Below are 235,409 nucleotides of genomic sequence, written 5' to 3'. Positions count from 1 at the left end.
AGCCTCCTCTTCCGCCCCCCAGTGAAACCGCACACCCTTAGCCGTCAAAGCGTGCAGGGGCCTGGCTATGGTGGCAAACTGCTTGACAAAACGACGGTAATAGGAGGCGAATCCAATAAAGCTGCGAACCTCCGTGACCGAGGTTGGCGTTGGCCATGAGCTGACGCAGTGCGTCTTAGCAGGGTGTGTCGAGATCCCTGAACGGCTCACGATATGGCCCAAATACCTGACCGATTCCCGAAGCAGAAAACATTTAGCCGGTTTAAATTTAAGCTTAGCGAAACGCATCCTGAGGAACACCGCTCTCAGTCGCTGGAGGTGCTCCTCAAAAGTCTGGCTGAAAACGATGATATCGTCGAGATAAATCAAACAGGTGTCCCATTGGAGGCCCGACAAAACCAATTCCATGAGCCTCTGGAACGTGGCGGGAGCGGAATGTAAGCCCATGGGCAAACGGTTGAATTCAAATAGGCCACCAGGTGTCCGGAAAGCGGTTTTAGGTTTAGATTCGTTATCGAGGGGCAATTGCCAAAATCCGGAAAGCAGATCGAGTGTGGAAAAAAACTGTGCTCCCGCCAAGGCATCCAGCGACTCATCCATTCTGCGGAGCGGATACGCATCCGCCATCGAGATTTTGTTTAAGCGGCGGAAATCGACACAGAACCGCAAAGACCCGTCCTGTTTTTTAACTAGGACAATAGGAGCACCCCACGGACTAGAAGAGGGCGAAATGATGTCGGCCGCCAACATATCATTAACCGCCGACTGCACATGCTCCTTCTCGGCTGGGCTGAGCCGGAAGGGATTCTGTTGAATAGGGGCCGCGTCCCCCGTAGCTATGTGGTGGCGCAACAGGTCTGTGCAGCCGATATCGTACTTATGTCTGCTGAACACGTCAGCAAACTCGAGTAGCAAACCCCTCAATGCTCCCAATTGCACCTTGGACAAGTTAGCAGACCCGGCACACAACGAGTCCAACCACTCTGTCCCCTCATCACTTGGAGGATGCGACTCGACACTGAAATCGGCGTGAGCAACGAGCTGTTCCTCAACGGGTAGCGGCGCGGCGTGAGCCAGCACCGTTCCCTGCGTAATTATGGCCGGCCGCGACCCCGTATTCAGGACCATTACGAACGGCTCACTGTCCCCTCTCACCATGGTTTGAGCTACCGCCAAGTCGAGGCCTCTTTTGGCCCTGTTAGACGGCCCCAACAGTACTCCCTGTGCCCCCGCACCCACCCCGAGTGGTTTCCTCAACCGAAGGGGTACCAACATTTGCGATCCCGGGGGCACCCGTACAGTCTGAGTTGCCAGCGCCTGCACCGTCGCACAAACCGTGCGTATTTTGGTAGGGCTTGTCAAGAACGCAACCCGCCGTCCCGACGGAAGCTCAATGCAGGCCTGATCTATGAGAATTTTGATGGGCATTTTGGACAAAAAGTCCGTACCTAGCAAACAAGGAACGGCCAGCGATGATGATACAAAAATAGGGCCCGCCAATTTGATGTCACCAATGCAAATAGTCGCCCGAATCTGGCCGATGATCCCCAGGGATCCCCCATTCGCCGCATAAAATGGCACGTCCACAGGCAGAAGGGGTCGACTTTGGACGGGAAGAATGTTATAAATAAGGTCCGAAATGATAGTGGCCGACACACCCGTGTCCACAAGCACCCGGACCTCAACCCCGTCAATAAACCCCGTTACCACGGACGACCCGGCCGACGCAGCCACTATCCTGTGGGCCAATTCGGACCATTCGACTGCTTGCGGGCCGTGTACGGACCCCCCCCGCCGAAGTGAACCCCCGGCACCCAGCCGCGGACCCCCCACCGCCAAGCGGCGACCCGAACGTGCCGCGTATGTGGACCGGGCGTGTGAGGTGCCGCGACTTGCCGGGTTTAGTTGGGATGACTTGTGGGCCTGGTCGTCGTCCCGACGTGGTCCCGTGGCGCGCTGACGCGGGGCCCGGCACCCGGCTGCGACGTGACCCCGAAGGCCGCAGTTGTAGCAGACGACGAGGGACGTCGTAGGTTTCGGATGCTCCAGCTTGCGGGATGAACGTGTGGGTGAACGACCTCCCGTTCTCCACTCCCCCGGACGCGATACAGCGAAGGCCTACTCCCGATCCGCAGCTGGCTGAGGCTCGGCGATCGTGGCGGCCAGTGCCGCGTTCTCCGCCAATTTGCAGACGACCGTCGGCTTGCGCTTGAGGACCTCGTACGCGTGAATACTCGTGGCGATCGCCAGGGAGCAGATATCCATTTCGTCCGCCACATTGATGGGGACTCCCAACTCGTGGGCCAACGCCAGCAGCTGCTCCGTCACCATGGCGTCCTTCCCCTCCTTGTCCATGCGGGGAAAAGCTGCGTCCGCCAAGGCGAGCAGCGCCGTGCGATAGGCGAGCGTTGTTTCCCCAACCACCTTCCGCCGATCGTAGAATTGGTGGCGGCAGGTCGAGGGCGGGCCGAACACCTTAGCCATCAGGTGTAGCGCGGCCTGGAGCGTTGAGCGAGACGACCTTGGGGCCGATGTGAAGGCTGCAAGCGCGTCGTCGTCGAGCATCGCTGGCAGAGCGCGCAGGGCAGTGGTGTCGGACCACCCCGACATTTCTTGATGTGCGAGGAACCTTCGGTGGAAGGCTCCCAAGTCGCCTCCGTCTGCCTTGAACGCCGACAGCGCGGGCAATCGTTGCTGGAGGACTCGGTCGTCGTCGTCGTCGGAACGATTTTCCCCCGCGCCACTGTGGTTGTACAAAATGTCGGCTCTGTCAGCAGTCGCACCCTGGAGAGCTCCGGCGCGCGCCGATGACGCGGGCCGCGCTGAGTGGAGATCTCCGGCCACGTGGTGTCCCCGCTTCCCGCCAAACAATGGCGGTCCCTCAAAAACGGCGCCAACCTCAAAACTTTTGGCGCGAAGCGCCTTCTGGCGGGAACCCTCCAGCCGCGCCGCCTCCTCCAACCCCGCAGCCGTCCCTCCGCCCGCTGGAACGGAGATCTCCGCCAAAACTGCAGCGGCGGTGAGCAGCAACTCCGCCAGGCGGGAGTGCGCGTCCTGTAGGCTGGTTTCGGAGGCGAGCTGAGCGTCGGCCATCGCCGCGAAGTGCTGCATCGGCGGCAACTCCTCGTCCTCTCCTCCCGAGGTTGGTGTCTCCGGTACGCCGTCGTCTTCCCGATCTCGCTCGTGGGTACGGGTAGTCTTCCTAGTATCCATTCTTCTTGAAGACAGGTTTACTTCTGACGCCAGTTGTAATGTAGTAACTCGGCGGGAGACGACTTCATGGGTAGCACACTCTTTATTTCACCAACTTCGGTTCACAGGCGACTAACACCCACTGTAGTATCTCGGGTGACTAACACCCACTTGGTTACTCGGGTGACTAACACCCACTTGGTTACCCGGGTGACTAACACCCACTTAGCTACTCGGGTGACTAACACCCACTTGGTTACTCGGGTGACTAACACCCACTTAGTTACTCGGGTGACTAACACCCACTGAGCTACTCGGGTGACCAACACCCACTTAGCTACTCTGGCGACTAACGCCCACTGAGCTACTCTGGCGACTAACGCCCACTGAGCTACTCGGATGACAAACACCCACTGAGCTACTCGGGTGACCAACACCCATTTAGCTACTCTGGCGACTAACGCCCACTGAGCTACTCTGGCGACTAACGCCCACTGAGCTACTCTGGCGACTAACGCCCACTGAGCTACTCGGGTGACAAACACCCACTGAGCTACTCGGGACACACCCTGCCGGGGTGTCCGTCTCGACTGTGGGTCCCCCAGTCCCGACCCACGTGGGCGTCGAACCACGGGTCCCACAGTCTCGCCTCCGAGCCACACAGGGCCCCGGTCCCTACAAGGACAGCGGGACTAGGGGTCTCGGGGCACTATGTCTTCAACTCCGTCTTCGATCTTCAACTGGTTAACAACCCCGAGTGCTCTCGCGCGTCCCCTTTTATACCCCACCTGCGGACGTCGCTGAGAGCACCCATCCTATTTGACCAATCACTGGGCGCTGGCTACGATCCTGTTTTCCCACATCTCAGCGTGCCTCACCACCCACGCCGCGCCGCCCCGTCATCCGTCACTCCCGGCGCGCGCGTCCATACCACGCCCACAACGCGTGCCCAACCCCGCACCCCGTGCCGCCCCGTGATCCATCACTGTCACAGTCGGCGCGCGTCAACACCACCACTACACTACCATTCGCCACGCTCCCACTTTCACACACGCGCGCACACACACTCACTCCTAGCACGAGGCTGACTCATTACATCCCGTGGAGGATCGCTTCGCTGAACAAAATAGTTCCGTGGTTCAGTTTGCAAGTGCGAGTTCGCGTTTCAAGTCAATGTAAACATATCATGGAAGCTGGTTTGTAAGTGCAGGTGTTCGTAAGTGTATAGGTGTTCCAAAGTCGAGGACTGTCTGCATAAGAAACATTATCCTGCAAAGGGAGTGGAGACGCGGCAAGAGGTAGAATGTTGGATGTGGGGTGCCGGGAGTGGAAAGATTAGTCGAGTAGCTGGTAGACCTGGAGTAGGTTGCACGTGACGAGCAGTGCAGTAGTTGTGGTGGTGTCCACAGCTCGGAGCGAGAGAGAGAGAATACTGGATGTGGAGTGCCGGGTGCGGAGGTTGGGCGCACCGCGTTCATCCCGCTTTTTGAGAGGTGACGCATACCGCGAGTCCGTGAGACCGCGAGGAGTCCACAACCCCGATTTCCCCGTGGTCTCCGTGCGACCCGTCCAGCACTGTGGCTCCTCTCCCAGCGAGAGAGCAGTCCACTGCTGGATGGTCCGAGCCTCGTCCAACGCGGGGCCAGTGGTGGTGGTTGTGGTGGTGTGTGGTGGTTGTGGTGGTGGGTGTGACGATGACCGGAGCTCTTGAAGGACGCTACTGAGCAGTTGGAGGCTAACGCCCTCCGCTGTTGTTGGAGGAGCGATGCCCTCAACAATGAGCGGAGCGCGAGGCGGATAAAACGCAGCGAGGTGGGGTGCACAGGTGGTGCATCTCCCAGTGATCTCAGTCAGTCAACCCATGCCACCTTGGTCTGTCCCGTGACCTACCAGCCGTGAGCCTTCCACACTTCACATGGCCTCAAAGAGCACCTAGTCTGGCACAAACGCCGTGGTGACGTCCACCACCACTTAGTGATTAATGACGGCAGCTGTTGGTGGTGGTGTGTGCGTTGACAGCGGTAGCGTGGGGAGCGGTGGCACAGCAGTTAGCGCGCTGCCGTGACGCACCTGGTGACCGGAAATCGATTACCGCTCACGACCATCAACCCCCAGTGTCCTTTTATCTGAATCGGTCCCGTGCCTCCCCTAGGTCGACTCAACCTCAAAGGAGTACCTGGTGCGGTGTGTAGTAAGCATCGCCACTGGGGAGACAAAGGCGGCATGGCGTGGTGCTGGCCACCCACCCCCTTGTGTGCCGTTCATAGGTGCGACTCGCGAACAGCACTTGCGTTAGCCTCCAACTGCCCAGTAGCGTCCTTCAAGAGCTCGGGTCATCGTCACACCCACCACCACAACCACCACACACGACCACAACCACCACCACAACCACCACCACTGGCCCCGCGTTGGACGAGGCTCGGACCATCCATTGTCTTTTCCGAGACCAAGGTGCTCTGCAAACCTCCTGGCTACCATCAAAGGTTTGTACACGAAGCCATACAAATATACAAACACAGACATAATTTCAACCGTGATGATGGTTACAAACTGAGTAATCATTGGAAAGATGTGATTAACCATGCAAAAAAGATTTAACTACACTTATTTGGACCATCTTATTTGACAGACAACTATTACAGGTTATTGATAGACAGCCAGTTTTGTTTTACCAGGTTTAGTTTTTTCTTTTTTCACACTTTTGTTATGTAGGCTAGGCGTAGTCACAAACCGTACCTCTCCATAACAACGGCTCAGTCTTTTGTTATGCAGTCTATTCTTAGTCTTAAGCCTCACCTTACCATATTAATAAAAAGTGTGCCTTACTTGGCCCTACCCCTCTTCAACCATTATATATACGGAGTGGTAGCTCTTGTAATCTCTCATTTACTTGATACAGCTGTCGTGGCTGTGACGGTTCCACCTGAAGACGGAAGCTTGTGTGCCTCCGAAACGTCGTGATTTTTTTTTTATTTTACTTTTATTAATTTTATTTTTTTTTACCTACGTGATTTTACCGAAAAAACCTAAGAATATAGTCTGTTAAGGCTATACGAGTGGGGGGGGGATCTTTGGTGCGTTGAGATTTGCGCGCATTGCCACAGCCGTAGTCATCACAGCCATCGCAAGCGGAGCACCACGCGTGGTGGTGACTGAAGGCTCAGTGGCTTCGATCTGCCCGACGAAAATGTGTTTCCCTTTGTGCCATGAAAAGGGGCCATTGCTCGAAACGTCGCCTATGACCTGGTGATGACGGGGCGCGCGTTGACGGTGGATGCATCCAGGTTGTAGCTTTGAGCTCGGAGACTCAAGAGCCAGCACTCACTGAGACCAGTCAGTTGATGGTCTCAGACTCACACAGAGACCCACAGACTCACATAGAGACCCATAGACACACATAGAGACCCGCAGACTCACACAGAGATCCATAGACTCACACAGAGATCCATAGTCTCACACAGAGACCTATAGACTCACTCAGAGATCCATACTCACACAGAGACCCATAGACTTACATAGAGACCCATAGACTCACTCAGGGTATCTGTGTAGTGAGTCAATGGGTCTATGTGCGAGGATGTGGGACCCTCTGTGCGAGTCCGTGGGTCTCTGCGGGAGTCCGTGGGTCTCTCTGTAGGAGTCCGTGGGTCTCTGTGCAAGTCCGTTGGTCTCTGTGCGAGTCCGTAGGTCTCTAAGTGAATCCGTGGGTTTCTGAGTGAGTCTGTGGGTCTCTGAGTGAGTCTGTGGGTCTCTATTTGTGTGAGGCTGTGGGTCTCTGTGTGAGTCTGTGGGTTTCTGAGTAAGTCTGTGGGTCTCTCTGTGTGAGTCTGTGGGTCTCTGAGTGAGTCTGTGTGGTTCTCTCTCTGAGTGAGTCTGTAGGTTTCTGAGTGAGTCTGTGGGTTTCTAAGTGAGTCTGTGGGTCTCTCTGTGTGAGTCTGTGGGTATCTCTGTGTGTGAGTCTGTGGGTCTCTTTCTGCGAGTCTGACGGCCATTATGCACCCCCGAGGCCGAGTCCAGAGTCCCTGGTCCGGTTTTAAAGATGCGGGCATGAGAGTCGGGGGGAGGGGCTGGGAGCCCAGTGCTGGGCTCTCAGGAATGTTGGGAGAGCCACATTCCTCAGCCTCAAACCACGCACTCCACCCTCACAGCACACACTATATACCTATATACTAGACAATACACAAACACCACACACTATACCAATACCTGCCATTCACCACTAATTGATGGTGACGTCACCACGGGGCCTGTGCCAGGCCAGGTGCACTTTGAGGCCACGTGAAGTGTCGAAGGCTCGCTGACAGGAGGTCACGGGACAGACCCAGCAGGTGCCATGGGTTGGCTGACTGAGATGACCGCTAGATGCACCAGCTGTACCCCTTACTGTGCCAACTTGCTGAATTTTAGCCGCCGGCGCTCCGCTCGTTGTTGTTTTGACCGTCACTCTTCTGCCCTCCGTTGTTGCTGCAGAGCGAATGCCTCCAACTGCCCAGTCGTGTCCTTCATGAGCCTCCTCTATAGAGGCCGATCTTGACACCGCTTGTACCAGTCATCGGCGAGTCCACTCAGCTCCACATCCTCCAAAACCGCATCAGTCCATCTCTTCTCCAGCCCATCTCGTTCCCGTTTAGCCCCCTCTATGCGGCCAAACAGAAGCTGCTTGGGCATGCGGTGGCTAGGCATGCGGGTTACATGACCCAGCCAACGCAGCCTTGCCTGCCGGAGGAGCTCACTGAGAGGAATGTGTCCAGATCTTTCAAGGATTTGTGAGCTCCTCACACAGACCAGCCTGGTTAAACCCAGGATGGATCATAGACATGCTAGCCTGAATGTGTGTAAGCGGTGCAGATATTCCATTAGAGGGGTCCGTGTTTCACAAGCATAGAGAAGGGAGGGCATGACTTTGGTCGAGAAGACCGGAAGGTTTGTGTGGAGTGACAGATCAGGTAGCTTCCACACAGCATTTCACAGCCCATGAAAATATATCTGGCTTGACCACATGAATGTGAAATGGTAGTTGTTGCTCTGCATCTACATCTGTTGCCATACGACGAGAAGCCTGCACCACACAGAATCTACTTCACACGCTAATTTGGTCAATGAGGTCGCTTGTAACACAGGCGGATCTCCTGTAATACTGCGTGTAGTTTTCAAAATGTGAATTGAATATAACGCGATGAATGTACGAGAGAACACTTTTTATAACGCGGATGCGAATTGTATATAACGCGATGGAGTGAATAGAACTACGTCACGTGAGTAGGAATTAGCTGTTGTATAGCGTAGCATCATCACGCAAGGCATTGGGATGATGCTGGATGTCCCTAGATGCTGCCCACATGCCTCGGTCTTTGTTCAGCCTGCATTACGCATCTCATGTGTTATCGCAGAAGGTGGTTTAGTTAGTTAATCCTCATTCCCTATGGGATATAAGGTCGCCATGAGTTCCCTCCACCTCTTCCTGTCCTTAGCAACATGTTGAGCCTCGCCCCAAGAGAGGTTGATCGCTGCTACCAGCTCGTCCTTCATGGTCTTGTGCCATGTTTTCTTGAATCTCCCAGGTTTTTTTTCCGGGTGGTGTCCATCTTCGGGCAATTTTTAGTCGCCATCTCTTGATGAGCAGTCCACTGCTGGATGGTCCGAGCCTCGTCCAACGCGGGGCCAGTGGTGGTGGTTGTGGTGGTGTGTGGTGGTTGTGGTGGTGGGTGTGACGATGACCGGAGCTCTTGAAGGACGCTACTGAGCAGTTGGAGGCTAACGCCCTCCGCTGTTGTTGGAGGAGCGATGCCCTCAACAATGAGCGGAGCGCGAGGCGGATAAAACGCAGCGAGGTGGGGTGCACAGGTGGTGCATCTCCCAGTGATCTCAGTCAGTCAACCCATGCCACCTTGGTCTGTCCCGTGACCTACCAGCCGTGAGCCTTCCACACTTCACATGGCCTCAAAGAGCACCTAGTCTGGCACAAACGCCGTGGTGACGTCCACCACCACTTAGTGATTAATGACGGCAGCTGTTGGTGGTGGTGTGTGCGTTGACAGCGGTAGCGTGGGGAGCGGTGGCACAGCAGTTAGCGCGCTGCCGTGACGCACCTGGTGACCGGAAATCGATTACCGCTCACGACCATCAACCCCCAGTGTCCTTTTATCTGAATCGGTCCCGTGCCTCCCCTAGGTCGACTCAACCTCAAAGGAGTACCTGGTGCGGTGTGTAGTAAGCATCGCCACTGGGGAGACAAAGGCGGCATGGCGTGGTGCTGGCCACCCACCCCCTTGTGTGCCGTTCATAGGTGCGACTCGCGAACAGCACTTGCGTTAGCCTCCAACTGCCCAGTAGCGTCCTTCAAGAGCTCGGGTCATCGTCACACCCACCACCACAACCACCACACACGACCACAACCACCACCACAACCACCACCACTGGCCCCGCGTTGGACGAGGCTCGGACCATCCATTGTCTTTTCCGAGACCAAGGTGCTCTGCAAACCTCCTGGCTACCATCAAAGGTTTGTACACGAAGCCATACAAATATACAAACACAGACATAATTTCAACCGTGATGATGGTTACAAACTGAGTAATCATTGGAAAGATGTGATTAACCATGCAAAAAAGATTTAACTACACTTATTTGGACCATCTTATTTGACAGACAACTATTACAGGTTATTGATAGACAGCCAGTTTTGTTTTACCAGGTTTAGTTTTTTCTTTTTTCACACTTTTGTTATGTAGGCTAGGCGTAGTCACAAACCGTACCTCTCCATAACAACGGCTCAGTCTTTTGTTATGCAGTCTATTCTTAGTCTTAAGCCTCACCTTACCATATTAATAAAAAGTGTGCCTTACTTGGCCCTACCCCTCTTCAACCATTATATATACGGAGTGGTAGCTCTTGTAATCTCTCATTTACTTGATACAGCTGTCGTGGCTGTGACGGTTCCACCTGAAGACGGAAGCTTGTGTGCCTCCGAAACGTCGTGATTTTTTTTTTATTTTACTTTTATTAATTTTATTTTTTTTTACCTACGTGATTTTACCGAAAAAACCTAAGAATATAGTCTGTTAAGGCTATACGAGTGGGGGGGGGATCTTTGGTGCGTTGAGATTTGCGCGCATTGCCACAGCCGTAGTCATCACAGCCATCGCAAGCGGAGCACCACGCGTGGTGGTGACTGAAGGCTCAGTGGCTTCGATCTGCCCGACGAAAATGTGTTTCCCTTTGTGCCATGAAAAGGGGCCATTGCTCGAAACGTCGCCTATGACCTGGTGATGACGGGGCGCGCGTTGACGGTGGATGCATCCAGGTTGTAGCTTTGAGCTCGGAGACTCAAGAGCCAGCACTCACTGAGACCAGTCAGTTGATGGTCTCAGACTCACACAGAGACCCACAGACTCACATAGAGACCCATAGACACACATAGAGACCCGCAGACTCACACAGAGATCCATAGACTCACACAGAGATCCATAGTCTCACACAGAGACCTATAGACTCACTCAGAGATCCATACTCACACAGAGACCCATAGACTTACATAGAGACCCATAGACTCACTCAGGGTATCTGTGTAGTGAGTCAATGGGTCTATGTGCGAGGATGTGGGACCCTCTGTGCGAGTCCGTGGGTCTCTGCGGGAGTCCGTGGGTCTCTCTGTAGGAGTCCGTGGGTCTCTGTGCAAGTCCGTTGGTCTCTGTGCGAGTCCGTAGGTCTCTAAGTGAATCCGTGGGTTTCTGAGTGAGTCTGTGGGTCTCTGAGTGAGTCTGTGGGTCTCTATTTGTGTGAGGCTGTGGGTCTCTGTGTGAGTCTGTGGGTTTCTGAGTAAGTCTGTGGGTCTCTCTGTGTGAGTCTGTGGGTCTCTGAGTGAGTCTGTGTGGTTCTCTCTCTGAGTGAGTCTGTAGGTTTCTGAGTGAGTCTGTGGGTTTCTAAGTGAGTCTGTGGGTCTCTCTGTGTGAGTCTGTGGGTATCTCTGTGTGTGAGTCTGTGGGTCTCTTTCTGCGAGTCTGACGGCCATTATGCACCCCCGAGGCCGAGTCCAGAGTCCCTGGTCCGGTTTTAAAGATGCGGGCATGAGAGTCGGGGGGAGGGGCTGGGAGCCCAGTGCTGGGCTCTCAGGAATGTTGGGAGAGCCACATTCCTCAGCCTCAAACCACGCACTCCACCCTCACAGCACACACTATATACCTATATACTAGACAATACACAAACACCACACACTATACCAATACCTGCCATTCACCACTAATTGATGGTGACGTCACCACGGGGCCTGTGCCAGGCCAGGTGCACTTTGAGGCCACGTGAAGTGTCGAAGGCTCGCTGACAGGAGGTCACGGGACAGACCCAGCAGGTGCCATGGGTTGGCTGACTGAGATGACCGCTAGATGCACCAGCTGTACCCCTTACTGTGCCAACTTGCTGAATTTTAGCCGCCGGCGCTCCGCTCGTTGTTGTTTTGACCGTCACTCTTCTGCCCTCCGTTGTTGCTGCAGAGCGAATGCCTCCAACTGCCCAGTCGTGTCCTTCATGAGCCTCCTCTATAGAGGCCGATCTTGACACCGCTTGTACCAGTCATCGGCGAGTCCACTCAGCTCCACATCCTCCAAAACCGCATCAGTCCATCTCTTCTCCAGCCCATCTCGTTCCCGTTTAGCCCCCTCTATGCGGCCAAACAGAAGCTGCTTGGGCATGCGGTGGCTAGGCATGCGGGTTACATGACCCAGCCAACGCAGCCTTGCCTGCCGGAGGAGCTCACTGAGAGGAATGTGTCCAGATCTTTCAAGGATTTGTGAGCTCCTCACACAGACCAGCCTGGTTAAACCCAGGATGGATCATAGACATGCTAGCCTGAATGTGTGTAAGCGGTGCAGATATTCCATTAGAGGGGTCCGTGTTTCACAAGCATAGAGAAGGGAGGGCATGACTTTGGTCGAGAAGACCGGAAGGTTTGTGTGGAGTGACAGATCAGGTAGCTTCCACACAGCATTTCACAGCCCATGAAAATATATCTGGCTTGACCACATGAATGTGAAATGGTAGTTGTTGCTCTGCATCTACATCTGTTGCCATACGACGAGAAGCCTGCACCACACAGAATCTACTTCACACGCTAATTTGGTCAATGAGGTCGCTTGTAACACAGGCGGATCTCCTGTAATACTGCGTGTAGTTTTCAAAATGTGAATTGAATATAACGCGATGAATGTACGAGAGAACACTTTTTATAACGCGGATGCGAATTGTATATAACGCGATGGAGTGAATAGAACTACGTCACGTGAGTAGGAATTAGCTGTTGTATAGCGTAGCATCATCACGCAAGGCATTGGGATGATGCTGGATGTCCCTAGATGCTGCCCACATGCCTCGGTCTTTGTTCAGCCTGCATTACGCATCTCATGTGTTATCGCAGAAGGTGGTTTAGTTAGTTAATCCTCATTCCCTATGGGATATAAGGTCGCCATGAGTTCCCTCCACCTCTTCCTGTCCTTAGCAACATGTTGAGCCTCGCCCCAAGAGAGGTTGATCGCTGCTACCAGCTCGTCCTTCATGGTCTTGTGCCATGTTTTCTTGAATCTCCCAGGTTTTTTTTCCGGGTGGTGTCCATCTTCGGGCAATTTTTAGTAGACGGTCCTGGTCCATTTTTAGGACATGTCCAAGCCATCTGAGTCGCCATCTCTTGATGTCTTGTGTAACATTAGGACAACCAGTCTTCTTGTACAGTTTGGTGTTGTGGATTTTGGTTGGCCAGAAGATGAAGCAGATTCTCCTGAGGCATCTGTTATAAAAGGACTCCATCCTCTTCATGTCGGTCTTGACACCATGCCAACTCTCTGAGCCATACAACAGCACCAATTTAACGTTGCTGTTATAAATCTTGATCTTGGTCTTGAGGCTGTACTGTTTAGACCTCCAAATGGGACAGAGTTGGGCAAATGCACCGTGAGCTTTTCCCAGGCTGGGAAAAGTGTCTTTGGAGACCCCGTTTTCTTTGCTAATGAGACTTCCCAGGTATGTGAAATCATCCACAACCTCAAGTGAGTCGCCATTTGCAACGATAGGGGTAGGGGGTAGTATTGATGTAACTTGGGTTTTGGAGGTGTTGATATTCAAGCCTGTCTGTTTGGTAAAGTTAACAATCTGTCAGTTTTCTCCTGCAGGTGAGAGTGATTGGTTGAGAGAACAGGGAGCTCGTCGGCAAAGTCTAGATCTCCCAGCTGGGAGAACAGGGTCGACAGGGTTTGTCTGATGTGGGTTTGGTCATGATCCAGTTGACGGTGATGAGGAAGAGGATGGGTGAAATAATGCACCCCTGTTTGACTCCAGAATGCACAGTAAACTACTCGGCGACACTGCATTTGAAGTGGTCGTAAAATTTCTTGATGATTGTGATGATCTTTGGTGGTATTCTAAAGTATCCCATGAACTTCCAGAGAGTGTCGCGATGTCCACTATCAAAGCCTTAAAATGTACGAAGTTGATAAACACGGGCTGTTCCATTCCAGACACTGTTCAATGATGTTACGCAGTGCAAATATTTGGTCCATGCATCCTCTTCCTGTTCTGAATCCTGCTTGTTCTTGCCTTAGCGTGGTGTCGATAGCTGACTCCATCCTCTTGAGGAGGATTCTGCAAAAGACCTTGCTTGGGAAAGAGAGTCGGGCAATCCCTCGCCAGTTGTCACCGTTCGAGAAGTCCCCTTTCTTGGGGATTTTGACAATAAGGCCCTTGGACCAGTCCGTAGGAAAGGTGTCTTTGACCCAGATGTTTTGGAAGAGGTCCGTCAGAACTTGAGTAGCAGTGGTGATGTATGCCTTCAACATCTCAGCATAGAAGGAGTCTATGGAAGATGCCTTACCATTCTTCAGTGCTTTTATGGTGAATCTGACCTCAGCCATGTTAGGTGGGTTGATGTTGATATTGAGGACATTTTCTGTTGTCATAGGGTTAGCCGGTTATTCTGGGCCAGGGCGGTTGAGTACCTCTTTGAAATATTGGACCGATCTTGCTGCTTGTTCACACTCAGCAGTGATAATATTTCCATTTTGGTCTTCGACAGGGGCTGATTAGTTGGTGTTTTTGCCGCATTTTTTACACAGTACCCATATCGCCCATGGCTGCGGCTCTCTCAGTTTACCATATCCTGAACAAAAGCCCCTTTGGCTCTCCTGGCGCCCCTCAATACCTCCTTGTTTTTGCTCTTGTAGGCCAACAAGACCTGTATCTGAAGCCTCTGTGACTTGGTGTTCAGTAGCTTAGCGTTCAGTTTATTCCTTTCCTCTGTTCTTTGTCATGTGTGTCTGATGTTATCTATTTTTTGTTCCCTTTATGTTTGAAACCCAGGTTTTTTTGCTGTTTCAAGGTACGTGGTTTGATTGTATTCTACTTGTTTATATCCATGGCATTTTCATTGTCAGATGTAGTGCTCAATGCATTGAAGCGGTTGTTCAGCTCCACAACAAACTCCCTGTTTTTCTTTGGACATTTTAGTTCGGCAATGTCCAGCTGTTTCCGGTGTTCGCATTGTGGGATAGCGCTCTTGAGCTTGAGCTTGATGGTAGCAGCAATGAGGTAGTGATCACTGTTGGTGTCTGCACCACGGTAAGCTCTCACATCCTGTAGGGACCTGCGCCATTTACCATTAATGATGATGTGGTCGATCTGGTTAATGGTCTTACCATCAGATGACCTCCAGGTGAGCTTGTGTATGGTCTTGTGTGGGAAGACGGTACCACCAACGATACGGTTGTTGTTCATGCAAAAGTCAACCAGGCATTCACCATTGATATTGATTTAACCACAGCCGTAGGCCCCCATTACTTTCTCAAAGTTGTTGTTGTCAGATTCAACTTTGGCATTCATATTCTTAGGTTTTTTCGGTAAAGTCACGTAGGTAAAAAATTAAAATTAATAAAAGTAAAATAAAATATAAATAAAATAATACAAATCACGACGTTTCGGAGGCAACACAAGCTTCCGTCTTCAGGTGGAACCGTCACAGCACGCTTGCTGTATCAAGTAAATGAGAAATTCCAAGAGATACTACCCTGTATATATGCTGGTTGAGGGGGGATGAGCCAGTACAGGCCCCCGATAATGAGGAGCATGTCATGTTGGGGTAGCTTGGACACAGCTAGTTGTACCTGCTCGAGCCAATCTTCCTAATCTTCCTCTCCCACGTCATTTGTTGGTGCATAGCACTGCAGAATAGAAAGTTTGCAGTATTTTGAGTTGAGCCGTACTCTGATCAACCTTTCACTCACTGGTTCCTATTCCAGCAACATACTTACTTTCTGGTTCGACAGTATGATGGCTACACCGTGCGTGCGTGGGCATTTTGTGGCCCGAATAGAGGATGACTGATCCATCGCCTGCCACTTGGCGTCCAGAACCAGGCCATCGGCACTCGCTTATCCCCAGAATGTCTAGATTGAATCTCTTCATTTCATGAAGGATTTGGGCTGTCTTTAACGTCTAGTTACTCTAGTACAGGGGTCCTCAAACTTTTTAAACAGGGGGCCAGTTCACTGTCCCTCAGACCGTTTGAGAGCCGGACTATAGTTAAAAAAAACTATTAACAAATTCCTATGCACACTGCATATATCTTATTTTGAAGTGAAGAAACAAAACGGGAACAAATACAATATTTAAAATGAAGAACAAGTAAAGTTAAATCAACAAACTTGCCAGTATTTCAATGGGAACTATGGGCCTGCTTTTGGCTAATGAGATGGTCAATGTCCGGTTCCATATTTGTCACTGCTAGTCGTAACAAGTGATGCAAGTGTGCATCCGTTAGTCTAGATCTGGTTGGAGATTTCAAATGTTTCATTCTGGAAAAAGTTTGTTCACAGACATAAGCGCTGCCAAAGATGGTTGCCATTTTGAGTGCATGGTTCCTGAGATGAGGATATGTCTCAGAGGGGAGAAATGCATAGAAATTATGAAGGCTGCTTAACATGAATGCGTCTTTCAGAGAGTCACAATTCTGCAGTTCAGCCAGTTCCATTTGGTAAATTGTATCCACATTTTCAATGTCAATAGAAAATGGTTTACGGAAAAGCTGTATGTCCTGTTCAAGGAGATGAAGCTCTTTAAATCTAAATTGGAACTCCTTTTGCAATTTTTCCAGTGAATCCACACATGTTTTGTTTGGGAATGCAACCAAAGGTTTTTCCGCTAACAGATTTTGAGTTGTGGGGAGATGGCAGAAGTTTTCCTCCTTCACTTGTTTGATGAGGAGGCCTAATTTTACTTCAAATGCTTTGACGTGTGATTGCATATCACAGATGAGCTTCCCCTTTCCTTGAAGTTGCACATTGAAACTGTTGAGTAGCTCTGTTACATCTGTCAGAAAGGCAAGGTGCCATTTCCATTCTGCATCATTGAGCTCTGGTACTTCTTTGTTTTTTGAAAACAGAAAAGCTGTAATCTGTGGAAGTAAGTCATAGAAACGTTTCAAAACTCTCCCTCGACTCAGCCAACGGACTTCTGTGTGGTACAGAACATCTTCATAGTCAACATTTAGCTCAGACAGAAATTCCTGAAATTGTCTGTGGTTTAGTGCATGAGCTCTAATGAAGTTAACAGTCCCACTTCAGTGATTTACTACACAGCGCCTGTTGGTGGATGAGGCAGTGTATGGCTATTGGATGAGAATGGTTATGTTTGTCCATCTCTTGGTTAATGCGAGCAATTACTCCTTTCTTAGACCCCACCATGCTAGGAGCACCATCAGTTGTCACACTGGCTAGTTTAGCCCAGTTCAGCTCCAAACCATTCACAGTTTGGCAAACCTTTTCATAGATATCCTCTACTGTAGTTGTTCCTTTGATGCTTTGCAGTGCAGCAAGCTCTTCTGTGACTTCGAAATAGTCATTCGTCCCACGAATAAAAATGAGAAGTTGTGCAGAATCACGAACATCATTGCTTTCGTCGAGTGCCAAGGAAAAATAGGAAAGTTTTTTGTGGAGTTTTGCAAATGCTGACGGAAATTGTCTCCCATTTCTTCAATCCTCCGTGTAATTGTTGGTCCTGAAAGACTCACTGTAATAAATAAATCGGCCTTCTCTGGACACATCTCTTTGGCTACAGAAAGAAGGCATTCTTTAACAAATTCTCCCTCAACGAATGGTCTGCCAGTGCACACTATTAGCTTGGCAACTTGAAAACTTGCTCGCAGTGATGAAATATTTAGCTGCTTCTGCTTCACAAAAGTATTTTGCTGAGTTGTTAATGTATTTTTCAGTTTTAATATTTTATCTTTTCTCACTTCTCCGACCAAACAATCATATTTATCTTAATATTGAGTTTCATAGTGTCGACATAAATTGTATTCTTTGAACACAGACACTATATTCTGGCATATCAGACACACAGCTCTTTCCTTGTACTGCATGACAAAGTAATCATAAGTCCACTGTTTTTTGAATATCCTACACTCCGAGTCAATTTTTCTCTTTCTTGACATCATTGTTTCCTAGGGAGTCAAAATTGCTATTAGTAAAATACCAATATATATACAGCGCTACAAAAACAATATACCAGCAATAACTTTGCCCACACAGAGACATACAGACTGCACTGCCCATCAATGCAGTCTGATTGGGGGAACTCCGCTTTTACCCCAGGCTCACACTGGTGCAGGTGCCTTTAAAAAGTTAATTACACCTGCAGTTTTGTTCACAGATCGCAGTGCGATCTGCGAACTCGCAGTGCGATCTGCGAACTCGCATAGGAATCTGATCGCATGGGGGAGAAGACCCATGCGATCCACTGCAGGAAAAAAGAAGGCACATGTGCCTTTTTTCTTCCGAATCTAATGCAAGTTCAGCCATACAAGCATATGGCTGAACTCGCACTGCTCAGAGATCGCAACAGTATGAACCGGGGCTTACACAACATACAACATATAACCTCATATAATTGAATAGCAATCAGAATATAAATGCACTTACTGTCATTTAAATTGGGTTTCCTACTCCTCGGCTGTCTGTCACTGACCAGCACGGGAAAACAGCAGGCAGCCCCTCCAGAGATCAGAGATCACTCTGTTATTACCCCTCTATCATTTACTCAGCACACAGGAATATCACTGGGAGTGGAGCCGAGGGGCAAGTGAGGGAGCTGAGGGAGGGAGAGCCAGTCAAGCACAGCCAGGGGAGGGCTGGCAGCCTTAGGCCTGGGGGGCAAGTCCAGTCAATTGGCCCATTGAACCATTCACCAGCGCAGCCCAATGAGTGCCCACCGCCGCAGCTCAATCATTGCCCACCGCCGCAGCTCAATCAATGCTCACCAGCGCAGCCAAATCAGTGCTCGCCACCGCAGCCCAATCAGTGCCCACCACCGCAGCCCAATGAGTGCTCACAAGCGCAGCCCAATTAGTGACCATGGGCCGGATAAATGCCCTCGGTGGGCCGCATGTGGCCCGCGGGCCGTAGTTTGAGGACCCCTGCTCTAGTACATAGTGTGGACATTTCGTTTACCAAGTCTTATCTTGGCTTTGGGACCCAGTAGGCTCTCCTTCACACTCCTGACTTCCAACAGGGGATGGTTCTTTACCCCCTATGTTATTTCTGATTTATTATAACGCTATTTTTCTATAACACGGTGTTCTTAAGGAACACAACTACTACTGCCACGTTATAGGAGAGCATAGACTGTACTAAAACACAAATTCTAACCATGAAACAATTCTCTTTTATCATCGCCAAACAAATTTACCGCGTTTGAAATTTCATCTGCAGCCCTTTGTGAGATTTTTTCTTTGTGTGTGTATACAGTATATTGTAATCCAGGATATTATTTGGGCTTCTATTGTTCCATCTTTGGCTGATCAGGGTGTCTGCCTCCTCTCCATTGACCTGATGACAAAAGGGAGAAAATAAATACCGTATCTTTGATCCGTGTGACCTCAATAAAACGCACAGCAATACCCCGAATAGATATATTTTGCAAGGCATTGAGTCTGCATTAACCACAGGTACTTGTGGCAAAAATAAACCATGCAAACAAACATGCTCTGATAACGTACGCATTGTCTTTGAAACTGATTGGCCTACACCAGAGACAGCCTTCATTTAGGCCTAGTCCCTGCATCAGAATTAGACCAGAGAATGCCAAAAGGCGAACAGTAAGAAAGACAATGCAAGTATCAGAGCCCTTATAGCTCAGGTTGTGTATTACACAAGTACTGTACGTGTGTTTAATGCAGATTTGATGCCTTGCAGGGGGGCGGACAACATACGAAACACAACCACATGCAGTTTTCAAGAAATTAGTTTTTAATCTACATTGGAAAGTACATAACAATAAGACACAGTACACTATACTATCACCAAAATACTGTACGTAAAATAACAGCTTTTACTCTGAAATACAGTACATTCTGTTTTTTTGCGTGAAGGCGAAGGGGCTGAGAGGCGACGGATAACGAGGAAGGGACGGACGATGGCGTCAGCGACGTGAGCGCACGCGGGGTGGTTGAGGCGACGCTGGTCGAGGTCGTGGTCTTGTAACAACAATCATAAGAATAAAGCGACGACGGATGTGCGAAACGACGTTAAGATGGGGGCACGACGTACAATCGACGTGTCACTGCACATCCTCTTACCATCCTGATTCATGGCCCCGAGCCCATCCACCCTTGCTCCGTCCACAACCCACGTCATACGTGAGTCCATTTCTTCCCAAAGTTGTCCCTAATTAACTGAAGACGGCCGCTGTTACCCCGATTCTGGTGGAAGAAAAACACCCTCACTTCATCCATCCAATGAACGTATTGGCGGTACACCGGTGGTGCTCAGTCTAATTAAAATGGATCACATTTTTGCACAAAAATAATTATTTATTTTCTTTATTTCCCCACGATTCAGAAAAACTTGCAGTGTGGTGATGCGCGTCAAAATCAGTTTCTCGTGATGTCGAAGAGGTCAGAAGACAGAACGTTTGGGGACCACGGTGGCGAGGAGATGTTAACTACCTCGCCTGGTACACAGAAGGTTGTGGGTTCGACTCTGACCCTGACGCCTGCTGCTGTATATTTCGAGTTTGCGTGTTCTTCCTGCGGTCGCATGGATTTTTCTCCGGGTCTTCCGGGTTTTCCCTCCACAACTAGAAACACGCGTTTAAAGTCATTGACTGCTGTAAATTGCCACACGATAATAATCCACTTCGTTGAGCTGTCATTTGTGGTCAGGTCGCTTCTGAAAAATAGCTACGCAGCTCGGTCGGCCTTGCCTGCTCAAATACAATATATAGTTTCGTTTATATGAGCGGGCTGCAACACGAAGTTTCAGTCGTTTGCCGTATAGCAGCACCCAGCCGTGATGACGATTGGCTGGCTCTCTGTTCCAAAGGCAAGATTTGTACTCGTGCCTGAGACTCGGTCGGACGATTTGTGCCTCGATTCGGGACCTCCAAATGAACGGTCAATATTGACCCCTTTTTTTGCAAGTCTCAGGAGACTGAATACACCTTCGAATCACATTAAACTTGATTCACAGGGTCAATTACAGATTTGCTGATTCAAATGTTCGATTTTAGAACTTTTTATGAAGGACCGGTGTGTTATGCTGCACTGGTGAAACGCCAATAGGTCCAAATGTTCGTCCTATTTCTAATCTCCCTTTCACACCTAAGATTCTTGAACATGTCATGCCTAGCCACTTAAAGTTTAACCATATTGTAAAACACGGGCAGTCCCTGACTTACGAACGAATGGGTTCCTCCCTGAGACACGTTCCTACGTCGAACGGTTTGTAAGTCGGAACACAATAATGTACTGTGTTTAAATGCACATCCGTTGTGGTTGCAACTAAAATGTGAAGCTTTGCTAAACTCATGAATAAGAATAAATATTGCACATTGGCATTATTACGAACCAGGTTTAAAGATTGCACTGATGGTGTTGCACACACTTTGTGTGGACTTGCCACTGTCCCAACTATTTAGGGGAAAGTAAAAAAAAGCATCCATATGTAGAAACGTGCTTTTAGATTATTTGGCTGTGAAAAATGTAAACGCGATGAGCAAGCTACTTCGTTGAGCTGAGCAATTGTGATGGACAGCTCAGTGGGCCTTACCTGGTAAAAATAAAAAAAAGAGTTTGGTATAGTTTTAGTTTTCTTTTAGTCTATGGGTCCCTGTGTGGTGAGTTTATGAGTCTCTGTGTGGTGAGTCTATGGGTCTCTGTGTTGTCAGTATATGGGTCTCTGTGTGGTGAGTCTGTGAGTCCCTTTGTTGTGAGTCTATGGGTCTCTGTGTGGTGAGTCTATGGGTCTCTGTGGTGAGTCTATGGGTCTCTGTGTAGTAAGTCTATGGGTCTCTGTGTGGCGAGTCTATGGGTCTCTGTGTGGTCAGTATATGGGTCTCTGTGTGGTGAGTCTGTGAGTCCCTTTGTTGTGAGTCTATGGGTCTCTGTGTGGTGAGTCTATGGGTCTCTGTGGTGAGTCTATGGGTCTCTGTGTAGTAAGTCTATGGGTCTCTGTGTGGCGAGTCTATGGGTCTCTGTATGGTAAGTCTATGGGTCTCTGTGTGGTGAGGCTATGGGTCTCTGTGTGGTGAGTCTATGGATCTCTGTGTGTTAATCTATGGTTCTGCGTGAGTCTATGGGTCTCTGTGTGGTGCGTTTAGATCATATGGCTGCGAATCTGAATTCCCACGTGATAAGCCACTTCGTTGAGCGATCATTTTATAATAGCCAGGTTCGCTTCTAAAAATAGCTACATCGCTCAGTGGGGCCTGACCAGGTAAAATAAAACAAATGTAGTTGAGATTTACTCACCGCTCCCTCATTGAAACCCACAACCCATCCCAGGGTGCTTGGTTCATCCGGGCATGGAGCTGCTCACTCAAGAGTCGAACCTAAAAGGCGAGACTCTGGGGTCTGCGTGCCTTCTCATGCGCAACTCCCATGGCGTGGAACGCACTTCCCGCTAAACAGTCGCCGATCTACTAAGTCCCTTCCCACAATGTAAGTCCCATTTTAAAACTGTAGGGGTGTTAATCGGCACTCGCCATCCGGTTGGCTGGTCAACAGGGGGCGGAAGCGCTATCACGCCACTGTTAGTGACCATGGCCCAAAGGGGCCAATGACAATCCCTGGGAAGCGGATCCTGGGACACATTCCAGAAAGTTCTGGAAGGGAGGCGTGGCTAGGGCGGAGCAAGCCACGAACCAGTATAGAAGCCGGACCTCTCCAAGCTGAAGACTGAAGACCTGGGCTGAAGTTAGGACCCTGGACCGCAAGCTCCGTCGTCCTTCTAAGGGCCGGAGCTCAGTGAGGCCAGTGGTCAGGACCCAAGACCCTGGCACGGTCGGGTCAGCAGAGTCTCCCCTAGACCCCCAGCCGGAGGACGGGAAGTTAACGGGGTTCCCAGTGCTGGGCCCGTGTAGTCCGGAGGCCATACCTCCCCAGGTATCGGGTAGAGGGGCCGCTACCCCTTTGTGTTAGGGACCTTGTATAATAGGAACCCAATAAATATCCTGTTGCCTCACAAGAAGTTCTCCGTCAATTATTACCCACTAAAAAACTATTGAGTTGACCTTGGTTTGGGTGCGCTGTTGTCTTGAGAGGCGCAATATTCTCCGTTTCTTTAATTGCTTTTATGTAATTTGTGAGATTCAGTTTTGCATTGAGCGATGCGACGTGAAAATGATTTAAACACACACGACATACACGTGGCTATACACGAGGTACACACACACACGACATACACGTTCCTATATGCTCACTACACACACTACACACTAGACCAGGGGTCGGCAACCACAATAACAAGAAGAGCCATTTCTTTCCAATTCGGTACAAAATTCAGTATTTCAAGAGCCGCAATGCATCTATGTACACGTACATATCGTCAAGAAGCAGCCCGTAAAGAGCCGCATGCGGCTCCGGAGCCGTAGGTTGCCGACCCCTGCACTAGACACACACACTGTATGCGCGCGCACACACCATACGCTACGCACACATGACACAAACATGACACACGTTCTCTGTACACCACACGCACCCTTCCACACGTGCCCACGCACTACACCAACCGCCGTTCACCACTAAGTGGCGGTGCCAAGCCACGTGCACTTTGAGGTCACGTGAAGTGTCGAAGGCTCGCTGAAGGGTCATGGTCCAGACCCAGGTGCCGTGGGTTGACTGACTGAGATCACTGACAGATCCTGTGCTCTCTACTGTGCCAATTATCTGCGTTTTATCCGCCAGGCGCTCAGCTCGTTGTTGTGAGCGTCGCTCCTATGCCCCCCGTTGTTGCTGGAGGGCGACTACCTCCAAATGCCCAGTAGCAGCGTCCTTCACGAGCCTCCTCCACAGAGACCGATCTTGACACCGCCGGTACCAGTCACCGGCAAGTCCTCTTGTACCACATCAGCTCCATCTCTTCTTCAGCCCATGTCGTGCGCGTTTAGACCCCTCTATGCGGCCAAACAGAAGTATGCATGCAAATATAAAGATGCCCCTTATAGCCTGAACACACTGTTGGGGCAAGTGCTGTCAGCGAGCACCTACGAAGGCCGGCACAGCATACCAGTTGGCGGGTGGCCAACACCACACCCGGCCGCCTTTGTCTCCCCACTGGCGATGTTCACACATCGCACCAGGTACTCATTTGAGGCGATGTAGGGGAGGCCCAGGACCGCTTCAACGGGAATCGAACTCGGGACACCTGGTTCTAAGCGCAGCGCGCTAACCGCTACACCACCGCTCCGCTCCAAACAGAAGTATGCATGCACACACACTTTCACACACATGGTCACGCACAAATTCACACACACGCGCTGCATGCCCCATTAAGTCACGAATGAATGGAAGTTCACCAGGCGCACACCACACACACACACGCGGGTCTGCAGTTCAGGACTGGTTTTACCGGCAGAGACCAGAATAATCGAGTCCGCGGCACAGCAGAACCAGTTCGTTCCGCAGAGTCATGCGGGTACTCATAAGCAGTCGTCACATTTGTGCACTTGAGCGTGGCCAGGGCTCTCACACGAACCCCCTGGCCCCAGTCAGAGGCTGGCCCAGCCCTCCCTCTAGCCCTGCCACGAACCCTGCCACTAACCCTGTCTCTAGCCCTGCCTCTAGCCCTGCCACTCATCCTGCCACTAACCCTGCCTCTAGCCCTGCCACTCACCCTGCCACTAACCCTCCCTCTAGCCCTGCCACTCACCCTGCCACTAACCCTCCCTCTAACCCTGCCACTAACCCTGCCACTAACCCTGCCACTAACTCTGCCTCTAGCCCTGCCACTAACCCTGCCACTAACCCTGCCACGCACCCTGCCACTCACCCTGCCACTAACCCTGCCACTAACCCTGCCATTAACCCTGCCACTCACCCTGCCACTAACCCTGCCTCTAGCCCAGCCACTAACCCTGCCACTCACCCTGCCACTCACCCTGCCACTAACCCTGCCATTAACCCAGCCTCTAACCCTGCCACTCACCCTGCCACTCACCCTGCCTCTAACCCTGCCACTCACCCTGCCACTCACCCTGCAACTCACCCTGCCACTAACCCTGCCTCTAGCCCAGCCACTAACCCTGCCACTAACCCTGCCTCTAGCCCTGTCTCTAACCCTGCCACTCACCCTGCCACTCACCCTGCCACTAACCCTGCCTCTAGCCCAGCCACTAACCCTGCCACTCACCCTGCCACTAACCCTGCCTCTAGCCCTGCCACTAACCCTGCCACTCACCCTGCCACTAACCCTGCCACTCACCCTGCCACTCACCCTGCCACTCACCCTGCCACTAACCCTGCCACTAACCCTGCCACTAACCCTGCCTCTAGCCCAGCCACTAACCCTGCCACTCACCCAGCCACTAACCCTCCCTCTAGCCCTGCCACTAACCCTGCCACTCACCCTGCCACAAACCCTGTCACTAACCCTACCTCTAGCCTTGCCACTAACCCTGCCTCTAACCATGCCACTAACCATGCCTCTAACCATGCCACTAACAATGCCACTAACCCTGCCACTCACCCTGCCACTAACCCTGCCACTCACCCTGCCACTAGTCCTGCCTCTAGCCCTGCCACTCACCCTGCCACTCACCCATAGCCCTGCCTCTAGCCCTGCCACTAACCCTGCCACTCACCCTGCCAGTCACCCTGCCACTAACCCTGCCTCTAGCCCTGCCACTAACCCTGCAACTAACCCTGCCACTAACCCTGCCACTAACCCTGCCACTCACCCTGCCACTCACCCTGCCACTAACCCTGCCACTCACCCTGCCACTCACCCTGCCACTCACCCTGCCACTAACCCTGCCACTAGCCCTGCCACTCACCCTGCCACTCACCCTGCCACTCACCCTGTAACTAGCCCTGTCACTAGCCCTGCCACTAACCCTGTCACTCACCTTGCCACTCACCCTGTCACTAGCCCTGTCACTCACCCTGCCACTAACCCTGCCACTCACCCTGCCACTCACCCTGCCACTAACCCTGTCACTAGCCCTGCCACTAACCCTGCCTCTAGCCCTGCCACTAACCCTGCCTCTAGCCCTGCCACTAACCCTGCCTCTAGCCCTGCCACTCACCCTGCCACTCACCCTGCCACTAACCCTGCCACTCACCCTGCCACTCACCCTGCCACTCACCCTGCCACTCACCCTGCCACTCACCCTGCCTCTAGCCCTGCCACTAACCCTGCCACTAGCCCTGCCTCTAGCCCTGCCTCTAGCCCTGCCACTCACCCTGCCTCTAGCCCTGCCACTCACCCTGCCACTCACCCTGCCACTAACCCTGCCACTAACCCTGCCTCTAGCCTTGCCACTAACCCTGCCACTAACCCTGTCACTCTCCCTGCCACTAACCCTGCCACTAACCCTGCCACTAACCCTGCCTCTAGCCTTGCCACTAACCCTGCCACTAACCCTCCCTCTAGCCCTGCCACTAACCCTGCCACTCACCCTGCCACTCTCCCTGCCACTAACCCTGTCACTCACCCTGCCACTAACCCTCCCTCTAGCCCTGCCACTAACCCTGCCACTCACCATGCCACTAACCCTGCCACTCACCCTGCCACTAACCCTGCCACTCACCCTGCCACTCTCCCTGCCACTGTGGTGTAGGGGAGTGTGTGTGTGGTGTAGGTGAGTGTGTGTGTGGTATAGGTGAGTGTGTGTGGTGTAGGGGAGTGTGTGGTGTAGGTGAGTGTGTGTGTGTGGTGTATGTGAGTGTGTGGTGTAGGGGAGTGTGTGTGTGTTGTAGGTGAGTGTGTGTGTGGTGTAGGTGAGTGTGTGTGGTGTAGGTGAGTGTGTGTGTGGTGTAGGGGAGTGTGGTGTAAGTGAGTGTGTGTGTGGTGTAGGTGAGTGTGTGCGTGGTGTAGGTGAGTGTGTGTGTGGTGTAGGGGAGTGTGTGTGTGGTGTAGGTGAGTGTGTGTGTGTGGTGTAGGTGAGTGTGTGTGTGGTGTAGGTGAGTGTGTGTGGTGTAGGTGAGTGTGTGTGTGTGGTGTAGGGGAGTGTGTGTGGTGTAGGGGAGTGTGTGGATAGTGTAGGTGAGTGTGTGTGTGGTGTAGGTGAGTGTGTGTGTGGTGTAGGTGAGTGTGTGTGTGGTGTAGGTGAGTGTGTGTGGTGTAGGTGAGTGTGTGTGTGGTGTAGGGGAGTGTGGTGTAGGTGAGTGTGTGTGTGGTGTAGGTGAGTGTGTGTGGTGTAGATGAGTGTGTGTGGTGTAGGGGAGTGTGTGTGTGGTGTAGGTAAGTGTGTGTGTGGTGTAGGTGAGTGTGTGTGTGGTGTAGGGGAGTGTGTGTGTAGTGTAGGTGAGTGTGTGTGTGTGGTGTAGGGGAGTGTGTGGTGTAGATGAGTGTGTGTGTGGTGTCGGGGAGTGTGTGTGGTGTAGGGGAGTGTGTGGGTGGTGTAGGTGAGTGCGTGTATGGTGTAGGGGAGTGTGTGTGGTGTAGGGGAGTGTGTGGGTGGTGTAGGTGAGTGCGTGTATGGTGTAGGGGAGTGTGTGTGCTGTAGGTGTGTGTGTGGTGTAGGTGAGTTTGTGTGTGGTGTAGGTGAGTGTGTGTGGTATAGGTGAGTGCGTGTGTGGTGTAGGTGAGTGTGTGTGTGGTGTAGGTGAGTGTGTGTGTGGTGTAGGTGAGTGTGTGTGTGGTGTAGGTGATTATAATTGCCCTCGTTCCTGGCTGTTTCCGTGTCGCGATACAATCTCTATGCTTTGCTTTGTGCTGACGCTGCTGATTCTGATCATCACGAAGCTGCTCATCATGATGACGACGCTGCTGTCGATGCTGACGCTGCTGATGGTGCTACTGCTGATGACGATGATGATGATTCTGACGCTGCTGATGGTGCTGATTATGTTGACCGTGCAGGGTTGTAACTCCGCTGTTACTTTTCAAGTCACCGGCTCGCTCAGAGTCTAGTGAATCCGGGTGGAAATTCCACGTTCCTATGACATGCCATATCGCCCCAAGGGCCCAGTGCCACTCTCTTGGCTGTCCCCAGAGCTGTTCCGTGTTCCTGGCCAGCTACCCACTGCCTCTCCACACTCACTCACACAAAGACAAATATCCCCCGTGTAGTCTTAGCAGACTGTTGGGGCAAGTGCTGTTAGCGTGTAGCGCCTATGAAGGTCCGAACGGCACACGATGGGGGTGAGGTTGGCCAGCACCACGCCTTTGTCTTCCCAGTGGCGATGTTTACACACCGCACCAGGTACTCATTTGAGGCTGAGTCGACCTAGGGGAGGCCCAGGACCGATTCAGATAATCGTAACTGGTGTTGGCCGTGAGCGGGAATCGAACCTGTGTCGCCAGGTTCATAGAGCAGCGTAGCGCTAACCGCTACACTTCCGCTCCCCACTCTCTCACACTCACACACACACACTCTCTCACACTCACACACACACACTCTCACACTCACACACACACACTCTCACACTCACACACTCTCACACTCACACACTCTCACACTCACACACTCTCACACTCACACACTCTCACACTCACACACACACACTCTCACACTCACACACTATCTCTCACACTCACACACTCACGCGTGCGCGCATGCGCGCGTACATTTGCCTTTTTAAATTGCCTCGCGATGCAGATCTATTGCAGTCGTATTTATTTAGAGGACATCAACACACAGAGTACAGTGGTGTCAACTAGGCGATATTATTTTGCGTGTTTACCCGGGAGAGGCCTCACTGAGCCTGGGCAGGAGGAGGGTTTTGCCCAGTGCCACACCAGGGGAAGGGCGAGGCTGCTGCTGCTGTGCGCGACTCATGTCGCAGGGTCGTGTTTCAGCACCTGGGGGTTTAGCTACGGGAGGAGGAAACCGGAGAGCCCGGAGAAAATACACGCAGAACAGAGGCAGGGAACACGCAACATGTACTCACTCTGTGTGTAGAACAGGGGGAGAGAACACACAACCTGCACTCACTCTGTGTGTAGAACAGGGGGAGAGAACACACAACCTGCACTCACTCTGTGTGTAGAACAGGGGGAGAGAACACACAACCTGCACTCACTCTGTAGAACAGGGGGAGAGAACACACAACCTGCACTCACTCTGTGCGTGTAGAACAGGGAGAGAGAACACACAACCTGCACTCACTCTGTGTGTGTAGAACAGGGGGAGTGAACACACAACCTGCTCTCACTTTGTGTGTGTAGAACAGGGGGAGAGAACACACAAACTGCACTCACTCTGTGTGTGTAGAACAGGGGGAGAGAACACACAACCTGCACTCACGACGCTTGTGCCATGCTATGTGCACCTTGAGGCCACGTGAAGTGTCGAACGCCCGCTGGCAGGAGGTCACGGGGCAGACCCAGGTGCCACGGGGCGACTGACTGAGATGGCTGGCTGATGCACCACCTGTGCCCGGCACTCTGCTCGTTGTTGTGAGCGTCGCGCGGATGCGAAAGACGCGAATTCCATCAGAGCAGGAGTGTCCCACGTGGTCCTTCGTGAAGGACTTGCTGATGTGGTGGGATGCGGAGCTGCTGTGCTATTGTATCGTCATTCCCACCGCCCTGCGGGTAAAGTGACGCGGGTGGTGCAGGAAAATAAGTTAAAGCACCTCGGCGTCCGCAAAACCACGCTCACGCTGCAGCGCGACTTTTACTGGCCGGGGATGTCAGCCGATTGGTACCACCTGGTCAGAGGCTGTACCGAGTGCGCGCACCGTAAGCCCCCATGAGGCAAGCTCGCCCACCATTACAGTCCATTACGGTATCCCGAATTAACGAGATGGTCGCGCTCGACATTTGGGGCCGTTTCCAGCTACCCAAAGAGGAAATAAATTCCTCCTGGTCGGTGTGGAATATTTTTCACAATGGCCAATGGCTTGGCCACTACCAGACCAGTCAGCCGCATCCATTGCCAACGCATTTTTGCACGGCTATGTCATGGCTAAAGGGGTACCCGAGCAGCTTCTCACGGATCAGGGCCATCATTTATGTTCGAAATTGTTGCGGCAGGTATATGATGCATTGGGAACCAAAAAGGTCACAACCTCGCTGTACCACCCTCAAACGGATGGGATGGTTCAACGTCTGCATAGGATGTTGACTTCCATGCTCTGTCAGGCGGTTAGCGACACACAGACGGACTGGGATTTGGACGTCCCGGGGGTCCTGGCGGCATATAGGATGGCCCCACATGCCTCGACGGGATTTTCCCCATTCTATTTATGTATGGCCAGGAAAATTAACCCCCCCTGGACGCTCACTTGGGCATGGCTTCAGGGAAAGCTAAAGCCGCTATGCCAGCATCCATGCAGGTCACGCTTGCGCGGTTATCGGAAGCGCGAGAAGCCGTGAGGAGAAATTCGGCTAACAAGCAAGCCGCAAATGAAAGAAGCGCGGCCCGACGGGAGTACATCCTCCCATTGAAAATCGGGGACAGGGCTTGGCTACGCTGCCCACAGGTACCCCTGGGTACATCCCCAAAATTATATCGGCCATGGCGAGGGCCTGTCGAGGTTGGGGAAATGAAACGACCACAGTGCGTGCGGATATAGGCGGGCCGTCGTCGTTGGTTCGTTCACCCGTCGTGTCTCAAACCACATGTGCAACCCCGACTAGACTGTCCATCCCCAAGTCCCCTGCGGCCAGGGTCTGATGTGTTCAACAAGCTGGGGCAGCTGGTCCCGAGAGTTGCACTTCAGAGGGACTGTGTTGTGCCGTCCACAGGATTTGAGCCTCTGATGCCCACGGAAGCTTCCAGGACTGCCCCATACGAAGAACCGGATGCCGTAGTCCGGTAAAGTTATGCTGTCAATCCCAGGAAGGGGCCGCGCCCTTTAGGCCATTTGTGTAAATCCCCGGAGCCCCAAGAAGTGCGAGAGCCCGCCCAGGGTGGAGGACAGCTGCAACCCTGAAAAGGGCTCGTGTACCTGTGCTGGTGGGTGTTGTTGTTGATGGGGGTTTTTTTTTGCCTGCACCGCGCACCACGTGTCACGGCAAGTGTTGTTGGTTCGCAGCGGGGGGCGGGCAGGTGTTGGGTTGTGGATGCACAGGGAGTATTGGATTTTTTTTGTGGTTTAAGGGTTTTGATGTTCCTCGGTTGTGGGAGTTGCTCTGCCTGTCCACGCGGTTGCATTGCTGTGTATCAGCCGGGATGGCTGTTTCTTTTAAACAAAGGGGGGGGGGGGTGGCTGATGTAGTGTAATTGCGCTGGCTGGTGGACAGCAGCGGCAACTGTGGTGGACAGACAGCACACACGCCGGTAAGGGCATGCATGGTGTGGGCAGAGGGGAGGAACTAGGGTAAGGGTAACAGAGGACCCCGTCTGGAGGCCCTTGGAACCTGCTAGCGGGTTTGAGAAGGGAGGCGTGGTCAGGCGGTGCCAGGCCGCGCTGGGAGCATAAAATGAGCCGAGAGCGGGGGATTGAGGTTGCCGGTTCTGGGAATGGACTCATCACGTCGTTGCTGTCGTCTCGTCGCCGTCGTCGCTAAACGTCTCCGCTAGATATTGCACTATGAAGGATAGTAGTTGGCTATCTCAGTCAGCACAGTCAGTGTTAGACAGCCGGTGTTGTGTACAGGCTGGGCTGAGCTACTGTGGAGAGGGTGCGGACGAGACTGTGAAAGCTATTAATAAAGAAAGTGCCTCCTATATACTCTGTCTCTGAATTGTTGACACGCAGGCGGCTAACGAACAAAATAACTAAAAGGTAGTTTATACACTCCCTTGGACTATGGGTGATGAGGCTTGGCCGCATTGCCCACAAGTTCCAGTAGGGACCTCCCCCAATTTGCATCGCCCATGACAAGGCCCAGTCCTGTTCAATGAGGTAATTCGACTGCAGTCAGGATGCCATCGGTGCTATGTGCACTTTTCCCTCCTTGAACCTTACGTTAATCCCCAGGCATGCACCTCATCTCTGTGCCCTATTCCACCGGGGTCAGGGGTGTCCGACACGCCACGGCAGCTGTCTCCAGGGCCTGTTTCACCTTTGCCTGCTCCTGTACCGCCCCCAGCTACGAGCTTAATAAGAGACTGCCTGCCGCAAGCCTCTTCAGCCGACGCTGACGAGGACCTGTGCACGATGCGCTCAGTGGCGCGAGCGCTGCTCCAGAACAGTGCAAGCTCGCCACGCCCGCGGTCTTGTTCGTACATTGTTGTTGATAAATCGTGGGGACGTAAATTTCGATGTTCGCCAGTGCCAGGCTGTCTATATAGATAACTTCATGATTTGTTTTGTCTTCATCACTCCTTACTTCTGCCGGCACACACCTGAGTGCTGCAGGGAGTCCGACGCACACACTGAGACCAGGCAGTCACTCAATCACTTATGTAGACACGGAGTCATTGTGTTCAGATTATTGGGTTGTTGTGTTTTCACCGTGTATAGGCAGGCCTCATGTTGCGAAGGTGCGCCAACATTGTCATGTCATCGTTTTCGGAAAATATTGCATTCTCCTGGAGCCTTTTCATTATTGTTGTTGCTGTTCGCTGTTTTCCTTTCTTCTGGAATGAGCGGGACGGCTTCAGAGGGGGGGGGGGGGGGTGATGTAGTGGTTCAATCACAACTGAAAATACTCACCCGACGTTAAGGACACGGCGTGTATGACACGGGCAGTTAGGAAGTAAAACAATTCGTTGGAGGCAGGGAATTGAAGGCATTGGGAGGAGAAATACAACATGGAAACAGCGGGAAATGGAGGATGATTGACAGGATAAACGGTTGGAATCCGTCATGAAAAGTGGAAGGTGATTGGATGGAAAGAAAGCAGGTCCGGTCCTCCTCTGGCAACCTCAAAACACTTCAAAGACTTTAAAACAACCTGGCACGCGTCGTCATTGGCCGCACTCATCCCCGTCTCGACTCACTCGCCTCTCTCCGCACCCTCCACAGGCTCCCTATCACATATGCCTGCCCCCCTTACCTCTCTTCACTAATGACGACTTTCAGCTCAGCACACGGCAGATGCCTTCACAGTGCAACTCACGACCTCCTCTTTATACCAAGATCCAGGATGTTCACGGCTATGCGCCGCTTCTCGGTGGCTGCCCCCACAGTCTGGGACGCCATCCCTCTGCAAATTGGCAGCATCGCCTCCATTTTCTCTTTCAAGAGACAGTTAAAAACTCACCTCTACAACCTGACTTTGGAGTGACTCTGAGCTTGGCTTCGCGTCTCTGAGTTGCGGCCGTCCCGTCCGCAAATTTGCGCGCGTTACAAATTGCATTATTATCATTATTAAGGAACCTTCGGGAAAGGGGATTGAGGGATATATAAAGGGAAAGTGAGAACGTTTGGGACGCTTGGAGCGAAGGGAATCCTTGAAGCCCGCGTCTCGTGCTGGAATAAACAAAGGCTCCTATTTGTTGAAGACTGCTGTGTCTGGTGTCGCTACAAATGAAAACAAATACTGAAAACTAAAGAACTTAGCTGAGAGGCTGATCTTGACATTGCGGGTACGGTCTTCGGCATGTCCACTGAGCTGGGTTTGTTGTTGGTGATATTGTTATTGATCGTGTTGATGTTGTTGTTTATGATGTTTTTTTTTGTTGCTGGTCGTGTTGTTGTTGGTGTTGTTGGTGTCGTTGATGTTGTTGACATGATTGATGTTGTTAGTGGTATTGTCATTGGGGCCGTCCATAAATGACGTCAGGCGAGTTTGGCCGATTTCTGACCCCGCCTCCCCCCCTCATCACACGGCGTCACAAAAAGTCAGACCCCCTCAAATATGACGTCACAAAGCTCTGTCCCCCCCCCAAACCATAAAACATGCTTCAAATCGCTTTAAACTATTGTCATTGTAGTGCGTATTTAATGTGGCGCTGCACTCTGATGTTGTAGGAGAAAACATTTATTAAAAAGGAGGCGTTGGAAAGCTGAAATTTAGCATAAAATTTACTTGAAAATATTCAACGTCTAACTAAAACTGCAGATGTTCAGAATATTATATTGAAATTCTCTTATAATTATAAAATATTGAAAGTAATTATAACTATGAAAAAATACTTGAAGTACAATTATAACAATCATATATTCATTCCACAGAATGAAAAGCCCTGGTAGAATCATTAAAATCAAAATGTTTAATAACATGGAGAAGCAAAATTCTTCTTCATGGAATAAATAAAAGGTGACCTTAGTAAATTAAAATAATAAAATAGTTAATAATGAAAATTAATAAAAATGTGTGTTGTTATAACAATACTATTGTTTATATTTATTTAAAGTTGCCCATTTTGATGTGACGTCATATTTCTCTAACCCCCCCTCCCCCCCTCGTCACACATCGTCACAAATGTCTGACCCCCCTTCTCCCCCTAGGTGTGTGACGTCATTTATGGACGGCCCCATTGTTGATTTTAAGGCTCCGCCACGGTCATTGTAGAGTCACACGGCAGGATTACTGCCGGTCACGTTCTCTCTCTCACCCCTCCCGTGTTCTCCACACAAATGCAAAGATGAGCCCCCAGGTAACAGCAGTTTGAGAATTCGCCGATACTTGCTTCGTTTGATTTGTTATCTGCATTTATTCTTTTTGCAAGTTGCCCATGAATCGAACTTAGGGCGTCGGGTTTGTAGCGCAGCTAACCACGTGTTCACCCTGGAAAGCCTCGCTTGGGTCTCACGACTCTCAATTGACAGGAGGGTCCTGTCAATTGTTTGCACTTAAGGGCGCGATAATTGCTATGTAGATTTCAACTGGCTGATTGATTTGTGTTTTTTTATGTTTTTCTTTCAAATTCTTGCGAATGCCGTCACAGCGTCTCCCATGTTCCACTGCTAGAGGTTAACACCGCGATAATAACCAGGGCAGCTGCTGCATTGCGATTCGCGAATTCTCTGCAACAAGCGGCGAGTGCACTCATGGCTTTGGCGACCTCCGCTGGCCGCCCTTGGAACAGAAAATTAGATTTCGATTTAAAGCTTTCGTGACTGCAGGGATTCATCTTCTTGGTTCTTTCGGTAAAGTCACGTAGAAGGGAAGTAATAAAATAATAAAAATAAAACATAATAAAATAATTCTCACGACGTTTCGGCCACAACACAAGCAGCCGTCCTCAGGTGAAGACCAGGTCTGTCGAGGCGACAGCGTCTAAATGAAACACCACCACGCTTGGAGCGTCTATATAAGCTGGTTTGGAAGGGGGGGGAAATGCGTCTTGACAAAAGAATCTGCATATCAAGAGGAATTTAGCATATTTATGGGAAATGCAGGAATGCGACTAGTGCTACTTGTGAAATGCGTAGGAGGTGGGCGGGGGGTTTTCAAAGTCATATTATGCCCATGCATTATGCAGGATTAGCAGCATCAAAGGGAGGGGGTAGGGGTAGCATTAATAAAGGGAAGGAATGTTAATAGTATGTAGCTGCAGTAACTAAACAACCACGTAAAAAGCTAAAGTATAAACTACATAGTATCATCAGTATGCTAAATATACTCTCAATAAGCTGAGCTACTAACCGTAAGTAATACATTACAATTCTAGGTCGCAAAAAATATAATATGCTTCCAGCTAAACTTTTGAAACTTTTTTCTTACATCACACGGGTCTATCCCGTACTATATGCTGCCATAGACAAACCCAACATTAAATTGTATACTGTATTACTATACACTACCCTATGTCTTAGAATAATACATAGTGTAATATTACACTATGTATTATTCTACCCACCCAACTGTATACCACACTGCTGTATATTCACTATACAATTACGATACTATATATTACCTTATACATTGTATTAAACATTACACTTTAATACTATTTATTATTTTACAATATGTTATACACTATACCATTGATCGTCGCGTGAAAGGTACTAAGAGGAAGCAACGAAATATGTCAATGGGAGAGTGGTGATAGGAAGCTTGCAGCGGAGCAAAGAATCCATTCCCTGCGGAGAATACAAGATATATAGTCCATGTCAGTGAGTGGAACGCGGTCTGAAAGTCACCGTAAACGTGAACACAATCAGTTAAGATCCGAAATGGTTTATTCGTCCTTCCAATGATTGCTAAGCCGGAATCCATCTTCTCGGTTGAAATTGTCTCTGTGTTTGTATATGTGGATCGCCTCATGAACGAATCTCTCATGGTAGCCAGATGGCTTGCAGAGAACATCTGTCTTGGAGAAGTCAATATCATGTGAACCCACTGAATTGTAACAGTGATCTGCCACGGCTGAGGTGTTTGTCCTACCGTGTTTCAAGTCTGCTTTATGTTCACGGATGCGGTCCGAGACATGTCGTTTGGTTTCTCCAATGTAACTGCTACCACAGAGGCAACTTAGTTTGTAGACGCCAGGGTACTGTATGTCTGGAACCACATCTTTGACAGACGGGACCAGATCACGGATTTTATGTACTGTGTTGAATCGGACCTGGATCTTGTGTTTAATCAGGATTTTGGAGATCTTTTTTGTGACCCCAGCAATGTAGGGTAAGGTGATGGTCTTGAGAGCATACTGATGATACTATGTAGTTTATACTTTAGCTTTTTACGTGGTTGTTTAGTTACTGCAGCTACATACTATTAACATTCCTTCCCTTTATTAATGCTACCCCCTCCCTTTGATGCTGCTAATCCTGCATAATGCATGGGCATAATATGACTTTGAAAACCCCCCGCCCACCTCCTACGCATTTCACAAGTAGCACTAGTCGCATTCCTGCATTTCCCATAAATATGTTAAATTCCTCTTGATATGCAGATTCTTTTGTCAAGGCGCATTTCCCCCCCCCCCCTTCCAAACCAGCTTAAATAGACGCTCCAAGCGTGGTGGTGTTTCATTTAGACGCTGTCGCCTCGACAGACCTGGTCTTCACCTGAGGACGGCTGCTTGTGTTGTGGCCGAAACGTCGTGAGAATTATTTTATTATGTTTTATTTTTATTATTTTATTACTTCCCTTCTACGTGACTTTACCGAAAGAACCAAGAAGAAGAAAATTAGATTTCGGTTATTTCGATGGCTGAGCACCGACCCAAAATAGCAAGTGAGCGGGCAGAAACAATTGGTACTATCAAAATTGTAATAAATAAATAATTCGCTTTTAACTCTTTTTTTTATTGAGCAAGGTTATTATTGTTACTATGACAGCTTGGGAGAGAGACGATGATGATTCTGGGAGAGAGGAAGTCCGAAGTGCGGGCACTGCGAGGGAAGAAGTGGAAACAGAAGCGGTGTGACCTGCGCAGTGTGGGGAGTGAGAGGGTGGGCGAGTTGATGGGTAGCGAGTGGGTGAGTGGGTGGGTGAGTGGGTGGGTGGGCGAGTGAGTCAGTGGGTGGGTGGGCGAATGAGTGGGTGGGTGGGCGAGTGAGTGGGTGGGTGGGTGGGCGAGTGAGTGGGTGGGTGGATGGGTAGCGAGTGGGTGAGTGAGTGGCTGGGCGAGTGAGTGGGCGATTGCGTGGCTGGGCGAGTGGGTGAGTGGATGGGTGAGTGGGTGGGTGGGCGAGTGAGTCAGTGGGTGGGTGAGTGAGTGGGTGGGTGGGCGAGTGAGTGGGTGGGTGGGTGGGCGAGTGAGTTAGTGGGTGGGTGAGTGAGTGGGTGAGTGGGCGAGTGAGTGGGTGGGTGGGTGGGTGGATGGGTAGCGAGTGGGTGAGTGAGTGGCTGGGCGAGTGAGTGGGCGATTGCGTGGCTGGGCGAGTGGGTGAGTGGATGGGTAGCGAGTGGGTGAATGGGTGGCTGGGCGAGAGAGTCAGTGGGTGAGTGAGTAGGTGAGTGGGTGGGAGGGCGAGTGACTGAGTGGGTGGGCGAGTGAGTGGGTGAGTGAGTGAATGGGCGATTGCGTGGCTGCTGGGTGGGTGGGCGAGTGAGTCAGTGGGTGGGTGGGCGAGTGAGTGGGTGGGTGGGCGAGTGAGTGGGTGGGTGGGCGAGTGAGTGGGTGGGTGGGTGGATGGGTAGCGAGTGGGTGAGTGAGTGGCTGGGCGAGTGAGTGGGCGATTGCGTGGCTGGGCGAGTGGGTGAGTGGATGGGTGAGTGGGTGGGTGGGCGAGTGAGTCAGTGGGTGGGTGGGTGAGTGAGTGGGTGGGTGGGTGGGCGAGTGAGTGGGTGGGTGGGTGGGTGGGTGAGTGGGTGGGTGGGTGGATGGGTAGCGAGTGGGTGAGTGAGTGGCTGGGCGAGTGAGTGGGCGATTGCGTGGCTGGGCGAGTGGGTGAGTGGATGAGTAGCGAGTGGGTGAGTGGGTGGCTGGGCGAGAGAGTCAGTGGGTGAGTGAGTGGGTGAGTGGGTGGGAGGGCGAGTGACTGAGTGGGTGGGCGAGTGAGTGGGTGAGTGAGTGAATGGGCGATTGCGTGGCTGGGCGAGTGGGTGAGTGGATGGGTAGCGAGTGGGTGGGTGGGCGAGTGAGTCAGTGGGTGGGTGGGCGAGTGAGTGGGTGGGTGGGCGAGTGAGTGGGTGGGTGGGCGAGTGAGTGGGTGGGTGGGTGGATGGGTAGCGAGTGGGTGAGTGAGTGGCTGGGCGAGTGAGTGGGCGATTGCGTGGCTGGGCGAGTGGGTGAGTGGATGGGTGAGTGGGTGGGTGGGCGAGTGAGTCAGTGGGTGGGTGGGTGAGTGAGTGAGTGGGTGGGTGGGCGAGTGAGTGGGTGGGTGGGTGAGTGAGTGGGTGGGTGGGTGGGTGGATGGGTAGCGAGTGGGTGAGTGAGTGGCTGGGCGAGTGAGTGGGCGATTGCGTGGCTGGGCGAGTTGGTGAGTGGATGAGTAGCGAGTGGGTGAGTGGGTGGCTGGGCGAGAGAGTCAGTGGGTGAGTGAGTGGGTGAGTGGGTGGGAGGGCGAGTGACTGAGTGGGTGGGCGAGTGAGTGGGTTAGTGAGTGAATGGGCGATTGCGTGGCTGGGCGAGTGGGTGAGTGGATGGGTAGCGAGTGGGTGGGTGGGCGAGTGAGTCAGTGGGTGGGTGGGCGAGTGAGTGGGTGGGTGGGTGGGCGAGTGAGTGGGTGGGTGGGCGAGTGAGTGGGTGGGTGGGTGGATGGGTAGCGAGTGGGTGAGTGAGTGGCTGGGCGAGTGAGTGGGCGATTGCGTGGCTGGGCGAGTAGGTGAGTGGATGGGTAGCAAGTGGGTGAGTGGGTGGCTGGGCGAGAGAGTCAGTGGGTGGAGTGAGTGGGTGGGTGGGCGAGTGACTGAGTGGGTGGGCGAGTGAGTGGGTGAGTGAGTGAATGGGCGATTGCGTGGCTGGGCGAGTGGGTGAGTAGCTCAAGAAAATAGTTCGTCGTCGACCACTCAAAAAAAGCGTTATAACAATGCGGAGTTCCGCGCTATGATGGTGCACGTTCCGCGTTATAACGGGCGCGTTCCAGATTGTGCGGAAAGTGTTCCCGAATGGAAGAACGGTATTTAAATATTCACGAAATAATGACGATTAATGGGGCTTGTGGTAAATCATCTGGCTCCGAGCATGGTTCGGGGTTCTGGTGAGAAAAAATAATTTTACGCCCGGCTTGGTAACCTTTGAACCGGTAACCGTTTTCAGAATCGGTTACTGCTTCTGAAAGCCGGAACCCGGTAGCCAACTCCAGCGGTACGTTGCTAATGAACGCGCTGCAATTGACACGTGCGCTAACAGTACAAACCGCACGGCGACAGGCCTGACTTGCCACGTGGTTACATTCGCCCGTGTTCCCCAGTTAAGAAGTTGTGGCGCAGCCCCTGAAACTGTTGCTCGCCCAGTGCCACTGCCGGTGGACGCGGCCTCCCAATCGAGGCTGCTCTGGAGCGGTAACTTGGCTTAACCTCTGCGCGCCGAGCGTCAGGTGCCTTCGTTTCTCAGCTCACAGAGGTCCACACGATACAGAGACAAAGATACCAGTTTGTAGCCTTGACAGACTTTTGGGGCAAGTGTTGTTAGCGAGCACCTATGAAGGCCGGCACGGCACACGAGGGGATGAGCGGCCAGCACCAGGCCCGGCCGCCTTTGCCTCCCCAGTGGCGATGTTTACGCACCGCACCAGGTACTCATTTGAGGCTGCGTCGACCTATGAGAGGCCCAGGACTGGTTTAGATAATCGTCACTCGTGTTGGCCGTGAGTGTAAATTGGAACTGGGGTCGTGGGTTTAAACAGCAGTGCGCTAACCGCTACGCCCACCGCTTCCCACCACATTCATTCATCACGTATAGCAGAGGAGCATTGCGCCAAACGTGTGACCTCTTGCGACGCCATTCGCATAAACTGCTCTTGCTGCCATACACCGGCGTGTCGAGTGATGTTTGATCCACGGATCACGGGGGGGGGGGGGGAGCGACCACGGCGGCGGCGCCATTCCTGTGAGAGGTCGCAGCCATCATTGTGATCACTGTTACATCGTTTTTATCGCTCTATTTTAGTGATTTCGAAAACGTTTTGGTTTAGCCATATTTGTTGTTTGTTGTTGTACAGAGTTAGACTGATAACTTTAATCTAAATTGTCTTGTGGTTGTTGTTGTTTGAATTGCATCCTACTGGGATTTTTTGTTGTTGATATTCGGTGCTTTTTCTGGAAGACTTTGCTGTTTTCTACTTGATTTTTCTGTTGCGCGTCGTCACTTTAAGATGTTTCTTGTTCGTGTTTTTGTTTGTTGCGGTTGCACCCGATTCAAGAGCCGCATGGCTCACAGGGCTCACAGGACTATACCAAATACATGAACTGAAAATAAATCACTTCGAACGTCGACCGCCAACTGAAGTGAGCGCAATTTGCTGCTGGAGTTGGCGCATCGAGATGGGGCGACGTGGTCCACAAAGTAGCACCACAGCCGCCGTCTCTAAGCTCCCAATCGCTCAGAGGCCGGTCGCAGGTGCAACGGGGACATTTCTGACGAAGGCTGTCTTCTGGTGAAGCTCGTGGTAAGTACTGGCGTAAATGTCGTAGTCAGATGGTAAATGTCGTAGTCAGATGGTAAATGTCGTAGTCAGATGGTAAATGTCGTAGTCAGATGGTAAATGTTGTGGCTTTGCTCTCCAACACACCGATGTTGCTGTACTAGCAACGAATTGGCCAAGTTCTGTTTACGTGACAAACCTTACTGATTTGCTGTGTCGGGTGGTGGCGGGTTTAACGACACATTTATATATTTACGCGATCTAACCCTAAAAAACGATCCGAATCAACTTGAAGAGCAATGTCCAGGCCTTCGCACGATGTGGATAACATTCGCAAAACACAGCACTGGTAGACTCTAGTTTGGTGCTCAGATGCTACGAAACGGTGCAGCGACCCACGTAGAGAGCGACCCGCGTGGAGAGCGACCCGCGGACACAGCGACCCGCGGACACAGAGACCCGTGGTTCTATTGATAACACAGAGGAGGGGGAGTGAAGGGCTTTTTGAGGTTGCGACTGGGAAGGAATTGGCCGACTACTTCGGAGGTCCCCGAGGTATTTGGCGGATTGGAGTAGTTGGGACTTTCGTGCGAGTGGTGGCCTCTGCGCAAGTCCAGGGCGTGGTGGTGGTGGTGGGGGGCAGATTGGAGGAGATGCAGATGTTGCAATTATGCGTTCTAACCCACACAACAACAAACAACAACAAGAGGTCGCCCGTGTGGAAACAGCGTTGGGATTCTTCATCGGACAGAATAATCGGCACGTTCAGTAAAATCAACCCCCCATAGGGGTTTTCAACTAAAAAGGGGACGGAGAGAAGGATCGACTTACACTCAGTGCGACACGGCGGTTGTCAGGCTTTTATTATCGTCAAGTGAACAGCGGCCACGTGAACTCAGAGACACAACGTGTGCTTCCGTGCGTGTGAGCGTGTGGATGTACGTGTGTGTACGCGTGTGTGTATACACGCATGTGTGTGTGTACGTGTGTGGGGGGGGGGGGGGTCCGGTGGCGCAGTGGCTTGCGCTGCGCTAAGAACCCGTCGAGCCGAGTTCGATTCCCGCTCACGGCCACCATGAGCACCTCTCGGTCACCTCAGCCTCAAATAAAAAGTCCGTGTAGTTAGTACCCATGCTGTCGGTGTAGATGGTACTCATGGTATCCGTGTGTTTGGTACTCATGTGGTGTCCGCATTCCTAGTTGGCGCTCATGGTCTCGGCGATCCAGGCGTTGTAGTTGCACACCTTGGTGTAGACGCCCGGGTAGTTGGGTTCCGCACAGCCGCGTCCCCACGACACGATGCCCTGCAGCTGCCCGTTGCACACCACGGGGCCTCCAGAGTCTCCCTGCACCCAGAGGCGATAGGGGGGGGGGGGGGGGGCTCATTAAGCCGGGCGCCTGTGGCAGTACAGCAAGTGGGGTAGTACAGCAAGTGGGTAGTAGGGTGACAGTACAGCAAGTGGGTAGTAGGGTGACAGTACAGCAAGTGGGTAGTGGGGTGACAGTACAACAAGTGGGTAGTGGGGTGACAGTACAACAAGTGGGTAGTGGGGTGACAGTACAACAAGTGGGTAGTGGGGTGACAGTACAGCAAGTGGGTAGTAGGGTGACAGTACAGCAAGTGGGGTAGTGGGGTGACAGTACAGCAAGTGGGTAGTGGGGTGACAGTACAACAAGTGGGTAGTGGGGTGACAGTACAGCAAGTGGGTAGTAGGGTGACAGTACAGCAAGTGGGGTAGTGGGGTGACAGTACAGCAAGTGGGTAGTGGGGTGACAGTACAGCAAGTGGGCAGTGGGGTGACAGTACAGCAAGTGGGTAGTGGGGTGACAGTACAGCAAGTGGGGTAGTGGGGTGACAGTACAGCAAGTGGGTAGTAGGGTGACAGTACAGCAAGTGGGTAGTAGGGTGACAGTACAGCAAGTGGGTAGTGGGGTGACAGTACAGCAAGTGGGTAGTAGGGTGACAGTACAGCAAGTGGATAGTAGGGTGACAGTACAGCAAGTGGGTAGTAGGGTGACAGTACAGCAAGTGGGGTAGTAGGGTGACAGTACAGCAAGTGGGGTAGTAGGGTGACAGTACAGCAAGTGGGTAGTAGGGTGACAGTACAGCAAGTGGATAGTAGGGTGACAGTACAGCAAGTGGGTAGTAGGGTGACAGTACAGCAAGTGGGGTAGTAGGGTGACAGTACAGCAAGTGGGTAGTAGGGTGACAGTACAGCAAGTGGGTAGTGGGGTGACAGTACAGCAAGTGGGGTAGTGGGGTGACAGTACAGCAAGTGGGTAGTGGGGTGACAGTACAGCAAGTGGGGTAGTGGGGTGACAGTACAGCAAGTGGGTAGTGGGTTGACAGTACAGCAAGTGGGCAGTGGGGTGACAGTACAGCAAGTGGGGTAGTGGGGTGACAGTACAGCAAGTGGGGTAGTGGGGTGACAGTACAGCAAGTGGGTAGTGGGGTGACAGTACAGCAAGTGGATAGTGGGGTGACAGTACAGCAAGTGGGTAGTGGGGTGACAGTACAACAAGTGGGTAGTAGGGTGACAGTACAGCAAGTGGGTCGTGGGGTGACAGTACAGCAAGTGGGTAGTAGGGTGACAGTACAGCAAGTGGGTAGTAGGGTGACAGTACAGCAAGTGGGGTGACAGTACAGCAAGTGGGTAGTGGGGTGACAGTACAGCAAGTGGGTAGTAGGGTGACAGTACAGCAAGTGGGTAGTAGGGTGACAGTACAGCAAGTGGGGTAGTGGGGTGACAGTACAGCAAGTGGGGTAGTAGGGTGACAGTACAGCAAGTGGGTAGTGGGGTGACAGTACAGCAAGTGGGGTAGTGGGGTGACAGTACAGCAAGTGGGGTAGTGGGGTGACAGTACAGCAAGTGGATAGTGGGGTGACAGTACAGCAAGTGGGTAGTAGGGTGACAGTACAGCAAGTGGGGTAGTAGGGTGACAGTACAGCAAGTGGGTAGTAGGGTGACAGTACAGCAAGTGGGTAGTAGGGTGACAGTACAGCAAGTGGGTAGTAGGGTGCAGTACAGCAAGTGGGTAGTGGGGTGACAGTACAGCAAGTGGGGTAGTGGGGTGACAGTACAGCAAGTGGGTAGTGGGGTGACAATACAGCAAGTGGGTAGTGGGGTGACAGTACAGCAAGTGGGCAGTGGGGTGACAGTACAGCAAGTGGGGTAGTGGGGTGACAGTACAGCAAGTGGGGTAGTGGGGTGACAGTACAGCAAGTGGATAGTGGGGTGACAGTACAGCAAGTGGGTAGTGGGGTGACAGTACAGCAAGTGGGTAGTGGGGTGACAGTACAGCAAGTGGGTAGTGGGGTGACAGTACAACAAGTGGGTAGTAGGGTGACAGTACAGCAAGTGGGTAGTGGGGTGACAGTACAGCAAGTGGGTAGTGGGGTGACAGTACAGCAAGTGGGGTGACAGTACAGCAAGTGGGTAGTATGGTGACAGTACAGCAAGTGGGGTGACAGTACAGCAAGTGGGTAGTGGGGTGACAGTACAACAAGGGGATAGTAGGGTGACAGTACAGCAAGTGGGTAGTGGGGTGACAGTACAGCAAGTGGGTAGTAGGGTGACAGTACAACAAGTGGGTAATAGGATGACAGTACAACAAGTGGGTAGTAGGGTGACAGTACAGCAAGTGGGGTAGTGGGGTGACAGTACAACAAGTGGGTAGTAGGGTGACAGTACAGCAAGTGGGTAGTGGGGTGACGGTACAGCAAGTGGGTCGTGGGGTGACAGTACAGCAAGTGGGTAGTAGGGTGACAGTACAGCAAGTGGGTAGTAGGGTGACAGTACAGCAAGTGGGGTGACAGTACAGCAAGTGGGTAGTGGGGTGACAGTACAGCAAGTGGGTAGTAGGGTGACAGTACAGCAAGTGGGTAGTAGGGTGACAGTACAGCAAGTGGGGTAGTGGGGTGACAGTACAGCAAGTGGGGTAGTAGGGTGACAGTACAGCAAGTGGGTAGTGGGGTGACAGTACAGCAAGTGGGTAGTAGGGTGACAGTACAGCAAGTGGGTAGTGGGGTGACAGTACAGCAAGTGGGGTAGTGGGGTGACAGTACAGCAAGTGGGGTAGTGGGGTGACAGTACAGCAAGTGGATAGTGGGGTGACAGTACAGCAAGTGGGTAGTAGGGTGACAGTACAGCAAGTGGGGTAGTAGGGTGACAGTACAGCAAGTGGGTAGTAGGGTGACAGTACAGCAAGTGGGTAGTAGGGTGACAGTACAGCAAGTGGGGTAGTGGGGTGACAGTACAGCAAGTGGAGTAGTAGGGTGACAGTACAGCAAGTGGGTAGTGGGGTGACAGTACAGCAAGTGGGGTAGTGGGGTGACAGTACAGCAAGTGGGGTAGTGGGGTGACAGTACAGCAAGTGGATAGTGGGGTGACAGTACAGCAAGTGGGTAGTAGGGTGACAGTACAGCAAGTGGGTAGTAGGGTGACAGTACAGCAAGTGGGTAGTAGGGTGACAGTACAGCAAGTGGGTAGTGGGGTGACAGTACAGCAAGTGGGGTAGTGGGGTGACAGTACAGCAAGTGGGTAGTGGGGTGACAGTACAGCAAGTGGGTAGTGGGGTGACAGTACAGCAAGTGGGCAGTGGGGTGACAGTACAGCAAGTGGGGTAGTGGGGTGACAGTACAGCAAGTGGGGTAGTGGGGTGACAGTACAGCAAGTGGATAGTGGGGTGACAGTACAGCAAGTGGGTAGTGGGGTGACAGTACAGCAAGTGGGTAGTGGGGTGACAGTACAGCAAGTGGGTAGTGGCGTGACAGTACAGCAAGTGGGTAGTAGGGTGACAGTACAGCAAGTGGGTAGTAGGGTGACAGTACAGCAAGTGGGGTGACAGTACAGCAAGTGGGTAGTGGGGTGACAGTACAACAAGGGGATAGTAGGGTGACAGTACAGCAAGTGGGTAGTGGGGTGACAGTACAGCAAGTGGGTAGTAGGGTGACAGTACAACAAGTGGGTAATAGGGTGACAGTACAACAAGTGGGTAGTAGGGTGACAGTACAGCAAGTGGGGTAGTGGGGTGACAGTACAACAAGTGGGTAGTAGGGTGACAGTACAGCAAGTGGGTAGTGGGGTGGTAGTGATGCTTCTCCTCTGGGGCTTTTTTGGTTTCCTCCCACATTGTAAAAACGTTCGGTGAGTGGGTAGGTGAGTGATGTAAGTGAGAGGTAGGTGAGAGCTGGGTAGGTGAGTGGGGTGGGTAGGTTGGGTAGGTGAGAGTGGGGTAGATGAGTGGGGTAGGTGAGAGTGGGGTAGGTGAGTGGGGTAGGTGAGAGTGGGGTAGGTGAGTGGGGTAGGTGAGGGGGTAGTGGGGTGAGTGATGTAAGTGAGAGGTAGGTGAGAGCTGGGTAGGTGAGTGGGGTGGGTAGGTTGGGTAGGTGAGAGTGGGGTAGATGAGTGGGGTAGGTGAGAGTGGGGTAGGTGAGTGGGGTAGGTGAGAGTGGGGTAGGTGAGTGGGGTAGGTGAGGGGGTAGGTGAGAGCAGGGTAGATGAGGTGGGTATGTGAGAGTGGGGTAGGTGAGTGAGGTAGGTGAGAGTGGGGTAGGTGAGTGATGTAAGTGAGAGGTAGGTGAGAGCTGGGTAGGTGAGTGGGGTAGGTGAGAGTGGGGTAGATGAGGTGGGTAGGTGAGTGGGGTAAGTGAGTGAGATAGGTGAGAGCGGGGTAGGTGAGTGATGTAAGTGAGAGAGGTAGGTGAGAGCTGGGTAGGTGAGTGGGGTAGGTGAGTGGGGTAGATGAGGTGGGTAGGTGACAGTGGGGTAAGTGAGTGAGATAGGTGAATGGGGTAGGTGACAGTGGGGTAGGTGAGTGGGGTAGGGAGAGTGGGGTAGGTGAGTGGGGTAGGTGAGAGCTGGGTAGGTGAGTGGGGTAGGGAGAGTGGGGTAGATGAGGTGGGTAGGTGACAGTGGGGTAAGTGAGTGAGATAGGTGAGTGGGGTAGGTGAGAGCGGGGCAGGTGAGTGGGGTAGGTGAGTGGGGTAGGTGACAGTGGGGTAAGTGACAGTGGGGTAAGTGAGTGAGATAGGTGAGTGGGGTAGGTGAGTGGGGTAGGGAGAGTGGGGTAGGTGAGTGGGGTAGGTGAGAGCGGGGTAGGTGAGTGGGGTAGGGAGAGTGGGGTAGGTGAATGGTGTAGGTGAGTGGGGTAGGTGAGTGGGGTAGGTGAGTGGGGTAGGTGAGAGCGGGTAGGTGAGTGGGGTAGGTGAGTGGGGTAGATGAGTGAGATAGGTGAGTGAGGTAGGTGAGAGCGGGGTAGGCGAGCACCTGGCACGAGTCCTTGCCGCCCTCCATGTACCCCAGGCACACCATGTTGTCGGTGATGTCTCCCGGGTAGCCGGACTCGCAGTCCGCCACGCTCAGCACCGGCGCCTGCACGCACATCAGCACGTCCGGGCTGCCTGGGGACCCGCGGGTGGTGGGGGGGGGGTGAGGAGACACGGTGAGGAGACACGTGGATGGAGACATGGTGAGAAGACGCGTGGATGGAGACACGTGTAGGTGTACCTATGGCGGTCTCGGTCTCGCCCCAGCCCGAGATGGTGCACATGACGCCCACGGCTGCGCAGGCGGTGGGCAGGGCCACGGGCTGCGCGTAGGCGTTGAGCGTGGCCGGCTTGGCCAGCTTCACCAGCATGATGTCGTTGTCGATGGTGCTGGAGGCGTAGCCCGGGTGGCGGATCGCCTTGGAGGCTTGGATCCACTGTTCGGTGCCCTCGCTAGCGAAGATGTTGTGCTCGCCGATGCGCACGGAGATACGGGACGCGCTGAGGGGGGTGAGGGGGGCAAGCGGGTGGAGGGGGGGTAGACACAGACGAGCTTATCACACGCCTCACCTCACCACCCGCGCCTCACCACGTGGTCTATTGTGACGAAACCTCACCTCATACCTCACCACGTGGTCTACTGCGACGACACCTCACCACGTGGTCTACTGTGACGACACCTCACACCTCACCACGTGGTCTACTGTGACGACACCTCTCCTCACACCTCACCATATTCCTCACCAGACACTTCACCTTATACCTCGCTTCTCACCACCTGATCTACTGTGAATACACCTCTCCACACGCCAGACCGCACGCTTTCACCACACCTCACCACACCTCACCCGCCCCCCACTCACGTCTGGTAGCAGTGAGCGGCGGACACGACCCACTCGTCGCTGATGAGGGAACCGCCACAGAAGTGGTAGCCGATGTTGAGGGAGACCTGCCACGCCTGGGAGTGCGGGACGCACTCCTCGCCACCCACAATGTGGTCTCCTCCCAGCGGAGCCGCCGCTGTCAAGGTACGTGGAGATACATACAGACACGTGGAGATACATACAGACACGTGGTGACACAAACAGACACGTGGTGACACATACAGACACGTGGAGATACATACAGACACGTGGGATACATACAGACACGTGGTGATACATACAGACACGTGGAGATACATACAGACACGTGGAGACACATACAGACACGTGGTGACACATACAGACACGTAGTGACACATACAGACACGTGGAGATACATACAGACACGTGGGATACATACAGACACGTGGTGATACATACAGACACGTGGTGATGCACACAGACACGTGGTGATACATACATACACGTGGAGACACATACAGTCACGTGGTGATGCATACAGACACGTGGAGATACATACAGACACGTGGTGATACACACAGACACGTGGTGATACATACATACACGTGGAGACACATACAGACACGTGGTGATGCATACAGACACGTGGAGATACACACAGACACGTGGAGATACACACAGACACGTGGGGATACACACAGACACGTGGATATACATACAGACACGTGGAGATACATACAGAGACGTGGAGACACATACAGACACGTGGTGATACATACAGACACGTGGAGATACATACATACACGTGGAGACACATACAGACACGTGGTGATGCATACAGACACGTGGAGATACATACAGACACGTGGAGATACACACAGACACGTGGGGATACACACAGACACGTGGATATACATACAGACACGTGGAGATACATACAGAGACGTGGAGACACATACAGACACGTGGTGATACATACAGACACGTGGAGATACATACATACACGTGGAGACACATACAGACACGTGGTGATGCATACAGACACGTGGAGATACATACAGACACATGGTGATACATACAGACACGTGGTGATACATACAGACACGTGGGGATGCATACAGACACGTGGAGATACACACAGACACATGGTGATACATACAGACACGTGGGGATACATACAGACACGTGGTGATACATACAGACACATGGTGATACATACAGACACGTGGGGATACACACAGACCCGTGGAGATACATACAGACACGTGGTGATACATACAGACACGTGGTGATACATACAGACACGTGGTGATACACACAGACCCGTGGAGATACATACAGACACATGGTGATACATACAGGCACGTGGAGATACATACAGACACGTGGAGATACATACAGAGACGTGGAGACACATACAGACACGTGGTGATACATACAGACACGTGGAGATACATACATACACGTGGAGACACATACAGACACGTGGTGATGCATACAGACACGTGGAGATACATACAAGTGGAGATACATACAGACACGTGGGGATACACACAGACACGTGGTGATACATACAGACACATGGTGATACATACAGGCACGTGGGGATACATACAGACACGTGGTGATACACACATACCCGTGGTGATACATACAGACACGTGGGGATGCATACAGACCCGTGGTGAAACATACAGACACGTGGTGATACAAACAGACACGTGGAGATACATACAGACACGTGGAGATACATACAGAGACGTGGAGACACATACAGACACGTGGATATACATACAGACACGTGGTGATACATACAGACACCTGGTGATACATACAGACACGTGGTGATACATACAGACACGTGGAAATATATACAGAGACGTGGAGACACATACAGACACGTGGAGATACATACATACAAGTGGTGATACATACAGATACGTGGAGATATATACAGAGACGTGGAGACACATACAGACACGTGGATATACATACAGATACGTGGTGATACATACAGATACGTGGAGATACATACACGTGGTGATACATACAGACAAGTAGAGACACATACAGACACGGTGAAAGTGACACGTCGAGACATGAAGACACATATAGACACGTGCAGGAGATACGCAATGACATGGAGATACAGGGACACACGGTGGAGTACGTGGACACACGGTAGCCACGGTGGGACACGGCGAGCAACGGCGAGGAGACGCGTGCGAGGTCATGTAGCTCACTCACCCCGCTGGGCAGTGCACATCGCTGAAGGTGGAGAGGGCGCAGAGCAGCGGCTGCTGTGCTGCTCTGCGCTGCCCCTCTGCTGCCCTCAACACAAGCAGCCTACAGCACCCGCTACGCCGGGCAGGTCGCCTGCCAATCTCTGTGCAGCCTCCAACCTGCCGAGTTTTCTGACATTGGGCGCTTTCCGGCCGATGTGGCCACAGCCTAGATAATTGGCTACGCGTGGTTTGCTGTGCCAAGGCTTTCTCTGTGCGTCTGGGTCCTCCTGCCCATCGTCTCGTCGCTTGGGTTTCTGGGCACCGCGTACAATCTGCTCTCTTGTAACGCCGCGTGTTTTCATGACGTGATTTTGGTACAACGTGATGAATGTATTAGGGAACAGATTTTTTGAAAATATATAACGCGGATGCGAATTGTATAGAACGCGATTTAGTGAATGGAACTACGTCTCGCGCGTAGGAGTAAGCGGTCGTACGGCGTAGCATCATCACACAAGGCATTGGGATGCTGCTGGATGCTTCTAGCTGCTACCCACGTGCCTCAGTCTTTGTTCAGCCTGCGTTATGCATTTCACGCATTATCGTGGACTGTGCGCCGCCCTATATCATTTGTCTCGCTTTGCGTAAAACTTTTTTTCTTTTAATTACACTGAGCGGCTTCACGACTAACACTGTAACATGCATTTTCACTCATTTTTGGGTTATATGATTAATTATATTATTAAACTAAAACACAGTAATTGTAAAATAATACGTAAAATTACCAATAATATAACAAATTATCATGAAAAATGTCAGTCATGTTCGTGTTTTTGAAACCTACTACCCCTTAACTCCCTAATTCTCTATTGAATCAACGGTTACCATAACGAGATTTTTCCACAATGCAGTGGTCTTCAGGAACGCAACTACTACCGCCACGTTGTAGGAGGACGGACTGTACAGCCAGGTCGCTCGTCGTGGGGACGGGGCCGTTCTCGCAGGAGTGGGCGCGCCATCGCTGCTGTGCCTGGCACTTACCGGCGGCACCCACGAGTGCGGCGAGCAGTAGATAGATCATGGCGAGAGAGAGAGATGCTGACCGCGGTCGAGGCAACAGGCGACTGATGTGCGCCGTCGTCGAGCAATCGCCTCTTATATCCGCGCTTATCTCCGTGACCTTGCTCCTTTATCACCGCCTCCATCTGTACCCTGCCTCCTGCACCCCGCTCCCACCCGCACAGGTGCAAGAGGGAGATGTTGGCTCCCACGAGGTGTTGCTGGTGTTGCCACCTCTCCCGGTTTTCCACGGATCGTCCTCTTCTGGAACGAGGAGGTTGCTTTCCTGCGAAGTTGTCTACAGGTCTTGGGGTGCTTAAGGGAGTAGGCGGGTAGGTAGGTGGGTGGGTGAATAAGTGGGTGAGTGCATAGAGGGTGATTGCGTGAGTGGCCGAGTGAGTGTGTGGTGCCACGACCGCGGAACAACTCCGCAAGCGCCGCGATTCCCTCCCGGCCCCTGCTCTAAACACATACACGCACGCAGCGCACCCACGTAGTGTCCTGGTGGGGGATTGCCTGGCACATCGGGTTTTAATCCGATGGACCCCTAGATGGAAAGTCCCACGGTTTCCCGGGGCCAGGAGATTGGCCGATCCTCGCAGGACAGGTTACGAGAGACTCGCTAATGAGTGCGCGCAGTTTCGAGGGCTGGGACGGGAGCGCGCCATCGCGAGCCTTCTTTCAGAGGAGGAAGAGGAGGAGGAGCTCGCCAGGACAGTGAGGGGGGGGGGGAGCCTCCAGGGATACAGACCGGCATAGGGGATGTAGCCGGCCATGTGACCCATTTGCGCAGGGAGGTGACCCAAGCCCTCGAAGAAGTGACCCAAGCCCGCGAGGAGGTGCACCAAGTACGCGGGGAGGTGACCCGAAATATGAACAAATTGCAGTCCACAATGGAGGTAGTCTAGGCCGAGGTGGGGGCCTACACTCCACGGTAGAGGGACTAACCGGGCGGGTGTCCCAATTAGAGGCAGAGTTCGGGCAGATGCGTATCAGTAGTGGGAGGGGGAGTGGGCAAGGGCCTCCTATGGAGCCACCGCCCTCCCCCGGGCGTGTTATCTATGCGACCGTCGGGGGCATCTCGTGAGAGACTGTCCCGAGATCGCCCGCGCTAGACACGCGCCAGGGTTAAATGCCAACGCCTCCTAGAGAGTGGACCAACTAGGGGTGCAATAGACGTGGTCCCAACACAAATGGATGATAATAATGGTGAGCGAGTGACCCCCACGCAGATGCCGACAACAACACCTAAGGACGCGGCGACTGCGAGCGACTGGCTGCGGGAGCTAGTGGCAGGAATCACGGGGGCCACGTGGCTGGTGGAAGGGCAGGTAAATGGGCGGCGTACCCGGATTCTGCAACACAATCGGAGTTGACATAGGCCGCCTACAGGCCCCGGATCGCGCGCTGCACACTGCGAGTGGAGCTGGGATGGGACTGCTGGGGAGGGTCACCCATTGAGGTCCACCTCGGACACCAGGTGTGTAACCAGGAATTCTATGTGCAGCCCCGCCAGCGATGCGCCACCGTGGAGGGCAGCGGGAGTGGTTTCCGTTACTGGGATAGGGGCCGGATCGCCCCCGCTTACCACCCGTGGCCGTTATCCTGGTGTCGGCTGCCACCATCGGGCCCCTCACGGAGGTGCTGGTGCTGGTAACAATGCCTTCCACCGACCCCTCCCACCGGCCATTGGGTGAGGTAATGTTGACTCCTCACCCGGAAGTTGGCGGCGTGGTACGGAGTTGTGGGGTAGGCCACGCTGGTAAAGAGACGGACTGTGGATGTGGAGCTGAGTCGACTTGCTGAAAACTGGTACCAGTCGGGTCAAAATCTGCCTTTGTAGAGGAGGTTCATGAAGGGTGTTACTGGGCAGTTGGACGCAGTCGCCCCCCAGCAACAACAGAGGGCAGAGGAGTGACACAAACAACAACGAGCGAAGTAATCCCAGTCAATACATCCATGGCACCTGGGTCTCTGGGTCTACCCCGTGACCTCCTGTCAGCCAGCTTTCGACACTTTATGTGACGTCAAAGTGCACCTAGCCTGGCACAAGCGCCGTGGTGATGTCACTGCCACTTAGAAGCAAATGGTGGCTGTTGTTATTGGGTGAATGAATGGAAGATGGGTTAGTGGCTAAGTGCGTGAGTGAGTGGGTGGCTGAATGAATGAGTGGATGGGTGATTGAGTGGTAAGGAGGGTTGTCACCTGTTCAATTTTCCCGAGGTTCGTCCTGTTGTTGAGAAAATAGCTGCTATGTGCTTTTGAGAAGGGTCATTGCCCGAAACTCCGTGTTGAGTTTTTGTTGTTATTTTATAACAATATTAACAATGTAGCACTCAAGAGAACAATTCACATTGAGTTACCACCTCTACTGGAATTGCGAAGTATTCGTCTTCCTCTGTTGATACGTCCTGGGTTTTTCCAACTCAAGAGTTGGCAACACTGGTGAGTGGTGGGAGACGGTGGTGTGGCCCTCGCTCTGCTCAGCCACCTTTGTCTCCCCAGTGTCTATTTCTACACTTTGTACCGGGCACTCATATGAGACTGTGGACTTAAGGGGGGATGCTATGCTTAGAACGAATTCATTGCCCCCCCCCACCCTCAGTGCTGATGTTCGCTACAGCCAGGAATCGAACCCAGGTCACTGTTGATTGCGCAGTCGACACCTGCTCACCACCACACACCTTCCCACGACCCCCGTGACCTCACAGGGAGAATATCCAGGTGTGAGGGTTTTCCACTCGGACCAAAGCATTCTCCCCATGGGAGAGGGGGGGGGGGTTACGAGCCCCTGAGGTTTGGTGGACGAGGCAATGACGAATTTACAACTTAGAGGGGGAGGTTGGGGGGGCAATGGCGCGATCGTGACACAGGAGCGAGGGAACCACGCGAGACGCACGCAGCCTGCGGGAGTTGGTATTTCTGCCGCTGCTGTGTGATCAAGCCTAGGGGCACACCCAGTGGCAGCTACCCCTGTGCGTTAGTCTGGCGGTAGGGGGCGATGCAACTGCTGCCGCTGCTGTGTGGTCAAGCCGAGGGGCACACCCAGTGGCAGCTACCCCTGTGCGTTAGTCTGGCGGTAGGGGGCGATGTTGTTGCTGCTTGTGTGATCAAGCCGAGGGGCACACCCAGTGGCAGCTGCCCGTGTGTGAAAGTCTGGCGGGAGGGGGCGATGCTGCTCTTTGTAAATTACATCACGGGTTCTTTAACGTACGTTGAAGCAGGTGACGCGAGACCTATAGACTCACACAGATACCGATACTCAGAGAACCATACTCACAGAAAACAATACTTATAAATGCTGATAGACTTACATAGATGCCCATATACTCACGGAAGAGACCCATAGGTCCCATACAGATCTACGTGGAGAGGCATCATCACAGCAGCGATAATTCACCACTCTGCGACTCGAGACGCAGTCATCTGGCTCATCAACCACCTCGATGTGGAACCACTGCTTCTACTCGGCAAAAACAACAGCCACACGAAGAGGATTATTGATGGGCGTGATGTTTCTCTTTCAAATCGAATCGGTGACGTCGCTTCACATCGGGCTGTCTTCGCGAATTTATACTTTGCCCGCTGCAAAATGTATGCGAATATCTCGATCTGTGCGAGTCTATGGGTCTGTATGCGAAGTTAGAGATCCCAGTGCGAGTCTGTTAATCTCTGTGCGAGTGGATGGGTCTCCGTGAGACTATTGAGGCCTTACTATTCGTACGGCTGTTGATAAAAAACGGCTGTGATTTTGCATGGAGGTGTTTGACGAGCCAGATTATCACGTAGGGAGGATTGGAGTGGCGAATTTTCACAGCTGGAATGCCTCCACCACCTCCCATCCGTGTTTGGGGTGCCACGGTGGAACGATGTTCACGACCTCGCCAGGTTTACAATTTTCGTGGGATCAATCCCAACCCGATGCCTGTATATTTGGAGTTGGCATGTTCTTCCCGCAGGCGCATGGATTTTTGTCCGGGGCCTCCAGTTCCCCTCTACATTTCGAAAGATCCGTTTAAATTCTTTGGCTGCTGTACATTTCCACAAGCCACTTCGTTGAGCTATGTGGTAGCCAGGAATATTCGAAAGAGAGCTACATAGCTCAGTGGGCCCTTACCTGGTAAAATAAGTTGTTTTGGCGAGGTTTTACACATCGCACCAAGCACTCATTTGGAGGCCGAGTCAGCCGAGGGGGAGGGGCAGGATCGGTGTAGATCGTCAGTGGCATTGGTGGCCGTGAGCGGAACTCGAACCGTGGCCCACCCAGGATTGTAGTGCAGTGCGCGAACCGCCGTACAACTCCCCACACCCAGCAGCAAACACCACGCACGCACACGGTGGACAAGCCGAGGCAGCGGTTTTTCTGTAAAAACTTTACTTTTGACAATTCCCGGTTTGACAGAACGCACTCGACCGACGGCAGAGGGCGCACACAGATCAGTAGTGGGGGGGGGGGGGCGTGCGGACCTCGCAAAAATGAGGCAGTAGAGGAGAAACAAAGGTGGCAGGGCCAGGGGAGAATTCCAAGCAGTAGCGCAGAGCATAAATAACCCCCCCCACCCCCCACCCTTCTCGCCTGGGGGAGCACAGGGGTGATGGCGCCAGGGGAGCCCCGTGGGGCCAGCAGCAGACGCTTGAGCCAGAGCAGAGCAACAAGACTCTGGGGGAAGCGAGCAGGGCGTGGGTGGCACCAGATTTGATTTCCACAGCACCAACCGCGAGAATTGGAGAAATCTCGTGGGGTAACCCAGTGGGGACTGGCCATGGGAAAGCGGCTGGACCCAGACCTCAGGGAGAGGAGAGAGGGGAGTGTGGGGGGCGCCCTGGGAAAATGGATCGAAACGCTCCCCCTTCCGCCAAACAGCAGAGACAGACAATGTGTGTAATTGTTAGTGGTGACAAGCAAAGGTACACCACAGGACTGCGTTTTAATATTCACACATTAAACCGTGTCGCACTGCCTCAAACTTTTTTTTAACAAACGGCACAAAAAAAGCACGTGGGGAAACCAAAAGTAAAATGATTCTAACAAGTCACCCCAACTGACACGTCTTCCATGCCCCCCAAATTATTGATTTAGCGTTCAACCCCAAAAACCCTCTCCTGAACAAATATCCTCGTAAATATAAGACGGCCCATCGCAATGTCTGCAGGCTGGCAACCGTAGTATCCCCAAATTGCCTTGCCCACATCACCAGAACGGTGTTTGCTGGCAACACCGCCGCCAACGCAGTGGCGTGCAGGCGGCCTTGCCAAAAAACACCACACCAGCCTGGGAGGCCAAGTGGCTGGGTGATTACACCACCAAAATGTATGGCTGTGGTTCTTATTCAGTACAGGCAACAGCCCCAAGTGTTCACTCTTCATATATGGCAAGGGTTGCAAGGGAGATGGAGCTGTTACAAATCTGATCGTGTGCACAGAGCAGCTGGCCAGGTGGATTATTACAAATCGTGGGATTGTGAGAGGTGGCGAGAGCTTGGGGAGGGGTCCTTCTTCCAGCAGTCGATGACACCAGGCCAGGTCCGTGGCAGAACAAATGCGTTTGCAGAGGCGACGCTCACAAGGATTCCTCACCAGCCCCGCGTTGTATCGTAGACGAGGCCGTTACACGCAGCACAAGCATGCCAAGGATCGGCACGCACACTGCATAGGAGACACAAGCGCGAGAGCCTTGACCCCCAATGTGAAGCATCACTCCAGACGTTCAACACGGGACCCAGTGGTGCTCGGTGTAGTCTGGGACTGGCTTTGTCGTGGCTGCCTTGAACAATCTTGAGACATCTGACAGTCTGTTCTATAATCGCGTGTTTTAATAAAGCAAATTGGATATATAAACACGATAGAGCGAACACAACTACGGTCACGCGGGTAGGACCACGTGGTTGTTATAGAGTCGCCTCAGCGTAACGTCACTGCACAAGACACCGAGATGCTGCTGGATCCTCTACAAAGCACCCTCGGGCTTTGTTCTGCCAGCATTACGCATCACGTGTTAAACGCAGACCGCTTCACTCTATATTGTTACGTGATTATGGCATAACGCGGTGTGTTCTGCAGGAATGCTACCGCCACGTTATAGAACAGACTGTATACAACGAATTGTATTTGCCGTGACTTTCTTCCCATTTTCTCTATTTTGTACACCCATCGGGTTTTTTGCAGCCTGCCCGTTGTAAATGACCATTTGAAAACAAACTCAGATTCACTCCTCATGCAGTCCAAATAAAGACTTTAGAATCAGGGTTGTTGCAGTGTGGAGCATTAGAATTGCACCCAAGGAGGGCGGGCGCTTGTAAATAAACACCACGGGTCACACGCGGGCCTCATCTCGCGTTTCCGTTTATTCTCCGTTTTGCCGTCGAGTCGAGTCCCCCACTGCATCGAGTCTGAACGGTCGCCGTCGCTGCTGCTCTGCAATAACTTAAACCGAGATAATCCTCTCAATAACGTAACCCCCCACCATATACCCCCCACCCCTCTATCCTGGGCACCTGGAGCACACTGGGAGAGGCCGAGCCGCTTGGTGACCATACGGCGGTGCTGCTGGTGCTGGGCTGGCAAACTCTCAAGTTTGACGAATCTCCGGCTGAACAAGGGAAGGGAAAGAGGTGGGGGGGGGGGGAGAAGGAGGCAAAGCCAGCACTGGCACCACCGCCGTCTCCTGAGTGGCATGACCCACACCACATGCAGATCTGGGGTCCACCCCGCCACCAAGTGCTAGGGGCCCACCACCAGGCAGGGTTTAAATATCCGATGAACCCAAACCAATGCAGGGGTGTGGGGGGGGGCACAGTCTCTCTCAAGCTCAAAATCATTGAACGACAAAGGCAACAAACACAGCGGAAACTTTACAGAGTCCAGAGAGGTCGTGGTTGGCCGACAGAGGGGTGGCGGCGATTGCCGTGGGTGTCGTTCCAACTCCGCCTCCCGCCATCGCCGCCTCACAGCTCGTCCTTGTCAGCCCCTTCCTCCCCTCCCTCGTCCTCCCCACCGGGGCCGGCCCCCGCTCCGCCGTACAGCTTGCTCACGATGGGCTGCACCACCTCCTCCAGCTCCTTCTTCTGCGCCTTGAAGTCGTCCGTGTCGGCCTCCTGATGGCCCTCGAGCCAGGCAATCTTGTCCTCCACGGCCTTCTCGACGGTCTCGCGGTCCTCGTCCGACAGCTTGCCGCCCAGCTTCTCCTTGTCGCCGATCTGGTTCTTGAGCGAGTAGGCGTAGCTCTCCAGCTCGTTGCGAGCCTCCACGCGCTCCTTCACCCGCTTGTCGTCGTCAGCGAAGCGCTCCGCGTCGGACACCATCCTCTCAATCTCCTCGGGCGTCAGGCGGTTCTGGTCATTGGTGATGGTGATCTTGTTCTTGTTGCCCGTGCCCTTGTCCTCTGCGGACACGCGAAGGATGCCGTTGACGTCGATCTCGAAGGTCACCTCGATCTGGGGGACCCCGCGCGGGGCCGGCGGGATGCCCGTCAGGTCGAACTTGCCCAGCAGGTGGTTGTCCTTGGTCATGGGGCGCTCGCCCTCAAACACCTGGATGGTGACGGTGGGCTGGTTGTCGGCGGCCGTCGAGAAGATCTGCGACTTCTTGGTGGGCACCACGGTGTTGCGAGGGATCAGCTTGGTCATGACGCCACCCACCGTCTCGATGCCCAGGGTCAGGGGGCACACGTCCAGCAGCACCAGGTCGCCTGCAGCACCACACGGCAGAGAGAGTGTGACGATGACGACAATAAAACTAAGAAACATTTTTATCTCACCAGGTAAAGCCCACCGAGCTTCAGAGCTCCTTTTCAAAAGCAACCTGGCTATAACAAATGATAGCAGCAGCCAAATACACCACAAACGAATGTGTATAAATGTGGAGGGAAAGTATCCATGGAGACACTGCAAACTTCAAATATACAGCAGGCGTCAAGGTCGGGATAGAACCCACGACGTCCTGTATACCAGGTGAGGTAGTTAACATATCCTAGCCACCGGCACCCGAGCGTGTGTTTTGATTGGGCAGCACCGTCATATTTAAGAAAAGCGCGATGCCACGTTTGGCACATGGATTGCAATGCTGAGCTTTCCCAAAATTAGCACGCACACCGCATGTACATGTGCACACGCTGGAGTTGTTCACGCACGTAGGCACGAATCTTCAACCCTAACCGTGTGTACACGTAGCCAGCCCCAACCCTGTGCAAGGGCTACCCAACCTACATGTGAAAGAACCAAAAATCTGTACACGTACATTGAGAATAACCAAGACAAGCATGTGTGCATGTGGGGAGCGGTGGCGCAATGGTGAGCGCACTGTACAACAAACCCAGCCACCCAAGTTCAATTCCCACTCAAGGGTAATAACAGTGGCGAATATGAACCGGTCCTGGGCCTCACCTAGGTCGACTAAGCCTCAAATTAGCATCTCGTGTGAAGTGTTAACATCACCACTGGAGAGAGGTGGCCAAGCGTGCTTGCTGGCCGGCCACCCACCCCCTCTCGTGTGCTGTACCAGCCTTCCTTAGGTGCTGCTGACAGCACTTACCCCAACAGTCTGTTAAGGCTAACACGGGCGATCTTGTCTGTGTCCGCGCATTTGTGTCAGTGCCACATGTTCGATTAACTTCTTTGGTACCATACGTAGCCAACCGTGCTCAACGTAAGTTTAGACAACAAAAAATTAACCCGTAAAAACAAAGTTTTTCACTATAAATCCTTTATATGCATGGCATCGGTTTTATTTTATTATTCATTTCTGTTTTTCTTGAGTAAGAGTTTCATTTTTATCACATTGGTATTTAAAATTAAATATGAAAAAAATTTTCCCCTAAAAAGTGGAAAATTTAGGATTTTTTTTTCACGAAAATAAATTGTCACGCACAACGAGTCTGTGTGCAAAATGTCAGCTCGATTGGATCACGGGAAGTGGGTTAAAAAACGACGGAAAGATTTGCACGGTCCTAAGCAAGCAAGCGAACTTAATATAAAGGATTTAAAAACCAACGTCATTCGCCACCAAGTGGCGGTGACGTCACCACGGGACTTGTGCCAGGCTAGGTGCCCACTGGCAGCAGGTCACGGGACAGACCCAGGTGCCATGGGGGTTGACCGAGATGACTGGCAGATGCACCACTTGTGCCCCCTACAAAGATCCCCCGTGTAGCCTGAACAGACCGTAGGGGCAAGTGCTGTTAAGCGAGCACCTATGAAGGCCGGCACGGCACACAAGGGGGTGGGTGGCCAACACCACGCCCGGCCGCCTTCGTCTCCCTAGTGACGTTGTTTACACATCACACCAGGTACCTCATTTGAGACCGAGTCGACCTAGGGGAGGCCCGGGACCAGTTAAAATAATTGTCACTGGTGTTGGCCGTGAGTGGGAATCGAACCCGGGTCGCCAGGTTCATAGCGCAGCGTAGCGCTAACCGCTACAAAGACACAAGCACACACACGTACCGGTGTTGTCCTCCCCGGACAGCACGCCAGCCTGCACGGCGGCGCCGTAGGCCACCGCCTCATCGGGGTTGATGCCGCGCGACGGCTCCTTGCCGTTGAACAGCTCCTTCACCAGCTGCTGGATCTTGGGGATGCGCGTCGAGCCGCCCACCAGCACGATCTCGTCGATGTCCGTCTTCTTCAAGTCCGAGTCCTCCATCACCTTCTGCACCGGCTTCATCGTCGAGCGGAACAGGTCCTGCGGGGCACGGGCACAGCGGTGGCAAGGCCAAGGTTAGGAAGTCGGTACGGTTGAGGGTGCGCGCTCCATACCCCGCGGTTGTCCAGCAAATAGCTTGACAATAAAGCTACTAAAGACTTCCATTTTCATTTTACCAGGCAAGGCCCCATTGAGCTATATAGCTATTTTTCAGAGGCAATTCGGCTATTACACACGATAGCTCAACGAATAGGTTTCTCATTAAATCAGGTGGACATTTTTTAGTGGCCAAATGCAAAAAAACGTTTCTAAAATGGAGGGAAAAACCAGAGGACCAGGAGAAAAGTCCCTACAACCAGTGAGAACATGCAAACTCCAACTATATAGCAGGCGTTAGGGTCGGGATCAAACTCGTGACCTCCTTCCTGTATACAAGGAGAGGTAGTTAACATGTCATAGCCACTGTGGCACCCGACAAAGGACAGATGCCCCTTATAGCCTGAACCGACTGTTGGGGCAAGTGCTGTTAGCAAGCACCTATGAAGGTGCTTGTACCATATACGAGGGACTGGGGTGGCCAGCACCATGCCAGACCACCTTCGTCTCCCAAGTAGCGATGTTTACACTCGTTTGAGGCAGAGCCGACCTAGGGGAGGCCCAGGACCAGTTCAGATAATCGTCACTAGCGTTGGCCGCGAGTGGGAATTTAACCTTTTAGTGCAGCGCGCTAACCGCTACTACCTACATAATTACACAGCACACAGTTAAAGCATATACAGTTACACGTAGCACACAGACACCGTTACAGACACCACCACCGCCGGTGACCCTCCCCTTCTCACCATGTTGAGCTCCTCGAACTTTGCGCGCGTGAGCGTCTCGGAGAAGTCGTCGCCGTCGTAGAAGGACTCGATGTCGATGCGCGCCTGGTGCTGCGTGGAGAGTGTGCGCTTTGCCTTCTCCACCTCGCGGCGGAGCTTCTGCACTGCGCGGTGGTCCTTGCGCACATCCTTGCCAGTCTTCTTCTTGTACAGTTTGATGAAGTGCTCCATCACGCGTTGGTCAAAGTCCTCGCCACCTGCGGGTCGAAGGGTGGGGTGGGAGAGCCGCGGTCAGGTCAGCGTGCTGGCAACACCGCAGTTCGGTTCGTAAAAGGTTACGGAGCCGAACGTTCGAAAAAGTCAGAAATAACGACGTCTCGTGGCGGGTTCGTTCGTTTAAGTGTGGAACGTTCGTATCGAGGACCTGCCTGTAAAGGGCGGTCTCTGGTTTTAGACGGTCTGATGTACAATGTTAATATAACACTGTTAGATCGATTTACAATGCATCTTCTGACACTACTACACTATTTCTTATTTTACCAAGCAAGTCCCACAGAGCTGTGCAGCTCTTTAGAAGAAACCTGGCCACAGATTATCTCAACGAAGTGGCTTATCTCGTATAAATTTATAGCGGCAGCCACACATGCACGACGTCGATTCTAAATGTAGAAGGAATAACCGGAGTAGCCGGAGAAAATTTCACGCGAGGTCGTTAACATCTCCTAGCTACTGACAGCGGCACCCCATTCCCCCACGGCACACCCAGCAATATAAAAAAAGAGGACCACCAGCCGGGAAACTACCAGCATGTGGTGGTGGTTGGGTAAAGCGTGTGGCAGAGGAGAAAGTGGGTGGGTGCGGCAAGGGGAGGGGCACGGGGGGGGGCGTGGCACTCTGCTCACCAAGGTGGGTGTCTCCGTTGGTGGCCACCACCTCGAACACGCCGTGGTCGATGGTGAGCAGCGACACGTCGAAGGTGCCCCCACCCAGGTCGAACACCAGGATGTTCTTCTCGCCCTCCTTCTTGTCCAGCCCGTAGGCGATCGCCGCCGCAGTCCTGCACGCACGGGGATGGACGGGCAGAGCCAGTAGGGCCATCAGCGGGGTGGATGGCGGTGGACGAGTTGGAGTCCAGCGTCTCCTCTACCGCGTTCGATGGTCAGCGCGCTCATTGGGGTTAATTTTAGAATCGGTCACGAGAGGTCGACCGATACCGGCCAAAAACTCGCACCCAGTGTTTTGGCCGGTATCTGTTAACCCCACCACCGTGGCACCCCACTGTATAGTTTCCCACCCCCCCCCCCTCCCGTGCCCCCCCCCCCTCCCCCGTGTGCCCCCCCCCCTCCCGTGTGCCCCCCTGCCCCTACCATGTAGCCCACCCCCGTGTGTTGCGTACGGCTCGTTGATGATGCGCAGCACGTTGAGGCCGGCGATGGTGCCGGCGTCCTTGGTGGCCTGTCGCTGGGCGTCGTTGAAGTAGGCGGGCACGGTCACCACCGCGTGCGTCACCTGCAGACGACAACAAACCCCCGTGAGCAACTTGACGATCGAGATGCAACGCAACGCTCGTGCTCCCCAACCCCCCCCCCCACAGAACGGGAGGTTTGCCCGGTGCGTGCGTGGAGCGTGGTCGCGAGCGTTGTTATGCGCGTCGCACCTTCTTGCCCAGGTAGGCCTCGGCCGTCTCCTTCATCTTGGTGAGCACCATGGCCGAGATCTCCTCCGGGGCGAAGGTCTTGGACTCGCCGGCTATCACCTCAACCTGGATGTGGGGCTTCCCCTTCTTCTCCAGAACCTGCAGGGCGGCAGAGAGAGAGGGGGGTAGGAACCAGAATGAGAATCTTTAGTTATCTTGGGAGAAATCCGACGAGCGATGAAGCTCTTTTCACAGAGGGTACCATAGGCAGAACCACCACCAATCCACACCACCTGTATGGTGTGAAATAAGTTTCAAACAAAGATTCCCCGCATGACCTGAACAGACTGATGGGGCAAGTGCTGTTAGCAAGCAACACCGATGAAGGCTGGCAGAGCACACTAGGGGGTGGGTGGCCAGAACCACGCCCTGCCACCTTTGTCTCCCCCTAGTGGCGATGTATACACACCGCACCAGGTACTCATTCGAGGCAGAGTCGACCTAGGGGAAGCCCAGAAATATTTCAGATAATCGTCATTGGTATTGGCAGCCGTGAGTGGGAATCGAACTCAGGTGCCCCCGGGTTCATAGTGCAGCGCGCTAACCGCGGCACTTACGCTCCACACGAAAATAACTGCCACACATACATGGCAGTGGACTCGCCACTTGAGCCGAAGAGATCCAAGGATCGCTCTCTCAATGACACGTTTATATTTACGTGATCCAACCCAAAAAAAACCCAAAAATGCCTGACACTACTAAGCGTTAACCTTGTGCAATTGTACGAGGGGTAGCAGGGACTGTGGAAAAACCGGCGACAATGCGAGGGGGGGGGGCAGGAAGCACAGCGAAAACTACCGACACCCACGCACCGTGAAGGGCCAGAACTTGATGTCGTGCTGCACAGTGGGGTCCGTCCACGAGCGCCCAATGAGCCGCTTGGCGTCGAACACGGTGTTCTCGGGGTTGGAGGTCAGCTGGTTCTTGGCGGCATCGCCGATGAGGCGCTCCCCCTCGGCCGTGAAGGCGACGTATGACGGCGTGATGCGGTTCCCCTGGTCGTTGGCGATTATCTCCACGCGGCCGTTCTTGAACACGCCCACACTGCCGGATTTCAAAACCCCGGAGGGAAGAGAGGGTACAGAATGAGGCGTGCGCATGTAGATTCCACGACGCACATCTCACCAGGCGCGCGGTCCATTTGTTCGAGTGCTCCGACGCGTGCGCGAGCGTTCAGAGAAGCCAGATAATGCATGCACATCTTACTTTATCGTAATTTATACGACACCTTAAACGAGGCGTTTAAAGAGAATTAAAGACTGGTACGTGTATGTTGTATGAATGGAATGGTAATGAGATGAAGAAAATAGACAGGAAGCAATGGGGGGGCAAGCAAATCTGTGATGATTAAATTGACAGTAAATTAATGGATTGAATGGATGGGAAATTAGTAAAAGCCATGAGAATATTCACGATCGTGCACGTTTGCAGCAAGCGCTCACACGGCTGGCTCTGCACTTCAGTGCGCTGCACAGTGCACGTGTGTGCAGGAGTGTATCAGTGACCGCGGGTGCGACTCAATACGAGTGTGTGGCGAGGGAACACACACACACGTGTTTGAGAGCAAGCGTGTGTGTGTACACGTGTACGAGTGCGCTGGCACCTCACCACGAGTAGGTGGTGCCCAGGTCGATGCCGATCACCGTGCCCATGTTCTCCTTCTCCTTGTCGTCCTCGGCTGCGCGGCACAGCGCCACGCAGCACAGCGCCACCACCACCAGCGCCACCCTCCCAGGCGCCATCGCTCTGCGGGCACAAACGAGGGCCTCGTTAGCGCTCTGCACGTACGCTAAACGTCTTTCACACCGTACGTAGCCAACCGTGAGCACACGAGCAGTAGAAGCCACGGTCCTTGGCGATGCGGTGTACTGGATGTGGTGTGCCGGGTGAGGAAACTTTCTTCTACAGGGCGAGATGTCATCCCTTGCCTGGTATGCGGTGGTCGGAGGTTTGAACGCGACCCTGATGCCTGCTACATGGTCGCTCGTCTCTCCCCAGGCCCTACGGCTTTCCCCCTCCACATTAAAATCAACATCACGCGTTTAAGAATATTTGGCTGCTAGAAATTTCCACGCAACCCACTTCGTTGAGCTATCATGCGATGGCCAGGTCGCTTGTGAAAGAGCTACACAGCAGCTGAGTGGAGCTTACCTGGTAAAACAGAGGCCTGGCGACAGTCACACACCTGGGCTCCACAGCGCACTCCAAGTTGTAATGGGGGCGCCAGGTATATGCATGTACAGTATACTGAACTTCTTGTGCTCCGTACGTAGTCAACCGTGCTAATCGGAGGTGCGGGGGGGGGGCAGTTACCCGTGTGGGGGGGGGGGGAGTTAGCGTAACCCGGGGGGGGGGGGGGGCGTAACTCGGGAGGGGGGGGGGAAGCGTGACCCAAGAATCAACGTCCGTTACGTAGTCACTTACAGTTCGCCGTTTCGGGGGGGTGGCGATGCCAATGAACCAGACCTCACCGCGCCGGTCACTGCGTAAGCTTTGGCGAAGGCGGCGAACAGACGCCAGCAGTGGAGTACTGCACAACTTATCCGCGCCACTGCTACCTCGTGGTTACTGTACGCTTACCAACGCGACACCGCAGCCTGTAGCAACTGTTACGCACACACGGTGATCGCCCATCCAAGCTATAGCCAGGCACAACACCTGCTTAGCTTAAAAAACCGCAAGACGCGAATCGACTCCCGACATCTTTGCGCGAATTGAATTGTCGATTCGCGCAACACCGCTACGAACAGGGAGACGGGCGTGTAAAGCGGGGAATCGATTCGTTGTTGTTAGCGAATCGATTCGCAGTAGTCAGCGTCCATTTGACGTCTCCGTCAGCTCCCGCGTGGCCCAGTCGAGGGCCGCTCGTTACGTCGCCCGACGTTTGACGCGCAAGAGACGCCCACCGAACTTATCCTGCCAACTGGAGTGGTGGATTAACAACCCGCCGGATACAGTATTTAGAGAGACGCGGTTATCGGCTTGGCGGCGTGAAGAAGGCGCGGGTACTTCACCCAGCAGTGGATAGAACACGGCTGACGCGGACGAACCACCACCGTCACGACACTCACCTCAGTTGGGTTATGGCGACACTGCTCCTGGGCTGTACCGTAGACGTGGCCTCGTCTTCACCCGGCTCGACCCGCGCCCCAACGGATTTAGACCGCCTTCGTCAAATGGAGACCTACACACAAGTACCCACCGGTCGGTTATCACCGAGAACCCTAATTAGCAATGATCACTTAACGCTCACGGGACCACGAAGGCTCCTCCACCACCACGCGCAAGATTCAACCCTCAACGTTGCTCTGCAGATGACTGACGGGCACCTCCTCCCGTTGCCGCCCGCTTTATATACTTCCAGGCGGAGGCGCGTGGACGCCTCCCATTGGCCCGCGACGGTCGAGTCGCCGCTGTGGACGCGCCCAATTGGTCGAGGGGCGCCAAAGCTCGTGGACGCCTCCCATTGGCTCAAGCGGCGAGGCGAGCCAAGGGGCGTGGGGGGCCGTCCGGCGTTGCCCTCGCGGACGCCGCTGATTGGTCCAGCGCACGACGGTCGATTCGATTCGTCGTTATGTTCTTCGGCGATTCGGAATCTTGATTTAGACTGCAGGAGGAGTAGAAATCCGATGAGCTGTGAAGCTCTTTGCTTCCCGCACAGATGTTCAGTGGGGGCAAGGTGGGGGAGGGGGGTCTCAGAAAGTTACAACAACAAGGAGTGCAAAGACAACCGATAGGAAGGGTAATGGAGTCACTAGAATGTATAAATACATGGGCATTGGCTGTCCCATTTGTCGACACTAAAATGAACGCACGGCAAGGCAGCGACACAAAACAGCAGCAGTCCCAGACCCACACAAGACAACACACGGGAGGGCCTTCAATCACACCGCGCATTCACATTGAACTATCGATACGGACACGGCAAAGGATCAAAGATTTGCAAATGTGGTTTGCCGTATCCGGCAGCACTAATCTTCCGCTGCAGGATATAAATGTACACATCTATTTTTAGCACGAATTAACGCATAAGAATTGCCCCCCCCTGTTGTTATTTAACATTGGCAGCGCACGTAAATGTACCCCCTCGAACCCGATGGATAATAACAATCTTCACGCATTGGCGCCTCGTCCATTGGCGATTCGATGCAACGCTCGGTTTTGTACTGGGGTCCGATCGGCGCGGGGGAGCGGTGGCGCAGCGGTTAGCGCGCTGCGCTACGAACCCGATCGAGTCATCAACACCGGTGACGATCGTTTGAACCGGTTCTGTGCCCCCCTACCCCTAGGTCGACTCAGCCTCAAATGATAACCGGATGCGTTGTGCAGTTAACGTCGCCACTCGGCAGGGCGAAGGCGGCCAGGCGTGGTGGTTGTGCCGTGCCGGAACCTCGCTAACAGCACTTGCCCCGACAGTCTGTTGAGGCTACACGGGTGGATCGTTGTCTTTGTAAGAATCGGTATCGGCCACAAAACACGGAGTCGACTCACACGGATTCATGCAAATGTTGGAATCCGAGGAAGTTTCCAGGTGACGTCACGCGCGATGACGTCACGCGCGTTGCCGGCGGGTTTCACCATCGGTCACCGGAGCAACCGAACCCCCAAAGTGCAGCTTGAACAGACCACGTGGCCAGGAGATGTTAACTACCTCGCCTGGTGTGCAGGAGGTCGTGAGTTCGATCCCAACTCTGACGCCTGCTGTATTTTTGGAGTTTGCGTGTCTCTCTCATCATCATCACGGTGGCTAAGAGATGTTAACTACCTCGCCTGGTGTGCAGGTCGTGAGTTCGATCCCAACCCTGCTGCTGTATATTTGGAGTTTGCGTGTCTCTCTCATCATCATCACGGTGGCTAGGAGATGTTAACTACCTCGCCTGGTGTGCAGGAGGTCGTGAGTTCGATCCCAACCCTGACGCCTGCTGCTGTGTATTTGGAGTTTGCGTATCTCTCTCTCTCCCAGTGGATGTTCCATCATCACCACCTCCGGGTTTTCCCTCCCTATTTAGAATCAATGCGAGTATTGACGGCTGTAAATGTTCCACATGATGACGAGCCCCTTTGTTGAGCTGTCATTTGTGGGCAGGTCGCTTCTGAAAGAGAGCTACGTAAGCTCAGCGCGCCTTGCTTGGTTAAAATAAAAAAAACTAGTTCAGTTCGGTCAAATAAATAGTGTAGTTTTAGTTGAGCGAGTAGCACGGCACGGAGATTCCCTGGACACGAACATCACAGACATCGCCAGAGTGAACACAGTAGCAGCAACGGCGGCTAAAGGGCCGTCCATAAATGACGTCACGCACCTAGGGGGGGGTCAGACATTTGTGACGATGTGACGATGTGACGAGGGGGGGGGGTGAGAAATGTGACGTCACATCAAAATGCGCAATTTTAAATATAGACAACACGTTCTACTTAAGTAAATAGACTTTTTAATAAATGTTTTCTCCTAATACGCACTACATTGACAATAGTTTAAAGCGATTTGAAGCGTGTTTTATTTTGGTGGGGGGGGGCAGAGCTTTGTGACGTCATATATGGGGGAGGGTCTGACTTTTTGTGACGATGGGGGGGGGGTCAAAAATCCTCCAAAATCGCGTGACGTCATTTATGGACGACCCCTAAAACAGCGAGCCCACTTTCTCCACATGCAGCAATGCCAAATCCACTGCTGGATGAGGGCCTCCAGCAGTGGATTGACATACTTCACCACGCCAGTCACGGGGGTTTGTTGGCTCGGTGAAGGCGGAGGATGCATCGGGCAGGAAGGGGAGCCATAGAAGTGCAGTACAGGAATTGATTTGACTTCACGGGCGTCTGCTGCTCACAAATGTTTAGCACAACTCCGAAACAGCCTATAGCACCTGTTATGCAAAGGTAGCCACAGGATGCCCTGTAGCCCAGCACTCACCGAATCACTGCTCTCGCTCGCTCACTGGCGCTCAGTCGCCCCGTATCACTCCTCTCGCTATGACTGAACTATTGCGACTCGAATTCTAAATGTTGTAGTAGATTTACTCTCCAACACACAACCGGGGTGTGCTGAACCAGTAGCTAATTGGCACGTTTTGTTGACACAACCTTCATAATTGGCTGTCGGGTGGTGGCGCGGTTAACGACACGTTCATATTGATGCCATCCAACCCAACAAACCTCGATTATAAAGCTCACTGATGTCAAGATTTGTATAAACGTGCCGGTTCATGTTTATGCAATTTGTACTCGTATACTTGATTTATTTTCATTCATATTTAGTGACTTGATTTCCCCTCCTTTACTTTGCACTGCTATTGTTGTTGTCTTCGTGTATGTTGTTTGTGGATGTAATGTTGCGACCCCCGTACCCCGACTGGACATATGTGAACCAAGAGCTTGACAACTCATCGGATTCCTCCAGTATCAGTATTCTGGTTCTGATTGGCGCTGGTTGAGTTTTCACGTTCACTCCACCCTGCCGTGTCCTGGGACTGCCACCACTGCTCACGGTCTTGGGCTGTGGCCTCGGTGTGTCTCCATGTAACTCTATGCAACTCTATGCGCCTCTACGTAACAAAGGTTGACTTAAAGCTTTCGTGGAATTCATACTCTTTGGGTCTTTCGGTAAAGTCACGTAGATAGAAAAATACTAAAAAATTACGTTTCGATCGCAACACAAGCAATCGTCTTCAGGTGAAAAATTACAGCAGGCGGAATGATTATTTCTTCCTGCCTCAGCACTCCGCCTGCTGTAATTTTTCACCTGAAGACGATTGCTTGTGTTACGATCGAAACGTCGTGAATTTATTTGATTTGATTATTTTTCTATCTACGTGACTTTACCGAAAGACCAAAAGAGTAGTAACACAGGATATCTATGCAACTCTATAAGTCTCTACGTAATTCTATGTAACTCTATGCATCTCTATGTAACTCTATGGATGTCTATGTAACTCTATGCATCCCTACGTAACTCTATGGATGTCTATGTAACTAAGGATATCTATGCAACTCTATGGATGTCTATGCAACTAAGGATATCTATGCAACTCTATGCGTCTCTATGTAACTAAGGATATCAATGTAAGTCTATGCGTCTCTACGTAACTCTATGGATGTCGATGCAACTCAGGATGTCTATGTAACTCTATGCATCTCTATGTAACTTTATGTGTCTCTTTGTAACTCTGGATCTGGTGTAGATGTTCTATTCGGGGGGGGGTCCACGTTTCGCAAGCATGAAAGGAGGGCATGACCGTGGCCGAGAAGACCCGAAGCTTCGACCAGCCTCACACACACAGACACGTGTGTACACATCAGGATAATCTTTGTATTAAAAATGGTTGGATTTTCAACATTTGAAGGGTATGTTTGTACATTTTTCAGACTTTCAGATAATTTACATTTAGTAATATTGTGACGTGTATTCGTGCAGAGGAGTGGCGTGACCCGATGCACACATTCACACAAAGACCATTGGGGCAAGTGAACAAGTAGTACCTATGAAGGCCAGTACAGCACCTGAGGGGGTGGGCGGCCAGCACCACGCCCGGCGCGCTAAACCGCTGCACCACAGCTCGCCATCATCACCTTCATCATCATCATCACCACCACCACCAACTTCATCATCACCACTACCATCACCACCACCATCACCTCCACCGTCACCACCATCTTCCTCATCACCACCACCGCGATCACGTGGCGCTGGCCCCCATAAGCCTGTTGAGTGCCTGCGACAACTCCTTGACGGTGCGCAGGACGCCCTCCCGCTCGGCCACGTGCAGCCTTGCGCCAAACCGCTGCTCGAACTTGTCCGGGTGCCACAACACGAGCTGGCGGCGTAGGTGGCGCCTGTAGGGGGCGCCTCCCTCCTCCGTCCGGTCCACGCCGTGCGCCAGCACCGCCGCCATCTCCTCGGCGGTGCCGTGCGGCGCCGGCCACGGGATGTCATCGTACCGCAGCTCCCCCTGCCGCTGCGCCCCACCTCCGGCAGAATCGGCAGCGGACTCGGCCGACCGCGCCAGCTTGTCCGCCGCGGCCAGGAGCCGGCGCTCGTACGACTCCTTGGCGGCGGCAGCGGCGTCGGCCGCGGCGGAGGAGGCCGCGGCCGCGCGGCGCTGGCGCTCCGAGTGCTCCGTGGCGAGCGTCGCTCGCAGCTCCTGCCGCCAGCGTTCCTCGCGCCGCTCGCGCTCCTCGCGGAGCCGCTGGCGCCGGAGCTCGGCGGCACTGGGGCCCGGGCGGCTGCGCTCGCGCTGCTCCCGGGCCAGGCGCTGAACCCAGCCCTCGAAGGTCTCGGGCTCGGAGCCGTTGCCGTCCGCCGCCTCGAAGTCGTCTGGGTCGGAGCGAAAGTGAAGAGAAGCATGGAGGAGGTGCGTGTGACCCACAGACTCATCACACGGAAAGACCGACAGACTTGCACAGAGACTCGCAGACTCATCACTCGGTGACCCACAGACTCGCACAGAGAGACCCACGGACGGGTGGTGAGGGAGTGGGCGTCTCACCCTCGTAGCGCCCCCAGGCAGTGTTGTACTCGTCCTCACACTCGTCCTGCACGCGGCGCAGCCACGCGGAGTCCTCCCCACGGCTTCCCCACGGCCCCTCCTCCTCGGAGCCCCAACCCCCACGCTCGCCCAGCATGGCCCCCACCAGCGACACCGCCTCCTCCTGCTGTTCCGCAAGCCCGCCCTGGTGGTGGAGGTGGGAGGTAATGGGACACGCGGAGAGAAGCGGGGGTGGGGGCGGAGGAGGAGGATGAGGAGAAAGAGGAGGAAGAGGGGGAGGAGGTGAGAGACATGGGGAGGAAGGGGAGGGGGAAGAGGAGGACGGGGGAGGAGGTTGGAGACACAGCAAGAAGGGGGAGGAAGAGGAGTAGGAGATGGGAGACACAGGGAGTAGGAGGAGGGGGGAGCAGGTGATAGACATGGGGAGGAGGAGAAGTAGAAAAGTGATGAGTGAGACACAGCAGGGAGGAAGCAATGGGGAGTTGGGTTGGGGGAGGAGGGGATCGGGAATGGAAGGGAGTGGGGAGTGGGGTGAGGAGGGGGGGGGGCACACCTGGTGAGGCAGGCGAGCCAGGAGGTGTGCTGCGGTGATGCCGTCCAGGTTGCGCACCTGGAGGCAGTCCGGGCAGTACTTGCGCAGCAGGGCGATCACGCGGAGGCAGCCTGCGGCACGACAAACAAAGATCCACCATGTAGCCTCAACACAGGGCAAGTGCTGTTGGTGAGTCGCACCTGTGAAGGCCGATAACGGCATGCGAGGGGGTGGGTGGCCAACACCACGCCCGGCCGCCTTAGCCTCTCCAAGTGGCGATGTTTACGCACTGCACCGGGTACTCATTTGAGGCTGAGTCGACCTAGGGGAGGCCCAAGACCCCTTTCAAATAATCGTCACTGGGGTTGGTGGTGGCCGTGAGCGGGAATCGAACTCGGGATCCTGCCGCATTTGTAGCGCAGTGCTGCATTAAACACGACAGCGACCCACTCCTACAGCTACTGGTGAATACGCACGCACAGGCAGAGCTGCCATGGGCATGGCCACGTGTCCCCCCGTGTCCCCCATGCATCCCCACCCACGTCCCCGTTGTGTTCCGTGTCTCCCCCATATCTTTCCCCGTGTGTCTCAACCCTGATCTACATGACGTCTCCCCACGTGTCTCCCTGGTGTCTCTCCCCGAGCGCCCCCGCGTGTCCCCGCACCCTTGTCCGCGGGCCGTCCCAGCGCCCTGTGCACCACTGCGTGCGCCGCCGTCTCCCCGCCGCGACCCCTGGCCGCCGCCCCATCCACGCCGCGGCGCAGCAGAAGCCGCACCACGGACGCGTGGCCCCGGCGGCTCGCCGAGATCAGGGCCGCCCCCGCCGCCGAGTTCCCCCCGGCCCCCGCCCCGCAGATCTCCGGGTGGCGGCGCAGCAGCGACCGGAGGCGGCGGCACGAGCCGCGGCGCGCCCAGCGGCGCAGACGGCGCAACAGCCGGCGGGAAACTCCCATCGAGACGGCCTGCACAAGGGGCAGCGGGGGGGAGTCACGGGGAGATAAGGGGAGACACGATCAAACGCGGAGAGAACGAGCAGACACGGGGGATGCGGAGAGACACGAGGAGACGCAGGGAGACGCGCGGGAGGACACGGGGAGACACGGAGAGACGCAGGGACACGGGGAGAGCGCGGGGAGACATTGTAAGACGCGGTGACACAAGCACGGTAAGTTACAGGGCATGGGGAGACACGGGGGCAACGAGAGATGCAGGGACAGGCACGGCGAATTACAGAGCCATGGGGACAGGGGTGCAGGAGATGGAGCCACGGGGATAGACACGGGGACAATAAAAACAGAGACATGGGGACAATAAAAACAGAGACATGGAGATAGAGTCCAGGGAACAGCAGCGACACTGGGGAGAGGCAAACTCACTGGGATAGAGCGATGAGGAGACGTTGCGACACTGAGACACTGCGGAGAAGACAGCAGGGTTAGAACTGGTCATGTAACTGCTGTTCATGAGACACGGGGGCACAACCATCATTCCACATTCGTGATATACACATGGAATCATTAGAAAAATGAATACGCACGGTATGCACGATTCACACAAACGGTATTTACTATGAGCCAAGAATGTCTGTGTGTCCTGCGCGTGACGTCACTCCACGTCGACCAGCCCCCCTCATTAATAATCATGAACAGGTGACGTCCTCCACATGGACCCCCCCTCATTAATAATAATTAGCGGGTGACGTCACTCCACATGGGGGCCGAGGCGCCTCCTTCCCCCTCCTCAGCGTCAACTTACAACCCTCACTACAAAGGCAGAACCCTCACGTCACGCCATCTCCGTGATGCTATTGAGACATATAAGTAAAAAGGACGTCGAGATGAACAAGGGATTACAGTCATACCTCGGTATACAACCGCTTTGGAATACGTCGAATTTGGTATACGTCGTGTTTTGACGAGAAAAAAATGTCTTGGGATACGACGTCTTGCTTGGGATACGACGTCTTGCTTGGGATACGACGCGCTTGCTAGAACGTGTATGGGTCGGGATGAGTCACCGCGTACCCGCGTAGACGCCGTTCATGACTGAAACAAAGCGCCGCTCCTCAGTCTGGCTGTAGATCTGGTTCAGTGCACAACCCTTGCGATAACTCTGAATTTTCACGTGTTTTTTTGTCATTTTAACGTTAATTTTTTGCGAATTCAGGCGAGGAGGAGATAGAGGAAGCTCCTACTTCACTTATTAAAGAAATGTGTGCAAAATGGATGGAAGTGCAAAGTTTTGCAGAAAATACCACCCCAATAAAGCTCTAACAAGCCGTAACAGTATTGTGTGGAATGACCAGACAATGTCACACTTCAGGAACATTCTTAGAAGGCAAAAACAAACTTCAATGGACAGGTTTTTAGTAAAACTCAAACCTGGTGAGCCTCAACCAGGTCCAAGTCAAGAAAAAAGACAGAAAAGAGAAAGAGAAAAAACCACAGAATTTCAGCTTCCTGAAGTTTTAATGGAAGGGGACTCTCCTTCCAAAAAATAACATCTCCTCCTCCTCCCCTTCCTCACCACCATCTTCGTAGGCGATCAACTCCTCTCAGCAAGGTGAAGCGACGTTACATTTTATTGTAATTTAAATTAATTTTAATTTATTTATGCATTTATTTTAATTTATCTATGCATTTTTGTAATAAGTAGTGTCTAAATTATTTTATACAACCCCATTAATGTATAATATGCCATATAAAATATAATTTCTTATACTCTGGAACGGATTATTTCCTTTCCATTTATTTCTTATGGGAAAGATTCGTTGGGTCTACGTCATTTTCGGAAAAAGTCCTACCTTCTGGAACGAATTAACGTCGCATACCGAGGTACCACTGTAAAACCTTTACATCAAATAAGTCTATGTCCCCGCGGCCTTACAAATTGCACACGCATTGATGCAATAAATATCACGTCGCCAGCTGCTTTTCGCTTGCAAGTTTCGTCGCCAAATCGTACGAGACGGACCATACCAACAACACCGTGGATCTCTGTGTGTGAATCTCGTCACGTGTCTCTCTCTGAGGAGCGGTAGCGTAGCGGTTAGCGCGCTGCGCTACGAACCCGGCTATGAACCGTGTTCTCCACCAACACCTGCGACGATTATCTGAACCGGTCCTGGGCCTCCCCTAGGTCGACTCAGCCTCAAATGAGTAGTACCTGGTGCGGTGTGTACAAACATCGCCACTAGGAAGACAAAGGCGACCGGGCGTGGTGCTGGCTATCCACCCCCTCGTGTGCCGCCGTCCCGGCCTTAGGTGCTGCTACTCGCCAACAGTCTGTTGTATTTGGTCACTGTACCTCCCCCAATCGTTCACCAACAACCCGTACTGACCGGAGTGGTGAAGTATGGCCAAACAACCCCTCTCTCCCCACGGCGTGGGGGGGGAAGAGGCCGCCGTCCAGCAGTGGATAGAGCAGCGCCCCGGGAGCTCCCACTCACCCCCGGCGACGTGGACCACTTCCGGGTCGGATCGTCCCATTAAGTTAGCAGGCGGTGGGGGTTTAACGCGTTGGACGAATCCATTCATCGCATGATGTTACTGGTAGGAACCTCCTGGTTTCACCAGCCCACAGGTGATTATTGTGTCCGTCCGTCCGTCATGCAGATGGGGCTGGGTGGGGAGGGTGGGGAGGAGAGGGGCTGGGTGGGGAGGGTGGAGAGGGGCTGGGTGGGGAGGGGCTGGGTGGGGGGAGGGGTGGGGCTGGGTGGGGGGGAGGGGTGGAGCTGGGTGGGGAGGGGCTGGTCACCCCGTGGTGCCCTTATAAAACTCAACGTTTAACCTACTCACGCCGGCTTGTGCCAGCCCTCACAGTCGGCCATATTTGCGGAATCACCACGCCGCCGTTGACCCTGGCCATTGACCGAGAAATCCAACGTTCCTACCAGCTCCCTCCGCAGGAATGTGTTCTAAAAGAGATTTTTTGGGGGGGGCTGAATCGCGTAAATGTGTCGTTCATCTCGCAACAGATAATTATTTCAGGTTTATTACGTAAACAAAACGTGCCGATTACTTCATATTTCAGCAGTGAACCCACATTTACAACACACGGAGTGTTTCGCCGGTAATTAAAACAGCAGCCAGCATCGTCAGGCGACAGCCAGAACTGTGGAGAATCCTGCTGTTTCGGCCTTAAATTGAGGTCTCACTAATTGGCTGTATCGGATGGTGGCGGGTTTAACGACACATTTATATTTATGCGATCTAACCCAACCAAAACATCCATAACACAGGTTTTTTGGGTTAGATCGTGTAAATATAAATGTGTCGTTAAACCCGCCACCACCCAACACAGCCAATTAGTAAGGTTTGTCACGTAAGCAGAACGTGGCCAATTCGTCACTAGTACAGCACTAGTGTATAGCGTAGTGTATAGTAGTGTAGTGTATAGCATAGTGTACAGTAGTGTAGTGTATAGTAGTGTAGTGTATAGTGTAGTGTATAGTGTCGTGTATAGTGTAGTATACTAGTACAGCACACCGGTGTGTTGGAGAGCAAAGCCACATTTACAATCTGAAGTACGACGTTTCGCCAGTAATTACAACTAGCTTCATCAGGGGACATCCAGATTTGTGGAGAAATCCTCCTGTTTCGTTCCTTAAATAGAGGGGTAGATGCAATAACATCACTTGTGAGACCTTATTGAGCAAAGTGTGGGGGGGGGGGGATTACTGAATGCATATAAATGTCAATGGGAATTCATTGTCGGTTGGGTAATTGCCATGTATGAAGGTGTTATCGACCAGTTAATGAGTGTTTACACGTGTGGGAGGAAAGCGGAGCACCCGGAGAAACCCCACGCGTGCGAGGGGGAAACACTCTATCCCTGTATAGACAGAACCTCCAATTAGCACGGTTAGCTACGTACTGTGCGAAAGAAGTTCAACATCTGGTACAGGTGACGTCCACATTTTTGCTCTACCGCCTTCTCCTGACAGAGCCAGGGGCACGGGCTCCTTCATCTCAACGCCCACCCAAGGGTAGAAGGGAGTTTTGTAACCCCATATGCGGTGGTGATCCACCAACCTCTCGCTGCTGTTGCTGCCTCCACAGCACCGCTGGATCAGACAGCCACGCGCAGTGGCATAGCCACCACCACCACGCAGCTATTACGTCATTTCAGTGTTCTTCATTGGCCACCAGAGGCCACTGGCGGCCTTTCGTGCGGTCCCCCTTAACAATACACAATATATTATTGTTCTTCTTGGTTCTTTCGGTAAAGTCACGTAGAAGGGAAGTAATAAAATAATAAAAATAAAACATAATAAAATAAAATAATTCTCACGACGTTTCGGCTACAACGCAAGCAGCCGTCTTCAGGTGAAGAATGAGACACTACCAAGCTAGGAGCTTATATATAAGCTGGGTTGGAGGTGGAAGAGCGCCTTAACAAAAATAATGTGCATATGAAGAGGAATTTAGCATATTCATGGGAAATGCGTAGGAGGTGGGTGGGGGGGGTTTCAAAGTCATATTATGCCCATGCATTATGCAGGATCAGCAGCACCAAGGGGGGGTGCAGGGAGTAGCATTAACAAAGGAAAGGAATGTTAATGATATGTAGCTGCAGTTACTAAACAACCACGTAGAAAACTAAAGTATAAACTACATTAAAAAAAACTAAAGTATAAACTGCATAGCACCATCAGTATACTTACTATACTCTACAATAAGCTGAGTTACTAACAGCAAGTAATACATTACAATTCTACGTCGTAAAAATTATATAATATGCTTCCATCTAAACTTTATTCTCTTACATCACACGAGCATATACCGTACTATATACTGCCATAGATAAACCCAACATTAAATTATATACTGTATTGCTATAAACCACCCTATACCTTATACCTTTTAATATAACACTATGTATTATTCTACCCACCCTAATGTGTATCGAAATGGTTTATTACGTCCTTCCAATGATTGCTAAGCCAGAATCCATCTTCTCGGTTAAAATTGTCTCTGTGTTTGTATATGTGGATCGCCTCATGAACGAATCTCTCATGATAGCCAGATGGCTTGCAGAGAACCTCTGTCTTGGAGAAGTCAATGTCATGTGAGCCCCACTGAGTTGTAACAGTGATCTGCCACGGCTGAGGTGTTTGTCCTACCGTGTTTCAGGTCAGCTTTATGTTCACGGATGCGGTCCGAGACATGTCGTTTGGTTTCCCCAATGTAACTGCTACCACAGAGGCAACTTAGTTTGTAGACGCCAGGGTACTGTATGTCTGGAACCACATCTTTTACAGACGGTACCAGATCACGGATTTTATGTACTGTGTTGAATCGGACCTGGATCTTGTGTTTAATCAGGATTTTGGAGATCTTTTTTGTGACCCCAGCAATGTAGGGTAAGGTGATGGTCTTGAAAGGCTCTTCAACAGGATCCTTCTTGATGGTTGGAGTGATGGCTTTGCGGATTGTGTAGTCGGAGTAACCATTAGCCTTAAGAGCTTGGCGTACGTGTTTGAGTTCACTGGAAATGTGTTCATGGTCGGAGATGCATTGGGCTCTATGATATAGAGTCTTGATGAGGGAATTCTTCTGGGATGGATGGTGGTGGGAATCCGGTTTTAGGTAAGCATCCGTATGGGTGGCTTTCCTGTAGACAGAGTGGCTCATTGAACCATCAGGTCTCCTTTTGATTAGGACATCCAAAAAGGGTAGCTTGCCATCTTTTTCGACTTCCATGGTGAATCTGATGGCTGGGTGTATGGAATTGATGTGGTCGAGAAATTGGTCTAGAGCAGGCCGGCCATGTGGCCAGATGACAAAAGTGTCGTCTACGTACCTCTTCCATAAGATCGGGCGTAGAGTGGCAGTCTGGATGGCGTCCGTCTCAAATTTCTCCATGAAGATGTTGGCTACAACCGGAGATAGGGGGGAGCCCATTGGGGTGCCCTCAGTTTGCTTGTAGAAAGTTTCATTCCAGGTGAAGTATGTATTGGTTAAGCAGTGTCTCACCAGGGGGGGTACCCCAGCATTCAGTCCTTGATGAATCATTGGAAGGACGTAATAAACCATTTCGATACACATTAGGGTGGGTAGAATAATACATAGTGTTATATTAAAATGTATAAGATATAGGGTGGTTTATAGCAATACAGTATATAATTTAATGTTGGGTTTATCTATGGCAGTATATAGTACGGTATATGCTCGTGTGATGTAAGAGAATAAAGTTTAGATGGAAGCATATTATATAATTTTTACGACGTAGAAGTGTAATGTATTACTTGCTGTTAGTAACTCAGCTTATTGTAGAGTATAGTAAGTATACTGATGGTGCTATGCAGTTTATACTTTAGTTTTTTATGTAGTCTATACTTTAGTTTTCTACGTGGTTGTTTAGTAACTGCAGCTACATATCATTAACATTCCTTTCCTTTGTTAATGCTACTCCCTGCACCCCCCTTGGTGCTGCTGATCCTGCATAATGCATGGGCATAATATGACTTTGAAACCCCCCCCACCCACCTCCTACGCATTTCCCATGAATATGCTAAATTCCTCTTCATATGCACATTCTTTTTGTTAAGGTGCTCTTCCACCTCCAACCCAGCTTATATATAAGCTCCTAGCTTGGTAGTGTCTCATTCTTCACCTGAAGACGGCTGCTTGCGTTGTAGCCGAAACGTCGTGAGAATTATTTTATTTTATGTTTTATTATTTTATTACTTCCCTTCTACGTGACTTTACCGAAATAACCAAGAAGATGAATCCCTGCAGTCACGAAAGCTTTAAATCGAAATATATTATTGGTTCTTTCGGTAAAGTCACGTAGAAGGGAAATAATACAAATAAAATAAAGTTCTCACGACGTTTCGATTGCAACACAAGCAATCATCAGGTGTGAAAACCACAGCAAGCAAAAAACACAGCAAGGTGTTCACGCCTGATGATGATTGCTTGTGTTGCAATCGAAACGTCGTGATAATTTTGTTTTATTTTTATTATTTCCCTTCTACGTGACTTTACCGAAAAAAACAAGATTATGAATCCCTGCAGTCACGAAAGCTTTAAATCGAAATTTAATACCCAAGATGTAAAAACACCCCCCCCCCACCATCATCGTGCTGCTATCAAACCCCCAATGGTTTCAAATGGTGTGGTGGCCCTCACACTTCTTTCGTATGGATTAATAACGGCAGATAAAAGATGCCATTAGAGTTGTAATCCACTCAATTGTCTGGTTCAGAAGCAGAGTGGATCTCTGTCCATTCCTCCTTTCAAGGAGTGTTTACGCTGGGGTTGATGGTTTGTGATTCATGGCCGCACTCTCGCAGGCCAGTAAGGCCACCAAATCTTCGATGGCGCGATTTGAGCGTCCGGTAGCCGCATTGGCCACACGCCCCTTCCCCCCATGGCCTGGTTCGGTCGATGGTCGACTGCTGGCGGCGTGGGGAGGTTGAAACCGGAGGCGGGCTTGATGGGTAGGGTCCTGTATGAGACACGTAGATTTTTTTTTTACGTCGGCCGCAGTCCAGACTCTCGCTTCTATCTCTCGTGTTCACACTAATTGTGGCTTATCGGGCAAAAGTGGGCCCCCACCCTGAGAATGCTGCTGCTGCGTTGCCAGTGGTGCGAAAGAACAAATAAAACATCTCAGCGCATTCCTTAACATTTGCATGGCCTTAAAATTGTATGTGCAATAGGCGACGTTTCAGGCATTTGCCCGTCTTCATGGATTTGACACTCCTCTCCTCAATCACACTGGTGGTGGAACCATCAACCGCATGAGAACATCAGCAGCACGCCAATGCTGCAACACGTCTCCTTCATGAACGCAAACGTAAAGGCAGTCACGGAAGTGCAATTGTAGCCACGCAGCCCACACTATGGACTGTAGAGTAAGACTCAACAATATAGACTCGTAGATATAGAGATATATAGACTTAGAGACACAGAAACTCATAGAAACATTAAATACACTAGCCACAGATGTGCGATTGTAGCCATACAACCCACACTATGGACCACATAGCAAACCCAGAGACACATAAATATACTCACATTCAAAAAGTACACAAGCCACAGTAATGCGATAGTGGCCATGCAAGCCACACTATGGAACGTAAAGTAACCCCATAGAGATAGACTTGTAGAGAATCAGAGATACATACACACCATCGGTAGTTAGAATCAATATCAGCTCCGCCATCATCACTGCCAGTCAACTCAGCTTATAAAGATTTAAATAGTGCCTTATTCCAAGGCGCTTTACAATTGTTTTTATTGTACATAAGACGTTAGTGGTTGAGATAAAGAGTGGGGTTGTTAGTGGTGTAGTTATGACAGAAGTGGTTGGGGTAGTGATAGGGGTGGGAGTAGTATTAGGGGCTGGGGTAGTGATAGGAGTTGGGGTAGTGATGGGGGCTGAGGTAGTGAGATAGGCGCAGTGATAGGGGTTGTGGTAGTGAAATTGGTGTAGTAATAGAGGTTGGGGTAGTGATCGGGTTTGGGGTAGTGAGATAGGGGTTGGGTAGTGAGATAGGGGTTGGGTAGTAAGATGGAGTAGTGATAGGGGTTGGGGTAGTGATAGGGTTTGTGGTAGTGAGATAGGGGTTGGGTAGTGAGATAGGGGTTGGGTAGTGAGATGGAGTAGTGCTAGGGGTTGGGGTAGTGATAGGGGTTGGGGTAGTGATCGGGTTTGGGGTAGTGATAGGGTTTGGGGTAGTGAGATAGGGGTTGGGTAGTGAGATGGAGTAGTGATAGGGGTTGGGGTAGTGAGATGGAATAGTGATAGGGGTTGGGGTAGTGATAGGGATAGTGATAGGGGTTGGGGTAGTAAGATAACGGTAGTGATCGGGTTTGGGGTAGTGAGATAGGGGTTGGGTAGCGAGATAGGGGTTGGGTAGTGAGATGGAGTAGTGATAGGGGTTGGGGTAGTGATAGGGTTTGGGGTAGTGAGATAGGGGTTGGGTAGTGAGATGGAGTAGTGATAGGGGTTGGGGTGGTGATAGGGGTTGCGGTAGTGATCGGGTTTGGGGTAGTGATAGGGTTTGGGGTAGTGAGATAGGGGTTGGGTAGTGAGATGGAGTAGTGATAGGGGTTGGGGTAGTGAGATGGAGTAGTGATAGGGGTTGGGGTAGTGATAGGGGCTGGGGTAGTGATAGGGGCTGGGCGAGACCTGGTCGTAGCTGGGGGACTATCAGTAGTCGCTGGATCATGGGCCAGGGGAGAAGAGGTGGAGATTGTTTTAGGGGAGGAACAGTAGAGATGATTGTTTGACGTGCTGTGGGAGTTTGCTTCACCTTTATTAATGATCACCGCTGATGATTCTGAAACAACTAAAACCACCGATGTAAATGGCCCAAACATCCCTCATGTAGCCGCGCCCTCCTGAAAACGCGTTTTGAGACTCGGGCGAGGCCTTCCCACGTAAGCCGATGATGCCACGGGTGAGGGATGCGTCCTCGCTAAATACGATACCACACAGGGACAGCGGGGCAGCAGCAGTGCTGTACACGTTTATTTATAAAAAACAAAACAAATGACACCCGCACCAAACGAAACAAAAACCGACTCGGTACGAACATTCACTTACAATTCACGGGGAGGAGACACGGGGAGGGAGACACAGAGGCACAGGAACGAGACACGGGGAGGCACAGGGAGACACAGGGAGGAGACACAGCGAGACATGGGGAGGAGACACAGCGAGGCCAATTTTACTCGCCTCTCCCTTCTGTGTCGAGACTACGGTTCCAGTCACTCACCACCTACTCACTCTGTAAGCGTCGTGTCGGTGTTGTTGTGACTGTTGTCAGTCTGTATCTTCCCATCACTTGGCAAAGGCCTCCACCCCATCCTAAAGCCACCACCTGAGTACGGCCATTATCTGTGCATGGCCCAGCCCCGGCCCACAAACTGTGCCTAGGAACCGAGTCTGAAGACACTGGTCTTGAAGGTGGTCTCCTGCAGCTCGGTCTCAATCGAGACTCTGATCTTCTGGACCCTCACGACCCATCTCAACAACTGGATGCCTCAGGGGGCTCCACCCCCTGCCCACAAATCCGTCGCGCGCAACCTGGCACCGTGCTCCCTGCACTGTGCCCAGATGTCTCCGCGTATCCATCTCCTGGGGTCTCCCCGCTTACCCCTATCTCTTTGTTTCTATGTCCCCATATTTATGCATTTCCCTGCCCCCACATGCCTGTGTCCCCATGTCTCATCATCCCTGTGTCCCATAATTCCCTGTGTCCCCACATCTTTGTTTTGGCCATGTCTCATCATCTCCGTGTCCCTGCATCTCCACATCTCTTTGTCCTCGCATACCATTGTCCCCGTGTCTCATCGTCCCCACGTCCTCATCTCTCTTTGTTGCCACGTCCCTGTCTCTCCGTGTCCCCTGCATCTCATCGCCCCCATGTCCCCATGTCTCCGTGTCTCCACGTCCCCGTGTCTACTGCTTCTGCTGTGTGGCCTCCTTGCGCGCGGCATCCTGCAGGAGCTGCGTGTCCACCTCGTCTGCCGGGAGCTGCACGTAGCGGACGACCGAACCTCGGATAAAGCAGTTCTTCACCGAGAGCTACAGGGACAAGGGGGGGGGGAGAGAGAGAGAACGATAGAGAGGGAGGGAAAGAGGCAGAGGTGGGGAGAGAGGAAGGAAAAGAGAGACAGAGGAGGCAAGAGGGTGGGATTGAAATATGGTGATGAATTTTCCAGCAATAATAACTCGCTACATTTGAGAACCCAGTTTAATCTGTGCGAGTGCATGGGCCTCCATGCTAAACTATTTACATTTTGTTATTTTACCAGGTAAGGCCCACTGGAGCTCTTTAGCTATTAACTCTCTTGCCTGGTATAGAGGAGGTCATGGGTTTGATCCCAACTCTGATGCCTGTTGTAAATTTGGAGTTTGCGTATCTCTCCGTGGTCGTGTGTATTTTTATCCGGGTCCTCAGGTTTTTCTCTCCACATTTAGAATCAACATCACAGGTTAAGAGTATTTGGCTGTCGTTTGTGGCCAGGTCGCTTCTGAATAAAATAAAAAGCTAAACAGCAGAATAAATAAAAAGTAACGGGAGAGTGAAGGGTCACCACTCACCATGTGTGGGTACTTCTCGGGGTCAGTGACACTGATGTCGGTCAGCTTGATGTTCAGGTACTGCAGAGGGCGAGATCCACATAGGTCAGGTCAATGGTCACAGCACACACACAAGTTACGTCCAGCTAAATGTTCCTCATCGGGAATAAGTCCACAGAGTAGAACACTCCAGTGTGAACGGCCAACTCCTAACCACGACTCTCTCCTACTTCTCCCCTCTCATCTCACTCTACTCCCCTCCACGCACTCTCCTACCTCTCCCCTCACTCTACTCCCCGCTACGCACTCTCCTACTTCTCCCCTCTCATCTCACTCTACTCCCTTCCACACACTCTCCTACCTCTCCCCTCTCATATCACTCACCTAATCTCCTCCACTCACTCTACTGTCTCTCCCGTCTCATCTAACTCTACTAATCCCCTCCTAGTGCACAACACCTGGCAAGCCCTGGCGGTCACCCACCAATGTACTCGGCGGGTTCAATCCTGATTTGTGTCTGAGACCGAACGAGATTGGGCACATTGAGGGCGATTTGGTTGCACACAAACTCACCTGATCTACGGAGTGTAGCGTTCCACAGATACTGTGGGTGAACAGAGGACAGTGTTACACCACACACAGCACATATGCCCATCACCAAAAAGACAGTGTTACACCACACACACCATCACCACACACTACATACGCCCATCACCAACACACTACTTACATCACAACACATACTCATTGTGTTCTGTGGGCCTGTGTGTAAGCTATAGGTGACTAAGTCTGTGTGTGAATATATGGGTATCTATATGACCTTATGGATGTCTATAAAAGTCTACAGTTTTTTTTACAAGAATATATTAGTTTCTGTGTGGGTCATTAGTGACCGGACCGAGACTCAATTTGCTACACTTATGAACCGAGTTAAATCACAACTCACTCTGTGTATAAGCGCGCACATTTCTGTGTGTCTAATGGGTCTCTGTCTCTATGTGAGTCACTGGTGACCGAGCTGAGACCTTCAACTCGCTGCGCTTGAGAACCCAGTTTCACCAGTGGTTGGGTGGCTGATATCCGAATTCGAACCCAGGTCCTGGATGTTACCTGAGGTCATTCTTGAGCTCCACCACCACGTCTTTGCCCACCAGGGACTTGAAGAATGAGTAGAACAACTGTGAGACACACACACACCATCATCAGCCGTGACCTATCTGCTGCTGGATGAAAGCCTCCCCAAGCCATCTCTGTCTCTCACACACCACCTCGGGATGCCTAAATCGCTGAAGCACTCGAGCCAATTCCATCGCTCCATCTCCACAGTGGCCATCCCCTCAGTGCATTCCCTCCTTTGGCTGTGGCTCTATCGTTCGGGTGCCGGGGTGGCGAGATGTTAACTACCTCGCCTGGTATACAGGACGTTGCGAGTTCGATCATAACCCTGATGCCTGCTGCATATTTGGAGTTTGCGGTGTCTCTCTCCCCATGGTCGCGTTGACTTTTCTGCGGGTCCTCCATCTGTTTTTTCCCTCCACATTTGAAATCAACATGCGTTTAGTGTATTTGGCTGCTGCTATAAATTTCCACAGGCCACCTCGTTGGGTGAGCATTTGTGGCCAGGTCTCTTCTGAAAAAGAGATACATAGCTCAGTGGGCCTTACCTGGTAACATAAAAAAGTTTAGCTTTGGCGAAGTTTTACACATTGCACCAAGTACTCATTTTAGGCCGAGTCGACCGATTGAGGCGCAGGACTGGTGCAGATATTCTTCACTTGTGTTGGTGGCCGTGAGTGGGAATCGAACTGTTATCCAACAGGTTTGGAGTGCAGTGCGCTAACCGCTGTACAACTCCCCACAACCAGCAGCAAATAGCGCACACACACACGGCAGACAAGCCGAGGGAGCGTTTTTTCCGTAAAAACTTAACATTTGATAATTCCGGGTTTGATACAGAACACACTCGGCCGGTAGCAGAGGGCGCACAGACTATGGCGGAGCCAGAATTTTCAGGTATGGGGGGCAACCCCTCCAGCAATGAAAAATGATAGAGGAGTTGTTAGTAAGGACTTGTCCCTTGCTTTTTATTCGAGCCATCGATCGAGGGTCGAATTCAAACCGTGTGTGATCGGCATCACGCTCGCTGAAGGTGAATGCCTTCAGGGAAGTCGTGCACTGTATACGCAACTGCGCACAATTCTGAGTCGCTTATAACTGCTTTGCCATTACTTATTGCCAATTATGGACTCAAGACTATTGTCCTATCATCTCATAGAATCCCTGGCACGTAATAATATGATACACAGTGGCAGTGGGGGTCTCAAAATGCCGATTTATTACTAATAAACCCCAATGATCCGATCGAAATTAGGGATTTCTATCGGATCATGGGGGGGGGGGGGCACGTGCCACCCCACCCCCACTGGCTCCGCCAGTGCACACAGATAATTAGTGTGGCAGTAGAGGGAAACAAAGGTGGCAGGGCAGGGGAGAATCCAAAGCGGTTGCACAGAGTATAAATAACTCCCTCCATCGTTGCGTCTGGCCGGGACGCATCCTGTTCAAGCCTCACTCACTTCTCAAGGGGGGTGAGGTCTCTACGCTGCGCGTGTTCTCAAATCCGTGATTTTTTTGTCAGTGTCTATATCGACACAGGCAGACTAAATACTGCACACAAACTTTCATTTAAATTTTACCAAGCAAGGCCCACTGAGATATACAGCTCTTTTTCAGAAGCGACCTGGCTACCACAAATAATACCTCGACGAAGCTAATTATCACATACACATTTATAGCAGCGAAATACGCTGCTATAAATGCAGCAAAATACGCGACCACAGGGAGAACACGCAAACTCCAAATATACAGCAGCAGGCGTCAGGGTCGGGATCGAACCCACGACCTCCTGTAGACCAGGCGAGGTAGTTAACATCTCCTAGCCACCACGGTGCCACAAAAACTATCGGCATTCGCCACTAAGTGGCGGTGACGTCACCTCAGTACTTGTGCCAGGCTAGGTGCACGTGAGGTGTGGAAGCCCCTTGCTGCCGACAGGCGACGGGACAGGTGTTATGGGTTAACTGCAATAAAAAAATGATTCCTCGTATAGCCTTAGCAGGCTGTTGGGGCAAGTGCTGTTAGCGAGCACCTATAAAGGCTGGCACGGCACACGAGGGGATGGGTGGCGAGCACCACACCCGGCCGCCTTTGTCTCCCCAGTGGCGATGTTTATGCATCGCACAAGGTACTCATTTGAGGCCGAGTCGACCTAGGGGAGACCCATTTACTTGTTCAGAAAACTGTCCCTGGTGTTGGCCGTGAGCGGGAATCGAACTCGGGTCGCCGGGTTCGTGGCCCAACGCGCCACAGCTCCCCACGTAACAGTCATTCGCTACTAGGCGGCGGTGAAGTCACCGCGGCGCTTGTGCCAGGCTAGGTGCACCTTACACACACACGTACAGTACGCACGGTAACACGGCTCGGTTCACTTGTGCGTACAGTGCGCGCAGCCTGGGCCTGTCCGCGTCTCTGTCGTAATTCAGCGAACCGCGTCCCACCACCGCACGCCAAACGCTCTCCGCCTGTCTCGCTCCCCGCGTGTCTCTCTCTACACCCCCGCCGCGTGTCTCTCTGCTCTGTCCCAGTGTCTCTCACCATTGCTCCGTCGCCTCCTCGCTGGCCCGGTCTCTCCGCGCTCTCAAGTCTCGTTCGGGTTCTCGTGAGAACTGCCCCGAGACTTGGGCCCGCGGGATTTGCCAGATCGCCCCCCACCCTACCCCCACCGCCGCCTCCCCCCCACTGCTAACCGCGCGCTGATTGGTCCGCTCCAGCCGGAGGGGGCGGTTACGCTAAATTTGAATATTTTTGGCGGGAAAGTTGATTTAATATACTGTATACGACCAATATCATCCATAATTGAGTTTTTTTGGGTTAGATCGCGTAAAATATAAATGTGTCGTTGAAATCCGCCACCACCCGACACAACCAACTAGTAAGGTTTGTCACGTAAAGAGAACATGCCAAGCCATAACATTTACAATCTGAATGTAAATCTAATTGTAAATACTCTTGGTTCTTTCGGTAAAGTCACGTAGGTAAAGAAACTAATACATAAAATTGAATCACAACGTTTCGATTACAACACAAGCAATCATCATCAGGTGTGAACACCACAGCAAGAAAATGTTCTTGCCACGTGACTTTACCGAAAGAACCAAGAGTATGGATCCTTGCAGTCACGAAAACTTCAAATCTAATTGTAAATGTTGTGGCTTTGCTCTCCAACACATCCGCGTGCTGCACGAGTAACGAATTGGCTTGACGAGACGTCGCTGGACTCACTGGTACAGGTAGTTCTCTACTTACGATGGAGATGCGTTACGACGACCCCATCGTAAGTCAAAAATATCGTAAGTCGAAGATGGCCTAGCATACCCAGGAGTCTTAAAGAATGGTGATAATTTAGCAAAACAGAGCAATTTACAGTACCGTACTGTATAAACTGTATACTGTATGTATTTATTAATTACAATACTGTATTGCACAGTAAAATGTGAAGTAAAAAAAAGGTTAATTCTTAGCCTACCGATATGAACTGCAATTTAATAGAAAGTTTTTTCAGGAAAATCCTATCTGCTATAAAAACTTTTAACATGCATTGAACGTATCGTATCGTGGTAACCCTAAAATGAAATCGCTAAAGCTACGTATTATACATGCATTGCACGTAACGTATATTGTCTGTACTCACCAAGATTCTGTCCGCTAACACCGAGACAACTTAACTCTGTCGACCGCTGGTGAGAGTGAGAGGCATCACCACACAAGGCGGGAGATGCGTACATCCCGGCAGCGTCCCAACGTGCAGCATCGTACCTCGTACGCTGCTTCGTTTGCCTGCCGCGCGAAATTTAAAATATTTTACAATTTTGTCATATCGCTATCGTAAGATCGAAATATCGTAAGTCAGAACATCGTAACTCGGGGACTACCTGTATTTTAATTTTTTTTGACGTTGGTCTAGGACAGGGGTCGGCAACCTACGGCTCCGGAGCCGCATGCGGCTCTTTACGGGCTGCTTCTGGACGATATGTACGTATGTACAGTATGTACTCAGATGCATTGCGGCTCTTGAAATACTGAATTTGTACCGAATTGGAAAGAAATGGCTCTTCTTGTTATTTTGGTTGCCGACCCCTGGTCTAGGAGATGGCGGTGTGCTTCCCATAGTGGAAGAGGAGGATCAAAGTTATTTGTGGGTGACTCGATGCCTGCGGGCCCACGAGGGGATGAGCCAGCGGACTCGGGTGGTGGCTCGGATGGAGGGGAGCCCCGACTCCGTCGGCTGCGCCTCCTGCCCGGCTGACGGACAAGGAGCGCCGTTGCTGATGCCCCCCTCATCGCGGCAGCAGCAGATATCACCGGTGCCCCCGGGAGGTGGTGGTGGCGGTCCGTGGATGGGCCGGGCCCAGGAGAGAGATGGCGATTCCACGACGGGGGTCGCTGCGGCCGACCCGGCCACATCGCGCGGGGTTGCAAGAGCGACCCGCTGCAAGCGACAAAGACGGCGTCCAACTCTCCATCAACTACCGCGGCACTTCAACACCAGGCGAATCGTGACACCTCAGACAGACGGCTAAAACAATAACCTCATTCATCGAGGGACTCATCGTCACTCACCGCGTCCATCACCATGTCGCATGTACCATCTAAATCGACGAGCGTCGGGGGTAACGAGGTCGCGAAATCTCCTAAAGAAGGTCGGGACTCGCTTTTCAACCGGTGGCTCGAGTCGGGCAACCAGTGGAAGAAGCTGCCTTGGAGGGTTCTAGCGGCAGCCACGGGAACCTCTGTTGTCATGGGTTCAGTGGGCGGAGTGGCGGTACGCTTATAATTTATTAATACTAGAGCGCCGGCTACTATTATTTCCAATTATATATTTGACTTGTTGCCGCCCAACACTCGCTGTTTAACGTCGGTACGAACAGGTATGTCGCAGCAAACGGCGCTAAGGGGCCGTCCATAAACGACGTCACGCGATTTTGGACGATTTTGATCCCCTCCCTCCCCCTTCGTCACACGACGTCACAAAAAGTCAGACCCCCCCTCAAATATGACGTCACAAAGCTCTGCCCCCCCCCCCAAAATATAAAACATGCTTCAAATCGCTTTAAACTATTGTCATTGTAGTGCGTATTTAATGTGGCGCTGCACTCTGATGTTGTAGGAGAAAACATTGATTAAAAAGTCTATTTCAATAAGTAGAACGTGTTGTCTATATTTATTTAAAGTTGCGCATTTTGATGTGACGTCACATTTCTCAACCCCCCCCCCTCGTCACACATCGTCACAAATGTCTGACCCCCCCTCCCCCAGGTGCGTGACGTCATTTATGGACGGCCCCTAACATGGGAATTATGGTAAAAGTCGTTGCACAAGTGCAAATTGGGGAACTCGCCTTGACGGGACTCACTTTAGTTTCAAGTATGCTCGCGGCCCATGCTTGCTGGGAACCGACTTTTAAAACAATTGCCGTTGCGTATACTCACTGATCAATGCTGCATTGAAACGCCGTCCGCAACTCGCATTTTTTTTCTAAAACCAACAGAAACATATTCCGAGACGGGCATGACAGTGCAGGCATTGGTGAGTGAATCTGTGAATATACCTCCAAGCGCGCAAATGTTAATACCATTGAGATAACGCAAATAAATAACTAATACGCGCACCGAGTGGTCGCTTTTGATTGCTCCATTGCATGCGACGACTCGCAGATTGATGTTAGCAGCAGCACAGACAGTCATAAGAACGGACCAAAAGCCGTTCTTACAGATGTAGTGTAATAACGCTGGCTGCTGACAGAAAAGTGGTACTGACAGCAGAGGGCAGTATACACACGTCAGCAGAGGGAGTATATATGTACAGGGGTGAGGAGAACTAAAGAGAAGCTCAGGAAGGGGTCCATCTGGAAGCCCGGGAACCTGCTAGTAGGTTCCAGAAAGGGGGTGTGGCAAGGGCGGAGCGAGGCCACGCCAGGAGGATAAAAGGGGGCCTGGGGCGAAAGCTCGGGGCTGTTGCTGGAAGTAGATCCCCCTCGCTGTGTCGCTGTTCGTCACCTTCGTCGCTGCCGTCTTGACCACCCTTAGACGTCGCTAGCTAGATAGCCTGCCAACTGTACTAGCTAGATACTGCCGTCAAAAGAGACGGATGTGTGACTAATGTGTAAGCACGTAGGGTGTCTGTATTTCCCTGACGTGTGGAATAAAGAAGGTGCCTTAACGAACCCTGTCTTCGAAGTGAGTCACTCCACGTATTGAATGTCGGGGAGCAACCGATTGCGGTGCAAGCAGGGACCGTATTAGTGCACGCAGGACCTGTAATTATGGAGACGATGGACCCAACAGAAACTGTAATAGCGGGAGTCGCTGTCGATGTTTCGTCAGCCGAGGAGAGTTGGATAAATACATTGTGGAGTGAGAATGCTGAACTGTCCGAAGAGCAAAACGGCCAAGATAACTGCTCCTGCAATTCTCCGATTTATTCAGCAGGGGGCAGTATGACATAGGGCGATATAAGCCTTGCTGAATATCACATCGACACACGAGATTCTCCCCCTATTCGGAAAAATTAATATCGTATGAGCCCCGTCGAAAAATCACACGTACAGTTGGTTGGTAGATGAGATTTTAGCGGCGAACATGATTTCTCCATTTACCTTCCCTTGTGGAGCTACCGTGGTCCTTGTGAAAAAGCCAGATGGCAGTTTGAGATTTTGTGTTGATTTCCGCCGCCTAAATAAGGTCACGTTGGCTAATGCATATCCGCTCCCGCGCATTGACGACTCATTAGACGCATTGTCAGGGGCAAAACATTTTTTACGTCGGACTTACTCTCAGGACTCTGGCAACTCCCCTTGGACAACGCCTCGAAGGCCAAAACGGCATTTCAATCTAATTGCCTTCCGATGGGCTTACAATTTGCCCCGGCCACATTCCAAAGGCTCATGGAACTGGGGCTACAGTGGGAGTCATGGCTCATATACTTGGATGGAGTCATCGTGTTCGGTTGCTCGTCTGATGAACAGCCGCAACGGTTGCGCATGGTGCTGCCTAGGGTATGCTCAGTCAACTTAAAATTAAAACCGTCCAAATGTCATTTGATGCAAACGTCGGTGCAATATTTGAGGCATGTGGTAAGCGTGTCGGGTGTTGCTACTGATCCCGAGAAAACTGCGTGTGTGCAAAATTGTCCAACCCCTAAATCAGTGAGTAATGTACACAGTTTTGTCGGGTTCACGTCATGTTATCGGCGATTTTTTTCCGAATTTCGCCACAATCACGAAGCCCCTGCATATGTTAAATAAGAACCAAACATTTCATTGGGGGATGGAGGAAGAAACAGCCTTTGTCAGGCTGCGCGATCGGCTCACGGATGCTCCGCCCTTAGCATACCCAGACTTCTCCCTGCCCTTCATCTTCGACGCGAGTGATCTCCGCATAGGAGCTGTTCTCTCAGCTGAAGGACAGGGTTGAAGTCATACTCGCTTACGGTAGTCGCGTTCTATCACCGGCGGACTAACGTTATTGCTTGACTCGCAGAGAATTGCTGGCGGTTGTGTACTTTGTCCAACTATACAGACCCCATAACAATAGGGTTTACCCTTTCTGGCAAAAAGCAGGTGTCAAAATGTTAAAACACCAAACGAATCCTTATTCAAGGAATCCTGTCTTCATTAATCACACGTACTTGTAGTGAACATGCAAATTAAAAAATGCTCTGTTTTATTGCCATAAAGGGTAAAACCTATTGCTATATTTTAATACTGGCAAGAAAGGTTCCGTATTGTAGCTGCTCACCCTGACTACAAATGCCCTGATAGTGGCACTGTCTTTGTGGCGTTCTCTGGTCTAACACTTTGAGACTAGGCCCTAAAGAAAGTTGTCCCTGGTGTGGACCAATCCGTTTCAACGACAATGCATCATATTACAAGCACGTGTGGTTAATGCAGACAGGATTCCTTGAATAAGGTTTCTGTTTGGTGTTTTAACATATTGACACCTGTGTTTTTGCTAGAAAGGGTAAAACCTATTGCTATCATTTAATACTGGCGAGAAAGGTCCATATCACTGCCCATAGAATCAACACTGCAGATAGATTCAACACCACCACGACTGAAAACCGCCCATAGACTCAAAACTGCCCATAGACAACACTGCCGATAGACTCAACACTGACAGCAGTCAACACTGCCCATAGACAAAACGTTGCACATAGTCTCAATGCTGCCCATCGACTCAACATCGCCCATAGTCAACACCGCCCATAGATTAAATACCATGGATAGACGCAACGCTGCTCTTAGAATCAACACTGCACATTGACTCTACACCGACCATAGAGTCAACACCGCACATAGACTCAAAACACTACCCATAGACGAGCACTGCCATTAAAATCAACACTGGGGTGCCATGGTGGAGAGATGTTAACTACCTCGCCTGGTATACAGGACGTTGTGGGTTCGATCCCGACCCTGACGCCTGGATATTTGGAGTTTGCATCTTCTCCCTGTGAAGGCGTGGATTTTCTCCAAGTCCTCTGGTTTTTCTCTGTACGTTTAGAATCAACATCACACGTTTAGAGTATTTGACCGCCATAAATTTGCACATGATGATAAACCATTTAGTTGAGCTATAATTTGTGGTTACGTCGCTTCGGAAAAGGAGCTGCATAGCTCAGTGGGCCTAACCTGGTAAAAACATTTTTATATGGAGTTTAGCTGACAGTTTACTGCCTATAGACTAAACGCTGCCCATTGACTCAACACTGCACATAGACCCAACTCTGCTCATATACTCAACGCTGCCCAAAGACTCAGCACTGCCCATAGACTCAACACTGCCCATAGACTAAGCACTGCCCATAGACTAAGCACTGTCCATAGACTCAGCACTGCCCATAGACTAAGCACTGCCCATAGACTCAGCACTGCCCATAGACTAAGCACTGCCCATAGACTCAACACTACCCATTGACTCAACACTGTCCATAGACTCAACACTACCCATAGACTCAACACTGCCCATAGACTCAACACTACCCATAGACTCAGCACTGATCATAGACTCAACACTGCCCATAGACTCAACACTAACCATAGACTCAGCACTGCCCATAGACTCAACACTGCCCATAGACTCAACACTACCCATAGACTCACATTACCCATAGACTCAACACTACCCATAGACTCAACACTACCCATAGACTCAGCACTGCCCATAGACTCAACACTGCCCATAGACTAAGCACTGTCCATAGACTCAGCACTGCCCATAGACTAAGCACCAGAGGTGTGGACTCGAGTCATGTGACTTGGACTCGAGTCAGACTCGAGTCATGAATTTGATGACTTGCGACTCGACTTGGACTTGCATAACAATGACTTTGTCCCACCTATGAGATGTGGACTCGAGTCATGTGACTTGGACTCGAGTCAGACTCGAGTCATGAATTTGATGACTTGCGACTCGACTTGGACTTGCATAACAATGACTTTGTCCCACCTCTGCTAAGCACTGCCCATAGACTCAGCACTGCCCATAGGCTCAGCACTGCCCATAGACTGAGCTCTGCCCATAGACTCAACACTACCCATTGACTCAACACTGTCCATAGACTCAACACTACCCATAGACTCAACACTGCCCATTAACTGACACTGCCCATAGACTCAACACTACCCATAGACTCAGCACTGATCATAGACTCAACACTGCCCATAGACTCAACACTACCCATAGACTCAGCACTGCCCATAGACTCAACACTGCCCATAGACTCAACACTGCCCATAGACTCAACACTACCCATAGACTCAGCACTGCCCATAGACTCAACACTGCCCATAGAATCAGCACTGCCCATATACTGAACACTGCCCATAGACTCAGCTCTGCCCATAGACTCAACACTACCCATTGACTCAACACTGTCCATAGACTCAACACTACCCATAGACTCAACACTACCCATAGACTCAACACTTCCCATAGACTCAGCACTGCCCATAGACTCAACACTGCCCATAGACTCAACACTACCCATATACTCACATTGCCCATAGACTCAACACTACCCATAGACTCAACACCACCCATAGACTCAGCACTGTCCATAGACTCAACACTGCCCATAGACTCAACACTGCCCATAGACTCAGCTCTGCCCATAGACTCAACACTACCCATAGACTCAACACTACCCATAGACTCAACACTACCCATAGACTCAACACTACCCATAGACTCAGCACTGCCCATAGACTCAACACTGCCCATAGACTCAACACTGCCCATAGACTCAACACTGCCCATAGACTCAGCACTCCCCATAGACTCAACACTGCCCATAGACTCAGCACTCCCCATAGACTCAACACTGCCCATAGACTCAACACTGCCCATAGACTCAACACTGCCCATAGACTCAGCACTCCCCATAGACTCAACACTGCCCATAGACTCAGCACTCCCCATAGACTCAACACTGCCCATAGACTCAACACTGCCCATAGACTCAACACTGCCCATAGACTCAGCACTGCCCATAGACTCAACACTGCCCATAGACTCAGCACTGCCCATAGACTCAACACTGCCCATAGATTCAACACTACCCATAGACTCATCACTGCCCATTAACTGACACTGCCCATAGACTCAACACTCCCCATAGACTCAGCACTGCCCATAGACTCAACACTGCCCATAGACTCAATACTACCCATAGACTCAGCACTGTACATAGACTCAACACTGCCCATAGACTCAACACTACCCATAGACTCAACGCTGCCCATAAACTCAGCACTACCCATAGACTCAACACTGCCCATAGACTCAACACTACCCATAGACTCAACACTACCCATAGACTCAACACTACCCATAAACTCAGCACTACCCATAGACTCAACACTGCCCATAGTCTCAGCACTCCCCATAGACTCAACACTGCCCATAGACTCAGCACTCCCCATAGACTCAACACTGCCCATTAACTGACACTGCCCATAGACTCAACACTACCCATAGACTCAACACTGCCCATAGACTCAACACTACCCATAGACTAAACACTGCCCATAGATTCAACACTGCCCATAAACTCAACACTACTTATAGACTCAACACTGCCCATAGACTCAACACTGCCCATAGACTCAGCACTCCCCATAGACACAACACTGCCCATAGACTCAGCACTCCCCATAGACTCAACACTGCCCATAGACTAAGCACTCCCCATAGACTCAACACTGCCCATAGACTCAGCACTCCCCATAGACTCAGCACTGTCCATAGACTCAACACTGCCCATAGACTCAACACTACCCATAGACTCAACACTACCCATAGACTCAACACTACCCATAGACTCAACACTGGCCATAGACTCAACACTGCCCATAGACTCAACACTACCCAGAGACTCAACACTGCCCATAGACTCAACACTACCCATAGACTCAACACTACCCATAGACTCAACACTGCCCATAGACTCTACACTGCCCATAGACACAGCACTGCCCATAGACTCAACACTGCCCATAGACTCAACACTACCCATAGACTCAACACTACCCATACACTCAACACTACCCATAGACTCAACACTGCCCATAGACTCAGCACCCCCCATAGACTCAACACTGCCCATAGACTCAGCACTCCCCATAGACTCAACACTGCCCATAGACTCAGCACTCCCCATAGACTCAACACTGCCCATTAACTGACACTGCCCATAGACTCAACACTACCCATAGACTCAACACTGCCCATAGACTCAACACTACCCATAGACTCAACACTGTCCATAGACTCAACACTACCCATAGACTCAGCACTGCCCATAGACTCAACACTGCCCATAGACTCAACACTGCCCATAGACTCAGCACTGCCCATAGACTCAACACTGCCCATAGACTCAACACTGCCCATATACTCAACACTACCCATAGACTCAACACTGCCCATAGATTCAACACTGCCCATAAACTCAACACTACCCATAGACTCAACACTGCCCATAGACTCAACACAGCCCATAGACTCAGCACTCCCTATAGACTCAACACTGCCCATAGACTCAGCACTCCCCATAGACTCAACACTGCCCATAGACTCAGCACTCCCCATAGACTCAGCACTGTCCACAGACTCATCACTGCCCATAGACTCAACACTGCCCATAGACTCAACACTACCCATAGACTCAACACTGCCCATAGATTCAACACTGCCCATAAACTCAACACTACCCATAGACTCAACACTGCCCATAGACTCAACACAGCCCATAGACTCAGCACTATCTATAGACTCAACACTGCCCATAGACTCAGCACTCCCCATAGACTCAACACTGCCCATAGACTCAACATTGCCCATAGACTCAACACTGCCCATAGACTCAGCACTGCCCATAGACTCAACAATGCCCATAGACTCAACACTACCCATAGACTCAGCACTGCCCATAGACTCAACACTGCCCATATACTCAACACTACCCATAGACTCAGCACTGTACATAGACTCAACACTGCCCATAGACTCAACACTACCCATAGACTCAACGCTCCCCATAGACTCAACATTAGCCATAGACTCAACACTACCCATAAACTCAGCACTACCCATAGACTCAACACTGCCCATAGACTCAGCACTGCCCATAGACTCAACACTGCCCAGACTCAACACTGCCCATATACTCAACACTACCCATAGACGCAACACTGCCCATAGACTCAACACTGCCCATAGACTCAACACTACCCATAGACTCAACACTGCCCATAGACTCAACACTAACCATAGACTCAACACTACCCATAGACTCAACACTGCCCATAGACTCAACACTGCCCATAGACTAAGCACTCGCCATAGACTCAACACTGCCCATAGACTCAGCACTCCCCATAGACTCAGCACTGTCCATAGACTCAACACTGCCCATAGACTCAACACTACCCATAGACTCAACACTGCCCATAGACTCAACACTGCCCATAGACTAAGCACTCCCCATAGACTCAACACTGCCCATAGACTCAGCACTCCCCATAGACTCAGCACTGTCCATAGACTCAACACTGCCCATAGACTCAACACTACCCATAGACTCAACACTACCCATAGACTCAACACTACCCATAGACTCAACACTGGCCATAGACTCAACACTGCCCATAGACTCAACACTACCCAGAGACTCAACACTGCCCATAGACTCAACACTGCCCATAGACTCAACACTACCCATAGACTCAACACTGCCCATAGACTCAGCACTGCCCATAGACTCAACACTGCCCATAGACTCAACACTGCCCATAGATTCAACACTACCCATAGACTCAACACTGCCCATTAACTGACACTGCCCATAGACTCAACACTACCCATAGACTCAGCACTGCCCATAGAGTCAACACTGCCCTTAGACTCAATACTACCCATAGACTCAGCACTGTACATGGACTCAACACTGCCCATAGACTCAACACTACCCATAGACTCAGCACTGTACATAGACTCAGCACTGTACATAGACTCAACACTGCCCATAGACTCAACACTACCCATAGACTCAACGCTGCCCATAGACTCAACATTAGCCATAGACTCAACACTACCCATAAACTCAGCACTACCCATAGACTCAACACTGCCCATAGACTCAACACTGCCCATAGACTCAACACTGCCCATAGACTCAACACTGCCTATATACTCAACACTACCCATAGACTCAACACTGCCCATAGACTCAACACTAACCATAGACTCAACACTACCCATAGACTCAACACTGCCCATAGACTCAACACTGCCCATAGACTAAGCACTCCCCATAGACTCAACACTGCCCATAGACTCAGCACTCCCCATAGACTCAGCACTGTCCATAGACTCAACACTGCCCATAGACTCAACACTACCCATAGACTCAACACTACCCATAGACTCAACACTGCCCATAGACTCAACACTGCCCATAGACTAAGCACTCCCCATAGACTCAACACTGCCCATAGACTCAGCACTCCCCATAGACTCAGCACTGTCCATAGACTCAACACTGCCCATAGACTCAACACTACCCATAGACTCAACACTACCCATAGACTCATCACTACCCATAGACTCAACACTGGCCATAGACTCAACACTGCCCATAGACTCAACACTACCCAGAGACTCAACACTGCCCATAGACTCAACACAGCCCATAAACTCAACACTACCCATAGACTCAACACTACCCATAGACTCAACACTACCCATAGATTCAACACTGCCCATAGACTCAACACTGCCCATAGACTCAGCACTGCCCATAGACTCAACACTACCCACAGACTCAACACTGCCCATAGATTCAACACTACCCATAGACTCAACACTGCCCATTAACTGACACTGCCCATAGACTCAACACTACCCATAGACTCAGCACTGCCCATAGAGTCAACACTGCCCTTAGACTCAATACTACCCATAGACTCAGCACTGTACATGGACTCAACACTGCCCATAGACTCAACACTACCCATAGACTCAACGCTGCCCATAGACTCAACATTACCCATAGACTCAACACTACCCATAAACTCAGCACTACCCATAGACTCAACACTGCCCATAGACTCAACACTACCCATAGACTCAACACTACCCATAGACTCAACACTACCCATAGACTCAACACTGTCCACAGACTCATCACTGCCCATAGACTCAACACTGCCCATAGACTCAACACTACCCATAGACTCAACACTGCCCATAGATTCAACACTGCCCATAAACTCAACACTACCCATAGACTCAACACTGCCCATAGACTCAACACAGCCCATAGACTCAGCACTCCATATAGACTCAACACTGCCCATAGACTCAGCACTCCCCATAGACTCAACACTGCCCATAGACTCAACATTGCCCATAGACTCAACACTGCCCATAGACTCAGCACTGCCCATAGACTCAACAATGCCCATAGACTCAACACTACCCATAGACTCAGCACTGCCCATAGACTCAACACTGCCCATATACTCAACACTACCCATAGACTCAGCACTGTACATAGACTCAACACTGCCCATAGACTCAACACTACCCATAGACTCAACGCTCCCCATAGACTCAACATTAGCCATAGACTCAACACTACCCATAAACTCAGCACTACCCATAGACTCAACACTGCCCATAGACTCAGCACTGCCCATAGACTCAACACTGCCCATAGACTCAACACTGCCCATATACTCAACACTACCCATAGACGCAACACTGCCCATAGACTCAACACTGCCCATAGACTCAACAGTACCCATAGACTCAACACTGCCCATAGACTCAACACTAACCATAGACTCAACACTACCCATAGACTCAACACTGCCCATAGACTCAGCACTGCCCATAGACTCAACACTGCCCATAGACTCAACACTGCCCATAGACTCAACACTACCCACAGACTCAACACTGCCCATAGATTCAACACTACCCATAGACTCAACACTGCCCATTAACTGACACTGCCCATAGACTCAACACTACCCATAGACTCAGCACTGCCCATAGAGTCAACACTGCCCTTAGACTCAATACTACCCATAGACTCAGCACTGTACATGGACTCAACACTGCCCATAGACTCAACACTACCCATAGACTCAGCACTGTACATAGACTCAGCACTGTACATAGACTCAACACTGCCCATAGACTCAACACTACCCATAGACTCAACGCTGCCCATAAACTCAACATTAGCCATAGACTCAACACTACCCATAAACTCAGCACTACCCATAGACTCAACACTGCCCATAGACTCAACACTGCCCATAGACTCAACACTGCCCATAGACTCAACACTGCCTATATACTCAACACTACCCATAGACTCAACACTGCCCATAGACTCAACACTAACCATAGACTCAACACTACCCATAGACTCAACACTGCCCATAGACTCAACACTGCCCATAGACTAAGCACTCCCCATAGACTCAACACTGCCCATAGACTCAGCACTCCCCATAGACTCAGCACTGTCCATAGACTCAACACTGCCCATAGACTCAACACTACCCATAGACTCAACACTACCCATAGACTCAACACTGCCCATAGACTCAACACTGCCCATAGACTCAACACTACCCATAGACTCAACACTACCCATAGACTCAACACTACCCATAGACTCAACACTGGCCATAGACTCAACACTGCCCATAGACTCAACACTACCCAGAGACTCAACACTGCCCATAGACTCAACACTGCCCATAGACTCAACACTACCCATAGACTCAACACTGCCCATAGACTCAGCACTGCCCATAGACTCAACACTGCCCATAGACTCAACACTGCCCATAGACTCAACACTACCCACAGACTCAACACTGCCCATAGATTCAACACTACCCATAGACTCAACACTGCCCATTAACTGACACTGCCCATAGACTCAACACTACCCATAGACTCAGCACTGCCCATAGAGTCAACACTGCCCTTAGACTCAATACTACCCATAGACTCAGCACTGTACATGGACTCAACACTGCCCATAGACTCAACACTACCCATAGACTCAGCACTGTACATAGACTCAGCACTGTACATAGACTCAACACTGCCCATAGACTCAACACTACCCATAGACTCAACGCTGCCCATAGACTCAACATTAGCCATAGACTCAACACTACCCATAAACTCAGCACTACCCATAGACTCAACACTGCCCATAGACTCAACACTGCCCATAGACTCAACACTGCCCATAGACTCAACACTGCCTATATACTCAACACTACCCATAGACTCAACACTGCCCATAGACTCAACACTAACCATAGACTCAACACTACCCATAGACTCAACACTGCCCATAGACTCAACACTGCCCATAGAATAAGCACTCCCCATAGACTCAACACTGCCCATAGACTCAGCACTCCCCATAGACTCAGCACTGTCCATAGACTCAACACTGCCCATAGACTCAACACTACCCATAGACTCAACACTACCCATAGACTCAACACTGCCCATAGACTCAACACTGCCCATAGACTAAGCACTCCCCATAGACTCAACACTGCCCATAGACTCAGCACTCCCCATAGACTCAGCACTGTCCATAGACTCAACACTGCCCATAGACTCAACACTACCCATAGACTCAACACTACCCATAGACTCATCACTACCCATAGACTCAACACTGGCCATAGACTCAACACTGCCCATAGACTCAACACTACCCAGAGACTCAACACTGCCCATAGACTCAACACAGCCCATAAACTCAACACTACCCATAGACTCAACACTACCCATAGACTCAACACTACCCATAGATTCAACACTGCCCATAGACTCAACACTGCCCATAGACTCAGCACTGCCCATAGACTCAACACTACCCACAGACTCAACACTGCCCATAGATTCAACACTACCCATAGACTCAACACTGCCCATTAACTGACACTGCCCATAGACTCAACACTACCCATAGACTCAGCACTGCCCATAGAGTCAACACTGCCCTTAGACTCAATACTACCCATAGACTCAACGCTGCCCATAGACTCAACATTACCCATAGACTCAACACTACCCATAAACTCAGCACTACCCATAGACTCAACACTGCCCATAGACTCAACACTACCCATAGACTCAACACTACCCATAGACTCAACACTACCCATAGACTCAACACTGTCCACAGACTCATCACTGCCCATAGACTCAACACTGCCCATAGACTCAACACTACCCATAGACTCAACACTGCCCATAGATTCAACACTGCCCATAAACTCAACACTACCCATAGACTCAACACTGCCCATAGACTCAACACAGCCCATAGACTCAGCACTCCATATAGACTCAACACTGCCCATAGACTCAGCACTCCCCATAGACTCAACACTGCCCATAGACTCAACATTGCCCATAGACTCAACACTGCCCATAGACTCAGCACTGCCCATAGACTCAACAATGCCCATAGACTCAACACTACCCATAGACTCAGCACTGCCCATAGACTCAACACTGCCCATATACTCAACACTACCCATAGACTCAGCACTGTACATAGACTCAACACTGCCCATAGACTCAACACTACCCATAGACTCAACGCTCCCCATAGACTCAACATTAGCCATAGACTCAACACTACCCATAAACTCAGCACTACCCATAGACTCAACACTGCCCATAGACTCAGCACTGCCCATAGACTCAACACTGCCCATAGACTCAACACTGCCCATATACTCAACACTACCCATAGACGCAACACTGCCCATAGACTCAACACTGCCCATAGACTCAACAGTACCCATAGACTCAACACTGCCCATAGACTCAACACTAACCATAGACTCAACACTACCCATAGACTCAACACTGCCCATAGACTCAACACTGCCCATAGACTAAGCACTCCCCATAGACTCAACACTGCCCATAGACTCAGCACTCCCCATAGACTCAGCACTGTCCATAGACTCAACACTGCCCATAGACTCAACACTACCCATAGACTCAACACTGCCCATAGACTCAACACTGCCCATAGACTAAGCACTCCCCATAGACTCAACACTGCCCATAGACTCAGCACTCCCCATAGACTCAGCACTGTCCATAGACTCAACACTGCCCATAGACTCAACACTACCCATAGACTCAACACTACCCATAGACTCAACACTACCCATAGACTCAACACTGGCCATAGACTCAACACTGCCCATAGACTCAACACTACCCAGAGACTCAACACTGCCCATAGACTCAACACTGCCCATAGACTCAACACTACCCATAGACTCAACACTACCTATAGACTCAACACTACCCATAGACTCAACACTGCCCATAGACTCAACACTGCCCATAGACTCAGCACTGCCCATAGACTCAACACTGCCCATAGACTCAACATTGCCCATAGACTCAACACTGCCCATAGACTCAGCACTGCCCATAGACTCAACAATGCCCATAGACTCAACACTACCCATAGACTCAGCACTGCCCATAGACTCAACACTGCCCATATACTCAACACTACCCATAGACTCAGCACTGTACATAGACTCAACACTGCCCATAGACTCAACACTACCCATAGACTCAACGCTCCCCATAGACTCAACATTAGCCATAGACTCAACACTACCCATAAACTCAGCACTACCCATAGACTCAACACTGCCCATAGACTCAGCACTGCCCATAGACTCAACACTGCCCATAGACTCAACACTGCCCATATACTCAACACTACCCATAGACGCAACACTGGCCATAGACTCAACACTGGCCATAGACTCAACACTGCCCATAGACTCAACACTGCCCATAGACTCAGCACTCCCCATAGACTCAACACTGCCCATAGACTCAGCAATCCCCATAGACTCAACACTGCCCATAGACTCAGCAATCCCCATAGACTCAGCACTGTCCATAGACTCATCACTGCCCATAGACTCAACACTGCACATAGACTCAACACTGCCCATAGACTCAACACTGCCCATAGACTCAGCACTGCCCATAGACTCAACACTGCCCATAGACTCAACACTACCCATAGACTCAACACTGCCCATAGATTCAACACTGCCCATAAACTCAACACTACCCATAGACTCAACACTGCCCATAGACTCAACACTACCCATAAACTCAGCACTACCCATAGACTCAACACTGCCCATAGACTCAACACTACCCATAGACTTAACACTCCCATAGACTAAACACTGGCCATAGACTCAACACTGCCCTTAGACTCAACACTGCCCATAGACTCAACAGTACCCATAGACTCAACACTGCCCATAGACTCAGCACTGCCCATAGACTCAACAATGCCCATAGACTCAACACTGCCCATATACTCAACACTACCCATAGACTCAACACTGCCCATAGATTCAACACTACCCATAGACTCAACACTGCCCATTAACTGACACTGCCCATAGACTCAACACTACCCATAGACTCAGCACTGCCCATAGACTCAACACTGCCCATATACTCAACACTACCCATAGACTCAGCACTGTACATAGACTCAACACTGCCCATAGACTCAACACTACCCATAGACTCAACGCTGCCCATAGACTCAACATTAGCCATAGACTCAACACTACCCATAAACTCAGCACTACCCATAGACTCAACACTGCCCATAGACTCAACACTACCCATAGACTTAACACTCCCATAGACTAAACACTGGCCATAGACTCAACACTGCCCATAGACTCAACACTGCCCATAGACTCAACAGTACCCATAGACTCAACACTGCCCATAGACTCAACACTAACCATAGACTCAACACTACCCATAGACTCAACACTGCCCATAGACTCAACACTGCCCATAGACTCAGCACTCCCCATAGACTCAACACTGCCCATAGACTCAGCACTCCCCATAGACTCAGCACTGTCCATAGACTCAACACTGCCCATAGGCTCAACACTGCCCATAGACTCAACACTGTCCATAGATTTTAGATTTGAAGCTTTCGTGACTGCAATTATTCATATTCTTAGGGTTTTTCGGTAAAGTCACGTAGGTAAAAACATTAAAAAGTAAAATAAAATAAAAATCACGACGTTTCGGCGGCAACACAAGCTTCCGTCTTCAGGTGGTACAGTCACAGCCACGACAGCTGTATGAAGTAAACACTACCCATAGACTCAACACTGCCCATAGACTCAGCACTGTCCCCGTGCATTGAGCAGTCCCCCTCCTACCGTCCTTCTTAGAGCCTCTCTTCTTCTCTATCGCCCGTTCCCTCTTCCCTCCTCTCGTCCCATCAACTCCTTCCTGTCCTTCCCCCCACACCTCTTCGTAACCCCCTAAGTGCCCCTCTGTCATGGTCATTCGCACCTCACCCTCTGCCACTCTATCTAAATCATTCTGTCGCACTGTCACCGCTTCATTGTTTATTGTTTAAACGATGTCAAGCGCCTTGATCCAAAGCGCTCCACATCGCATAAGGGGCCGTCCATAAATGACGTCACGCGATTTTGGATGATTTTTGACCCCCCTCCCTCCATTGTCACACGGCGTCACAAAAAGTCAGACCCCCCCTCAAATATGACGTCGCAAAGCTCTGCCCCCCCCCAAAAATTAAACATGCTTCAAATCGCTTTAAACTATTGTCATTGTAGTGCGTATTTAATGTGGCGCTGCACTCTGATGTTGTAGGAGAAAACATTTATTAAACAGTATATTTAATTAAGTAGAACGTGTTGTCTATATTTATTTAAAGTTGCGCATTTTGATGTGACGTCACAACACTGGAACCCCTCCCCCCTCGTCACACATCATCACAAATGTCTGACCCCCCCCCCCCCAGGTGCGTGACATCATTTATGGACGGCCCCTAAGATTGTCTCAGCAGCCAGAGTCGCGCTTGCTCGCCACACCCGTGTTGATTCTCGTTTCTGAAATATTTGTGCAAATGTTGAAATGCCTTTATCCATGTTTCTGCCTGTTTGTTTTTTTAACTCTCTTCCTCTTTTTTGCGTTTGCTTTTGTCGCCCAGGTATTCATTCAAGGGAACTGTTTACTCTCTTCAACTCTGAGTTACCTTTGCCACTTGTGCAATATAACAAGTACAAAATATAATGCATCTGCGCTGAAATAGCCAAAGTGAACGGTTGGTGATAAATCAGCCAAGGGAAGGAAGAAAAATGAACCCGTAAAAACAAAGTTTTTCACTCTAAATCCTTTATATGCGTGGCATCGGTTTTATTTTATTATTCATTTCTGTTTTTCTTGAGTAAGAGTTTCATTTGTATCACATTGGTATTTTAAATTAAATATAAGGAAAGTCGTATATAAGGATTATAAGGTTTTCAGTTTTTGTATGATTGTTTATATTGTACATTTTTGTTGTTTTCTTGAATAATTTTCTGTGTTTAGGAAAAATATATGATTGTGTTAGTGAAATGTATTTTTTCCTAAAAAGTGGAAAATTTTGAAAAAAATTTTCACGAAAATAAATTGTCACGCACAACGAGTCTGTGTGCAAAATGTCAGCTCGATTGGATCACGGGAAGTGGGTTAAAAAACGACCGAAAGATTTGCACGGTCGTAAGCGCGCAAGCAAGCAAGCAAGTGAACTTAATATAAAGGATTTAAAATAAAAATTTTCCTAAAAAGTGGAAAATTTTGGAAAAAAATTTTCACGAAAATAAATTGTCACGCTCAACGAGTCTGTGTGCAAAATGTCAGCTCGATTGGATCACGGGAAGTGGGTTAAAAAACGATCGAAAGATTTGCACGGTCGTAAGCGCGCAAGCAAGCAAGTGAACTTAATATAAAGGATTTAAAAAATACAGCGAGCCACCCCGCCCTAGGGCGCCACGGTGCCTAGGAGATGTTAACTCCCTCGCCTGGTATACAGGAGGTCGTTGGTTCGGTCTCGGCTCTAACGCCTGCTGTATATTTGAGGTTTGCGTTCCTCTCTCGTCATCACGGTGCATAGGAAATGTTAACTACCTCGCCTGGTATACAGGAGGTCGTTGGTTCGGTCTCGGCTCTAACGCCTGCTGTATATTTGAGGTTTGCGTTCCTCTCTCGTCATCACGGTGCATAGGAAATGTTAACTACCTCGCCTGGTATACAGGAGGTCGTGGGTTCGGTTCCGACCCTGACGCCTGCAGTATATTTGGAGTCTGCGTCTCTCTCTCCCCGTGGTCGCGTTGATTTTTCTGCGGTATCCTCTGGTTGTTTCCCTTCACATTTAGCGTCAACGTCACGCGTTTAGTGTATTTGGCTGCCTTACACTTCCACATGATGATGATGATGAGAAGCCACTTCGTCGAGCTAGCATTTGTGATGGCCAGGTCGCTTCTGATAAAGAGCCACACGACTCAGTGGGACCCTACCTGGTCAAATAAAAAAAAACACTTTTGTTTAAGCAAAACTAATCGGGCCCTCTAAACACGTGCGTGCGTGCGTGTGAGTTTGTGGTTGGAGGCCAACACCAGTGGCGATTATCTGAACCGGTCCTGCCCCCCCTAAGTCGACTCAGCCTTGATTGAGTACCTGGTGCCGTGTGTAATTATATGCCATTAGGGAGACAAAAGCTGTAGTTCTGGCCACCCACCCCCTTCACGAGCCCTGCCGGCCTTCATAGGCACTCGCTAACCTCACTTGCCTCAAGTGTCTGTTAATGCTATACAGGGGATCTCTGTCTTTGTAACAGCAATTGCTCCTACTGTCTGTCAAGGATATATGCGGGATGTTTGTTGTGTTAGTGTTGTATAGAGCGGGGAGCACAGGTGGTGCATCTGCTGGCCATCTCGGGCAGTCAACCCACGGCACCTGATGCGGTGAGTACATCATCATGCACCGTTCCGGCCTTCATAGGTGCTCGCAAACAGCACATGCCCCAGGAGTCTGTTTAAGGCTATATGGGGGATCTCTGTATTATGTTTGGTGGAGCGCGAGGCTATGGAGACTCCCGCACACAAACACCTTCGAATAGTCAGTGGCAGAGGTGATGGCACGGTTCAGAGATCAAGAGACAACGCCCTCTTCTTCTTCTTTCGTACGACTGAACCCAAGGTCACTGAGAGCTTGGGTTCAATTTCAAGCTTTTCCAAGGGCACGTGTTTCTGTTCCAGAGCCGTCAAAGCCTACAAGGAGCTATTTCTCTGCGGTTGTTGTTGTTGTCGTTTGTGTGTTCGTCAATGAAAACCCCCAAAGATTTCGTAAAAATTTGAATTCCATTGTCCGTCCTGCCTATTGCTCCACCACGGGCAATGTGGAGGACCACTTTAGCCCTGTACACACCTTTAACTAAACACAGGGATAATACCTCTCTAGGAGTGAATAATGACTACACATGCTCACCCCCGCCGCACCTCACCACTCGATATGTAATGAGGAAGCAATCACGTTAGATGTACAATGTCGCATTCCGGGGAAACAAAGAGTGTTTGGTTTTGGTGACAAGGTTAAAATTATTGCATTCTTCAACCTCCCTGACCCCGACCGCCCGTGCCTCGGCCACCTTTAGAAAAGTCAAGAATAGCTGAATGCAGTGTTGATGATGGTGGTGAGGATGGTGAGTCTGTTAGTATAAATATTGGGGCAGAGGACTGAGTTTAGTAGCGAGGCAGGCGAAGGGTCTCTGTCTGTCCGAACGAAAAGAGATCTACTCCACACGCAGCGTGTGAAAACACAAGGTCGGTATTGCACGCATCACAATACACATACACACGTGCCCATATATGATCCTTATGGCAGTACCCCGGGGTACCAAATAATACAAAATGGCAGAGGCAATTAAATGTTTTATTTTTGGGACACTATTGTTTCCAGGGGTGTTACTTATCTCCGGGACTGGGGTACCAATCAATCCGACATCACTGCTACACTCCGCGATGTTGAAACGCAGCGAGGACGATGATTGCGCCGAAACCCTGAACGATCGTACGCACCGTAGTGGTGCATCGTGTACAGCTCGTCGAGATGAGTCGATTGCCGCATCGCCGACCATCAGCAGACTAAAAATCACTGCATCACAGACTATGGTTCCCCGGGGTACTGCCGTAAGGTTCATATATAGTTATATATTAACTAGGACAAAGATCCCCTGTATAGCTTGAACAGACTGTTGGGGCAATTGCTGTTAGCGAGTAGCACCTATGAAGGCAAACACACCACACGAGGGGGTGGGTGGTCAGCATCATGCCCGGCCGCCTTTTTCTCTCCACTTCTGATGTTGTTTCCGCACTGCACCAGGTACTTATTTTAAGTCGACCTAGGGGAGGCCCCAGGACCGGTTCAGATAACTATCACCGGTGTTGGCCGTGAGCGGGAATCAAACTCGGGTCTCAGATGCAGAAAAGCTGGTCTCATATCTTCATCTCATCTCGCATTATAGGGTGTTAACCCGAACACCTCCTTCACATCATATTACACCCGTGTTGGCCTCCCTCCACTGGCTTCCAGTTTCATGTAGAATACAGTTTAAAATCCTATTGTTAACTTACAAAGCAGTGAACCATCTTGCCCCAGCCTACATCACTGACATGCTGCACCCATATGTCCCCTCAAGGTCCCCATGATCTGGGGATGCAAATCTTCTCTGCATTCCCAGGTCGAGGTTTCGGTGTATATGGGTGGCTGAGCTTTTTCCCGTGTAGCCCCCAGGCTATGGAACGCTCTTCTACAAAAGAGCAGGATCTCTGAATCTGGATATTTTAAAAATGCGCCTTAAAACCTATTCATGTGCTTCCGCTTATTAAACGTGTAGTTCTTTTAGTAAATTATTTTCAAAATGTTTTTATTATATTATTTTTATGCTGAGTGTCTGCTGCTGCTGTGGCCTGTATAGCGCTTTGAGATCCTTGATGAAAGCGCGATATAAATGTAATTGTTGGCGTCATTGGGGGAGGCACAACGATTTCCGGACATGGGATTTTATCTTTGATTTTGGGGGGAAATTGTTCATTTCTGACATACGGAAAATTGGGGTTACGGATCGTTATGGGGAACCTAACCCTTCCGTAACCCGGGGACTGTCTGTATATACATACCCATGTATACATATGGCCGTCCTCGACTTAAGAACAGGTTCCGTTCCCGATAGCCGTTCGTAAGTCGAGCGGTTGGTAAGTTGGAACACAATAATGTACGACTGTATTTAAATGCACATAGGTCAGTGTTATGAGCTGTGTTACGGTTCACAGGGGGTGGACATAGCATGAAATCACTTGGGTAACTCAGATGTGCCGAGTGTAGTGAGGTAAAAACATTTTTTATTTTATAAATATTGACACCAGGGGTCGAATGTCCCCAAACATATATTTATGTTTATAGGACATATAGAGGAGCCATGTTCTCGAAGGGATTTCTTTTTTATAGCCTGAAAAAACACACGCCCACGCATTAATAATAACACTCGGGATGTACACTGTTGGGGCGCCATGGTGGAGAGATGTTAACTACCTCGCTTGGTATGCAGGAGCTCGTGGGTTCGATGCCGACCCTGACGCCTGCTGCTGTATATGTAGAGTTTGCAAGTCTCTCTCCCTGTGGCCGCGTGGATTTTCTCCAGGTCCTCTGTTTTTCCCTCCTCACATTTAGAAACACGAGTTTATAGTATTTGGCTGTTCGAAATGTCCAAGTGATAATCCACTTCGTTGAGCTATTATTTGTGATAGCCAGGTCGCATCTGAAAAATAACTATTTATAGCTCAGTGAGCCTTAATAAATCGGGTCCTGTATTTTTTTGTCACTACCTAAGTCTTATTTGTAGACTAATCTATGACGAGGCAGCGAGGAAAACCCCACTCTTAATCTCATATACACGTAACTTTCATAGTAAAAAGTTTAAATACAGAACATCGGAACTGAGCTGGTAGCTACACTTTAGGCTGGTCTTGCATCTCAAAATTTCCGAAGGGAAAAAAACTTTGTTAAATACATATATACGTTACATATATTTTAAAGTAAAATATGCTAGATAATTAAACGGCACAAAATACCAAAAATGCTTTTTTTAATCGTTAAAGCGTTAATACGGCCTATAAAGAAAGAAAGTTCCTATCACTATTAAGTCATTGATTTCGACAGCAATTGAATCACACGCATTTTTTGTAACACACAGTATCAAAACGGGGAGTTCACTGTGTCCGGCTTCCGTTCTTGAGACCCGTTCGTAAGTCGCACGGTCCATAAGTTGGAACGCTGCTATGGACTGCTGCATTTAAATGCACGTGCAGTCAAGGGTTATATAATGTGTTACAGTTCAACGAAAAAGGGAAGCACTGCCAAACTCATAAATAATAATAAATATTGTACATTGGCATGTAATCATGAAATAAATGTTGTAGAGTAAATAAAAAAAAGTAACATGAATAGAAAAAAATAAATCAGTTTTAATTTCACTTACCTTGAGTCTCGATGCTGGCTTGCTTGTCGGAAGGGGCACGCAATGAGTCAACACACACGGGGCACAAGCGGACGCACACAAGACAAAGATGCACACAAAGACACGCACACAAAGGCACACATGCACACACACTCAAAGATCCCCCATGTAGCTACCATAGACTGTATGGGCAAGTGCTGTTAGCAAGCAGCGCCTATGAAGGCCGGCACGGCACAAACGGGGGTGGGTGGCCAGCACCACGCCCGACCGCCTTTGTCTCTCCAGTGGCGATGTTTACACACCGCAACAGGTCCTCATTTGAGGCTGAGTCGACCTAGGGGAGGCACAGGTAATGGTTCAGATAATCGTCACTGGGTGTTGACCGTGAGCGGGAATCAAACTCGGGTAGCCAAGTTCGTAGTGCAGTGTGCAGACCGCTACACTGCCGCTCACTCCCCCGCAGCCATATATGCATATATACTCTTTGGTTCTTTCGGTAAAGTCACGTAGGTATAAGAAATAAAATAAATTTAATCACGACGTTTCGGGCGCAACACAAGCGCCCGTCATCAGGTGGGACAACCACAGAAAGAAACAATTTATGTATAACTACGTGACTTTACCGAAAGAACCAAAGAGTATGGATTCCTGCAGTCACGAAAACTTGAAATCTAGATTCATATATGTGTAATAAAGGACTCGTTCACTGGGTCTGTCTCCGTTGTCCTTTATTTGGGTTCTTTACACATACACACTCACATACACACACGCATACACACGCACATTTTACTTCGCGTGGGTCGTGCACGTCGCTGGAAGGGGTTGATGGTCGACGGTCCAGGATAATGATGCAGTGGCAGCCGAGGATCGGAACGCATCCTGGAGGACATCCTCCTTGGGGACCGTGGAGATGGAGCGTTGACAGCAGTTCCCTGTGCCGGTGGCACGGTGGCGAGGGGCGCCACGGTGGCTAGGAGATGTTGACTACCTCGCCTGGTATGCAGGAGGTCGTGGGTTCGATCGCGACCCTGACGCCTGCTGCTGCTGCTGTATATTTGGAGTTTGCTGGTCTCTTGGTTGTCCACCCTCGTTTGTTGTCCACCCCGCGCCCCTGCAGGAGTCCACCATGAGGCTGTGTCTGGCTCTGGCCGCACTTTTCCTGGCCCTGGGCACGACGAGTGGCTCCCACTTCCGCGGGGGAACCATCTCCTGGATTCATGGAGACGGCAATCAGGTGCGTGAGTGTGTGAGTGTCTGTGCGTGAGTGTGTGTGAGTGTGTGTAAGTGTGTGAGTGTCTGTGCGTGAGTGTGTGTGCGTGAGTGTGTGGGTGAGTGTGTGTGAGTGAGTGTCTGTGCGTGAGTGTGTGTGAGTGCAGTGTGAGTGTGTGTGAGTGAGTGTGTGTGAGTGTGTGTGTGTGCGTGAGTGAGTGTAGCTTCTCCCCTCATGGCGTCTGTGACCACCACAGTGGCTAAACGGGGGCTCTGGACGGATGCGAGGGGCTGGTAACCCCTCCACCTTCAATTCATTACCACGAAACTACGAATTAAACATAAATATGTAACTGATAAGTTTGTGCCGGAGGCCCCGGGGGGTCAGGCGTCATTGACGTCTCCTGGCCAAACCCCAATTGGCGGAGCCAGGTGACTGAATCCTTACCCTCGGGGCTCCTCCAGAAACAACAAAAAACCACTACAGGTGGCCACGTGGAATGTTCGAATGCTCACTGCGGAGGAGAGGCTGCCACTCCTTTGTCGGGAGCTGGACCGGTACCGCCTGGATCTCTGTGGAATTCAGGAAGTCCGGTGGACCGGTTCTGGCTCCTGCCACCATGAGGGTTGGACAGTCCTCTACTCGGGGCAGGAGGCTGCCAAACAACAGGGTGTGGCTCTTCTTCTGAACAAAGGAATGAAAGGGGCGTGGGAGCGTGGCGGTAAGGTGTGGGAAGCTGTAAGCCCCAGGCTACTTTGGGCTCACCTTCCCATCAACCGGAGGCGAGGAGTGGTGGTCGTGGTTACTTATGCCCCCACCGAAGACGAACATCCGTGGAGGGATGCAGGCAAAGCTGATGAGTAAGATGTCTTCTATGAAATCCCATCACAGGTGCTGGCTAAAGTGGCCACTCGGGACAGAGTCATCTTGTTGGGTGACTTCAATGCCCAAGTTGGTCATGATGCTGGCACCTGGTCTGGAGTGATTGTAAGGCATGGGCCAGATCAGCTCAATAACAACGGTTGGAGGCTGCTAGGTTTTTGTGCAGCCCATGGGCTTGTAATTACCAACACGCTCTTCCGGCATCGGCGCATCCACACAACATCATGGATGCAAGCAAGAACATCTGCTGGACTACATAGTGACAGACCAGCGGATGCGAGCCCATGTCCTTGACACCAGGACCTACCGTGAAGCTCATCTGCCCTCTGACCATCGACTAGTCATCTGTAAGATGCGCATGAGGAGCATCATCAGGGTCCACGGAGAAGGGAGAAGAGAAAAGCAACATGTCCTTTTCAATAACCGCAAAGTCCCGAAAGCGTTTGTTAAATCCCACAGAAAGAGATGCGATAGCTGTTGCATAACTCTTCATTTGCGCACCGATGTTGTCCTGTGAGAAACTGTCAATGACTTATTTCAAAGCTGGGAAGTGCACGGTGCAGGGCTCTGTTTGGGACAAGTGTCTTTGGAAAAGTTGCAGTTTGGTTCCAAAGGCTTTGATGTGAGCATATAGCTGGCTCACCACTGCATCTTTTCCTTGAAGATTAACATTCAGCGCATTCAGATGCTTCGTTATGTCAACCAAAAAAGCCAGATTTGCCAGCCATACAGGATCGGACAGTTTTTCCATTGGTTGTCCCTTCTCACCCAAAAATTTCCAATTTCCTCTTTGAAAGAGAAAAATCGCTGCAGTGCGGACCCCCGACTTAGCCACCTCACATCGTTGTGATATATTACGTCACCGTAGAAATGAATCGAGAAGGGTTCGCGGCACGGATGCAGAGCCAGATAGCATTAGAATGGTGCTGCCACCGTGTGGTGAAAGTAGGAATTACATCTTTAAAGTTTTATGATGTATTTATTCTGACAGAGCTAGCGAGCCATAAATAATAGATTATAAGACCGAAGCTGCGGGCTGTATGAAATCTGACCCCGGGCCGTGATTGGCCTGCGGGCCGGACTTTGGACATGCCTGGGCTCCAGCATCCCATGTCAGAGAATGAGGAGGCTTACCGCAGCCTTCGCTCGGAGGTTCGGAGAGCCGTAAGGCGCTGCAAGGATGGGTGGTGGTCGCAGGTTGTTGAGGAAATGGAGTCTGCCTCAGTGGCCTGCGATCACAAATCACTATTTAACTCCATCAAAAAAGTAACCTGCAGCGCCACACCTATTACCATCATTAGGGGAAAACACGGTGACCCAATCTCCGACCCCCAGGAACAAGTTTGCAGATTTGCTGAGCATTTCTGTGAGGTCCTGGGGGAGGAGAAATCCCTCAGCCAGGAAAACATCATGGCACAAAGTTTCGGTCGGCCTCTAATCTGCAAGCCATAAATGGTAGAGGTGACCGCATGGTTACGAGATCAAAGACTCTGAGCCAGAACCATTGATGTTAAGGCCCCACCAAAAATATCCAAGCACCTTCCTGGGTATTTAATACGAGCAATGGGGCACTTCTAGAGACCGTGGACTTCGCATATCTGGGCAGTGTACTCATGGTAAGCTCGGGTTTGGCAGCAGAGGTTTAACTTCGAATCAATCAAGTGGCATTATCTTTGGGGCGCCATGGTGACTAGGAGATGTTAACTACCTTACCTGATATACAGGAGGTCGTGGGTTCGATGCCGACCCTGACGCCTGCTGGGTCCTCGGGTTTTTTCCCTCCACATTTAGAAACACACGTTTCAAGTATTTGGCTGCTATACATTTCCACGTGATGATGATAAGCCACTTCGTTGAGCTATCATTTGTGGACAGGTCGCTTCTGAAAAAGAGCTACATAGCTCAGTGGGCCTTACTTGGTAAAATAATAATAGTTCAGTTTAGTTTTTTCGTGAGTAACGCTGTATGGAAGCTTCCTGGCTTTGTCGCTCCGTGCGATTCCTGCATTTCTGCACCACGAGCCTACCCATGACCCAATCCGATTGAGACCAACAACCCCAACTGGAACCCGCACATTGTATTTCAATGATATCCCTGTTTGTTTGGATTCTATACAATTCTAGCAGTGTTGTAGCACTAATTAACCCAACCACCTTGATGTAAAATTATAGATGTCGCTCTACATTTGCATCGGCCATGCCAAGTAGCAAGTACATCTCTAATTGAATGTAAAGGCCTCTGGTCCAAAATATGAATTCTGCTCAACATTGAACCACACATGAAAAACAGTACTTACTCTGATAAAAGCAGATACTTCGTACGTCGCTACTATTTAACCGGTGAATGTGTAGTGGGTTCCCACGGAGACCGGAGACGTAGCTTAGAGGCAACACGGTTTATTGAAATATCGTAACACGAGGCTCTTTACCCCCGCTACCTGGGAGGTATGGCCTCTGGGCTGTCGTGCCCTATCACAGGGGCTACGGGCTCCGAGTCCTCCGACTAAGAGTGGCCTAGGGGAGGCTATGCTGACCCGACCCAGCCAAGGTGCTGGTCTCGACCACTGGTCCGTGCTCGGCCCCGGCCCTTAAAAGGACGTCGGATCCCGGGGGTGCCAGGGTTTGAGCCTAGCTGGTCTTCAGTCTTCGTCTTCAGAGCACTCCTCGAGCCGTCCTGAGGTCCGTCTTTTATACACTCCTCGGGGACTCTCCGCCCCTGGTACCGCCCCCTTTCTGAAACCTTCCAGGGGGCTCTGGAATAACCCCCCAACCCCTCACCTGGGGTCGAGGGGGCGGGGAACTCGGCCTCTCAACGGTCCGGCTCTCTCTCTATCTCAGGGTGGCACCCCCTACAGACCCGTGCCCGCAACTACAGGTTTGTATACAGAGGGCGGCGTATGCCATGTTGTTCCGACGCTACAAATGCATCTGTTTTAAGTGGCTCTTGTCTAATGCCGATTTACCTTTTACACCCCTGTCCTCAAGATGATATAAACGTACTTTACAACTGAATAATTATCTGTAAAACTGTTCGGAACATATTCTCCATTGGCCATTCTCTTCCTCTTCCCTCCCCTAGCCCCTCCACTCCCTCCCGTCCCTTTCCTGTAGCTCTTTCCTGACCCCCCCCCCCCCCACGTGCCTTTCTGGTTATGGTGACTTATTATTCATCGGCCCTCGCACTGCCCCTTGCCAACAAAATCACTCGGTTCTTGTAATCATCTTTAAACTGTGTACAGCGCCTTGAACGAAGGCGCTCTAGAAACACGTGAAGCTGGACTCGGCCTTCTCGATCATACTTGGGACTGTAAATCGCTTCGATTGACGTCGTTTCGATATTCGTCGTCGCACCTTCCAGGAACGCACCGCCAGCGTAAACCGGGGTATCACTCCATATGTATTTATTTCCGAATAGAGGTTGCCACTCAGCAACCCCTACATCTACACAAAGCAGTAGCCGTACACGTCACACGCTGACTCTCCGCAGGTGAAGTTCAGCTACATGCTGGCTTGGCGCCGCTCGTCCATGACCCCCTGCACGGACGACGACATCGTGGCTGGGACGTACTTCTCCACGGGCGACCCGTGGCAATGCACCCAGGGCTGCAGCGAAAGCCGCACCATGAATATCGCGTGCATCGAGCAGAATACCAACTCGGACTGGATGGTGGGCAAGGGGAGCTTCAACTTCACAGTCCCTTCCACGCAGCAGAGCATCATCAGGTGAGAGACACGTTGCTGATGATGATAACGATGTCCATGGTGACGATGATAACAATGGTCATGACGTTGAGAGACACGTGGCTGATGATGATGACGATGTCCATGGCGACGATGATAACAATGGTTGTGACGTGGAGAGACACGTGGGGGTGCCCTGATAAGAGAGGCGCGGTGGCTGTGTGAGGGTTGGGTCCCACGGGGGTTCTTTGCAAACCCCTCGTAAAGTAGTCCAGCCCACCTGAGCTCCCAGCACACAGCCATTCCACAGCACAGTCAACCCTTACGAAATACACTTGAATAATCAACACAACTAAACACAACGCAAAAACAATCACATGATACAAACCACTGGCGTCGCCTGAAAGTCCCCCAACCGCACAAAAGAGTTGTGACTCGGCAAATTCTCCTTGGCCTCAGAACCCTGGGCTAGACTCAGGAGCGGCTTGCAGCCTCAGACCCCTGGGCTCTGATGCAGTGAAGACACAAGCCTGTCACCGGTTGCCCCATGGTGAATGTCTGTACTCTGAGGCACTGTAGACGTTGAACGTCCATGGAAACCCTGTTACTAATACACATCATGTATCAAACAATCTGCCTGTAACTCTATAACCTGTTACTAATACACATCATGTATCAAACAATCTGCCTGTAACTCTATAACCTGTTACTAATACACTTGCTGTATCAAACAATCTCCCTGTAACTCTAGAACCTTGTTACTAATACACATCACGTATCAAACAATCTGCCTGTAACTCTATAACCTGTTACTAATACACATCATGTATCAAACAATCTGCCTGTAACTCTATAACCTGTTACTAATACACATCATGTATCAAACAATCTCCCTGTAACTCTAGAACCCTGTTACTAATACACTTGCTGTATCAAACAATCTGCCTGTAACTCTATAACCTGTTACTAATACACATCATGTATCAAACAATCTCCCTGTAACTCTATAACCTGTTACTAATACACATCATGTATCAAACAATCTTCCTGTAATTCTAGAACCTTGTTACTAATACACATCATGTATCAAACAATCTGCCTGTAACTCCATAACCTGTTGCTAATACACATCATGTATCAAACAATCTCCCTGTAACTCTAGAACCCTGTTACTAATACACTTGCTGTATCAAACAATCTGCCTGTAACTCTATAACCTGTTACTAATACACATCATGTATCAAACAATCTCCCTGTAACTCTATAACCTGTTACTAATACACATCATGTATCAAACAATCTGCCTGTAACTCTGGAACCCTGTTACTAATACACATCATGTATCAAACAATCTCCCTGTAACTCTGGAACCCTGTTACTAATACACATCATGTATCAAACAATCTGCATGTAACACTATAACCTGTTACTCATACACATCATGTATCAAACAATCTGCCTGTAACTCTATAACCTTGTTACTAATACACATCATGTATCAAACAATCTCCCTGTAACTCTGGAACCCTGTTACTAATACACATCATGTATCAAACAATCTCCCTGTAACTCTAGAACCTTGTTACTAATACACTTGCTGTATCAAACAATCTGCCTGTAACTCTATAACCTGTTACTAATACACATCATGTATCAAACAATCTGCCTGTAACTCTATAACCTGTTACTAATACACATCATGTATCAAACAATCTGCCTGTAACTCTATAACCTGTTACTAATACACTTGCTGTATCAAACAATCTCCCTATAACTCTAGAACCTTGTTACTAATACACATCATGTATCAAACAATCTGCCTGTAACTCTATAACCTGTTACTAATACACATCATGTATCAAACAATCTGCCTGTAACTCTAGAACCTTGTTACTAATACACATCATGTATCAAACAATCTGCCTGTAACTCTAGAACCTTGTTACTAATACACATCATGTATCAAACAATCTGCCTGTAACTCTATAACCTGTTACTAATACACTTGCTGTATCAAACAATCTCCCTATAACTCTAGAACCTTGTTACTAATACACATCATGTATCAAACAATCTGCCTGTAACTCTATAACCTGTTACTAATACACATCATGTATCAAACAATCTGCCTGTAACTCTATAACCTGTTACTAATACACATCATGTATCAAACAATCTGCCTGTAACTCTTGAACCTTGTTACTAATACACATCATGTATCAAACAATCTCCCTATAACTCTAGAACCCTGTTACTAATACACATCATGTATCAAACAATCTGCCTGTAACTCTATAACCTTGTTACTAATACACATCATGTATCAAACAATCTGCCTGTAACTCTGGAACCCTCTTGCTAATACACTTGCTGTATCAAACAATCCCCCTGCAACTCTAGAACCTTGTTACTAATACACATCATGTATCAAACAATCTGCCTGTAACTCTATAACCTGTTACTAATACACTTGCTGTATCAAACAATCTCCCTGTAACTCTAGAACCTTGTTACTAATACACATCATGTATCAAACAATCTGCCTGTAACTCTATAACCTGTTACTAATACACATCATGTATCAAACAATCTGCCTATAACTCTAGAATCTTGTTACTAATACACATCATGTATCAAACAATCTGCCTGTAACTCTATAACCTGTTACTAATACACATCATGTATCAAACAATCTGCCTGTAACTCTGGAACCCTGTTACTAATACACATCATGTATCAAACAATCTCCCTGTAACTCTAGAACCTTGTTACTAATACACATCATGTATCAAACAATCTCCCTGTAACTCTGGAACCCTGTTACTAATACACATCATGTATCAAACAATCTGCCTGTAACTCTATAACCTGTTACTAATACACATCATGTATTAAACAATCTGCCTGTAACTCTAGAACCCTGTTACTAATACACATCATGTATCAAACAATCTGCCTGTAACTCTATAACCTTGTTACTAATACACTTGCTGTATCAAACAATCTGCCTGTAACTCTAGAACCTGTTACTAATACACATCATGTATCAAACAATCTGCCTGTAACTCTATAACCTGTTACTAATACACATCATGTATCAAACAATCTGCCTGTAACTCTAGAACCCCGTTACTAATACACATCATGTATCAAACAATCTGCCTGTAACTCTATAACCTTGCTACTAATGTAATGCGAGCAAGGAAAGGGTGGGCGCTGCCTCCGCACCACTCACGCGGGCCGGAGTATTAGGGGAGGTGGAGCCTGGTCGTCGGGGTGAGTGGGGGCGGAGTCAGGGTCATGTGAGGAGGAGGAGGAGGAGTCAGGGTCACGTGAGGAGGATATAGGGTGAGAACCGGAAGGGGATCGGCAGTCGATGGAGTGAAGAGGAGAGTCCACGTTGGGTTGCCGCCGTGCCATCAGGAATCATATTCACGTAGGTAAAACAATTTAATCCGAGCTGTGAAGTCACACCCTGGCTGCATCAAACATTGCATGGGAACCATGTGACACCCCCCATCTGAGAGAACTTTTAGCCAGTTTCCAAAATGATGAAAAATAAGAATAGGTTTTACCATTTCTGGCAACAAAGCAGGTGGCAAGATGTTCAAATACCAAATAGATGCCTTTTGCAAGTCATTAAGACATCACAAGGACATGTAATTAATGCAAACTTAATGCCTTGTAAAAGGTATCTATTTTTTTATTGGCAGAAAGAGTTAAAGCTATTGTTTTGTAGTTGTTACAGAGTTTGTAGGCAATTTTTTAAAATAGTAAGTGTATTCGAAACAGGGTTCCCTGTTAATAACGTTTCTCCTGGACTCGCTCTGCCTGAAAGGCTCCAGAATAACCCGTGGATAACGTTATCCTGGACTCTCTCACTCTGCCTGAAAACTGTTCTCCTATAACGCGGTAGTAGTTGCGTTCCTTAAGAACGCCACGTTATGGTGAAATCGTGTTATAATATATAATCTAGGGGTAAATCACAGTCCGCGACAACGCGTGACATGTGTATGCAGGCTGAACAAAGACCGAGGCGTGTGGGTAGCATCTAGAAGCATCCAGCAGCATCCCGCCTTGTGTGACGATGCTACGCCGAGGCAGTCGTACAACCGCTTATTCCTACTCGCGCGACGTAGTTCCATTCACTCGATCGCGTTATATACAATTCCCATCTGCGTTATAAAACGTGTTTCCTAATACATTCATCGCTTTATATCTAATTCGCGTTATGAAAACACGCAGAGTTACAAGAGAGCAAACTGGAAAAAAATAAAATCGCACACGTGAACCAGAGCTCTACCTTTAGAATATTCATGGGAATCACTTTCCACAATGCACAGCGCTGAACCGCGGGGGGGGGGGGGGGGTCAGAATTCAGAGGTGGGTGCGGAGATGAGCGGCTCGCAAAAGGGCCTCTAGAGGCTACCCCAATGAAGGCCGCCTTCCTGAGTTGGCAGCTCGCGGATTCAAATAAAGGATGGCACGATACCCCAAGTGACAATTAACGATGCCAGTGAGGATGATTGTGATGTTGATGACAATAGTTTTACCATTTTGATGGCAATGACGTTGATGATGATTATGACAACTCATGATGGTAATAACTGCAATGATGACCATCATGTGGATGCCATTGATGGTGATGATGACGATGGGTTTGCTAACATCAGCGATTATGACAATGATAATGGCCCCTGAGTCGTATGCGAAACTGGTGGAATTGAATCTAGATTTGAAGTTTTCGTGACTGCAGGGATCCATACTCTTTGGTTCTTTCGGTAAAGTCACGTAGGTATAAAATACAATAAATTAAATCACGACGTTTCGGGCGCAACACAAGCGTCCGTCATCAGGTTGGACAACCACAGCAAGAAACAATTGCTGAAGTGGGCAAAAGCGGCTGCTACAACAAGCGGCCATATAGGCAAGAGAAGGTGGGGGGAGGAGGCAGGGAGGGTGGGGGTGTGGGGTAGGGGGAGTGGAGGCTACAAGTAAGATTCAAGCACCACTCCCCACCCTGGCATTTTCTGTCGTGCTTGAGTCTTACTTGTAGCCTCCACTCCCCTTACCCCACACCCCCACCCTCCCTGTCTCTCCTCCCTGGCTCCTCCCCCCTTCTCTTGCCGAAATGGCCTCTTGTTGCAGCAGCCCCCTTTGCCCACTTCAGCAATTGTTTCTTGCTGTGGTTGTCCCACCTGATGACGGACGCTTGTGTTGCGACCGAAACGTCGTGATTTAATTTATTTGATACCTACGTGACTTTACCGAAAGAACCAAAGAGTATGGTGAAGTTGAAGTCACGCCGCAAGCCCTTTTGGACCCATGAACTGAACCTTAAACGATGCGAATTCAACCCCCGATGAAGCTTAGAGAGCGGAATGGAGCTCAAAAGAACTCGCAAACAAACACCGAGTTGTGAAAGACCCAACGTAGAAGATCCCTGGGGTTTGATCTTCCACGAAGCTCATGGTACACCCTAAATCGCATCCACTGCACACACCCCGGCAGATGCGGATACCTGATGCGCACATCTAAAATTAAAAACACTCCAGTAGGAGCGTGCGACTGTGGTCATCCAGAACATACCCTACAACGTATGACAAAGCAATGCTTCGATCCATAAATACAAAGGATACATTACAGCGATACACAACTCCGCTGCTCCTGATGTGGTTATCTGGGCTTGACCCATCTGAATGTGAAAGTGCGGTTGTTGCTCTGCATCTACATCAGCAACCGTACGACAAGAAGAAGGTGGCAATGATAACAAACACCACTATGCTGATGATATTGGTTGTTGTGGCACACGTGTCTGACCATAGCTTCACAAGGTGTTGCTGGGTGCCCGTGACCATCGCCACTTCTCAGGGCACCTACGACCCTGGAAGCAGCCCGGCGTGGTCCATGATCACCGTACTCAACCCGGGCACCCGGAGCGACACCGGCAGCCCCAACATCTCCCCCATGACCACCTCCAAGCCGCTCATCAAGTACGCAGCAGGGCCAAGCGATTAGAAGACTTGTGGCAAGTTTATGTTGTGACAGGTTTCTACAGGATTGCCCGAAAGTCAGGATACATAGGGTTATTATATAGGGTGGCCCAAAAGTTACATTGGGTTATTTGATTTATTTTAACAAATGTTAAAGTTGGCTACCATTAACAGTAATGCACGATGCGTGATGTCTCTTTTGAAATGAATTTAGGACTTTAAAAACAACGACTACAGGGCATAATCTTTGAGCATTCAACTTCAATTATGTTTTGTTGTCTCGATTTCATTTGGGGTTCTCGGTCAAGTTTTTTTAAACAAAGGATTGGAGGTGATCCCACAGAATGAATAAAAACAGATATTAGCAATGACAGTAGATTAATATATTAACTTAAAGGATAAACACAAAAAATTATTATGTCAGTGTTGAAAAAACACAACCATGTGTCCTGCTTGTTAAAGAGGTCTGTGGTTCAAGTGTGGTGGCCACCGCTGATTAATGCTGCCCATGTATTGATCATGAAGGACGCCACAGTGGCTAGGATATGTTAACTACCTCGCCTGGTATACAGGAGGTCGTGGGTTCGATCCCAAACCTGACGCCTGCTCTATGTTTGGCCTTTGCATGTTCTCCCTGGAGACGCATGGATTTTTCTCCAGGTCCTCCAGTTTTCCCCTCCACATTTAGAATCACGCGTTTGGACTATTTGGCTGCTATAATTTTCTGCATAAGCCACTTCATTGAGCTTTCATTTGTGATAGCCAGGTCGCTTCTGCAAAAACAACTACATCGCGCTCAGTGGGCCTTCCCTGGTAAGATCAAAAAGTAAAGATGCACCATTTGCTTCACAGTGGACGTTATGTATCTCGTGACGTCATTTGAAAAATAGTAGACCGTGTGTGTTGATGTCACGGTCCGAATCTATCAGGTGGAGAAAAAATAAATACTCAAGATTTCTTGATTTGGGATAATAAATTAAATAAATACCCCACCCCGCCCCCGGGAGGTTTTCTGTGACTATCATAGAACAGGAAAATATTTCAATCTAAAATTTGAAACTTTCGTGACTGCAGGAATCCATACTCTCTTTTTCCCACTTGCAGGCCCATTCTGCGTACACCTTGTACCCCACAGAGACAGCCGCCAGTGTGCCGGTTCCCTTGATGCGAGATGTTGATACGAGGCGACGTGAGCTGCCGAAGCGTGCGAGCGCCCCGCAAAATTAAACATCGGCGGGTGTGACGGACGTCCCGCAGGCTCAAAGTGGGCTGCACCACGGTGTGGAGCATCCCTGTGCTGGACTCCGACAAGGATGTGGTGAAGTGTCGCTACGCCAACAGGGACAGCCTCGACGAGTGCGGGAGCATCTGTGGAGTCGCGCCCTTCGGAACTCTGGACGGGGTGCGTCCTGTCGCATCCATTACCCCTTCTCCCACTGGCACAATCCGAGCCGTGCCGGCCCGGGTACTCTCACGGTACAGGTGATGTTTCCACTTATTACTACTGAGCCACGCTGTGACCCAAATACTATTTAATGGTTTCACAAGACATCGATCTGAATGCAGCCTGGGGCAGGGCTGCAGACGCATTTGTTACAGGTGACGTCATGTCAATACACCGACACACAGAATCACCTCGCCATCGACTGTACGTGCTTCTCGTCTCATTCATGTGGAAAACCGGTACATGTGGCAGGTAACCGGATGGATGAGACTTCAGAGCACTGAACTCAAATCCCCGGATTCAAATTCCGGTTTCAGTCATGCATGATTGAAATGGGTTCTCAAGTATAGCAAACTGATGGTCTCTGCACGGTCACCGGTAACCTACGGGTTTCATAGACTGCATAGAGACCCATTGACACACAGTGGCCTATAGACGCATATAGGCGGAGTTGGGTTTAATCCAGGTTCACAAGTGTAGCAAGTTGATGGTCCCAGACTAGTCACCAAAGACTGCAAAACATAACCCCGTAATATTGACTACACAGTCTTGATGTATAGCAGCAGAATGCACAATCACCCAGCGTTCGTCGTCATAACGCAGAACGTGCACCGTCATAACACAGAACGTGCACCGCCATAACACAGAACGTGCACCGTCATAACGCGGTTTCTGAGCGGTAGACGACAAACTACTTTGAGCTGCACGGCTGAGCGGTACAGCGATACAGTACGAGGAATGAAACAGTAACGCAGTGGTGGCATACCATCTCACTGCTGTGTGTGTGTACATCACATCACACTGCTGTGTGTGTGTACATCACATCACACTGTGTGTGTGTGTACATCACATCACACTGTGTGTATGTGTACATCACATCACACTGTGTGTGTGTGTGTACATCACATCACACTGTGTGTGTGTGTACATCACATCACACTGCTGTGTGTGTGTACATCACATCACACTGCTGTGTGTGTGTACATCACATCACACTGCTGTGTGTGTGTACATCACATCACACTGTGTGTGTGTACATCACATCACACTGTGTGTGTGTACATCACATCACACTGTGTGTGTGTACATCACATCACACTGTGTGTGTGTACATCACATCACACTGCTGTGTGTGTGTACATCACATCACACTGCTGTGTGTGTACATCACATCACACTGTGTGTGTACATCACATCACACTGCTGTGTGTGTGTACATCACATCACACTGCTGTGCGTGTGTGTGTACATCACATCACACTGTGTGATGTGATGTACATCACATCACACTGTGTGTGTACATCACATCACACTGTGTGTGTGTGTGTACATCACATCTCACTGCTGCGTGTGTGTACATCACATCACACTGTGTGTGTGTGTACATCACATCACACTGCTGTGTGTGTACATCACATCACACTGCTGTGTGTGCTACATCACATCTCACTGCTGTGTGTGTGTGTGTGCTACATCACATCACACTGCTGTGTGTGTGTACATCACATCACACTGTGTGTGTGTACATCACATCTCACTGCTGTGTGTGTGCTACATCACATCTCGCCAAACTTTATCAGGACATTATTTATGGGCGGGAAATTGTTTTCGCGGAACGCGTTTTTCGCTCAACGCGGAACCTTTCAACAATGCATCTACTACTACTACTACCGCATTAAACGAGGACTTGCTATACCCATCTCTACACTATAGATTATCCCAGAGTCGAGGGAAAATACATTTAAAAGTGTAGCATGAGAGCAGTTGACTTGAGCTAGACAGTCGCAAGTTCATTTAGTGCCTTGTAGGTTAATATCAGAAAGTTAAATTGAACAAAGAAGGGCATAGGGGGGGGGGGCGGTCGATGGTGTGTTGGAGGAGTTGCAACGACGTAAGTAAAGCTGCCTGGAATAGGGAACAGCTGTCACTGGACTGGAAAAAGACAATCATCAATCCACCAAATAAGCGGGATTCGGAGATGTGGGAACGCGACGGGCACGAGGGGAAGGTAGCCAGAACTGGCGCCAACATTTGTCCAATTTTGAGAAGTCTGACCGACCGCATGCATCGGCGAACGAACGAACGTGCGTCGCTTTGTGGCAGAGGTGTGGACCTGAGTCATGCGACTTGGACTCGAGTCAGACTCGAGTCATGATTTTGATGACTTCAGACTCGACTTGGACTTGCCTCATCTTTGACTCGACTTGACTCGGGACTCGAGAGCAAAGACTTGAGACTTACTTGTGACTTGCACAACAATGACTTTGTCCCACCTCAGAGGTGTGGACTCGAGTCATGCGACTTGGACTCGAGTCAGACTCGAGTCATGGTTTTGATGACTTCAGACTCGACTTGGACTTGCCTCATCTTTGACTCGACTTGACTCGGGACTCGAGAGCAAAGAATTGAGACTTACTTGTGACTTGCATAACAATGACTTTGTCCCACCTCTGCTTTGTGGTGCAGGACGCGTGCACCGTCACGTTCACGGTGCCCACCAACGCCTCGGGCCTCTGGGCCCTGGCGCTGATGATCGAGGACTTCCCACGCAGCAGCATCACCATGGACTCCACCTCGTACTCCCCCAGCAGCCCGCTCTCCAGCATCCCGCTGCAGGTCCTCTTCGAGAGTGAGTCGCGCACACCCGTCAGGCGCATCGTGATGTCACGAAGGGGCCGTCCATAAATGACATCACGCGATTTTTGACGATTTTTTTACCCCCCCCCCATCGTCACACGGCGTCACAAACAGTCAGACCCCCCCCTCGAATATGACGCCCAAAAAAAAAAACATGCTTCAAATCGCTTTAAACTATTGTCATTATAGTGCGTATTTAATGTGGCGCTGCACTCTGATGTTGTAGGAGAAAACATTTATTAAAGAGTCTATTTAATTAAGTAGAACGTGTTGTCTATATTTATTTAAAGTTGTGCATTTTGATGTGACGTCACATTTCTCAACCCCCCCCCCCCCTCGTCACACATCGTCACAATTGTCTGACCCCCCCCCTAGGTGCGTGACGTCATTTATGGACGGCCCCGAAGTGATGTGCTCCGTAATTTTCAGATTAAATAAAAAAATATATATTATTTAATAATCCTGAAATCGGGGCTAGATGTCAAATTTAGAATGATCCGATATTTTGTGGTTTAGGATCAAAGCATGACGTCACAAGATATGACATCACATTTCACGTAAAAAAAATTCCACCAATTGTGGCATCGGGTAATGTCACTACTTTTAGCAGAAATAAAGATCTCGTGTTTCCTATTATTCGGCTTTCATATGACATTGTTATGTGATGTAAGGCAGTTCAAAATGCTGAGCCTTTTAAGTGCGCTGTACATAAAAATATTATTGGGTGTTTTGGAAACGCGTTTTGATGCTAAGTTGATGCGTGCTGCTACCCATGTGCAGTCTTCTTTTCAGTTGTGCTCCTTAATTTCGTTGGTGCTTCAGCACTTGTGTTATACTTGTGTAAACAATAGTTGATGATTCCTGTAATTCTGCCCAAGCTGACAACAAGCTCTGAAGAGGGGATGTACTTATCCAATGAATGGGACTGAATGAGTGGCCGATAGCCTTGTTAGGCTGTGCCCTCCACCACTCAAGTCGCTTTTCAAGACAAAAATATACTAATCTTATCACCCGGGTTCGTCTTCATTTTACCAAACCAATCTAAATTCCAGCAAAAACAAGCAAAATTAATTGCAAAAGAGTTCATACATTTCGCATCATCATCATCATCATCTTTATAATCCTCCGTCTTTACTCTTTGGTTCTTTCGGTAAAGTCACGTAGGTAGAAAAAAATTATAGATCACGACGTTTCGATCGCAACACAAGCAGCCGTCTTCAGGTGAAGACGGTGACTTTCCCGAAAGAACCAAATAATATGGATTCCTGCAGTCATGATAGCTTCAAATCAGTCCTCTGTCTTGTGCCAACATGCTCAAGTGGTGCCACATCTTTCTGGCAGCAATCTCTTATGTGGTCGTCAAGCCAACACACTTTTAATTCTCTTGGTGTTGTCCAACATGTGGTGTCCAAATAATGGCAGTTTCCTTCTCATCACCGTCTACATCGTCTGGACTTCTTCTTATGTGCAGCCTTTGTCTTCTACGTTGGTCACTCTTTGGGTCCAGTTTAGATACCATATCCTCCTGTAGCAATTCATTTCGAGTGCAAATATCTAAATTGTATTTATTCTAGATTTGAAGCTTTCGTGACTGCAATGATTCATACTCTTAGTTCTTTCGGTAAAGTCACGTAGGTAAAAATGAAATAAAAATTGATAAAAATAAAACAATAAAAATCACGACGTTTCGGCCACAACGCAAGCAGCCGTCCTCAGGTGAAGAAACAGAGCTGTCGGATTATTATTTTATTATTTCCATTCTACGTGACTTTACCGAAAGAACCAAGAATATGAATCCCTGCAGTCACGAAAGCTTTAAATCGAAATCTAAATTGTATTTTGATTGTTATTGTGATCTAACATCGAATTGGGATTTTTTTGCACAGTTTAGTACGCAGCATAAACAAACGGTGCTTTTTCTGGAATATTTTATTGTTTTTGTAGGGGATGTTTCAATTTGCGTACAGTAAATTTTTAATGTATCTTGCAATTGTATTGCTTGTTGCGGTTGCACCCGAATCAAGAGCCGAATGGCTCACAGGGTTATTCCAAATAAATGAAATGAAAACTGAAACTTTAAATGTCCAAGTCTCGCAGGCATACAAATCTGCACTGAACATGCATGTTCTTAAGATGTTCAGTTTGGTATTCTAGCTGATTTGTTTGCTTCTCCAGATGTTATTGAATCCTGCCATGACTCCTTTTGCCTTTGAGATCTTTGCTCTGATGTTTTTCGTGCAGTCATCGTTCTATGTTAGTAGACTTCCCAAGTATACAAATTCCTTTAAATTCACAATCATGCTGCTTTCTATTCTAACTCTTTTTTCTCAATGTCCTCCCTTCCGAGTACCATTGTCCACATTAATCCTCAGCCCTGCATCCTTTCCTGACTTATTCAGCGTACAAACTCTTTCCTGCAGTGCTATGAAGCTTTCTTCCATCAGATCTACGTCGTCCACAAATCTCAGGTTGTTTATTGTTTATCCTTGCACAAATATCCCTGTGCCTTTGTCTTGAATGGCATCCATCCCTCTTTCCAAGTATGTGATGAAGTTGTTTGGTGATAGTGGATCTCCCGATCTCATTTCTATTGTTGTTGGGAACCATTCTCCTGTTTCCTGTCCAAACTTGTACTCCTGACTTTGACCTTTCACCTATATCCTGCAGAATCTGCGTCAGTCTTTTCCCTACTCCGTATGATCCTAATGTTTCCCACGTTATGTTGCTGTTAGGATTTTTGATTCATTTGCTTCCTGATGGCGTCGTAGCTGCTGCTCGATTGGAGACGCAGACCTTGTTGATCTGGGCGACGTACGAGCTGGTGTCCTTCTTTAATATGAGTGTACATTTCTAAAAGCTCATAAAAGCTCGTAAAATTGTCGGATGTCAAAGGTCACGGGTCGTTTAGCGTGATGTCCAATGTTTTGCTCTACGTGCTGGAAGCTTCTTCAGCACGTGGAAAAAAGAAAGAAAAAAAACCCATCGGACATCACGGGTAACCAGAAAAACCAGGCCAGGGAGCCGAAAAGCACTGAATCACCATGAAAACCTTCGCACGTCTGTGTTTTGTGGTCGTCTTGTTTTTCTCTGGCAGTCGAGACTGGAAGTTCTTGCTCGGGTCCATTTTTCACGGGAGTGACGCCTCTGAACGGAAATACGTTCCAAGCTACGCAGGGCGTCCTATTTAAGCTGGAGGTCGACATTTCCCTGCCCAGCGACGCGGCGGCAGGGTGAGTGGGGCTTAAGTCACTGAGTCTGTCCCGTACCGGTGACGTAGAAGATCAGTCCCAAAGCCTCTTGCGTCCTGCACGTTTCACAATTGTTTGGCTGGAACATCCAGGAGCCAAGCTTTGGGACAAAACCTCTACTAGCCGTCTAGACCAGGGACCCGTTGTCAGGCCTGACCCTTGCAATGTCCTATGAGGGCAAGCAAGGGGCCATCTTCCGTTGGAGTTTTTGCACGTGACACATTAACAAAACAGAACTTGAGACGGTTCAATCTTGATTTGAAGCTTTCGTGACTGCAGGAATCCAGACCCTCCTCTTCTACGTGGAGGGTTTTCACACAACTGTTAGATCTTTTAACAGACTGCGAGACAAGAAGGTTCACCTTATCGAGTCACTCACCTTTATATTTTAGGACATGTTTTAGTAGCCTGTCTCTCTCTCTCACCTGAAGACGGTTGCTTGTGTGGCGATTGGAACGTCGTGATCTATTATTATGTTTCTACCAACGTGACTTTACCGAAAGAACCAAAGAGTATGGATTCCTGCAGTCACGAAAGCTTCAAATCAAGATTATATAATAGGCAAACATTTACATATGCAAAATAAGAAAAATATTGAAAGGTTAAACGGATTTTTAATCTGTAAGAAACTTTCCACAAAAAGGGAAAATTTTTAATCACAGCTAAAACAATGAAATATAAGGACTCTTCTACTTACGAACATTCGACTTACAACTTTGAGAGATACGAACAAACCTGCCCATATATCCACTTCCCTATTTGGACCGAGAGTCATAAGTTGAACCGCCACGCAATAGATGGCGGTGGCGGCATCTACACGAAGAACCAGTCGCATCTACATCCACAGGAGATTATACAACTTTTAAATCAATTTCCAGTGTTTAGTGTACATGCCGTATACCATGTTTGGAATAGACAGCAGCAAGTTGAGCTTTTGAACAAATCGACTGACGAACAAACCTCTGGAACCTAACTCGTTCGTAAGTAGGGGAGTCTCTGTACAAACACGATAAATTAACTGTAATAAATAAGAAGCAAAATTCAAGGTAAAAGATTTTGCATTTTAACCATAAAGCTACTCGCACAGAGAGGCATGCCAGCATCCTCTCCCACGCGTGATGAGCCAGAAAACATCGTTCCAGAAAACATCCCCTTTGACCTCGACCTCATGACCTCGACCTGCTGCTGTTGCTGCTGTGTGTCTCTGCACAGTGTGACGATCGTGCGCTTGGGAACCATCGCGCCCGTCGGGGTGCAGAAGGGTGCCGTCATAGCTGATGCCGGAGACCCGAAGCTCTTCCACACGGCGCTGAGCTGGACCCCTGGCCGGGCGGACGTGCAGAGCCACCAGATCTGCTTCTACGCGTCCGACAGCAACGCGTCAGTAGCCACTCCAGGCCAATAGCGAGTCCGGTAGCATAACTGGCACTGTCGAAAGGAGCAATGAGATGAGAGTGAATTACTTGCAAGTGCATCGACCAATGGTGCGCACTTGTCTGCTTCACACGTGGGACGTTGCAGACCCCGTGGCATTGTGCGACAAAAAGAGGGCCAAGAGCGCCGATCTCGTGGCCACAAGTTGATGACTTGCTCGCAAATCTCTTTGGTTGGGAGGACAAAAAAAGCACGCAGGAAGGAACATCACACCCCTGCTCGCAGGCTAATGTCCCACTGATCAGAGAGGCGCTGTGTACACCTCACGCTACCACTTGGGGGACCCCTTGGGTTATATTGCAGCCGGTCGTTAGGTTGGACGAGATGAGATGTGATGCAAATCGCAACAGATCTGTGTTTAGTATAAGATTGGAGCTGTTTGCTGTTTGGGTTATGATTCCTTCAACTTGTGGGGCTCCCCATTGGTCCTTGCACAGCAAGTCCTCGTTTAGCGCGCTGGATGTGTTCCTAAAGAGTCGTGCTGCGTTAAAGCGAAAAACGCGTTCGGCGAAAACTGTACTTCTACGCGCACGCCGTGAGACGGCAGGACAAATAACTGAGTGTATGTCGCCGCTCAAGAAAGTAGTTCGTGATTGACAACTCGTAAACCGCGTTATAACGGTGTGCACGTTCCGCGTTGTAACGCGTTAGCTCACCCGCGCGTTAGCTCACCCGCGCGTTAGCTCACCCGCGCGTTAGCTCACCCGCGCGTTAGCTCACCCGCGCGTTAGCTCACCTGCGCGTTAGCTCACCCGCGCGCGTTTACTCACCCAATGTGTGCCGTGTGTGAGCAGCCAGGAGACGGAGCTGCGCTGCGTCAATGTCGTCGTCGAAGGTGAGCCAATCGCATCGCTCAACGCCCACACGCACGTTCATCCTCATCACAGCTGGGACCCTGAAATTAGTTTAACCAATCGATTGATCCACCAATGATCGATTACTCCACCAAGTGTGTTTCTGTCGTTTTTGTAACTCGCTGACCCGCCTCCTACTGGACATCTGTGAAGAGCTTCATAGCTCATCGGATTCCTGCAGGATAAAATATCGATTCTGATTCTGAACTCGACGGGTAAGGTAGAAAATCGCGGAAAGAGGCGTCACCTCTGTCGCCTTCAGATTGATTAACTATCTGATTGGTCGAGCCATTGCTAGCATATAAATAGGGGGGTTTGGGAACAAGTCTCACTTCTCTTCTCACGTGTGCCGCTGGATGGGAGGAAATGGACGGGGCTTCATTGACTTAATTGGAGTCACGCTTGGCATTGTTGTTGTTGTTTAGGGGATTTCCTGCCCTCAGGTGACTACGTGTGTCAACGATGCACTGCCAAAAAAAGCAGTCGTCCAGGTCTCTCGAACCCTGAACAATTTCAGAAGTCGTATTATTGTTGTTGTCGTTCTTGTATTTGCTCATGAGATGCAGTGGCTTAAAAACGATCACCACTCGTCGATGACTCTCTCTGCAGATTTATCCGATAGTACGGTGAGAGGACACTGCCACGTGTATGAAAGATTGATGTTACCTTACCCCTGCCCCAACAATAGAAAACTGGCATGTGGTAATTTGGCATTCGCGTCCAATATTATAAGATATTTTTTGGGTTGAATAGCGTGAATATAAATGTGTAGTTAAACCCGCCACCACCACTCGACACAGCCAATCACCTACTCACCCACCCACTCACCTACTCAGTGGTCCATTGGCGTGGAAGTCACCCACCCACTCGCTCACCTACTCACACACCCACTCATCTATTCATCCACCCACTCACCTACTCAGCGGTCCATGGGCCCAGAACTCACAACCGCTGCATAGTGTTTGAGACTCTTTACAGACATTTAACTAGTTCAGAAGATAATGCAGGAGAGAACCGCCCAATACTGTGCATTAAGTTATTGGATTTTCACGTGAATAAAGGTGCTTACTTACTTGCCCCGGGCTGATAATGTGTAAATGAAAATTTCACTGCCTCAGGAGACATGTCCGAGTGTGTCGTGTGTCTTGCCTCGTCTCCACTCTAGGCACCGGCGGACCCATCGCGTTCTCCTACGACAGCATCACCACCAACGACTTCCCCATCGAGTGGACGATCACCTTCAGCGACGAGGTGAGGAAAGGTCCGACGATGTTGCTGAACGTTAAATCGTTTCTCACGAACATTGATCGACGCTACAACTGCACAGGTTTTCGCGGTTGTGCCACACAGTTCTCCGATATCTCAGGTGTTCCGCGTGTTTTACGACGTTTCGAGCCATGTGCCGAGAGCTTCTTTAGTTCCTGTTCAGTTCCTGAAGAAGCTCCCAGCGCACGGAGCGAAACGTCAGATAACAGGGGACCGTTGCTATCCATGGATCTCTGTGTATGTCTTTGGGGGTTTGTGTGATGAGTTTTTGGGTCTCTGTGTGATGAGTCTATGGGTGTCTAATTTTCTGACCAGTGCTGCATTCTCATTATACTTCATACAGACAGCTGACACTTGCAGTCCCCTTGTCCCGACTGCGGCATTAGAATAGGTGAAATGTAATTGTCCTTGATATCGGGTCAGTTCGCAACCAAATCACTTTCGGAATCACACAAATTAATCTAACAAAATTAAAATCGGATTGTGTAAAGCAACATTCACACAAGGCGTCACAGCCGCTTTACTTAATATAACCCAACTCTGCTTCATCACCAACAGCTGCTTTGTCCACATCTGGGCGAGTAATCGCAGCACGTGCTGATTAACCACGTCGCAAAAAATCGCATTGCAGATCGATGTTTACAAGTCGAGTCCGTCTCTACAGCTGCTCGTCAACGTTTGCACAGACGTCCACACATAAGTGATTCAGTTTCATGCACGCTACCAGGTTGGGTTCACTGAGCTATTTCGCTCTTTTTAAAATAGTTTCCTTGCCACAAATGATATCTCAACGAAGTGGCTTATTAGGTGGAAATGTATGGCAGCCAAATACTCGAAACGTGTGATGTTGGTTAGAAAAGTTAAGGAAAAAACCAGAGGACCCGGAGGAAAATCCACGCGACCACGGGGAGAAACATGCAAACTCCAAATATACAGACGTCGGGGTCGGGATCGAACCCACGACCTCCTGCATACCAGGCGAGGTAGTTAACATCTCTTAGCCACCGTCTAAGCGAGCGCCCTACATACACGCCTTGCTCGCTCTGCCGCGCTCCCTACTCCACCCCCTGCAGATCGTCCTGCCCACCGTGTCGAGGTACTTCCGCTTCTGGGAGCTGCGCAGCGGCCGTGAGGTGTACCGCGTGGACGGCACCACGGTCACGCTGCTGCCCAACGGCACGGCGGTCCGCTTCACCACGCCGTCGTCCGTGTTCGGCGGCGGCGTCCCGCTCTACGTCACCGTGGACGAGGGCGCCGCCATGATGGTCGTCAACGGCTCCGTCGTCACCAAGAGCAACGCGCGCAGCCGCAAGGACTGGGTGTTCACGCTGCGCAAGAAGGTCTACGGTGAGCAGCATCAATCACTCGAGTGACAGCGCGGCGCTGGCGTGGTGGTGAATCGGTCGATCGTTCGATCGATGAATAAAATGGCCGCGGATTACTTCGCAAGTAAACGTGACGTCACAATGATTGACTGGGCCAAATTTCAGTCCCCTCCCATGGCTATTTCCCCCGTTCTTTTTCCGATCAGAGCCACTATTTGTGAAATAAGTTTGGAATTGATGGCAGGTGGGTTATAAACGTTCAGAAACGTTTTGTTGTATGCCGTGCACCTTACCTGCGAGAATATATTTATCCTGGGGTCCAGCATAAGCATGTCTACTGAAATACAATAAAAAAATGTTCAAACATCAAATATACACCTTTTGCAAGGCATCAAGTCTGCATTAACCACACACTCTTGTGGCAAAACATGCAAACAAACATGCTATTTGGTGTTTGAACATCTTAACAGCTGTTTTATTGCCATACAGGGTAAGGGCCTATTCTTATTTTTCATTATTCTTGATACTTGCAAAAAGGTCACCATAGATACAAAAACTAATATTGACCGGGATAGTCATAACCCTGCTACCCGAAGTAGAAACGGCATGCTATACTTGCCCTACCCTGGTTGAGAAAGTGAAAAAACCCACCATTTAAGAAGGGTGGACTGTTTCTTAATGTGGGTGATTCAGGCCATTAACATTTAAAGAAATGATGTTGGGGCGAGGGGGGGGGGTGTCGCAGATATTGAAAGTGAGGGGGGACTCGGGTCCATCGCACCAGGCATTACTGCCGGGAACAGAGCCGGGTCAAAGGGAAGTATCCGAGTTCTCCCGATTGGGACACAACAGCTGTCGCGCGCGGGAAAAATGTGGAAAGAAAACTTTCACAAAATTTAGTAGGGGAACACGAAAATAGATGCCACTGCGCTCAAAACCGAGCCCAGACGTAGTCAACCATGGACTCCCGATGACACCAAAGTGCAGTGCTCAAGGCCAGACCCTATTACCAAATGCGACCCGCAACAAGAGAAATAATACCATTCAACACAACAAAACAACCACTTGCAACCAGAGTTTAACAGACAGGAGAGAGAAGGGGAGACGGCCTAGAGAGAGGAGAGGGAGAAGCCGAAGTGGGAGGGGGAAGAAGCCAAAGCGCCAGACCCGACCGAGACTGTGAGCGGGGGAGAGAGAGAGGCTGGAGGACTGCATGGACGCCTCCCATTACACGCCACCATCCGAAGACTGCACGATGCTGCCCGGGCACCGGTGTCGTGGCCCCGGGTTGTCCTGCACTGCTGAAGGCCAAAAGGTCCCCGTCTTAAACACTCCAACTCAGGATCGGCCTCCAATCCCATTCACGCCTTGCAGAATCTGCTGCACTTCTTTAAACCTCGTTGCTTCATCCACCGTCAGAAAATACAGCCTTCTTCCCCCAACTTGGATTCGTATCTTTGCCGGGTAAAGCAACTGGGAGCGTATCCCGGCTCTCCCCACCAAGTCCCTGTGCAAGGGCAGGGGACGATTCCTCTTCTTGGCATCCGCTGGAGTGATAAAAACACGGTTGGCCCTGCAGAAGGGTGCCCATGCCTATTGCGGCCCAAGTTGCCTTCAAAGCTTCAGAGGCGCCATGGCAGATCGCAAACAGGATCAGCAGGGGACGAGGTCTCACGTTATTCGACTCCATCAGGTCCCTCCCACCCGGCATTCCTGTACTATCCCCTCCGACTTCACAGGCTGTGTGCCGGGAGATTCCAAACTTCTTCGAGCTTTGGGCAGGTGCTGCTGAATGGAGGCGAGAGAGCACCTTGACTCCCTCGGGGAGGCCGTAGGCCAGAGGTCGCAACCGGGTACCCGATACCCATACCCTACCCGATACCCGGCTACCCGTACCCGGCCGGGTACGGGTACCCGTTTGCGACCCTGGTGAGGCCGGGTACGGGTACGGGAAGGTCGTGAGTCACTGATGAGTAACCGTTTGTCACTCATTTCCCAACGTCTTGTCTCTTCTCACAATTCAAGTTCCTAGAATCAACCCACCCGCACATGCAACATGGCTTCATCCCAGAGGTCGCAATCAGGTACCCGATACCCGTACCCTACCCGTACCCGGCCGGGTACGGGTAGGGTACGGGTACCCGTTTGCAACCCTGGTGCGGCCGGGTAGGGGTAAGGAATCAAAACCCGTTTGCGACCTCTGCCGTAGGCTTTAAGTTGGCACTCGCGCCACTTCGCGTCCAGCCTTGTTGTTAAGCATCCTCAAGCTTCCATCAGCGTGGATTTGTGGGTCCTGCCCGTCTCACTCTGCTCCTCCAGTGTTTTTTTTTATGGTTCATCACGGCGGCCTCCTGCCTCTCCACCCTCTCCCAGACCTCACTTAGCTTCTCGTTGAGAACCCAGAGAAGGGCTGTATTCTCCTCCGTCTTTTCCAGGAGGGCTTGTAGAAACTCCCGCGTTCCTCCACACCGGAGTCTCTGAGCCCGCCTTGAAGCCAGTGGGGACGAAGCTTTAGATTACTTCCCCTGGGGACCTGTCCGCCATGAAGCACGAGGATACGGGGAGAAGTCCCCGTAACATAGTCACAGGATCAGGCTCGAGCTGCCCACAAAAGGCCCTAGGCCTCGAGGGGTCTGTGAATTGCCCTGGGAGGCTAAATAAAGGAAGGAAATCTAAAAATCTAGGGCCCTTTCTGGGCACCTGAAGTTAGGAAAAAAAATAGAAAACTGACTATTAAACAAAGAAACAGGTGGTTTAGTGGACAAGAGGGGTGGCTTTCTAAAGTAGGAGTTGTAGTGGCCCGTTCAGCGCTGCCCACTGAGCCATGAAGTCACCGGACATCCAGAATCATAATCTCTATTTAGACTGGAGGAATGATATGAGCTACGAAGCTCATTTTCACAGATGTCCAGTAAGCTCACAATCGAGAGGTCGCCAGCTCACCTCGATCTCCTGGCATGGCAGTTGAAAACCCCCCACAATGCAATGTATGTATGTTGAACCTTCTTTCACGCCGTACGTAGCCAACCGTTCTAATTGGAGGTGCTCATATAAGCGGGTAAACCATAGTTAAAGGGTCTCAGCTCCCGACGAAGAATAGATAAGCCTGTGTTTGGCCCCTGTCCGAAACGTGCGGAACAACTTTTACCACCTTTTCTCACCTCTTGCAGTGCAGTTTTCATCCAACCACAGTTAGTCATTCAGCAGACCATGTGTGGCGAGGGTACAGTGTAGATAATTTTCACCTCCTCCAATACGTCTAGCCAGCATTGAAGAGTAGACCTAATTACCCTCAGGATGGGCTCCCCCATAGTGGAGGTCCCCTTTCTGCCAGTGGTGGTATGGGCAAAAAAATATCTGGGCAGCGCCTCCTTTACCTTTTCAACATCGCGGGTTTCGCTCCCCCTTCCCCACAGCCGAGTGCTACGCCGTCGGCGACCCCCACTACAGCTCGTTTGACGGGCGCCTCTTCGACTACATGGGCACCCGCACCTTCGTGTTGGCGTCCAACTGCCTGGGCTGGCAGCAGCAGCCGACAGCCTGGCGAGTGCTCGCCAGGAACGAGCACCGGGGCCGCGCGGACGTGGCGTGGACGCGCGAGGTGCACACCGAGATCTACGGCCACACCGTCTCCTTCCTGAAGAGCGGCGCCGTCCGGGTGAGTGTGCGAGAATGCGACAGAGTGAGCGGGGGGTGCGATCGCGGTGGGTCTGTGAGATATGCGGACGCGCATCCGCCCAGACAATAGCAGATGTGGATACCTGATGCACAAATGGAAAATTAAAAAACTGTCCAGTAGTGCGCGGCTGTGGTCATTCAGAGCAGACCGTGCAACGTAATGAAGACGTAAGGACCGATGCACAGATACGACGGAGACATCACAGCGATACACTCTACTACTCCTAACTCGGTTATCTGGCTTGGTCACCTGAATGTGAAATTGTAGTTGTTGCTCTGCATCTACAGCAGCCATACGAAAAAAAGGGAAAAAAAGTCTGTTCTGTCTGTATGGGGAGTGGTAGCGCAGCGCTGCGTTACAAACCTGGTAGAGACCCGAGTTCGATTGCCGCTCACGGCAACCACCAAGACCATTGACAGTGATTATCTGAACTGGTCCTGGGCTTCCCCTAGGTCGACTCAGCCTCAATGAATATCTGGAGTGATATGTAAACATCGCCACTTGGGAGACAAAGGCAGCCAAGCAGGCGTGGTGCTGGCCACCCACCTCCTCGTGTGCCGCTGTAGCCTTCATCAGCGCTGCTACATGCCCCGACAGTCTGTTCAGGCTATAAAGGCGATCTTTATCTTTGCATCGCAGCTCGACGGGCAAGCCATCAACCTGCCATACTACGAGCCCAGGGAGAGGTTCCGCATCACCAGCTCTGGGGGCTACGCGCGCCTCACCACCGACGCCTTCTTCAGTGTCGAATACGATGGTGAGGAGGTTCGGACCGCATATGTCTACTCCAGGGAGTTCTAACCTGGTGTGACTTGACGTGGAGCTTTTGTTATTCCCACGGATTTTGACTAATTAAACCGCGTGACATACGGTTGGCAAAACGAAAAACACATCGGAAAGTGACTTTTCTACCGTTTCTACTTTCGGTGAAAAAACCGGGATCCAATTTACGACGATCCAATTCATGACCCACAGTGGGGTTCCGGCAAGGCGTTGTGATGTTGTTCGAGTGCGAACCGCCGGTACTCCCCTCCTGACGTCGCGAGGTTCCCGTTTATGTCGGCGCTGCCAGTGTACAGGAACTACTTTGTGGGGTAGAGGAGTCGCGCGTGGCGGGGCAAAGTGGCGTCGTCCCAGCATTGCTTGCGTCCCAGCTCAATCTTCGTTACATTGTACCAGAGTTGTTCCACGCGCGAAACCAAGATTCAGATATCGTGAAATAAGTGTCGTGCTTTTGTGATGCAATTATTCTGAACAGTGCGTGGAAAATGGCCAGCAAGTGATATTGGTGGATCTGATAGGAAGTGTTATATTCTTAAAATTTATATTCTTTCATGACTTTTTATATTTCTTGCAATGTATTTGCATTTTTTTTATATTATGTTCCTGTATTTTTTCAACTCATGATGGGTTTTTTTTGTCTGGTAACAAAAAATGCCCGCTGGAACGTAACCTGCGACTTTACATTATTTCTTATGGGTAAAATAGGTTCACTTAACGTCGCTTCACTTAAAGTCACATTTTTCAGGAACGCGGCTAAACGACATTAAGTGAGGACTCCCTGTGCTGGGCTTGCCCACCAGTGCGTTTAACAATTATCCGGCGCAGGGCAGTGTGGAACGAGTTATTTTGTATTTGGTGTGGGGGAGTAAAAATGGTAAACATGGAAAGATGTAGCGTGGTTGACTCCCAGAAATTCGGTAGCTTTAGATTCGCCTTTTTTATTATGGTGGAGTTTCTGATTTTCATATGATCTGGAAAAATGTCTTGGCTCATATTGACCAAAAAACACGACATAATTTCCAAAGTTTGCCCATGAAATATGATGTCACTTCACGTTGGACGGCGACACTATTTTTTGTGTGAATATATTTTTCATCAGTAATGCAAATCTAAAGTTGCCCTTGAGAATCTTAAACCTGAAACGTATCCATAACTTCCCATACAGACACAGCAGGCTGTGATTGTAAGCTGTATGCCCCCCATGTCTCCCCCCCCACCACAGGCCAGGACAGGGTGGTGGTGTCTCTGCTGAACCATGACGTGTACTGGAATGGCACGTGTGGCGTGTGCGGGTTGTGGAACGGTGACCAGAGCGACGACTTCACGATGCCCGATCATTCCCAGGCTCCCGACGCGGCCACCTTTGGCAACAGCTGGGAGGTTCCTGAGAAGAAGAATACGGAGAGGTGCCATGTGGAGACTTACAAAGACAGCGGTCCCCTTAACAGGCTGGATAGCATGCACGGGCCACGTGGCCGTAACGGGCTGCGTATCATTAACGGGCTGTTGGGGCAAGTGCTGTTAGCGAGTACCGAGGGGGTGAGTGGCCACTGCCATTGCCTGGCCGCCTTTGTCTCCATAGTGGCGACGTTTGCACATCTAGGGGAGGTCCAGGACTGGTTCAAATACTCGTCACTGGTATCATGGGACCTTTTTTGCCAGTATCAAATAATGAAAAATAAGAATATGTTTATCCCTTTCTGGCAATAAAACCGGTGTTAAGATGTTCAAACACCAAATAGATACCCTTTGCAAGGAATCAAGTCTGCAGTTATCACAATAACTTGTGGTGAACATGCAAACAAAACATGCTCTCATAATATATGCATTGTATTTGAAGTTGATAGACCTACATCAGAGACAGCCTAGGCAGTTGAAGTGGGACAACTTCTTAAGTTCAACTGCCTCTGCGCTCCCAGCAGTTACGAATGAGGCGATCGACGAGTCGCGGTGTGGTGGGGCAAAGCGTGGGTGCTCCCCACTTTTTCGTGGTGGCGAGCCGTTAACCACCTCGCCTGGTATGCGGGAAGTCGTGGGTTCGATCCCAACCCTCACGCCTGCATATTTGGAGTTTGCATGTTCTCCCCGAGGTCGTGTGGATTTTTCTCCGAGCGCTCCGGTTTTTCGCTCCGCATGAAGAATCAACATCATGCGTTTGCAGTATTTGGCCGCTATAAATGGCCACGCGATGATTAGCCACTTTGTTGAGCTGTCATTTATGATGGCCAGGTCACTTCTGAAAAAAGCGATGTAGCTCAGTGGGCCTTACCTGGAAACATAAAATATAGTTTAGCTTTTCAAAGACGTTCTGGCCAGTTTCGAGGAGTTTGCCTAAAATAATAAACCAGAGGGGGCACTCAATCTTTGCTCTCTCTCTCTCTTTCTCTGTTCCTCCTTGTGCTCAATCCACGCTGTCGGTCTTTCTGTCTTCTCGCTCCCTCCCTTCACTGGAACACTTCCCCCTCCACATTGAGCAGTCAGTCACCTTCCCTCACTAGTTTCCGCTCCTCACTCAAAATTCACTCTTATTGTTCCCGAGCTCACCCCACGAACCCCACTTAACCACCACCACCACCGTTAGTTCCCTCTTTATATTCTCATTACATGGCTATCACTCATTCCGCATTCATTCAATCTATCATCATCATCATCATCATTTACTGTCATCATATTTTATTTCACGGAATTCACACATCACGGATTCACTTCCACTGCTTATCTCTCATCTATTGTATTCATCTAATCTCCACCATCACATTCACACACACACGGATTATACTGTTCTTCATTCTCGGCAAAGAGCCATGGTTAAGGCGCTATCGTGGGGGCCACTTCCACCACCAGTTGTGTAAACCAGCAAATGCAGGGCCTGCTCCTGTAGCCATTATAGATATATACTGTACAGGGACTCCACTACTGACGAATGAGGTAGGTTCCAGAGGTCTGTTTGTAAGTCGATTTGTTCGTAAGTCCAACTTAACTCTTGTCGATTTCAAACATGTTGAACGGCATGCACACTAAACACGGGGAATGACTTAAAAAATGGTATCATCTCCTGTAGACATAGATGCCACTGGTTCTTTACGTTCTGCAGACGTAGATGCCACCACCGTCATCTACTGCGCGGTGGTTGAACTTACGACTCTCGGTCCGATCAGGCAACTGGAACACACGGACAGGCTTGTTCGTATCTCTGAAAGTTCGTAAGTCGAATGTTTGTAAGTAGAGGAGTCCCTGTATGTATTTTCTGGTACCGTTTGTCACCGTGAACATTACCCCCCCCCCCCCAACAGTGGGAACAGCGACACGGGAGCCTCGTCCGGCGCTATCCTGGACGCCGGCAAAGTGGCGATCGCGTCCGGCCCACAGAACTGCGGGCAGCTTCGTGGCATGGCCGGCACGCTGGCCCCGTGCTTCACGTCCGTCCACCCCGCGCCGTACTTCGCCGACTGCGTCTTCGACATGGTGCTGTCTGGCATGGACGCGGCGGTGCTGTGCCGGTCGCTGGAGGGATACGCGGCGGCCTGCAACGCGGCCGGCTTCTCATTCGCCAACCCGTGGAGGAACGGCACCGGCTGCGGTAACTTTTGCCGAGTAAAACGAACATTTAAACATTTTTAAGCAGATGGAGCCCCACTGAGCTGTGTAGCTCTTTTTCTGAAGGGACCTGGCCCCAAATGACAGCTCAACGAAGAGGACGATCGTGTGGACATTTATAGCAGTGTACCTAATTGTGGAGGGAAAAACCAGAGGACCCAGGAAAAAATCCATGAAACTCCAAATATACAGCAGGCGTCAGGGTCGGGATCGGGATCGAACCCACGACCTCCTGTATACCAGGCGAGGGAGATAACATCTCACCACCGCGGCGCCGAGTAGGGAGGGGGGAGCATTGCAATTCCAGTGTCGTCTGTCTTAACGTAGACTGGCATTTGGAACATGGTGCCGACCTTTGAACGTTGAGCTGCGCAGAAGTAACTGTCCCCTGGGCTTTGTATTGCGATGCACTAGCTGCTACACCGTTGCTATGCCCATAAAAAAAAACACGCCAGCGTATGAATGCACACGTCTATGTATAAAGACACAAAAGAAGAAAAAGATTCCCCATATAGCATTAACAAACTGTTGGGGAAAGTGTGGTTTGCGAGTGGCAGCGCCTATAAGGGCTGGCACGGTACAGGGGGTGGGTGGGCAGCTACCACGCCCGGCCGCCTTTGTGGCGATCGTTTACTACACACCGCACTACGTACTCATCAGCCAACGGGAATCGAACTCGGGTTGGCGGGTTCGTAGCGCAGCGCGCTACCCACGTGTACTCTATAAAGATACAACTGCCGTTCACCACAAAGTGGCGGTAAAGTTACCACGGCGCTTGTGCCACGCTAGGTGCACTACGAGGCCGACTCGGCCTCAAATGAGTACCAGGTGCGATGCGTAAACAACGTCGCCACTCAGGAGACAAAGGCGGACAGGCGTGGTGCTGGGCACCTAACCCCACTCGGGTGCCAACAGGCGCCGTCGTTACTCGCTAACAGCACTCGCCCCAACAGAACATTGAGGCTAATCGGGTGGGGGGGCGCGGAATCTTCGTCTCTTTCATAGCGGCGAGCTGTGGTGCTGGTACGCGCTTCAGCTCGTGCGCTGTCGCGTGTCCGGCCACGTGCTACGACCCCGCGGCCCCAGCGGGGTGCGCGGACCCCTGCGCGGAGGGCTGCGAGTGCGCCGACAGCACCCAGCTGTGGGACGGCGATCGCTGCGTGCCGCCGGGCCAGTGCGGGTGCCGGGACGTGGACGGCCGCTACTACAAGGTGAGTGGGCGGCCGCCGCCGCTTCACTCACACAGCGGATTCCCACACTCCCCCCGCACTCAATGCCATTAGAGACCACGTGTTTGGGAGGCTCAACTGGGACACAGACGGTCGATACGACCAGGGGAGTGACACCGCTGCTTCACCCCAAACTGCCACACTCCTCCAGGACTCACTCCTAAAAAGTGACCACGTTTCTGGGAGGCTCAATGGATACGCAGACGGCTGCTACTAGCAGGGGAGTGGTGATGCCCTCCCGCACTTAGTCAGGCAATCACGGACTCGGTCAATTAGTCTTTGACCCCCCTCCCACGACCTCCCAACGTGCACACACAATCACGAACACTGCCAACAACAACAACAACTGCCATCTGCCACTGAGCGATGGTGACGTCACCCCAGCGCTTGTGCCGTGCCTGTTCAACCCCTTCTATGCAAAAACAACCCCCTACCTCCTCATGGTGCCGGAAGAGCAACGTTATCGTGGGCAGTGCTGTGGGGGGAGGACCAATTCCGATTGGCCTTTCCCCTCATGGCGTTTGTGACCACCACAGCGGCGAAATGGGGGCTCTGGATGGGTGCGAGGGGCTGGTAACCCCTCCACCTTCAATTAATTACCACTAAACCATGACGGAACATTTGAATTAATAAGCTTGTGCTGGAGGCCCAGGGGGGACAGGCGTCTTTGATGTCTCCTGGCCAAACCGCATTTGGCGGAGCCAGGAGACCGAATCCTTATCCTCGGGGCTCCTCCAGAAACAACAAAAAGCCACTACGTGTGGCCATGTGGAATGTTCGAACGCTCACTGCGGAGGAGAGGCTGCCACTCCTCTGTCGGGAGTTGGACCGGTACCGCCTGGATCTCTGTGGTATTCAGAAGGTCCGGTGGACCGGCTCTGGCTCCTGCCACCATGGGGGGTGGACAGTCCTCTTCTCGGGTCAGGAGACTGCCAAACAACAGGGAGTGGCGGTGAGGTGTGGGAAGCTGTAAGACCCAGGCTACTTTAGGCTCGCCTTCCCATCAACCAGAGGCGAGGAGTGGTGGTCAAGGTTACTTATGCCCCCACTGAAGACGAACATCCGTGGAGGGATGCAGGCAAGGCTGATGAGTCAGATGCCTTCTATGACCTCCTGTCACAAGTGCTGGCTGGCACCTGGTCTGGAGTGATGGGAAGGCATGGGCCTGATCAGCTGAATAATAACGGCAGGAGGCTGCTAGATTTTTGTGCAGCCGATAGGCTTGTAATTACCGACACGCTTATTATTTAAAATTATTTAATTTAATTTATTATTTTATCTTTAGACGTGACTTAACCGAAAGAACCAAATAATAATTCCTGCAGTCACGAAAGTTCTAAAATTAAGATTGATACCGACACGCTATTCCGGCATCGGCGCATCCACACAACATCATGGATGCATGCCAGTTCCAAGCAAGAACATCTGCTGGACTACATAGTGACGGAACAGCGGATGCGGGCCCATGTCCTTGACACCAGGACCTACCACGGAGCTGATCTGCCCACTGACCATCGACTTGTCATCAGTAAGATGCGCCTGCTATTCTTCCACTCCGGTGGTGGGTGTACACCCAGGACCTCATTCAAACTCTTAGTTGCATGGTCTCAGCTAGCTGATGAAAGTTGCAAGCGAGAATTGAATCATCGCTTGCGGCTGGGGTTGGCATCGTCCCCCACTCCTCCTGATGTCGAGGGGAAATGGGCGAGGTTTAGGACTGTGGCTCATGCAGCTGCAATGGCTGCTTTGGGTACATGGTCCAGATCTCCCCAGATACCCTGGCTGACAGAGGAGGTGTTCAAGCTGGCTGAGAAAAAGCGACAGGCCCACTCTCATCAGCTACAGCATCCCACGTCGGAGAATGAGTCGGAGGTTTGGAGAGCCATGAGGAGCTGCAAGGATGGGTGGTGGTCGCGGGTTGCTGAGGAGATGGAGTCCGCCTTAATGGCCTGTGATCACAAATCGCTCTTTAATTCCATAAAAAAGTAACCTGCAGCACCACACCTATTACTATAATTAGGGAAAGAACGGTGAACCAATCTCCGACCCCCAGGAACAGGTTTACAGATATGCTGAGCATTTCTGTGAGGTCCTGGGAGAGGGGACATCCCTCAGCCTGGATAACAACGTGGTACAAAGTGGAGATGATCCTGCCGAGGCTGCAGTGCCTCAAATATCAGAAGAATTCACCCCCTGTGAGTGGCTGGCTGAGGTGTCATCTGTTGAGGAAATACTGAAGGCAATCCAGAGTCTGAGACTAGGAAAGGCACCGGGCAGAGATGATCTCCCAAGCGAAATTCTGAGGGAGGGTGGCGTTTGTGCACAGACTGCCCTACATGACATCATAACAACAGTCTGGACCACTGGACGGGTTCTGCAGGATTGGAAGGATGCCCTGGTGGTCCCCCTCTTTAAGAAGGGGGACCGCACAGACTGTAACAACTACAGGGGCATCTCACTCCTCAGTGTGCCGGGAAAGGTCCTGGCAAGGATTATTCAACACCGCCTTGCTAGGCACGTTGAGGAAATGCTTCCGGAGCGTCAATGCGGGTTCAGGAAAGGGTGGTCCTGCACAGATGCCATGTTTTTTGTCCGTCTGCTACAGCAGAGGTGTAGGGAATCCCAACAAGACCTACATCTCTGCTTTATTGACCTGGTCAAGGCCTATGATACCATCAGTAGGCCTGGGCTCTGGGTTGTTCTTGGGTTATTATTCGGGCTTTCGGAGTCGCTGACCCTCTGCTCACGATCATTAAGGACCTTCATGATGGTGAGAGGGCCCGGGTAAAACTACGTGGTCGGGAGTCAGAGCCTTTCCCTGTACACCTTGGGGTGCGACAGGGATGTCCTCTGGCTCCCACATTATTTAACATCTATTTCGACCACGTAGTTTGTGAAGCCTTCAATAGCTGTAACGGAGGAATTTTCATCTGGTACAGGCACAATGGGAGGCTGATCTATGCTCGGGTGCAGTCAAGGGATGGCTCCCTATTGCTCAACCATGTTATGTATGCCGATGATCTGGTTATTGCTGCTTACTCAGAGGAGGAGTTTGAGGCGCTGCTGCTGAATCTGGAGCTTGCCAATAAGAGGTGGGGCCTTACCATCAGCCCCGCCAAAACTAAGCACCTGCCTGGGTATTTTGTACCATCGGACACTCCACCCCCACAACTCCCAATTGGTGATAGGGCAGTTGTGGATAGAGTAGAGAGTTTCCCATACCTGGGCAGTGTGCTCATGACCGGCTCCGGTTAAACAGCAGAGGTCTTTACTCCGAATCAGTCGAGCAGCATTATCTTTTCATCGGTTGCGTAACGCTGTGTGAAAGCTACCTGGTCTGTCATTCCGCACGAAGCGTCAGGTCTTCTCAGCCACAGTCATTCCCTCCCTTCTCTACGCTTGCGAAACATGGACCCCCCTAATGGAACATCTTCGCCGGTTAGAAACATTTAGGCTGGCCTGTCTATGATTCATCCTGGGTTTAATCAGGCTGGTTTGTGTGAGGAGCTCACAAACCTTGAAAGATCTGGACAAAGTCCCATCGGTGAGCTCCTCCGGCAGGCAAGGTTGCATTGGCTGGGTCATGTAGCCCGCATGCCCAAATACTGCATACCCAAACGGCTTTTGTTCGTCCGGATCGAGGGGGCTAAATGGGCGCGTCACGGGCTAGAGAAGTGATGGAGTGATGTGGTATAGGAGGACGTGGAGCTGAGTGGACTTGCCGATGACTGGTACCAGCGTTGTCAAGATCCGCCTCTGTGGAGGAGGCTCATGAAGGACGCTACTGGGCAGTTCGAGGCAGTCACCCTCCAATAACAACGGAGGGCGGAGAAGCGACGCTCACAAGAATGAGCGGAGCGCCGGGTGGCTAAAGCACAGCAAGTTGGCACAGTAGGGGGCACAGGTGGTGTATCAGCCAGTCGTCTCAGTCAGTCGACCCGTGGCACCTGGTTCTGCCCCGTGACCTCCTGCCAGCGGGCGTTCGACACTTCACGTGGCCTCAAGGTGCACATAGCCTGGCACAAGCGTCGTGGTGACATCACCGCCACTTTTTGGCGAATGGCGGTTGTTGTTGTTATGCAAATATAAGATGAGAATTATTGGTTAGGGTTATGAGTTAGAGTTGGGGTTAAGGTTATAGATTAATGATTAGGGGTTATGGGTTTACGGGGTCGGGTTTACAGGGGTTAGGTCATGGTTTTGGGTTATGGGTGAGGGATTACAATTTAGTTTAGGATTAGGTTTAGGGTAGGGTTAAGAGTTAGGTTTTGTTTTGTGGACATGAGTTAGGATTGGGGTGTATGAAATACTGTTTAAGGTGAGGCTTAAGGACAGTCGTAACCTAAGGCCGCTCTTTTCGCCCCACCCACTCCGTTCTCCGCTGCCCTCTGCCGGCGTGCAACCCCCCCCCCCCACCTTGTGCAGCTAAGCGAGGCGTTCTGGCGGCCCGGGTGTGCTGTGCAGTGCACGTGCGCTTCCCCTGGCAGCATCCAGTGCCAGCCGAGCTCCTGCCCCCTCACCTTCAACTTCTGTGGCACCGATAACGAGGGGGTGCACGGGTGTCACCGCAAGAGCCGTGAGTTCCCGCACTTTTTTTCTTTAAGAAATGTTCTTCATTATCTCACGGTCCGTCATCGCCCGGCACCGAAATACTGATCTGGGCGTCGTGAGCCACAGGTGTGAACCTCAGTCAAATTCGGGGTTATGTTCCTGGAAAATGCCGCCTTGGGCAAAGACCACATACGACAAATATTATGTCTTATGGGAAACATAGGGTTGTGTTCCTGGGTCCGAAGTGATCACCCTTCTCCACGTTCAACACAAAACCGGTGTCTCCGTGACTCTTCCCGCAGCGCGACACTCACGCCCCAACGCTCGCCCCTTGCGCTGAATTGCCCGATGTTCGCCCCTGACACTGACACTTGAATGCTCATGATTCGCCATCTCGGCATCCGTCTGACTGAGTATGAAAAATAAGAATAGGTTTTACCCTTTCTGGTAACAAAACAGGAGGTGTTAAGATGTTCAGACAGCAAATAGAAACCTTTTGCAAGGAATCCAGTATGCATTAACCACACATACTTGTGGTGAACATGCATATACACATGCTCTTATAACACATTCCTGCGGAGGGAGCTGGTAGGAACGTTGGGTTGCTCGGTCAATGGCCAGGGACAACGTCGGCCTGGTGTATTCCGCAAATATGCCCGATTGTGAGGGCGGGCACAAGCCAGCGTGAGTAGGTTCAACGTTGAGTTTTATAAGGGCACCACGGGGTTACCAGCCCCTCCCCACCCAGCCCCACCCCTCCCACCCCCCACCCAGCCCCACCCACTCCACCCAGCCCCTCCCCACCCTCCCCACCCAGCCTCTCCCCACCCTCCCCTCCCCACCCAGCCCCACCCTCCCCACCCAGCCCCTCCTCACCCTCCCCTCCTCACCCAGCCCCTCCCTCCCCACCCAGCCCCTCCCTGCACGACAGACACAATAATCCCCTGTGGGCTGGTGTAACCAGGAGGTTCCTACCACTATAAATATGCACATTGTCTTTTAAACTGATTGGCCGACACCAGAGGCAGCAGCCTTCTTTATGGCCCAGTCTCACCAGCATCAGACCAGAGAACGCCAAAAGGCGAGACAATGCACGTATCAGAGCATTTAAACCTCGGGTTGAGCAGCTATATCATTGGACCTTTTGTGCCAGTATCAAAAGTATGAAAAATAAGAATAGGTTTTACCCTTTCTGGCAATAAAATAGCAGGTATTAAGATATTCAAACAGCAAATAGATACCTTTTCCAAGGAATCTGACTGATGTCCGACTGATGTCCCCAACTAGCGGACGGCTACATGCACGCGGCAATGTGTGAACAATTGCATTGTGCCGTTGAGTGCATTGTGTTACACCGTTACACGGAAAAAAGCATGCAAGAACATTCGTACGCGCAGAAAATCACGTTTGCGGTACATAAATCGCTCTCGCGGTCGAATCGTTCCGACCTTGCGACGGACGCGGCACCATCACGGCACTACTTTTCGATGCAGAGATGAGAACCTGAGCATCGTCAAACCGCGTGGAACCAGAACATCACCCCCGGTGTTCCGAAGACAGACCGCATTTAGGCAACACCGTGCATAGCCGAAAACACGCGTTCGATTAAACTGCATTGGGCGAGGTTTTCTTGTATATTCTAATGCTCCTACTTTATCAACCCGAACTGACCAGTGTGGCAAATTACGGTTATACAACCCCCACAATCAACACAGCGTGGGGAGGCTCTCATTCGGTATGAGATTGACACAAGCGCTGTACATGTACAACCCATGGTTAGTGTACTGCATATTCCGCTACTTTAATGGTAAATATTGTGGCACAAAGCAGTGCATTATTTTTCGATTTAAAGCTTTCGTCACTGCAGGGATTCATATTCTTGGATCTTTCGGTAAAGTCACATAGAATGGAAATAATAAAATAATAATAATAAACCTTAAAAAATTCTCATGACGTTTCGGCCACAACACAAGCAGCCGTCATCAGGTGAAGAAACAGAGCTGTCGGAAAGCGAGGGTCCTAATGAACACTGCTAAGCTTGGCAGCGTATTTTAAGCTGGGTGGGAGGAGCAGAGCGCCTTGACAAAGGAGTTTACATATCAACAGAGGAATTTAGCATATTGACGTTAAAGAACTGCTTCTATCATACCACCATACAATAAACCGATGTGAAAAAACTTGGTATAAACTACATCAATATAATTAATGTACTCAATATACTCTCCAATAAGCTGAGCTATTAACATTAAGTATATGGGTATACAATATTTCTTTAACGTTTTTTATGTTATCGTTGTTGATGTTGTTAATGTTATTGTCATAGTTAATATCATCACTGTTAATCGCATTGATGATGGTTGATATTTTTCTCGATGTGATTGTTGTGGTGGCTCAAGTGGAGTGCACCGCTTGGGGCGACCCACACTACATCACGTTCGACGGCCGCACCTTCGACTTCATGGGCACCTACACCTACGTCCTCACGCAGGTGCGCGAGCCTCGCCCCGTGACCTATCCACTGCGGGATGAAGGCCTTTACTTGAGTGCCTGGAGAGGGAGCTCGCCATTCACAGCCTTCATACTCAGCAGACGAAGTCTTATCAGGCTGGTAGATGCTCCTTGGTGAAGGTAGGTTACTCATCTTGTTTCGAGATTGACCACTGGAGTACAACGAGGCTCTGTACTCGGACCTCCCACACCCTTTTCTGAGTACGTTTCGCCACTTGCCCACATCATTGAGAGCTTCAATATCAATTGCCGCAACCCGTGAACGACGATACCCAGCTCTCTTCAGCCACAATTCCTGCTAGGCACATGTGGAACCTGGAACGTTGCACCTCTATTCTGGAGCACTCGTTCTGGTTCAACGAGTTTCTTCTAAACTCATCTAAATCTGAAGTACTCTTACTGGACACCAGGAAACTATTCGATTCAACCACAAACAATGTTTGCACATTTTTGTTAAAGAACGCATATGCGAAACTGAATCTGAATATTTATTTTCCTGGAGGAATCCGATGAGCTATAAAGCTCTTCTTCACAGATGTCCAGTCCGGGCACGGGGTAAGAACGTCACAAAAACAAATAGTACAACACACGATGGTAGTGCAGAGTACAAGAAAGGTAAACAAAACATACAAATACAATCCATCCTAAAAGGCAAAGCCCATTGAGATATTAACTTATTTTTCAAATGCGACCTGGCCACAAATGATAGCTCAACAAAGTGGCTTATCATTCGGACAGCAGCAAAATTATCTAAATAATAAACTCATAAGGAAATGTGTTCCATAATTCATCAGCGACGTACATGTGAAGCAACGCAAAATGCGATTCCTCTACAGCCCTTCGACAATGACCAAAGCAACACATGCTGACTACACTTAAACCCGCCGTATGTGTATGTACACGCACGCACGCTGCGCCGGCAGCTGTGCTCTGGAGGTGGCTGGAGCGTGCAGGTAAAGAACGAGTTCATCGCTGGCAGCTGGTCCATCGCCTACACCCGCGACGTCTTCATCGAACTCTACCACCACCGCGTGCACTTCGGCCTCGGCTGGAGGGTCTACGTGAGTCTGGGCCCCATCCCGACTGCTGGCCAGGCTAAAACAAAAAAATTATCTGCTTAGCTTCCGAGCTGCGCGGAAAGGTGGCGTGCGGGGTGGGGCGCTCCCACTCGGGGACGCTGGCCAAGTCGCTCAAAATGAGCGAGGTGGCCAGGAGACAGCAGACTCGCAATGGATTCTTGAATCCATCTGCACGGCGTTTTTTATTGTTATCTCCTCGAATGCCCCCGTGGGTTTTGTTCGGGTGCCTTTCAGCTTCCACCCACGGCAAAGCCAAACTCTCATTCGTGGAATGGAGGGTTGCTGCCATGGCTTAATGGTTAGCACACTGGACTTGCAATCCAGCGGTCGCCGGTGGGGTTCGGGCTAAGGCTTCGGTACTTCCACCTTTTGTTAGAGGTCTGGCTAGCATGGAAGTGTAGATCTAAATAGCCTCAATAGGGGCTCTCTAGAGCTTCCTGCAGTGGCTTACCTTACAGGCCTGCAACTTTTTTACTTACGTACAATGTGCCGACGATAATTAAAATTAAAAGATGAAGCAAATAATTGTATGTAATGGCAGAGATTAGGGATTAATAAAGTACAACCATAACCACAATCATATCAACAGAAATCTATGCATTGATTTATATGAAGACAAGTCCAGATCTTGTGGCCAAGGTTTAGCAAATAGTTTTTTTTTTACATAGCATAGCAATTATTATTTTATAGCAATATATTGGGGGGGACATTTTGAGCATATTTTCATAGTGGGGGGGATGTGTCCCACCCAATATATATTTTATTTACGGCCTTGCCAGTGACGAGTATGTTCATAAGCCCTGGGCATCCCTTAGTACGGGTGCTGGCCTCGTGTGCCATGCCGGCCTTCGTAGGTGCTATTCGCTAACAGCACTTGCCCCAACAGTCTGCTAAGGCTAGATTACCATTGTTGCAACTGCCGTGCCAAAGAGAACTACCGCAACGTTCACAGTAGCAGTGGTAGCACCGACAAAACCTTGTTTGCCACAGCTGGACGGAGTAGCGATCAACGTGCCGTACTACTACTCCAACGGCAGCGCGGAGTTCTCCGTGATTCGCTCGGGGAACTTCATGCGCCTGTGGAGCGACTTCAAGCTGGAGGTTCTGTACGACGGGGGCAGCCACGTCGTGGCACGCCTCCCCACGTCCTTCAACAATGCGCTGTGCGGCCTCTGCTCCAACATGAACGGGAACCCCGGTGACGACTTCGTGATGAGGGACGGCACCCGCGCCACGTCGGCCTCCGACTTCGGCAACAGTTGGAAGATAACGGAAGCCGGCTCTCCCGAGACGTGAGAGTGTGTGTGTGTGGGAGATGACATCCTGCCTTGACGAATGGACGGGGAGCGGTGGTGTAGTGGGTTAGCGTGTTGCGCTACGATCCCGGCGACCCGGGGTTTGATTCCCGCTCATGGCCAACACCAGTGACGATTATCTAAACCGTTCCTGGGCCTCCCCTAAGTCGGCTCAGCCTCAAATGAGTACCTTGTGCGGTGTGTAAGCATTGCCATTGGGGAGACAAAGGCGGTCGGGCGTGGTACTAGCCACCCCTTCGTGTACTGTTCCGGCCTTCATAGGTGCTTGCTAACAGCACTTGCCCCAACAGTCAGCTAAGGCTACACGGGGGATCTTTTTCTTGAGGAATGTTCCACACTTTATAGTGAATGGAGTCTAAACTAGTCCACTGGGCCACAGGGATCCTCCTCCATACCCAGAATTTAGTCATTCCACGTGGCCAGCCAAAGCGATCTGTTGTTTCTGGAGGAACACTGATAGGGGGTGGGGGGTAAGGGAGTTCAGTCTACTTCATGACATCAGACAACAGTGAGTGGCTCTTCTTTTCTTCAAAAGAATGAAGGGGGGGGGGGCTGAGGGGAGGTGCAAGTCCCAGGCTTATGTGGGCTCAATACCCTGTCAACAAAAGGTGGGTTAACGGTGGTGGTTATTTATGATCCCACTAAAGACGAACATCTGTGGAAAGGATGCAGGAAAGGATAACGAGTGGGATGTCTTTTACGTCCTTCCTGTCCGAGGAGCTGGCTAAAGTGCCCCTCCCCTCTGGGGTAGAGTCATCTTATTGACGCCAAGAGTTGGGCAGGAGGGATTGAAAAAGGCATGGGCGAGATTGGCTCAATGACAACGGTGTGAGGCTGCCAGGATTCCGTGCAGCCCATGGGCACGTAATCCACCAGCACGACGTTTCGGCATCAGCGCATCCGCGCGACGTCACGGATGCACTCCGGCATCTGCCGCCTGCCCGCCAATTGTCTCCCCTGCGGTTTCTCTGTTCTCAACAAAAAAATAATTCTCACAGCGGCTCCGACGACGCAGGCGACGGCAAGGCCCCGGACCCGACCGACGTGGCCGCGGCGTTGGGTAACGACAGGTGCGGCATGCTGAATGACTCCACGGGCCCCTTCGCCGCCTGCGCCGGCGCCGTCGACCCACGGCCCTACGTGGACGGCTGCGTGTTCGACCTGGCGCTGCAGGCTCCCGCCGGCACCGCCCCGCTGTGCCGCGCCCTCTCCGCATACCACGCTGCCTGCGTCGAGGCCGGCGTCGCCCTGGGCGGCTGGAGGAACGAGACGCTCTGCCGTGAGTCGCCCGGCATCGTATCGACCGTCCGGCATTGCACCCTGAAGCAGTCGGGGGCCAAGGGGTCCCCCCAGGTGGCAGCTGCCCCTATGTGGCATCAGGTGCACTCACAGTGCCTTTGTGGTGTATTTGTTACCACGCTGAACGGAAGGTCGACGGGATTCGATTTGATCTCCTGGCTTGGTAAGTGAAACTGTGGTGCAGGTTTCTGGAATCAGCAGCACCAGTGGTATGAATGGGTACAGCACAGTCAATCGACTGGTCACGTGTAGGGAAAGTGTGCGAACTTCCGCTTCTTTTTAAGACATCTTGCCATCATGAGAGTAGGCCAAAGTAACTTATAGAAGGCTTCCTAGAGCCCTTACAACAGCAGTGGTATGAGAAAGTAAACTAAAATGAAAACTTTATTTTTATTTTACCAGGTAAGGCCCACTGAGCTACATAGCTGTTTTTCAGAAGTGACCTGGTCACAAATGACAAAGTGGCTTATCACTTGGAAATCTGTTGCAGCCAACTACTCGAAGCACACATTTCTAAATGTAGACGGAAACACCGGAGGACCCAGAGAAAAATCCACGCAACCATGGGGAGAGAGACACACAAACTCCAAATATACAGCAGCAGGCATCAGGGTTGTTATCGAACCCACGACCTCCTGTATACCAGACGAGGTATTTAACATCTCCTAGGAACCGTCGCACCCCAGTGTAGGTTCTATAGGCAGTGTTAGTCTATGTGCAGTGTTGAGTGTGTGGGCAGCTTTGAGTCTCTGGGTAGTGTTGAGTATATGGGTAGTGTTGAGTCTATGGGTAGTGTTGAGTCTATGGGTAGTGCTGAGTCTATGGGCAGTGTTGAGTCTATGGGCAGTGTTGAGTCTATGGGTAGTGTTGAGTCTATGGGCAGTGTTGAGTCTATGGGCAGTGTTGAGTCTATGGGCAGTGTTGAGTCTATGGGCAGTGTTGAGTATATGGGCAGTGTTGAGTCTATGTGCAGTGTTGAGTCTATGGGCAGTGTTGAGTCTATGGGTAGTGTTGAGTCTATGGGCAGTGTTGAGTCTATGTGCAGTGTTGAGTCTATGGGCGATAGACTCAACACTCTGGGAAATAGGGAAGAGGTGACGGTCAACATCCCGCCACCGCGGTGCCCAATTTCCGGTAGAGCTGCATCTTGACTTTCACCTCCACCCACTCCTCTCCCTCTTCATCCGTGACCTCTCCACAGCCTCCCCAGTGTGCCCCGGCAGCGGCTCGTACTCGCACTGCGCCTCCCCGTGCCCCGCGACGTGCGCGCGGGGTCCGGGCGAGGGTCAGTGCACGGGAGGCTGCGTGGAGGGTTGCGTCTGTGACGCGGGCTACCTGCTGGAGCACGACCGGTGTGTGCGCGCGGACCAGTGTGGCTGCATCAGCAACGGCAAGTACTACAAGGTGAGACGCGTGTTTGCGTGTGTGCGTTTGTGTGTGTGCCAAGGCCGTAATTATAGTATATATTGAGGGGGACACATCCCCCCCAATATTAAAATATGCTCAAAATGTCACCCCCAATACATTGCTATAAAATAGATTTCTGTTTATATGATTGTGGTTATGGTTGTACTGTACTTTATTAATCCCTAATCTCTGCGATTACATACAATGCAACAAGAAAAGGTAAAAAAGAAAAAACAGAGCAATGTAATACAATTACACTATTAGACATTATTGTAAAAAATAAATAAAACGTCCATCCTATGTGTTAGTGAATTTTTAAATCTTTTAGGCAGGAAATGGCAAGAAATTATTTTCAAATTTAGATGCTTTTTTCTGGGGGGGGGGGGACCCCCAGACCCCCTGGAAGATTTAGTCCCCCCCAATGTTGACTCCATGGCTACGGCCTTGGTGTGTACATGTAGTAGATGGTACAGATACAATGGGAGGCTGATCGATGCCCGGGTGCGATCGAGGGATGGCTCCCTATTGGTCAATCATGTTATGTATGCCGATGATCTGGTGATTGCTGCTCACTCAGAGGAGGAGTTGAAGGCGCTGCTGCCGAACCTGGAGAGTGCTACTAAGAGGTGGGGTCTTACCGTCAGCCCCACCAAAACTAAGCACTTGCCTGGGTATTTTATGCCACCAAACACTTCACCCCCTCAGCTCCCCACTGGTGACGGAGCAGTTGTGGAGAGAGTGGAGAGTTTCCCATACCTGTGAACAGTGTGCTTATGACCAGCTCCGGTTTGACAGCAGAGGTCTCACTCTGAGTCAGGCGGCAATATATTTTCATCGGCTTCGTAATGCTGTGTGGAAGCTACCTGGTCTATCGCTCCGCACGAAGCTTCGGGTCTTCTCGGCCACAGTCATGCCCTCCCTTCTCTATGCTTGTGAAATGTGGACCCCTCTAATAGAACATATGTGCCAGTTAGAAAGATTCAGGATGGCCTGCCTACCATCCTTCCTGTGTTTAATCAGGCTGGATTGTGTGAGGAGCTCACAAATTCTTGAAAGATATTGACACATTCCCATCAGTGAGCTCCTCCGGCAGGCAAGCCTGCATTGGCTGGGTCATGTAGCCCAAGCAGCTTCTGTTTGGCCGCATAGAGGAGGCTAAACGGGCACGACACAGGCTGGAGAAGAGATGGACTGATGTGGTACGGGAGGATTTGGAGCATAGCGGACTTGCTGAAGACTGGTACCAGCGGTGTCAAGATTGGCCTCTATGGAGGAGGCTCGTGAAGGACTGCTACTGGGCAGTTGAAGCCAGTCGCCCTCGGACAACAACTGAGGGCAGAGGAGCGATGCTCACAACGAGCGGAGTGCCAAGCAGATAAAATGCAGCAAGTTGGCACAGTAGGGGGTACAGCTGGTGCATCTACCAATCCATGGCACCTGGGTCTGTCCCGTGACCTCTTGTCAGCGAGCCTTCAACACTTTACTTGGCCTCAAAGTGCACCTGGCCTGTCACAGGTGCTGTGGTGACGTCACCGTCACTTCGTGGCGAATTGCGGGTATTGATGTGTACGTGTGTGTGTGTAAATGTGTGTTTACGCGTGTGTGTACGTGTACATATGTGTGTGTTGTGGGGAGTGGTGGCGTAGCGGTTAGCACACTGCGTTATGAACTTGGCGACCTTAGTTCAGTTCCCGCTCATGGCCAACACCAGTGACGATTATCTGTTCAGGCTACACGGGAGGTTCTTTCTCTTTGTTTTTGTTGTTGACGTGCGAGAAACAAACCCAGAGGTTCCTGGAGGCTGGGAAAAGAGGGTGCAGTGGTGGCTAGGAGATGTTAACTACCTCGCCTGGTATACGGGAGGTCGTGGGTTCGATCCTGACCGTGACGCCTGCTGCTGTATATTTGGAGTTTGCGTGTCTCTCTCTATGTGGTCGCGTGGATTTTTCTCCGGGTCCTCTGGTTTTTCCCTCCAAATTTTGAATCAACGTCACTATGCGTTTAGAGAATTTGGCTGCTGATATAAATGTCCATACGACGATGACCCACTTTCGCAGAGCTATCATTTGTGATGACCAGGTCGCTTCTGAAAAAAACAGCTTCATGGCTCAGTGGGGCTTTACCTGGTAAAATATTTTTGTTTAGTTTAAGAATGCCACGTGAGGCCTCCTTGTTCATTATCTTATGGGAAATAAATAAATAAAGTGCCACTCTCCTCCTACCTGTGAGGTTCGCGGCAAATATCCACCTTTCGGAGCAGCACGGCACAAAACACGCAAGGCACACGTGTGTCACGTGGGGTGCACGTGCAGCTCGGGATTTCCCCTTATTCTTGGATATACAATTCCTTAACACTCTCCTGTGACACCGCGTGTAGTTTTCATAATGCGAATCGGATATAACGCGATGAATGTATTATAGGGAACGTGCTTTTATGAAACGCGGATGCCAATTGTATATAACGCGATCGAGCGAACGGTTGTACGACTGCCTCGGCGTAGCATCGCCACGCAAGGCATTGGGATGCTGCTGGATGCTTCTAGATGCTACCCACGCACCTCAGCCTTTGTTCGGCGTGCGTACGCATCTCACGTGTTATCGTGTACTGTGCTTTACTCCCTATATATTATATATTAATGATTAAAACGAGATTTTTTCCCCATAACGCGGTGTTCTTCGAGAATGCAACTATCACCGCTGCGTTATAGGGGGAACACATACTTTATTGTATTGATGACGCACCTCCCGTGCAGCACATCTCGAGTTGGCCTACAGCAGTCTCGCCAAGGTGGACTCCCAGTCGCGGCTGTCCCACAAGGTGTTTATGGGTAATGTTGATGACGATGACATTGATGAGGATGATGAAGCAAATGTAAACGATTATGTTGTATTGATGATGACTCGAATGCTGATTATACTCTTGATGATGATGTTGTTGATTCTGTGTGTATGTGTGCGTGTGTGTTTGCGCGTGTGTGTATGCATGTGTGCGCCTGTTTGCGCGCGTCTGTATGTGTGCGTGTGTGCGCGCGCGTGTGTGCGGTGTGTGAGCGTGTGTGCGTGTGCATGCGTGTGTGTGTGTGCGTGCGTGCGTCTGTGTGCGTGTGCATGCGTGTGCGTGCGTCTGTGTGTGTGTGCATGCGTGTGTGTGTGTGCGCCAGCTGGGAGATGAGTTCATCTCGGATGACTGCAGGAGCCGGTGCGTGTGCGAGGCCGGCGAACTGGAATGCGACGCCTTCTCCTGCCCTGCCCTCCACACGTGCGGACTCACGGACGACGGCAAGATCGGCTGCAATGCCCTGGAGGGTGAGGTCATCGTCGTCACCATCATCATCGTCAACATCCTCACTAATATCTCCAACGTTACAATCAATACAAACATCATCATCATTACAACCATTCTGCACGTGGGCATGAGTCTGTAAGGAGGGGGAAAGTGTTGCTCTGTGGCTTTCCACAATTATTTTTTATTTCATTGGCAGCCATTTACCTGTTCAGCCTTCTTCCTCCCCCGTGTGTAACCACCCTCCCCCACTCCACCCATGCCCCCTTCCACCACCGCCCACCCCCGGACCTCCAGGTCACTGCCAGGCGTCCGGCGACCCCCACTACGTGACGTTCGACGGGGCCTACTTCGACTTCATGGGCACGTGCGCGTACACGCTGGCCGCCCCGTCCACGCGTTACGCCGGCTCGCGGCTCAGCGGCGCGTGGCACGTGCTGGTGGAGAACGAGGCGATGGGCGCTAGAGCTACTGTGTCGTACACGCGCGCCGTCGAGGTGCGGCTCGGCAACCACACCAGGGTTAGACTCTTGCCCGGGGGCGTCGTCCAGGTAAGGGTTTTTGGCTTGGCAATTTGTTTTCATAAATAAAGCACACACAGACAATTTCAACGAATCGAGTCGACAACAAATTCCAGACACGGACGTGCTTGTTTTGATTGCGTGCTATTTATGTTGAACTTATTTCGCACCGCCGTACGTAGTCAACCGTGCTCATCGGAGGTGCGTGGTAACTGACGCATTTTCAAAGTAAAAAAAAAATGTTATTGATGCCACCAATCTAGCTGTGGATGTGGTTGGTTGCCAAGGGAATAGACCAGAGGAAAGCCACTCATATGCAGTGTTGCCATCGGCCATCCTTGAGGTTCTTCTGCCACCCTAAGACGTGGGAAAGCAGTGGCATCCCAACCGAGCACCTTGATGAAGAGCCGATTAATGGAACAGCCCTGGTTTCTCTCTGCTGCCCCGGAAAAAGTGGGGATCGCTCTCAACCAGCGTCCCCACAACATCTCGTGAAAGATATTTCCTCCGTAAATCAAACTATCGAGGACCGCACCAAATTGTGATTCTGGTGAGGTGCCAAACCACAAGGCGTGTGTGTCACTGATCACTGCCCCGATATAACCACGCTGTGTTCTGGTGGAGCAAGTGGACCTTTCCACTCAGCTACTTGCCCCCCCGGATTACCATGGAATGGCTCACAACGTTCAATGCATACTGGTAGCCCGTTGCCTTTTTGTGTACAAACGCCATGTGAAAGAAGGAGTAATGAACAGATTACCCACGCTCCCACTAGCCCTGTGGTGGCGGACTGTATGTGCCAACTTTTCAGAACGCTCTTCCAGAAGACAGCTTTCCACAGATATTCATTACCCACCAGAGGGCAGAAGGACCACCACCAGCTGTTTAAAATAGATTTCCGGAAGACATTTTAAAGTTGCGAGTTCATAAACACCTCATTAAAGACGATTCTCTTGAGCACCGTATTCCTTTGATTGTAAAACACGACGAACAATTTTTCAAAATTACCCCAAAGTTTGGCGTGCGGCTGACTTTCTCGAGTTTCTTAAAATGCAGAGAATATGATAAACATGAAGCGATTATAACGACGAATCACCGTCGCCGCCCGACAGCTGAACGGCGAGACGGTCAGCATGCCGGCGCTGCTGCCCGGCGCCACGGTAGTGCAGCTGGGGAGCCTGGCGGTGCTGTCGGCGCCGGCGGCCGGCCTCACCGTCAAGTTCGACGGCGTCGCCTACGTGGACGTGGGGCTCAAGGCCGACTTCGCGGGCGCCGTCCAGGGGCTGTGCGGGAACTACGACGGGGACGCCGGCAACGACTTCACGGGGCCCGGCGGCGAGCGTCACCACACGCCGCACACGTTCGGCAACGCCTGGCAGAGCGAGGCGTCCGCCAGTAAAGCGACGTGAGCGCTCGCACCAAGGCTGTAGCCATGGAGTCAACATTGGGGGGGACCAAATCTTCCAGGGGGTCTGGGGGTCCACCCCCAGAAAAAAAATCTCAATTTGAAAACGAATTTCTTGCCTAAAATGTCAAAAAATTTCACTAACACATAGGATGCAATTTTTATTTATTTTTTACAATAATGTCTAATAGTGTATTGTATTACATTGCTCAGTTTTTTTTCTTTTTTTACCTTTTCTCGTTTCATTTTATGTAATGGCAGAGATTAGGTATTAATAAAGTACAACCACAATCATATAAACAGACATCTATTTTATAGCAATATATTGGGGGGGACATTTTGAACATATTTGAATATTGGGTGGGGGGGGGATGTCCCTCCCCCCAATATATAATATAATTACGGCCTTGGCTCGCACGCACAAAGACAAAGATCCCCCTCGTATTGCGTGTAACAAATTGTTGGGGCTGTTTGTGAGTAGGCACCTATGAAGGCCGGCATGGCACGGCACGTGAGGGGGCGGGTGGCCAGTACCACCCCCGGTGTGCGATGTGTACGACACATCGCACCAGGTACTCATTTGAGGCAGAGTCGACCTAGGGGAAGCCCAGGACCGGTTCAGATAATCGCCACTGATGTTGGCCGTGAGCAGGAATTCAACTCGGGTCGTCGGGTTCGTAGTGCAGTGTGCTGACCGCTACACTACCGCTCCCCATGCACACGCATGCACATGGACACACTTTACAGACGGCTCTCTCATTTACGGATTAGTCTGACAATCGGGCCTAGATATGAAACTGTTTGGATAGTCCGGAAACGACAACTATTGTTTCAGATTAATCCAAAGATGCAACGTTCATTTCATGCCGTCGCAGGGTAGCGATGTCACCTCCATGATGTCACGGGTAGTGACGTCACAGTCATGACGTCACACCAATGCCATTCCCGCTAAAAGTGGTATGTAACGTGGCTGACGTGATTTTGTTGGCACAAATTACACGTCACGTTATCAAGCAATCTAAGATCCGAAATTGTGCTTGAAAATTCGATTGAAAAAAAAATATCAAACGCATTCATAACGCACGCAGATGTCGCGTCCCCACGGGCACGGGGAGATCAAGCTGGACCCTGTTCTAGCCACTGGGTCATTTGGGCCCCGGCCAAGATTATTCCAACCAAGCGGTTGTCTCCTTTGTGGTGGGCGTTGTGGCTAATTGACAAGAGCAGCCGTTGTACTATTCCGCCAGGCCACGCTACGATAACAATGTTAATGTCACAGGCCTCAGATCCCCCCACTCCCACCTTCGACCCCCAACCCCAACCAAAGCATCTCTCTCTCTCTCTACAATGATTGCAGCTGTGGGCCAGACTACGGCCACACGGTGGTGCCCGGCGACGCGGAAAAGGCGTTGGCCGAGGTGCTGTGCGACCTCTTGCGCAGCGAGCGGTCGCCCTTCGCCCCGTGCTTCGCAGCGGTGCCGCCCCAGCCGTACTTCACCAACTGCGCGTTCGACCTGGCCCTCGTGACGGGGACGGCGCTGCGCTGCTCGCACCTGCAGGGATACTTCGCCACGTGCCTGGCGCGCGGGGTGCTGCTCGCGGAGTGGAGGGCGGCCGCCAACTGCCGTGAGCGACATTTTCCTGTCTCACCGTCGTCGTCGTCATTGTCACCACCACCACGACCAACGTCGGCACCGCTGCCACTATCCGCAACCATTACCGGCGTCATCAATTGGCACTGGCGTGGCTAAACGGTAGCGCAATTTGTCACTTGTGGCAGAGGTTCGTGGGTAGAGCCCAGTGGCAGTGTTAGTTCAGAGTAATTGGCTGCTGCTATGCATTTCCACGTGATGATACGCCACTTCGTTGAGCTATCGTTAGTGGCCAGGTCGTTTCTGAAAAAGAAAAGCGATATAGCTCCGTGTGCCTTACCTGGTAAAATACAAATAAAACATATTTTCAATAGTTGAAATACTGATAGGTATTAAAGATCCAGTGACGTTTTTCGAAAATAAATAGGCCATGTATGCAGGCGTCACAGTCAAAACTTCCTCGTTTGATAAATTACTCTAAAATCACCCAATTTGGAGACAAACCAGAGAGCAACATCACCCCATGTTGGCAGACTTATGCCCATTTTGTCGCCTGCGCAGAGTTCTCCTTGCACTGCACAGGAGCAGCTGGCACCTTGGACCCCCCTTGGCTAGACTGCAGCGGATGCCTCGAGATAGATGCATGGGAGGGAGTGGAATACAAATTGAGGTGATCATCATGATCGTGTATGATGCAAGAAAGCGTGGGTCTTGCAGGCCACTCATTATTCACTGTCGGCTCTTCCATTGCGGCAGATACTGGCCAATCCTGGTGTGAGTGTAACCTTGGTGAAAGGGTTATTTCCATTAGCTCACAATCTGTGTATGTGAATGTGTACACACTGCTAGTGTGGCTAAATGACAGTACGTACTGTGTATTTGTGTGTGTGGGAAGCGATGGAGTAGCAGTTGGCGTGCTGCGCTGTGTATCCGGCGATCCGAGTTCTATTCCCACTCAAGGCCAATACCAGTACAGATTATCTGAACCGGTCCTGGGCCTACCCCTAGGTGGGCTCAGCCTCAAATGAGTACCTGGTGCGGTGTGTAAACTTCACCACTGGGGAGACAAAGGCGATTGGGCATGGGACCGACCACCCACCCCCTCGTGTACCTTGCCGGCTTTCAAAGGTGCTCGCTAACAGCACTTGCCCAGACAGCCTGTGGGAAAAAGCTACACGGGTTATCTTTGGTGTTCACCGCACTGGCGTGCCGTGTTCACCTGCGTGTATTTGTGTGCCACAGCGCTGACGTGCCCGGCTCGCAGCGCGTACAGCATGTGCGCCCCACCCTGCCCGCCGTCGTGCGGACTGCCCGCGGCCGCGTGCCCGCGGGGCCGCGTCTGCGCCGAGGGCTGTGTGTGCGACGCCGGCTTCTTCCTGCAGGGCGGCACGTGTGTGGCGGCGGCGGACTGCGGTTGCACGCACGACGGCGTCTACAGAGATGTGAGCTCGACACGATCACGCTGAGATTAACACTGAACCTATTGCTCACCCTATCGCTCACCCTACGTTCATCGCAAGCACGGTCCCAAAACCGACACTGCATGCATGACGGAGTCTATAGAGACGTGAGCTCCACACGGTCACACTGAGATTAACACTCGCCCTATCACGTATCAATACTGGGACATAAATACGATTCTACCACTGATACTGCATCGCAAGTGGGAGGCTGCAAATGGACGCAGGAAAGTCAAACGACACTAACGAGATATCTGGGACACTTTTTCCAGCATCAAGATTTTTAATGATAAAACAAAAGATTTGACCAATTTTGGCATGAATACACGAGGTGTTAACATGCAAAAACGAGACACCTTTTAACTATTACAAGGCATCAAATCTTTACGTCTTGTAATAGGTATATGTGGTTAATGCAGTATGTGTGGTTAATGCAGACTCGATGCCATTTGTGTATTAGGTATCTGCATCATGGCAGATGCGGATACCTGATGCACAAATGGAAAATTCAAAGCTCTCCAGTAGTAGTGTGCGACTGTGGTCATCCAGAACAGACCGTACAACGCCTAACGACGCAATGACACAATGATGCAAATGCAACACGGGTGCTGTTTTTCAAGATGGCCACCATATTTTCCGCTCATGTACATTTAGATACGGAAATTGATTTGAGTGATCTTCGTGTCTGAATACTATACTGAATTACATCTATGTTACACTTAAACTAAATCCGCGATAATTAAATTACTCCAGTGTACTTTTGATGTCTATTAGACTTGTGTATATGTTATTATCAGCCCTACAGATACATTCACTGGGTATAGTAAATCTACCACATTTCATTATGTTATTTTCCTAACTTCATCAAATGAGGTTCTTCGGTGTGGCACAAGTAGAAATGAGCACTTACAGTTTTATTATTTTTCTCTCAATAGTGGAAGTTGGTATTTTTTTTACAAGGTCCCTATTTGCTCTAGGTTTCAACGACACGTGTATGTACACGGTCGTAATCAATATTTGATTCTGGTCAGTGAGTGGCTGCCCGGGCTCTTGAGTGACCTTGTTTGCATAATTTCACATGAGCTGCGTAGATAATGGAGGTCTGCTATAGGCCTGCTCAGCGTGACATTGTTCCATTTTACAGGTAAGAGACCTACGTTTGTGAAAGATAATTCCAAAAAGGTTAATAACCTTCAACATCCCAATGCCTTTTGCAATGCTACGCCGAGGCAGCCATACCACCACTTATTCCTACTCGCACATCGTAGTTACATTCACTCGATTACGTTATACTGTATATCCAATTTGTATCCGCGTTATAAAATAATGCGTTCCCTAATAAATTAATCGCGTTATATGCGATTCGCGTTATGAAAACCACACGTAGCAGGAGAACTGACTATGTCATTACTTAATTGTGTGGTCCCGTCTGTGCGTGTCGTGTGGATTCCCAGGTGGGGAAGTCGTGGTATAGCCACGACTGCTCGCGTCGCTACAGGTGCCGCTCCCAGGGGGTGGTCGTGGAGGAGGCAGGCGGATGCCACGGGGGAGAGGCGTGCTTCCTCAAGGAGGGCCGCTTGGGCTGCCACCCAGGTACGCCCTTACCCACCCCCCATCCCACTCTCTTGCCAGGACCACCCACACAGGGACGCCATCACTCATAACCCCTTTCTCGACTGGCGCATCCAAGCTGAGCTAACGCCGGGGCCACTCAGGGTGTGGGTGTTTTTTTTCCCGCTGGCACAATCAAGCCACGCCAGGGCGTGGTGCTGCCTATGAGGTGCCAGGTGTTTTTTTTCCACTGCAGAAGCTGAGCCATACTGCCAATGTCACAAGCCATGAACGAGTCATGACGCGTGTAGACGATGCGGCGATGTGTTGCGCTCCTCGCAGCAGAGGTGGGACAAAGTCATTGTTATGCAAGTCCAAGTCGAGTCGCAAGTCATCAAATTCATGACTCGAGTCTGACTCGAGTCCAAGTCACATGACTCGAGTCCACATCTCATAGGTGGGACAAAGTCATTGTTATGCAAGTCCAAGTCGAGTCGCAAGTCATCAAATTCATGACTCGAGTCTGACTCGAGTCCAAGTCACATGACTCGAGTCCACACCTCTGCCTCGCAGTGTGCCGACTGACGACCCCTCTTCCTCCTTCTCTTCCCCCGTAGCGGAGGTGGCGTTGTCGTGCGAGGGAGAGCGCATGTCGGCGCGCATCCCGCGCGTGCTGGTGCTCAACTACACGGCGAGCGACACGCGGCTCAATGACCCCACGCCGCCCGGCTGCTCCCTCGTCGACGACGGAGACTTCATCACCTTCGACATCGGAATAGCCGACTGCGGCGCCGTCTGCCAGGTGACGGAAGATCACATTCAGCACGTCCATTGATTGACTGATCGTCAATGGATCCACAAATTGACTGACTGACCAACGATTATTTTTTAATCGACAAATAGACAGACTGGCTGGCAAACTTGTGGACCAACCGACGAGATGGAGTAATGAAATGAGCTCTTGTGCAGTTGCTACCTGGATTGTTGCATCGCGAGGACTGCAATGCATTGAGGAGACCTTTATCTAAAAGTGGATAAATCATGGCTAACATTGGTGATGTGTCTTTATCTCTCCCGCACCGTGCCCCTTCTTATTTCTCCTTTGCCCTGTGATCCTTCAGGAAGTGGACAAGTCAATGATTTTTTCCCAGACGGTGATGCTCAAGGCAAACAACAGAAGCCAAGTAATCACTCGCAACTTCAATGACATCCAGGTTCTCATCAAGTACGTGCGTTTGTTTGCGTAATATTTGCTAGCTAACAGCACTTGACCAAGCTGCCTTCTCTATGCTTGCAAAATATGGACCCCTTGAAATGTGAGGAGCTCACAAATCCGTGAAAGATCTGGACACAGTTTAATCGGTGAGCTCCTCCCGCAGACAAGGCTGCGTTGGCTGGGTCATGTTGCCCGCATACCCAGCCACCGCATTCCCAAACAGCTTTTGTTCGGCCAGATAGAGGAGGTTAAAAAGGCGCGGCACAAGCTAGAGAAGAGATGGAAATGTGGTATGAGAGGATATGGAGCTGACTGGTACCAGAGGTATCAAGATTGGTGTCTGACCAGCTAGTTGTGCCTCAGGCTTGTTCCATTTGGCCCGGCCCTCTAGCTGCTACCGTAGGCGCACACCAGGCTCAACATCCCTGGTGAGTCGGTACAGTCAGCAGCTGCCAACGCCGAACCCTGGGCGGCGGTTAACTAACCCGGAAAACTCAGCTTGTCTGAGCCTGGGCGTGTGGAACCCCTGGTGGAGGAAATTCCACCAAAACGGGTCTTTGGACCTTCCACTGCAACCAGGACCATCTCCAGTCGTCTTGACTACGTCTTGCCACTGGGTACAGATGCGGCTGGTCGAGAGAGTGAGGTTGAATGCTGCGCAAATCACCCTCACTTAAATCCAAGTTCTCTGCGCAAGTCATGGCACTTTTTACCATCGTCATTATCCAAGTCCTGTGGCGATGGGTGAGCGACGAAGCAGCAGGCACGGATATGCTGGAAGCTGTAGCCGCAAACCTGCACGCAGGCGGCTCAGGATATTGGTCGTTCCCTCACTGGACCGAAACAGCAGTGAGGTCCGGCAGCACCCTGAGTGACTGAGCAGCCCCATTCAGGATCACACTGCTCACCTCCGTAGTGAGGAAATGGTTAGAAAAGGTACCCTAAACATTGTCTGGTTCAAAACATCCTGGCCAGCCTACCGCAGCTGGCGGGATCCCATACTTGCGGTCGAAAAACAAAAAGAAAAAGAAATAAAATGAAAAAGACCAAAGTGATACCACTCACTGTTGGCGCCTGGAATGTACGCACTTTGATGGACACATCTGGATCAAAAAGACCTAAGAGACGCACCGCCCTCGTGGGCAGAGAGCTGGCCAGATACAATGTGGATGTTGCTGCCCTTAGTGAGACCCGAATGGCCGATACTGGACAAGTGACTGAAATGGGTGCAGGTTACACATTCTTCTGGAGCGGACGAGGCCAGGAGGAGAGACGTGATGCTGGTGTTGGTTTTGCAGTAAAAAACCACCTGGTCAACCGACTGGCAAGCCAACCCAAGGGGATAAACGACCGTTTAATGACCCTGAAGCTCCACCTATTGGGTAAAAAGGCGGCCACCATCATCAGTGCCTATGCACCTACCATGCCCAACTCTGACGAGATCAAAACCAAGTTTTATAATGACCTGGAAGTCATTATTGCTGCCACAGCCAGCTCGGACAAACTCCTGATACTTGGTGACTTCAACGCCAGAGTTGGAAGTGACCATCAATCATGGAATGGAGTCATAGGTGCACATGGCATTGGAAAATGTAACAGCAACGGTCTTCTACTGCTGAAAACATGCTCTGAATTTGACCTGCTCATCACAAACACGATATTCCAACTACCAAAGCGCAAGAAAACTTCATGGATGCATCCTCGTTCACACCACTGGCACTTGATTGACTACGTCATCATGAGGAGGAGCGACCGGCACGATGTCAGGGTGACCAAGGCAATGTGTGGTGCTGAATGTTGGACTGACCATCGTCTCATCATCTCCAAACTTAACATCCGGATTAAGGCTCCCAGACGCCCACAAGGAAAAAGACGTGTGAAGCGTCTTAACATCACTCGCCTACAACAGGAACACACCAGACTGGCCTTTGTTGAGGCTTTAGACCATCACCTGGAGTCTCTAAGCTTCGAGCATACAGACGCTGATGCAGACTGGACTGCTCTCAAGACCGTGCAGCATTCTACAGCCCTTGAATCACTTGGTGTTCCATTACGTACACATCAAGATTGGTTTGATGAGAACGATGCAGAAATCCGAGCACTCCTTGACGAAAAACACCGCCTGCATAAAGCATATCTGAATGACAGCAGCTCAAGTTTAAAGAAAACTGCCTTCCTCAACATTCGCAGGATTGTCCAGCAGAGACTCAGAGTCATGCAAGACGCCTGGCTGTGCGCAAAAGCCGAGGAGACTCAATCTTACGCTGACAGTAACAACACCAAGCGCCTCTATTATGCACTCAAGCAGGTCTATGGTCCGCAACACTCAGGAACTTCACCTTTCCTGAATTCAGATGGAACAACACTCCTCATGGAGAAGGACAAAATACTTGCAAGGTGGGTCGAACACTACAGCGCAGTCCTCAACCGGCCATCGTGCATAAATGAGGAGGCAATTGCGAGACTGCCTCAAGTTGAAATAAACCAGTCCCTGGCTGTTCTACCATCCATTGAGGAAACCAGCAAACACTATGAGATCTCTTTTACCAGTGGCAAAATATAATGGTAGGTTTTTACCCTTTTAACTGGTACAAAAAATAAAGGTGTCAGTTTTGTACCAGTTAAAAGGGTAGAAACCAGCAAAGCCATAACACTCCTCTCATCAGGCAAAGCTCCAGGGTCCGATGCCATTCCAGCAGAAATTTACAAGGCTGGAGGGCCTCGCTTAGTCGAGAAACTGACCAACCTCTTCCAGTCTCTGTGTAAATTAGAAGCCCTTCCCAAGGAGTTCAAGGATACTATTATAATCAATCTATATAAGAGGAAAGGCAATCGGCAGGACTGCGACAACCATAGAGGCATCTCTATACTATCAATCACTGGCAAAATCTTGGCAAGAATCCTTCTGAACCGCCTAATTGTCCACCTAGACCAGGGTCTGCTACCTGAGAGTCAGTGTGGTTTCAGAAAAGTCCGCGGAACCACTGACATGGTATTTACTGCCCGGCAGTTACAGGAGAAATGCCAAGAACAAAATGTTGATCTATATATGGCTTTCGTTGATCTAACAAAAGCATTCGACACAGTCAGCCAGGAGGGCCTATGGAAAATCATGGCCAAGTATGGGTGTCCAGACAAGTTCATTGGCATCGTGCGCAATCTCCATGATGGCATGATGGCCAGCGTCAGAGATCAGCAAGAACTCTCTAATCCGTTCCCAATCACAAACGGGGTGAAGCAAGGCTGCGTTTTATCGCCAATGCTCTTCAGCATGGTGTTTTCTGCGATGCTGCAATACTCATTCCAGAACCACAACACTGGGATTAACTTCATCTACCGTTTTGACGGTGGGCTATTCAATCTGCGGAGGATGCAAGCCAAAACTAGAGTGGAGGAAGTCACTGTTCGAGAACTTTTGTTTGCTGATGACTGTGCTCTGGCTGCTGGCTCAAATAAAGATATACAGGACAGTATGAACCACCTCTCCTCAGCTTGCAACAACTTCGGCCTAACAATCAGCACAAAGAAGACTGAAGTCCTATACCAACCTGCTCCTGGGAAACCCTACACTGAGCCAACCATCTTTGTGAATGGGTAAAAGCTTTCAGCCATTGACAAGTTTATTTACCTTGGTACTACACTGTCTCGCGCTGTGCACATAGATGATGAAGTTAACATCCGGATTGTCAAGGCCAGTGCAGCCTTTGGACGTCTACGTGACTCGGTATGGGAAAGGACTGGCATCAAGCAGGAGACAAAACTGAAGGTCTACCGGGCTATTGTCTTACCAACTCTTCTGTATGGGTGCGAAGCCTGGACAGTTTACCAGCGCCATGCCAAGAAATTGAATCATCTCCACTTGAGCTGTCTGAGGAAACTGCTGAAGATCAAGTGGCAAGACAGAATCCCTGACATGGAAGTCCTCCGCAAGGCAAATATCCCCAGCATCTACACCTTGCTTGCGAAGGAACAACTTAGATGGACTGGCCACGTGACCAGAATGCCCTACGCGAGACTTCCAAAACAAGTCTTCTTTGGCGAGCTGAAGAATGGCAAGCGAGCACAAGGTGGCCCCAAAAAGCGCTACAAGGACACCCTTAAAGCTACCTTGAAGAACTTTGGATTCGACCTGAAAAGCTGGGAATCCCTAGCACAGGACCGACCTGCCTGGAGAAGGAAAGTACAGGACGGTGCAGTCCTCTGTGAGAGTAGGAGAAGCTCCTGTGCCATCTTGAAGAGGCAACAGCGCAAATCTACCAAGGAAGGACGTGTGGTTGCACCTCAGAGCTCTACATCCTCCCTGACCTGTCCAGTGTGCCACAGAGAATTCCGGGCTCGGATTGGCCTCTTCAGCCATCTGCGCACTCATCAAAACCCAACAAAATGACAAACGTGCCTTGGTCATCATCAACTTTGATGGACGAACAAGAGAGAGAGTGAAGGACGCTACTGAGTAGTTGGAGGCAGACGCTCTCCGGCAACAACGGAGGGCAGAGAAGCGACGCTCACAATAACGAGCGGAGCGCGGGGTGACTAAAACACAGCAAGTTGGCACAGTAGGAGGCACAGGTGGTGCATCTGCCAGTCATCTCAGTCAGTCAACCCATGGCACCTGGGTCTGTCCCATTACCTCCTGCCAAGAGGCGTTTGACACTTCTTCACGCGGCCTTAAAGTGCACATAGCGTGTCAAAAGCGCTGTGGTGACATCAATGCCATTTTGTTGCGAATGGCGGTTGTAGTTGTGTGCATGTGTACACTGTACACTATTTGCTTTTAATTCCTTGTCTCGTTATTGTTCTCCATATTTACGGATGAAAATATCTAAGTTGTGTTGAAAAGTGTTATTTTAGTAGGATTTGGATCATAAAATATGTTCTTAGGACTGCATCTTGGGTTGAGTAATGGAACCTTATAGGAAAATATATTTCAATATACATTACAATTTTTCACTGTAAGTTCAGGTTTTCAGCCCAAACATATGTCGAGGTAGGCCCATACAGCCAAGAAGCAAAACTATATAGTACAATAAAAACGTGCAACAATTACCTTATGGGAAACGAATATCGTGGTAACCACTATATATCGTGAAAATTGTTATTGTACCATGAACAATTATATCTCGGCAACCCTCACCACACCTCCGATTAGCACGGTTGGCTACGTACGGTGCCAAAAAAATTAAACATTCATACACCGCACCTACTACCTCTACCCCTTCCCTCAGATGTGTGTATGACAAGCGCAAGGGTCTGGCCGTCAGCTTCACTCCGGACACGAACAGCATCTTCATCAAAGAGGAGGGGCTCGGAGAGTTCGTCTTCACCATCGACATCTTCACGACGGACGCGTTCGCACTCGCCTACAGGCAGGGCTCTTCACCGCTCATTCTAAAGCCTCCCCGCTGGTAGACCCCGAGTAGAGGTGGCACTTGACGAGTGGTAGCCACAGTCACGACGAGGGAGATGTACAGGATGTGGCATGCCGGCTGCAGAATTATCTTGACTGAATCATTGACCCGGACAGGTAAAGCTGCAGCCTTGCACTTGCTTGCTCATGTCACTGTTGGCAGAACGGCCTCCAATTAGGGGGAGCACTCGCGAGCTCCCCTGAAGGATATTTGTTTGGCCAACTTTTAAATGCTGGCTTGACATCTGGGAATAGGTGGGGGTACCCACACTGTGCCCCAACACATGAGATCTGCCCATCGATTAACTTTGGTGCACCCATTATTACTGCAAGTCCAGGACGCTTATCGTGACACCATAGACGGAGCCGGCTGAAGTGAACCCCCGTGTCTGTAGGAGGAACGACTTCCCGGTGCACTACTACGAGAGCCAGGAGATTTATCTGCAACTCGCCGTCAACTCCACCCTGAGCATCGCCCTCTTCGCCGAGAATTGCTACGCGACCCCCAGCGGCGACCCCCGCGACCCCATCCGATACGACCTCCTGAAGGACGGGTGAGTGAGAGGGGGCCATGGTTTGGCGTTCAGCAAAGTGGGAAAGTCCGGGATGCTCATCCGGGAGACGTGGTGGTGAGATAGTGATGTGGGGGAAGGACAACAAACTAAACACAAAAAAGTAATTCTAATTAAATTAGTTTTCAATCTAGATGATTTAAAGTGCATAGCTCCAGTGGCTTGCTAATATCGGCAGGAAGAGCATTTCAGATGACCGCAGCAGCACATCTAAAAGCGTGCAATGCAGTGACGGTCTTTGTTCGATGGTAAGTCAATGCTGCTCCGAGCATGATGGTGGTTTATGCTCCTTGACTAAATCAGCAAGGTATTGTGGTTCATTTGTGGTAAGTACTTTGTGTGTAATGAGTGTGACTTTAAAATGTATTGTTCACCAACCAAAAGACAATGCAGCTTAGCGAGCATTGGACGGACATGGTCGGACCTTTCAGTACCCGTCACGAGATGTGCCAAAGAATGTTGTACACGTTGCAGCTTGGCAATGTTTTTGCCAGACGTCCCATAGAGTAGCGAGTTGCAATACCGAGCCTTGTTGATACGATGCTACACACCACCGCGTTGGCTGTATCACGACTCAATAATGGTTGAATGTATCGTAGAGCTCTGATTTGAAATTGCAGGACCTGACTATATTTTGCACGTGATCAAACCACATATTCGAGGCTCTCCATATCAGTGCGGTGTACAATTGTGTATCATCAGCATAAAGACGCATCTATGCGCAGGAGCACTCAAGTGACACTCGGACCTTGGCTCTGCACCCGACTTTGTTCAATGTAGTCGGTGTGAGCTTACCTGTGATGAATCCCACGGATAATTCTTGTGCTCTCTCATACGTGTTGCTGTAATTACTGTAGAGAGCCAGGTGCATTTTTTTATTATTATAAGCGAATGCGATGATGATCAGAGATAGGGACCCCAAGCCTCACATGCATAGCAGGCTATGTCCAGCAGTGTGTAGACCGTTCAGAGTACGGGGCACCCGCCCCCAATTTAGATTCGGGTGGACTCCGTACTGAGGGACTGAGCCGAGGTGTTGTGTAACATGGAGGATGATACAGCGGTGTGTCTGGTCATTTTTGCAGGCACGCAAATGCTCCTCGGAAGAGCACTTTGAAATAGAGCATCGCCGTTTCGCAAACCTCTGGTGCTCATCGGTTGTGGAGTCGCCCACTTCTCAGGAGGACAGAACACAACACAGAGTATCTACCTCCTCGTCTACGAACTTTATTATTTTATTCTCTATTTATCCGACCTATCCCCTGGTTAGGATTCATGGGAGGAGAGGGACAGGGCGGGCCGGCTACAACTTAGCAACTCACTGCATGAAATCCTAGTGATGATGCTGATGGTGATGATACTGACGCTGCCGATTTCTGTCTCCCAACAGCTGCCCCATCGACCCCACGTGGAGGAGCTACAGGAACTTCCTGAAGAAGAATCAGTTCAGCTTCACGGTGTTCAACTTCATCGGCAACTTCCACCAGGTCTGCCCGCCCAGACACGGCCATTATGAGCCACCTGAGTGAGAATGAGGCATCTGAAACGCACCATAGTGTAGCCTGCCCATCCTGTCTCTCTCTCTCTCCTGCCGTAATTGTAACGAGATAATAGGCCAGCTGATGAAACGCATTCGCGTTGGGTTGTCATCACTCTGAGCCTATCAGATGTGAAGACCAGAGGAGGGGGTGGGGGGTCAATATAGTCATATACATTACAATGGGTCTCTATTATTAGTTGGGTTATTCATAGTAAATCAACATACATAATGTATGTACATTAGTTAATGCATTAGCTCTGTCCAGCAGCGTATATATGTATGTACATTCTTGGCTCCACGGTGGCGAGATGTTAACTACCTCGCCTGGTATGCAGGAGTTCGTGGGTTTGATCCCGACCCTGACACCTGCTGTATATTTGGAGTTTGCGTGTTCTCTCCTTGGTTTTATGGATATTTCTCCGGTTTTCCCTCCACATTTAGAATTAACATGCATTGACAGTGTTTAGCTGCGATAGATTTCGACACGATGAGCCACTCCGTTGAGCTATCATTTGTGATGGCCAGGTCGCTTCTGATAAAAGAGCTACACAGCTCAATGGGCTTTACCTGTTAAAAATAAAAATGTGTTAATAATATGTACATTATTGGAACCTCATTTGCAGGTAAAAAATATGATAATAGTTTTTTTACCCTTCTATCTGGCAACAAAACTGACACCTTTTTTACAAGGAGTCATGTTTGCATAGACCACAATACCTGCAGCCATAATGCAAACAAAAAACATAACTCTGATAATATATGCACTGTCCTTGAAGATGATTGGTCCACACCCGAGACAGCTTTCCTTAGAGCCTAGTCTCACATGGGTTGGACCAGATGACGCCAAAAGGCGCACAACTCAAAGACAATTCACCATCAGAGTATATTATCAGAGTTATGTTTTTTGTTTGCATTATGGCTGCAGGTATTGTGGTCTATGCAAACATGACTCCTTGTAAAGAAGGTGTCAGTTTTGTTGCCAGAGAGAAGGGTAAAAAACCAATTATCATACTTTTTACTGGCAAATGAGGTTCCAATGGTGTAAATGCTTACCCCGAGCTCTCATACTCTGATGGTGCATTGTCTTTGAGTTGTGCGCTTTTGGCGTCATCTGGTCCAACCCATGTGAGACTAGGCTCTAAGGAAAGCTGTCTCGGGTGTCGACCAATCAACTTCAAGGACAGTGCATATATTATCAGAGTTATGTTTTTGTTTGCATTATGGCTGCAGGTATTGTGGTCTATGCAAACATGACTCCTTGTAAAAAAAGGTGTCAGTTTTGTTTCCAGATAGAAGGGTAAAAAACCAATGATCATATTTTTTACTGGCAAATGAGGTTCCAATGGTGTAAATGCTTACCCCGAGCTCTCATACTCTGACGGTGCATTGTCTTTGAGTTGTGCGCCTTTTGGCGTCATCTGGTCCAACCCATGTGAGACTAGGCTCTAAGGAAAGCTGTCTCGGGTGTCGACCAATCAACTTCTAGGACAGTACATATATTATCAGAGTTATGTTTTTTGTTTGCATTATGGCTGCAGGTATTGTCGTCTATGCAAACATGACTCCTTGTAAAAAAGTGTCAGTTTTGTTGCCAGATAGAAGGGTAAAAAACAATTATCAGTATGTACATTACCAACCTTTGGGCCCAAATATCGTTTGTGTATTCATCTCTTCCCGCCCCCTGTTAACCCACCCCCGCCCCGCTCGGTCGGCAGGTGTTTGTCCACTGCGACGTGATCGTGTGCAAGGTGGGCGAGCCCAACACCCGCTGCCAGCAGGGCTGCCTGCGCACCGGGGGGGGCTCTGCCAGGCGCAGGAGGAGCGCGTTGGAGGACACGGTGCAGTCGGAGGTTCACACCGTCTCACGGGGCCCGCTGGTCTACGGGGAACCGGCGGAGCGATCGCCTGGAGGTACCCACCACCCCCCTTACAGATAGACAACAATACAACAGAACCAACGTTATACCGCCGCCGCCGCCGCCAAACCATTGGGCAACCTCTGTTGACTTGCCGCACGGTGGTAGCTCGTTTTACCAGCTGTACACATGGATTGTGTCATGTTATCCCAACATGCGTTGGGTTCCAGGAAGTATTAAATTAGCTATCATAACGGTGGCGTTCATAAGCCCCCGATCAGACAAAAAGGGTTTGGATAACGACTGCTGGGGCGAGTGCGATTCAGTCGACCGGCCTGGAATGCCGAGGCGAGACATTTTGGCACTGGTTTGTGTTTCCCCAAGTTTTGGGCGACTGTTTGATCAGTGAAAGTCCCCAATAGTAACAGAGCTTGAAACTAAAGTTGTGCGCATATTGGCTCGTTTTTACGAGGATTAGTGTGTTACGGACGGGCAGTGAGACAAATGGACAGAGCTTTAAACTGCATATCTATTAAAATGTCGAGTTGACATTGGAAGTGATGAGTGGCTTAGATTCGCGCAGTCAAACCGTGAGGACGATGTCGTGATGCCGTGCCGCCTCCTCTTCTCCCACCACCGTCTCGCCCTTGACCCCAACCCCGCAGTGAACTTGACCCAGCTGCTGACCCCGCTGGCCGTGGTGTTTGCGGCTCTCTTCGTGGGCGGATCCTTGATTTACCACCGCAGGCAGCAAGGACACAGCGGCGGGTACAGCCGCCTGCCGCTGGAAGTCTCCGGGTGAACGGGGAAAGGAGTGGAGGAGACACGGGGAGAGAGAGGAGACATGGGCAGAGGGAGACGGGATGGATGGGAGATGGTGAACGTTAGTCTATGTGCCAAGATCATTTAATATACGTGTCAATGCAAGTCGAGGGGACGTAACTTTATTGGTTCAACATTCAGTACGTGGCCATGAACATGTATCAATATGTTAAATTAATGAGTTATAAAATAATCCACTTTTATTCAACGGTTTTACTTAACTTTGTCCTCCTGTGTCGTGGTCAAATCTTGTAATCTGCATTTCGTCCACTTCCCGTTGTCCAATCAATCCCTAATTGTGCACACGTACTCAGATCCGGTGACAATGCATGCCTGTATAAAAATCGCATCAATAATCAATTACTTGGCTCCTTGAAAGCAATTAACTTTTCGTATGGACGACTTATTAATTATATATATTTGTGGTGGTCAAAAAGCTACGGTCCCTAAACTCTGGATTCGCCTCGCCCAAGAAGCAGGCGCCAAGCGTTGACGTGGGAGCAGCCGCAGCATCATTCACGTACTTCTCGACGGCGAGTTAAACGAAGTTGTGAAAACAAAAGTTATTAAACTTCATTCCTCTGTATGCCGTGGTAAAATCTTGTAATAAAAATGTCGTCCAGTTCCCCTTGTCCACTCGACTTATTACACTTCATTCCTCTGTATGTCGGCGTCAAATCTTGTTATCAAATGTCGTCCACTTCCCGTTGTCCAATCGAGTTATTTACATTTTAGTGCACTTCTAAATAAACCGTTGTTAATTTTTTTAAGGAGTTTATTTTCCATTAATGCATAATAAATAGTGTTTTTTCTTCTTGGTTCTTTCGGTAAAGTCACGTAGAAGGGAAGTAATAAAATAATAAAAATAAAACATAATAAAATAATTCTCACGACGTTTCGGCCACAACGCAAGCAGCCGTCCTCAGGTGAAAACCAGGTCTGTCGAGGCGACAGCGTCTGAATGAAACAGCACACGAGCTTGGAGCATATATATAAGCTGGGCTGGAAAGGGGGGGAAGGGGCGCCTTGACAAAATAATTTGCATATCAAGAGGAATTTAGCATATTTATGGGAAATGCAGGAATGTGATTAGTACTACATATGCCCGTGCATTATGCAGGACTAGCAGCATCAAAAGGAGGGGATATGGGAAATGCAGGAATGTGAATAGTACTAATTATGCCCGTGCATTATGCAGGATTAGCAGCATCAAAGGGAGGGGTAGAATTAATAAAGGGAAGGAGTGTTAATAGTATGTAGCTGCAGTAACTAAAACCAACACGTAAACAACTAAAGTATAAACTACATAGTATCATCAGTATACTAACTATACTCTACAATAAGCTGAGTTACTAACAGTAAGTAATACATTAAAATTCTACGTCGTAAAAATTAAATAATATGCTTTCATCTAAACTTTATTCTCTTACATCACACGAGTCTACACCGTACTATATACTGACATAGACAAACCCAACATTAAATTATATACTGTATTGCTATAAACCTTATACATTGTAATATAACATTACGTATTATTCTACTCACCCTAATGTATATCATAGATAGTGTTTTGCTACATTGGCCGGGCAATCCGACCAATGGATCAGAGACACTTGAATCACCGATGGTGGCTGCACAGGGGTGATTTTGAGCTGTTGTGATGCCTCTGCTGTAATCATGATTGTGGTGTTCCCATTGCACATGATACCTTATTTCGTGTGGTGGCGGTGTTCTATTTAAGCAGGCGCTGTATTCTTTAGAGTTTGAGATTTATTTTAATCTGGTCGGTGTGTGACCCCAGCAGCCTGAGCACCAGGCGCCATGGTGGCGAGATCGTAGCGAGCTCGCCTGTCATGCAAGAGGTCGTGGTTTTGATCCCGATCTCTCTACTCGTGGTCGCATGGATTTTTTCCTGGGTCCTCCAGTTTCCCCCTCGACATTTAGAAACATGCGTATTTGGCTGCTATAAATTTCCGCGTGATAAACCACTTCATTTGTGAGAGGTATAAGCTGAGTGGGCCTTACCTAGTAAAATACAAAGTTTTTTTTTACTTGTGCAGTTATAGATATTGAGTAGGCTGAGACTTGCCCTGACCCCGATTCTATCGGGAATTTACACAAGAGAAATCACGGAAGTTACAAGAGAGCTTTGGGGTGGTTGAGGCCACCTTTTAAGGCCACCATTACTCACGTCCTCGCACAAAGACAAAGATCCCCCGTATAAACATAGACTGCTGGGGCAAGTGCTGTGATCGAGTAGCACCTACGAAGGTCGGTATGGTTCACGAAGGGGTGGGGTGGCCAGCACCACACACGCAAGCAGACGTTCCCACACAAAATAGCACACTCGAACAATTATGTGCATGCACTCTCACACACTCATGTAAATGTATGCAAAATCAAACTCACATTACTTGACTAAAAAACATTAATAACAAATATCCAACTGACCTCGCCACAGAACCGCTGAACGAATGGAGCGATGATAGTGGCCATGTTGCATAGGGACTCCACGGCAGCCATATTACATGAAGATTTTATTCCTGGCAGCTGATTGGCTGGTGCAGCAGAAGTGATCCCTAGCTACCACTGATGTGTGCCACGCATTATAATCTCGCCTCCAACGTGCACAAACACATCTGTGTTTTGACCTCCGCAGTTATAGAGCCTACAATCGCTGCCTGGAGGATATTCCCCTTTTTTCTGATTTGTTTAACTAGACGTGGGTCACATGTTCGGGGTATCTCTTACTTTATGGAGCCTCATAATCAGGGGAATACAGCAATTATTTTTTCTGCATTAAGTTCTGATTGTATATTACTGCACTAAGATGTTTTTGAGGTGGGAAATTGTATTGTTTTTAATACACATGAACATTATTTGAAGGGTAAAATTGGTCACATTTTGTTAGTTCCCACCGCTCTCCAAATTAATCATGATTGTGCTATTGAAATCATTAAATGAAGAATAATAATTACAACTTAGCTCAATGCACTTTAGATCAATGACATTGCGAGGGGTGGGGGGGGCTAAGTTCAAAATAGAAAAATAGATGCTTTTGTGAAGCGGATTTTCGAGGGAAATGTATCTTATCTTAATTTATTCAAGGCGCTTCACATGGAAGAACAGTACACCGTGTGTGTGAATGTAATGGTCGCGATGAGGTAAATACAACTGTTGAGAGGGAAGAAATGGGGGCGAATCTGTGATAACTCGTGAATTTGATTAAAGCGAAACTGATGACAGGAAATGATGAATGAATGGATTGAATGAATGCAGAATGAGTGATAGCCATGGAATGAGAATATGAAGAGGGAACAGTGACGGTGGCGGTTATGAGTGGGAGATTAAAGGTGTAGCGGCATCGTTGAGCGCTGTACACGATTGCCACTACTTGCAGCCTGCAGTAACGGCCTCGAGTCAACAGGGAGCAGAAGGGAGTCTAAGGGTCATGAGGTAACTCGAAGGCAGCTCGGGGCCACAGGTACAAACCTTCCAGAGGGTTCCAGAAGGGAGGAGTGGCTAGGGGCGGCGGAGTGAGCCAGAATCCAGTATAAAAGACGGTCCCCTGAACGGGACCAGCTGTCGTCGTCAAGCAGAAGACCCGAAGAGCAGCCAGAATAGAACCCTGGGAACAGAGGCGTAGCTAGGGGGGGGGGGGCAGGGGGGTACATATGTCCCCGGGCGCCAAGGTAAAGGGGCGCCAAAATGAGGCTTACAACGTTACATTATAACTTATTGCGGCGGGCGCGGCAGCATGAAACTACTGCACAAATCTAAACCTCAACCTAAAAGTTTATATATCCCGCCACACACAGCCTACATGTCATGTAATTACATTTTGGTACGCGCGCCTATTAAGTACTTACATGGAAGAACGTCCCAAACAACAGACAGGCGCAGTCTTTCAGCCTTAGTCACTGGCCTGTTTTTTGGTGGCGGAAACTACGACGGCCTGAAACACGCTGGAGTGCACGATCAGAAGCTGTTAAAGCTATCTATGAAGGACTGGATGAACTAGTAGGGCTGCTAGACAAATGATCGGAGGACGTAACTATGATGCCTGAAACCAGAAGTGATGCAGAACAGGCATGCGTATTAAATTTTAACTTAATAGTTTTATTACATTTCTGGAATGTCATTCTTGGAAAAATGTATCGTGTTCAGAAGCGCTTACAGGATCCTACTATGAATTTCAAGGAAGCAGCAACTGATCTTGAATCTTTGGAGCATGAATTTGTCAAGCTTCGTGATGATTTGAGCCAAGTTGCTGTAGAAAACGCCAAAACAAGATGCACAGCCTGGGGGATCGATGTGGACAGAAGAATTAGGCGACGTCGGAAGATGCCAGGAGAACTGGCAAGAGATGCAGAAGAAGAAATTGTGCGCGTTATGAAGAGCGTATTTTATCGACTTCAACAGGAGATGTCAACACGGTTTTTACGACTAAAAGACCTGAACACAAAATTTGGATTTCTGCTGGACGTCAAAACTCTTCTATCCGACACAGATGTCGATGCAATTCGTCAAAATTGCACAGATTTTGGAAATTTCTATGACACCGACATCAATGGCAACGAACTTGTCACATAAATTGGAGATTGCAAAATGCTGCTCAGTAACCGGAATGAAGTTCTACCAGAAACTCCTTTGGATCTTCTTGGTTTTATTGTGTTTTATGGAGACGACATATTTCCGAATTTGCGAATTTCACTGCAAATTTTATTAACAATAGCAGTTTCAATTGCAAGCTGTGAGCGGTCGTTCAGCAAATTGAAACTTATTTTGTCGCATTTGCGTGCTTCAATGGGACAAGATCGTCTCAGCGATCTTGCTCTTCTTAGCATTGAAAGAGAAACATTGGAAAAAACAGATTTTGATTACGTGTTGACCAGTTTGCGACAGTGAAATCAAGAAAAATGTATCTTTTGTAGACTATGTCAACCAGTCTACGACAGTGACTGAGTGAGCCATATAATATAATTTCTATAAATTTGCTTCTTTCAATACAATGTTTCATTAAAATATAAATTGTTATTCCTTATTCGATGTAATAGGAAAATGTGATTATACGGGGGGGGGGGCGCCAATTTTATAGTTCGTCCCCGGGCGCAAAATATTCTAGCTACGCCTCTGCCTGGGAACCCCTGGACCCGAAGTCCTTGTCGGGGCCGGGACCGAGTGGGCCAGTGGTTGTGACCCGAGGACCTTGGCTGGGTCGGGTCAGGCTAGCCTCCCCTAGGCCCCCCCTAGCCGGAAGGCTGTGATATAGAGAATGTGGTCCCAGTGATTAGGGCACGCTAGCCCGGAGGCTTTACCTCCCCAGGGTATCGGGTGGAAGGTGCCGATACCCCTTTGTGTCAGGGACTTTGTGTTACTGTTATAAATAAACGTGCTGCCTCAAGAAGAGTGAAGTCCTCTCAAGTTTGTACCCACTACAAAGGGGCCATCGGTGACCTCGGGAACAATAAGTGAGTTGTGAGTGAGGAGTGGAAACTTAGTGAAGGTGACCGTTTAATGTGTAGAGGGAAGTTTGTTCCAGTGAAGGGGGGAGCAAGAAGAGAGAAAGCGAAAGCTTGGATTGAGTTCAAGTTCACTCAGCTGTGGAAAGGACCTGTCCTGTTATCGGTCTTGGCACAGACGACGGTGCAGGTTGCAAAGGAATCGTCGCACTTCGACCGTCCACAGCGATCGGCTGTAAAGCCCTTTTGTTGATCCACCCAGCAGAGCTGTACGTAGTGAGGAGCCACTGAGCAGGGGACCAATGGCCCACATCATCTCCAGCTGTGCGGTGCGTCAAGGGATGCCGAGCGGACCAAGGGTGGCACAGTCGGGTTTTTTACAATCGGGTTTAATTGTCTTTTTATATTAAACCCGATCATCTGAGATTGGGAGAAATCCGGTTTAATTGGTTCTAATTGCAGAACCGCACTTCGCCAACTTCTCAACGAAGGGCTTCATCCATTCTTACTTTTATTAATTTTAATTTTTACCTACGTGACTTTACCGAAAAAACCTAAGAATATGAATCCTTGCAGTCACGAAAGCTTCAAATCTAGAATTAGATCGTCTTGTCGTTGCTGTCGTCTCGTCGCCATCGTCACTGCCGTCTTCGCTCGATATTGTGCTGCTAGATAGTTGTTGGTTGTCTCCGTCAGCGCCCGTTGGTGTTAGACGGCGCGTGTTGTGTATAGGCAAGCGACTGTAGAGTGTGCAGGCGAGACCGTGTGTGTTCAATAAAGGTGTCTCTACAAACCTCGTCTCCGACTCACTGACACTACATATTCATAAAAAATTACCTGCGGTCTACCATAGACCAAGCCCGATTAACGCATCTGGTTATCGTGTCAATAAAGTAGCATAAATGTAAGAATGTGGATGCCTGCTGTGGCCCGGAGTGACCCGGGGTGGTCGAGGTTATTTGAGCGAAGGGGGTGGGGGTAAACTGTTATGGGGGGAAAATCCTCCAAACCCTCCATCTACAGAAGCCAAGGCGCTACTCAGTCTGGACTTGACTGGGGGTGGGACACGAGTTGGCCAGTCAGGGCAGGCCAGTTGGCGTGGGGTGAGGGGCAGTCGACGGGGCTGTGCGTGATTGGTTGAAGGGCTTGTGGGGTGATATTACGGAGTTCCGATTGGGGGCGCCGCACGAGCCAAGTTGATTGACAGAGGCTCTGAGGGCGGGATTAAATTTGTGTATTTAAGTGAGTGCTTCCCGTGCGTACGCCCAAAGGCGACTTTTGGCGTCCTCTGGTCTAACACCTATTGAGACTAGGCTCCAAAGAAAGCTGTCTCTGGTGTGGATCAATCAGTTTCAAAGACAATGCATAGATTATATTATCAGAGTATGTTTTTTGTTTGCATTATGACCACAAGTATTGTGGTTAATGCAGAAATGATTCCTTGTAAAAGGTTTCAGTTTAGTGTTTTAACATCTTAACACCTGTTTTGTTGCCAGAAAAAATGGGGAAACTTATTCTCACAGTGTGGTGTTTAGGCCACTCCTGGCCATCAGGGTGTCTGGGTGGTGGTCGTGCCTCGCCTCTGCCGTGCGCTTTCAGTGAGGGAGAGGTCGCCGTTGATGAACCTCCCAAGCCTCCACATTTCTGCAACCTGTGACTGGGCGCCCGACGTCGACATTGCCACCGAGTACAGAGGCTGGGAGTCTCCCAGGCACCCTGCTGCAGCTGGCGACAGGCGTGTCTCCACTGCATCAGATCCCAGGAGTCTGAGGCTGAAAGCTGCTCCTGAATCTAGCTCAGGGTTTCAGAGGCTGCAAGCCGCTCCTGCGTCTAGCATTGGGCTCACTCACCCACCCAGGTGGGGACCACTAGCGAGAGCACGAAAGTTTATATGGGGAGGGGAAAAGGTTAGGGGCTTGAAAGATAATATACTTGAGAAAAGGGGGACATGGGAGAGAGGAGGGAGGGCAAAAGAGGGGAAGGCACATATCAAAACACCGCGAGTAAAATACAAATACATTACGTAGGTAAAAAATTAAATAAATAAAAATGAAAACAACTAAATTAAATCATGACGTTTCGGGCGCAACACAAGCGTTCGTCTTCAGATGGGGACAACGTAGCGAAAGCACAACCGCGTAAGTGTGTCTAAGAGATGGCTGTGACGAGGAATTATATTGTTGCGGGGGAAGGAGGGGGGGGGGAAGCTTTGTGATGCATCACAAAGCTTCAGTTTGAACTCCAGGTTACCTCCCAGCCCACACCCCGCCCCCACACTCACCATGCCCCCTCCCCCCCTCCATCCCCCGCAACTATATAATTCCTCGTCACAGCCATCTCTTAGACACACTTAAGCGGTTGTGCTTTAGCTATGTTGTCCCCACCTGAAGACGGACGCTTGTGTTGCGCCCGAAACGTCGTGATTTCCTTTAGTTTTCGTTTATTTTATTTTTTACCTACGTGACTTTACCGAAAAAAACAAAGAGTTTGGATCCTTGCAGTCACGAAAACTTCAAATCTAGAACAAATACATGACTTTAAAACATGAATACTATATACTTGCCTCAGCCACATACCGGCTGAAGCACATGATGTCACGGTAGTCATGTTGCATGCGGGTTCTCTTCCTGGCTGTTCATTGGCTCGTGCAGTGCTGGTGATAACGTAAACTCTAGCAACCACTGCCATGCCCAGCATATCGATCTCACAAGAACGCGAACAAATACTCTTTTGAGTCTTGACCTAAGCAGTGTCGGAGCCTATGACAAGCTTGTCATGGGGGCAAACGTGCGAATTTATTTAGTTTAATCAGCAAAATCAGTTTTTTAGGTGATGTGTCGATTCCAACCAGTCTCATCAGGTGTTTCACACAATATCAACTCTTGGGCGATTCGATGATTGTAATCCCCAGCAAAACATGAAACCAAATCAATTTGTATATTTGCCCAAATGACAACTTGACTTTATAGGTTCTGTCAGTTAGTAGAAGGGTGTAGTTGAACATTTACATTATATCTACACGATCTCAGCCAAAACATTTTTTTTTGCAGGCCATTCAATGGTATTCATCTGTCTATCGTGGCGAACACTTGAATACCATGCTAGTGAGATGGTGCTGGCGAAGCTCGGGTGTGAGTGTAAGTAACCATGATGGGGCACTGATCTCCGAATCACAATGTGTGTGTAGTGACTGACTTGGAGATGTTATTTCTTAGAGGCAATCCTTTAATTAAACACCGAGCACACTTTGTACAATACACATCCTACACTGTTACACACTCCTCTGTATCTCGCTTATACACAGCTCTACACTGGTTGCTAGCCGACACACAACACTAGCCGTCTAACACTGACGGCGCTGAACAGAGACAGCCAACTACCGTCTAGCAGCGCAATATATCAAGTGATGATGACAGCGACGAAGGTGGCGAGACAACAGCGATGATGATGACGATCTTCAGCAGCAACGACGACGGGGATCCCACTCCAAACGACAGCCCCGAGGTCCCCTCCCGGGGCCCTTCTATTACTGCCAGCGTTGTCTCGCTCCACCCCGGCCGCGCCCCCCTTCTGGAACCTACTAGCGGGCTCTCGACGTGTCCCTTCCGTAAACTTTCCCCTAGATCCCTCTCGGGTCTATCACGTGGCCTGCTGTCAGTCAGGGCTGCTATAAGCTGCAGATCCCCTTCCCTGCCACCAGCCAGCGCTATGCTGCTAAGTCAGGCATGTCCAAAGTCCGGCCCGCGGGCCATGATTGGCCCACGGGTCAGATTTCATACGGCCCGCAGCTTCGGTCTTATAATGTGTTATTTATGGTTCGCTAGTTCTGTCAGAATAAAACAAATCATCAAACTTTAAAGATGTAATTCCTCCTTTCACCACATGGTGGCAGCACCATTCTAATGCTCTCTGGCTCTGCATCCGTGCCGCGAACCCTTCTCGAATCATTTCTGCCATGGCGACTGCAAAAAGAAAATAGAAAAGTTGACAGTAAATGCCGCCGCTTTCAGGAGCGGTGGAAATTACAATACTTCTTCACTGAAAATCGAGGCAATTGTGTTTGTCTAATTTGTAAAGAGACGGTTGCCTTGTTTAAGTATTTCAACCTAAAGAGACACTATGAGACTAAACATGCTACAACATACGACAAGCTAACAGGGAGTGACTGCGCTGAAAAAGTGAAGCAACTCCAAGCTGCTCTGGCATCGCAACAGCGAATCTTCACGCGGGCCTGTGAGTCAAAAGAAAACATCACCAAAGCCAGCTACGAAGTGGCCATGTTAATAGCTAAACATGGCAAACCTTTTACTGAAGGTGCGTGTATCAAAGACTGTGTCATGAAAATGCTGGAGAACATTTGCCCCGAGAAGAAGCAAGAATTTATTAATGTTTGCCTGGCGCGCAACACTGTGGCACAGAGAGTTGAGGACACATCGTCAGATATTCAAAGACAACTGGGGGACAGGGGAGTGGCTTTTGACTATTTCTCATTAGCCTGCGATGAAAGCACTGATGCATCTGACACTGCACAACTACTTATTTTTTAAGAGGAGTTGATGACAACATGAACGTGACAGAGGAGCTGCTTCACCTCAAAAGCCTTAAAGGGCAAACCAGAGGAACAGATTCATTCGTTTCTGTTTGTGAAGCTGTTGATGATATGAAACTACCATGGAGTAACGTTTCTGGGATCATTACCGATGGTGCGCCTGCCATGGCTGGTGAGCGAAGTGGATTGTCCACACTGATCTGCAATAAAGTCAGCGAAGAAGCAGGTAACGCTATTCAACTTCACTCTATCATTCACCAGCAGGCTCTCTGCACCAAACAACTCAAATTTGACGATGTTATGAAACCAGTGGCAAAGGCAATCAATTCTATTCGCTCTAAAGCTCTATCCCACCGACAGTTTCAGCAGTTCTTGCGTGACATCCAGGCTGAATACGGTGACGTAATATATCACAACAATGTGAGGTGGCTAAGTCGGGCGTCCGCACTGCAGCGATTTTTCTCTCTCAAAGAGGAAATTGGACATTTTGTGGGTGAGAAGGGACAAACAATGGAATAACTGTCCGATCCTGTATGGCTGTCAAATCTGGCTTTTTTGGTTGACATAACGAAGCATCTGAATGCGCTGAATGTTAATCTTCAAGGAAAAGATGCACTGGTGAGCCAGCTATACGCTCACATCAAGGCCTTTGGAACCAAACTGCAACTTTTCCAAAGACACTTGTCCCAAACAGAGCCCTGCACCGCGCACTTCCCAGCTTCGAAAGAGGTCATTGACAGTTTCCCACAGGACAACATCGGTGCGCAAATGAAGAGTTATGCAACAGCTATCGCATCTCTTTCTGTGGAATTTAACAAATGCTTTCGGGACTTTGCAGTTATTGAAAAGGACATGTTGCTTTCATCTTCTCCCTTCTCCGTGGACCCTGATGATGCTCCTCCACAGCTGCAGCTGGAGTTCATTGAGCCGCAGTGTGACGATGAGTGCCGCGGAAAACACCAGCAGTGTTCTCTTGTTGACTTTTACCGGCAGCTGGACAAAAGCAGGTTTCCAGAAATGCGGTCATTCGCTAAGAAAATGCTGAGCTTATTCGGCTCCACATATTTGTGTGAGCAAACATTCTCAGTCATGAACTTAAACAAGAACCAATTGAGGTCAAGGATGAGCGACTCCCACTTGCGTGACATTGTACGCATCTCAACCACTGCCCTCAAGCCAGACCTGGTCTCTTTACTGAAATCTCGATCTCAGTATCACCCTTCTCATTAGTGTCAGCAAGTTATCTGTTCCTTGATCAATCGGAAATGTAGTGTTTTGAACGGTAACATCTGTCACTATTAACAGTGAAAAGCCTAAAGTACACTAATGCACTTGGACTTATGGCACTTGTTTTATTAAACTCTTGAATAAGATTTGGTTATAACTGTTGATGTTATGTACCTGTAGATGTGACACAAACTATTGCTTTCTGAAAGATCTTGTAAAAGACAAGGGCAAAATTCACTTGTTTTAAAGTTTAATGATAACAGACCACTTTGCATTACTTATAACTCCTGTTTAAAATGTTCATGAGGCAAAGATATTTAACTCATGGAAATGTAAGGTATTCTATACAGTTTATTCTGACTGAATGAAAGGCAGAATTGTGTTTTTAGAGTTGTTCACGTCTGCCTGAGTGGCTTATATTTGGTTACATTGTCATTTGAAAAATAAAGGTAATTGTGACAATGAAAATTATTTCATAACAGTGTATATTTTCACGTAACTTGGTTAAAAAAATGTCAGAAGGAACTATTGGCCCCCGGACATCTACACTTTAACAAATTTGGCCCTCTTTGCAAAAAGTTTGGACACCCCTGTGCTAAGTGACCAATTCTATGTCACTACACGTGCATGTGTGTGCGTGGGTAGCGGTAGTGTAGTGGTTAGCGCCCTGCGTTACGAACCCGGCGACCCGAGTTCGATTCTCGCTCATGGCTAACACTAGTGACAATTATCTGAACTGTTCCTGGGCCTCCCCTAGGTCGACTCAGCCTCAAATGACTACCTGGTGATCTGTTCTGTTGCTGGACGAATCAGACAGCGCAAAAATAGTTGGAAAAACAAGTGTCACCTGTGTGCCGCTGGACGGTAGGTGATGGGCGGGGCTTGGTGACATCAGTCGATGCCTTTCATATTCAGTAGAAGCCCTCTTAACGACGGTAATTGGATCAATGAAACCGGTCGTTAAGTGATTTGGTCATTCAGCGAGTATAGGAAGTGGACGTTAGAGGCTTAATTCGTTCTGATAGCATCGAACGTAACCCCCTTTTCATCCAAAAAAGGTACTTTGTAATATTTAAAGCAATTGATATTAATACACAAACATACTAACATTATAAACAAAAATCCAACAAAATATGGTTAATCAATACATTAATATTTACTGTACCTACAATAGCCCGTTGTTAACAGGGGAATGGTGGGTAAGAAAACACATTGTGCTCTATGGAGGACCTCCACTGCTATACACTACACTGCTATACACTACACTGCTATACACTACACTGCTATACACTACACTGCTATACACTACACTGCTATACACTACACTGCTATACACTACACTATTATACACTACACTATTATACACTACACTATACATTGCACTACTATACACTACACTACGAAACACTACCATACACAACACTATACACTACACTGTATACACTATTATACACTCCACTACTATACACTATATTACCATACACAACACTATTATACACTACACTATAAACTAGACTACACGACTATACACGACACTACTATACACTACACTACTATACATTACACTACTATACATTACACTACTATACACTACACTACGATACACTAAACTACTACACTACTATACACTACACATTGGGCTCTATGGAGGCCCGTCGTTAAGCGATTAGTCGTTAAGAGGGTTGGTCGTTAAGAGGGGTTCGACTGTGTTGCAGGGTGGTGGTGGTTGCACACGCCAGTAATACAGCATTGGAAGTGAGGGCCAGTGGATCTAACAAATGTTACATCTCCCGTAGACATTGAAAGCACCAATACTTTGCCGGGGGGTGGCAGACTCCAAGTGGATTAATCTCCATCTTGAGCCAAGATGCTGATGTTGGTACTTTTGTCAACCCATCCCATCTATATACTGTATATAAAAGGGAAATGTGTGATTGTGTCTGTTCGAAATGTTTAGCATCCTTCCCGACATGCAACAAACTTGAAATTTGGCATGTGGGGAGCTTCCAGATTGTACACAATGCAAAAAGTATAAAAATAGACTTTTGTATTTGGAGGGGGGGCGCAATAATGGATATATTTTGCACGGGAAGTGAGCTGTGACGTCACATCTGTGATGTCACCCGCATGCGGCAGTCACGCATTGTGCCTGCTGACGTCACGCATCCCCCCCACCCTCCGCGTAGGCCGTGTATGAATCCAAGACAAGAATCCAAGTCTCGGGCGAAGCCGGGTAGTAAACCTAGTTTAATACAAAATTATTATCTGAAGGCATTGCTGATATGAATGCTCCAATGCTTTGCAGGTGTTTCTGATAAGTTGTCCAGCTTCAAACAGCCTGGTGGACAAGAGGTTTGGTCTGGGTCCTGCTGCTGTCACGATCATCAAAATCGGATTTTGGAGACGATCGAAGACAGCACCGGCACGTTTCATCCGATGGTCAAAATCATCTCTGAGGTTACAATGGAATATCATCTCTGTCAACTACTTTGGAAAGATGGCTCCCCAGATAGGGCATATGGCTCCACTGTGGTGTGCCCATTTATACTGCGGAGTGGACAGTCCCTCGATGGCACGATGGGACACTGGGGCGACTACTGCCAGGCAATGCGGAATCACCTGAATCCGCCTGTCTGGGCACCGACTCTTCCACGGCTGTGATCCGTGTCGACTCTCCCGACGAGGTCCCAGAGATCGTCGAATCGCCTTCTTCTAAGGACCCCTGAGGCCAAGGCTCTGTTCCTGCAGGGGGTGATCGCATTTTGTCCGTGCAGCTCCCAAGTTTCGGAACGCGTTGTGCCTTTGCTAATAAGACAATCGGAGTTATTAGGGATGTTTAAACTCTTTGGTTCTTTCGGTAAAGTCACGTAGTTAGAAATAAAATAAAACAAATCACGTTTTGATCGCAACACAAGCGGTCGTCCTTTGCCTGATGACGACCGCTTGTGTTGCGATCGAAACGTCGTGGTTTATTTATTTGTAACTACGTGACTTTACCAAAAGAACCAACGAGTATGGATTCCTGCAGTCACGAAAGCTTCAAATCAAGATAGAGCTAAATTTCGATTTAAAGCTTTCGTGACTGCAGGGATTCATCTTCTTGGTTCTTTCGGTAAAGTCACGTAGAAGGGAAGTAATACAATAATAAAAACAAAACGTAATAAAATAATATAATTCTCACGACGTTTCGGCCACAACGCAAGCAGCCGTCCTCAGGTGAAGAATGAAACACCACCAAGCTAGGAGCGTATATTTAAGCTGGGCTGGAGGGGGGGGAGGTGCGAAGAAGAGCGCTTTAACAAAATAATTTGCATATCAAGAGTAATTTAGCATATGGAGAATGCGTAGGAGGTGGACGGAGGGGGTTTCAAGTTAATATTATGCCCGTGCATTATGCAGGATTAGCAGCATCAAAGGGAGGGGGAAGGGGGGTAGCATCATCAAAGGAAAGGAATGTTAATAGTATGCAGCTGCAGTTACCAAACAACCACGTAAAAAACTAAAGTATAAACTGCATGAACAACTAAAGTATAAACTACATAGCATCATCAGTATACTCACTATAATCTACAATAAGCTGAGCCACTAACAGTAAGTAATACATTACAATTATACGTCATTTTAATGTAACAATATGTATTATTCTACCCACCTTAAAGTGTATCACAATGCTACATATTCACTATAAAATTACGATACTATATATTTACTTTGTACATTGTATTAAGCATAACAATTTTATACTATTTGTTATTATATACTGTACCATTGACCGTCGTGTCAATGGGTGAGTGGGGGTAAAAACTTGCAGCGGAGCAAAGAATCCATTCCCTGCGGAGAATACAATGCCAGTGAGTGGAACGCGGTCTGAAAGTCACCGTAAATGTGAACACAATCAGTTAAGATGTACAAAGTAAATATATAGTATCGTAATTTTATAGTGAATATGTAGCATTGTGATACACTTTAAGGTGGGTAGAATAATACATATTGTTACATTAAAATGACGTATAATTGTAATGTATTACTTACTGTTAGTGGCTCAGCTTATTGTAGATTATAGTGAGTATACTGATGATGCTATGTAGTTTATACTTTAGTTGTTCATGCAGTTTATACTTTAGTTTTTTACGTGGTTGTTTGGTAACTGCAGCTGCATACTATTAACATTCCTTTCCTTTGATGATGCTACCCGCCTTCCCCCTCCCTTTGATGCTGCTAATCCTGCATAATGCACGGGCATAATATTAACTTGAAACCCCCTCCGTCCACCTCCTACGCATTCTCCATATGCTAAATTCCTCTTGATATGCAAATTATTTTGTTAAAGCGCTCTTCTTCGCACCTCCCCCCCTCCAGCCCAGCTTAAATATACGCTCCTAGCTTGGTGGTGTTTCATTCTTCACCTGAGGACGGCTGCTTGCGTTGTGGCCGAAACGTCGTGAGAATTATATTATTTTATTACGTTTTGTTTTTATTATTGTATTACTTCCCTTCTACGTGACTTTACCGAAAGAACCAAGAAGAACAAGATAGAGCTGTTTAAGTCCTGTCTTGTGGATAAGTGGATCGAGGGGGGGCGGGGTGTGGGTGAGTGATTGGGCTGTTGTGGCTGTACAGCTCCGACACTGTGGAACAACGCGTTGTGCCTTTCCTAATAAGACAATCGGAGTCGTTAGATCAATTTAAGTTCTGTCTTGAAAACTCACTGGCCTGTTCCCCCCGCCTCGTCCTGGCCCTGTGGCCTGCAGGTGCTGTTCACTACTCGTTGTTCACGCATGGGGGCGCACTGGGAGCGAAGGATGAAATTCGCCTCTAGACAATTGTACACGATTAGAATTGTTACACTCATCTATCACACACTTCGATAATCGTGCTGTTTGTTGCTGGCTGCTGCCTTTCCATGGCCTCTGCTCAGACCACAGCACACAGGCACACCCATTCACACAGACGCCGGAGAAGCGGTCAATTCACGAGTCATTTATAGCCAGCAATTAAATAACGAGTACCACAACAGTAGCAGCGGTGATAATGTTGGTAATCGTTGTTGGTGGTAATGGTTGATGGTAATGGTTGTTGATGCTGGTGTTGGTGGGAATGGATGTTGATGGTGGTGTTGGTGGTAATTGTGTGATGGTTATTAATGATGGTGTTGGTGGTTGTTGATCGTGGTGGTATTGGTGGTGATGGTAAGCCTGTGAACATTAGGTGCCCTAAACCAACACTTGACCGGCGATAATGGTTCATCACAAACAAAACCTCAACACATTTCATGTCGATCGCAGTCCGTGGCCTTCAAAGGTTAATGACCCTTCTTCATCGCACATTTTACGTGCCATGAAAAGGTGCCATTGCCCAAAACGTCGCATATATTGTTGACCTTTTCGGGCCACTGTGCTTTTGTTGTTATTGACACTGAACGTGTCGAGTCATTGTTTTGTCTGTGCAGCACCAGATGCCAAATCTCAACGGAGGTGGTGCGTGGTAGAAGGCTCCACGCGCCGCGACTCCACCATGACCCCTGATGCCAATGCCCAGCTGGAGTTTGTTTTGCCACCCAGCCCCAGGTCCTCGTTCTGGTGATGTAGTATGTGTGTTTATTTTGTCCAAGGATAACCACCCAGCAAACCGAACACGAACATTACGACTAACGCGAACCAACCAGCCACTAACCCTCATCAGCCAACCAACCACTAGCCCTAACCCTCACCAACCACTAGCCCCAACCCTCAATAGCCCTAACCCTCACTCGCCCGAGCCCTCACTTGCCAACCAGCCACGAGCCCCAACCTTCAACCACTATCCCTAGCCCTCACTAGCTATCCAACCACGAGCTCGAACCTTCACCAGCCAACCAGCCATAACGAGTCAACCCGGCTTGACGAAGTGGCTTGTGAACACGGGCGACCTGTTAGATCCCAGCTGCGACGGACATCCGTGATGAGTGATAAATATATAGACCTGTCACGTGCCTCCCGTAAGACGACTTAGCCTCAAATGAGTACCTGACATGGCGTGTAAACATCAGCATTGGGGAAACGAAGGCGGCTGGCCGTGATTGCTCGTCCCACCACCATCCTTGTGCGCAGTGACGGCTTTAATAGGTGCTCGCAAATAGCAATTGCTCCAACGGTGCGTGTATTCTACGGAGGGGATCTGTGTGTGTACAGCATGAGTGGGTGCTCGCCACCCTTGTGTACCGTGCCGGCCTTCATAGGTGATACTCGCCAACAGCACTCTTGCCCCCTATAGTTAAGGCTATATAGGCGATCTTTGCCTTACGTGTGTACGTGTGATACGTATGCGCGCGCGTGTGCATATTTGTACATACAGTGCACAACAAACAAAAACGACCGGTGTGTAAACAAATCTCTCTCGATTGTAAAAGCGACGGCAAGACACGGACCACTGCCTCCACACAGCCGCGCATCTCCCCCGCCTCGTGGAGCGTTCATCCGGCACGCGCCGGGCGGCTCCCCCGCTCCTCGCGGGGCACCGCACGGGGCCCTCTCGTGCCCAACCACCGAGTCCACTCGGCTGTGACGCAACCCACAGGTCCCTGGCAAAGGCGCAACCCTGCAATGTCCTGCTCACGGCCACTGCTGCCGGGTCTTCACTGGAGAGAGCTCAGGAGCGCCCCCACCGGGAGGTATATTTTGGCCTACTCTTCCACGCTGGCCAGATCTCTTGGGACGAAGCGGGGGGAGTGCCGCCCGCGCGTTACTCCCATCGCACACGGCCTGCCGACCGACCGGTGTGAAAAACGTCCACACCGCTGGGTGCGTAGAGGCGGTGGCGATGGATTTGATAAACTCGCAGGGCCACCGTTTCAACTGCCGCGTGTCGACACGGACAAACAAACGCGGCGTGCGGCCCCAGTTTCGTGAAGCGGTGGTGTAGACCTCGTGTGGCGGTAGGGCTGCGTGAAACGAAGCGGCGGGTCTGGCCCCACGGCCTATACAGGTTCCTCACCCCGGATTTAGATCTACGAGAACTCGTCCGCGTCCGACCCTCCCAAGGCTCGCGGCCAAACGCGCAACGGCCGACTCCGCGCGAACGTAACAGCTTCTTCCTACTTGGGGGTGCGAAGGCTCGCAGGCACCCCCTGACACATTCCTAAACCGGGGGGGAAGAGATTGGGGGGGGGGGGGTGCAGTTTTGCATCACCTTCGGTCACGGAGAGCTCCAGAACCTCTCTCGGCGTTCATGTCGGGCAGGGGTGGGGAACCTTTTTTCTGCCAAGGGCCATTTGGATATTTATAACATCATTCGCGGGCCACACAAAATTATCAACTTAAAAATTAGCCTGTTATATTTGATCAAATATTTAATTAACTCACCCCTAATGTGATGGCTGGAACTGCTTCTCTTTGGTGAGGCGAGTGATGTTAGCTGGTATTGATGATGTTGCTGCTACTCGCAACTGCTTTTCCAGGTTTGCTCCTGGATTTATTGAATTTCGAGTCCCGCCTGCGGTTGCCTTGGCATGGCCACACCAATGATTTCGCGGGCCTTGTACGGCCCGCGGGCCGGACGTTCCCCACCCCTGATGTAGGGAGTGTTGTTGTTGTTTTGGCCGTAGCCCCGTCCCGTAGACGACTACCTCCGTGCGTAGGCTTCACGGAGCCACCCTCCCTCTGCGACGGCTCGAGCAGCGGGTGGCGCAGCGACTCGCTTCAAGGTCACAAACGGCAACCTGGGCCTCTGGGTGACCTCGGTAAACCCGTTAATATGCGCACACGGATCCACGTGTCACGCGTCTGGCCTTTCTCGGCGCGACTACAAGAGACCCCAGGCCGCGTCTTCGCTAAGGCTGTCCACCTCGTCCCGTCCGGTCTGTGTCAGGCAGTCAGCCTAGCGGCCCGGATGGTGGTGGTCGAGCTTGTAGTGATGATAGTTGGGGTATCTGTGGTGGCCATGACGACGGTGGTCATGATGATTGTAATCATCATGATGGTAGTGATGGCGGGGGTAGTTGTGGTGGTGGCAGTGATGATGGTGGTATTGGTAATGATCATGATAGTCGTGATGATGGTGGTAGTGATGGTGACAATTGTAGCAATGATGGTGGTAGTGATTGTGGTGGTGGTAGAAATTATGAGTGACGGCGGTGGTGATGATCGTGAAGACATTGGTGGTGGCGCTGGTGGCGGCACTGGCGGTGATGGTCAGATGATGGTGGTAGTGATGGTGGTGGTAAGTGACGATGATTGATGATGGTGTTGGGAGCGACAATGAGTGATGATGGGATTGTTGATGGTGTTGGTAGCGCAGTGGCCGTAGTCATCGTCACGCTCGATCATGACCGTCCGCTCACTGTCACGACTCCTCCAATTACAAACGCTCGGATCAATGGGGCCTTTGTTGCCACCCGTATCAAGCCGATAAAACATTAATAGGCTTCATCCTTCCAGCAATAACACAGGCGTTAAGATGTTCAAACACCAAAAAGACATCCATACGTTTTTTTTTAAACCTCTATTATGGATATTGGTTACCAAAGCCTACGTGTTAAACTGACCAAATAGACACCAATTGCAAGGCATCAAGTCTGCATTAACCACACATCACGCTTGTGGTAAAACATGCTCCGATGATAATCATGTATGCATTGTCCTTGACACCAGACAGCCTCCTCTATGGTCCTGTCTCACCACCAGTGTTTGACCAGAGAACACCACCAAAAGGCGACCAACACAAAAGTCACCGCAAATGTCACAGCATTAATAGTTCGGGTGGCACATTTGGGACCCTTTTTGTCGGTATCAAGAGGAACGGGTGGCACGGTGGCTAGATGTTAACTACCTCGCCTGGTATACAGGAGGTCGTAGGTTCGATCCCGACCCGACGCCTGCTGCTGTGTATTTGGAATTTGCATGTCTCTCGCTCTCCCTGTGGTCGTGTGGATTTTTCTCCGGGTCCTCTGGGTTTTCCCTCCACATTCAGAATCAACATCACGCATTGAGAGTATATTGCTGCTATATATTTCCACATGATGATGATAAGCCAATTCGTTGAGCTATCATTTGTGACAGCCAGGTCGCTTCTGAAAAAGACCCACATAGCTCAGTAAGGCCTTAACCTGGTAAAATTTAAATTGTTTTAGTTTAGTTATGAACATCTTAACACCTGTTCGTCAGAAACACTCGGCTGGCTGAACAGTTTACACCACGAACGTTCATGAGCGACGTTCACACGGAGGGCGCTCCACCGCACCGTGCGCCACAGCCACCACCCACCCGTGTATTTATTATTTACAAACGGTACCCCACGTAGCCACAGACAACACTGAACCTCGACACACACACGCACGCGCTCGTGCGTGCGTGCATGCGCGCGGGCCGGGCCCGGAACAACTTCCGATGGCTGCCAAGGCGCTACAACTTAATGCTGTCAGAGGGTAGATCATGGTCAAGTGGCCATCCTGGCGAGGGACAGCCAGTCAGGTCATCAACTCCGATCTTCTCGGGGATTGTTGGCTCCGTGTATCCGACGTGGCCATTGAGGACCCGATGAGAGAGATCGACCTAACGCTTGGATCACTGGAGTGCTGGGTCAGTATTTCTCTCTCTCTCTGACACAATCACCAACAAGGCCATTGCAAATCTCAAAATAGACACTTTGGACCTCGGGTTTGAACCCAGGATATGTGGTGCCAGTTAAATAATCTGAAACAGAATCACCGACATGGAAATTGTGAATCTCAATACATAGACAACCACAGGGCCCAAGGGTTAGAACCCTGGATATCAGTGGTGCCAGTTCAATCATCTGATACGGAATCACCGACATGGCCATTGTGAACCCGGCATCTCTAGGCGTCTCCGACCACGGCCGTTAAACGAAGCCCCAGTCCATGATCACGAGGGGACCCCGCGCGTCATTCCCGACAACATTGCCAATGGCTTTAACGTCCATCGCTAAAAAACACACAACACGGTGCAAGTCGCAAAAGGGGCAAAAACAAAATAACACCGCCACGCAACACGCTTGTAAAATAAACGCGCCCTCGCGAGTCAGTTGAGCATCGCCGGGCCGGCCTTCCTCTCATCACCGAACCGCACGGCTCGCATGCTTCCCTGCGGCAGCTTCGTCGACCTCTGAGCGAACAGAAGGCGGGGGGATTCATCTCAGTCGCGTCCGGTCCTGGGTCGACTGACTCCAAAAATATTTTACACATCCTGCAACCTCCCAACGTCCAGTATTTTTTGTGCGTTTAGTTTGTTGTCCTTTCCCCCCGCACCTCCGCTTAGCACGGTTGGTGGCTACGTACGTCGGTGCGAAAGAAGTTCAACATTCATACAAACATATCCTGTGTCTGGGGGGTGGGGGTCACCACCTGCGGTCAAGTGACGCCTGCACTCCCAACTACCATACCAGCAACCCCGAACGCATCTCCACGCCTGGCGTGTACCCCCGGCTGACAAGTCTGAGACCCCACCCCGGGTCCGACCACTCGCCCCCGTCAACTGTCATGATTCCTTGTCGCGATTCGATTCAAGAGCATTGCAGTGAATGCTATGGCGGCCTATAGCGGTTGGAGGGAGGGAGGGGGGGGTCACGATGAAAATCGATTACCTACACCTGTGTGCGATACCCCGTGCGCCTTGTGAACTTAATCAATCACTGATTATAATTTATGCATCTACATAAACGTGCGCACACGCACACCTTCGCCTGACCCGGTACATTGTTGTGGGCCGCAAGCACCAGGTGAAGGGGAGTGGAGTCAGCTGGGTAACGTGGAGGTTGGAAAGAATCGAGACCAAAGGGGGAAATGGAAAAGTAAGGGAGAAACTGGAGCATTGGGTCAGGAGAGGTGAGGATGGATCGGAAGGGGCTACACGAAGACCTCGACGCTGCCGATGCCCCACGGAACAGAGGAGCAGCGTCCATTTACACGGCGGGCGACGGGGAGAGGGGGACAATTCAGAATGATGTTGACCATTCATAGAATCCGCGTGGTTTACGGGAGGCTTTAAGCTTGGAGATATATAGATGAGAGGGGATTCAGAGTGGGGGTGACCACACGGAAGCCGCGGGGTTTGCGGGAGGCTTGAGCCGATTTAGATTGTAAAGTGACAATGCAAGAGCTGCGCTGCGATTGGCCGTTACCAGGTCACATGGCTTTTGTCGCCTCCCGTCAGGGGCAGCCGTGTCTCTACAGGACATCGGAGCGGTGGGCAGGCGGGCGAGTGGGTAGGTCGAGAGTTTCGAATCCTGGTTGACTCAGCCCATCCCTCACTCTGGGGTGGATAAAATTATCTACAACTTTGTGGAGAAGTCATCGTTTTTTTCTCTCCCCTCCCTGTGAATGGATTTGCGCCCGCCATGAGAATGTGGAATTTTCCATCAAAGCCTCAAAGCTCATTTAAGCAGAAAATCACTTTGCCCCTTTTTTAAATTTAGGATCACGACACTGGCAACGCTATTTTATCTTTCAAGGAAACTAACTTCACGATTTTACATTCATTCATAAACGTCGGCCTCCCATGACACGTTCAACTTGTTAATTTTCCACAGCTTAAGCAGGCCGCAAATCCTCGCCTCAACATCCTGCTTGGCTCGAGTGAGCTCCCTGGGTTGTGGCATCCAAGCAAGAGGGTAGGGCGGAGGGGGGGCGACAGGCACCTCGGCCTAAATCAGTCCTGCAACATTAACGATTAAATAAAAGGTGCACATAGCCTGGCGCTATCGGCTGCGGCTACCAGTGACCCGGCAAATATTCAGCCATAAATAACGTTCTGGTCACAAGTCACTCGTGGCTGCGCCTCAACTCAGCGTATGACGTACAAAATTAAGATCCTCAGTTTTAACCTCCATAGTTCTGGAGCAGGTGTTGTTAGCGAGTACCTATTAAGGCGGTCTGCACAGTGCTCAAAGAGTCTGGCTAACACCACCCACCTTCCTTTCACCAGTTCCGATGTTGAAAACCGGTTCCGATGTTGACAACCAATACCATTCAAGAACTGATTCACGTTTTAATATTGTGGTGAATGGTAGCGCCTCTGGTGGCTGCAGGAACCCAAGCGGGCCCACCGTACATGAACTTGTACGATTGGGAAAAATATTTTGACGCATGTGACACGAGGCTGCATACGAGTGTATGTGTTGTACTTGTGTGCCGAGTAGATCATTATGGGGAGCGGTAGTGTAGCCGATTCGCTGATAGCGCGCTGTACTATGAACCCGGTGACCTGATTTCGATTCCCACTCACGGCCAATACCAGTGATGATTATCTTTAACCGGTCCTGGGCCTCCCCTAGGTTGACTCAGCTTCAAATGAGTATCCGGTGCGGTGTGTAAATACATTGCGAAACAAAGACGGTCAGGCGTGGTGTTCATAGATGCTCTCTAACAGCACTTGCCCCAACAGTCTGTTCAGGCTATATGGGGGTCTTTGTGTGTCACGTGCACGTATGTGTGTGCGCGCATATGTGTGTGCGCACGCATATGTGTGCGCGCGCGTATGTGTGCGCGCGCGTCTATGAGTGAGTGCGCACGTGTGTGTGCGCGCGTATGTGTGCACGTATGTGTGTGTGTGCACGTGTGCGAGTGTATGAGCGAGTGCGCACGTGTGTGCGCCCGCGAGAGGAAGCCGGTGACCGCTGCGCTCATGAGTGTCCGGCGCTGGCACAGGATGGCGGTGGAGAGGAGGAGGAGGAACAGCAGACGGAGGGACAGGAAGGGCCGCGAGTGAGCGGCGCCAGAAGCGGGGTCAGGAAGCTGAGTGCCGGCCGCTCTTCCTGCAGCCCCAGCGCCCCCAGCACCCCCAGAGTGAGCCCAGTCAGCTTGTGCTCCGTGGGGTTCACCGGCATCAGCTGGGGTGCAGGCACACATACGGACATGTCATCGTGGGCAAAGCCTGCGATGCCACCTCCACCACACCTCCTCCACCACCTCTCCGGACTGAGGAAGAGACACTCAGATCTAGATTTTTTACAAGGCCATAGACTTATCGTATAAAGACTCATTGATTGACACGAGACCCACAGATTTGGCTTATCAGTCTCCCACCATCTGCTCTTAGGTCTGCTCTTCCCCTCGGTCGCGGGACCCGTGAAGACTGCTCCTATGATACCAGGGCTCACCAATCGACTCTCATCCATCCTGCTCAATCGCATCACTGCCACTCACCCGCCACACTCTTCCTCAACCTCCAAGTTGCTGACACTATCCTCCCCAACCTGCACGTGTCCCACCCAGCGCAAACAGTGTTTTGCCGGATCATGTCTACAGCCCTCGTCTGTTTGTTTCTTTCGTACTTCTGCAGTGCTTACCCTAATATATATACACACACCCGTGCACATGCAAAGACCCCCACAGACCCATAGCCTTCACAGACTGTTGGGGCAAGTAGCACCTAGAGAGGCCAGCACAACACACTAAGTGGTAGGTGGCCATGCTTACTACACACCACACCTGGTTCTCATTTAAGATCGAGTCGACCTAGAGGAGGCCCAGGACCGGTTCAGATAATCATGACTGATATTGGCCGTGAGCGGGATCGAACTCGGGTCCCTGGGTGCGTAGCGCAGCATGCAAACTAGGCCTCGGAAAGGTTGGGTAATTTACCCTTTTTACCGGGTAAAAGGGTAAAGGTGGCGCCATGCCAAGGGGTAAGGTAAAGGGTAGGGTAAAGGTAGCGCAAAGTATTTACCAATACCTTGTTAACCGCTCGCTAAAAGCTCCGTGGCGCAGTCCGTGGCCTCCATTTAAAATTGGAATCATCGAGAGTATTCTAGACTAGCTTTACTACCCGGCTTCGCCCGCGACTTGGATTCTTGTCTTGGATTAATACACGGCCTACGCGGAGGGTGGGGAGGGGGGATGCGTGACGTCAGCAGGAACACTGCGTGACGCTGCCACATGCGGGTGACATCACAGATGTGACGTCACCGCTCACTTGCCGTGCAAAATAAATGCATTATTGCGCCCCCCCCCCTCCCCAAAATATAAAAGTCTAATTTTATACTTTTTACATTGTGTACAGTCTGGAAGCTGCCCACATGTCAAATTTCAAGTTTGTTGCATGTCGGGAAGTATGCTAAACATTTCGAACAGACACACATTCACAAATTTCCCTTTTATATCTATAGAGGAATAAAGCGCTCTACCTAACATTTACCTGTTATAAATCTTTTTTATGTGTAGTACCCCAGTAATTACCCTGTAATCGGGTAATTTGTATGGGGTAAGGGTAAAAGGTAGGGTAGAGTGATTGTATTGTGGTAAGGTAAAAGGTAGGGTAAAGATAGGCTCGTTGTTTTTACCTTTTACCTTACCTTGCCGAGGCCTAATGATAACCACTACAATACTGCCCCCCCACACACACTACTACACAACAGACAAAGATCCCCCTCTATCCTTGAACACTGTTGGGGCAAGTGCTGTTAGCGAGCACTTATGGCTAGAACGGTTTACGAGGGAGTGGGTGGCCAGTACCACGCCAGACCGCCTTTGTCTCCCTAGTGGCCATGTTTACGCATCACACCAGGTACTCATTTGAGGCAGAGTCGACCTAGGGGAGGTCCAGGACCAGTTCAGATAATCATCACTGGTGTTGTGGCCGTGAGCGGGAACCGAACCCGGGTCGTCGGATTCGTAGCGCGGCGCGCAAACCGCTACACTACCGCTCCCCACACACACACAACTACACATACACAGGGGAGGGAGGGAGGACACGGGGAGAAGACGGGAGGCGTAGGCAGAGGAGGATGGAGGCAATAGGCAGAGCGAGTGAGAGCGAGGGAGAGCGAGTGAGAGCGAGCGAGGCTGGCCATTGCAAACTCGTCCTCACCTTGGCCACCTTGTGGCAGTGTATGAGTCCGTCTGGCCCCACGTAGAAGGTGGAGTGTGCATCATAGTACCTGCGCGTCACACAGCAATGGATAAAAAAACAATAAAATGGGAGTACACCGCGAGCGTGGCGAGGGGCGCAATCCTTCCCCTAGCGACGGGCTGACGGTGACGTAGGAAGGCGCCACCGCGGCAGTGAGACGCAGGCTGCGGTGGTTCCGTGGTTAGAGGGTGATGATTGTTGCCCGCTGCTGCTGCTGCGTGCGATCCCAACCGAGTGATTTGCGGAGTCATTTTTACAATTTGGCACGATGGCCAAGCGTTCTTTTAGGATCTGTAACCTATGCGGACTCCTTTGTTGCCACCGGTAACAAGATAATGAATAAAAATAATCGGCTTTAACGTTTTCCGGCAAGAATACAGGTGTTAAAATGTTAAAATACACAGTCCCGTATATTAAACTGCCCTACCCGAGCCATTAATGCTTTGCGTCGTGTTTGTGCCGTTTGGCCTTCTCTGGTCATTAAGGAGGCCGTCTATGGTGTCGGTCAATTGGTTCCAAGGACAATGCGTCCATTATTATCAAATCACATTTGTTTGCATGTTTTACCAGAAGCATGCAGGCTCGATGCCTTGCGATGGGTGTTTATTTGGCGTCTGAATCTTAAACACCTCCTATATTCTTGCCGGGGGCTATATAAAGCTCCTTTCGGGATCCGCTGACGTCCGCTGTAGGGTGAAGCGGGCGGCGTGCGGGCATCTCGCGGTAAACGGCGCGACGGCGGCATGAACCGGGACGGCCTGCCGGAGTCAAACCGTGAAACCTCCGCAACGAGCAGCGAACGCGCCACCGTTGGGGTCATCGCCCCAAGCAACGAGAACAACACAACCGCCGACGTCACGTCGATGTTACGTTGGCGACGCAATGTCGACGTGACGTCGCCAGCACAACCCTCATCGTGTGCGACCTCACGTCACCATCCTCACCCTCTTGCGCCAGCTCGTTAGCTTTGACTATAAACTATTTTTCATTTTACCAAGTAATGCCCACCGAGCTATGTAGCTCTTTTTCAGAAGTGACCTGGACCACAAATGATCGCTCAATGAAGTGGCTCATCATGTGGAAATTTATAGCAGGAGCCAAATACTCCGAACCTCCGATTACCAAGGTTGGCTCCGAGCGGTGCGAAACAAGTTCAACATGTACACATACGTAAACGCACGATGATTCTCAATGTGGTGGGAACAACCGGAGGACCCGGAGAGAAACCCACGCGACCACAGGGCGAGAGAGAGAGAGAACACGCGGACTCCAAATAGACAACAAGCATCGTCAAGGTGAGGTCGTTAACATATCGCCGCCCCGTAACGAGCTTCGAGCACCTGTAGAGCGTGGATTTGTCGCGGCGGTAGAACCGCAGCAGGAAGACGTGGAACGGCAACCCCCGCAGGCGCCAGCGCGCCTGCACGCTGGCGCTGTCGTCGTGGCGCGTGAGGCTGAGCACCTCCATTTGGCTGTCCACGAAGTAGAGGGAGGAGAGGAGGTTCAGCAGCGAGAGGGAGAGCTGGTACAGCACCACGCCTCTGCGCAAGGAAGGCACGCACGCAGCACACATAGCCCCATCAATACACACACGGCACCGTCAATACATTCACACAGCGCACACACACGGCACCGTCAATACATTCACACAGCGCACACACACACGGTACCGTCAATATACACACACACACAGCGCACACACACGGTACCGTCAAAACACACACACACAGCGCACACACACGGCATCGTCAATACACACACTGCGCACACACACGGTACCGTCAATACACACACACACACACACAGCGCACACACACGGTACCGTCAATACACACACACACACAGCGCACACACGGTACCGTCAATACACACACACAGCGCACACACATGGTACCGTCAAAAACACACACGGCGTCGTCAACACACACACAGTGCACACACAGCACCGCAAACACACAGGTGCAGTGTTCCTGCATTTTTGAATTCTGCATTTGCGAACGTTTTCAAGAACGTGAACCCCTCACAGATAGAGACGGGGGTTTAACGTACGCACAGCACGCACACGACAGAGGGGAGAGATCTGGTGTCACCCCCACCTCGTCTTGAGACGGAGGAACTCGACAATGAAGACGACGTTTGACGAGTAGAGTTTGAAGTTGTGCCTCTTCATGAAGAAGTGGGGCAGCTGCAGGTGACACCAGGGCAATCCACCATTAACCACGGAAAACCATGGGCAAGCATTGGCACCCACGGACACCCACGGTTAACCCACGGGCAACCCACAACCGCGGGCAATTGTAGAGCCCTGCCCGAGCGCGTCGCAACATTTACAGCAACACGACTCCCCGCCCCACTGCTTACCCTCCCCCCCCTTCACCCTTGCCCAAACACTACAATCTGGAGAGGACAACGTCGCCCAAGGCTCCTTTTCCCCCTCCCCTTCCCCCACCTCGTGCTGCAGGGCGCTGTGCACGTTGATGAGGTGCTCCTGCATGTCCCCGCCGCGGCCTCCCCCGGCACGGCCGCTCCGTGCCGACGACCCCCGCGGCGCTGTCGCGGCAGCAAAGCTCAGCCGGTGGCGGCTGTGGTCGCCAGCACAGCTCCCGGCGCAGTCGGCAAAGTCGGTGAAATCGGGGAAACCCAGCTCTACAACGCCGTACGGCGAGGGGCCGTATCCGTTGCCGGCGGCGAGCAAAGCCGGGCGAGAAGAGTCGAGTTCTGAGCCACTTGGCGTCAGCTCGAGATGGAGAGGGGCGGCTGCCCCCGCGGCCGTGACCGCCAGCGAGTGCCGGGAGTCGTCGCGAGCGGAGAGCGCCGATCGACGATGCCGCGGGGACGTGGGGGGTGGCGCCACCTCGGCGGGGTTGCCCCCCGACGGAAATTCCATCCGGGCCACCGGTCCTCGCCGCGGCTCTTCCGGCGTCAATACCACGGGCGGGCACGGCGACACTTTCGACGCCGGGCCGGGCGGTCCGTGCCAGAAGCCGTCCACAGCCTTCAGCGCACCGTCCCGCCGCGGACCGTCGAGGGAACGGGTCATTGGGTGGCCCGGTGGCCCCGCGCAGTCGAGGCTGTGGCGCACCGCGATGTCATCCCGCTGGCTCCCGTCCACGGCCATGAAGGGGCCCAACAACATCCACTCGAGGGGAGCGGACATGCCGGGCGACATCAAGGCCATCGCCTCCTTCTGTGCGTACACACAGCGTTACACACACACAGAGCGTTACACACACACACACAGCGTTACGCACGCACGCACACACAGCGTTACGCACGCACGCACACACACACAGCGTTACGCACGCACGCACGCACACACACACAGCGTTACGCACGCACGCACACAGCGTTACGCACGCACACACACAGCGTTACGCACGCACACACACAGCGTTACGCACGCACACACACAGCGTTACGCACGCACACACACAGCGTTACGCACGCACACACACAGCGTTACGCACGCACACACACAGCGTTACGCACGCACACACACAGCGTTACGCACGCACACACACAGCGTTACGCACGCACACACACACACACAGCGTTACGCACGCACACACACACACACAGCGTTACGTACGCACACACACACACACAGCGTTACGCACGCACACACACACACAGCGTTACGCACGCACGCAAACACACACACAGCGTTACGCACGCACACAAACACACACACAGCGTTACGCACGCACACACACACAGCGTTACGCACGCACACAGACACAGCGTTACGCACGCACACAGACACAGCGTTACGCACACACACAGACACAGCGTTACGCACGCACACAGACACAGCGCTACGCACGCACACAGACACAGCGTTATGCACGCACACAGACACAGCGTTACGCACACACACACAGACGCAGCGTTACGCACACACACATAGCGTTACACACACACACAGACACAGCGTTACGCACACACACACAGCGTTACGCACACACACACACACAGTGTTACGCACGCACACAGACACAGCGTTACGCACGCACACAGACACAGCGTTACGCACGCACAGACACAGCGTTACACACACACACACAGACACAGCGTTGCGCACACACAGCGTTACACACACACACACAGACACAGCGTTACACACAGACACAGCGTTACACACAGACACAGCGTTACACACACAGCGTTACACACACAGCGTTACGCACACAGCGTTACGCACACACACAGCGTTACGCACACACACAGCGTTACGCACACACCCACACAGCGTTTCACACACACACAGGGACAACCGCCATTAGATGGCGGTGACGTCACAACGGCGCTTGTGCCAGGCTATGTGGCAGGAGGTCACGGGACAGACCCAGCAGGTGCCATGGGTTGACTGACTGAGATGACTGGCTGATGCACAACCTGTGCCCCCTACTGTGCCAACTTTGTGTTTTAGCCGCCCAGCGCTCCGCTCATTGTTTTGAGCGTCACTCCTCTGCCCTCCGTTGTTGCACACACGGTTATACACAGCAACACACACAGCACATACAGTTACACACACAGTTACATAAATACTGTTCATACACACGGCACAGACACAGCGCGCACACACACAAAGGCAAAAAAAATCCCCCGTCCAGCCTTAACAGACTGTTGGGGCAAGTGCTGTTAGCACGAGGCCAGCACGGTACACGAGGGGGTGGGTCGCTAGCACTTTGCCCGGCCACCTTTGTTTCCCCAGTGGCAATGTTTACACATCGCACTTGGCATTCATTTTTTAGGTTAGGTCGACCTAGGGGAGGCACAGGACCGCTTCAGATATTCGTCATTGGTGTTGCCGTGAGCGGGAATCGAACTCTGGTCATCTGGATTGTAGTGCAGCGGGCTAACCACTCCACACCCGCTTCCCAATTACACACAAAACAAAGACCCCGGTATAGCCTGAATAGGCTGTTGGGGCAAGTGCTGTTAGCGAGCACCTATGAAGGCCTTTACGGCACACGAGGGGATGGGTGGCAACGACCACGCCCGCCTTTGTCTCCCAAGTGGCGACGTTTATACACCGCACCAGGTACCCATTTGAGGCATAGTCGACGTTGGGGAGGCCCAGGACCAGTTTGAACTTCGTTCGCGGGGTTCGTAGTGCAGTGAACTTCCCACTAACTCCACCACTCCCCACACGCACACACAGCACCGACATATACACGCAGTTACATACGTACACACCTTCACGCGCACACATACAGATGTGGCTGCGTCCGTAGGGTGGCTGTGTGGGGTGTCTGTCGTGTGGTTTTGTAGCATCTGTGTCGTGTGTCTGCTTGGTTTGTGTGCACTGTGTACGCGAGTGGTTTGTCTGTGGAGTAAGCATAGCGTGCATATGTGGTGCGTGATGAGTGGTGTGTATGCTTAGTGTGTGGTGTGTGTGTGTTTTTGTGTGCACGAGTGGTGTGTGTGGTGTGCGTGCGATTTGTGTGTGTGGTGTACGCGAGTTGGGTGTATGCATCGTGTGTGCGTGTATGGTTTGTGTGGTGTGCATGTATGGTTTGTGTGGTGTGCGTGTATGGTTTGTGTGGTGTGCGTGTATGGTTTGTGTGGTGTGCGTGCGTCGTGTGCCTGAGGGCTGTGTGAGTGGTGTGTATGCGTTATCGTTCCCAGGTATGTGACGTATCTGTTCAGTATGTGCGAGTGGTGTGCACGAGTGGTATGTCTCTGTGGTGTGTACGCTTCGTGTATGTGTAGTGTTCCTAGTTGTGTGATGTGATGTATCTCTGGTGTGTGCCGTGTCCCCGTGGTGTAGATGTATGTGTGTGTTGTAGTCTTGTCGTCTGTGTGTGGTGTGTGTGTGCTGTGTGTGGTGTGTGTGTGTGGTGTGTGCCGTGTCCCTGTGGTGTAGATGTATGCGTAGTGTGGCCTTGAGGATCTGTGTGTGGTGTGTGTGGTGTGTGTGGTGTGCGTGTGTGGTGTGCGTGCGTGGTGTGCGTGTGGTGTGCGTGTGGTGTGTGTGTGCGTGGGGTGTATGGCGTATCTGCATGCTTAGGGTGGTCTTGTTGTCTTTGTATGCGTGTGGTGTGCCCATTGTTTGGGGCCGGCTGGATCTCACCGGTACGGGCCGGGTGATGAAGTCAGGTGATCGGCTCATTTCTAGGGACCAGCACAGCAGGGGCCTCACTGCAGCAAACACAGGCACACAAACCCTGCTGTGATGATCTCAAACACTCCCTTTGTTCTGGCACAGCAGCCTCCATCTGCAGCTCACTGGAGGGGCTTAACCAGTACCAAGAATAATTAATCAAGATGCACTGATACATTGCTGAATTACTATCCCCCAGACACTTCCATGATAAACAATTAACTCTGGTTAAAGGTCCCTTGCAACTGTGTGTTTACTGTGCGTAATAAACCATTGTGGGCCATGCTGACCACCTCCTATTAGCACGGTTGGCTACATACAGTGCAAAAGAAGTTCAACATACAGATGGGTGGTCTCCGGTCTGATTTAAATTGGTTCCACAACGACGACCTTTGTACAATGTCACCATGGATCCATTTCCGACGCAGAAATTCATTTTACGTCGCGTTTTCCGACACGACATGACTCCGAACGCATTTGAACAGCCGCGCTGGTTACCGACGTGAATTGCCGTGGAGATTTTTGTTCCTCGAGCTTTTCTGTGGATGTCTGGCTATTAAACCCGCTAAAATATGCCAATAAATGGCAAAAAAAACCACATCGGCAAGTGATGTTTCTACTGTTTCTCCTGTCTATGGGAAAATGGGGCCCGATTAACAGTAACTTTAGGACGAGGTTTCCAGGAATGCATGCATTGTATTTACTTATTCCTGCATTGTAATTACTACGACGCCTGTTTACAGATTTACATATTAAAAGCCTCACGAGTCTTACGACTCTTTATTAGGAGGGTCCTGCCGGGTTTTGGTGGGGGGGGGCGAAGATTGCTAGAGGGGTGCCTCGGTGGCGAGATGTTAACAACCTCGCCTGGCATGCAGGAGGTTGTGGGTTCGACCCCGACCCTGACGCCTGCTGTATACTTGGAGTTTGCGTGTCTCTCTCCTCGTGGTCGCGTGGATTTTTCTCCGGGTCCTCAATTTTTTTCCCTCCACATTTAGAAACATGCGTTTAGAGTATTTGGCTGCTATAAATTTCCCTGTCATAAGCCACTTCGTTGGGCAATCATTTGTGGCCAGGTCGCTTCTGAAAAAGAGCAATATAGCTCAGTGGGCCTTAGCTGTTAAAATTTAAATTACAGTAGACCCCTCTAAAGTACAGGAAGTACATGTTAGAGGCTTAATTCATTCCGATAGCACAAACAAAAATACTTTGATATTTAAACAATGGATATTAATTAAAATATACTAACAACATTAAAATAAACATGGTTAATCAATGCATTAATTAATATTTACTGTACCTACAACAACCCGTCGTAAACAGGGAAATGGTCGGTAAGCGAACACGTTGTGCTCTATGGAGGCTCGTCTTTAAGCCATTAGCCGTTAACAGGGGTGGTCGTTAAGAGGGGTTCTACTGTAGTTAAAATAGTTAGTTATAACTCCGACTTGTAACACGCAGCCCAGCCGCACTTAGGCATTAAGAGGAACCGCAGCACAAGTTGGAACAGGCGGACACGCGATGAGCCAGCACCAGAAATTTGCCTCAGTTCTGCTGTCCTCTCTATATTAAGGTGTTATCGGCCAACCAAGTGTTTGTATATTGTGAAAAAACCCTCGCGTGCAAGTGGGAAACACTCGATCCACACAGAGAGACCAGGTGGAGTACACACTTTTGCTGTACCGCCTTCTCCAGGGTACAGCTCCTCCTCCTTGACGTCCACGGGCAGAAGGGAGTTTCGCAACATCTGTGCAGCAATCCACCAAGCCCTAGCTGCCGATGCCTTCACAACTGCTGGATCACAGGCAGCCACGCCACGTGTGGCAGCGTAGCCTCCACACTGCTGGATTCCAATGGGAGTATTTTTTCACATGACTGCAACGGCACGATTGTGGTTCGTGATAAAATATAGCATTGAGGACTGTGGGGAGAGCGGATTGGTGGCTCTGCACGTGGCCTGAAATGCGGCACTTTGAAGGCAGCAAGGGTTGGTGGATCGCACACTAACGTCATGAACATTCCTACTCGTGGGCGCTGGGAAGGAGCCATACCCTGGCTCGCCAAGAGAAGGCAGTACAGCAAACATGTGGACTCTGCCTGCCCCATCCGAATGGGATATAGTGTTTCCCCCTCGCATGTGTGGGCTTCCAGTTTCTTCCCACACATGTAAACACTCATTGATTGGCCTATAACACCTTAATATATAGAGGACTACAGAGCTTGGACAACTGTTGGTGGCACCACGCTCCCCGCATGGCTGCTGCCTTCCCAGCTCGCCTGCGGTTCCTACCCACTCATTGAGTCGTTATCTCTCTCTAAGAGAGCGAGCGAACACTGTGCGGTGCGCCATGGCGGCTAGATGTCAACGTCCTCGCCTGGTATACAGGAGACTGTGGGTTCCATCCCTACTCTGACGCCTGTATATTTGGAGTTTGTATCTCTCTCTCTCCCCCCGTGGTCACGTGGAGTTTTCTCCAGGTCTTTTGGTTTTACCCTCCAGATTAAGAATCAATGTCACTGCGTTTTCAAGAATATTTCCACACTTCGTTGAGCTATCATTTGTGATGGTCAGGGTCGCTTCTGAAAGAGCGCTATACAGCTCAGTGGGGCCTTACCTGGTGAAATAAAACCTAGTTTATATAAATCGATTCAACTTGGTTGTTCCATGTGGTCGACGCAACTTGGAGGCTGCGTGAGGCTGTGTGGGGCTGTATAGGACTGCCCGTGTCTGTGCGGTGAGCACTCACGCTCGGGTCTCTCGGGAAGGCAGCGGAGGCCCCGAGGGCAGCCATGGGGGAAGCTGGGCAGGGCAATGGGGGCAGCAAGACGTCGGGGGGGTGGGCCCAGTTGACGCCCCCCCCACGGCCCAGCGCCAAACCATCGCACCGAGACAAACGCCTGCGGGAACACGATGATAGGTTACACACCTCTGATTAGCGTGCTTGGCTACGTATGGTGCGAAAGAAGTTCAACATACATACAAGTAGCAGCACTACACCCTTGGCCAGCCACCGTTGTCTCCCGAGTGGCAATGTTTACCCATCGCACCAGGTACTCATTTGAGGCCGAGTAGACCTAGTGGAGGCCCAGGACTGGTTCAGATAATCGTCACTGGCATTGGCCATGAGTGGGAGTTAAACACGGGCCAAAGGGTTCATAGCGCAGAACGCTAACTGCTACAACTACCTCTAGCCCACCCTATCACACACAAACAAATATATATGGTTAATTTGTATTAGCCATTTGCTTTTGTTATATAATATATACAAAGCAATATAAAACAAGTACAGTAAGCACAAATGAAACCACCAAAAACACAATCCAATTCTGGATTGCACGTCCAATCCCGCAGCACTTCAGCAGTAGTCACTGTGCAGTGTAGAACGACACGGGGACTGCCCTGGCCCGTGTGGCATTTCTGCGCGGTTTGGAAACTCCGCAGCTAACCGTTAGGGGCCATCCATTTAGTACGTACGCATGGAGGGGAAGGGGGGTTAACCAAAATGTGTACGCTTGCGTATGGGGGGGGTCTACTGACAATGTACGTGGGCCACTGGGTTCACGCATAGGAAACGGGGGGGGGGGGGGGGGTGAAGCCTCGATCATAATTTGCCTACATTGGCCTTCAAATTAGTTAGATAGTCCGCCGGTGGACTATCTGATTGCTTAAACACGTTAATATTATGAATCCTTGACCGCTTCTGCGTGGATTAAATATTGGCCGTTCTATAGGATTGGGGGGTGCGCCAAACGTGCGGGGGGGGGGGGTCAAGTTGTGACAGATTTTTGCGTTCCTACTAAGTAGATGGCCCCTTAACAGTCATTAAATCAAAAAACACTGCGCTCTTAAAAAAGCATACATTATATTCTTGGCTCTTTTGGTAAAGTCACGGAGATAGGTTAAAAGAGAGTAATCAAAAATAATAGAAAACTACGATGTTTCGATCACAACGCGAGTGGTCGTCTTCAGGGAAAAGGTTTTTTCCTGAAAAAGGTTTTTTCCTGAAGGTTCAAAGTTTTATCCCTGAAGACGACCACTTGCGTTACGATCGAAACGTCGTAGTTTTGTTATTTTTTATTTTCTTTGAACCTATCTACGTAAGAATAGGTTTTCCCCTTTTTTCTGGCAACAAAACTGGTGTTAAGATGTTAAAACACCAAACTGAAATCTTTGACAAGGAATCATGTCTGCATTAACCACAATACTTGTGGTCAGAATGCAAACCATACAAACTTACTCTGATAATATATGCATTTTCTTTTAAACTGTTTCAAAGAAAATGCATATATTATCAGAGTACGTTTTTGTTTGCAAAAAACCTATTCTCATATTTTGGTACTGGCAGAGGAGAGCCCATGATCTTACACGTGACTTTACTGAAAGACCCACGAATATGAATTCCTGCAGTCACGAAAGCTTTCAGTCAAGATTTAAGCATTAGTCGACGTTTCGGAGGAATGGCCCTCATTCAAAGCACAAACATAGCACAGGGCACACACAGGGAGTGGATAACAAAAGTTGGAGGGTTGCACAGGGCTATACCTAAGAAATGAAACTGAACAGTCATCACGCCTCTGCATGCGGCTCCTTTCTTGAGTTTGTTTAAATGTTTTACATTGTTAGGGCCCCAAAAAAGCCCGATGTACATCCGCCCACGTGGTCTTAAGGATGAACTGGAACTGGACTCTGGGCGTGACTCTCAGATGCCCCCCCTAGACTCCCCCCCACTGTGCAACCTCTTACGTGTTTTATCCGTCCTGTGGCTTTGCATTTAAATGAGCATTCACATTCCCAACGCCACGTGTTGTGCGTGCCATTGTCTATGCGTTCATTCAAATAACCTCACTCTTCCACGTACTATTCACGTGTGCATATCCTCTATATGCGTGCACGCTCTTTTCTCCACCCGACAAACCTGACCCGCATTCAGATGAACAATTTGCGCTGGCCTTTAACATTCAGGCCGGCTAAGATACCACGATCCATTCCGGGTTTAACCAAACTGGATCGTGTGAGGAGATCGCACAACCTTGAAACATCCGGACAGTGTCTACGCTAAACGATTTATTTGTATTATACCAGGTAAGGCCCAACTGAACTATTTAGCTCTTTTTCAGAAGCGACCAGGCCACAAATGATACTTCAACGAAGCGGCTTCTCATCACTTGTAAACGTGTAGCAGCCAAACTCTAAACGCGTGATGTTGATTCTAAATATGTGGAGGGAAAAACGGGAGCTCATTACAGTGAGATCATCACCCAAGTCACGTGCATGTATACATGCATGCCCTGTCTCTTGCTTGTGAAAACGTGGACCCTCTTGTTACATTCAGCTTAGCAGGTCTATCCTGGTCTCTTGAGTTATCTGGTTAAATAAAATACTTGGATGCCTGAGTTCAAAGGTTGTCTGGTTTCCTTTCACAAGAGGCCAGACCAGCAGCATCCATCACTCATCGAATTTAATGCCAAAATTCCCCACTGCGGTTAATAAACCAGCCAGGGTCACCTGTATCTTTTGAGTTATGTGGCTGCGAGACATTTCCACGCGATGATGATGAAGCCACTTCTCGTCGCGCTATCATTTGTGATATAATCAGGTCGCGTCTGAAAAATATCTATATAGCTCACTGAGCCTTTACAGGTAAAATAAAAAAATCGCATCTGTTCCGTACAAAATACATTGTCTCTGCGCTGTGAAGGCCATTGCATTTCAGGGCATTGCTAACGTATCGATTTTGTTTTATGTTCGTGATTAAAATAATAATTATGGTAAATAACGTTAACAATTCACGTTATTTACCCAGCAAAGCCTCGCTTAGTCTCAAGGCTGTTGTGCTCATGAGGGTGCTGCTAACACTGCGATATTTGTCCAAGGTGCACGTCGGGGTCTGTAGGCCGTTGGAGGCTGTTCGCGAGCTGATACAGCGCCTTTGTATCTCCAGTAACAGGAAACCGTTTAAGGTTGAGCTGATGGGAGACCCAGGACCACGTTAAATATTCTCCACGTCAGATGTTAACCGTGAACGGGAATCAAACTCGGGCCCGTTGAGCCCGTTGAGCTCCTAGAGCAGTGTGCTAACTGCCCACACTTCACAGCGCAATAGCCCGAGCCTATAACACCTCCTGGTATTCCCGGGCAGTTTTTCCCAAGCATCAACCACGATCTATCCACTGCTGGCTGAAGGCCTGCCCACCCCGCCACCAGTCTTCACGGTCCAGCGCTGTTATCACGATACATTTCACCCCCCCCCCCCACCAGCACCAACACTGACCTCGCCGCTCCGTCTCAGCGGCTTCCGTCCCTTTCGGTCGCATTTACCCGAGCACTTAGCCAGGCTCAACCCCGCTTAGCTTGCGAGATCGTGGCGAGATCAAATTTTAATTTACTCGGAAATAATTCGAGCTCCGAGCCCGTGACCTCGTTCACCTTCCCCGGCAGCCAAGGCCTAACCAAGAGCCGAGGCGTCGACCTCGCCTGGATTCCCTACCGGGATCGGGGCGCCTAGGCCCGTGGGGAGGTGAGGGTGAGGGGGGGGGTTTGAGTGATACGGGGGTCGGGGTGGTGGTCATCCTCACCGGCGTCTGATCGCGGTCCTGCTTGGCCAGGGCCCGCAGCTTTAGCCTTCTTCCCGCGGCCAGGCAGGGCGAGGCGAGGAGGCGCTCGTAGACGTAGGGCGACATGCTCGGCGGTTGCGTCCCGCGAACTCACGCACGCGATGCCGCCGCCTTCATCGCGGTCTCTGCACTTTACGAGCAACGTGCAACGCGATTGGCTGGGAGAATCCCCCGCAGTGAGCCGTGACGTAGCTTCTTTAACCCCCCCCCCGCGCCATCTTAGGTAGGGATGAGGGGGAGTACGTAGTGAAAGAATGGGGGCGGGTGGCCATCTTAAGTAAGGACCGACGCGATTGGCTGTGAGACCTCCGTCAAGGCGGAGAGACGCGCGCTTTCAATAAGATAAAATGAATCCGCGACGGAATTCATGATAAATTATGTTAATGTAGAAAAGGAAGCCAATCAGCGGGCGCGTGTGGCTTGATGCGCCATCTTAGGTGAGTGGCAGTGCGGAGGACGCCCAAAGGGAACGTTGGATAGCCATTTTAGGTAGGGGTGAGTTTGATGTGGTTCGTGGAGCGATTCTCAACTGGGGGGTTAACGACGCGGACCCCCTCTGGGGGTCACGTGGCAACGTCCCAGGGGTATGTGGGGGTCACGTGGCAACGTTCCAGGGGTACGTGGGGGTCACGTGGCAACGTCCCAGGGGGTACGTGGGGGTCACGTGGCAATGTTCCAGGGGTATGTGGGGGTCACGTGGCAACGTCCCAGGGGTATGTGGGGGTCACGTGGCAATGTTCCAGGGGTACGTGGGGGTCACGTGGCAATGTTCCAGGGGTACGTGGGGGTCACGTGGCAATGTCCCAGGGGTACGTGGGGGTCACGTGGCAACGTCCCAGGGGGTACGTGGGGGTCACGTGGCAATGTTCCAGGGGTATGTGGGGGTCACGTGGCAACGTCCCAGGGGTATGTAGGGGTCACGTGGCAATGTTCCAGGGGTACGTGGGGGTCACGTGGCAATGTCCCAGGGGGTGTACGACGAGGAGATTTATAAATGTTAAATTATATCGTACGTGGAAGGCATTGGTGACGATTCATAAATGTATGAATCTGCCAATATAAAATAACTATGATAAAGTGTAAATCCATATGGTAATCTAGGTCGACGTAAAAAGGACCTTTCTAAATTCGTTTATCGTAAACAATTGGTTTCCAAGCAGAACCAGCGAGCGCGAACAAATTACTCCGCGCGATTTATTCGCTAGTTCAGGATATCTCACGACCAAATGGACAATTGGTTAAAATATTGACTGACGTTCATTCATTTATACATTTATTTCTCAGAACCGTGTTGGGTCAGGCAAGGGGGGGGGGATACGGGGCCGTCCATAAATGACGTCACGCACCTAGGGGGGGGGGGGGATCAGATATTTGTGACGATGTGTGAAAAATGTGACGTCACATCAAAATGCTCAACTTTAAATAAATATAGAAAACACGTTTTACTTAATTAAATAGACTTTTTAATAAATGTTTTCTACAACATCAGAATGCGGCGCCACATTAAATACGCACTACAATGACAATAGTTTAAAGCGATTTGAAGCATTTTTTGGGGGGCGGGGGGGGGGGGCAGAGCTTTGTGACGTCATATTTGAGGGGGGGTCTGACTTTTTGTGACGCTGTGTGACGAGGGGGGGGCGGGGGGGTCAAAAATCGTCCAGAATCGCGTGACATCAATTATGGACGGTCCTTAGTCATCTCGGTGATCCATCATCATGGATAGCCGTGATCAATCCCCTGCTCGATAGAGGCCTCCTTTCCACGTAAACACCCTCCCGCGCACGACCATCCACCCGAAAGAATCCACGGCCTCTGCGCAAGGGGCTAGAATTCGTGGCTTCGTCTCCTCAGTCGACGTGTCCCCTCCGTTCTGGAGTCTCGACCAGTGACGAGACTGGGACTATAAATAAGTAATATAAAAAAAACTTTTTTTATAAAACACGCTTTTGTAATAAAGGTCGTGGAAGTGACTTCTGGAATCCGGTCTTTATTTGTCTTTCGTTCACAACACTCCCATCTTACTCCTTCACGCTGCTGACAGACAGCGTGAGAGGGAGAGAGAGACACGCGTGGCCACGTGGCAGCCTGGACCCCGCTCCAGCGTCGCCTCACCCTCCGTTCGTTCCAGATCTGACCACGTGTTGTTCGTCTCCACCCCTTTTAATACCTGGGTCACGTGGTACCTTTCCACCAATCCTGGTTAGCCTCTATGGAATCTTCTAGACTCCATGCTACGCTCCCAGGACCGCGCCCCTGACTCGTCCCCCCATTGGCTGTGGCTAAAGCCAGCAGAACCAATCCTCTACTTACAGATGTCACCTTCCCATTACGTCAGGGCCACGCCCCTAGACTTCTCCCCATTGGCTATGGGCCAGGACCGGCAGAGCAAATCATCGTATGAGGTGTAATCCAACAGCAACCCGGATATGTCCTCATATTACACTTTTATTAAATGTACCGTACTCGTAATGGCAAAACTCCACGACTGCAAGAAGTGGCCCCGAAGCTTGCCATAACGTAAGGGGCCGTGGTGATTTACAGCCAACGTCAGTTGAGTGTGGACAATTAGACCCAAGCCGAAACATAACATAGAAAAATAACGTTTCAAAATATATATATTGATAGAATATAGTATTGTCATTAGTATGGCATAAGTATACCAATTTTTTTGTCGATACCACATTGGGAAGTGGGTTAAAATTGAGTTACAAGATTTGAGGATACGATAACAACAACAACAGACAGATGGAGTTAAATAAAAGCGTGTAAAAAGTAGTCTATTCTCCTATAACGTGGCGGTAGTAGTTGCGTCCCTGAAGAACATAGGGGTAAAGCACAGTCTGCGATAACACGTGAGATGAGTACGCAGGCTGAACAAAGACCGAGGCGCGTGGGTGGCATCTAGAAGCATCCAGCAGCATCCCGCTGCCTCGTGTGACGATGCTTCGCCGACCCAGTCGTACAACCGCTGATTCCTACTCCCGCAACGCAGTTCCATTCACTCAATTGTGTTCTTTTCGATTCGCATCGGCGTTATAAAAAATGTGTTCCCGAATATATTCATCGCGTTGTATCCAATTCGCGTTATAAAAACACGCGGCGGTACAAGAGAGCCAACTGTAACTTGTTCACAGTGACACGTGACCGATGGCTGGCGTCACTGACCACACCACACTGAGCTCACTCAATCGGCATTGATGCCTCTGTAGCTCAGCACTTCGAACGGTTTTGAAAAGTAATTTGTCCGAACCAACATTTGTTCATAGAATGATATGTTATCTACGATTTTTTTACTTATTCTGTAATGCAGTTGTTTTTGCTCCCATTTCTTTTTGGTGAGATGTTATCTCGCTCGCCTGGGTTTGAGCCTGACTCTGACGCCTACAGTATATATTTGAAGTTTGCACGTTTAACTTCTTTCGCACCGTAAGTAGCCAACCACGCTAATCGGAGGTGCAGGAGGACAACAAACTAAATAGAAAAAGCAGTTTTAAAGAAATAAGTGGTCAATCTACTGTATATGTAAAAGTGCATTGCTCCAGTGGCTTTCTAATATCGGAAGGAAGAGCGTTCCGGACGGTTGTAGGAGCGCATCTGAAAGCACGTGATGTGGTGACCATCTTTGTTCGATGGCTAGCCAAAAGCTGCTGCTGCGAGTAGTTAGCATGATGGTTTAGTAAAGTATTGTTGTTTATTTGTGGCACGCATTCTGTGTGTAATGAGTGCGACCTTGTAATGTATTCGTTAGGCGACCGGAAGCTAATGCAGCGCTGGATGTGGTCGTGCGGATTTTTCTCTGGGGTCCTTGGTTCTTTTTTCTCCACATTTAGAATCAACATCACGCGTTCGGAGTATTTGGCTGCTATAAATGTCCACATGATAAGCCACTTCATTGAGCTATGATTTGCGGCCAGGTCGCTTCTATAAAAGAGCTCATAGCTCAGTGGGCTTTACCTGGTAAAATTAAAATAGTAAGAAAACGTATGCTGTTTTGCTCCGGTTCCTATTTGCTTTCATTATTGCTCTCGTCTTTGTGTTGTTTCTTTTGTCACTGTGATGACGCAGATCATCAACTCTTGCGACTGAGACTCCAATTACCCTGCTCTCTCTCTCTCGAGAGAGAGAGAGACTTGTCAACAAGTACGAACTGCAGACGTGGGTGGCTGGCTCGTTGGAGGGCTCAAGACACCGAGGCAGCCCTGCTGAGATCCTGGCTCCGAGCGACGTCAGTCCAGGGGGTTATGGCGACCTGGGACCGAGCTGGATTCGTCGGTGAACGAGCAGTCCCGGTGACTTTTATACTCTTGAGACATTGTGGAACGGTGACAGATTTGTTGCCAGAAATGCGACACTGTAAGCAAAAATCAAATTGACTTGACATGGGTGCGTAGAACGGCCTTCAACAGCTCCACATCAGCCATCATCACCATCACCATCATCGTCATCAGAATAATCGTGGAACGTTGACAGATTTGTGCCAGAACCACGGCACTGTGTATGTGAGTAAAAATGAAACTGATTTGACTTGACGTGGGTGGTTGGGTGGGTAGAACGGCCTTATACAACTCCGTGCCTGCAATCGTCAACATCGTCATCATCAGAATCGTGAAGGCGGCGAGATCCCAGCGGGGCAAGTGGCCTTTTGCAGGCCACAAGGGGGGCCGATTTAGAAACCCTCCCAACAGTGGGGGTGGAGGGGGCCCAGTCCATCGGCTTTTTGAAGTAGGCCCCAGCAGAATCGTTAACATCACGTGGTGGAGCTGGCTGCAGTGCGTTGGAGTGCGTGGGGAGACTCTACACAAGACCTCTTAGTTGCGTGAAACTTGAGAGAATGAGACTCAAGCCCAGACATGATAACAACACACACATTAATCTGCACCCCAAAACTTTGCGCGTAACAATTCAGTTTACAACCGAATCCCTCTTTATAGCGTCCACCACGCACAGCTGGGCATCAACACAAAGGCCCCTTTCAGAAACTCGGAAGTTATTCATCGGCCTTAAGCCCTCGGTATTCAGTTTGTAAGACGCAGGAGCTGTAGAGGGTGAGGAACGGGGAGGAGGTTTGTTCGCTGTGCGCATCCCAAAGACGAATAGCAATAGGAATGTCACTTGCAGTGAAGGATGGACGCCTCCGAGGCAACATAAGTGCTGGATACAACTTCATTTGCAAATTTGATCCGTGCATTTGATCGTTCATTCATTCGTCACACATAGTCAGCGAAGGACCCTTGCGCCAAACGTGTGACCCTCTTGCGACGGCATTCACATACATTGCTCTTGCTGCCGTACACCGGTGTCCACTGATATGTTTGATCCACGTATCGAGAGTTCACTGTTAATGTGCAACTTTAGTGAGAAGACTACTGTGTGTTGTTGTCTTGGCGTGGTCTGGGACTGTTGTTGTTGCTGTTGTTTTGCTGCCTCACCCAATATTGCATTTGGTATTGAAACATGGGAAGTACATACTTATGAAATTTGTACTGATATACTTTATATATGTTAGTGACTTGCTTACCTTTGATCTACTTTGCACTCCTGTTGTGTTTTTGTATTGTGTGTTATTGAATCTTGCTGACCTTATGCCTGTCCTGGACATCTGTGAAAAGAGCTTCATTGCTTATCGGATTCCTCCTCCTCCAGTCTAACCAAATATTCTGATTAATACAGACTAGTGCCCATCGAGACCATTCCTCGTTAAAATCAGTCTTAATTAGGACCAGTTACCTTCATAACCAGGCTTAATTAGAACCAGTTAACTTCATAACTAGTCTTAATTAGGACCATTTAATTTAATGTATACATCTGAATTGGAACCAGGAATTTATATACATATGCACACACATTCCACCACCTCCCCAGCCTCTCGATGATAACAACAATACAAAACGTTCATTGTATTTGCTCTGGGGATACGATTTTATGAACGTTATTTATTTTATAGACTTGTACCGGCTGTAGCCTAAGAACACATTCAGAATCGGAATGATTATTTACATTGGAGGAGGAATCTGATGCGCTGTGAAGCCCTCGTTTCACAGCTGTCCAGTTGGGGCGTGGGGTCGGCGAGTTACACCGACAACAATCGATACAAAACATGAGAGCAAGATAAAAAAAGGTACGCAAGTCGCTAAAAATAAATATAAATAAAGTAGAGTCTGTGTTCTATAACGTGGCGGTAGTAGTTACGATCCTGAAGAACACCGCTTTATGAAATAATCGCCTCGTAATAAATAATATATAAGGTAAAGCACAGTCCGCGATAACACGTGAGATGCGTAACGCAGGCCGAACAAACACTAAGGCACCTGGGTAGCATCTAGAAGCACCCAGCAGCATCCCAATGCCTTGTGTGGTAATGCTACCTCGAGGCAGCCGTACGAACACTTATTCCTGCTCACGCTGCTGCGTAGTTTCGCTCGCTCGATCGCGTTCTATCCAATTTCCATCCGCCTTATAAAAAAGTTTTCCCTATAATACATTGCTCGCTTTATATATCCAATCACGCGTTACGAGAACACGCGGCGTTACAAGAGAACAGACTGTAAGAATTGCACAAGTAAATAAACTCCTGCCGATTGATCCCCGGTCGCACCCATAGCCCACCGAGACCACGACGAACGGCGGGGAGCGCTCAGAGGGCTGAACCTCCTCCTCCCCGGCGCCGCAAGTCTTGTTTGCTTCATGCGCACGGAGGGACAGCTGGACCGGGTCATAACGGAGTGGTTTACGGACCCATTTATGGAGCCCGAGCGTGGCCCAGCGGCCTCCCACGCGTCACCAACCATCATCACCACCACCACAATAACGAGCACCGTCATAGCCATTACAATAATGATCATCGTCATTTCCATCATCATTATAACCATAATTTATTATCATCATCATTGTAATAATCATCACCACCATCATCATGACAGCCATCATGAATGATCACCATCATCATTATAGCCATAATAATGATCATCTTCATCGTTATAGCCATCCACAGAGGGCAATCTGGATACTGCTGGTACTCGTCGTCTGCAGCCCATCTCTTGTCTAGTCCATGCGCAACTTTTTAACTTCCTCTATCTGGCGAAACAGAAGCTGCTTGGTCATGTGGTGGCTGGGCATGCGGAATACGTGACCCACCCAAAATGGCCTCGCCTGCCGGAGGAGTTCACTGATGATGGGACTGTGTCCAGATCATTGAAGCATATGTGAGCTCCTCACACTGTGATCCAGTCTCTTTTTTGGCAAGTTTACTCATTTCCATGACTTCCTGAATGCGCACACAATGAAGGCAAAGCTCTCCCGTATAATCTAGGGGCAAGTTCCGCTGTTAGCGAGCATCTACGAAGGCCGGCACGGCGCACAAGTTGGTGGTGTGACCGCCAGTACCTCGCCTGGCTGCCTTCCTTTTCTAAGTCCTGACGTCTACGCATCACACCAGGCACTCATTTGAGGCCGAGTCAACTTAGGGGAGACCCAGGGGCCCGGTTCAGACGTTCGCCGCTGCTGCCCACGACGAACAAAACCGTCGCACACGCCTCGATCTCACACCACCCTCAAGCCCAAGGGGCCCTCCCCTTCCACCACCGCCACGAAAACAAAAGCCAAGGTAGTTTCATGGCGCCGTGTAATTACGCGGTGCCGTTTGACAGGACCCGGTGGGAGGTGGTTAATAGCGGGACAGGTGGAGGTGCGCTCCTGTTGACACAGAGGATGCTCTAAGGTTGGTGGAGCAATTGTGGTGTGGGGCGGCGGGGGGGTCTGGCTGGACCTTAGCCCCAAGGCCACCCATGCGGCCACTTCACTCACGCGCGGACGCACCGCCGCAGCCACCGCTGTTGCCACCACCGCCGCTGCTCCTGCTGGCTCCAGAGAGTCCCTGCGACTGGTACGCTCTTGGACCAGCCTCCTTTGTTCCTGCATTCACATCAGTCTCGAGCAGGACCGGGTCATTGTTAGAATCGGTTTTTAATGATCACCGGTCATCCTGGTCACTGACCAGTAGTCATTCATAACTGGTCACTGACCAGTACTCATCCCTGTTCAGTGCTGGCTTGGATCAGTCACTGACCAATACTCGTTTAGAGTGGTACCAGTTCCATTTGGTTATTGACCATTACTCATCCAGACCGGCTCATGCCCAGGACTCTCTTTGATGGGTCGCTGACCGGCGCTACTGCTCATTTGTTGATTTGTGTTTACTTTTATGAAAGGCAAGTCCCTTCATGGTCCATCCTGGTCGCTGCTCATCTTGGTACCAGTGTTAGGGCCGCTATTTATTGAGACCAGTCTCGATGGGGCTTGGCCCTCTTTGGAACTCGCCCTAATTTGCCGTAGCTAACTTAAGAACCAGTCAACAATTTAGAACCAATTAACATTAAAATAGACTCTTACCTTAGGACCGATACATTTTTCGAGCCTGTCCTCATTAGGCCAGTCTGTGTGTGTGTGAGGGCCTCCCTGCCATCCAGGTTTTGCCTTATTTCGGAGGAGCCCGGAACGAGTCAACACAAAGACCACACTTCAGTCAGGCGAGTTCCTCGCTACTATCGGCAGTCGTCTCTCCCTCCACATCAGAGACCTCTACCTCGGTCGGTTCTTTTAAATTAAGCCTAAACACGTGCTTTTATCTCCGACTGATTCTATTTCATGGGTAACGTGATATATATTGTAACCAGCTTTTTTGTTTTTTATAGCAGTAGCTTCCCTGAGCACCAATGTTAGTTGCCTACGTTTCCATATTGGTTTATCTTCGGTTTTTATTGTGATTGGGGTTTTACTGGTGTGTCGGTGTTTTATTTTTATATATATTTTTACCTCTGAGATTACCAATTTGAAAGGCGCTGTATGAAACTGAGTTTATTATAACATTTTTATTATTCATCCACTCTACTCCTCCTAGACTCCTCCTCCTCACACTGTCACCCACTCACTCTGTTCCTCAATAACGTTTTTCCTCTTCCTCACCCTGCTCCTCCTCCGTTCTGTTTCTCCGATGTCACTTACTCACCCTCCTCACTCACCACCTACTCTCTTACTCGGCTGCCTCTGTCACTCACCCTCATCCTCACTCCTCACCCTCCTACTCACTCTGTTCCTCCTCACTCCTCATCCTCATCCTCCTACTCACTCTGTTTCTCACCCCCTTCCTCACCCTGTTCCTCAACGTCTTTCCCCATCTCTCCCAATCCGTTTACCACATCACTCGGTCAGAGTTGTGATTTGTACAATGACGAAGATGATGATCCTAACGAAGAATGGTTGTAGAGTTTACTGGTATGAATTAAGACCAGCTATGAAGTTAACTGGTCCTAATTAAGGTGGGAAAGCTTTCCCACCTGATGACGGACGCTTGTGTTGTGCCCGAAACGTCGTGATTTATTTAATTTTATACCGACGTTAATTGGTCATCATGAAGACGCGGCGGTGGCTTGATATTAACTACCTCACTTGGTATGCAGCAGGTCGTGGATTCTTCCCCGATCCTTACACTTGTACATTTGGAGTTTGCACGTTCTCCCTGTGGTCGCGTGGATTTTTCTCCAGGTCCTCCGGTTCTCAACACGCGTTTAGAGCATTTGGCTGCCGCTATAAATTGTCCACATGATAATGAGAAACCACTTAATTGGGCAGGTCGCTTTTGAAAAAGAGCTGTAAAGCTCAGTGGACCTTTCCTCGTAAAATAGAAGCAGTTTTTCTATATATATATTTTAAGACTGGTTATGAAGTTAACTGGTTCCAATTAATATTTATATATTAAATGAACTGCTTACAATTAAGACTTGTTATGAAGTTAACTGGTTCTAATTAAGATTTATCTATGAAATTAACTGCTTACAATTAAGACTGGTTATAAAGTTAACGGCTCATTATGCCTGGTTCGAAAGTTAACAGCTCCCAATGAAGACTGCTTCTAACGAGGAATGGTCTCGATGGATACTGGTCTGGATTAATCAGAATATTTATGTAGACTGGAGGAGAATTCCGATGAGATCTGAGGCTCTTTTTAGCAGATGTCCAGTAAGGGCACAGGGTCAGAAAGTTACATAAAGTTACAACAACAAACTCCAAAATGACGATAGGAGTGCAAAGGTAAGCAAGTCACTAAAATCTAATTAAATAAAGACCTACATATGTCTCAAACATATGTAGGGTATTTCTTGACAAGGTAGGAAACTGAAAATTTGAACAAATGAACCTTTGGGCGGGACCCCCGTTACCCATAAGCCCCCGGCTCTCGCATAAACATCAAATTATAATGTAAACAACAACTTTCCTCTTTTTCACCAATGGGGTTGAAGGATGGTGGCACGTGTTGTCTTGTTAAGCTATGTCGCCTTTACAACTGAAACTACTTACCTGCAGTACCTCGATTTAAATACACTGTCGAAAAAAAAATTGCACCCCTCTGTCAATCATCGTGTTTCTCAGTGTGGATTTGTGAACACACTTTGTAAACAGTACTTAAAATAGTATGCGTTGTTCAGATTGTAACAAGCGTTTATACCAATGTTACTCTACAGAGTAGTGGGTCGCCGCTGCTCTTATCTGCATTGATACGAACGGTACGTGGGGACTACGACTTAACCACAAAAAAAACCTATCTGCACAGATGCATACGGACAAGAGAAGTATTATCAAACAGGAGGAATTAACGGTGCAATGCATCTCATTTGTTAAATATCTGCAGGTAATAGGATTGTCATCGATTGATCCTGGCGGCAGACATTGTTAGGTCACAAATAATAATGAAAATAAGAGAGCAGTTTCACTGTATTGTGCATACCGTGATGACAAATAGAGGACTCAAGTCGTGTAGGCAGTTTGAGCAGCTTTGGATAAGACTTATGATCATGCCCATACTCGAGCATGCAGTGCATTCGCTTGTTCAGCTGCTCTGCGCATTCGTCCTCGCTGCTGCGCATGGACACGACACGACAACAGAATGATCCGCGCCAGGTGGGTCGCGGTGTTTATGTGCGCGGAGTCGCCACAAATAAATAAGTGAATTACGATTTTGACTTCCGTTTATTCGGGACCCCGGGGTCCCGCCATAAGGTTCATTTGTAGCTTTTCGGACACAAACATCAGGAACAATCTGAAAATCCGCGATTTTTCATTTGAAGGCCCCCAACTCTCGATTTTTATTGCCCCATAAACATGTGTGTGCGTAACATTCAGAAACCGTTCAAAATATAAGATTGGGTTTTTTTTTTCGTTTGATGGAGCGTTCGACGGCAAATACAATTAAAGCGACAACTACTGTTCTCTCTTTAATTGTTTTTGAGATATCACGGGTTAAATCGGTTTTGTACAAATAATATGCATTGTATGATGTTCATATCTGAATAATTGGAAAACGGTAAAAGATAGAAGCTTCCCCTCATAGAGTATTAAGTTCATAGAGTTTTGTTCTTTCTAATAAAATAACAATATTAAAATTTTACGTTTTCCAATGGGTACGTCTTTAAATATGAGAAGTTGAATCAAGTCGTCAACAATATTTTTATGGAAAAACACCAATGTTTGGGTAGGTTGTTAGTGTCTGATCGTAGATAAAAATTGTAAAAAATCATATCAGGTTAATTATTATATTTGAAAACTTTTGCCTGGCGAAGACAATCTTCATGAACCAGTATATATAAAGTATATCAGTACAAATTGCATAAGTACATAAATTCCTGCATATTTTTCAACACTAAATGCAAGCTTGGACAAGGCAGCAAAACAACAGCAACAGCAACAGTCCCACACCACACCAAGACAACAACGCACGGTAGTCCCTCACTAAAGTTGCACATTAACATTGAACTATTGATACTACGTGGGTAAATACTGGCCCTGACCTCTATTTGCTTTGTCGCTGTACTTTTATCACAATGCAATTTCATACAGCCTCATTCACACAGTTGTATCGCAAACAACGCAATGTACGGTATTGGGCAGCCTATACACATTAGAACGGGCCACAAGACCTTAAACCCAACGACCCTGTGAACATGATTAGGGTTAGGGTAGGGGAATAAATACAATTGACGATGTCAGTCTGATGATGTAGCCAGCTCGTTACGACGGCCTGAGTCACCGTCTCGCCCTCGTTCTGTCTGCAGGTCGCCCCCCACCACCTCCTCCAGCTCCTCCTGCTCATCATTATCCCCATCAGCGTCTCCACTATGACTGAGGCTACACTGGGCCACCCGTTCGCCGTGGTGCAGAGAATCTACTACCCGTGCGTGTGCGCAATCGGCATTCCCGGTGAGGATTGTGCTGCCGCTTCACCGTCCTAGAATCTCAGCCAGATCCACATCAACGCTGCTGCTACTATCGCTATCCTAGAGTCTCAACTAGATCTGCAGTAACGCTGCTGCTGCCACCATCCTACAATCTCAGCCAGATCCGCAGGAACGCTGCTGCTGCTATCACTATCCTCAAATCTCCGGAATAATGCTACTGCTGTGCTGTACAGAGTGGAACTACGCGGCGGACGTCCAGAATAATGAACACCTCATTCGAGACCCAAACATCGTCGCACCCCCGCACCTCCTCCTGGCTTTGAAATCCGCTGGTGGAACCATCAACCGCATCACGACATTGACAGGCCGATGCGCAGCTGTCCTGCATTAAGGGGAAATTAAAGGCACAGTCACAGTGATGCGTGCGATCGTGGCCTTGCAACTCACACTGTTAGACCGTATAGTAAACCCCTATAGACCCACAAGGACACATAGACTTACAGGGACACGTAGAGGCGCCCATCGTGGGTGTGATTTTTATTCCTCATTAGGAGAGGTTTAATAATTTGTATTTATCTGTAGCTTTTCACGACTAACATCTCGATTCATAATTAGTTTCCTGTTGGGTTAGATTGTAGTGGAGGTATTATGCCAATGTATAACTGCAGTCCATTCTCCTGTAACGCTGCTTGCAGTTTTTAGAACACAAATTAGATATAAAGCGATGAATGTATTAGGGAACACATTTTTTTTATAACGCGGATGCGAATTGGATATAATGCGATAGAGCAAACGGAACTACGTCGCGCGAGTCGGAATAAGGGGTCGTACGGCGTAGCATCACGCAAGGCATCGGGATACTTCTGGATGCTTAGAGATGACATCTACCTGCCTCAGTCTTCGTTCAGCCTGCGTACGAATCTCGCGTGTTATCATGGACTGTGCTTTAGCCCTTTATTATAGACTAGCTTTACTACCCGGCTTCGCCCGGGACTTGGATTCTTGTCTTGGATTAATACATGGCCTATGCGGAGGTTGGGGGGGGGGTGCGTGACGTCAGCAGGCACACTGCGTGATGTCAGCAGGCGCACTGCGTGACGTCAGCAGGCACACTGCGTGACGTCAGCAGGCACACTGCGTGACGTCAGCAGGCACACTGCGTAATGCTACCGCGTGCGGGTGACATCACAGATTTGACGTCACCACTCACTTGCCGTGCAAAATATATCCATTATGGCGCCCCCCCCCCCAAAATACAAAAATATATTTTTATACTTTTTACATTGTGTACAGTCTGGAAGCTACCCACATGCCAAGTTTCAAGTTTGTTGCATGTTGGGAAGTATGCTAAACATTTCGAACAGCCACACATATTCACAAATTTCCATTACATATGTAATAAAAGACTTGACCACGATATCTGGCTCAGTGTCCTTTATTCGGTCCGTACTGCGTCCCCACACGGCTGTCTCTCTTATTCTCTCTGTGCTGGTTCCGATGTCACTCCAGTCCACATCAGCAGCCCCGCTGCTGTTCTTGTCGCTCTTGCAGCCCCACAGCAGCTCCGCTGCTGTACTCTCACACAGCTCCCTTGGCTGTTCCTGCTGCAGCTCTGACGGCCTCGTGCTGTCTCGCCTTCTCGTCGCTCCTGCGACTCCTGGCAGCCACCCCGCTGCTCCTCACACACAGCCTTACTGCCTATCTCTATCTGCAGCTTTACACCTCCCAGTAGCTCCCTACTGTTCCCAGGGTTGGCTCCCGCTTCTGACGGTGCCCCCTCGGCTCGTACGCCCGCGTGGCCCCACACCTTTCCATTCACACCCCGACTGCCTTCTCCTTCCGGTTTACCCGCTTAAGGACCCCCTACCTTTCACCCACGTCACCTGGCTCCGCCTCCTCGTGACGTCACATCCGGAAGGTCGCTTTCGCCCGCATTACACCACCCTCCCCCATAGAAAAAACCCAGCCGACCTCGGCTGAACAACACCAAAGCGTAATGCGGTGAACCGACCTTCCCCCTTAAAGGACACTAAGCATGCAATATAACAACAAGAACAACACACAAGTAACATCGACGAACGTACGAAAGCATGCGATAAATACGACGGCAAGAACAAGAACAATAACAACATACAATCAACGAAACGTAAGCGATTTGGAACGAGTGCGGGTCGCCGGCCCGTCCCGGACGGTCGGCGGCCCACTTGTAGAACGGGGACGCGATGGAACACGAGAAATGACAGGGGGTAATTCCCCTGCTGCGATTGGAAGTCCACCGACATCTCGTGTCCCTGACGAATCAGTCTTGGTCATATTCGGCGAATGCGCCTGCAGCGGGGTCGGAAGGGTCGCCGGGCTTGAAGGTCCCGCAGCCTTGGCAGGCGCCCTCCGAGCAGGCCCACTCCTCCCCCGCGGTGTCACGGTCGGCCTGTCTGGAACAGGTACGACAGGCGCTCTAGCAAGATCAATGGACGCAGGCGGGGAAGAGTCAGAGTCAGCAGCAACAGACCCCGGCAAGGCAACATTGGGAGATGACGCATCACGTAGGGGAGCAACATATGGTTTCAACCGCGACGTATGAACAAACCAACGGCGAGAACCAAACTGAACGCGCGCCGACTGCGGATTGGGAACCGCAATGAGGCGCACAGGACCATGCCAAGGTTTGTGCAATTTAGGAGAGGTCCCCGGCCGTACCTGCGGGCAATGGAGCCAGGCCAGGTCTCCCACCTTCCAGGGGCACTCCCCCTCAGACCGCCGAGCATACCGCTCGTTCCGGGCCTGGGCTTTGGCCGTAGCCACGCGGGCGTTTTCCCGCGCCTCCGTAACCCGGCGAACCGTGTCCTGAATGTATTCAGGGAGTGGTTTACGAGGTCCCTTCACCCCAGTACCCAATTGCACATCCACCGGAGGCACGTTTTCCCGACCATACATAAGGTAAAACGGCGAATATCCTGTAGCCGCATGGGGCGTCATCCTGTACGCCGAAAGCACCCCGGGGATGTGCAGATCCCAATCCGATTGCTGCTCACTCACAGTATGGCAAAGCATGGCAGACAATGTCCTGTTCAGCCGCTCAACCATACCATCCGTCTGCGGATGGTATGGAGATGTCCGTATCTTCTTAGTCCCAAGGCCTGCGCACACTTCAGCCAACAATTTAGAAGAGAAATTTCGGCCCTGGTCCGTGAGGAGTCTCTCCGGCGCCCCCTTGTCCATAATGTACCCAAACAAAAAGGCGTCGGTGATGGCCGCGGCCGACTGATCGGGCAACGGCCAGGCCATCGGCCAACGGGAGAGATACTCGACCCCTACCAGCAAATATTTATTTCCCCTCGCCGATGGTGGGAAGGGTCCCAATATGTCCAGTGCCACCAATTCATTGACTCGAGACACCTGAATCGACTGGAGAGGCGGCACGTAAGGATGTTTAGGCGGCTTACGCCGGGCGCATTCAGGGCACGCGCGCACGTGCCCTACGACATCTGTCGCCATGCCGTGCCAAAAATAATGACGTTGTAACGTCAACAAGGTCTTCTGCACCCCTAAATGCAATAGTGTGTCACAATGGAGAGTTCTAATCAACTCAAATCGCAAGGACGTTGGTACCACCACACGCCAGCTTTCCTGGAACCTTTCTTGCCACATAAGCAGACCATCTCGGAGAGCGGTTCGCGGCCCCACAGCCGAACTCGGACTCCCCTTGTCCCTCATAGACCGCTTCCGCATGGACAACAACGACTCGTCCATCATCTGTTCCCGAATCCAGACAGACCGCGGCAGATTCAAAACCCCATCAGTCGGTCCCGGTTCCATCGGAGTATCCGACTTCCCGACGGCCAACGTGAGCGGCTGAGAGGGGTTGAGAATCGGCGAACACCTATGCGTCCCCGACGCACATTTACAAGGGCGTCAGCGTTCGCATGGCGCACTCCCTTCCGATGTTGAATTTGGAAGGAAAACTCCTGCAGCGTGTCCAACCAACGTGCCCACTGTCCCGATGGCTGGTCCATTTTAAGTGCATATTGCAAGGCCGCATGATCCGTACGCACAATAAAAGAACGACCGTAAAGGTACGGTCGAAATTGCCGTAGGAAAAAAACAACCGCCAAAAGTTCTCTACGAGTGACACAGTAGCGTGTTTCCGCAGGCGACAAGACTCGGCTACTATACGCCACGACGCGCTCTACGCCCCCTTTAGACTGTGATAATACCGCCCCAATACCTGTGTCACTCGCGTCCGTATCTAGAATGAAAGGGCGATCAAAATCGGGATAATCCAATGTCGGGGCCGTAGCCAATAGATCGCGCAGACTCCGAAAGGCCGCCTCTTCCGGCTCTCCCCAAACAAATTTCCGTCCTTTACCCGTAAGGAGATGCAAGGGCCTCGCAATCGTCGCAAACCCCGGCACAAATCTTCGGTAATACGAGGCAAATCCCAAAAACCGTCGAACATCCCCCACAGAGGCCGGAGTCGGCCAATCCCGGACACACGCCGTCTTTTCCGGATCCGTGGACACCCCCTCGGCACTCACAATGTGCCCCAAATAACGGACGGACCGTTGCAGTAGGTGGCATTTCTTTGGTTTGAATTTCAAATTGGCAGAGCGCATCCTCGTGAACACTGTCTCCAGCCGCGTTAAATGTTCCTCAAATGTGCGGCTGAACACAATAATATCGTCCAAATATATAAGACACGTCTCCCACTGCAACCCCGTCAAAACGAGCTCCATCAATCTTTGAAACGTAGCAGGGGCCGCATTCAATCCCATCGGGAGGCAGTTGAATTGAAATAACCCCTGCGGCGTACGGAATGCGGTTTTCTCCCGTGAGGACTCGTCAAGGGGAAGCTGCCAAAATCCCGAAGAGAGGTCCAGTGTGGAAAAGAACTTAGCCCCCGACAATGCGTCAAGGGAGTCGTCCATACGCGGCAGGGGGTATGCATCTGCCACCGATATCTTATTCAATTTCCGGAAATCGACACAAAATCTCAAGTTGCCATCCTTTTTCTTAACCAAGACCACAGGAGCGCCCCATGGGCTGTTAGATGGCGATATAATGTCCGCAGCCAACATGTCTTCCACCGCCCCCCGAACGTGTTCTCGCTCCGCTGGACTCATCCGATGCGAATTTAACCGAATAGGGGCAGCGTCGCCCGTCTCAATGTGATGGGAAAGCAAGGATGTGCGTCCCAAATCCAAATCGTCGGAGCTGAATACATCCGAATACGTCAGCAACAATTTACGCAGCGCATCACGTTGCCCCACGGACAGGGAAGAATTTTCGTCACATAAGGTAGCGATCCAACGATTGTCCGAACTCCTTGGCTCGGAAACACCAGCGACCACTCCTCGGCGATGCGGACAATCGTGCGTCGCAAACGTCGTAGTGGCATGTGCCACAACCGTACCGGCCGGAACACGGATGTTTTCCACCCCCGCATTAAGCACCTGTAAAACCGGTAATTGATCCGGCCGGACGATGGTCTGTGCCCCAACTAACGCCAATCCCGTTGTTATCGTGGCGGATGGTGACAACAAGACCCCTAATGCTCCTAGCCGATTGGGCAGGGGCTTCCGATACCGCAAGGGTATAAGCATCTGTGAACCAGGTGGGATGTCCA

The 235,409-nt window shown here is 50.2% G+C and overlaps 6 protein-coding genes across 7 annotated transcripts; 1 reads left to right on the top strand and 5 right to left on the bottom strand.

The window, feature by feature from the left end:
* Positions 1–41,384: 41,384 nt before the first annotated feature.
* LOC144951199 (trypsin-2-like) lies at positions 41,385–50,876 on the bottom strand. The gene is made up of 5 exons (XM_078881345.1): positions 50,806–50,876; positions 47,558–47,714; positions 46,936–47,195; positions 46,696–46,829; positions 41,385–41,772 (listed from the first exon to the last, which is right to left on the bottom strand). The coding sequence occupies exons 1-5, from the start codon at positions 50,843–50,845 to the stop codon at positions 41,623–41,625; spliced, it is 741 nt and encodes a 246-aa protein (XP_078737471.1). The 5' UTR covers positions 50,846–50,876; the 3' UTR covers positions 41,385–41,622.
* Positions 50,877–55,706: 4,830 nt separating this feature from the next.
* Positions 55,707–66,317, bottom strand: HSPA5 (heat shock protein family A (Hsp70) member 5). Its single transcript, XM_078881332.1, has 9 exons — positions 66,051–66,317; positions 64,588–64,725; positions 63,792–64,023; positions 62,941–63,078; positions 62,680–62,792; positions 62,186–62,340; positions 61,305–61,540; positions 60,264–60,501; positions 55,707–58,510 (listed from the first exon to the last, which is right to left on the bottom strand). Exons 2-9 carry the CDS (start codon positions 64,719–64,721, stop codon positions 57,768–57,770), a joined length of 1,989 nt encoding a protein of 662 aa, XP_078737458.1. The 5' UTR covers positions 64,722–64,725; positions 66,051–66,317; the 3' UTR covers positions 55,707–57,767.
* Positions 66,318–70,290: 3,973 nt separating this feature from the next.
* Positions 70,291–75,459, bottom strand: NFKBIL1 (NFKB inhibitor like 1). 2 transcript variants are annotated; one of them, XM_078881338.1, is made up of 6 exons: positions 75,333–75,458; positions 73,369–73,407; positions 72,657–72,954; positions 72,013–72,122; positions 71,460–71,643; positions 70,291–71,287 (listed from the first exon to the last, which is right to left on the bottom strand). In XM_078881338.1, exons 3-6 carry the CDS (start codon positions 72,943–72,945, stop codon positions 70,650–70,652), a joined length of 1,221 nt encoding a protein of 406 aa, XP_078737464.1. In that variant the 5' UTR covers positions 72,946–72,954; positions 73,369–73,407; positions 75,333–75,458; the 3' UTR covers positions 70,291–70,649. The 2 variants fall into 2 exon arrangements, with proteins under 2 accessions (XP_078737464.1, XP_078737465.1); XM_078881339.1 differs by lacking the exon at positions 73,369–73,407 and having other exon boundaries at positions 75,333–75,459.
* A 7,000-nt stretch (positions 75,460–82,459) lies between these two features.
* LSM2 (LSM2 homolog, U6 small nuclear RNA and mRNA degradation associated) lies at positions 82,460–87,777 on the bottom strand. The gene is made up of 5 exons (XM_078881344.1): positions 87,689–87,777; positions 85,145–85,212; positions 84,608–84,638; positions 84,056–84,115; positions 82,460–83,536 (listed from the first exon to the last, which is right to left on the bottom strand). Exons 1-5 carry the CDS (start codon positions 87,689–87,691, stop codon positions 83,411–83,413), a joined length of 288 nt encoding a protein of 95 aa, XP_078737470.1. The 5' UTR covers positions 87,692–87,777; the 3' UTR covers positions 82,460–83,410.
* Positions 87,778–89,322: 1,545 nt separating this feature from the next.
* Positions 89,323–179,338, top strand: LOC144951250 (IgGFc-binding protein-like). The gene is made up of 36 exons (XM_078881400.1): positions 89,323–89,565; positions 113,223–113,339; positions 117,684–117,919; positions 123,389–123,431; positions 123,749–123,870; positions 125,128–125,272; positions 127,781–127,943; positions 131,046–131,181; positions 132,412–132,579; positions 133,428–133,468; positions 134,653–134,738; positions 135,827–136,100; positions 139,495–139,736; positions 140,397–140,514; positions 141,763–141,946; positions 143,834–144,120; positions 145,143–145,348; positions 149,792–149,942; positions 152,314–152,405; positions 153,349–153,486; positions 154,495–154,796; positions 155,819–156,099; positions 157,321–157,523; positions 160,688–160,832; positions 161,107–161,360; positions 162,443–162,735; positions 164,093–164,361; positions 165,570–165,769; positions 167,242–167,380; positions 167,956–168,140; positions 168,460–168,563; positions 173,780–173,920; positions 174,357–174,515; positions 175,924–176,020; positions 177,789–177,984; positions 178,595–179,338. The coding sequence occupies exons 1-36, from the start codon at positions 89,323–89,325 to the stop codon at positions 178,729–178,731; spliced, it is 6,297 nt and encodes a 2,098-aa protein (XP_078737526.1). The 3' UTR covers positions 178,732–179,338.
* Positions 179,339–194,959: 15,621 nt separating this feature from the next.
* C61H6orf136 (chromosome 61 C6orf136 homolog) lies at positions 194,960–217,705 on the bottom strand. Its single transcript, XM_078881336.1, has 8 exons — positions 217,518–217,705; positions 213,689–213,839; positions 210,912–210,979; positions 207,285–208,022; positions 206,932–207,020; positions 206,176–206,376; positions 204,794–204,863; positions 194,960–202,814 (listed from the first exon to the last, which is right to left on the bottom strand). The coding sequence occupies exons 1-8, from the start codon at positions 217,620–217,622 to the stop codon at positions 202,608–202,610; spliced, it is 1,629 nt and encodes a 542-aa protein (XP_078737462.1). The 5' UTR covers positions 217,623–217,705; the 3' UTR covers positions 194,960–202,607.
* Between the last annotated feature and the right edge of the window lie 17,704 nt (positions 217,706–235,409).

Source organism: Lampetra fluviatilis, chromosome 61 (assembly GCF_964198595.1).
Source record: "Lampetra fluviatilis chromosome 61, kcLamFluv1.1, whole genome shotgun sequence".
NCBI lineage: Eukaryota > Metazoa > Chordata > Hyperoartia > Petromyzontiformes > Petromyzontidae > Lampetra > Lampetra fluviatilis.
The sequence above is the reverse complement of the archived record's forward strand: the minus strand, read 5'-3'. Positions and strand labels throughout refer to the sequence as shown.

Excerpts from the sequence above, each read along its gene's own strand:
- LSM2 (XM_078881344.1), bottom strand. Across the intron at positions 84,116-84,607 it reads CGCTACACTCCGTAGATCAG|TACCTGAACATCAAGCTGAC; the intron begins GTGAGTTTGTGT and ends CGCCCTCTGCAG. Across the intron at positions 83,537-84,055 it reads CCGAGAAGTACCCACACATG|CTCTCGGTGAAGAACTGCTT; the intron begins GTGAGTGGTGAC and ends TTGTCCCTGTAG.
- LOC144951199 (XM_078881345.1), bottom strand. The coding sequence starts at position 50,845 with ATGATCTATCTACTGCTCGCCGCACTCGTGGGTGCCGCCG. Across the intron at positions 47,715-50,805 it reads CGCACTCGTGGGTGCCGCCG|CGGCGGCTCCGCTGGGAGGA; the intron begins GTAAGTGCCAGG and ends GTACCTTGACAG. Across the intron at positions 47,196-47,557 it reads GCCGCTCACTGCTACCAGAC|CGCGTCCCGTATCTCCGTGC; the intron begins GTGAGTGGGGGG and ends CACCCCCCTCAG.
- NFKBIL1 (XM_078881339.1), bottom strand. The coding sequence starts at position 72,945 with ATGGGAGTTTCCCGCCGGCTGTTGCGCCGTCTGCGCCGCTGGGCGCGC. Across the intron at positions 72,123-72,656 it reads GGGACGGCCCGCGGACAAGG|GCTGCCTCCGCGTGATCGCC; the intron begins GTGCGGGGACAC and ends GTCGTGCCGCAG. Across the intron at positions 71,288-71,459 it reads TGCCTGGGGGCGCTACGAGG|ACGACTTCGAGGCGGCGGAC; the intron begins GTGAGACGCCCA and ends GCTCCGACCCAG.
- HSPA5 (XM_078881332.1), bottom strand. The coding sequence starts at position 64,721 with ATGGCGCCTGGGAGGGTGGCGCTGGTGGTGGTGGCGCTGTGCTGCGTG. Across the intron at positions 62,793-62,940 it reads AGGCCTACCTGGGCAAGAAG|GTGACGCACGCGGTGGTGAC; the intron begins GTGCGACGCGCA and ends TGTCGTCTGCAG. Across the intron at positions 60,502-61,304 it reads AGTTCGAGGAGCTCAACATG|GACCTGTTCCGCTCGACGAT; the intron begins GTGAGAAGGGGA and ends CGTGCCCCGCAG.
- LOC144951250 (XM_078881400.1), top strand. The coding sequence starts at position 89,323 with ATGAGCCAGCGGACTCGGGTGGTGGCTCGGATGGAGGGGAGCCCCGAC. Across the intron at positions 117,920-123,388 it reads ACGCAGCAGAGCATCATCAG|ATGCGGATACCTGATGCGCA; the intron begins GTGAGAGACACG and ends ACACCCCGGCAG. Across the intron at positions 174,516-175,923 it reads TACGACCTCCTGAAGGACGG|CTGCCCCATCGACCCCACGT; the intron begins GTGAGTGAGAGG and ends GTCTCCCAACAG.
- C61H6orf136 (XM_078881336.1), bottom strand. The coding sequence starts at position 217,622 with ATGTCGCCCTACGTCTACGAGCGCCTCCTCGCCTCGCCCTGCCTGGCC. Across the intron at positions 208,023-210,911 it reads TCATCACCCGGCCCGTACCG|AAGGAGGCGATGGCCTTGAT; the intron begins GTGAGATCCAGC and ends GTGTACGCACAG. Across the intron at positions 207,021-207,284 it reads ACAGCGCCCTGCAGCACGAG|CTGCCCCACTTCTTCATGAA; the intron begins GTGGGGGAAGGG and ends TGTCACCTGCAG.